At 51.8% G+C, this 276940-nt stretch overlaps 20 protein-coding genes and 2 pseudogenes across 28 annotated transcripts; all 22 read left to right on the top strand.

Annotated features, from left to right (window-relative positions):
- The first annotated feature begins 8227 nt into the window (after positions 1 to 8227).
- Positions 8228 to 9006, top strand: LOC149995409 (leukocyte immunoglobulin-like receptor subfamily B member 4). The gene is made up of 4 exons (XM_090259210.1): positions 8228 to 8261; positions 8381 to 8416; positions 8601 to 8885; positions 8930 to 9006. Exons 1-4 carry the CDS (start codon positions 8228 to 8230, stop codon positions 9004 to 9006), a joined length of 432 nt encoding a protein of 143 aa, XP_090115336.1.
- A 4389-nt stretch (positions 9007 to 13395) lies between these two features.
- LOC149995408 (leukocyte immunoglobulin-like receptor subfamily A member 6) lies at positions 13396 to 24796 on the top strand. Its single transcript, XM_090259209.1, has 8 exons — positions 13396 to 13527; positions 13646 to 13681; positions 13867 to 14151; positions 14296 to 14601; positions 20978 to 21262; positions 21406 to 21732; positions 23552 to 23705; positions 24652 to 24796. The coding sequence occupies exons 1-8, from the start codon at positions 13494 to 13496 to the stop codon at positions 24794 to 24796; spliced, it is 1572 nt and encodes a 523-aa protein (XP_090115335.1). The 5' UTR covers positions 13396 to 13493.
- Positions 24797 to 38056: 13260 nt separating this feature from the next.
- On the top strand, positions 38057 to 40606 carry LOC149995407 (leukocyte immunoglobulin-like receptor subfamily A member 5). Its single transcript, XM_090259208.1, has 7 exons — positions 38057 to 38090; positions 38210 to 38245; positions 38430 to 38714; positions 38859 to 38947; positions 39020 to 39161; positions 40318 to 40356; positions 40515 to 40606. Exons 1-7 carry the CDS (start codon positions 38057 to 38059, stop codon positions 40604 to 40606), a joined length of 717 nt encoding a protein of 238 aa, XP_090115334.1.
- A 2679-nt stretch (positions 40607 to 43285) lies between these two features.
- Positions 43286 to 54625, top strand: LOC149995406 (leukocyte immunoglobulin-like receptor subfamily A member 6). Its single transcript, XM_090259207.1, has 8 exons — positions 43286 to 43356; positions 43475 to 43510; positions 43696 to 43980; positions 44125 to 44430; positions 50807 to 51091; positions 51235 to 51537; positions 53402 to 53534; positions 54481 to 54625. The coding sequence occupies exons 1-8, from the start codon at positions 43323 to 43325 to the stop codon at positions 54623 to 54625; spliced, it is 1527 nt and encodes a 508-aa protein (XP_090115333.1). The 5' UTR covers positions 43286 to 43322.
- A 9927-nt stretch (positions 54626 to 64552) lies between these two features.
- Positions 64553 to 66759, top strand: LOC149995405 (leukocyte immunoglobulin-like receptor subfamily A member 5). The gene is made up of 4 exons (XM_090259206.1): positions 64553 to 64724; positions 64896 to 65198; positions 66352 to 66390; positions 66549 to 66759. The coding sequence occupies exons 1-4, from the start codon at positions 64553 to 64555 to the stop codon at positions 66638 to 66640; spliced, it is 606 nt and encodes a 201-aa protein (XP_090115332.1). The 3' UTR covers positions 66641 to 66759.
- A 2600-nt stretch (positions 66760 to 69359) lies between these two features.
- LOC149995404 (leukocyte immunoglobulin-like receptor subfamily A member 6) lies at positions 69360 to 80666 on the top strand. The gene is made up of 10 exons (XM_090259205.1): positions 69360 to 69393; positions 69512 to 69547; positions 69733 to 70017; positions 70162 to 70464; positions 71723 to 71855; positions 74612 to 74661; positions 76841 to 77125; positions 77269 to 77595; positions 79415 to 79568; positions 80522 to 80666. Exons 1-10 carry the CDS (start codon positions 69360 to 69362, stop codon positions 80664 to 80666), a joined length of 1752 nt encoding a protein of 583 aa, XP_090115331.1.
- A 190-nt stretch (positions 80667 to 80856) lies between these two features.
- Positions 80857 to 100795, top strand: LOC149995403 (leukocyte immunoglobulin-like receptor subfamily A member 6). The gene is given in 8 exon segments (XM_090259204.1): positions 80857 to 80949; positions 95326 to 95487; positions 97473 to 97488; positions 98365 to 98529; positions 98881 to 99165; positions 99310 to 99612; positions 99831 to 100127; positions 100380 to 100795. Coding segments are annotated over 8 exon segments (1698 nt in total). The 3' UTR covers positions 100757 to 100795.
- A 3291-nt stretch (positions 100796 to 104086) lies between these two features.
- On the top strand, positions 104087 to 108849 carry LOC149995402 (leukocyte immunoglobulin-like receptor subfamily A member 6). The gene is made up of 7 exons (XM_090259794.1): positions 104087 to 104151; positions 104368 to 104403; positions 104574 to 104858; positions 105011 to 105322; positions 105542 to 105823; positions 106127 to 106426; positions 108272 to 108849. The coding sequence occupies exons 1-7, from the start codon at positions 104118 to 104120 to the stop codon at positions 108391 to 108393; spliced, it is 1371 nt and encodes a 456-aa protein (XP_090115920.1). The 5' UTR covers positions 104087 to 104117; the 3' UTR covers positions 108394 to 108849.
- A 9373-nt stretch (positions 108850 to 118222) lies between these two features.
- On the top strand, positions 118223 to 121359 carry LOC149995401 (leukocyte immunoglobulin-like receptor subfamily A member 6). Of its 8 annotated transcripts, XM_090259586.1 has the most exons (9): positions 118223 to 118312; positions 118434 to 118469; positions 118653 to 118937; positions 119081 to 119386; positions 119604 to 119900; positions 120139 to 120441; positions 120549 to 120592; position 120883; positions 121166 to 121359. In XM_090259586.1, the coding sequence occupies exons 1-9, from the start codon at positions 118279 to 118281 to the stop codon at positions 121300 to 121302; spliced, it is 1443 nt and encodes a 480-aa protein (XP_090115712.1). In that variant the 5' UTR covers positions 118223 to 118278; the 3' UTR covers positions 121303 to 121359. The 8 variants fall into 8 exon arrangements, with proteins under 8 accessions (XP_090115712.1, XP_090115710.1, XP_090115709.1 ...); XM_090259584.1 differs by lacking the exons at positions 120549 to 120592; position 120883 and adding an exon at positions 120968 to 121015 and having other exon boundaries at positions 121154 to 121359; XM_090259583.1 differs by lacking the exons at positions 120549 to 120592; position 120883 and adding an exon at positions 120968 to 121018.
- A 3020-nt stretch (positions 121360 to 124379) lies between these two features.
- On the top strand, positions 124380 to 129539 carry LOC149995400 (leukocyte immunoglobulin-like receptor subfamily A member 6). The gene is made up of 7 exons (XM_090259203.1): positions 124380 to 124413; positions 124570 to 124665; positions 124836 to 125120; positions 125272 to 125583; positions 125803 to 126084; positions 126384 to 126683; positions 128536 to 129539. The coding sequence occupies exons 1-7, from the start codon at positions 124380 to 124382 to the stop codon at positions 128655 to 128657; spliced, it is 1431 nt and encodes a 476-aa protein (XP_090115329.1). The 3' UTR covers positions 128658 to 129539.
- Positions 129540 to 131226: 1687 nt separating this feature from the next.
- LOC149995399 (leukocyte immunoglobulin-like receptor subfamily A member 6) lies at positions 131227 to 140409 on the top strand. The gene is given in 12 exon segments (XM_090259202.1): positions 131227 to 131375; positions 131495 to 131530; positions 131715 to 131999; positions 132143 to 132448; positions 133713 to 133845; positions 135909 to 136057; positions 137692 to 137727; positions 137900 to 138184; positions 138336 to 138650; positions 138869 to 139150; positions 139456 to 139623; positions 139626 to 140409. Coding segments are annotated over 12 exon segments (2331 nt in total). The 5' UTR covers positions 131227 to 131341; the 3' UTR covers positions 139928 to 140409.
- A 3958-nt stretch (positions 140410 to 144367) lies between these two features.
- Positions 144368 to 147472, top strand: LOC149995398 (leukocyte immunoglobulin-like receptor subfamily A member 6). Of its 2 annotated transcripts, none has more exons than XM_090259592.1 (8): positions 144368 to 144442; positions 144563 to 144598; positions 144784 to 145068; positions 145213 to 145515; positions 145730 to 146026; positions 146277 to 146579; positions 147105 to 147152; positions 147291 to 147472. In XM_090259592.1, the coding sequence occupies exons 1-8, from the start codon at positions 144409 to 144411 to the stop codon at positions 147437 to 147439; spliced, it is 1455 nt and encodes a 484-aa protein (XP_090115718.1). In that variant the 5' UTR covers positions 144368 to 144408; the 3' UTR covers positions 147440 to 147472. The 2 variants fall into 2 exon arrangements, with proteins under 2 accessions (XP_090115718.1, XP_090115719.1); XM_090259593.1 differs by having other exon boundaries at positions 147105 to 147155; positions 147303 to 147472.
- Positions 147473 to 150516: 3044 nt separating this feature from the next.
- On the top strand, positions 150517 to 176055 carry LOC149995397 (leukocyte immunoglobulin-like receptor subfamily A member 6). Its single transcript, XM_090259201.1, is given in 7 exon segments — positions 150517 to 150550; positions 150767 to 150802; positions 150972 to 151256; positions 172655 to 172966; positions 173185 to 173466; positions 173766 to 174065; positions 175934 to 176055. Coding segments are annotated over 7 exon segments (1371 nt in total).
- Positions 176056 to 178685: 2630 nt separating this feature from the next.
- LOC149995396 (leukocyte immunoglobulin-like receptor subfamily A member 5) lies at positions 178686 to 181583 on the top strand. Its single transcript, XM_090259596.1, has 6 exons — positions 178686 to 178834; positions 178954 to 178989; positions 179175 to 179459; positions 179603 to 179905; positions 180962 to 181009; positions 181157 to 181583. The coding sequence occupies exons 1-6, from the start codon at positions 178801 to 178803 to the stop codon at positions 181291 to 181293; spliced, it is 843 nt and encodes a 280-aa protein (XP_090115722.1). The 5' UTR covers positions 178686 to 178800; the 3' UTR covers positions 181294 to 181583.
- A 3263-nt stretch (positions 181584 to 184846) lies between these two features.
- Positions 184847 to 196641, top strand: LOC149995395 (leukocyte immunoglobulin-like receptor subfamily A member 6). The gene is given in 12 exon segments (XM_090259200.1): positions 184847 to 184880; positions 185066 to 185131; positions 185298 to 185582; positions 185734 to 186048; positions 186267 to 186460; positions 186463 to 186550; positions 186852 to 187151; positions 193712 to 193747; positions 193919 to 194203; positions 194347 to 194649; positions 196305 to 196355; positions 196505 to 196641. Coding segments are annotated over 12 exon segments (2094 nt in total).
- Positions 196642 to 197090: 449 nt separating this feature from the next.
- Positions 197091 to 198519, top strand: LOC149995394 (uncharacterized; annotated as a pseudogene).
- Positions 198520 to 209328: 10809 nt separating this feature from the next.
- On the top strand, positions 209329 to 212437 carry LOC149995393 (leukocyte immunoglobulin-like receptor subfamily A member 6). Its single transcript, XM_090259594.1, has 7 exons — positions 209329 to 209422; positions 209544 to 209579; positions 209763 to 210047; positions 210191 to 210496; positions 210714 to 211010; positions 211249 to 211551; positions 212272 to 212437. The coding sequence occupies exons 1-7, from the start codon at positions 209389 to 209391 to the stop codon at positions 212406 to 212408; spliced, it is 1398 nt and encodes a 465-aa protein (XP_090115720.1). The 5' UTR covers positions 209329 to 209388; the 3' UTR covers positions 212409 to 212437.
- A 3047-nt stretch (positions 212438 to 215484) lies between these two features.
- LOC149995392 (leukocyte immunoglobulin-like receptor subfamily A member 6) lies at positions 215485 to 219805 on the top strand. Its single transcript, XM_090259199.1, has 6 exons — positions 215485 to 215518; positions 215942 to 216226; positions 216378 to 216689; positions 216909 to 217190; positions 217490 to 217789; positions 219656 to 219805. Exons 1-6 carry the CDS (start codon positions 215485 to 215487, stop codon positions 219775 to 219777), a joined length of 1335 nt encoding a protein of 444 aa, XP_090115325.1. The 3' UTR covers positions 219778 to 219805.
- Positions 219806 to 220197: 392 nt separating this feature from the next.
- Positions 220198 to 232774, top strand: LOC149995391 (leukocyte immunoglobulin-like receptor subfamily A member 6). The gene is made up of 8 exons (XM_090259198.1): positions 220198 to 220207; positions 222397 to 222480; positions 222601 to 222636; positions 222822 to 223106; positions 223250 to 223555; positions 229911 to 230192; positions 230485 to 230784; positions 232653 to 232774. Exons 1-8 carry the CDS (start codon positions 220198 to 220200, stop codon positions 232772 to 232774), a joined length of 1425 nt encoding a protein of 474 aa, XP_090115324.1.
- A 3345-nt stretch (positions 232775 to 236119) lies between these two features.
- LOC149995390 (leukocyte immunoglobulin-like receptor subfamily A member 5) lies at positions 236120 to 240340 on the top strand. Its single transcript, XM_090259197.1, has 5 exons — positions 236120 to 236153; positions 237331 to 237387; positions 237557 to 237841; positions 237985 to 238287; positions 240154 to 240340. The coding sequence occupies exons 1-5, from the start codon at positions 236120 to 236122 to the stop codon at positions 240273 to 240275; spliced, it is 801 nt and encodes a 266-aa protein (XP_090115323.1). The 3' UTR covers positions 240276 to 240340.
- A 385-nt stretch (positions 240341 to 240725) lies between these two features.
- Positions 240726 to 242083, top strand: LOC149995389 (uncharacterized; annotated as a pseudogene).
- Positions 242084 to 255001: 12918 nt separating this feature from the next.
- LOC149995388 (leukocyte immunoglobulin-like receptor subfamily A member 6) lies at positions 255002 to 261782 on the top strand. The gene is made up of 10 exons (XM_090259196.1): positions 255002 to 255035; positions 255156 to 255191; positions 255376 to 255660; positions 255805 to 256110; positions 256328 to 256624; positions 256873 to 257175; positions 257820 to 257870; positions 258834 to 258957; positions 259416 to 259453; positions 260769 to 261782. The coding sequence occupies exons 1-10, from the start codon at positions 255002 to 255004 to the stop codon at positions 260924 to 260926; spliced, it is 1632 nt and encodes a 543-aa protein (XP_090115322.1). The 3' UTR covers positions 260927 to 261782.
- Positions 261783 to 276940: the final 15158 nt, after the last annotated feature.

The following is a 276940-nucleotide window of genomic DNA, read 5'->3' as shown; positions in this document are numbered from 1 at the left end:
AACAACATAATAAAATATACTTAAAAAAATAAAACTAGATCACCACCTTTTACCATACACCAGAATAAACTCAAAATGGACAAAAGAATAAATTTTAAGTTTCAAAATCATAAAAATCCTAAAAAAAAACATAGGTAGCAAAATCTCAGACATCTTTCATAGCAATATTTTTGCCAATATGTCTTCTAGGGCAAGGAAAAAATATAAACACAGAGACCTACATAAAACTAAAAATCTTCTGTACGGCTAGTGAAAACATCAGCAAAATGAAAAGAGAACCAACCATATGGGAAAACATATTTGTCAATGATACATTGGACAAAGGTTTGATCTCAAAATAAATAAAAAACTTATACAACTCAACACCAGGAAGACAATCCAATTGAAAAATGGACAAAGAACAAACACTTCTCCAAGGACATACAGAGGGCTCATAGGCATTTGAAAGAGGCTCAACATCACTAGCCATCAGAGAGATGCAAATTAAAACCACAATGAGATACCAGCTCACACGGGTCAGACTGACCATCATCAACAAATCAACAAACAAGTGCTGGCGAGGATGCGGAGAAAAGGGAACCCTCGTGCGCTGCTGGTGGGAATGCAGACTGGGGCAGCCATTGTGGAAAACAGTGTGAAGTTTCCTGAGAAAACTAAAAATAGGACTACCTTTTGACCCAGTGATTCTGCTGCTGGGAATATACCCTAAAAATCCTGAAACACCAAATTCAGAAGAACCTATGCACCCCTACGGTCATGGCAGCAATACTTACAATAGCCAAGTGCCGGAAGCAGCCTAAGTGCCCATCAGTGGTGAGTGGATTAAAAAAACTGTGGTACATTTACACAGTGGAGTACTACGCAGCAGACAGAAAGAAGGAACTCTTACCCTTCACGACAGCACGGATGGACCTGGAGAGCATTATGTTGAGGGAAATAAGCCAGGTGGTGAAAGACAAATACCATATGATCTCACCTAATACAGGAACCTAATGAACAAAACAAATGAGTGAAACAGAACCAGAGGCACGGAAACAAGGAACAGACCGACAGTGACCAGCAGGGAGGGGTCAGGGGGATAATGGTGGAAAGAAGGGGAAGGGCCTAGACAAAGAACATGTAGAAATGACCCACGGACATGGGCAACCGGGTGGGGATTGGCTGTGGGAGCAGGGGGAGGGCTGGGCGGAGGAGGGCAAAGGGGAAAAAATTGAGACAACTGTAATAGAATAACCATTAAAAAATGATTTAAAAGAAAGGCACCTGTCTCCCAGCATGAAGCCTTCTCCCTGTGTTCATCAGAGGGCACATAAGAGCCACCGCAGAGCCTCATTCTCACAGTGAGACATTCTCACAGGAAGCCTAGAACACCCTGTGGGACAGAGGCAATAGTTCACCCAAATGAGTGTCTGTCCCTCACGAAGAGCCAGACGAGGCCAGGAGAGATTGTGCACCCACTGTCCCAGCAGAGGGTCTTAGAGACACGTCAGTAGGGGAGACCCCTCACCCTCCGTTCCCTGAGACCCCTTGCTGGTGAATGCGCCTTCACATAAACCGTTAGCTCCCACAGCTCCACTGTCTCACAGCTGATGTAACTCCCAGGACACAGACATCAGTGGGAAGGGCAGCAAACTGGGAGTCTGAGCCGTCAGGTCTAGCTGAGAGCGTCACAGGTTGGCATGTTGAATGTGACCAAGTCACATTTCCTTTCTTAGGTACAGTTTCTTTCTCTCTTTGAAATAAATACTAGCCCCGGCTGGTGTGGCTCAGTGGACTGAGCGCTGGCCTGTGAACCTGAGGGTCGACCGTTTGATTTCCAGTCAGGGCATATGCCAGGGTTGCCGACCAGGTCTACCTTTGGGGGCAACCACACATTGATGTTTCTCTCCCTTCATTTCCCTTGCCATAAAAATAAATAAATAAAATATTATTTTAAAAAGTAAATATAATTCCACAAAGTGATTGTGGTGCTCCCATGAGATAATGCACCGGTTACAGAATAGGCATGTACATTAGTCTCTCACTATATCGCAGTTCACTTATCGTGGCCTGACTGTATCATGGGATTTTTAAAAATATTATATTTAATTATTTATTGCGGATTTTTCACTATATTGTGGGATTTTGCGGTACTGTTTACATATTTATATGCGTAGAATTTATGATTTTAATGATTTTTGCCTAAAATTTTTCAAAAAATATATTTAAAATATAATACATGATTCTAACATTAAAAGAATATTAAATCGAAATAAAATACTGCACACTGTTTACAGTATGTATTTTTTCTGCGGACGAACACATACATTACGCTGAAAACGAGATGTACACTGGAGTTCATTGCCTAAGTGAGACTGTACATGGCACACGATTGGGTGACTGATGTAAGGCGACCGACCAGAGCATTGTCTTGTGTATCCTGGGCGCTGATTGGCTCAGTAAGCGTAGCATCAGTCTGTCTGCTATCCCGCACTGTGCGCATACGTTCTGCATCTCGCCTTGCTCACTTCACTCATAGCTCCAATCACTGTGCGTAGTTTTGCTCTGCGGTGTTGTGTTTTGTGAAATTTTCCTTAAAGACTGAATTTATTGCAAGCCTTACGATGCCACCCAAATGTTCTCCATCTTCTAAGGATTCTGGCAGTGAACCCAAGCGCCAGAGGAAGATGCTTACCATAAAAGAGAAGGTGGAACTTCTAGACATGTTGAAGGAAGGGAGATGCTATGGGTCTGTTGGCCGCCATTATGGGATCAATGAGTCTACAGTTCACTATATAAAGGACGAGAAGACAATCAGGTCTGTGATATCACTGACTTTCAACAGCAAAGAAGGTGGTTACTTCCCACAATAAGAGCATTGTGAAGACGGAGTCTGCATTAGCTGTGTGGATAAATGACTGCAGAAAAAAGAATATCTCGCTGGATACGAGCACCATCTGGACGAAGGCCAAGCAACTGTATGACCGTTTAATAGCAAAAAGCGATGGTCACGACGGTGATGAGAATGAAGAAGAGGATGATGACGACGACGCTGAAGCAGGACCTTCAGGTGCTTCTCCAACCAGACTGACCCCATTCAGTGCCAGCAAGGGCTGGTTTGACAAACTTCAGAAACACTTTGGACTCAAGAGCATTTCTCTGCACAGAGAGGCTGCCTCTGTGGATAAAGCCGGAGCTGAGGAGTACGTGAACAGCGCGTTCAAAGACATCATTGAGAAAGGAGGCTATAAGCCTGAACAAGTTTTCAACATGGATGAAACGGGCTTATTCTGGAAACGGATGCTGTCTCGCACTTTCATTATGAAGGAAGAAGCAAAAGCCCCTGGTTTCAAGGCCCAAAAAGATAGGGTAACTTTAATCATGTGTGGGAATGCTCTGGGCATTATGATTAAGTCAGGGCTTAGTTATAAGTCCAAGAACCCAAGGGCCCTAAAAAACAAAAATAAGAATGTGTTGCCTGTGTACCGATGCACAACCCTAAGCCTTGGATCACAAAACTCCTCACGACTGACTGGTTTCATCAATGTTTTATCCCGGAGGTTAAGGTTTATCTGGCAGAGAAAGGCTTTGATTTCAAAGTGCTTCTGATAATGGGCAATGCTGGAGGCCATGCTGTCGGCCTGACGTATGATGGCGTCCAGATAGACTTCTTGCCACCGAACACCACATCGCTCATTCAGCCAATGGATCAAGGCGTTATTCGCACTTTTAAGGTGCTCTACACCCGAAATGCCCTGCGAAACCTCACTGAAGCTATGGACTCGGATGAAGACTCCTCGCTAAAGGCGTACTGGCATGAGTACACAATTGCATCGTGTCTCCAAAATATTCAAAAGGCCATAAAGGAGGTGAAGAGTAAGACTTTGAATGCCAGCTGGACAAAATTGTGACCGAAGTGGTCCATGATTACAAGGGATTCTCTCCTGTTGGATACATCACTCTGCAGTGGATGAGGCTGTGAAGCTGGCGAAAATACTGGGAGGAGAGGGCTTCAGTGACATGACTACTGAAGACGTAAGTACCCTGATCAATGTGCACTCTCAACCGTTGATAGACGAAGACCTGGAGGAGCTGACTAAGTCAGCAGGTGAAGAAGAGGATGAGGAACAAGATGAACAACGGGTTGAAGAAAAGGAGGAGGTTGGCCTAACACTTGATTGTCTTGCAACCATGGTCAGAATGGCCAAAGAACTTCAACGACTGGCTGAAGAATGGGACCCCCATATGGTTCATTCGTTGCAGTTTGCAAATTCAATCGACAGTGCCATGTCAGTTTACAAAAACATTCTCAATCAGAAGAAGCAGCGCCAGCAACTCCCCATAACTATGTTCATCACTCGAATGAAGAGGTCAGTAACGCCTATGCCTTTAGCGGAAGTAGAAGTTGTGGACGAGCCTGAAGATACTACTGCGCCACCTGAAGAAGCGCCTGATGAAGTGGTGCCTTTAGAAGAGCTGTGATGCTCTTCTTTGCTCTGCAATACATTCATCTCATCTTCATCACCTTCATCATCATCAGTACTGCCCAGCTAATTCATCATCTTCATCATTCAAGTTGTAGTATACTTCACTGGTGAGTACCCATATAAAGTTTTACAGTACTGTATACGTATGTTGTTAAAGTTACATGGGTTTAAGAGTGTAGAATGCTTAAGAACATAAGCAGTGTTTATAAAAGAATGGAAAAGGTTAATAAGAAAATGGGAAAGGTTAATAAGGGACTGGGAATAGATTATAAGTGTGTGGGAAGAGTTTATAAAATCTTAAAATATATATAAATACTAATATAAATGTAAGGTTCCTACTTCGTGGATTTGCACCTATCGCAGAGGGTCTAGAACATAATACCCATGATAAGGGAGGGATCACTGTAATTTCTTTACAATTTAATTTATCTGCAACTTTTAGGACAGTATCCTCTCCAGACCACTGAGAGCAAGGACATCAATGTATATTTTCCTTCTAATTGTGGGTCTTTAAACGGCTAAAACTTCCCTGGAAATACACAAAATATACATGTTTTTGAATGAGTGTTGAATGGGGACCCTGCTGGCCTCAGGAGGTGGTGTTTTCAGAGTTGATTGGGCTGGGGAGGCCTGGAGCCCCCGGTAAGTGAGGGCGGCCCAAGCCGGAGGAGGCTGGGCTGCTGCCCCAGGACCAGGCAGGACCAGGCTTACCAGGGGCCGCGGGTTCCTCTGTGGCTCACCGGCTCTCTGCCATGGGCAGCAGGTGCAGGCAGGAACAGTCGTAGCGCCGGACTGGGCTCACTGTGCAGACGCTCTGAGGGAGGGGGAGGGCGTATTTCAGCCCACATGTGAGACTGAGGAGAAGGTTCCACAGCAGAGAGATTTGAAAGAAACAGAAATACACAAAACCCCCTCCACACAACTTCGGAGCAACAATCCCCAGGAATTCCAGGAGTGGGGGACTCAGAAGCTGGGCTGACAAAGATAATGAGACTCAGTATAAAACCTTCACTAACCACCTGGTCCTGGAAGGTACTTCTCCACTGCGTCTGGTATTGCCTCTGCTCTGAGGGAGTCTGGTCCCAGTGAGCTTGTCATTATTGTAATCTGCGTTTCCCATAGAACATTGTGTTAGGGCTTTTTTAAAAGATTGCATTTACTTTTAGAGAGAAGGGAAGGAAGTGAGAAAGGGAGGGAGGGAAACATCCGTGTGCAAGAGATACATCGATTGCTTGCCTCTTGCACCCCCCTCAACTGAGGACCTGGCCCGCAACCCAAGCAAGTGCCCTGACTGGGAATTGAACTGGCAACACTTTGGTTTGCAGGCCAGGACTCAATCCATGGAGCCACACCAGCAAGGAGATTCTATATTTAAATACATGCCTTTTATCACTTAGTTGGTCTTCCTCATGTCTGTAAAATGTTGTATTATTTATCTCTCATGCTGTTACTAACCATCATCCTCACTTCTTTCTTTGTGACACCACAGATATGACGTTCACCCTCGTCATTCTAGTCCCCAGGTACCGTCATTCCCCACCTCTGGGCTCCCTGCGCTGCCTGCAGGAAATTCCCTCTACGCTGCTCTCCGAGTCCGTAATTGGACCTCCAGCTGTGTCTCATCCTTGATGGGAAGAGTTGACTTAATGTGTCTACTCTGTGGGGCTGTTCATTGGTCAGATTTCTAACTCATCATATTCATCTAACAAAACAATTCACATTCTTAGCTCAAAATCTGAATCCTCCCTTTCTTTTTCAGACATTTAAACTGACAATAAATTGCTTTCATATTTTTCTGGTGACTCTCTTTCCTGCATGTGACACCCCCATTTCAGTAGACAGCTGTCATTATGAGGATTTCTCTACTGTCCACCCCTGATGGACATCTTCCCCCTCAGACGCCTGGTCTCCCACAGGCTTCTCTGGGGCTGTCCCGTGAGTCAGGCTGACGAGGGCTGAGGCAGTGCCCTTGCCCCATGGCGTCCTCTCTCTCGGACTCAGCATCTGCTCAGTGCTCTGCCCATCATGGCTGGTCCAATGGGAGCCTCACATGCATACACAGGGCGCACACCTATGGCTGACACATGGACTCGCTCTGTTTTAGGCCACCCAGGGGAGACTTCTCCCTGCTGACCATGAATATGGGCCAGTGGGCACAGCTATCCCAGTGCCTGTACAGACACAGGGGGCAGGGGCCACACTTCCAGCCTTCAGCTGCGCCCTGAACCTCCCCTCCTGTGGGGACCTGGGGTCCCGCTCTGTCCACACAGGGGACGCTCCTTCCTGTGACCCGTGGATATTCCTGGTCACAGGTGGCTACCAGCTTCAGCATTATGGGGCAACTTTCATTTCTCTTTCCTGCTCCTGTCTGTGCCCACAGCTTTTAAAACTGAAACCGGAAGAACCGGGTTCAAGCGGCCTGTCACCTACCAGCCCCAATAAGCAAGAGACAGGGATTGTATCTTTATGGGCGCTTTACTCAGATGGTCAGCGATCTGAGAAGAGACTGGGTTTGTGCCCTAACAGACTGTCTTAAATTCCATTATAAACAAACCCTTTTAATAAGGAAAAGAAAGTGTAGGTAAGGAATTTAGAATTCAGGGAAAAGGTTGGTCAGATAGAAGCTGCAGCATCTTTCCTCTGTGTCCTGGGCGGTGGTCACCTCACCCTGGAGCACAAGGGCTCAGATACCGTCCTGATTGCCTGCAGGCCTCCTGGGGCTGAAAGGTGGGAACGCTTATGGCCTCCTGAGTCAGGGTGGGTCAGACCTCCAGCTCCTGAAACAACAGCTTTTTACCTACATTGGTTACTAAGCTTATTAGCTGTTACCTGAAACTAAAATTTTCCAACATTTGAGTCCCCCATTTGTACCTGGACTGGAAACATATGTCTCCCTCCCGTGCACCCAGCACACTGACCCACAGCCTCTGAGGGTGGGGCTGATGACAGCAGGATCCAGGTGAGGAAACTGAGGCAGGGACAGAACATTACCCCACAGATCACTTGGGGATTTGTGATGAGCATTTAAATAAACATCTGCTTTAGGTCAAAATCAGAACTCTAACCCAAATCAGTGTCCCTTAAGCTAACAGCAGGACTTCAGCATGAGCAGGAGGCTTTAAGCAGGAAAGAGGGCCCTGAGGGGCAGGAATCACACTCAGAGGCGGTTCCCGTGAAGGCCGGGTGGGCGCGGTTGCTAAGGAAAAAGGGGAAGTTGGATTGGGGCTGTGATGGAAAGAAACCACACTCTGGGGCCAGGGCAAGGGGCGCGTTTCCTTCACCTCCTTCCCTGCATGTGCCCTTGGTGCTCATGGTCACGGTGACAAGGGACCTGCCTGCACAGCGAGAGGGGGACGTGTCTCTGTGATCTGAGCTCTGCAGACACAGGGACCATGTCTTCCTGAAGCACCTGCAGGGCCTGGGTGATCACTGTCCACAGGGAGGACACACAGGCAGATGCTGATGGATGGCTGAGGGGGCGGGTCCCTGTGGAGGAGGGTCTAACCTGGAAGGACAGGCCCCGGGTCACCTCACCTGAAAGGGGAATCCCAGGAAGCTTGGGGTTCTGTTTCTGGCTCCATCATGAGAATCAGGGCCGGGCTCCTGGGGAGACCCTGTTCCCCTTCCTGAGAGGCTGCTGACGTGACACCCCGTGACAGGGAGGGCCAGCCTCCCAGTGGCCACACCCTGTGCGTCTGTCTACCCTGAGGACACCGGGGTCTCTTCCTTCTGCACAGCGGGGTCCAGAGAGGAGAGGCAGCATGGCCCCCACCCTCACGGCCCTGCTCTGCCTGGGTGAGACGTGAGGAGGGGGAGGGGGAGCCCTGCTCTGCCAGGACCCAGGACTCAGGGCTCACAGGAGGAGGGTCCTGCTCAGGATTCAGGGCAGGTCTCTCACAGCGCCTCTCTTCCAGGGCTGAGCGTGGGGCTGCGGACCACAGGGCAGGCAGGTGAGTCTCCCCAGGTGTCCCAGGTCCCTCTCCTCACTGGGACAAGGCACCATATTCTCAGACATTGGGGGTGGAGAACTGCAGGTCTGGGCTGATGGATGAAAAACATCTGAGATGTTCAGGGCTGACAGCTGGACACTGGGGTTGGAAAATGACTTCTGACCCAGCCACTTATTCCTTCCAGGGGCCCTCCCCAAACCCACCCTCTGGGCTGAGCCAGGCACTGTGATCTCCTGGAGGAGTCCCGTGACCATCTGGTGTCAGGGAACCTCAGAGGCTGAGGAGTACCGTGTGGACAAAGAGGGAAGCCCAGGACCCTGGAAGAGACAGAAGGCACTGGATTCCAGGGACAAGGCCAAGTTCTCCATCACATACATGACACGGGACACTGCAGGGAGCTATCGCTGTTACTACCTCAGCCCCGCTGGCTGGTCAGAGCGCAGTGACCCCCTGGAGATGGTGGTGACAGGTGAGAGGGCACTCAGGGGTCCCCATCTTACGCTCTGCCCACAGGAAGGGGGTGCTCTCAGGGCGTCTACCCCTCACAGCCCAGCCCTGGAGGACGTGAGGGAGATGTGAGCCCCATTTAACTCTCTGCCTCCTTCTCTCCTAGGATTGTACAGCAAACCCAGCCTCTCAGCCCTGCCCAGTCCTGTCGTGACCTCAGGGGGGAATGTGACCCTCCAGTGTGGCTCATGGCAGGTATTTGGCAGGTTCATTCTGACTATGGAAGGAGAGGACAGGCTCCCCTGGACCCTGGACTCACATCCACAGCTCAGTGGGCAGATGCAGGCCCTGTTCCCTGTGGGCCCCGTGACCCCCAATCACAGGTGGACGTTCAGATGCTACGGCTGTTACAGAAACACCCCCCAGGTGTGGTCACAGCCCAGCGATTCCCTTGAGCTCCTGGTCTCAGGTGAGGCCCGTGACCCTGTTCTTTCTGTGCTCAGTCAGCTCAGGGCTCTGTCCTTGGAGAATCGGGGGCAGAAATCAATGAGAAGTGAAGGAGGTCCCTCGGAGGAGGTCCTGCCCATGGGAGGGTAGGAGGAGACAGGGCCTCCCGCTCCAGACTCCATGTCTGAATCTCAGCAGGAGACAGAGCAGGGAGGGCGGAGTGAGATGAGTGTGAAGTGAGGAGAAACGTGGTCAGACTGAGCAGAGCAGACAGACCCCTCCACTCACCTGCTGCCGTCCCCACCTCAGCGTCTGAGCCCTGGGTCCTGACCCCCACGGGACACCCTCCCAGAGAGAGGCAGAACCTCTGACCAGGGGCCCAGCCCTGTAGCCCCCCAGCTCACCTGAGACTCGGAGGGACCGTGCCCAGCTCATGAGGACAGGGGTTGGCTGCCCAGACTCGGTGTGAAACCCGTGTGCTCTCTGCCTTGTCTGCCCTCCTATCTGTTACTGCTCTTTTACTGAGAAAACTCAAGCAACACTTGCACTTATAAATTTAAGTTCTAAACCTTTCTGACATCAAAAAGTCAAATTTTTACTGCTATATTTTGTGATTATGTGAAATTTATCCATTCATTATGAAAAATAACCTTCATTAATATGAAGTGTTTATAGACGATGCTTCAAGAGACTTTTTGACTTCAGATACCTTTTGAGATTTTATTCCTAAAATTGTCTATACTCATAGTTCAAGAATTGTTCACATACTACATATATGTATGTATTTATATCTGAGGCCAATCCATGGATTCTGGGTCCTCAATGTTGAGTAATATAAGCTCCCATCTCCAGAAGAGTTCACTTGGATGGCTAAGTACCCCACAGGGAGCAGACAGGTAACAAAAACATATTATTTTCTGTAATGAGAGACCATATTTCTCGGCAACCCTGAATTCTCCAGGGGAGCCAATTATGTTCCAAAGTGCGTCAGGAGCCGAGTGTAAACTCACAAGGTACAGGGAGACTCAGAGAACCCCTGGAAGCAGACAGAATTCTTGCAGCACAGAGGACAGGTTCACCAGGGCTGAAGCTGTGACGTCCCCATAAGTGGGAGAGTTTGAGGACACTTGGATTGAGTGACATCATCAGTCCATGACCCCACTTCTTTGTGTTCTCAGGAGCAGCCGACACCATCAGCCCATCACACAACAGCTCAGGTACCAGGAATGGGGAACAGGGAAAACCCTCAGTGACGGGGCTGGGGCAGAGGGTCAGGTTCTGTCAAGGGAAGCCACATGCCCTGGGTGCATGTCCAGGATCATGGGGTGACATTGTCTGCCCTGACCCCTGAGACCTCTTTACCCACAATCTCTAGCCTCCCACCACCAGGACTACACGGTGGAGAATCTCATCCGTATGGGCGTGGCTGGTCTGGTCCTGCTAGTCCTCGGGGTGCTGCTGTTTTAGGCTCAGGACAGCGAGAGGAGGGCCCACAATGCAGCCGGGACGTGAACACAGAAGACAAAAAGTCCACCATTCAATGAGGTAGATTCTTGAAAATAAATCTTGTTGAGCAGGAAGTTCTCAAAAATAGCTAGAACATATAGTGAGTTAATGGACCATTCATAATTTCAAGAGCAGTGCAAGTCGTTGACATGATGAAATACGTCTCATGAGTTGCCTGTAGAGACTCTGGTGCTATTGAAGTGTGGACGGGGCCTCCCACCATTACTGATTTTCTTTCAATGATTGCCTTCTCTTCTCACTTCAATGGCGTGAGGCTACATCTGTGTCTTCTTTGGATCTGCACCTTCGTGCTCTGGTTCCCTTTCCCATGTGTGAGTCTACATGCTTCCTTATTTCTATTAGGCACATCCGTTGACGTAGACTGCTCTTCAGCTCACAGCACAGGGTATGTTCCAGAGAACTGAATACATGCATACAAGTAGGGCCCTCCCTGTTTTGAAAAACAGCATCCTGATTAGGACAGATAAATCTGAAATCATTCCTAAAAATGTCCTCTGCACCCATTGAGCCCTTGTGTCCTCACCGGATAATAGTTTCTTCAGAAATGCCATCAGTTTGAATGAGCACATTCAGGTTTGAAGCAAGCACCAGGCAGTGGACTGTAACCCAACTCTCTGAAATAATAATTTTTTAAAGCCTGGATTTGTGCTCCCTGGCACTGCGTGTTCTCTCTGCTTCTCTGCAAAACACCCAACTGTTAGCCTCTAGGGCTGTAGCAGACGCCATCCTCACCACGTTTTCCTGAAACTCCCCATATCTGTTGGCTTCTCTCTTTCTAGTCTCCCTGTATCTTATTGTCTAATTCCAGTCCCCCTGTATTGCGTCCTCAACATTTCCTCATTGCTGCCTTCCAGTTTCATAATTGTATCTTCAGATGTATCTTGATTTTGATGGAAATAATATTTTGAGTGTTATTTCAAATTTTATTTTCTACCTCTAACATGTTTGCCTAATTTGCTTCTAAAATTTCATATTCTTCTGTAATACAACCCCTGTTGTTTGAAGAATACAACTGTCTCCTTTATTTTTTCAGAAATCTAAATATACAATAAAAGGACTATTCCCTAACCTCTGTGTTCTGTTTTCTCAGATATGATGACCCCCGTTACTGACTCTGTAGGCAGTGCTCACACCACTGTGAGTCTGGGTCCATTCCTGCTGACACTCACCTCAGCTCACACACACCTGGTTCTCCACACACAGTCCCTCCCAGGGCTGTCCTGGCCTCAGGACTGAAAGTGGGTAGAGAGTTTCAGCTACTCTGCCACATGATATTTGCTGCTCAAACAGCATCTGAGCAGGATGTGCCTGGCAGGGATGACTCCAAGGTGAACCTCACACTCACACCTGGACAGACACCCATGTCAGACTCAACTGTATTGAGTCTGTTTCACACACACACACACACACACACACACACACGATGTGACTCAGTGCTGGATCAGTGGGCAGAGACATCCCAGATGGTCGAGAGGACCACAGAACTTCCAATTTGCACCTAGTGAAAGGTCTCCCTGCTGAGGGGACCCTGGAGTACCTGTCATGCCCGCACAGAATCAGGAGCCTCTACTCTGGGAACCCCTGGATACAGAGAGGTCCCCAGCTTTGGCCTCTTTTCTCTGTTGTGGTTCCCTCTCCATTTTGGAAACTTTCATTTTTTGTTTGTTTTTTTCCTCTGAAATGGCATTGGCTCTTGAGTGGGCATAGCTGTAGCCCACCTTAGACTGTGGGGTCCATCACCTGACTTCTCATGTCTCATCCCAACATCTTCATGGGATCTGAAATGAACAACGATAGACCCCGCCCACCCACACAGGAACGCTGACCCCAAATGCCCTCTGAGCACTGAGGTTCATGACAACATGATGCCGATGAGGAAACTGTAGCTCAGGGACTGATGGAACGTGAGCGCTCAGGTCACACAGGCTGTGGACCATGGAGGAATATTTCAATAGGGATCAGCTTTCTCCCCTAAATGAGAGAAGTAACCCACTCATTGTGAGGGGACGGCTCTTCTAAGGAACAGGGCACCTGAAGGGCAGGAATCACTCAGAAGCTGGTTCCCGTGAAGGCTGGGTGGATGGTTTTGCTACGAAAAAGGAGAAGTTGCTTTGGGGTTGTTATAGAAAGAAGCCACACTCTGGGGCCAGTGGGAGGGACACGTGTTTCCTTCCCCTTCCTTCCCTGCATGTGCCCTTGGTGCTCATGGTCACGGTGACACTGGACCTGCCTGCACAGCGAGAAGGGGACGTGTCTCTGTGGTCTGAGCTCTGCAGGCACAGGGACCACGTCTTCCTGAGGCACCTGCAGGGCCCGGGTGACCGCTGTCCACGGGGAGGACACACAGGCAGGTGCTGATGGATGGCTGAGGGGGCAGGGGCCCCATGAGGGAGGCTCTGACCTGGAAGGACATGCCCTGGGTCACCTCACCTGCAAGGGGCGTCTCAGGAGGCTTGGGGTCTGTTTCTGGCTCCATCATGGGAATGAGGGCCGGGCTCCTGGGGAGACCCTGTTCCCCTTCCTGAGAGGCTGCTGACGTGACACCCCGTGACAGGGAGGGCCAGCCTCCCAGTGGCCACACCCTGTGCGTCTGTCTACCCTGAGGACACCGGGGCCTCTTCCTTCTGCACAGCGGGGTCCAGAGAGAAGAGACAGCATGGCCCCCACCCTCACGGCCCTGCTCTGCCTGGGTGAGACGTGAGGGGGGAGGGGGAGCCCTGCTCTGCCAGGACCCAGGACTCGGGGGCTCACAGGAGGAGGGTCCCGCCCAGGATTCAGGGCAGGTCTCTCACAGCACCTCTCTTCCAGGGCTGAGCGTGGGCCTGAGGACCCCAGTGCAGGCAGGTGAGTCTCCTCAGGTGTCCCAGGTCCCTGTCCTCACTAGAGACAAGGGACCACATTCTGGGCGATTGGGGGTGGAGATCAGCAGGTCTGGGCTTACGGATGAAGGACGTGTGAGATGTTCGGGGCTGACAGTTGGGCACTGGGGTTGGGAAATGACTTCTGACCCAGCCCCCGATTCCTTCCAGGGACCCTCCCCAAACCCACCCTCTGGGCTGAGCCAGGCCCTGTAATCCCCTGGGGGAGCCCTGTGACCATCTGGTGTCAGGGGACCGTGGAGGCTGAGGAGTACCGTGTGGACAAAGAGGGAAGGCCAGGGCCCTGGGACAGACAGAAGCCACTGGATCCCAAGAACAAGGCCAAGTTCTCCATCACAAACATGACACGGGACACTGCAGGGATCTATCGCTGTTACTACCTCAGCCCTGCTGGCTGGTCAGCGCTCAGTGACCCCCTGGAGCTGGTGGTTACAGGTGAGAGGGCACTCAGGGGTCCCAGCCTCAGGCTCTGCCCTCAGGAAGGGGATGTTCTCAGGGTGTCTCCCCCTCACAGCCCAGCCCTGGGTGACATGCGGGAGGTGTGATCCTCATTTAACACGCTGTCTCCTTCTTCCCTAGGATCCTATAGCAGCAAACCCATCCTCTCAGCCCTGCCCAGTCCTGTCGTGACCTCAGGAGGGAACGTGACCCTCCAGTGTGGCTCACGGCAGGGATTTGGCAGGTTCATTCTGACTGAGGAAGGAGAGGACAGGCTCCCCTGGATCCTGGACTCACAGCGACACCCCAGTGGGCTCTTCCAGGCCCTGTTCCCTGTGGGCCCCGTGACCCCCAGCCGCAGGTGGACGTTCAGATGCTACGGCTGTTACAGGAACACCCCCCAGGTGTGGTCACAGCCCAGTGACACCCTGGAGCTCCTGGTCTCAGGTGAGGACAACTCATCCTGGCCCCTGAGTGACTTAGTGAGGAGGCAGGTCTCAGGGACAGCCCTGGTGGCCGGTCAGGGGAGGAGGTGCTGGGGTTCTGGGCCCAGAGGCCCTGGGAGTGAGAAGCAGTGAGAGCGGGAGGCTCAGGGAGGGCGACGGGTCCTCACGGGGCTGCTCAGGCCCCTCCTCCCCGTTCAGAAATCAGCTCAACGGTCACGTCCAAGGAAGACCTTCACTCCTGACACTGCCCACAGCAGACCTGCCTCCTTGCACCTGATATAGTCTCCTTTTCTCAGAGAGAGAGAGAGAGAGAGAGAGAGAGAGAGAGTGAGTGTGTGTGTGTGTGTGTGTGTAAATCTGACCAGCATATTTCATCCGGTGTGTATTCACAGGTTTCCTATTTATCTGCTCAGCCACAGAAAACCAAATGCTGTCATAATGACGTACTGACTCAGCACTAGCATTTGAAAATAATATGCATAGATCTGTGTGTGCTTGGTATGTGTAAGAGTGTATATATGTGTATATATGTGGATACATGTAAATTTTATACAAGCACAATAATCTCTCACACATATCCTATGGTAGGCAGTCCTGACTATGGGAAGAATTATTACTGATGGATTAAATAGGGGATGAACCACCAGGTGAAGGGGATAAACTTGGTTAAAAAGGGGGTCAGAGCCTGGCCTCAACCCAATGGTCTACTGACATCGGACCCCAAGACCACCATCCCCTCATCCCAGTACCTGTGTTCTCAGCTATAGAATAAATGGATACTCTTTTCCCGAAGCAATTAAGCAACGTGGTCCTGGGTCCCAGAGTGAAACCATAATGGAACAGAGCTGCATTGAATTGGAGAGAAAACTGTTGTGAACTTGGGGAACCACCAAAATAGGTTCCACCGGGACGGAGAAATGGGAATCTGCATTCGCGTGAATGACGAGGATTCCAGAGGGCACCTTCCTCCGCAGAGAAAGGTGTCACTAAGGTTGACACAGAGCTTATGCTGCGAGAAGTGGGTAGTAGACCTGAGAACGCAGGGAAAGGCTGGGTCAGGTCCCATCTTTTTGTGGTTCTCAGGAGCAGCCGGCACCATCAGCCCATCACAGACCAGCTCAGGTACCAGGAGTGGGGAGCAGGGGAAATCCTCAGTGACGGGGCTGGGGCAGAGGGTCATGTCCTGTCAGAGGGATGCAGGGGCCCTGGGGTGACTTTGTTTTCCCTGACTTCTGTGACCTCTTTCCCCACACTCCCTAGCCTCCCACCCCCAGGACTACACGGTGGAGAATCTCACCCGCATGGGCGTGGCTGGTCTGGTCCTGGTGGCCCTCGGGGTGCTGCTGCTTCAGGCTCGAGACAGCGAGAGGAGGGCCCACGCTGCAGCCAGGACATGAACACAGAGGGGACGGGCACCGTTCAGAGTGGGGGAACGTGGAACCCAGCTGATGACCCGGGACATGGCGAAGGACAGTCTCGGCCGCAGCTAGGGAACTGCTGCTAAGATCGTCCAGGGGAGCAGACGTGGTGGCGAGGTTTGGGGGCAGGAAACACAAGCCATGTTTTTGGAAAGACGCCTCCTCCATCCCACTGTGGGGCTGTCCCTCCCAGTCATCGCGGACACCCATTGACTGTCCTTTTCTCACCGCTGTAACATGAGCGTCGCCCACACGGCTGGTTTGGATTCACATCTACACACCCCTTCATGCTGGATCCCATTCATATGAACAGCTGTGGCATCTTCATTACACAGAAAATATTTTTAAATGTAAAGAACAAAGTATAGGCACCTGCCATATTGTCGGTGAACATCAAATCTCTGCAGCTAAATATAAAGTTAAACACAAAAGATCCCATTTCTGTGATTTTATATGAAATGTCCAGGGAAGAAAGCCCATTGAGACAGAAATCAGGTGGTTTCTCAGGGGCTGACGTGCAGGAGAGACGGGAGCTGGACAGCTTGGTGGAATTTGGGGCATGAAAACCTCTGAAACTAGAGAGACGTGATGGTGCAACATCATGAATTTACTCAACTCCAGTGAATTCTATGCTTTAAAAGGTTTAATTCTATGTTTTGTGAATTTTACGTCATCAAAAAGAAATGCAAGTCAACTACATGGTTCCCTGTGGGTCCCTTTTACATAAGAAGTTGCACCCAGTCCCCATGCTGTTTCATAGGAGGTGGGACCCCCCAGTATGAGATGCCTTCATGGCCCAGTGCTCAGGGCTCAGCCCCTGGTGGGAGGCCACCCTCGCTCCAGGGTGTGGGGGTGCAGGATCCAGGGTGAACAGCATGTTGCTGTGCCCCTTCATCTGCACCCACCTGCCATTCAACCATGGACGCCCCACATCTATAAGTCCCTTGCTGGATGGGTGTTGGGGGGGCATGGGTAGACCTGTGACTCCCAAGCAATGCTTCTTCCTACACAAGTCCCTGCAGCCCGCATCTCAGTCAGGCCCCAGATGACACCAGATGGAGGGTCCTCATGTCTCGGGCACTGCTGCTCCTCACGACAACCATGAGAGCTGAGCTTCCAACGTCTCTGCAATGAGGAAGATAGAGCGGAAGTTACTGGTCAACACAGACGGTCAGTCGGTGCTTCTCCACGTTGTAATCACAGCCTGTGAACTGTCCGCACCTGGTTCCTCTGCCCAGCGCGTGGGGGTGGAATCACTGCCGTGCCCCCTGACAGTGCCTGTGGCTGACAAGCGGGCTGAGGTCAGCTCTCCACCCCAAGCAGAGCCCCCTCCTCCTGCAAACCAGACCCTCCCCAGGGACCACCTCCCCTCCCCAGACCCACATGCCTGAGTCATGACCGCACGGTCCTTGTTATGGCGCCCATGAGCCAACCGGCTCAGAGCAGAGGCCTCTGCACACGTCCTAGACCAGATAATGACAAAGAAGTTTCTGCAGCCTCTCACTCAACTGTACACATGGTTTTGCTGTAGGAAGTGGGGAGGAATTCACAAGAAGTTCTCACAACAACTTAGGGTGCTGATTAGCCCGTCACCCAGGGGCCTGTCATGTTCGAGTTTCATCACCGTTTATTACCACAAAGTCTCCTACAGTCTATTCACACAGAGTTGTGTCTTTTTAAACCAGCAGTCTGTTCACACGTTTTTTGTGTCCACACATTTTTACAACATATTTTATTTATGTATTTTTAGAGAGAGGGCAATGGAGGGAGAAAGAGAGACAAATTTCAATGTGTTGTTGCGTTTCACTCGCTTTCAAATGGGGACCTGGCCTGAAACCCAGGCATGTGCCCTGACTGGGAATCGAACCAGTGACTCTCGGTTTGCAGGCCGGTGCTCAATCCACTGAGCCACACCAGCCAGGGCTGTTCACACTATTTGTTACTGACAATTTTCCTGTAACCTTCACAATAAAGTGCCTGGTGAGCAGAGACCTCGTGTGACAGGGCACAGCACACCCTGGTGACTATGTGTCTGTAGAAGAATCAGCCTCTTCCTCAGCGCCCTGTGGTGGCCCCTAGCGTGTTTGGGTCCCTCCTTCACCAGCAGGTCCCCACACTCCATGACTAAGGTGACAGACGCCCTCTGATCACATCAGTCCTTTGGTTTTCTCCTCAACAAATGACCAAAATGGCACCACATCACCCACTGCCTACACACTGCGCTGTCTGAGTCACTGATCAGCACTGCGTGTGTCCAGGGGAGGAAGCGGCACCTCCCCCCGTGAACTTCATGCCTGGACAGGCAACTGCTCAGCAGATGTTGGTTGGTTGCGGGAATGAGAAAGGTCGGAAGAAATTTTCATTTACGTTGTCTCAGGAAAGGGAACTGAAATGCCCACGGGCACATGGATTCTACAAAAGGCAGAGTCAGGGCTGCCACAGAAACTGGGCTGCTCCTGAGTCCTGCCCTGTGCCCTCTCCCCTGCTGTCCCAGGACAGGTGTCACGCTCTGGATTTGGGTTCCCCATGAAGTAGAGGCAGAGCCTGAGGGGTCTGCTGAGACTCAAATCTGGTCTGAAAGCTCCCAGAACCTGCTGTCACCTTGACGAGATTGCAGCTGAGGAGGAAACTGTGACTTGTTCCACGGAGCCAGGACCTTGTCACACATATTGTGTCCTTCTGCCCTGAGGGGCTCTGTGGACTTCATACGCCATCTGCACCACTGGAAAGCCTGGGAGACAGCGCCATGACCCGGACCCTCATTGCTCTCCTCTGCCTTGGTGAGTTTTGGGGAAAAGAGAAGGATTGGTCCCCTCCCCTCCCAGGTCCATGACTCAGGAGGCTCAGTGGAGGCTCAAATTCTAAGGAGAAGAGATATTGGTTCAGCACTCAGAGGCCCAGACAGTTACCAAGGAAAAGGGGGTTCATTTCCATGGTGCCTTGGTGTAAGACCCCAAAATGAGTGTTGAGGAAAACAGGTCTTTATTTACAAGATTTCAACCTGGGGGTGGGGAGCTGTGAGCATTTCGGCTCAGAACCCTTTTCTCCCACAACAACCAGGACTTCCCTTGCTCCCCAAAAGACTATAAACTAGAAATATGCCCAGTAGTTCCCCATCCCTTATCTGTCAGCTCTCTCATTCAGGATGTGGGGTGCAATGTCATCATGAAACAGAACCCACAGGCTCATCAGCTCTGACGGGCTCGATGGCCTGCCACCAAAAACCATAACATCCTATACCAGTTTGGAGAAAGAAAAATATTTGCTTATTTAAAAATTGTACAGATTTAGATTAATGGTGGATTTCTGCTGTTAAGTCTTTTGTTCTTTAAAATACCCACAAACACATAGTTCTGCCTCCCTCTGCTAAACCAGGCTAGTTTCAGATCAGAGAAGCCAGAGGTGCTATTTCCCTCTAGGGGAAAAGAAGTCTGTGGCTTCGTATTTCCCAGACTCAGTTCAGCTTTCTCAGCTCCCATCCTTTTGTGCCTGATTGGGGAGGTTTTGCCTGTTGCGAGGTTTTTCAGGTCTTAATCCAGAACCATGTAGCACCTTCTTACGTGCCCAACCTTAAGGCAGGCTGGTGAGCTGCTTCTGTTCCCTTTGAAGCCACATGGCTTTCTTTTTACCTCCTCGCAAACTACATGGAGTTCCCCTGTTTACGGTGCCGCCTTATTTTTAAACGCCTCAGTGTGGCCTGTGACCAGTCCATGTGTAGCGACCAGTCGTGGCCACTTGTAGAATTTTGCGCAGGCCCCATAAGCATGTCATCACCACTCGATGGTCAAAGCCTCTCCCATCTCCTTGGCACGTGGAATGGCCATAGCTCTTCACATATTAAGACAGTAGGTATATCTCAGGAAAATAGCTGTGCTCCACTGAATCCCACCCTCCATCCCCAAAACACAGGTTGTGGGGAGTCGTTGGGGATCCCGCTCTTTAACAATCAGACTCCATATAACAGTCCAGGAAAGCCTGAGCTGTGGTGCACTGGGTCATGGAGAAGCCCAGGAAAGGCACAAGCCATGTGAGTGTCCTCCCCGCATGTCCCGAGTTCCAGGAGCCCAGATAGAGTCCAGGTCGACAAGGCAGAGTCCTTGGTGGCTTCTGAGTCGCTGGAGTGGCACAGTCATAGCAGCAGCCGCCTGCTTTCTCACCGGCCCAGGCCGCAGGCCCCCTCCCGCAGCAAACCGGCTCTCCTACACAGCTGCCCCGCTCCCCACCATGGCTCTGCCTTTCCTACACGCAGGCCTCACGGCGGGCTGCTGCGGCGCCTCTGCAGCGTTTTCACACCGCGTGGCCCCGCTCACCGACAGGCGCCGCCTTCCATTCATCCTGGTCCTGCCCTTCCTTCAGCAACGTGGCTCCTGCTCTCAACTTCCTTTCAAACCCTGTGGCCCTCTCTTAATGGCTGCCACCTCATTTTAAACCCCTGACTGTGGCCTGTGATGCAGTCAGGGTGTTGACCAGTCCTGGCTACTCCAGAATTTTTTCAAGGCCCGGAAAGCTGCTTCTTCATCACCATTCTATGGTCAAAGCCCCTCCCATCTCCTGGTGCCACCGCCATTGGCAGAACTGAGAACCCAGCTACCAGCCACAGATGCGCCAAGTCCCTGTAAAGCTGCAGAATCTCCCTCTCACATCCCCAAACCAGGGGCTGTGGGGAATCTGGGGGAGGCTGCTCTGTAACAAGCCCAGTTCTGGAGCTCCTGTGTGTGGGTTCAAGGACAGTCTCACCCGACTCTCTTCCAGGGCTGTGTCGGGGCCCATGGGACCACGTCCAGGCTGGTGAGTCCTCCCCCAAACCTGCTGCTTCAGCCCCAAGTCACCACTGGGCAACTGGGGGCACACAGTGGGTCTGGGCTGATGGGGACCAGTCTGGGAGGGGCTTTGAAGCAACAGCTGGGGAAACTGAGGGGACAAGGACACCCCTGACACTTCATGTCTCTTCCTTTCCAGGAGTCCTCCCCAAGCCCTCCATCTGGGCTGACCCAGGCCCCGTGGTCAGCAAGGGGAGCCCTGTGACCATCTGGTGCCAGGGGCCTCTGCAGGTGGATGCCTACACTCTGTATAAAGAGCCGTACTCTGTACCGAGGGCGACAGGGAACCCACAGGACCCCAGCAATAAGACCGGGTTCCCCATCGAATCCATGAGCACCTATGATGGGGGGAGATATCAGTGTGCCTATCACAGCTCCAGTGGCTGGTCTGAGCGGAGTGACACCCTGGTGCTGGTGGTGACAGGTGAGAGGGTGGAACCAAGTCCCCTTCTCCCAAGCAAAGAAGATCAGAGTGCGGCTCAGGGGGACCTCACTTCTCACAGCACACACCTGGGGGAGGTGGAGTGATGGTCCCACTTTTAACACAGTTCCTTCCTTCTCTCTCAGGAATGTATGACGCACCCTCCCTCTCAGCCGAGCCAAGCCCTGCGGTGGCCTCAGGACAGAATGTGTCCCTCTCATGTGGCTCTGTGTTCAGTCAGCACTTCCACCTGGTGAAGGAGGGAGCAGCTGACCAGCCCCAACACATGGAATCCATGACCTCTGACAAGGGGTGGAAGGACCGGGCCATCTTTCCTGTGGGTCCCGTGCGCACCTCGCATGCGGGGACCTACAGATGCTATACTTCTTTCACCCTCTTCCCCTATGGGTGGTCACACCCCAGTGGCCCTCTGCATCTCAGGGTCTCAGGTGAGGGCACTCATGCTCAGCCCCTTCTCTGTTCTGAACCCCAAATCACGGATCTAGGCAGTGTGCCCAGAGGAGCCCTGGGGGTCATGGGGCTTCAGTGACACTGGCCTTTTGGGACCTGAACCACAGGCAGGAAGCTTAGGGAGTGAGCCTGGAGGACAAGCACTGCAGTTCAGTGGGCAACGTGGGGTCCCGACAGTGATGCGTACTGAAGGGAAGATACTGAGGATCATGGGAAACCAACCTTCGTGGAAGAGAAATGGGACTTTACGGGACAGCAAGAGGCAGGCACAGCCCCACATCTTCCATTGGTTCGTGTCATGCAGCATTTGGGGTCCACAGACCCTCACTCACGTGGACCAACTTCATGGCTGTTGGGTAGCAGAGTCTTCTTAGACCAGCAGACACACGGGCTCCACCAGGCTTTTTCTAGTTTCCCAGTTTCTATTTCAATTAATCAAGTGTTTACAGAAGGGCTTGTTTCCTAAAGTGCTGGGGATAAAAGTGGAGACTTAAGGATGGGACCGCATGTCTCAAGTAGCGCTGAGGTCACTGGGTCCTGTGTGGTCAGTGTGAGAGGAGATGCATGAAGGGGAAGATACCCAGCTCAGGTGGGGAGGAAAGAGTGGGTGCCATGCCTGCCTCTGTCCGTGGTGCTGATTCCAGGGTCCTGCGTCATCCTGGCACCTGTGCACTCAGGCCCACAGAGGAAGACAGAGTAAAGTGGGCCTCTTGTTTCTGGGTCAGGGTGACTGAGGATCCACTGGGAGTCTAGGCTGAAGTGGAGTTGGCTCAGCTCCCTTGAGATGAATCTCAGTGACAAAATCTTATCATATCTGGGACTTGGTCCTCTCGTGTATCAAAGCAGGAGTCTACCCTGCCTGGAATTGAAAAAGTTCAATCAGCTTAGAACTTTGGTTCCAGTGAATGCTTGTGGGAGAAACAGCATGAGTCCACTCTGAGCATGTCCTGTCTCCACTGGGGATCAATGTCATTACGTGGATGTGGAGAGATGGCAGGATTTCTGCTCAGTTTCCACGAGCACCAGGTTGTCAGATGAATCAGGTCATTTTCCAAAACACCTCCTATAAGGACTCATACCAGTGCCCCTTCCCCTCCCAGAGTTCCCTGTCTTTCCTGGAATGTCAGTTCTCACATTATCAGAGTCTGTCTTATATCAATACATACCTATATCTTTATCCAGGTGTTTACTTAAACCTTTTATCCCATCATTTATCTCTTCTGCTTGTTTCTTATCGATCTTACTATCTAGGTTACAAAACTCAATAAATAATCAAGTCTGGAAAGTGTGGTAATCCTTGATCTCAGAAAGATTACACGGTGTATTCTATGTGTTCAATTATTTCTTTTCTAAAGAAGAGATTGATAAAAGAACTAAAAGTCACATGAAAATATATAATCCTAATCCGAGAGCGAGGGAGCTAGCTGAGGTGGAGGAACTCCTTCGTGCTCCTGATCTCAAGAAGACATAAAGGCCCACAAAGTCTCCTTTGTATCCTAATTAGATGCAGACAAGACCCCAAAAATGGCCATCTCAGGGGAAGCGAAGGGCAGTACTAGATACAGAGACTCACTGGAGATCACAGAAGGCTTGAGTGTTCCCACATATCCTCACCCTCGTCCTGTGTGTGTTTGTTTTTCAGGAGCAGTTGATACCCAGGGGCTATCACAGAACCAGACAGGCTCCAAGACTGGTGAGTGAGTCGTGATTCCCTGTTAGGGCGCTGAGGCAATGGGGTCAAGTCCAGTCAATGGCAGTCGCATGACTGGGAGAGACATCCAGAGATCCTGGGGTGCTTCAACATGACCCTGACCTCTGTGACCTCTTTTCCTCCATCTCCAGCCTCAAACACCCAAGACTACACAGTGGAAAACCTCATCCGCATGGGTGTGGCTGGCTTGGTCCTCGTGGTCCTGGGGGCGCTGCTGCTTCAGGCCTGGCACAGTCAGGGAAGCCCCAACAATGCAGCCAGGACGTAAACACGGGAGACAACAAACGAACCATCCAGCAAGATAGAGCCTTGGAAAAGCCTGGAGACATGGACGATCTTGGGAACCTGCTGAGAATGGCGAGGGGGTGTGTGTGGCTCTGGTACAGGGAGAGGTCAGGACTGGTGGACAGACAGAGGCCTCCCCTAGTTCAACGGGGTCGCTGCGCTTCATTCTGCTCTTGGTTTTCCTTGACTGGTCCCTCTATTCTCAACCCCATGGCATGGGGCTAGAGCCCACATCACAGGTTCGAATCCACACCTGCGCTCAACCTCCATCTCTGGTCTGCTTTCAGGGAAAACACTATTCTCACTTTTATTGATGACATTCGCTGAGTGTGTGTCTCTTTGGTCAGACACCAAATCTGTTTTAAATGTGAATAAATCCGAATAAATGAATAAATACCAAGAATAGTTTGGACTTATAGATGCAGACGACAGTATGACGGTTACCAGGTGAATGGGAGCAGGTGAGGAAAGGAGATTTGACTCTGGAAGAGGAACACAGTGCAATTACGGATGATGTTTATAGAATTGTATACATGAAACATCTGTGACATTTTAACATTTATTATTTTTATAGGGAGGGGAAGGGAGGGGGAGAGAGAGAAACATTGATGTGCAGAGAAACAGATTTGTCGGCTCAGTCCGCCCCCAGCCGTCGGCCCTAACCAAGAATATTGATCATTCAACGCACCTGGTAATGTTCTTCCAGAAATGCCGTGATTATGGTGAAGGAGAGCACTAGCTGGAAATGACGGTCAGGTGGTGTGTTTAGGAACCTGCTCTAAGAAAACACGTTTGGGGTTCTCCATCCATCAAAGCCCTGAACTGTAGCTTTTGCCTAATTCCCGGGTGTGAATGCTTCCTGAGGGCGGGAGGAGTGGCCACCTCCCTCTGCCCGGACCTCCCCGCCTGTCTCCCCCTCCATCAGCTTCACCGAGTCCCAGCCGCGCACCCTCTCCGACAGCTTGGCGGTGGAGAACCGTCCAGGTTACTTCCCGACCATGTGCCCTGGGCCGGCCCCCGAGTTCTCGTCCCCCTGCCCTCCCCGCCCATCCCTCTGGTCCCAGGCCTAGCCCACCTGCCCAGGTCCTGTGCCCGCACCATTCCCGCTAACACAAGCCACCAAGTCCCTTCCCGGGCTGCGCCAAAGCTACCGCAAGTGGTCACACCTCCAACCGCCCCTAAGAACACACACAGGTGAGCGCCCCTGTGCCTGCGACAGGCTCACCTGCAACAAGAAGTTCGCGCAATCCGACAAGATGGCCCGCCACGACCTGACGCACAAGGGGCAGAAGCGCTTCACCCGCAGCGACCACCTGTCCAAGCTCTCGCGCTGCCACCCCGATTTACCCGTAACGGATTCGCAGCCCTGCAGCCTGGCCACAGCCCCGCGCCCGGCCCAGCTCTCAGCTCTGCCCCTGCCGGCCTGCAGGGCCCCGCAGGAGCCCACCCGGAGCTTGCCCCACGCGCTCGCTGTCCAGGCCCATTCCAGCGGTCCCCTGAAGTCCTAAGATGCCTCCGATCCCCTCAAGACAGCAAGGACGAGACCTGATGGTGGACTTGGGTCAGCTGGACCTTAGACGTGACCCCAAACATGGGTGGCTGGGATCTGTGTCTGTACAGAGCCATGACCTATTTTTTAAAATGACAAAATTTTAAATGACGGTGTTTACCAATAACTGGCCAGACACATTGAAACTTGAGGACAAGACATACAATTTAGGGATCCTGCCAGAAGAGGGAGCCATCCAATGTCTGAGAGGCCCCGGAACCTAAGCTGGACCAGCCAAAAGGATCCGTCACCTGAAGGCAGCTAGTCACGCTTGGAGGACGTGACCGCTACTTCAGACACATAAAGAGAGCACGAAACTCCAAAGAATGCGAAGAATCAAAAACATAACAACACCAAAGATCATAGTTACTGCCGCCCCCCCCAACATCTGACCCCAAAGACATGGAGATCTGTAACTTACCTTGTAGATGATTCAAAAGTAACCTAATGAGCTACAAGACAAAGAAATGAAAGACGATTCAATAAAGTCAGGAAAACATTACATGGGTCAAGTTGGAACGTTAACAACGAGACAGAAATCATAAAAGAAAACCCATAAATTCTGGGGCTGAAGAAGTCAATGAATGAAATGAACAATGGTATAAAGGGCATAGACCAAACAACAGATCAAGAAAAACCGGAGGCCAATATCCTTATTGAATATAGGTGCAAAGTTTTATACAGTTTTATACACCATAATCCAGTGGGCTTTAACACAGAGTCCCAGAAATATGAAAGAACATTTCAACATATGCAAATCAATAAGATTTTTCACCACAATAATAAAGTAACTGATATAAAACATATGGTTGTTTCAATAGATGCAGAGAAAGCATTTGAGAAAATACACCATTCTTTCATAGTAAGCACTGTCAACAAAGTCGAGAGTAGAAAAAGCACATCTTTACAAAATAGAGGTCCCATGGGGCAAGCCCAGAGTTAACATCATACTCAACAGTGGAAAGCTGAAAGGTTTTCTTCTGAAATCAGAGACAAGAGAAGGATGCCCACTCTCAACCCTCTTATGCAACTTATACTAAAAATCCTAGGTAGAGCAGACAGACAAGAAAAAGAAATAAACACGTCAAAACCAAAAAGAAAGAAATAAAACTGTCTGCAGATGATACAATCTTATATATAAAAATCCTAAAAATGCAACCAAAACATTGTTACAATTAATTAACAAGTTCAGTAAAGTTGAAGCATAAAAAGTAACCATACAGAAATCAATTGCATATCTATACAGGAACCACGATATATCAGAAGAAGAAATTTTAAAAAATGCCATTTACAGTAGCATCAAAAAATAATAAAATTCTTTAAAATGAATATAATAAAGGAGGTGAAAGATCTGAACTTCAAAAACTGTAAGATTTTAATGGGAGAAATTGAAAAAAAATAGGTGGAGACATGCCTCATGTTCAGTTTGGAAGAAGTAAGTAAAATGTCCACATTGTGGTCCTCGCTGATGTGGCTCAGTGGATTAAGTGCCAGCCTCTGGGCAGAAAGATCGCTGGTTCGATTCCCAGTCAGGGCACATCCCTGGGTTGCGGGCCAAGTCCCCAGTTGGAGGTGCATGACAGGCAACCACACATTGATGTTTCTCTCCACCTATTCCTCCTTCTCTTCCCATCTCTCTCAAAACAAACAAATACATATTTTTTAAATAAATAAAATGAAAAAAAATGTCTGCAATGACTGATGAGATCTATATGCAAATTCAATAAAATCCCTATGTAAATTCCAATGACGTATTTCACCAAAGTACAAAAGACAATACTTAAATTCATACAAAACCACAAGAGACCCTGAAAAGCCAATGAAGTCTTGAAAAAAAGGGACAAAGCTACAGGAAGCACGCTGCCTGATATCAAACTATACTACAGAGCTATAGTAACTAAAACAATGTAGTAGTGGCAAAAAAAAATTTTTTTAAGACACATACACCAAAGGATCAGAATTAAACGTTCAGAAATAAACTCATGCACACACCGCTAACAAATATATGACAAAGGGAAGGCATTTGGCAAAATTCAAGAAACTCTCAGCACACCAGATATGGAAGGGAACTTTCTCAATCTGATAAAGGGACAAGTACAAAGGCTACATTGAACATCACATCTAATGGGGAAACTGAATGTAGGTGGAAAATACACAGGAGGTGGCTGGAGACAATGACCTGAAGCTCAAGTAGGAGACTTGTGCGGGGAAGGCCCTTGGTCTTGAAAGGCACTTGTCCCAGTGGCATAGTTCACAAATCTAGACCAAATATTTCAAAAATTATATGGAGCAAAAGTTGTTCTTCTTGAGAAAGAAGAACAATGTAGGAGAGATCACAATACCTAATATCAAACTATATTACAAGGCCACTGTAATCAAAACAGTCTGGTACTGGCATAAGAACAGACACATAGATCAATGGAACAGAATAGAGAGCTCCGAAATAAACCTAGGTTTTGATGGTCAATTAACACTTGACAAAGGGTACAGGAATATAAAATGGAGTAAAAATAGCCTCTTCAACAAATGGTGTTGCAATATCTGGACAGGGACGTGCAAAAAAATGAAACTATACTTCTGGCGAGGATGGAGGCCTAAACAGACACAACTAAGAAGGAACACAACTACCTCAAAACTAGAGACAACCAGAAGTTTCAGAAAATCGAGCTATGTGGAAGTCTAACAAACAAAAACAGGAAGAAGAAGTACTCACCCAGACAGTCAGGAGGAGTGGAGCCGGGAAGAAAGGACACGGTGTCGTGCTGGTGGCAGCAGCAGCAGCAGCAGTGGATGCAGTGGCAGCAGTGGCAGCAGCAGGCCAGCAGAAAGCACAGTCAAACATTTTAAAGAGTTGAGAGAGACACCTGGGGAACACTCCCAGCACCAGACCAGATCACACAGATTCCAGTTCCAGCGCCAGGGACAATAAAGCTTCATTGCTTCTGACTGTGCAAACCAGTCAGAGTTGGGGCGGAGTAAGAAACTTCCAGTCTCTCAGCAGAGTCCGCTTATTTAAAGGGCTCCCAGAGTCCTAGAATGTCCACAGTCCCACCCACTCCGGGAACAGCAACCAAAACAAGAGCTAGAGAGGCGCCAGGCCCATATGGAAAAGGGGTGAGTGCTGGGCAAGCGGCACTGTTCCCTCTCAGACCCCTCCCCCACATACAGCGCCAGAATGTGGTGAAATGGGTCGCCCTGAACTGACGAATCCCTAAGGCTCCGCCCCTTACAACATAACAGGAGCGACAGCTCTACCTAAGACACAGAGGCAAACAAACGCAGGAACCGGTGAAGATGAGGAGACAGAGAAGTATGGCCCAAAAGGGGAACGGATCGAGGTTTCAGTGGGAGAACTAAGCGATGAGGAGATGGCCAACCTAACAAATGAGGATATAGCCAGCCTAACAGATGTAGAGTTCAAAACACTGGTGATAAAAATGCTCACAGGCTTGACAGATATGCTTAAGTATGGCAGACGTATAAGGGAAGAAGTGAAGGCTATGCTAAATAAAAGGAAGAAAAATCCACACAAAACCAATGGTGAAGGGAAGGAAACTGAGGTTCAAATCAATTATTTGGAACTTAAGGAAGAAAAACACAGTCAACCAGTACAGAATGAGGAAAGAAGAATTGAAATATATGAGTAGAGGCTTAGGAACTTCTGGGACAACTTTAAACATGCCAAATCCGACGAATAGGGGTGCCAGAAGGGGAAGAAGAAGAGCAAGATATCCAAAGCTTATGTGAAAAAATAATGGAGAAAAACTTCCAAATTTGGTGAAGGAAGTAGACATACAAGTCCAGGAAGCACAGAATCCTAAAGAAGCTAGACCCAAAGAGGACCACACCAAGACACATCATAATTAAAATGACAAAGGTTCAAGATAAAGAGAGAATCTTAAAAGCAGCCAGAGAAGAGCAGAGAGTTACCTACAAAGGAGTTCCCATAAGACTATCAGCTGAGTTCTCAAAAGACGGTTTGCAGGCAAGAAGGGACTGGCAAGAAGTATTCAATGTGATGAAAAGCAAGGACCTACCTACAACCAGGATTACTCAATCCAGCAAAGCTATCATTTAGAATGGAAGGGCAGATGAAGTGCTTCCCAGACATGGTAAAGCTAAAGGCGTTCATCATCACCAAGACAATATTATATGAAATGTTAAAGGGACTTATTTAAGAAAAAAAAGATCAACACTATGAACATTAAAATTACCACAAACTCATGAGCTATGAACAATTGAATCTAAACAATAAAAAATAAACAAACTAAGCAAACAACCAGAAAAGGAACAGAGTCATAGGTGTGGGGATCATTTGGAGGGTTATTAGCTGGGAGGGGGAAGAGGGAGCAATGGGGAAATGGTGCAGGGATTAAGAAGCATAATTGGTTGGTACAAAATAGACAGGAGGAAGTTAAGAATAACATAGGAAAGGGTGAAGCCAAAGCACTTATAGCACGAACCACGGATATGAACGAAGGGTGCTGAGATTGCTGGAGGGAAGGTGGGTACTAGGAAGAGAGGAGCTAAGGTAAAAGAAATTGGGACTACTGTAACAACATAATAAAATATACTTAAAAAAATAAAACTAGATCACCACCTTTTACCATACACCAGAATAAACTCAAAATGGACAAAAGAATAAATTTTAAGTTTCAAAATCATAAAAATCCTAAAAAAAAACATAGGTAGCAAAATCTCAGACATCTTTCATAGCAATATTTTTGCCAATATGTCTTCTAGGGCAAGGAAAAAATATAAACACAGAGACCTACATAAAACTAAAAATCTTCTGTACGGCTAGTGAAAACATCAGCAAAATGAAAAGAGAACCAACCATATGGGAAAACATATTTGTCAATGATACATTGGACAAAGGTTTGATCTCAAAATAAATAAAAAACTTATACAACTCAACACCAGGAAGACAATCCAATTGAAAAATGGACAAAGAACAAACACTTCTCCAAGGACATACAGAGGGCTCATAGGCATTTGAAAGAGGCTCAACATCACTAGCCATCAGAGAGATGCAAATTAAAACCACAATGAGATACCAGCTCACACGGGTCAGACTGACCATCATCAACAAATCAACAAACAAGTGCTGGCGAGGATGCGGAGAAAAGGGAACCCTCGTGCGCTGCTGGTGGGAATGCAGACTGGGGCAGCCATTGTGGAAAACAGTGTGAAGTTTCCTGAGAAAACTAAAAATAGGACTACCTTTTGACCCAGTGATTCTGCTGCTGGGAATATACCCTAAAAATCCTGAAACACCAAATTCAGAAGAACCTATGCACCCCTACGGTCATGGCAGCAATACTTACAATAGCCAAGTGCCGGAAGCAGCCTAAGTGCCCATCAGTGGTGAGTGGATTAAAAAAACTGTGGTACATTTACACAGTGGAGTACTACGCAGCAGACAGAAAGAAGGAACTCTTACCCTTCACGACAGCATGGATGGACCCGGAGAGCATTATGTTGAGGGAAATAAGCCAGGTGGTGAAAGACAAATACCATATGATCTCACCTAATACAGGAACCTAATGAACAAAACAAATGAGTGAAACAGAACCAGAGGCACGGAAACAAGGAACAGACCGACAGTGACCAGCAGGGAGGGGTCAGGGGGATAATGGTGGAAAGAAGGGGAAGGGCCTAGACAAAGAACATGTAGAAATGACCCACGGACATGGGCAACCGGGTGGGGATTGGCTGTGGGAGCAGGGGGAGGGCTGGGCGGAGGAGGGCAAAGGGGAAAAAATTGAGACAACTGTAATAGAATAACCATTAAAAAATGATTTAAAAGAAAGGCACCTGTCTCCCAGCATGAAGCCTTCTCCCTGTGTTCATCAGAGGGCACATAAGAGCCACCGCAGAGCCTCATTCTCACAGTGAGACATTCTCACAGGAAGCCTAGAACACCCTGTGGGACAGAGGCAATAGTTCACCCAAATGAGTGTCTGTCCCTCACGAAGAGCCAGACGAGGCCAGGAGAGATTGTGCACCCACTGTCCCAGCAGAGGGTCTTAGAGACACGTCAGTAGGGGAGACCCCTCACCCTCCGTTCCCTGAGACCCCTTGCTGGTGAATGCGCCTTCACATAAACCGTTAGCTCCCACAGCTCCACTGTCTCACAGCTGATGTAACTCCCAGGACACAGACATCAGTGGGAAGGGCAGCAAACTGGGAGTCTGAGCCGTCAGGTCTAGCTGAGAGCGTCACAGGTTGGCATGTTGAATGTGACCAAGTCACATTTCCTTTCTTAGGTACAGTTTCTTTCTCTCTTTGAAATAAATACTAGCCCCGGCTGGTGTGGCTCAGTGGACTGAGCGCTGGCCTGTGAACCTGAGGGTCGACCGTTTGATTTCCAGTCAGGGCATATGCCAGGGTTGCCGACCAGGTCTACCTTTGGGGGCAACCACACATTGATGTTTCTCTCCCTTCATTTCCCTTGCCATAAAAATAAATAAATAAAATATTATTTTAAAAAGTAAATATAATTCCACAAAGTGATTGTGGTGCTCCCATGAGATAATGCACCGGTTACAGAATAGGCATGTACATTAGTCTCTCACTATATCGCAGTTCACTTATCGTGGCCTGACTGTATCATGGGATTTTTAAAAATATTATATTTAATTATTTATTGCGGATTTTTCACTATATTGTGGGATTTTGCGGTACTGTTTACATATTTATATGCGTAGAATTTATGATTTTAATGATTTTTGCCTAAAATTTTTCAAAAAATATATTTAAAATATAATACATGATTCTAACATTAAAAGAATATTAAATCGAAATAAAATACTGCACACTGTTTACAGTATGTATTTTTTCTGCGGACGAACACATACATTACGCTGAAAACGAGATGTACACTGGAGTTCATTGCCTAAGTGAGACTGTACATGGCACACGATTGGGTGACTGATGTAAGGCGACCGACCAGAGCATTGTCTTGTGTATGCTGGGCGCTGATTGGCTCAGTAAGCGTAGCATCAGTCTGTCTGCTATCCCGCACTGTGCGCATACGTTCTGCATCTCGCCTTGCTCACTTCACTCATAGCTCCAATCACTGTGCGTAGTTTTGCTCTGCGGTGTTGTGTTTTGTGAAATTTTCCTTAAAGACTGAATTTATTGCAAGCCTTACGATGCCACCCAAATGTTCTCCATCTTCTAAGGATTCTGGCAGTGAACCCAAGCGCCAGAGGAAGATGCTTACCATAAAAGAGAAGGTGGAACTTCTAGACATGTTGAAGGAAGGGAGATGCTATGGGTCTGTTGGCCGCCATTATGGGATCAATGAGTCTACAGTTCACTATATAAAGGACGAGAAGACAATCAGGTCTGTGATATCACTGACTTTCAACAGCAAAGAAGGTGGTTACTTCCCACAATAAGAGCATTGTGAAGACGGAGTCTGCATTAGCTGTGTGGATAAATGACTGCAGAAAAAAGAATATCTCGCTGGATACGAGCACCATCTGGACGAAGGCCAAGCAACTGTATGACCGTTTAATAGCAAAAAGCGATGGTCACGACGGTGATGAGAATGAAGAAGAGGATGATGACGACGACGCTGAAGCAGGACCTTCAGGTGCTTCTCCAACCAGACTGACCCCATTCAGTGCCAGCAAGGGCTGGTTTGACAAACTTCAGAAACACTTTGGACTCAAGAGCATTTCTCTGCACAGAGAGGCTGCCTCTGTGGATAAAGCCGGAGCTGAGGAGTACGTGAACAGCGCGTTCAAAGACATCATTGAGAAAGGAGGCTATAAGCCTGAACAAGTTTTCAACATGGATGAAACGGGCTTATTCTGGAAACGGATGCTGTCTCGCACTTTCATTATGAAGGAAGAAGCAAAAGCCCCTGGTTTCAAGGCCCAAAAAGATAGGGTAACTTTAATCATGTGTGGGAATGCTCTGGGCATTATGATTAAGTCAGGGCTTAGTTATAAGTCCAAGAACCCAAGGGCCCTAAAAAACAAAAATAAGAATGTGTTGCCTGTGTACCGATGCACAACCCTAAGCCTTGGATCACAAAACTCCTCACGACTGACTGGTTTCATCAATGTTTTATCCCGGAGGTTAAGGTTTATCTGGCAGAGAAAGGCTTTGATTTCAAAGTGCTTCTGATAATGGGCAATGCTGGAGGCCATGCTGTCGGCCTGACGTATGATGGCGTCCAGATAGACTTCTTGCCACCGAACACCACATCGCTCATTCAGCCAATGGATCAAGGCGTTATTCGCACTTTTAAGGTGCTCTACACCCGAAATGCCCTGCGAAACCTCACTGAAGCTATGGACTCGGATGAAGACTCCTCGCTAAAGGCGTACTGGCATGAGTACACAATTGCATCGTGTCTCCAAAATATTCAAAAGGCCATAAAGGAGGTGAAGAGTAAGACTTTGAATGCCAGCTGGACAAAATTGTGACCGAAGTGGTCCATGATTACAAGGGATTCTCTCCTGTTGGATACATCACTCTGCAGTGGATGAGGCTGTGAAGCTGGCGAAAATACTGGGAGGAGAGGGCTTCAGTGACATGACTACTGAAGACGTAAGTACCCTGATCAATGTGCACTCTCAACCGTTGATAGACGAAGACCTGGAGGAGCTGACTAAGTCAGCAGGTGAAGAAGAGGATGAGGAACAAGATGAACAACGGGTTGAAGAAAAGGAGGAGGTTGGCCTAACACTTGATTGTCTTGCAACCATGGTCAGAATGGCCAAAGAACTTCAACGACTGGCTGAAGAATGGGACCCCCATATGGTTCATTCGTTGCAGTTTGCAAATTCAATCGACAGTGCCATGTCAGTTTACAAAAACATTCTCAATCAGAAGAAGCAGCGCCAGCAACTCCCCATAACTATGTTCATCACTCGAATGAAGAGGTCAGTAACGCCTATGCCTTTAGCGGAAGTAGAAGTTGTGGACGAGCCTGAAGATACTACTGCGCCACCTGAAGAAGCGCCTGATGAAGTGGTGCCTTTAGAAGAGCTGTGATGCTCTTCTTTGCTCTGCAATACATTCATCTCATCTTCATCACCTTCATCATCATCAGTACTGCCCAGCTAATTCATCATCTTCATCATTCAAGTTGTAGTATACTTCACTGGTGAGTACCCATATAAAGTTTTACAGTACTGTATACGTATGTTGTTAAAGTTACATGGGTTTAAGAGTGTAGAATGCTTAAGAACATAAGCAGTGTTTATAAAAGAATGGAAAAGGTTAATAAGAAAATGGGAAAGGTTAATAAGGGACTGGGAATAGATTATAAGTGTGTGGGAAGAGTTTATAAAATCTTAAAATATATATAAATACTAATATAAATGTAAGGTTCCTACTTCGTGGATTTGCACCTATCGCAGAGGGTCTAGAACATAATACCCATGATAAGGGAGGGATCACTGTAATTTCTTTACAATTTAATTTATCTGCAACTTTTAGGACAGTATCCTCTCCAGACCACTGAGAGCAAGGACATCAATGTATATTTTCCTTCTAATTGTGGGTCTTTAAACGGCTAAAACTTCCCTGGAAATACACAAAATATACATGTTTTTGAATGAGTGTTGAATGGGGACCCTGCTGGCCTCAGGAGGTGGTGTTTTCAGAGTTGATTGGGCTGGGGAGGCCTGGAGCCCCCGGTAAGTGAGGGCGGCCCAAGCCGGAGGAGGCTGGGCTGCTGCCCCAGGACCAGGCAGGACCAGGCTTACCAGGGGCCGCGGGTTCCTCTGTGGCTCACCGGCTCTCTGCCATGGGCAGCAGGTGCAGGCAGGAACAGTCGTAGCGCCGGACTGGGCTCACTGTGCAGACGCTCTGAGGGAGGGGGAGGGCGTATTTCAGCCCACATGTGAGACTGAGGAGAAGGTTCCACAGCAGAGAGATTTGAAAGAAACAGAAATACACAAAACCCCCTCCACACAACTTCGGAGCAACAATCCCCAGGAATTCCAGGAGTGGGGGACTCAGAAGCTGGGCTGACAAAGATAATGAGACTCAGTATAAAACCTTCACTAACCACCTGGTCCTGGAAGGTACTTCTCCACTGCGTCTGGTATTGCCTCTGCTCTGAGGGAGTCTGGTCCCAGTGAGCTTGTCATTATTGTAATCTGCGTTTCCCATAGAACATTGTGTTAGGGCTTTTTTAAAAGATTGCATTTACTTTTAGAGAGAAGGGAAGGAAGTGAGAAAGGGAGGGAGGGAAACATCCGTGTGCAAGAGATACATCGATTGCTTGCCTCTTGCACCCCCCTCAACTGAGGACCTGGCCCGCAACCCAAGCAAGTGCCCTGACTGGGAATTGAACTGGCAACACTTTGGTTTGCAGGCCAGGACTCAATCCATGGAGCCACACCAGCAAGGAGATTCTATATTTAAATACATGCCTTTTATCACTTAGTTGGTCTTCCTCATGTCTGTAAAATGTTGTATTATTTATCTCTCATGCTGTTACTAACCATCATCCTCACTTCTTTCTTTGTGACACCACAGATATGACGTTCACCCTCGTCATTCTAGTCCCCAGGTACCGTCATTCCCCACCTCTGGGCTCCCTGCGCTGCCTGCAGGAAATTCCCTCTACGCTGCTCTCCGAGTCCGTAATTGGACCTCCAGCTGTGTCTCATCCTTGATGGGAAGAGTTGACTTAATGTGTCTACTCTGTGGGGCTGTTCATTGGTCAGATTTCTAACTCATCATATTCATCTAACAAAACAATTCACATTCTTAGCTCAAAATCTGAATCCTCCCTTTCTTTTTCAGACATTTAAACTGACAATAAATTGCTTTCATATTTTTCTGGTGACTCTCTTTCCTGCATGTGACACCCCCATTTCAGTAGACAGCTGTCATTATGAGGATTTCTCTACTGTCCACCCCTGATGGACATCTTCCCCCTCAGACGCCTGGTCTCCCACAGGCTTCTCTGGGGCTGTCCCGTGAGTCAGGCTGACGAGGGCTGAGGCAGTGCCCTTGCCCCATGGCGTCCTCTCTCTCGGACTCAGCATCTGCTCAGTGCTCTGCCCATCATGGCTGGTCCAATGGGAGCCTCACATGCATACACAGGGCGCACACCTATGGCTGACACATGGACTCGCTCTGTTTTAGGCCACCCAGGGGAGACTTCTCCCTGCTGACCATGAATATGGGCCAGTGGGCACAGCTATCCCAGTGCCTGTACAGACACAGGGGGCAGGGGCCACACTTCCAGCCTTCAGCTGCGCCCTGAACCTCCCCTCCTGTGGGGACCTGGGGTCCCGCTCTGTCCACACAGGGGACGCTCCTTCCTGTGACCCGTGGATATTCCTGGTCACAGGTGGCTACCAGCTTCAGCATTATGGGGCAACTTTCATTTCTCTTTCCTGCTCCTGTCTGTGCCCACAGCTTTTAAAACTGAAACCGGAAGAACCGGGTTCAAGCGGCCTGTCACCTACCAGCCCCAATAAGCAAGAGACAGGGATTGTATCTTTATGGGCGCTTTACTCAGATGGTCAGCGATCTGAGAAGAGACTGGGTTTGTGCCCTAACAGACTGTCTTAAATTCCATTATAAACAAACCCTTTTAATAAGGAAAAGAAAGTGTAGGTAAGGAATTTAGAATTCAGGGAAAAGGTTGGTCAGATAGAAGCTGCAGCATCTTTCCTCTGTGTCCTGGGCGGTGGTCACCTCACCCTGGAGCACAAGGGCTCAGATACCGTCCTGATTGCCTGCAGGCCTCCTGGGGCTGAAAGGTGGGAACGCTTATGGCCTCCTGAGTCAGGGTGGGTCAGACCTCCAGCTCCTGAAACAACAGCTTTTTACCTACATTGGTTACTAAGCTTATTAGCTGTTACCTGAAACTAAAATTTTCCAACATTTGAGTCCCCCATTTGTACCTGGACTGGAAACATATGTCTCCCTCCCGTGCACCCAGCACACTGACCCACAGCCTCTGAGGGTGGGGCTGATGACAGCAGGATCCAGGTGAGGAAACTGAGGCAGGGACAGAACATTACCCCACAGATCACTTGGGGATTTGTGATGAGCATTTAAATAAACATCTGCTTTAGGTCAAAATCAGAACTCTAACCCAAATCAGTGTCCCTTAAGCTAACAGCAGGACTTCAGCATGAGCAGGAGGCTTTAAGCAGGAAAGAGGGCCCTGAGGGGCAGGAATCACACTCAGAGGCGGTTCCCGTGAAGGCCGGGTGGGCGCGGTTGCTAAGGAAAAAGGGGAAGTTGGATTGGGGCTGTGATGGAAAGAAACCACACTCTGGGGCCAGGGCAAGGGGCGCGTTTCCTTCACCTCCTTCCCTGCATGTGCCCTTGGTGCTCATGGTCACGGTGACAAGGGACCTGCCTGCACAGCGAGAGGGGGATGTGTCTCTGTGATCTGAGCTCTGCAGACACAGGGACCATGTCTTCCTGAAGCACCTGCAGGGCCTGGGTGATCACTGTCCACGGGGAGGACACACAGGCAGATGCTGATGGATGGCTGAGGGGGCGGGTCCCTGTGGAGGAGGGTCTAACCTGGAAGGACAGGCCCCGGGTCACCTCACCTGAAAGGGGAATCCCAGGAAGCTTGGGGTTCTGTTTCTGGCTCCATCATGAGAATCAGGGCCGGGCTCCTGGGGAGACCCTGTTCCCCTTCCTGAGAGGCTGCTGACGTGACACCCCGTGACAGGGAGGGCCAGCCTCCCAGTGGCCACACCCTGTGCGTCTGTCTACCCTGAGGACACCGGGGTCTCTTCCTTCTGCACAGCGGGGTCCAGAGAGGAGAGGCAGCATGGCCCCCACCCTCACGGCCCTGCTCTGCCTGGGTGAGACGTGAGGAGGGGGAGGGGGAGCCCTGCTCTGCCAGGACCCAGGACTCAGGGCTCACAGGAGGAGGGTCCTGCTCAGGATTCAGGGCAGGTCTCTCACAGCGCCTCTCTTCCAGGGCTGAGCGTGGGGCTGCGGACCACAGGGCAGGCAGGTGAGTCTCCCCAGGTGTCCCAGGTCCCTCTCCTCACTGGGACAAGGCACCATATTCTCAGACATTGGGGGTGGAGAACTGCAGGTCTGGGCTGATGGATGAAAAACATCTGAGATGTTCAGGGCTGACAGCTGGACACTGGGGTTGGAAAATGACTTCTGACCCAGCCACTTATTCCTTCCAGGGGCCCTCCCCAAACCCACCCTCTGGGCTGAGCCAGGCACTGTGATCTCCTGGAGGAGTCCCGTGACCATCTGGTGTCAGGGAACCTCAGAGGCTGAGGAGTACCGTGTGGACAAAGAGGGAAGCCCAGGACCCTGGAAGAGACAGAAGGCACTGGATTCCAGGGACAAGGCCAAGTTCTCCATCACATACATGACACGGGACACTGCAGGGAGCTATCGCTGTTACTACCTCAGCCCCGCTGGCTGGTCAGAGCGCAGTGACCCCCTGGAGATGGTGGTGACAGGTGAGAGGGCACTCAGGGGTCCCCATCTTACGCTCTGCCCACAGGAAGGGGGTGCTCTCAGGGCGTCTACCCCTCACAGCCCAGCCCTGGAGGACGTGAGGGAGATGTGAGCCCCATTTAACTCTCTGCCTCCTTCTCTCCTAGGATTGTACAGCAAACCCAGCCTCTCAGCCCTGCCCAGTCCTGTCGTGACCTCAGGGGGGAATGTGACCCTCCAGTGTGGCTCATGGCAGGTATTTGGCAGGTTCATTCTGACTATGGAAGGAGAGGACAGGCTCCCCTGGACCCTGGACTCACATCCACAGCTCAGTGGGCAGATGCAGGCCCTGTTCCCTGTGGGCCCCGTGACCCCCAATCACAGGTGGACGTTCAGATGCTACGGCTGTTACAGAAACACCCCCCAGGTGTGGTCACAGCCCAGCGATTCCCTTGAGCTCCTGGTCTCAGGTGAGGCCCGTGACCCTGTTCTTTCTGTGCTCAGTCAGCTCAGGGCTCTGTCCTTGGAGAATCGGGGGCAGAAATCAATGAGAAGTGAAGGAGGTCCCTCGGAGGAGGTCCTGCCCATGGGAGGGTAGGAGGAGACAGGGCCTCCCGCTCCAGACTCCATGTCTGAATCTCAGCAGGAGACAGAGCAGGGAGGGCGGAGTGAGATGAGTGTGAAGTGAGGAGAAACGTGGTCAGACTGAGCAGAGCAGACAGACCCCTCCACTCACCTGCTGCCGTCCCCACCTCAGCGTCTGAGCCCTGGGTCCTGACCCCCACGGGACACCCTCCCAGAGAGAGGCAGAACCTCTGACCAGGGGCCCAGCCCTGTAGCCCCCCAGCTCACCTGAGACTCGGAGGGACCGTGCCCAGCTCATGAGGACAGGGGTTGGCTGCCCAGACTCGGTGTGAAACCCGTGTGCTCTCTGCCTTGTCTGCCCTCCTATCTGTTACTGCTCTTTTACTGAGAAAACTCAAGCAACACTTGCACTTATAAATTTAAGTTCTAAACCTTTCTGACATCAAAAAGTCAAATTTTTACTGCTATATTTTGTGATTATGTGAAATTTATCCATTCATTATGAAAAATAACCTTCATTAATATGAAGTGTTTATAGACGATGCTTCAAGAGACTTTTTGACTTCAGATACCTTTTGAGATTTTATTCCTAAAATTGTCTATACTCATAGTTCAAGAATTGTTCACATACTACATATATGTATGTATTTATATCTGAGGCCAATCCATGGATTCTGGGTCCTCAATGTTGAGTAATATAAGCTCCCATCTCCAGAAGAGTTCACTTGGATGGCTAAGTACCCCACAGGGAGCAGACAGGTAACAAAAACATATTATTTTCTGTAATGAGAGACCATATTTCTCGGCAACCCTGAATTCTCCAGGGGAGCCAATTATGTTCCAAAGTGCGTCAGGAGCCGAGTGTAAACTCACAAGGTACAGGGAGACTCAGAGAACCCCTGGAAGCAGACAGAATTCTTGCAGCACAGAGGACAGGTTCACCAGGGCTGAAGCTGTGACGTCCCCATAAGTGGGAGAGTTTGAGGACACTTGGATTGAGTGACATCATCAGTCCATGACCCCACTTCTTTGTGTTCTCAGGAGCAGCCGACACCATCAGCCCATCACACAACAGCTCAGGTACCAGGAATGGGGAACAGGGAAAACCCTCAGTGACGGGGCTGGGGCAGAGGGTCAGGTTCTGTCAAGGGAAGCCACATGCCCTGGGTGCATGTCCAGGATCATGGGGTGACATTGTCTGCCCTGACCCCTGAGACCTCTTTACCCACAATCTCTAGCCTCCCACCACCAGGACTACACGGTGGAGAATCTCATCCGTATGGGCGTGGCTGGTCTGGTCCTGCTAGTCCTCGGGGTGCTGCTGTTTTAGGCTCAGGACAGCGAGAGGAGGGCCCACAATGCAGCCGGGACGTGAACACAGAAGACAAAAAGTCCACCATTCAATGAGGTAGATTCTTGAAAATAAATCTTGTTGAGCAGGAAGTTCTCAAAAATAGCTAGAACATATAGTGAGTTAATGGACCATTCATAATTTCAAGAGCAGTGCAAGTCGTTGACATGATGAAATACGTCTCATGAGTTGCCTGTAGAGACTCTGGTGCTATTGAAGTGTGGACGGGGCCTCCCACCATTACTGATTTTCTTTCAATGATTGCCTTCTCTTCTCACTTCAATGGCGTGAGGCTACATCTGTGTCTTCTTTGGATCTGCACCTTCGTGCTCTGGTTCCCTTTCCCATGTGTGAGTCTACATGCTTCCTTATTTCTATTAGGCACATCCGTTGACGTAGACTGCTCTTCAGCTCACAGCACAGGGTATGTTCCAGAGAACTGAATACATGCATACAAGTAGGGCCCTCCCTGTTTTGAAAAACAGCATCCTGATTAGGACAGATAAATCTGAAATCATTCCTAAAAATGTCCTCTGCACCCATTGAGCCCTTGTGTCCTCACCGGATAATAGTTTCTTCAGAAATGCCATCAGTTTGAATGAGCACATTCAGGTTTGAAGCAAGCACCAGGCAGTGGACTGTAACCCAACTCTCTGAAATAATAATTTTTTAAAGCCTGGATTTGTGCTCCCTGGCACTGCGTGTTCTCTCTGCTTCTCTGCAAAACACCCAACTGTTAGCCTCTAGGGCTGTAGCAGACGCCATCCTCACCACGTTTTCCTGAAACTCCCCATATCTGTTGGCTTCTCTCTTTCTAGTCTCCCTGTATCTTATTGTCTAATTCCAGTCCCCCTGTATTGCGTCCTCAACATTTCCTCATTGCTGCCTTCCAGTTTCATAATTGTATCTTCAGATGTATCTTGATTTTGATGGAAATAATATTTTGAGTGTTATTTCAAATTTTATTTTCTACCTCTAACATGTTTGCCTAATTTGCTTCTAAAATTTCATATTCTTCTGTAATACAACCCCTGTTGTTTGAAGAATACAACTGTCTCCTTTATTTTTTCAGAAATCTAAATATACAATAAAAGGACTATTCCCTAACCTCTGTGTTCTGTTTTCTCAGATATGATGACCCCCGTTACTGACTCTGTAGGCAGTGCTCACACCACTGTGAGTCTGGGTCCATTCCTGCTGACACTCACCTCAGCTCACACACACCTGGTTCTCCACACACAGTCCCTCCCAGGGCTGTCCTGGCCTCAGGACTGAAAGTGGGTAGAGAGTTTCAGCTACTCTGCCACATGATATTTGCTGCTCAAACAGCATCTGAGCAGGATGTGCCTGGCAGGGATGACTCCAAGGTGAACCTCACACTCACACCTGGACAGACACCCATGTCAGACTCAACTGTATTGAGTCTGTTTCACACACACACACACACACACACACACACACGATGTGACTCAGTGCTGGATCAGTGGGCAGAGACATCCCAGATGGTCGAGAGGACCACAGAACTTCCAATTTGCACCTAGTGAAAGGTCTCCCTGCTGAGGGGACCCTGGAGTACCTGTCATGCCCGCACAGAATCAGGAGCCTCTACTCTGGGAACCCCTGGATACAGAGAGGTCCCCAGCTTTGGCCTCTTTTCTCTGTTGTGGTTCCCTCTCCATTTTGGAAACTTTCATTTTTTGTTTGTTTTTTTCCTCTGAAATGGCATTGGCTCTTGAGTGGGCATAGCTGTAGCCCACCTTAGACTGTGGGGTCCATCACCTGACTTCTCATGTCTCATCCCAACATCTTCATGGGATCTGAAATGAACAACGATAGACCCCGCCCACCCACACAGGAACGCTGACCCCAAATGCCCTCTGAGCACTGAGGTTCATGACAACATGATGCCGATGAGGAAACTGTAGCTCAGGGACTGATGGAACGTGAGCGCTCAGGTCACACAGGCTGTGGACCATGGAGGAATATTTCAATAGGGATCAGCTTTCTCCCCTAAATGAGAGAAGTAACCCACTCATTGTGAGGGGACGGCTCTTCTAAGGAACAGGGCACCTGAAGGGCAGGAATCACTCAGAAGCTGGTTCCCGTGAAGGCTGGGTGGATGGTTTTGCTACGAAAAAGGAGAAGTTGCTTTGGGGTTGTTATAGAAAGAAGCCACACTCTGGGGCCAGTGGGAGGGACACGTGTTTCCTTCCCCTTCCTTCCCTGCATGTGCCCTTGGTGCTCATGGTCACGGTGACACTGGACCTGCCTGCACAGCGAGAAGGGGACGTGTCTCTGTGGTCTGAGCTCTGCAGGCACAGGGACCACGTCTTCCTGAGGCACCTGCAGGGCCCGGGTGACCGCTGTCCACGGGGAGGACACACAGGCAGGTGCTGATGGATGGCTGAGGGGGCAGGGGCCCCATGAGGGAGGCTCTGACCTGGAAGGACATGCCCTGGGTCACCTCACCTGCAAGGGGCGTCTCAGGAGGCTTGGGGTCTGTTTCTGGCTCCATCATGGGAATGAGGGCCGGGCTCCTGGGGAGACCCTGTTCCCCTTCCTGAGAGGCTGCTGACGTGACACCCCGTGACAGGGAGGGCCAGCCTCCCAGTGGCCACACCCTGTGCGTCTGTCTACCCTGAGGACACCGGGGCCTCTTCCTTCTGCACAGCGGGGTCCAGAGAGAAGAGACAGCATGGCCCCCACCCTCACGGCCCTGCTCTGCCTGGGTGAGACGTGAGGGGGGAGGGGGAGCCCTGCTCTGCCAGGACCCAGGACTCGGGGGCTCACAGGAGGAGGGTCCCGCCCAGGATTCAGGGCAGGTCTCTCACAGCACCTCTCTTCCAGGGCTGAGCGTGGGCCTGAGGACCCCAGTGCAGGCAGGTGAGTCTCCTCAGGTGTCCCAGGTCCCTGTCCTCACTAGAGACAAGGGACCACATTCTGGGCGATTGGGGGTGGAGATCAGCAGGTCTGGGCTTACGGATGAAGGACGTGTGAGATGTTCGGGGCTGACAGTTGGGCACTGGGGTTGGGAAATGACTTCTGACCCAGCCCCCGATTCCTTCCAGGGACCCTCCCCAAACCCACCCTCTGGGCTGAGCCAGGCCCTGTAATCCCCTGGGGGAGCCCTGTGACCATCTGGTGTCAGGGGACCGTGGAGGCTGAGGAGTACCGTGTGGACAAAGAGGGAAGGCCAGGGCCCTGGGACAGACAGAAGCCACTGGATCCCAAGAACAAGGCCAAGTTCTCCATCACAAACATGACACGGGACACTGCAGGGATCTATCGCTGTTACTACCTCAGCCCTGCTGGCTGGTCAGCGCTCAGTGACCCCCTGGAGCTGGTGGTTACAGGTGAGAGGGCACTCAGGGGTCCCAGCCTCAGGCTCTGCCCTCAGGAAGGGGATGTTCTCAGGGTGTCTCCCCCTCACAGCCCAGCCCTGGGTGACATGCGGGAGGTGTGATCCTCATTTAACACGCTGTCTCCTTCTTCCCTAGGATCCTATAGCAGCAAACCCATCCTCTCAGCCCTGCCCAGTCCTGTCGTGACCTCAGGAGGGAACGTGACCCTCCAGTGTGGCTCACGGCAGGGATTTGGCAGGTTCATTCTGACTGAGGAAGGAGAGGACAGGCTCCCCTGGATCCTGGACTCACAGCGACACCCCAGTGGGCTCTTCCAGGCCCTGTTCCCTGTGGGCCCCGTGACCCCCAGCCGCAGGTGGACGTTCAGATGCTACGGCTGTTACAGGAACACCCCCCAGGTGTGGTCACAGCCCAGTGACACCCTGGAGCTCCTGGTCTCAGGTGAGGACAACTCATCCTGGCCCCTGAGTGACTTAGTGAGGAGGCAGGTCTCAGGGACAGCCCTGGTGGCCGGTCAGGGGAGGAGGTGCTGGGGTTCTGGGCCCAGAGGCCCTGGGAGTGAGAAGCAGTGAGAGCGGGAGGCTCAGGGAGGGCGACGGGTCCTCACGGGGCTGCTCAGGCCCCTCCTCCCCGTTCAGAAATCAGCTCAACGGTCACGTCCAAGGAAGACCTTCACTCCTGACACTGCCCACAGCAGACCTGCCTCCTTGCACCTGATATAGTCTCCTTTTCTCAGAGAGAGAGAGAGAGAGAGAGAGAGAGAGAGAGTGAGTGTGTGTGTGTGTGTGTGTGTAAATCTGACCAGCATATTTCATCCGGTGTGTATTCACAGGTTTCCTATTTATCTGCTCAGCCACAGAAAACCAAATGCTGTCATAATGACGTACTGACTCAGCACTAGCATTTGAAAATAATATGCATAGATCTGTGTGTGCTTGGTATGTGTAAGAGTGTATATATGTGTATATATGTGGATACATGTAAATTTTATACAAGCACAATAATCTCTCACACATATCCTATGGTAGGCAGTCCTGACTATGGGAAGAATTATTACTGATGGATTAAATAGGGGATGAACCACCAGGTGAAGGGGATAAACTTGGTTAAAAAGGGGGTCAGAGCCTGGCCTCAACCCAATGGTCTACTGACATCGGACCCCAAGACCACCATCCCCTCATCCCAGTACCTGTGTTCTCAGCTATAGAATAAATGGATACTCTTTTCCCGAAGCAATTAAGCAACGTGGTCCTGGGTCCCAGAGTGAAACCATAATGGAACAGAGCTGCATTGAATTGGAGAGAAAACTGTTGTGAACTTGGGGAACCACCAAAATAGGTTCCACCGGGACGGAGAAATGGGAATCTGCATTCGCGTGAATGACGAGGATTCCAGAGGGCACCTTCCTCCGCAGAGAAAGGTGTCACTAAGGTTGACACAGAGCTTATGCTGCGAGAAGTGGGTAGTAGACCTGAGAACGCAGGGAAAGGCTGGGTCAGGTCCCATCTTTTTGTGGTTCTCAGGAGCAGCCGGCACCATCAGCCCATCACAGACCAGCTCAGGTACCAGGAGTGGGGAGCAGGGGAAATCCTCAGTGACGGGGCTGGGGCAGAGGGTCATGTCCTGTCAGAGGGATGCAGGGGCCCTGGGGTGACTTTGTTTTCCCTGACTTCTGTGACCTCTTTCCCCACACTCCCTAGCCTCCCACCCCCAGGACTACACGGTGGAGAATCTCACCCGCATGGGCGTGGCTGGTCTGGTCCTGGTGGCCCTCGGGGTGCTGCTGCTTCAGGCTTGAGACAGCGAGAGGAGGGCCCACGCTGCAGCCAGGACATGAACACAGAGGGGACGGGCACCGTTCAGAGTGGGGGAACGTGGAACCCAGCTGATGACCCGGGACATGGCGAAGGACAGTCTCGGCCGCAGCTAGGGAACTGCTGCTAAGATCGTCCAGGGGAGCAGACGTGGTGGCGAGGTTTGGGGGCAGGAAACACAAGCCATGTTTTTGGAAAGACGCCTCCTCCATCCCACTGTGGGGCTGTCCCTCCCAGTCATCGCGGACACCCATTGACTGTCCTTTTCTCACCGCTGTAACATGAGCGTCGCCCACACGGCTGGTTTGGATTCACATCTACACACCCCTTCATGCTGGATCCCATTCATATGAACAGCTGTGGCATCTTCATTACACAGAAAATATTTTTAAATGTAAAGAACAAAGTATAGGCACCTGCCATATTGTCGGTGAACATCAAATCTCTGCAGCTAAATATAAAGTTAAACACAAAAGATCCCATTTCTGTGATTTTATATGAAATGTCCAGGGAAGGAAGCCCATTGAGACAGAAATCAGGTGGTTTCTCAGGGGCTGACGTGCAGGAGAGACGGGAGCTGGACAGCTTGGTGGAATTTGGGGCATGAAAACCTCTGAAACTAGAGAGACGTGATGGTGCAACATCATGAATTTACTCAACTCCAGTGAATTCTATGCTTTAAAAGGTTTAATTCTATGTTTTGTGAATTTTACGTCATCAAAAAGAAATGCAAGTCAACTACATGGTTCCCTGTGGGTCCCTTTTACATAAGAAGTTGCACCCAGTCCCCATGCTGTTTCATAGGAGGTGGGACCCCCCAGTATGAGATGCCTTCATGGCCCAGTGCTCAGGGCTCAGCCCCTGGTGGGAGGCCACCCTCGCTCCAGGGTGTGGGGGTGCAGGATCCAGGGTGAACAGCATGTTGCTGTGCCCCTTCATCTGCACCCACCTGCCATTCAACCATGGACGCCCCACATCTATAAGTCCCTTGCTGGATGGGTGTTGGGGGGGCATGGGTAGACCTGTGACTCCCAAGCAATGCTTCTTCCTACACAAGTCCCTGCAGCCCGCATCTCAGTCAGGCCCCAGATGACACCAGATGGAGGGTCCTCATGTCTCGGGCACTGCTGCTCCTCACGACAACCATGAGAGCTGAGCTTCCAACGTCTCTGCGATGAGGAAGATAGAGCGGAAGTTACTGGTCAACACAGACGGTCAGTCGGTGCTTCTCCACGTTGTAATCACAGCCTGTGAACTGTCCGCACCTGGTTCCTCTGCCCAGCGCGTGGGGGTGGAATCACTGCCGTGCCCCCTGACAGTGCCTGTGGCTGACAAGCGGGCTGAGGTCAGCTCTCCACCCCAAGCAGAGCCCCCTCCTCCTGCAAACCAGACCCTCCCCAGGGACCACCTCCCCTCCCCAGACCCACATGCCTGAGTCATGACCGCACGGTCCTTGTTATGGCGCCCATGAGCCAACCGGCTCAGAGCAGAGGCCTCTGCACACGTCCTAGACCAGATAATGACAAAGAAGTTTCTGCAGCCTCTCACTCAACTGTACACATGGTTTTGCTGTAGGAAGTGGGGAGGAATTCACAAGAAGTTCTCACAACAACTTAGGGTGCTGATTAGCCCGTCACCCAGGGGCCTGTCATGTTCGAGTTTCATCACCGTTTATTACCACAAAGTCTCCTACAGTCTATTCACACAGAGTTGTGTCTTTTTAAACCAGCAGTCTGTTCACACGTTTTTTGTGTCCACACATTTTTACAACATATTTTATTTATGTATTTTTAGAGAGAGGGCAATGGAGGGAGAAAGAGAGACAAATTTCAATGTGTTGTTGCGTTTCACTCGCTTTCAAATGGGGACCTGGCCTGAAACCCAGGCATGTGCCCTGACTGGGAATCGAACCAGTGACTCTCGGTTTGCAGGCCGGTGCTCAATCCACTGAGCCACACCAGCCAGGGCTGTTCACACTATTTGTTACTGACAATTTTCCTGTAACCTTCACAATAAAGTGCCTGGTGAGCAGAGACCTCGTGTGACAGGGCACAGCACACCCTGGTGACTATGTGTCTGTAGAAGAATCAGCCTCTTCCTCAGCGCCCTGTGGTGGCCCCTAGCGTGTTTGGGTCCCTCCTTCACCAGCAGGTCCCCACACTCCATGACTAAGGTGACAGACGCCCTCTGATCACATCAGTCCTTTGGTTTTCTCCTCAACAAATGACCAAAATGGCACCACATCACCCACTGCCTACACACTGCGCTGTCTGAGTCACTGATCAGCACTGCGTGTGTCCAGGGGAGGAAGCGGCACCTCCCCCCGTGAACTTCATGCCTGGACAGGCAACTGCTCAGCAGATGTTGGTTGGTTGCGGGAATGAGAAAGGTCGGAAGAAATTTTCATTTACGTTGTCTCAGGAAAGGGAACTGAAATGCCCACGGGCACATGGATTCTACAAAAGGCAGAGTCAGGGCTGCCACAGAAACTGGGCTGCTCCTGAGTCCTGCCCTGTGCCCTCTCCCCTGCTGTCCCAGGACAGGTGTCACGCTCTGGATTTGGGTTCCCCATGAAGTAGAGGCAGAGCCTGAGGGGTCTGCTGAGACTCAAATCTGGTCTGAAAGCTCCCAGAACCTGCTGTCACCTTGACGAGATTGCAGCTGAGGAGGAAACTGTGACTTGTTCCACGGAGCCAGGACCTTGTCACACATATTGTGTCCTTCTGCCCTGAGGGGCTCTGTGGACTTCATACGCCATCTGCACCACTGGAAAGCCTGGGAGACAGCGCCATGACCCGGACCCTCATTGCTCTCCTCTGCCTTGGTGAGTTTTGGGGAAAAGAGAAGGATTGGTCCCCTCCCCTCCCAGGTCCATGACTCAGGAGGCTCAGTGGAGGCTCAAATTCTAAGGAGAAGAGATATTGGTTCAGCACTCAGAGGCCCAGACAGTTACCAAGGAAAAGGGGGTTCATTTCCATGGTGCCTTGGTGTAAGACCCCAAAATGAGTGTTGAGGAAAACAGGTCTTTATTTACAAGATTTCAACCTGGGGGTGGGGAGCTGTGAGCATTTCGGCTCAGAACCCTTTTCTCCCACAACAACCAGGACTTCCCTTGCTCCCCAAAAGACTATAAACTAGAAATATGCCCAGTAGTTCCCCATCCCTTATCTGTCAGCTCTCTCATTCAGGATGTGGGGTGCAATGTCATCATGAAACAGAACCCACAGGCTCATCAGCTCTGACGGGCTCGATGGCCTGCCACCAAAAACCATAACATCCTATACCAGTTTGGAGAAAGAAAAATATTTGCTTATTTAAAAATTGTACAGATTTAGATTAATGGTGGATTTCTGCTGTTAAGTCTTTTGTTCTTTAAAATACCCACAAACACATAGTTCTGCCTCCCTCTGCTAAACCAGGCTAGTTTCAGATCAGAGAAGCCAGAGGTGCTATTTCCCTCTAGGGGAAAAGAAGTCTGTGGCTTCGTATTTCCCAGACTCAGTTCAGCTTTCTCAGCTCCCATCCTTTTGTGCCTGATTGGGGAGGTTTTGCCTGTTGCGAGGTTTTTCAGGTCTTAATCCAGAACCATGTAGCACCTTCTTACGTGCCCAACCTTAAGGCAGGCTGGTGAGCTGCTTCTGTTCCCTTTGAAGCCACATGGCTTTCTTTTTACCTCCTCGCAAACTACATGGAGTTCCCCTGTTTACGGTGCCGCCTTATTTTTAAACGCCTCAGTGTGGCCTGTGACCAGTCCATGTGTAGCGACCAGTCGTGGCCACTTGTAGAATTTTGCGCAGGCCCCATAAGCATGTCATCACCACTCGATGGTCAAAGCCTCTCCCATCTCCTTGGCACGTGGAATGGCCATAGCTCTTCACATATTAAGACAGTAGGTATATCTCAGGAAAATAGCTGTGCTCCACTGAATCCCACCCTCCATCCCCAAAACACAGGTTGTGGGGAGTCGTTGGGGATCCCGCTCTTTAACAATCAGACTCCATATAACAGTCCAGGAAAGCCTGAGCTGTGGTGCACTGGGTCATGGAGAAGCCCAGGAAAGGCACAAGCCATGTGAGTGTCCTCCCCGCATGTCCCGAGTTCCAGGAGCCCAGATAGAGTCCAGGTCGACAAGGCAGAGTCCTTGGTGGCTTCTGAGTCGCTGGAGTGGCACAGTCATAGCAGCAGCCGCCTGCTTTCTCACCGGCCCAGGCCGCAGGCCCCCTCCCGCAGCAAACCGGCTCTCCTACACAGCTGCCCCGCTCCCCACCATGGCTCTGCCTTTCCTACACGCAGGCCTCACGGCGGGCTGCTGCGGCGCCTCTGCAGCGTTTTCACACCGCGTGGCCCCGCTCACCGACAGGCGCCGCCTTCCATTCATCCTGGTCCTGCCCTTCCTTCAGCAACGTGGCTCCTGCTCTCAACTTCCTTTCAAACCCTGTGGCCCTCTCTTAATGGCTGCCACCTCATTTTAAACCCCTGACTGTGGCCTGTGATGCAGTCAGGGTGTTGACCAGTCCTGGCTACTCCAGAATTTTTTCAAGGCCCGGAAAGCTGCTTCTTCATCACCATTCTATGGTCAAAGCCCCTCCCATCTCCTGGTGCCACCGCCATTGGCAGAACTGAGAACCCAGCTACCAGCCACAGATGCGCCAAGTCCCTGTAAAGCTGCAGAATCTCCCTCTCACATCCCCAAACCAGGGGCTGTGGGGAATCTGGGGGAGGCTGCTCTGTAACAAGCCCAGTTCTGGAGCTCCTGTGTGTGGGTTCAAGGACAGTCTCACCCGACTCTCTTCCAGGGCTGTGTCGGGGCCCATGGGACCACGTCCAGGCTGGTGAGTCCTCCCCCAAACCTGCTGCTTCAGCCCCAAGTCACCACTGGGCAACTGGGGGCACACAGTGGGTCTGGGCTGATGGGGACCAGTCTGGGAGGGGCTTTGAAGCAACAGCTGGGGAAACTGAGGGGACAAGGACACCCCTGACACTTCATGTCTCTTCCTTTCCAGGAGTCCTCCCCAAGCCCTCCATCTGGGCTGACCCAGGCCCCGTGGTCAGCAAGGGGAGCCCTGTGACCATCTGGTGCCAGGGGCCTCTGCAGGTGGATGCCTACACTCTGTATAAAGAGCCGTACTCTGTACCGAGGGCGACAGGGAACCCACAGGACCCCAGCAATAAGACCGGGTTCCCCATCGAATCCATGAGCACCTATGATGGGGGGAGATATCAGTGTGCCTATCACAGCTCCAGTGGCTGGTCTGAGCGGAGTGACACCCTGGTGCTGGTGGTGACAGGTGAGAGGGTGGAACCAAGTCCCCTTCTCCCAAGCAAAGAAGATCAGAGTGCGGCTCAGGGGGACCTCACTTCTCACAGCACACACCTGGGGGAGGTGGAGTGATGGTCCCACTTTTAACACAGTTCCTTCCTTCTCTCTCAGGAATGTATGACGCACCCTCCCTCTCAGCCGAGCCAAGCCCTGCGGTGGCCTCAGGACAGAATGTGTCCCTCTCATGTGGCTCTGTGTTCAGTCAGCACTTCCACCTGGTGAAGGAGGGAGCAGCTGACCAGCCCCAACACATGGAATCCATGACCTCTGACAAGGGGTGGAAGGACCGGGCCATCTTTCCTGTGGGTCCCGTGCGCACCTCGCATGCGGGGACCTACAGATGCTATACTTCTTTCACCCTCTTCCCCTATGGGTGGTCACACCCCAGTGGCCCTCTGCATCTCAGGGTCTCAGGTGAGGGCACTCATGCTCAGCCCCTTCTCTGTTCTGAACCCCAAATCACGGATCTAGGCAGTGTGCCCAGAGGAGCCCTGGGGGTCATGGGGCTTCAGTGACACTGGCCTTTTGGGACCTGAACCACAGGCAGGAAGCTTAGGGAGTGAGCCTGGAGGACAAGCACTGCAGTTCAGTGGGCAACGTGGGGTCCCGACAGTGATGCGTACTGAAGGGAAGATACTGAGGATCATGGGAAACCAACCTTCGTGGAAGAGAAATGGGACTTTACGGGACAGCAAGAGGCAGGCACAGCCCCACATCTTCCATTGGTTCGTGTCATGCAGCATTTGGGGTCCACAGACCCTCACTCACGTGGACCAACTTCATGGCTGTTGGGTAGCAGAGTCTTCTTAGACCAGCAGACACACGGGCTCCACCAGGCTTTTTCTAGTTTCCCAGTTTCTATTTCAATTAATCAAGTGTTTACAGAAGGGCTTGTTTCCTAAAGTGCTGGGGATAAAAGTGGAGACTTAAGGATGGGACCGCATGTCTCAAGTAGCGCTGAGGTCACTGGGTCCTGTGTGGTCAGTGTGAGAGGAGATGCATGAAGGGGAAGATACCCAGCTCAGGTGGGGAGGAAAGAGTGGGTGCCATGCCTGCCTCTGTCCGTGGTGCTGATTCCAGGGTCCTGCGTCATCCTGGCACCTGTGCACTCAGGCCCACAGAGGAAGACAGAGTAAAGTGGGCCTCTTGTTTCTGGGTCAGGGTGACTGAGGATCCACTGGGAGTCTAGGCTGAAGTGGAGTTGGCTCAGCTCCCTTGAGATGAATCTCAGTGACAAAATCTTATCATATCTGGGACTTGGTCCTCTCGTGTATCAAAGCAGGAGTCTACCCTGCCTGGAATTGAAAAAGTTCAATCAGCTTAGAACTTTGGTTCCAGTGAATGCTTGTGGGAGAAACAGCATGAGTCCACTCTGAGCATGTCCTGTCTCCACTGGGGATCAATGTCATTACGTGGATGTGGAGAGATGGCAGGATTTCTGCTCAGTTTCCACGAGCACCAGGTTGTCAGATGAATCAGGTCATTTTCCAAAACACCTCCTATAAGGACTCATACCAGTGCCCCTTCCCCTCCCAGAGTTCCCTGTCTTTCCTGGAATGTCAGTTCTCACATTATCAGAGTCTGTCTTATATCAATACATACCTATATCTTTATCCAGGTGTTTACTTAAACCTTTTATCCCATCATTTATCTCTTCTGCTTGTTTCTTATCGATCTTACTATCTAGGTTACAAAACTCAATAAATAATCAAGTCTGGAAAGTGTGGTAATCCTTGATCTCAGAAAGATTACACGGTGTATTCTATGTGTTCAATTATTTCTTTTCTAAAGAAGAGATTGATAAAAGAACTAAAAGTCACATGAAAATATATAATCCTAATCCGAGAGCGAGGGAGCTAGCTGAGGTGGAGGAACTCCTTCGTGCTCCTGATCTCAAGAAGACATAAAGGCCCACAAAGTCTCCTTTGTATCCTAATTAGATGCAGACAAGACCCCAAAAATGGCCATCTCAGGGGAAGTGAAGGGCAGTACTAGATACAGAGACTCACTGGAGATCACAGAAGGCTTGAGTGTTCCCACATATCCTCACCCTCGTCCTGTGTGTGTTTGTTTTTCAGGAGCAGTTGATACCCAGGGGCTATCACAGAACCAGACAGGCTCCAAGACTGGTGAGTGAGTCGTGATTCCCTGTTAGGGCGCTGAGGCAATGGGGTCAAGTCCAGTCAATGGCAGTCGCATGACTGGGAGAGACATCCAGAGATCCTGGGGTGCTTCAACATGACCCTGACCTCTGTGACCTCTTTTCCTCCATCTCCAGCCTCAAACACCCAAGACTACACAGTGGAAAACCTCATCCGCATGGGTGTGGCTGGCTTGGTCCTCGTGGTCCTGGGGGCGCTGCTGCTTCAGGCCTGGCACAGTCAGGGAAGCCCCAACAATGCAGCCAGGACGTAAACACGGGAGACAACAAACGAACCATCCAGCAAGATAGAGCCTTGGAAAAGCCTGGAGACATGGACGATCTTGGGAACCTGCTGAGAATGGCGAGGGGGTGTGTGTGGCTCTGGTACAGGGAGAGGTCAGGACTGGTGGACAGACAGAGGCCTCCCCTAGTTCAACGGGGTCGCTGCGCTTCATTCTGCTCTTGGTTTTCCTTGACTGGTCCCTCTATTCTCAACCCCATGGCATGGGGCTAGAGCCCACATCACAGGTTCGAATCCACACCTGCGCTCAACCTCCATCTCTGGTCTGCTTTCAGGGAAAACACTATTCTCACTTTTATTGATGACATTCGCTGAGTGTGTGTCTCTTTGGTCAGACACCAAATCTGTTTTAAATGTGAATAAATCCGAATAAATGAATAAATACCAAGAATAGTTTGGACTTATAGATGCAGACGACAGTATGACGGTTACCAGGTGAATGGGAGCAGGTGAGGAAAGGAGATTTGACTCTGGAAGAGGAACACAGTGCAATTACGGATGATGTTTATAGAATTGTATACATGAAACATCTGTGACATTTTAACATTTATTATTTTTATAGGGAGGGGAAGGGAGGGGGAGAGAGAGAAACATTGATGTGCAGAGAAACAGATTTGTCGGCTCAGTCCGCCCCCAGCCGTCGGCCCTAACCAAGAATATTGATCATTCAACGCACCTGGTAATGTTCTTCCAGAAATGCCGTGATTATGGTGAAGGAGAGCACTAGCTGGAAATGACGGTCAGGTGGTGTGTTTAGGAACCTGCTCTAAGAAAACACGTTTGGGGTTCTCCATCCATCAAAGCCCTGAACTGTAGCTTTTGCCTAATTCCCGGGTGTGAATGCTTCCTGAGGGCGGGAGGAGTGGCCACCTCCCTCTGCCCGGACCTCCCCGCCTGTCTCCCCCTCCATCAGCTTCACCGAGTCCCAGCCGCGCACCCTCTCCGACAGCTTGGCGGTGGAGAACCGTCCAGGTTACTTCCCGACCATGTGCCCTGGGCCGGCCCCCGAGTTCTCGTCCCCCTGCCCTCCCCGCCCATCCCTCTGGTCCCAGGCCTAGCCCACCTGCCCAGGTCCTGTGCCCGCACCATTCCCGCTAACACAAGCCACCAAGTCCCTTCCCGGGCTGCGCCAAAGCTACCGCAAGTGGTCACACCTCCAACCGCCCCTAAGAACACACACAGGTGAGCGCCCCTGTGCCTGCGACAGGCTCACCTGCAACAAGAAGTTCGCGCAATCCGACAAGATGGCCCGCCACGACCTGACGCACAAGGGGCAGAAGCGCTTCACCCGCAGCGACCACCTGTCCAAGCTCTCGCGCTGCCACCCCGATTTACCCGTAACGGATTCGCAGCCCTGCAGCCTGGCCACAGCCCCGCGCCCGGCCCAGCTCTCAGCTCTGCCCCTGCCGGCCTGCAGGGCCCCGCAGGAGCCCACCCGGAGCTTGCCCCACGCGCTCGCTGTCCAGGCCCATTCCAGCGGTCCCCTGAAGTCCTAAGATGCCTCCGATCCCCTCAAGACAGCAAGGACGAGACCTGATGGTGGACTTGGGTCAGCTGGACCTTAGACGTGACCCCAAACATGGGTGGCTGGGATCTGTGTCTGTACAGAGCCATGACCTATTTTTTAAAATGACAAAATTTTAAATGACGGTGTTTACCAATAACTGGCCAGACACATTGAAACTTGAGGACAAGACATACAATTTAGGGATCCTGCCAGAAGAGGGAGCCATCCAATGTCTGAGAGGCCCCGGAACCTAAGCTGGACCAGCCAAAAGGATCCGTCACCTGAAGGCAGCTAGTCACGCTTGGAGGACGTGACCGCTACTTCAGACACATAAAGAGAGCACGAAACTCCAAAGAATGCGAAGAATCAAAAACATAACAACACCAAAGATCATAGTTACTGCCGCCCCCCCCAACATCTGACCCCAAAGACATGGAGATCTGTAACTTACCTTGTAGATGATTCAAAAGTAACCTAATGAGCTACAAGACAAAGAAATGAAAGACGATTCAATAAAGTCAGGAAAACATTACATGGGTCAAGTTGGAACGTTAACAACGAGACAGAAATCATAAAAGAAAACCCATAAATTCTGGGGCTGAAGAAGTCAATGAATGAAATGAACAATGGTATAAAGGGCATAGACCAAACAACAGATCAAGAAAAACCGGAGGCCAATATCCTTATTGAATATAGGTGCAAAGTTTTATACAGTTTTATACACCATAATCCAGTGGGCTTTAACACAGAGTCCCAGAAATATGAAAGAACATTTCAACATATGCAAATCAATAAGATTTTTCACCACAATAATAAAGTAACTGATATAAAACATATGGTTGTTTCAATAGATGCAGAGAAAGCATTTGAGAAAATACACCATTCTTTCATAGTAAGCACTGTCAACAAAGTCGAGAGTAGAAAAAGCACATCTTTACAAAATAGAGGTCCCATGGGGCAAGCCCAGAGTTAACATCATACTCAACAGTGGAAAGCTGAAAGGTTTTCTTCTGAAATCAGAGACAAGAGAAGGATGCCCACTCTCAACCCTCTTATGCAACTTATACTAAAAATCCTAGGTAGAGCAGACAGACAAGAAAAAGAAATAAACACGTCAAAACCAAAAAGAAAGAAATAAAACTGTCTGCAGATGATACAATCTTATATATAAAAATCCTAAAAATGCAACCAAAACATTGTTACAATTAATTAACAAGTTCAGTAAAGTTGAAGCATAAAAAGTAACCATACAGAAATCAATTGCATATCTATACAGGAACCACGATATATCAGAAGAAGAAATTTTAAAAAATGCCATTTACAGTAGCATCAAAAAATAATAAAATTCTTTAAAATGAATATAATAAAGGAGGTGAAAGATCTGAACTTCAAAAACTGTAAGATTTTAATGGGAGAAATTGAAAAAAAATAGGTGGAGACATGCCTCATGTTCAGTTTGGAAGAAGTAAGTAAAATGTCCACATTGTGGTCCTCGCTGATGTGGCTCAGTGGATTAAGTGCCAGCCTCTGGGCAGAAAGATCGCTGGTTCGATTCCCAGTCAGGGCACATCCCTGGGTTGCGGGCCAAGTCCCCAGTTGGAGGTGCATGACAGGCAACCACACATTGATGTTTCTCTCCACCTATTCCTCCTTCTCTTCCCATCTCTCTCAAAACAAACAAATACATATTTTTTAAATAAATAAAATGAAAAAAAATGTCTGCAATGACTGATGAGATCTATATGCAAATTCAATAAAATCCCTATGTAAATTCCAATGACGTATTTCACCAAAGTACAAAAGACAATACTTAAATTCATACAAAACCACAAGAGACCCTGAAAAGCCAATGAAGTCTTGAAAAAAAGGGACAAAGCTACAGGAAGCACGCTGCCTGATATCAAACTATACTACAGAGCTATAGTAACTAAAACAATGTAGTAGTGGCAAAAAAAAATTTTTTTAAGACACATACACCAAAGGATCAGAATTAAACGTTCAGAAATAAACTCATGCACACACCGCTAACAAATATATGACAAAGGGAAGGCATTTGGCAAAATTCAAGAAACTCTCAGCACACCAGATATGGAAGGGAACTTTCTCAATCTGATAAAGGGACAAGTACAAAGGCTACATTGAACATCACATCTAATGGGGAAACTGAATGTAGGTGGAAAATACACAGGAGGTGGCTGGAGACAATGACCTGAAGCTCAAGTAGGAGTCTTGTGTGGGGAAGGCCCTTGGTCTTGAAAGGCACTTGTCCCCGTGGCATATTTCACAGATCTAGACCAAATATTTCAAAAGTTCTATGGAACAAAAATGACCCCAAATAGCCTCAGTAATCTTGAGAAAGAAGAACAATGTAGGAGAGATCACAATACCTGATATCAAACTATACTACGAGGCCACTATAATCAAAACAGTCTGGTACTGGCATAAGAACAGACACATAGATCAATGGAACAGAATAGAGAGCTCCGACATAAAGTCAGGTTTTGATGGTCGATTAACACTTGACAAAGGGCACAGAGCATAAAATGGAGTAAAAATAGCCTCTTCAACAAATGGTGTTGCAATATCTGGACAGGGATGTGCAAAAAAATGAAACTAGACTCCTGGCCAAGATGGAGGCCTAGACAGACACGCGGTGTCTCCCCCCACAACTAAGAAGGAATGCAACTACCTCAAATTAGAGACAAGCAGAAGTTCCAGAAAATTGAGCTACATGCACGTCCAACAAACAAAGATATGAAGAAGAAATACTCACCCAGACAGTTAGGAGGGGCGGAGCCAGAGCAGAAAGGTCTCGGTGTGGTGGTGGCAGTGGCAGCAGCAGCAGCAGCAGCAGCAGCAGTGGCAGCAGTGGCAGCAGCGGCAGCAGCAGCAGGCCAGCAGAAAGCACAGTCACACATTTTAAAGAACATCAAGTCCTGTCTTCTCTTTTCTACTCCCCTTGCATGGTAAACTTTAAATGCAATGTCCACTAACTGAGAGGGGCTCATTCCTAATACTCTATCTATACGCTGGAGTTTCCGTCTAATATCTGGGGCACTCTGCCCAATAAATGTCATGTTCACCATTCTTATGTTCTCTTGTGCCTGTGGATCAACATCAGTGTACTTGCTATAGGCTTGATAGATCCTAAGAACTCAGAAGGATCCTCATCTGGTTTTTGCTGAATAGTCTGTACCATATTCAGGCTTTTTGGCCTGGGTACCCCTTTTCTAAGTCCTTCCAATATACACTTCCTGTAGTGTTTCAAAGGAACTAGGCCTCCACCATTTGGGTCCCAGTTAGGCTCTGTCCAAGGAATTGCCACAGTTGGGTTGGGGGTCCCATGGGGATCCTCTCCATGGAGACGCTGAGCCTCTTCATTAGCCTTACTTGTAACCAGTCGCCTCTCATCCCCAGTTAGAAGAATATTTAGGAGAGCCTGTATATCTGCCCAGTTTGGGTTATGAGTGGCAAAAATGGAGGCAACAAGCTCTGCCATTTTCTGAGGATCTTCCCTATATGAGGTGTTAGAATTTTTCCAATTTAGCAAATCTGAAGTGGAAAACGGAGTATGGGCCCAATAGTAGCCAGAGGGCTGGCCTTGCTGATTTATTCCACCTATTGGGTACTGCCGTAGAGGGAATTGGCTTGCTCCGAATTGGGAGGCCCCCTGACTATACTGAGTTCCTTGGCAGGTTCTGGCGGGGGAGACCCACTCCTCCTCCTGTAAGGGTGGAGTCATTGACTTTGCAGTCACTTCAGAGGCTGGCTCCAAAAAGGGTGGTGTGAGAGAAGTCCCTTGAGTTTGCAAAAGGGCAGGCACCACGGAAGCCACTTCCATCTCTGGAGGTGGTATGGTGGAAGCAGCCTCCACCTGCAGAGGGCGCTGTACCGTCGCCACTGGCACTGCAGGAGCTGCGGCCGCCTGCAGAGGGCGCTGTGCCATCGCCACTGGCGTTGCAGGAGCTGCGGCCACCTGCAGAGGGCGCTGCACCACAGGAACTGCTGCCACCTGCAGAGGGGGTGGAGCCACTGCCGCAGAAGCCTTGGCCTCCTGAACCGCCCCCACCTGTGCCTGGTTTGGCGGATTTAGAGAGTTAAAGAGGGCTACTTCCTCATTTTCCCTTTCTTCCGGCATTTGACTCTCAGGAAAAGGCTTTGTGGCCTCTTTTTCCCTCTGCACCATTATTTGGGCCTCCATTTCTGCTAAGGTCGTCTTATGCAACTCTACAAATGCATTTAGATAATAAACATCTTCCCAATTTCCCGATTGCAGACAGTACCTCTTTAATTGGTTAACGATAAGGTAATTAAGGGAACCATTCACAGGCCACCTTTCCTTACCATCCAGAACATACTTAGACAAACAGTGTTACAAGAATACATTAATATTTTCTTAGTCATAGGATAACAACAGTATTTATCCCAGTTTTCCAAAATTCTTCCCAACGGGCTGCCCTCAGGGACTTGCCCAGAACTGCTTTTATTAACCCAGACATACATGACAATGGCTATATTCAGAAAAATCCCAAGGACCAGAAAGCATATATACCACTCAGGCATCTATAATTCTATTACTTCCAGGAATTCTCCTAATCGGACAAACAAATCTAGTATCCACGATGCCATTATTTCAGAAATGAGTTTTTAGTAAACAATCATACTTCTCTAACCCCTTCTCAGTTCTATTTTCTTTTCACCGCACAGGCGTATTTAGGTGGCCGACGCCCTCAGAAGGTGTCTCCCAAGGGGGTCGACCTGCCACGGGCAATTATTAATGTCCTGCCGTGGTCGCCAATTTGTTACAGAGTCCCGCCAGAGTCGCCAAATTGTTACAGAGCCCCTGGGCTGCTCCAATTGAAAACAAACCCATGGGCTCTTTAGTTAGGGGTCCGATCGCCCGCCGCCAAAATTATAACTCTGAATATTATAGTTGAGTGAAAATAAAATTGTTTATTTAACAGTTACACATATCCTTGCCTCCCCCTACCAAACCTAACCAGTTTTAGGGGGGTCAGAAACACCGCTTCCCTACTTCTTAGGCACAGTTCAGCTTTACCATCGGCTGCCAATCACTCAATCAGATTGGGGAGGTCCTTTCTGTGCTGTGGTGCCCTCCAGCTCTCAATGCAGGACCACCTGGATTCTCAGCCTCCTTGCAAACTGCCTTCTTCCTGCAAACCGCGTGGATCTCCTCTCCTTCTCCAGAGCACCCCTGCTAACACCCACCAGTGAGGGAGACAGCCCCAGAGCGTGCCCCCCCCAAAGTGTTTGCAGCTGCCTATATATCCCTGACTGCGTCCTCTGATGCAGTGGGTGTTGCCAATCGTCGTCGGCAGCCGTCCGTCTTGAGAGACGATGGCGTAGCTTCCTGAGAGTCTATCTGCACCGCCGAGAATGGCTGTGCAGTCCGACTTGGGAGTGACAATCCCTGCCACACTTGTTACAGGTGAAGGCAGATGGCCGTTGTTGCTGCTGTTGACGCTGCTTCCGCCTCGATCTTTTCTGGACCACCTCCTCGTTGCGCGCAGCCTCTGCACGTGACGTATCTTGCCTGACCGCAAGCCTCCAGGCTAGGCGGTCGTCTGCTTGAACTTCCCATGTGTTGAGATTGATGGAGCATTGTGTCATGTCCTTTTTGCAGATGTCTTTGAATCGCAGTTTTGGGCGCCCTGTCATCCTCTGGCCTTCTGCTAGCTCGCTGTAGAGGAGGTCTTTGGGGATACGGCCTGCATCCATTCTTTTGACATGGCCGAGCCACCTGAGGCATCTCTCGCCAAGAACTGCATGCAAACTGCTCATATTGGCTCACTTCAGCACCTCGGTGTTGGGGACCTTATCCTGCCAGGCGACATGCAGGACGCGTCGCAGGCACCTCATGTGGAAGCTGTTGAGTTTCCTTTCGTGCCTTGCGTAGGTGGTCCACGTCTCGCTGCCATAGAGGAGAGTGCTGAGTACGCAGGCTTGGTATATGCGCAGTCTGGTTTTCTCAGTGAGGCTGGAATTGTTCCACGCTCGCCGGTTCAGTCTGGCCATAACTGTGGCTGCCCTGGCGATTCTCCGGTTGACCTCCAGGTCGACTGACAGAGAGCTCGAGATGGTGGACCCGAGGTAAGTGAAGTCGTTGACAACCTCCAGGGTGTATCCGTCGATGGTGATGCATGGGGGAGTCCCCGTGCCTTGAGCCATAACGTTCGTCTTCGTCAGGCTGATGGCTAGTCCGAACTCCTTGCATGCGTGGGAAAGGCAAGTGACTAGCTGCTGGAGTCCCTCTTCGGAGTGTGATGTCAAAGCTGCATCGTCGGCGAAGAGCATCTCACGGATGAGCACCTCTTTGACTTTGGTCTTGGCTCGTAGACGCGGCAGGTTGTAGAGCTTGCCATCGGATCTGGTGTGAATGAAGACACCCTCGCTGCAATCCTTAAAGGCGTATTGGAGGAGCATGGAGAAGAAGATTCCGAACAGCGTAGGCGCGAGGACGCAGCCCTGCTTTACTCCGCTGCTGACTGGGAAGGCCTCAGAGGTTGCGCCGTTGTAGGACACCGTGCTGTGCATGTTGTCGTGAAAGGACATGACCACAGCAAGCAGATGTGGTGGACAGCCAATCTTCCGTAGCAAGCTGAAGAGACCGCTTCGACTGACCAGATCGAACGCCTTCGTGAGGTCGATAAAGGCGAGGTAGAGTGGTTTATGCTGCTCGTGACACTTCTCCTGCAGCTGGCGTAGGGAGAAGATCATGTCCACTGTTGAACGGCCAGCTCTGAAGCCACACTGGGACTCTGGGTAGACGCAGGAAGCAAGGGTCTGCAGGCGGGCAAGAGCGACCCGGGCGAATACTTTGCCGACGACGCTGAGGAGAGAGATGCCCCGGTAGTTGTTGCAGTCGCTGCGGTCTCCTTTGTTCTTGTACATGGTGATAATGTTGGCGTCTCTCATATCCTGGGGGATGTAACCCTCCTTCCAGCAGCGACAGAGTAGATGGTGGAGTGGCTGTAGCAGGACTGGTTTCCCGCTCTTTAGGATTTCTGGAGGGATTCCGTCGCTTCCTGGTGCTTTCCCGCAAGCGAGGCGGTCGATGGCTTTGCTGAGCTCTGCCGCAGTAGGTGGGGTGTCTAGCTCCTCCATGACTGGTAGGTCTGGGATGGCGTTAAGAGCAGTGTCTGTTACGGTGTTCTTCGTTGCGTACAGCTCGAGGTAGTGCTCGGTCCACCGCCGCATTTGCTGTTCCTGGTCAGTGATGACCTCATCAACCAGTGTTGCCAATAGTTCTGACCATTCACAGAACCCCACGTAGGCTCTGTGTGCTTTCCTTACCATCACCTGGTTCAAGACTCCTCCCATCCACCTGAGGCCTTGGAAGCATCCAGGAAATTTTACATAATGAAAGACACCACCCATCAGCCTCAGGCATGTGGAGACATTCTGAAAGCTGCTTCCTTCTCCCCATCACCCAGCCACTAACTCTGGGGATTTTTGGACTCCCCTGTTTCTGTAACACTCCCTGTGACCCGTGGATGGTCCTGGTCACAGGTGACCACCAGTTTCAGTCTTAGTTCTCCATGGGGTTCCAGCCCCATGTGGGCAACTTTCATTTTTCTTTCCTGCTCCTGTCTGTGCCCACAGCTTTTAAAACTGAAACCGGAAAAGCCAGTGTTCTTGCTGCCTGCCACCTGCCAGCCCCAATAAACAGACACAGGGACTGAATCTTTATGGGCGCTTTACTCAGATGGTTGGTGATGAGAGAAGACAGGTGGGTTTTTCCCTAACAGATTGCCTTAAATTCTATTATAAGCAAACCCTTTTAATAAGGAAAAGATAAGTGTAGGTAAAGGGCTTGGAATTTAAGGAAAATATTGGTCAGATAAAAGCTGCAGCATCTTTCCTCTGTGTCCTGGGCGGTGGTCACCTCACCCTGGAGCACAACGGCTCAGATATCGTCTTGATTGCCTGCAGTCCTCCTGGAGCTCAAAGGTGGGGCTGCTTATGGTCTCCTGAGTCAGGGTGGGTCAGACCTCGAGTTTCTGAAACAATAACTTTTTGCCAACATTTGTTACTAAACTTATTAGCTGTTACCTGAAACTAAAATTTTCCAACGATGGAGTCCCTCATTTGTACCTGGACTGGAAATGGATGTCTCCCTCCCCTGCGCCCAGCACACTGACCCACAGCCACTGAGGGTGGGGCTGGTGACAGCAGGATCCAGGTGAGGACACTGAGGCAGAGACAGGACATTACCCCACAGATCACTCGGGCATTCGTGATGGACATTTAAATAAATATTTATTTTAGGTCAAAATCAGAACTCTAACCCAAATCAGTGTCCCCTATGCTGATGGCAGGACTACAGCATGAGCAGGAGGCTTTAAGCAGGAAACAGGGGCCCTGAGGGGCAGGAATCACACTCAGAGGCTGGTACCCGTGAAGGCCGGGTGGGCGCGGTTGCTAAGGAAAAAGGAGAAGTTGGATTGGGGCTGTGATGGAAAGAAGCCACACTCTGGGGCCAAGGCAAGGGGTGCGTTTCCTTCCCCTCCTTCGTGCATGTGCCCTTGGTGCTCATGGTCCCGGTGACACTGGACCTGCCTGCACAGCAGGAGGGAGACGTGTCTCTGTGGTCTGAGCTCTGCAGGCACAGAGACCATGTCTTTCTGAAGCACCTGCATGGCTCAGGTGAGCACTCTCCACGGGGAGGACACACAGGCAGGTGCTGATGGAAGGCTGAGGGGGAGGGGGCCCCGTGGGGGAGGCTCTGACCTGGAAGGATGTGCCATGGGGCACCTCACCTGCAAGGGGCATCTCAGGAGACTCAGAGTCTGTTTCTTGCTCAATCATGGGAATGAGGGCCGGGTTCCTTGGGAGACCCTTCTCCCCTTCCTGAGAGGCTGCTGACGTGATGCCCCCATGAAGGGGAGGGCCAGCCTCTGAGTGGCCACACCCTGTGTGTCTGTCTACCGTGAGGACACCGAGGCCTCTTCCTTCTGCACAGTGGGGTCCAGAGAGGAGAGACACCATGGCCCCCACCCTCACGGCCCTGCTCTGCCTGGGTGAGATGTGAGGAGGGGGAGAGGGAGGGGGAGGGGAATCCCTGCTCTGCCAGGATCCAGGACTTGGGGGCTCACAGGGAGAAGGGTCCTGCTCAGGATTCAGGGCAATTCTCTCACAGAGCCCCTCTTCCAGGGCTGAGCGTAGGCCTGAGGACCCCAGTGCAGGCAGGTGAGTCTCCCCAGGGTCCCAGGGCCCTCTCCTCACTGGGACAACGAGCCACCCCACAGGTGGCTGGGGATAAAGAATACAGATCTGTCTGATGGATGGGGGACACCTGAGGGGTTCTGGAACTGACAGCTGGGCATGAAGTTTGAGAAATCTTTTGTGACCCAGCCCCTGATTCCTTCCAGGCACCATCCCCAAACCCACCCTCTGGGCTGAGCCAGGCCCTATGATCCGCTGGGGGAGCTCCGTGACCATCTGGTGTCAGGGGAACATGGGGGCCCAAAACTTGGATCTGTATAAAGGTGAAACCCCACTGAGCTGGGACACAGAGAGCTCACTGGAGCCCAGGGACAAGGCCAAGTTCTCCATCACATACATGACACGGGACACTGCAGGGAGCTATGGCTGTCACTACCTCAGCCCCGCTGGCCGGTCAGAGCGCAGTGACCCCCTGGAGCTGGTGGTGATAGGTGAGAGGACACTCAGGGGTCCCAGCCTCAGGCTTTACTCTCAGGAAGGACGTGCTCTCATGGAGTCTCCCCCTCAATTCCCAGCCCTGGGGGACGTGAGGGAGGTGTGAGTCCCATTTAACATGCTGCCTCCTTCTCTCCTAGAATTGTACAGCAAACCCAGCCTCTCAGCCCTGCCCAGTCCTGTCGTGACCTCAGGGGGGAATGTGACCCTCCAGTGTGGCTCATGGCAGGTATTTGGCAGGTTCATTCTGACTATGGAAGGAGGGGACAGGCTCTCCTGGACCCTGGACTCACATCCACAGCTCAGTGGGCAGATGCAGGCCCTGTTCCCTGTGGGCCCCGTGACCCCCAATCACAGGTGGACGTTCAGATGCTATGGCTGTTACAGAAACACCCCCCAGGTGTGGTCACAGCCCAGCGATTCCCTTGAGCTCCTGGTCTCAGGTGAGGCCCGTGACCCTGTTCTTTCTGTGCTCAGTCAGCTCAGGGCTCTGTCCTTGGAGAATCGGGGGCAGAAATCAGTGAGAAGTAAAGGAGGTCCCTCGGAGGAGGTCCTGCCCATGGGAGGGTAGGAGGAGACAGGGCCTCCCGCTCCAGACTCCATGTCTGAATCTCAGCAGGAGACAGAGCAGGGAGGGCGGAGTGAGATGAGTGTGAAGTGAGGAGAAACGTGGTCAGACTGAGCAGAGCAGACAGACCCCTCCACTCACCTGCTGCCGTCCCCACCTCAGCGTCTGAGCCCTGGGTCCTGACCCCCACGGGACACCCTCCCAGAGAGAGGCAGAACCTCTGACCAGGGACCCAGCCCTGTAGCCCCCCAGCTCACCTGAGACTCGGAGGGACCGTGCCCAGCTCATGAGGACAGGGGTTGGCTGCCCAGACTCGGTGTGAAACCCGTGTGCTCTCTGCCTTGTCTGCCCTCCTATCTGTTACTGCTCTTTTACTGAGAAAACTCAAGCAACACTTGCACTTATAAATTTAAGTTCTAAACCTTTCTGACATCAAAAAGTCAAATTTTTACTATTTTTTGTGATTATGTGAAATTTATCCATTCATTATGAAAAATAACCTTCATTAATATGAAGTGTTTACAGACGATGCTTCAAGAGACTTTTTGACTTCAGATACCTTTTGAGATTTTATTCCTAAAATTGTCTATACTCATAGTTCAAGAATTGTTCACATACTACATATATGTATGTATTTATATCTGAGGCCAATCCATGGATTCTGGGTCCTCAATGTTGAGTAATATAAGCTCCCATCTCCAGAAGAGTTCACTTGGATGGCTAAGTACCCCACAGGGAGCAGACAGGTAACAGGAACGTATTATTTTCTGTAATGAGAGACCATATTTCTCAGCAACCCTGAATTCTCCAGGGGAGCCAATTATGTTCCAAAGTGCATCAGGAGCCGAGTGTAAACTCACAAGGTACAGGGAGACTCAGAGAACCCCTGGAAGCAGACAGAATTCTTGCAGCACAGAGGACAGGTTCACCAGGGCTGAAGCTGTGACGTCCCCATAAGTGGGAGAGTTTGAAGACACTTGGATTGAGTGACATCATCAGTCCATGACCCCACTTCTTTGTGTTCTCAGGAGCAGCCGACACCATCAGCCCATCACACAACAGCTCAGGTACCAGGAATGGGGAACAGGGAAAACCCTCAGTGACGGGGCTGGGGCAGAGGGTCAGGTTCTGTCAAGGGAAGCCACGTGCCCTGGGTGCATGTCCAGGATCATGGGGTGACATTGTCTGCCCTGACCCCTGAGACCTCTTTACCCACAATCCCTAGCCTCCCACCCCCAGGACTACACGGTGGAGAATCTCATCCGCATGGGCGTGGCTGGTCTGGTCCTGCTAGTCCTCGGGGTGCTGCTGTTTTAGGCTCAGGACAGCGAGAGGAGGGCCCACAATGCAGCCGGGACGTGAACACAGAAGACAAAAAGTCCACCATTCAATGAGGTAGATTCTTGAAAATAAATCTTGTTGAGCAGGAAGTTCTCAAAAATAGCTGGAACATATAGTGAGTTAATGGACCATTCATAATTTCAAGAGCAGTACAAGTCGTTGACATGATGAAATACGTCTCATGAGTTGCCTGTAGAGACTCTAGTGCTATTGAAGTGTGGACGGGGCCTCCCACCATTACTGATTTTCTTTCAATGATTCCCTTCTCTTCTCACTTCAATGGCGTGAGGCTACATCTGTGTCTTCTTTGGATCTGCACCTTCGTGCTCTGGTTCACTTTCCCATGTGTGAGTCTACATGCTTCCTTATTTCTATTAGGCACATCCGTTGACGTAGACTTCTCTTCAGCTCACAGCACAGGGTATGTTCCAGAGAACTGAATACATGCATACAAGTAGGGCCCTCCCTGTTTTGAAAAACAGCATCCTGATTAGGACAGATAAATCTGAAATCATTCCTAAAAATGTCCTCTGCACCCATTGAGCCCTTGTGTCCTCACCGGATAATAGTTTCTTCAGAAATGCCATCAGTTTGAATGAGTACATTCAGGTTTGAAGCAAGCACCAGGCAGTGGACTGTAACCCAACTCTCTGAAATAATAATTTTTTAAACCCTGGATTTGTGCTCCCTGGCACTGCGTGTGCTCTCTGCTTCTCTGCAAAACACCCAACTCTTAGCCCCTAGGGCTGTAGCAGATGCCATCCTCACCACGTTTTCCTGAAACTCCCCATATCCGTTGGCTTCTCTCTTTCTAGTCTCCCTGTATTTAACTGTCTAATTCCACTCCCCCTGTATTGCACCCTAAACATTTCCCCATTGCTGCCTTCCAGTTTCATAAATGTATCTTCAGATGTATCTTGATTTTGATGGAAATAATATTTTGAGTGTTATTTCAAATTTTATTTTCTACCTCTAACATGTTTGCCTAATTTGCTTCTAAAATTTCATATTCTTCTGTAATACAACCCCTGTTGTTTGAAGAATACAACTGTCTCCTTTATTTTTTCAGAAATCTAAATATACAATAAAAGGACTATCCTCTATCCCCCGTGTTCTGTTCCCTCAGATATGACGACCCCCGTTACTGACTCTGTAGGCAGTGCTCACACCACTGTGAGTCTGGGTCCATTCCTGCTGACACTCACCTCAGCTCACACACACCTGGTTCTCCACACACAGTCCCTCCCAGGGCTGTCCTGGCCTCAGGACTGAAAGTGGGTAGAGAGTTTCAGCTACTCTGCCCCATGACATTTGCTGCTCAAACAGCATCTGACCAGGATGTGCCTGGCAGGGATGACTTCAAGGTGAACCTCACACTCACACCTGGACAGACACCCATGTCAGACTCAACTGTATTGAGTCTGTTTCTCACACACACACACACACACACACACACACACACACACGATGTGACTCAGTGCTGGATCAGTGGGCAGAGACATCCCAGATGGTCGAGAGGACCACAGAACTTCCAATTTGCACCTAGTGAAAGGTCTCCCTGCTGAGGGGACCCTGGAGTACCTGTCATGCCCGCACAGAATCAGGAGCCTCTACTCTGGGAACCCCTGGATACAGAGAGGCCCCCAGCTTTGGCCTCTTTTCTCTGTTGTGGTTCCCTCTCCATTTTGGAAACTTTCATTTTTTGTTTGTTTTTTTCCTCTGAAATGGCATTGGCTCTTGAGTGGGCATAGCTGTAGCCCACCTTAGACTGTGGGGTCCATCACCTGACTTCTCATGTCTCATCCCAACATCTTCATGGGATCTGAAATGAACAACGATAGACCCCGCCCACCCATACAGGAACGCTGACCCCAAATGCCCTCTGAGCACTGAGGTTCATGACAACATGATGCCGGTGAGGAAACTGTAGCTCAGGGACTGATGGAACGTGAGCGCTCAGGTCACACAGGCCGTGGACCACGGAGGAATATTTCAATAGGGATCAGCTTTCTCCCCCAAATGAGAGAAGTAACCCACTCATTGTGAGGGGACGGCTCTTCTAAGGAACAGGGCACCTGAAGGGCAGGAATCACTCAGAAGCTGGTTCCCGTGAAGGGTGGGTGGATGGTTTTGCTACGAAAAAGGAGAAGTTGCTTTGGGGTTGTTATAGGAAGGAGCCACACTCTGGGGCCAGGGGAAAGGGCGCGTGTCCTTCCCCTCCTTCCCTGCATGTGCCCTTGGTTCTCATGCTCACGGTGACACTGGACCTGCCTGCACAGCGAGAGGGGGACGTGTCTCTGTGGTCTGAGCTCTGCAGGCACAGGGACCACGTCTTCCTGAAGCACCTGCAGTGCCAGGTGACCACTGTCCACGGGGAGGACACACAGGCAGGTGCTGATGGACAGCTGAGGGGGCGGGGCCCCAAGGGGAGGCTCTGACCTGGAAGGACGTGCCCTGGGGCACCTCACCTGCAAGGAGTGTCTCAGGAGACTTGGGGTCTGTTTCTGGCTCCATCATGGGAATGAGGGCCGGGCTCCTGGGGAGACCATGTTCCCCTTCCTGAGAGGCTGCTGACGTGACACCCTCGTGACAGGGAGGGCCAGCCTCCCAGTGACCACACCCTGTGCGTCTGTCTACTCTGAGGACACCGGGGCCTCTTCCTTCTGCACAGCAGGGTCCAGAGAGAAGAGACAGCATGGCCCCCACCCTCACGGCCCTGCTCTGCCTGGGTGAGACGTGAGGGGAGAGGGGGAGCCCTGCTCTGCCAGGACCCAGGACTCGGGGGCTCACAGGAGGAGGGTCCTGATCAGGATTCAGGGCAGGTCTCTCACAGCGCCTCTCTTCCAGGGCTGAGTGTGGGCCTGAGGACCCCAGTGCAGGCAGGTGAGTCTCCCCAGGTGTCCCAGGTCCCTGTCCTCACTGGAGACAAGGGACCACATTCTGGGTGACTGGGGGTGGAGAACAGCAGGTCTGGGCTGACAGATGAAGGACATCTGAGATGCTTGGGGCTGAAAGCTGGGCACTGGGGTTGGAAAATGAATTGTGACCCAGCCTCTGGTTCCTTTCAGGGACGCTCCCCAAACCCACCCTCTGGGCTGAGCCAGGGCCTGTGATCCTCTGGGGGAGCCCCATTACCATCTGGTGTCAGGGGACCCTGGAGGCTGAGGAGTACCGTGTGGACAAAGAGGGAAGCCCAGTGCCCTGGCAGAGACAGAAGCCACTGGAGCCCAGGGACAAGGCCAAGTTCCCCATCATACTCACAACAGAACACACTGCAGGGATCTATCGCTGTTACTACCTCAGCCCCGCTGGCTGGTCAGTGCGCAGTGACCCCCTGGAGCTGGTGGTGACAGGTGAGAGGGCACTCAGGGGTCCCAGCCTCAGGCTCTGCCCTCAGGAAGGGGGTGTTCTCAGGGTGTCTCCCCCTCACAGCCCAGCCCTGGGGAACATAAGGGAGGTGTGAGCCCCATTTAACATGCTGCGTCCTTCTCTCCTAGGATTCTACAGCAAACCCAGCCTCTCAGCCTTGCCCAGCCCTGTCGTGACCTCAGGAGGAAACGTGACTCTCAAATGTCACTCAGACGAGGGATTTGGCAAGTTCATTCTGACTGAGGAAGGAGAGGACAGGCTCCCCCGGACCCTGGACTCACAGCTACAGCCCAGTGGGCACTTCCAGGCCCAGTTCCCTGTGGGCCCCGTGACCCCCGGCCGCAGGTGGACGTTCAGATGCTACGGCTGTTACAGGTACACCCCCCAGGTGTGGTCACTGCCCAGTGACGCCCTGGAGCTCCTGGTCTCAGGTGAGGACGACTCATCCTGGCCCCTGAGTGACTTAGTGGGGAGGCAGGTCTCAGGGGCAGCCCTGGTGGTCAGTCAGGGGAGGAGGTGCCAGGGTTCTGGGCCCAGAGGCCCTGGGAGTGAGAAGCAGTGAGAGCGGGAGGCTCAGGGAGGGCGACGGGTCCTCACGGGGCTGCTCAAGCCCCTCCTCCCCGTTCAGAAATCAGCTCAACGGTCACGTCCAAGGAACACCTTCACTCCTGACCCTGCCCAGCGCAGACCTGCCTCCTTGCACCTGATATAGTCTCCTTCCCTCAGTGCGCATGTGTGTGTGTGTGTGTGTGTGAGTGTGTGTGTGAGTGTGTGTGTGTGTGTAAATCTGACCAGCATATTTCATCCGGTGTGTATTCACAGGTTTCCTATTTATCTGCTCAGCCACAGAAAACCAAATGCTGTCATAATGACGTACTGACTCAGCACTAGCATTTGAAAATAATATGCATAGATCTGTGTGTGCTTGTATGTGTAAGAGTGTATATATGTGTATATATGTGGATACATGTAAATTTTATACAAGCACAATAATCTCTCACACATATCCTATGGTAGGCAGTCCTGACTATGGGAAGAATTATTACTGATGGATTAAATAGGGGATGAACCACCAGGTGAAGGGGATAAACTTGGTTAAAAAGGGGGTCAGGGCCTGGCCTCAACCCAATGGTCTACTGACATTGGACCCCAAGACCACCATCCCCTCATCCCAGTACCTGTGTTCTCAGCTATAGAATAAATGGATACTCTTTTCCCGAAGCAATTAAGCAACGTGGTCCTGGGTCCCTGAGTGAAACCATAATGGAACAGAGCTGCATTGAATTGGAGATAAAACTCTTGTGAACTTGGGGAACCACCAAAATAGGTTCCACCGGGACAGAGAAATGGGGATCTGCATTCGCGTGAGTGATGAGGAGTACAGAGAGGACCTTCCTCCCCAGAGAAAGGCGTCACTAAGGACAACACAGAGCTTATGTTGCGAGAAGCGGGTATTAGACCTGAGAACGCAGGGACAGGCTGGGTCAGGTCCCATCTTTTTGTGGTTCTCAGGAGCAGCCGGCACCATCGGCCCATCACAGACCAGCTCAGGTACCAGGAGTGGGGAGCAGGGGAAATCCTCAGTGACGGGGCTGGGGCAGAGGGTCATGTCCTGTCAGAGGGATGCAGGGGCCCTGGGGTGACTTTGTCTGCCCTGACCTCTGTGACCTGTATCCCCACAATCCTTAGCCTCCCACCCCCAGGACTACACGGTGGAGAATCTCACCCGCATGGGCGTGGCTGGTCTGGTCCTGCTGGCCCTCGGGGTGCTGCTGCTTCAGGCTCGGGACAGTGAGAGGAGGGCCCATGCTGCAGCCAGGACGTGAACACAGAGGGGACGAGCACCGTTCAGAGTGGGGTAACGTGGAACCCATCTGATGACCCGGGACGTGGTGAAGGACAGTCTCGGCCGCAGCTAGGGAACTGCTGCTAAGATCGTCCAGGGGAGCAGACGTGGTGGCGAGGTTTGGGGGCAGGAAACACAAGCCGTGTTTTTGGAAAGACGCCTCCTCCATCCCACTGTGGGGCTGTCCCTCCCAGTCATCGCGGACACCCATTGACTGTCCTTTTCTCACCGCTGTAACATGAGCGTCGCCCACACGGCTGGTTTGGATTCACATCTACACACCCCTTCATGCTGGATCCCATTCATATGAACAGCTGTGGCATCTTCATTACACAGAAAATATTTTTAAATGTAAAGAACAAAGTATAGGCACCTGCCATATTGTCGGTGAACATCAAATCTCTGCAGCTAAATATAAAGTTAAACACAAAAGATCCCATTTCTGTGATTTTATATGAAATGTCCAGGGAAGGAAGCCCATTGAGACAGAAATCAGGTGGTTTCTCAGGGGCTGACGTGCAGGAGAGACGGGAGCTGGACAGCTTGGTGGAATTTGGGGCATGAAAACCTCTGAAACTAGAGAGACGTGATGGTGCAACATCATGAATTTACTCAACTCCAGTGAATTCTATGCTTTAAAAGGTTTAATTCTATATTTTGTGAATTTTACGTCATCAAAAAGAAATGCAAGTCAACTACATGGTTCCCTGTGGGTCCCTTTTACATAAGAAGTTGCACCCAGTCCCCATGCTGTTTCATAGGAGGTGGGACCCCCCAGTATGAGATGCCTTCATGGCCCAGTGCTCAGGGCTTAGTCCCTGGTGGGAGGCCACCCTCGCTCCAGGGTGTGGGGGTGCAGGATCCAGGGTGAACAGCATGTTCCTGTGCCCCTTCGTCTGCACCCACCTGCCATTCAACCAAGGACACCCCACATCTATAAGTCCCTTGCTGGATGGGGGTGGGGGGGGGGCATGGGTAGACCTGTGACTCCCAAGCAATGCTTCCTACACAAGTCCCTGCAGCCCGCGTCTCAGTCAGGCCCCAGATGACACCAGATGGAGGGTCCTCATGTCTCAGGCACTGCTGCTCCTCACGACAACCATGAGAGCTGAGCTTCCAACGTCTCTGCGATGAGGAAGATAGAGCGGAAGTTACTGGTCAACCCAGATGGTCACTCAGTGCTTCTCCACGTTGTAATCACAGCCTGTGAACTGACCGCACCTGGCGCCTCTGCCCAGCGCGTGGGGGTGGAATCACTGCCGTGCCCCCTGATGGTGCCTGTGGCTGACAAGCGGGCTGAGGTCAGCTCTCCAGCCCAAGCAGAGCCCCCTCCTCCTGCAAACCGGACCCTCCCCAGTGACCACCTCCCCTCCCCAGACCCACATGCCTGAGTCATGACCGCACGGTCCTTGTCATGGTGCCCATGAGCCAACCGGCTCAGAGCAGAGGCCTCTGCACACGTCCTAGACCAGATAATGACAAAGAAGTTTCTGCAGCCTCTCACTCAACTGTACACATGGTTTTGCTGTAGGAAGTGGGGAGGAATTCACAAGAAGTTCTCACAACAACTTAGGGTGCTGATTAGCCCGTCACCCAGGGGCCTGTCATGTTGGAGTTCCATCACCGTTTATTACCACAAAGTCTCCTACAGTCTATTCACATGGAGTTGTGTCTTTTTAAAGCAGCAATCTGTTCACACGTTTTTTGTGTCCACACATTTTTACAACATATTTTTTTATGTATTTTTAGAGAGAGGGCAATGGAGGGAGAAAGAGAGACAAATTTCAATGTGTTGTTGCGTTTCACTCGCTTTCAAACGGGGACCTGGCCTGAAACCCAGGCATGTGCCCTGACTGGGAATCGAACCAGTGACTCTCGGTTTGCAGGCCGGTGCTCAATCCACTGAGCCACACCAGCCAGGGATGTTCACACTATTTGTTACTGACAATTTTTCTGTAACCTTAACGATAAAGTACCTGGTGAGCAGAAACCTCGTGTGACAGGGCACAGCACACCCTGGTGACTATGTGTCTGTAGAAGAATCACCCCCTTCCTCAGCGCCCTGTGCTGGCCCCTAGCGTGTTCGGGTCCCTCCCTCACCAGCAGGTCCCTACACTGCATGACGAATGTTGCCAGACACCCTCTGATCACGTCAGTCCTTTGGTTTTCTCCTCAACGAATGACCAAAATGGCACCACATCACCCACTCCCTACGCACTGCGCTGTCTGAGTCACTGATCAGCACTGCGTGTGTCCAGGGGAGGAGGCGGGCACCTCGCCCCGTGAACTTCATGCCTGGACAGGCAACTGCTCAGCAGATGTTGGTTGGTTGTGGGGATGAGAAAGGCCAGAAAGAAATTTTTATTTACGTTGTCTCAGGAAAGGGAACTGAAATGCCCACGGGCACACGGATTCTACAAAAGGCAGAGTCAGGGCTGCCACAGAAACTGGGCTGCTCCTGCGTCCTGCCCTGCGTCCCCTCCCCTCCTGTCCCGGGACAGGTGTCACGCTCTGGATTTGGGTTCCCCATGAAGTAGAGGCAGAGCCTGAGGGGTCTGCTGAGACTCAGATCTGGTCTGAAAGCTCCCAGAACCTGCTGTCACCTTGACTACATTGCAGCTGAGGAGGAAACTGTGACTTGTTCCACGGAGCCAGGACCTTGTCACACATATTGTGTCCTTCTGTCCTGAGGGGCTCTGTGGACTTCATACGCCATCTGCACCACTGGAAAGCCTGGGAGACAGCGCCATGACCCGGACCCTCATTGCTCTCCTCTACCTTGGTGAGTTTTGGGGAAAAGAGAAGGATGGGTCCCCTCCCCTCCCAGGTCCATGACTCACGAGGCTCAGTGGAGGCTCAAATTCTAAGGAGAAGAGATATTGGTTCAGCACTCAGAGGCCCAGACAGTTACCAAGGAAAAGGGGGTTCATTTCCATGGTGCCTTGGTGTAAGACCCCAAAATGAGTGTTGAGGAAAACAGGTCTTTATTTACAAGATTTCAACCTGGGGGTGGGGAGCTGTGAGCATTTCGGCTCAGAACCCTTTTCTCCCACAACAACCAGGACTTCCCTTGCTCCCCAAAAGACTATAAACTAGAAATATGCCCAGTAGTTCCCCATCCCTTATCTGTCAGCTCTCTCATTCAGGATGTGGGGTGCAATGTCATCATGAAACAGAACCCACAGGCTCATCAGTTCTGACGGGCTCGATGGCCTGCCACCAAAAACCATAACATCCTATACCAGTTTGGAGAAAGAAAAATATTTGCTTATTTAAAAATTGTACAGGTTTAGATTAATGGTGGATTTCTGCTGTTAAGTCTTTTGTTCTTTAAAATACCCACAAACACATAGTTCTGCCTCCCTCTGCTAAACCAGGCTAGTTTCAGATCAGAGAAGCCAGAGGTGCTATTTCCCTCTAGGAGAAAAGAAGTCTGTGGCTTCATATTTTCCAGACTCAGTTCAGCTTTCCCAGCTCCCATCCTTTTGTGCCTGATTGGGGAGGTTTTGCCTGTTGCGAGGTTTTTCAGGTCTTAATCCAGAACCATGTAGCACCTTCTTACGTGCCCAACCTTAAGGCAGGCTGGTGAGCTGCTTCTGTTCCCTTTGAAGCCACATGGCTTTCTTTTTACCTCCTCGCAAACTACATGGAGTTCCCCTGTTTACGGTGCCGCCTTATTTTTAAACGCCTCAGTGTGGCCTGTGACCAGTCCATGTGTAGCGACCAGTCGTGGCCACTTGTAGAATTTTGCGCAGGCCCCATAAGCATGTCATCACCACTCGATGGTCAAAGCCCCTCCCATCTCCTTGGCACGTGGAATGGCCATAGCTCTTCACATATTAAGACAGTAGGTATATCTCAGGAAAATAGCTGTGCTCCACTGAATCCCACCCTCCATCCCCAAAACACAGGTTGTGGGGAGTCGTTGGGGATCCCGCTCTTTAACAATCAGACTCCATATAACAGTCCAGGAAAGCCTGAGCTGTGGTGCACTGGGACATGGTGAAACCCAGGAAAGGCACAAGTCCTGTGAGTGTCCTCCCCACATGTCCCGAGTTCCAGGAGCCCAGATAGAGTCCAGGTCGACAAGGCAGAGTCCTTGGTGGCTTCTGAGTCGCTGGAGTGGCACAGTCACAGCAGCAGCCGCCTGCTTTCTCACCGGCCCCGGCCGCAGGCCCCCTCCCGCAGCAAACCGGCTCTCCTACACAGCTGCCCCGCTCCCCACCATGGCTCCGCCTTTCCTACACGCAGGCCTCACGGCGGGCTGCTGCGGCGCCTCTGCAGCATTTTCTCACCGTGTGGCCCCGCGCACCGACAGGCTGCCGCCTTCCATTCATCCTGGTCCTGCCCTTCCTTCAGCCACGTGGCTCCTGCTCTCTGTTTCCTATCAACCCTGTAGCCCTCTCTTAATGGCTGCCACCTCATTTTGAAGCCCTGACTGTCGCCTGTGATGCAGTCAGGGTGTTGACCAGTCCTGGCTACTCCAGAATTTTTTCAAGGCCCAGAAAGCTGCTTCTTCATCACCATTCTATGGTCAAAGCCCCTCCCATCTCCTGGTGCCACCGCCATTGGCAGAACTGAGAACCCAGCTACCAGCCACAGATGCGCCAAGTCCCTGTAAAGCTGTAGAATCTCCCTCTCACATCCCCAAACCAGGGGCTGTGGGGAATCTGGGGGAGGCTGCTCTGTAACAAGCCCAGTTCTGGAGCTCCTGTGTGTGGGTTCAAGGACAGTCTCACCCGACTCTCTTCCAGGGCTGTGTCGGGGCCCGTGGGACCACGTCCAGGCTGGTGAGTCCTCCCCCAAACCTGCTGCTTCATTCCCAAATCAGCACTGGGCAACTGGGGGCACACAGTGGGTCTAGGCTGATGGGGACCAGTCTGGGAGGGGCCTCAGAGTGACAGCTGGGGAAACTGAGGGAACAAGGACACCCCTGACACTTCATGTCTCTTCCTTTCCAGGAGTCCTCCCCAAGCCCTCCATCTGGGCTGACCCAGGCCCCGTGGTCAGCAAGGGGAGCCCTGTGACCATCTGGTGCCAGGGGCCTCTGCAGGTGGATGCCTACACTCTGTATAAAGAGCCGTACTCTGTACCCAGGGCGACAGGGAATCCACAGGACCCCAGCAATAAGACCGGGTTCCCCATTGAATCCATGAGCACCTACGATGGGGGGAGATATCAGTGTGCCTATCACAGCTCCAGTGGCTGGTCTGAGCGGAGTGACACCCTGGTGCTGGTGGTGACAGGTGAGAGGGTGGAACCAAGTCCCCTTCTCCCAAGCAAAGAAGATCAGAGTGCGGCTCAGGGGGACCTCAATTCTCACAGCACACACCTCGGGGAGGTGGGGTGATGGTCCCACTTTTAACACAGTTCCTTCCTTCTCTCTCAGGAATGTATGACGCACCCTCCCTCTCAGCCCAGCCAAGCCCTGCGGTGGCCTCAGGACAGAATGTGTCCCTCTCATGTGGCTCTGTGTTCAGTCAGCACTTCCACCTGGTGAAGGAGGGAGCAGCTGACCAGCCCCAACACATGGAATCCATGACCTCTGACAAGGGGTGGAAGGACCGGGCCATCTTCCCTGTGGGTCCCGTGCGCACCTCGCATGCGGGGACCTACAGATGCTATACTTCTTTCACCCTCTTCCCCTATGGGTGGTCACACCCCAGTGGCCCTCTGCATCTCAGGGTCTCAGGTGAGGGCACTCATGCTCAGCCCCTTCTCTGTTCTGAACCCCAAATCACGGATCTAGGCAGTGTGCCCAGAGGAGCCCTGGGGGTCATGGGGCTTCAGTGACACTGGCCTTTTGGGACCTGAACCACAGGCAGGAAGCTTAGGGAGTGAGCCTGGAGGACAAGCACTGCAGTTCAGTGGGCAACGTGGGGTCCCGACAGTGATGCGTACTGAAGGGAAGATACTGAGGATCATGGGAAACCAACCTTCGTGGAAGAGAAATGGGACTTTACGGGACAGCAAGAGGCAGGCACAGCCCCACATCTTCCATTGTTTCGTGTCATGCAGCATTTGGGGTCCACAGACCCTCACTCACGTGGACCAACTTCATGGCTGTTGGGTAGCAGAGTCTTCTTAGCCCAGCAGACACACGGGCTCCACCAGGCTTTTTCTAGTTTCCCAGTTTCTATTTCAATTAATCAAGTGTTTACAGAAGGGCTTGTTTCCTAAAGTGCTGGGGATAAAGGTGAAGACTTAAGGATGGGACCGTATGTCTCAAGTAGCGCTGCGGTCACTGGGTCCTGTGTGGTCAGTGTGAGAGGAGATGCATGAAGGGGAAGATGCCCAGCTCAGGTGGGGAGGAAAGAGCAGGTGCCAGGCCTGCCTCTGTCCGTGGTGCTGATTCCAGGGTCCTGCGTCATCCTGGCACCTGTGCACTGAGGCCCACAGAGGAAGACAGAGTAAAGTGGGCCTCTCGTTTCTGGGTCAGGGTGACTGAGGATCCACTGGGAGTCTAGGCTGAAGTGGAGTTGGCTCAGCTCCCTTGAGATGGATCTCAGTGACAAAATCTTATCATATCTGGGACTTGGTCCTCTCGTGTATCAAAGCAGGAGCCTACTCTGCCTGGAATTGAAAAAGTTCAATCAGCTTAGAACTTTGGTTCCAGTGAATCCTTGTGGGAGAAACAACATGAGTCCACTCTGAGCATGTCCTGTCTCCACTGGGGATCAATGTCATTACGTGGATGTGGAGAGATAGCAGGATTTCTGCTCAGTTTCCACAAGCACCAGGTTGTCAGATGAATCAGGTCATTTTCCAAAACACCTCCTATAAGGATTCATACCAGTGCCCTTTCCCCTCCCAGAGTTCCCTGTCTTTCCTGGAATGTCAGTTCTCACATTATCAGAGTCTGTCTTATATCAATACATATCTGTATCTTTATCCAGGTGTTTACTTAAACCTTTTATCCCATCATTTATCTCTTCTGCTTGTTTCTTATCGATCTTACTATCTAGGTTACAAAACTCAATAAATAATCAAGTCTGGAAAGTGTGGTAATCCTTGATCTCAGAAAGATTACACGGTGTATTCTATGTGTTCAATTATTTCTTTTCTAAAGAAGAGATTGATAAAAGAAATAAAAGTCACATGAAAATATATAATCCTAATCCGAGAGCGAGGGAGCTAGCTGAGGTGGAGGAACTCCTTCGTGCTCCTGATCTCAAGAAGACATAAAGGCCCATAAAGTCTCCTTTGTATCCTAATTAGATGCAGACAAGACCCCAAAAATGGCCATCTCAGGGTAAGCGAAGGGCAGTACTAGATACAGAGACTCACTGGAGATCACAGAAGGCTTCAGTGTTCCCACATATCCTCACCCTCGTCCTGTGTGTGTTTGTTTTTCAGGAGCAGTTGATACCCAGGGGCTATCACAGAACCAGACAGGCTCCAAGACTGGTGAGTGAGTCGTGATTCCCTGTTAGGGCGCTGAGGCAATGGGGTCAAGTCCAGTCAATGGCAGTCGCATGACTGGGAGAGACATCCTGAGATCCTGGGGTGCTTCAACATGACCCTGACCTCTGTGACCTCTTTTCCTCCATCTCCAGCCTCAAACACCCAAGACTACACAGTGGGAAACCTCATCCGCATGGGCGTGGCTGGCTTGGTCCTCGTGGTCCTGGGGGCACTGCTGCTTCAGGCCTGGCACAGTCAGGGAAGCCCCAACAACGCAGCCAGGACGTAAACACGGGAGACAACAAACAAACCATCCAGCAAGATAGAGCCTTGGAAAAGCCTGGAGACATGGACGATCTTGGGAACCTGCTGAGAATGGCGAGGGGGTGTGTGTGGCTCTGGTACAGGGAGAGGTCAGGGCTGGTGGACAGACAGAGGCCTCCCCTAGTTCAACGGGGTCGCTGCGCTTCATTCTGCTCTTGGTTTTCCTTGACTGGTCCCTCTATTCTCAACCCCATGGCGTGGGGCTAGAGCCCACATCGTGGGTTCGAATCCACACCTGCGCTCAACCTCCATCTCTGGTCTGCTTTCAGGGAAAACACTATTCTCACTTTTATTGATGACATTCGCTGAGTGTGTGTCTCTTTGGTCAGACACCAAATCTGTTTTAAATGTGAATAAATCTGAATAAATGAATAAATACCAAGAATAGTTTGGACTTATAGATGCAGACGACAGTATGACGGTTACCAGGTGAATGGGAGCAGGTGAGGAAAGGAGATTTGACTCTGGAAGAGGAACGCGGTGCAATTACGGATGATGTTTATAGAATTGTATGCATGAAACATTTGTGACATTTTAACATTTATTATTTTTATAGGGAGGGGAAGGGAGGGGGAGAGAGAGAGAGAGAGAAACATTGATGTGCAGAGAAACAGATTTGTCCGCTCAGTCCGCCCCAGCCGTCGGCCCTAACCAAGAATATTGATCATTCAACGCACCTGGTAATGTTCTTCCAGAAATGTCGTGATTATGGTGAAGGAGAGCACTAGCTGGAAATGACGGTCAGGTGGTGTGTTTAGGAACCTGCTCTAAGAAAACACGTTTGGGGTTCCCCATCCCTCAAAGCCCTGAACTGTAGCTTTTGCCTAATTCCCAGGTGTGAATGCTTCCTGAGTGCGGGAGGAGTGGCCACCTCACTCTGCCCGGACCTCCCCGCCTGTCTCCCCCTCCATCAGCTTCACCGCGTCCCAGCCGCGCACCCTCTCCGACCACTTGGCGGTGGAGAACCGACCAGGTTACTTCCAGACCATGTGTGCCGGGCCGGCCCCCGAGCTCTCCTCCCCCTGCCCTCCCCGCCCATCCCTCTGGGCCCAGGCCTAGCCCACCTGCCCAGGTCCTCTGCCCGCGCCGCTGCCGCTAACACAAGCCACCAAGTCCCTTCCCGGGCAGGGCCAAAGCTACCGCAAGTGGTCACACCTCCAACCGCCCCTAAGAACGCACACAGGTGAGCACCCCTGTGCCTGCCTGCAACAGGCTCACCTGCGACAAGAAGTTCGCGCAATCCGACAAGATGGCCCGCCATGACCTGACGCACAAGGGGCAGAAGCGCTTCACCTGCAGCGACCACCTGTCCAAGCTCTCGCGCTGCCACCCCGATTTACCCGTAACGGATTCGCAGCCCTGCAGCCTGGCCACAGCCCCGCGCCCGGCCCAGCTCTCAGCTCTGCCCCTGCCGGCCTGCAGGGCCCCGCAGGAGCCCACTCGGAGCTTGCCCCACGCGCTCGCTGTCCAGGCCCATTCCAGCGGTCCCCTGAAGTCCTAAGATGCCTCCGATCCCCTCAAGACAGCAAGGACGAGACCTGATGGTGGACTTGGGTCAGCTGGACCTTAGACGTGACCCCAAACACGGGTGGCTGGGATCTGTGTCTGTACAGAGCCATGACCTATTTTTTAAAATGACAAAATTTAAAACGACGGTGTTTACCAATAACTGGCCAGACACATTGAAACTTGAGGACAAGACATACAATTTAGGGATCCTGCCAGAAGAGGGAGCCATCCAATGTCTGAGAGGCCCTGGAACCTAAGCTGGACCAGCCAAAAGGATCCGTCACCTGAAGGCAGCTAGTCACGCTTGGAGGACGTGACTGCTACTTCAGACACATAAAGAGAGCACAAAACTCCAAAGAATGCGAAGAATCAAAAACATAACAACACCAAAGATCATAGTTACTGCCGCCCCCCCAACATCTGACCCCAAAGACATGGAGATCTGTAACTTACCTTGTAGATGATTCAAAAGTAATCTAATGAGCTACAAGACAAAGAAATGAAAGACGATTCAATAAAGTCAGGAAAACATTACATGGGTCAAGTTGGACCGTTAACAACGAGACAGAAATCATAAAAGAAAACCCATAAATTCTGGGGCTGAAGAAGTCAATGAATGAAATGAACAATGGTATAGAGGGCATAGACCAAATAACAGATCAAGAAAAACCAGAGGCCAATATCCTTATTGAATATAGGTGCAAAGTTTTATACAGTTTTATACACCATAATCCAGTGGGCTTCAGAGAAGGAAAACTCTGACTCCAAAAAACCTCCGCTGCCTTGCGGCATACCTCTTCAGGGGAAAGGCTAAGGGAGTAAACCCCGACAGAAAATCCGGAGCCGGAGTCCCTAAGGCGGTTTGACGTTGTAGTCAACACCGGCAACTCCTGCGGCGCACCTGAACCCAAGCTGTATTGACTCCGTCTTTCCCTTGGACCCTTCAGCTGCGAAGAGAGGGGGGGGTCTGCTGCATGGGCAACAGCAGACCCTCCATATTACCCTGCCCAGGCTCTGTAGCTTCAGCGTCATCACAAGATGTCAATTCAACACGGGAGGAGACAGATACCATGTCACTCCCGAGTCGGACTGCACAGCCATTCTCGGCGGTGCAGATAGACTCTTAAGAAGCTACACCATCGTCTCTCGAGACGGACGGCTGCCGACGAATCCAGTGGGCTTTAACACAGTGTCCCAGAAATATGAAAGAACATTTCAACATATGCAAATCAATAAGATTTTTCACCACAATAATAAAGTAACTGATATAAAACATATGGTTTTTTCAATAGATGCAGAGAAAGCATTTGAGAAAATAGACCATTCTTTCATAGTAAGCACTGTCAACAAAGTCGAGAGTAGAAAAAACACATCTTTACAAAATAGAGGTCCCATGAGGCAAGCCCAGAGTTAACATCATACTCAACAGTGGAAAGCTTAAAGGTTTTCTTCTGAAATCAGAGACAAGAGAAGGATGCCCACTCTCAACCCTCTTATGCAACTTATACTAAAAATCCTAGGTAGAGCAGACAGACAAGAAAAAGAAATAAACATGTCAAAACCAAAAAGAAAGAAATAAAACTGTCTGCAGATGATACAATCTTATATATAAAAATCCTAAAAATGCAACCAAAACATTGTTACAATTAATTAACAAGTTCAGTAAAGTTGAAGCATAAAAAGTAACCATACAGAAATCAATTGCATATCTATACAGGAACCACGATATATCAGAAGAAGAAATTTTTAAAAATGCCATTTACAGTAGCATCAAAAAATAATAAAATTCTTTAAAATGAATATAATAAAGGAGGTGAAAGATCTGAACTTCAAAAACTGTAAGATTTTAATGGGAGAAATTGAAAACAATAGGTGGAGACATGCCTCATGTTCAGTTTGGAAGAAGTAAGTAAAATGTCCACATTGTGGTCCTGGCTGATGTGGCTCAGTGGATTAAGTGCCAGCCTCTGGGCAGAAGGATCGCTGGTTCGATTCCCAGTCAGGGCACATCCCTGGGTTGCGGGCCAAGTCCCCAGTTGGAGGTGCATGAGAGGCAACCACACATTGATGTTTCTCTCCACCTATTCCTCCTTCTCTTCCCATCTCTCTCAAAACAAACAAATACATATTTTTTAAATAAATAAAATGAAAAAAAATGTCTGCAATGACTGATGAGATCTATATGCAAATTCAATAAAATCCCTATGTAAATTCCAATGACGTATTTCACCAAAGTACAAAAGACAATACTTAAATTCATACCAAACCAAAAAAGACCCTGAAAAGCCAATGAAGTCTTGAAAAAAAAAAGGACAAAGCTGGAGGTAGCACACTGCCTGATATCAAACTATACTACAGAGCTATAGTAACTAAAACAATGTAGTAGTGGCAAAAAAAATTTTTTTTAAAGACACATACACCAAAGGATCAGAATTAAAAGTTCAGAAATAAACTCATGCACACACTGCTAAGAAATATATGACAAAGAGAAGGCATTTGGCAAAATTCAAGAAACTCTCAGCACACCAGATATGGAAGGGAACTTTCTCAATCTGATAGAGGGACAATACAAAAGCTACACTGAACATCACATCTAAGGGGGAAACTGAATGTAGGTGGAAAATACACAGGAGGTGGCTGGAGACAATGACCTGAAGCTCAAGTAGGAGTCTTGTGTGGGGAAGACCCTTGGTCTTGAAAGGCACTTGTCCCCGTGGCATATTTCACAGATCTAGACCAAATATTTCAAAAGTTCTATGGAACAAAAATGACCCCAAATAGCCTCAGTAATCTTGAGAAAGAAGAACAATGTAGGAGAGATCACAATACCTGATATCAAACTATACTACGAGGCCACTATAATCAAAACAGTCTGGTACTGGCATAAGAACAGACACATAGATCAATGGAACAGAATAGAGAGCTCCGACATAAAGTCAGGTTTTGATGGTCGATTAACACTTGACAAAGGGCGCAGGAGCATAAAATGGAGTAAAAATAGCCTCTTCAACAAATGGTGTTGAAATATCTGGACAGGGATGTGCAAAAAAATGAAACTAGACTCCTGGCCAAGATGGAGACCTAGACAGACACGCGGTGTCTCCCTCCACAACTAAGAAGGAATGCAACTACCTCAAATTAGAGACAATCAGAAGTTCCAGAAAATTGAGCTACATGCAAGTCCAACAAACAAAGATATGAAGAAGAAATACTCACCCAGACAGTTAGGAGGGACGGAGCCAGAGCAGAAAGGTCTCGGTGTGGTGGTGGCGGCGGCAGCAGCAGCAGCAGCAGCAGCAGCAGTGGCAGCAGTGGCAGCAGCGGCAGCAGCAGCAGGCCAGCAGAAAGCACAGTCACACATTTTTGAAAGTTGAGAGAAACACCTGGGGATCACTCCCAGCACCAGACCAGATCTCACAGGTCACGGTTCCAGCACCAGGGACAATAAAGCCTCATTGCTTCTGACTGTGCAAACCAGTGGGGGTTGGGGTGGAGTAAGAAGCTTCTGGTCTCTCAGCAGAGTTCACTTGTTTAAAGCCCCCCCCATCCTAGAACATCCACAGACCCACCCACTCTGGGAACAACAACCAAAACAACTGCTAGAGAAGATCCAGGCCCATTCAGAAGTGGAAAAAGTGCCTGGAAAAGGGGTGAGTGCTGGGCAAGTGGCATTGTTCCCTCTCAGACCCCTCCCCCACATACAGCACCACAATGTGGTGAAACAGGTCGCCCTGCACTGACGAATCCATAAGGCTCCACCCCTAACAATGTAACAGGTGCAACAGCTCTACCTAAGACACAGAGGCAAACAAACAGGAGCCTGTCAAGATGAGGAGACAGAGAAGTATGGCCCAAAAGAGGGAACATATCAAAGTTCCAGTGGGAGAACTAAGCGACGAGGAGATGGCCAACCTAACAAATGAGAGATAGCCAACCTAACAGATGTAGAGTTTAAAACAGTGGTGGTAAAGATGCTCACACGCTTGACAGATGTCCTTAAGTGTGGCAGACACATAAGGCAAGAATTGAAGGCAATGTTAAATGAAACAGAAGAAAATTGGAGTTCAAATCAATGACTTGGAAACTAAGGAAGAAAAAAACAGTCAACCAGTACAGAGTGAGGAAACAAGAATTGAAAAAAATGAGGAGAGGCTTAGGAACTCTGGGACAACTTTAAATGGGACAAAAGCCAAATAATAGGGGTGCCAGAAGGAGAAGGAGAAGAAGAGCAAGAAATTGAAAGCTTATGTGAAAAAGTAATGAAGGAAAACTTCCCAATTGTTGAAGGAAATAGACATACAAGTCCATGAAGCACAGAGAGTCTCAAAGAAGCTAGACCCAAAGAGGACCACACCAAGACACATCAGAATTAAAATGCCAAAGGTTCAAGGTAAAGAAATAATCTTAAGAGCAGCAAGAGAAAAGCAGAGCCTTACCTAAAAAGGGATTCCTAGAAGACTCTCAGCTGATTTCTCACAAGACACTTTGCAGGCAAGAAGGGACTGGCAAAAACTATTCAATGTGATGAAAAGCTAGGACCTACAACCAAGATTACTCTATCCAGCAAAGCTATCATTTAGAATGAAGGGCAGATGAAGTGCTTCCCAGACAAGGCGAAGCTAAAGAAGTTCATCATCACCAAGCCATTATTATATGAAATGTTAACGGACTTATTTAAAAAAAAAAAGATCAACACTGTGAACATTAAAATGACCACAAACTCACAAGCTATGAACAACTGAATCGAAACAATAAAATGAAAACAAACTAATCAAACAACCAGAACAGGAACAGAGTCATAGGTGTGGGGATCTTTTGGAGGGTTATTAGCTGGAGGGGGAAGGGGGAGAAATGGGGAAATGGTGCAGGGATTAAGAAGCATAATTGGTTGGTACAAAATAGACAGGAGGAAGTTAAGAATAACATAGGAAAGGGTGAAGCCAAAGAACTTATATGCATGACCCATGGATATGAACTAAGGGGGCTGGGGTTGCTGGAGGGAACATGGGTCCCAGGAAGAAAGGAGCTAAGAGAAAAGAAATTGGGACTACTGTAACAACATAATAAATAAAATATACTTTAAAAAATAAAACTAGATCACCACCTTTTACTATACACCAGAATAAACTCAAAATGGACAAAAGAATAAATTATAAGTTGAAAAACCATAAAAATCCTAGAAGAAAACATAGGCAGTAAAATCTCAGACATCTCTCATAGCAATATTTTTACCAATATGTCTTCTAGGGCAAGGAAAATAAAGGAAAAAATATAACCAAACAGACCTACATAAAACTAAAAATCTTCCGCATGGCTAACGAAAACATCAGCAAAATGAAAAGGGAACCAACCATATGGGAAAACATATTTGTCAGTGATACATTGGACACAGGTTTGATCTCAAAATAAATAAAAAACTTATACAACTCAACATCAGGAAGACAAACAATCCAATTAAAAAATGGGCAAAGGTCGAACACTTATCCAAGGACATACAGAGGACCCACAGGCATTTGAAAGGATGCTCAACATCAGTAGCCATCAGAGAGATGCAAATTAAAACCACAATGAGATACCAGCTCACACCAGTCAGACTGACCACCATCAACAAATCAACAAACAAGTGCTGGTGAGGATGTGGAGAAAAGGGAACCCTAGTGTGCTGCTGGTGTAATGCCGACTGGGACAGCCACTGTGGAAAACAGTGTGAAGTTTCCTGAGAAAACTAAAAATAGAACTACCTTTCGACCCAGTGATTCTGCTGCTGGGAATATACCCTAAAAATTCTGAAACACCAAATTCAGAAGAACCTATGCACCCCTATGGCCATGGCAGCAATATTTTCAATGCCCAAGTACTGGAAACAGCCTAACTGCCCATCAGTGGATGAGAGAATTTAAAAAACTGTGGTACATTTACACAGTGGAGTACTATACAGCAGAGAGAAAAAAGAAACTCACCCTTCACAACAGCACGGATGGACCTGGAGAACATTATGTTGATGGAAATAAGCCAGGTGGTGAAAGACAAATACCATATGATCTCACCTAATACAGGAACCTAATGAACAAAACAAATGAGTGAAATAGAACCAGAGGCATGGAAACAAGGAACAGACCAACAGTGACCAGAGAGGAGGGGTCAGGGGGATAATGGTGGAAAGAAGGGGAAGGGCCTAGACAAAGAACATGTAGGAATGACCCACGGACATGGCCAACCGGGTGGGGATTGTCTGTGGGAGCAGGGGGAGGGCTGGGCGGAGGAGGACAAAGAGGGAAAAACCTTGGGACAGCTGTAACAGAATAACTATTGAAAAAATGATTTTAAAAAAGGCACCTGTCTTCCAGCATGAAGCCTTCTCCCTGTGGCCATCAGAGGGCACATAGGAGTCACCACAGAGCCTCATTCTCACAGTGAGACATTCTCACAGGAAGCCTAGAACACTCTGTGGGGCAGAGGCAATAGTTCACCCAAATGAGTGTCTGTCCCTCACGAAGAGCCAAACGAGACCAGGAGAGATTGTGCACCCACTGGCCCAGCAGAGGGTCTTAGAGACACGTCAGTAGGGGAGACCCCTCACCCTCCGTTCCCTGAGACCCCTTGCTGGTGAATGCGCCTTCACATAAACCATTAGCTCCCACAGCGTTGCTGGCTCACAGCGGGTGACACTCCCAGGGGACAGATGTGGGGGCGAAGGTCAGAGGACTGGGAGCCTGAGCCATCAGGACAAGCTGAGAGTGTCACAGTTTGGCATGTTGGCTGTGACCAAGTCACATTTCCTTTCTTAGGCACAGTTTCTGCCTCTGTTTGGGAAAAACAAAAACAAAAAACAGAAAACTAGCCCTGGCTGGTGTGGCTCAGGGGACAGAGCACTGGCCTGTAAACCTAAGGGTCGCCAGTTCGATTCCCAGTTAGGACATATGCCTACGTTTCCGGCCAGGTCTACATTTGGGGGCAACCACACACTGATGTTTCTCTCCCTCTCTTTCTCCCTCCCTTCCCTTCACTGTAAAAATAAATAAATAAAATATTTATTAAAAAGTAACTATAACTCCACAAAGGGATTGTGACGTTCCCAGGAGATAATGCACCAGTTACAGAATAGGCACGGAATTTCTTTACCATTATTATCCATCTGCATCTTTTAGGACAGTATCCTCTCAAGACCACCAGGAGCAAGGAGACCAATGTATATTTTCCCCCTAATTGTGGGTCTTTAAATGGCTAACACTTCCCTGAAAATACACAAAATATAAATGTTTTCAAATGAGGGTTGAGGAGGGACCCTGGTGGCCCACATGTCCCTGTTTTGGGAGTTGATTGGGCTGTGGAAGCCTGGAGCCCCCAGTGAGTGAGTGCGGCCCAAGCCGGAGGAGGCTGGGCTGCTGCCCTAGGACCAGGCAGGACCAGGCTTACCAGGGGCTGGGGGTTCCTCTGTGGCTCACCAGCTCTCTGCCATGGACAGCAGGTGCGGGCAGGAACAGTCGTAGCGCCGGACTGGGCTCACTGTGCAGACGCTCTGAGGCAGGGGCGTATTTCAGCCCACATGTGAGACTGAGGAGAAGGTTCCAAAGCAGAAAGATTTGAAAGAAACAGAAATACACAGAACCCCCTCCACACAACTTTGGAGCAGCAATCCCCAGGAATCCCAGGAGTGGGGGACTCAGAAGCTGGGCTGACAAAGATAATGAGACTCAGTGTAAAACCTTCACTAACCATCTGCTCCTGGAAGGTACTTCTCCACTGCGTCTGGTATTGCCTCTGCTCTGAGGGAGTCTGGTCCCAGTGAGCTTGTCATTACTGTAATCTGCGTTTCCCATAGAAATTGTGTTACGGTTTTTTTTTTTAAAGATTTTATTTACTTTTAGAGAAAAGGGTAGGAAGGGAAAAAGAGAGGGAGAGAAACATCGATGTGCCAGAGATACATCGATTGGTTGCCTCTCACCTGCCCCTGGCTGGGGACCTGGCCTGCAACCCAGGCAACTGCTCTGACTGGGAATCGAACTGGTAGCTTTTTGGTTCACAGGCCGGCACTCAATCCACTGACCCACACGAGCCAGGGCAGGATTTTTTGGGGGGTGGGGGGACAGTTCAGTGATTCTTAATTATTTTTGAGTTGAAACTCACATAAAGTAATATTAACCATTTTAATGTGTACAATTTAGTGTCCGAGATGATCTTTTCATTTTAATTTATCCTTCATTTGCTCCATTTACCACAAGAGGACAAGATACAGAAATTATCTTATTTTTTTAAGATTCTATTTTTTAATTTTTAGAGAGAGTGGAAGGGAGGAAGAAACAGAGAGAAAGGAACATCAATGTGTGATTGCCCCTCGTGTGCCCCCATCTGGGGACCTGGGCTGCAACCCAGTCATGTGCCCTGACTGGGAATTGAACTGGCAAACACTTTGGTTTGTAGGCCCGTGCTCAGTCCATTGAGCCACACCAGACAGGGGATTTTATTTTTAAATACATGCCTTTTATCATTAGTTGGTCTTCCTCATGTCTGTAAAACATTTGAGTATCTATCTCTTGCACTGTTACTAAACGTCATCCTCAGTTCTTCTTTCTGACACCACAGATATGACGTTCACCCTCATCATTCTAGTCCCCAGGTACCGTCATTCCCCACCTCTAGGCTCCCTGCGCTGCCTGCAGGAAATTCCCTCTCCGCTGGTCTCAGCTTTTGTAATTGGACCTCCAGGTGTGTCTTATCCTTGATGGGAAGAGTTGACTTAATGTGTCCATTCTGTGGGGCTGTCCACCGCTCAGATTTCTCAGTCATTATATTCATCTGTACAAAACAACTCACATTCATAGCTCAAAATCTGAATCCTCACCTTCTTTTTCAGACACTTAAACATGATGATAAATTGCTCTCATATTTTCCTGGTGACTCTCTTTCCTGCATGTTGTGAGAAATGCTCACAATAAAAAAAACTGGGACACAGGACTTGAGCAGGAAAGCGAGGCCTTTATTCACGAGTCTGCAGAGCCGGGGGTACCTCACAGCCAGGAGAATGTGCGCACCAAGTAGACAAAGAAAACTGGTTTTATAGTGCCCCACCCTAAAGTGAAAGTGATTAGCTTCCCCACCCTAAAGTGAAAGAGATTAGCCTTCCCACCCTGAAATTGTCACCCTAAAGTGATTAGCTTCCCCACCCTGAAATTGACAGGATCAGCTGCCCCGCCCTAACGCAATTAGCTCCCCCTCCCCTCTCCTTCCCCGTTTCTCCATTACTGGTAACTCCGGAGTTACAATCGAACACGGTTATCTAAATGCCCCTTCTGTGGTTTGTAGATATGCCCGTGCTGTCAGCTGCCCTCTCAGACACCCTTTAATTACATTTGCCCTTTGTTATTGCTAATTTTGTGCTGGTTTGGGAGTCACTATGTCCCTGTTTCCTACAATGTGACACCCCCATTTCAGTGGACGGCTGTCCAAGCACTGTCTGTCATTATGAGGAATTCTCTACTGTCCACCCCTGATGGATGTCTCCCCCCTCAGACGCCTGGTCTCCCACAGACTTCTCCGGGGCTGTTTCAGCAGTTAGGCTGATGGGGGCTGAGGCAGCACCCCGGCCCCATGGCATCCTCTCTCTCAGACTCAGCATCTGCTCAGCGCTCTGCCCGTCACAGCTGCTCCAATGGGAGCCTCACATGCACACGCGAGACATAAAACATGGACTCACTGTGTTTCAGGCCACCCAGGGGAGACTGCTCCCTGTAGACCATGAATATGGGCCAGTGGGCACAGGTACCCCAATGCCTGTACAGACACACGGGGCAGAGGCCACACATCCAGCCTTCAGCTGCATGCTGACCTTCCCCTCCTGTGAGGACCTGGGCTCTCTCTCTCCACACAGGGGATCCTCCTCCTGTTACAGAGCCCCTGGGCTGCTCCAATTGAAAACAAGCCCACGGGCTCTTTAGTTAGGGGTCCGATTGCCCGCCGCCAAAATTATAACTCTGAATATTATAGCTGAGTGAAAAGAAAATTGTTTATTTAACAGTTACACATATCCTTGCCTCCCCCCTACCAAACCTAGCCAGTTTTAGGGGGGTCAGAAACACCGTTTCCCTACTTCTTAGCCACAGTTCAGCTTTACCAGCAGCTGCCAATCACTCAATCTGATTGGGGAGGTCCTTTCTGTGCTGTGGTGCCCTCCAGCTCTCAATGTAGGACCGCCTGGATTCTCAGCCTCCTTGCAAACTGTCTTCTTTCTGTAAACCACGTGGATCTCCTCTCCTTCTCCAGAGCACCCCTGCAAGCACCCAACAGCGAGGGAGACAGCCCCAGAGCGTGCCCCCCCCAAAGTGTTTGCAGCTGCCTATATATCCCTGACTGCGTCCTCTGACGCAGTGGGTGTTGCCAACAGTTCTGACCATTCACAGAACCCCACGTAGGCTCTGTGTGCTTTCTCCATACCATCCCCTGGTTCAAGACTCCTCCCATCCACCTGAGGCCTTGGAAGCATCCAAGCAATTTTACATAATGAAAGACACCAGCCACCAGCCTCAGGCCTGTGGAGACATTCTGAAAGCTGCTTCCTTTTCCCCATCCCCCAGCCACAAACTCTGGGGTTTTTTGGACTCCCCTGTTTCTGTAACAGTTTCCCCCCTCTCACTCAGACTTAGACCCTTTATAATCTTATAAAGGACAATGGGCGAAGGTCTCGTGTTCTTCTAACTGCTTCCTGCTGGACATGGTCATCGTCCTACCTACCCTTGGGTCTAGAAATCCCTAATAAGAGTGTGGATGTAGGGGAGGGTGGCCTTTCCACATGGGGAAAGATCTTGAAGAGTCCAGGTCAGTTGGCTGTTTCTGGGTAGCGGCATGCTTAGTTTCCAAGGGCTGGCACTGCTGGACAAGCTGGCATCCTTGTCGTATTCTGGAGGCAATAGATTTAAAAGGCATCATTAAAACCATAATCACTAGATGACAAAAAAAGCAGGGATTTATCTCTCAATGCCTCACATTACGAAAAGAAATGGCTTCTTTGGAGGTAGGTGTGCAGGGCATGTCACACCTGTCCAAAGCCCTTTTGCCCAATTCACTTAGCTTGGGCTGAGGGGTATAAATTTTGGACTTCCCCCCTCTCAGACCTCTGGGCCCTTTCTGTCCAAGCCATTAGGACAGAAAAGAAACCAGTTTTGAAGTGAAGCCTGCAGACCACCCCATACTTCACCAACTCAACCACTTAGTTCAGCCAAACCATTGAGTCTCAGGAGGTGGCAATGCAGATGGGCTTCTTAAGTGAGGTCTATATGTACAGATAATCACTCAGGTAGAGATCATAGGCTTATGCCCTATGAAAACAGAAAGAACATGCACGTTAATTCACACAACACGATTCACAAACCAGTCTCTTAATCTGAGAGACTGTCTTATTGGGAAGACATCCAGTTGCAAGGCATTTGACATTCTTCTTGCCTGTAAATTAAACATCCTTGATAATGTCACATACTTGGTTTAACTTTCAAATGAAAAACAAACTTCATACACAGTTAGCTGCACTGAGCATTGTGATTTTCCTTGAGTCACGATTTTTCTCCTTAAGATTACCCTCCTTGTCAGTAAAGGGACTGCATTAAGTCCAGTTTTAATTTAGCCTGTTCATTTGCATAAACACAACAAGAGCAGTGATTGACCACATATGATCTTTAAGTCTACTTTGCTGGAACTTACGCAAGGAACCTTCATGTTGACTTTAGTCTGCCCATCAGGGCACAGAAGCTGAGCCACACATCTGCCATTCAGCCTTGCCTGTAAACACCTGCTTTCCCAAGTCCTTTGGGTTTTCCATTGTGCCTTAAGGTTCTTTCTAGCCATCTTTCAGGAAAGCAACCTTCGTTCCTTCCCTGGAAAGACTGCCATGAACTGCACAACCAACCAAGGTGTCAGGCCTTTTTCCTTCTGGGCTTTCCTTAGCTTCAAAAGTAAAGTCCAGTTCCTCAGAGCTTTCTGGTAACAACCAGAGCCTAAGCATGCCTCCTTCAGGCATGTCACTCCAGTCAAAAGTCTTGGTTAACAATACCTTTATTAACAACTGGTCTTTTTAGTTTTATGCAAAGAAACCTAATGTAATTACTTACTCCTTTAAATTGCCAAATTCTGGAGGGATCAGGTAAGGAGAAAAATATACAGTGTGAAGGAAAATCCTTGTCCTTCTAATATTCCCTAAAATTGCATTTCCATGCCTTATACTTTCTTTTGTTCACTTTCCTACATGTGAAGTTTTTTTAACTTTCTCTGGGAAACCTCAATTTTCCTTTCAGATTATATGGCCAGTACCAATACAGAGAATTCCAGACACTTCCTAGGCCTCAGAGAATTCTAGACCTTACATAGGTCTCCAATGGCTAATGCCAAACCAATACAGGGAATTCCAAATGACCTTTCATAGGTCCCCAATTGCTAATGCCAATCCCAACACAGGGAATTCCAAATGACCTTTCATAGGTCCCAAGGCTAAATGCCAACACAGGGAATTCCAAATGACCTTTCATAGGTCCCCAATGGCTAAATGCCAATACAGAGGTACAGTAACCATACAATTAGACCACAAGTAGTTGAGGTTTCCCTTTTCCCAGGTTTAAAAACTTTCACAACCTTTCTATATATTTACCCATTCAGATTTAACCATAACCCATTTCCAATTCTTTTCCACACTGTAAAGGACTCTACCCAAACTCAGTATTTGGCAGCTAAAATTCCCTAGATTTGCAAGCACATGCCTAAAGCAAAAGAAACACTTTTAATCTGTGTTTCAGTTCACTGTCCTTTTTTTCGAAAGAGTAATTTCAAATCTTCTTCCGGAGTTCAGGTCCAACTTTCCCTTTCGCTGTCAATCACAGCAGCAGGGTCTGTGTCCTCCTCAGGCGGTGCTCGTTTTACCCGTGTGTGGTGTATCCAGGACTTGATTCCTACCAGCTTCAGCGAAGAATGTGTTGTTAGCAAAACATCATAGGGACCAGTCCATTGTTCAGCCAGCTGCTATTCAGGACCTTGCGTCTTCCAGGTCTTCAGTAAGACTCTGTCCCCAGGTCCGAATGGGTGCAAGGGTTTTCATTTCTACTTCCCGTCTTACGATTTGGACACTCATTCTTCCAGTGGCCCTTCTTTCTGCAATAGGCACACTGGTCCTTGCCCAATGGCTCTTTCCTCATCTCTTTAGGGTCCTGTTTCTTCCTTTGGCCTCTCCAGCCTGTTTTAAAGAACATCAAGTCCTGTCTTCTCTTTTCTACTCCCCTTGCATGGTAAACTTTAAATGCAATGTCCACTAACTGAGAGGGGCTCATTCCTAATACTCCATCTATACGCTGGAGTTTCCGTCTAATATCTGGGGCACTCTGCCCAATAAATGTCATGTTCACCATTCTTATGTTCTCTTGTGCCTGTGGATCAACATCAGTGTACTTGCTATAGGCTTGATAGATCCTCTCTAAGAACTCAGAAGGATCCTCATCTGGTTTTTGCTGAATAGTCTGTACCATATTCAGGCTTTTTGGCCTGGGTACCCCTTTTCTAAGTCCTTCCAATATACACTTCCTGTAGTGTTTCAAAGGAACTAGGCCTCCACCATTTGGGTCCCAGTTAGGCTCTGTCCAAGGAATTGCCACAGTTGGGTCGGGGGTCCCATGGGGATCCTCTCCATGGAGACGCTGAGCCTCTTCATTACCCTTACTTGTAACCAGTCACTTCTCATCCCCAGTTAGAAGAATATTTAGGAGAGCCTGTACATCTGCCCAGTTCGGGTTATGAGTGGCAAAAATGGAGGCAACAAGCTCTGCCATTTTCTGAGGATCTTCCCTATATGAGGGGTTAGAATTTTTCCAATCTAGCAAATCTGAAGTGGAAAACGGAGTATGGGCCCAATAGTAGCCAGAGGGCTGGCCTTGCTGATTTATTCCACCTATTGGGTACTGCTGTAGAGGGAATTGGCTTGCTCTGAATTGGGAGGCCCCCTGACTATACTGAGTTCCTTGGCGGGTTCTGGCGGGGGAGACCCACTCCTCCTGTAAGGGTGGAGTCATTGACTTTGCAGTCACTTCAGAGGCTGGCTCCAAAAAGGGTGGCGTGAGAGAAGTCCCTTGAGTTTGCAAAAGGGCGGGAACCGCGGAAGCCACTTCCATCTCTGGAGGTGGTATGGTGGAGGCAGCCTCCACCTGCAGAGGGCGCTGTGTCGTCGCCACTGGCGCTGCAGGAGCTGCGGCCGCCTGCAGAGGGCGCTGTGCCATCGCCACTGGCGCTGCAGGAGCTGCAGCCGCCTGCAGAGGGCGCTGTGCCGTTGCCACTGGCGCTGCAGGAGCAGCGGCCGCCTGCAGAGGGCGCTGCACCACAGGAACTGCTGCCACCTGCAGAGGGGGTGGAGCCACTGCCTCGGCCTCCTGAACCGCCCCCACCTGTGCCTGGCTTGGCGGATTTAGAGAGTTGAAGAGGGCTACTTCCTCATTTTCCCTTTCTTCCGGCATTTGACTCTCAGGAAAAGGCTTTGTGGCCTCTTTTTCCCTCTGCACCATTATTTGGGCCTCCATTTCTGCTAAGGTCGTCTTATGCAACTCTACAAATGCATTTAGATAATAAACATCTTCCCAATTTCCCGATTGCAGACAGTACCTCTTTAATTGGTTAACGATAAGGTAATTAAGGGAACCATTCACAGGCCACCTTTCCTTACCATCCAGAACATACTTAGACAAACAGTCTTACAAGAATACATTAATATTTTCTTAGTCATAGGATAACAACAGTATTTATCCCAGTTTTCCAAAATTCTTCCCAACGGGCTGCCCTCAGGAACTTGCCCAGAACTGCTTTTATTAACCCAGACATACATGACAATGGCTATATTCAGAAAAATCCCAAGGACCAGAAAACATATATACCACTCAGGCATCCATAATTCTATTACTTCCAGGAATTCTCCTAATCGGACAAACAAATCTAGTATCCACGATGCCATTATTTCAGAAATGAGTTTTTAGTAAACAATCATACTTCTCTAACCCCTTCTCAGTTCTATTTTCTTTTCACCGCACAGGCGTATTTAGGTGGCCGACGCCCTCAGAAGGTGTCTCCCAAGGGGGTCGACCTGCCACGGGCAATTATTAATGTCCTGCCGTGGTCGCCAATTTGTTACAGAGTCCCACCAGAGTCGCCAAATTGTTACAGAGCCCCTGGGCTGCTCCAATTGAAAACAAACCCATGGGCTCTTTAGTTAGGGGTCCGATTGCCCGCCGCCAAAATTATAACTCTGAATATTATAGTTGAGTGAAAAGAAAATTGTTTATTTAACAGTTACACATATCCTTGCCTCCCCCTACCAAACCTAACCAGTTTTAGGGGGGTCAGAAACACCGTTTCCCTACTTCTTAAGCACAGTTCAGCTTTACCAGCAGCTGCCAATCACTCAATCTGACTGGGGAGGTCCTTTCTGTGCTGTGGTGCCCTCCAGCTCTCAATGTAGGACCACCTGGATTCTCAGCCTCCTTGCAAACTGCCTTCTTCCTGCAAACCGCGTGGATCTCCTCTCCTTCTCCAGAGCACCCCTGCTAACACCCACCAGTGAGGGAGACATCCCCAGAGCGTGCCCCCACCAAAGTGTTAGCAGCTGCCTATATATCCCTGACTGCGTCCTCTGATGCAGTGGGTGTTGCCAATAGTTCTGACCATTCACAGAACCCCACGTAGGCTCTGTGTGCTTTCCATACCATCACCTGGTTCAAGACTCCTCCCATCCACCTGAGGCCTTGGAAGCATCCAAGCAATTTTACATAATGAAAGACACCAGCCATCAGCCTCAGGCATGTGGAGGCATTCTGAAAGCTGGTTCCTTCTCCCCATCCCCCAGCCTCAAACTCCAGGGATTTTTGGACTCCCCTGTTTCTGTAACACTCCCTGTGACCCGTGGATGGTCCTGGTCACAGGTGACCACCAGTTTCAGTCTTAGTTCTCCATTGGGTTCCCGCCCCATGTGGGCAACCTTCATTTTTCTTTCCTGCTCCTGTCTGTGCCCACAGCTTTTAAAACTGAAACCAGAAAAGCCGGTGTTCTTGCTGCCTGCCACCTGCCAGCCCCAATAAGCAGACACAGGGACTGAATCTTTATGGGCGCCTTACTCAGATGGTCGGTGATGAGAGAAGACAGGCGGGTTTTTGCCCTAACAGATTGCCTTAAATTCCATTATAAGCAAACCCTTTTAATAAGGAAAAGATAAGTGTAGGTAAAGGGCTTGGAATTCAAGGAAAATATTGGTCAGATAAAAGCTGCAACATCTTTCCTCTGTGTCCTGGGCAGTGGTCACCTCACCCTGGAGCACAACGGCTCAGATATCGTCTTGATTGCCTGCAGGCCTCCTGGAGTCAAGGTGGGTCAGACCTCGAGTTTCTGAAACAATAACTTTTTGCCAACATTGGTTACTAAACTTATCAGCTGTTACCTGAAACTAAAATTTTCCAACGATGGAGTCCCTCATTTGTACCTGGACTGGAAATGGATGTCTCCCTCCCCTGCGCCCAGCACACTGACCCACAGCCACCAAGGGTGGGGCTGGTGACAGCAGGATCCAGGTGAGGACACTGAGGCAGAGACAGGACATTACCCCACAGATCACTCGGGCATTCGTGATGGACATTTAAATAAATATTTATTTTAGGTCAAAATCAGAACTCTAACCCAAATCAGTGTCCCATAAGCTGATGGCAGGACCACAGCATGAGCAGGAGGCTTTAAGCAGGAAAGAGGGACCCTGAGGGGCAGGAATCACACTCAGAGGCTGGTACCCGTGAAGGCCGGGTGGGCGCGGTTGCTAAGGAAAAAGGAGAAGTTGGTGCGGGGCTGTGATGGAAAGAAGCCACACTCTGGGGCCAGGGCAAGGGGTGCGTTTCCTTCCCCTCCTTCCCTGCATGTGCCCTTGGTGCTCATGGTCACGGTGACACTGGACCTGCCTGCACAGCGAGAGGGAGACGTGTCTCTGTGGTCTGAGCTCTGCAGGCACAGGGACCACGTCTTCCTGAAGCACCTGCAGGGCCTGGGTGACCACTGTCCACGGGGAGGACACACAGGCAGGTGCTGATGCACAGCTGAGGTGGCGGGGGCCCCATGAGAAAGGCTCTGACCTGGAAGGATGTGCCATGGGGCACCTCACCTGCAAGGGGCATCTCAGGAGACTCAGAGTCTGTTTCTTGCTCAATTATGGGAATGAGGGCCGGGTTCCTTGGGAGACCCTGCTCCCCTTCCTGAGAGGCTGCTGACGTGACACCCCCATGGCAGGGAGGGCCAGCCTCCCAGTGGCCACACCCTGTGCGTCTGTCTACCCTGAGGGCACCGAGGCCTCTTCCTTCTGCACAGTGGAGTCCAGAGAGGAGAGACAGCATGGCCCCCACCCTCACGGCCCTGCTCTGCCTGGGTGAGATGTGAGGAGGGGGAGGGGGAGGGGGAGGGGAATCCCTGCTCTGCCAGGACCCAGGACTCGGGGGCTCACAGGGAGAAGGGTCCTGCTCAGGATTCAGGGCAATTCTCTCACAGCGCCCCTCTTCCAGGGCTGAGCGTAGGCCTGAGGACCCCAGTGCAGGCAGGTGAGTCTCCCCAGGGTCCCAGGGCCCTCTCCTCACTGGAACAAGGAGCCACCCCACAGGTGGCTGGGGATAAAGAATACAGATCTGTCTGATGGATGGGGGACACCTGAGGGGTTCTGGGACTGAGAGCTGGGCATGAAGTTTGAGAAATCTCTTGTGACCCAGCCCCTGATTCCTTCCAGGGACCATCCCTAAACCCACCCTCTGGGCTGAGCCAGGCCCTGTGATCCGCTGGGGGAGCTCCGTGACCATCTGGTGTCAGGGGAACATGGGGGCCCAAAACTTGGATCTGTATAAAGGTGAAACCCCACTGAGCTGGGACACAGAGAGCTCACTGGAGCCCAGGGACAAGGCCAAGTTCTCCATCACATACATGACACGGGACACTGCAGGGAGCTATGGCTGTCACTACCTCAGCCCCGTTGGCCGGTCAGAGCGCAGTGACCCCCTGGGGCTGGTGGTGATAGGTGAGAGGACACTCAGGGGTCCCAGCCTCAGGCTTTACTCTCAGGAAGGACGTGCTCTCAGGGAGTCTCCCCCTCAATTCCCAGCCCTGGGGGACGTGAGGTAGGTGTGAGCCCCATTTAACATGCTGCCTCCTTCTCTCCTAGGATTCTACAGCAAACCCAGCCTCTCAGCCCTGCCTAGCCCTGTCGTGACCTCAGTGGGGAATGTGACCCTCCAGTGTGGCTCAGGGCAGGGATTTGACAGGTTCATTCTGACTGAGGAAGGAGAGGACAAGCTCTCCTGGACCCTGGACTCACAGCGACAGCCCAGTGGGATCTTCCAGGCCTTGTTCCCTGTGGGCCCCGTGACCCCCGGCCGCAGGAGGACGTCCAGATGCTACGGCTATTACAGGAACACCCCACAGGAGTGGTCACAGCCCAGTGACACCCTAGAGCTCCTGGTCTCAGGTGAGGATGCCCCACTTTCTCCCCCTCCATCCTTGAGACACAAAACAGGTTATTGGGATCTTTGCTGGGAGGGGAGCCCCATGTGAGAGGGTGAGGGTGAGGGGAGCACAGGGGCTCTGGGGCTGAAGACCCACAGAGAGGGACATGGGGCCTGGAGCCAGGCCAGGACGAGGGTCATGGAAGGAGCAGTCCCTGTCTGTCATGTCTGGTCTCTGCAGGGGACTCAGGAAGGCCGTCCCTCCTGACCCGGCAGGGCCCCATCATGGCCCCTGGACAGAGCCTGACCCTCCAGTGTCGCTCCGACCTCGGCTATGACAGATTCGCTCTGTCAAAGGAGGGGAGGCAGGACCTCCCCCAGCGCCCTGCCCTGCAGCCCCGGGCTGGGCTCTCTCAGGCTGACTTCCCTCTGGGCGCTGTGCGGGGCTCCCAGGGCGGCCGGTACCGGTGCTACGGCAGACGCGGCCTCTCCCCCGTGTGGTCGGCCCCCAGTGAGCCCCTGGACGTCCTGGTGGCAGGTGAGGAGCCAGCGGGTTCCGTCAGAGACCCAAGTCTGCTCAGGCCCTGCTGGGGTCTCGGGTGGTGACGACCAGCACAAGGGGTGTGGGGTCCCCAGGGAGGGAGAGAGACAGACATGGGTGGGAGGGGACAAGGGAGACTCAGAGGAAACAGGACAGACAGACAGAGAGGAGGGTCCTCAGAAAGGGGCCTGGTGACTCTCAGGTCGGGACAAGGTGGGCGGCAGCCCCTCACCACGCCCCTCTCTCTAGGTCAGCTCCCTGACAGACCCTCCCTCTCGGCACAGCCGGGCCCCATGGTGGCCTCGGGAGAGAACGTGACCCTGCTGTGTAAGTCACAGAGCTTTAGGGACACGTTCCTTCTGTCCAAGGAGGGGGCAACTGGTGCCCCCCTGCGTCTCAGACCATAGCATCAAGCTCAGCAGTACCAGGCGGAGTTCTCCGTGGGTCCTGTGACCTCAGCCCACGGGGGCACCTACAGGTGCTACGGCTCCCGCAGCACCTCCCCCTACCTGCTGTCACAGCCCAGTGACGCCCTGGAGCTCCTGCTCTCAGGTGAGTCCCATGATGCTGTCCTTTCTGTGCTCAGTCAGCTCAGAGCCCTGTCCCTGGAGAGTCTGAAACTGTAAAAAATGAGGGGACCCAGGGGTTCCCACTGACAGGACACTCAGGAGGCCTTAAACCCACTCCTCCCCCATGGACCGGGGTACCCCTTTTGAGTCAGTGGGGTCTCTGAGCTGTAGGAGAATAAGCTCATGAGTTCCATGCCTCCGACGGAACGCAGAACACCAGCTCTTCATTTTTTCTTTATTGAGACCATTTTCATCCCTAATGCTGAGCTCTTGGGGTACAGCTCTTATTGAAGTGACTCAGACCAAGTTCTGAATCCAGAGGTCACAGGCAGGCTGAGGTCACCCGAGGAGGGGACAGGGCACCTGGCAGAGATAAGATGGGGCTCATGGAAGGACCATGGAAAAGCTATGGTCTGAGAGGTGGGGCATTGGAGAGCACAGACCCAAGGAGGAAGGCCTGTGTCCCCCCCAAGTCCACACTCACACCCTCATTCATGATTCTCAGGAGCAGGAGCAGACGGCACCATCAGCCCATCACAGAACAAGACAGACCCCCAGAGTGGTGAGTAGGAGAAACTGAGTTGAGGGGCTTGGGGCAGAGGGACTTGTCCTGTCAGAGGGAGGCAGGGGTCCTAGGTGGACATCCAGGATCCTGGGGTGACTTTGTCATCCCTGACCTCTGTGACCTCTTTCCCTACAATCCTTAGCCTCCCACGCCCAGGACTACACGGTGGAGAACCTCATCCGCATGGGCATCGCTGGCTTGGTCCTGGTGGCCCTCGGGGTGCTGCTGCTTCAGGCTCGAGACAGCGAGAGGAGGGCCCACGCTGCAGCCGGGATGTGAACTCAGAGGGGATGGTCACCGTTCAGAGTGGAGGAGCCAAGCCCATCTGATGACCCAGGATGTGGTGAAGGACAGTCTGGGCCGCAGCTGGGGAAAGAGCTGCTGAGATCATCCAGGGAAGCAAACATGGCGGCGAGTTTTGGGGGCAGAAAACGGGAGCCGTCTTCCTGTAGAGATGCCTCCTCCATCCCACTGTGGGGCTGGCCCTCCCGGTCATCGCGGACTCCTGTTGACTGTCCCATTCTAACCACTGTGGAATGATGGGCGCCCACACGGCTGGTTTGGCTTCACATCTCTACATCCCTTCATGCTGGATCCTATTCATATGAAGAAATGTGGCATCTTCATTCCCCAGAAAGTTTTTCAAGACATGAAGAACAAAGGATTGGCAGTTGCCATATTATGCGTGAAGATTAAACTTCTGCAGCTCAATAAAAAGTGAAACACAAAAGATCCCATTTTCTGTCATTTTATATAAAATGTCCAGGAGAAGGGAGCCCATTGAGACAGAAATCAGGTGGTTTCTAAGGGGCTGACGAGGAGGAGAGACGGGAGCTGGACAGCTTGGTGTTTTATTTGGGGCATGAAAACCTCTGAAACTAGAGAGACGTGATGGTGCAACATCGTGAATTTACTCAACTGCAGTGAATTCTATGCTTTAAAAGCCTCAATTCTATGTTACATGAACTTTACTTCATCAGAAACAAATGCAAGTCAACCGCATGGTTCCCTGTGGGTACCTTTTACCATAGAAGTTGCCCCCTGTCCCCATGCCGTTTCATGGGAGGCACGACACCCCAGGTCTGAGATGCCCTCAGGGCCCAGTGCTCAGGGCTCAGCCCCATGGTGGGAGCCCGCCCTCACTCCGGGGTGTGGGGGTGCAGGATCCAGGCTGAGCAGCGCGTTCCTGTGCCCTTTACGTCTGCGCTCACCTGCCGTTCATTCTACCAAGGATGTGCCTCAGCTCTGAGTCCCTCGCAGGCTGGGTGTGGGGTGGGGGTAGGACTGTGGTTCCCAAGCAGCGCTTCCTGCACACGTCCCTGCTGCCCGCGTCTCAACAGACAGGATGGGAGAGACAGAGAACGGCTCCTGCTCACAGACACGCGGGAGTCAGAGAGGAGTGTGAGGGGGACACAAACACACACCCAGTCCAAGGCGGGGAGGCTCCCGCTGTGGGTCCGGCCACAGTGTCACCATGGCTCCCCAGCCTCCTGCTCCTCCCTGGGGTCCTCCGTCCTGAGACAGCTCCATCCGCCCCTCCCCTGCACGGAGCCTTCCCACAGGGGTCCCCTCGCTGCAGTCACACCCAGTTGCTCCCCCTGACGGTGCCTGTGGCTGACAAGCGGGCTGAGCCCAACTCTGCACCCCAAGCGGAGCCTCCTCCTCCTGCAAACCAAACCCACCCCAGGGACCACCTCGCCTCCCCAGACCCACACGCCAGAGTCATGACCGCACGGTCCTTGTTATGGCGCCCATGAGCCAACCGGCTCAGAGCAGAGGCCTCTGCACACATCCTAGACCAGATAATGACAAAGAAGTCTTCCTGCCTCATTTTTGCAGCTTCAAATGTACTTTTGTTACGGGGTTTGTGTTAGGCTTTCACAAGAAATCCTCATAAACCACTGAGAGGACTGAGCAGCTCATTCCATGGGGGTGAGAAGGGGTGGGAGCTTCATCAGTTTATCACCTACCCCACCCCTGCGGTCTGTTCCCCACAGAACAGAATGTTCTCGAAGCAGCAATCTGCTCACACACCCCAGTAATGAACAGGCTTCCAATACCTTAAAGACAAGCCCAGGAGCACCTGCTGGGAGCAGAGGCCTGTGTGACAGGGCACAGCACTCGCTGGTGACTACATGTCCATAGAAGAACCACCCCCTTCCTCAGTGCCCTGTGCTGCCCCCCAGGGTGTCCCGGTCCCTCCCTCACCAGCAGGTCCCCACACTCCATGACTAAGGTGCCAGAGGCCCCCTGATTCTTTCTGTCCTGTTTTTCTCCTTCTCAACAAATTACAGAAATGACACCCACATCACCCACTACCTACATGTTTGTGCTGCCTGGTGTCACTGACCAGCACTGAGAGTGTTCAGGGGGGTAAGTGGGCACCTCTCCCAGTGAACTTCATGCAGGACAGGCAACTGCTCAGTGAACATCGGTTGGTTGTGGGGATGGAGAAAGGCCGGAAGAAAAATTGCATTTACAGTCTTGGGAAAAGGAAGTGAAATTTCCAAGGTCACATGGGTTCTAGAAAAGGCAGAGTCATGGTTGCAACAAAAATTGGGCAGCTCCTCAGTCCTGCCCTGTGTCCTCTCCCCTCCTGTCCTGGGACAGGTGTCACCTCTAGGTTTGGATTTTTCATGAAGTGGAGGCAGGTGTGCGGGGTCTGCTGAGACACATTCTAGTCTGACAGCTCCCAGAATCTGCTGTCTCCTCAACCAGATTGTGACCAAGAAAAAAACTTTGACTTGTCCCATAGTTCAGGACGTCATCACACCCTGTGTGTCTATCTGTTCTGCTGGGCTCTGTGGGCCTCATATGCCATCTTGACCACCAGGAACCCTGAGAGACAGCACCATGGCCCTGATCCTCACTGCCCTTCTCTGCCTCGGTGAGTTAGGGGGAAAGGGAAAGATGGGTCCCCTTGCCTCCCAGGTCCTCTTCCCCAAAACGACCCAGGGCTGAAGAGGCTTAGTGAAGACAGAAGTCCTGGGGGGAGGAGAGGTGTGCTCAGCCCCAGGTCTGACCCCAGCGCTCAGGGACCAGAGCAGCTCTGGAGCTCCTGTGTGTGTGGAAGGGGGACAATCTCACCAGGACTCTCTTCCAGGCCTGTTTTGGAGCCCTTGGGACCAGGTCCAGGCTGGTGAGTCCTCCCCTAGATCTTCTACTTCAGCCAAAATCACCACTGGGTACCTGGGGGCACACAGTGGGTCTGGCCAGATGGGGACCCGTCTGGGAGTGGCCTTGGACTGACAGCTGTGGAAACTGAGGGAACAAGGACACCCCTAACACTTCATGTCTCTTTCTTTCCAGGAGACCTCCCCAAACCCACCATCTGGGCTGACCCAGGCCCCATGGTCAGCAGGGGGAGCCCTGTGGCCATCTGGTGTCAGGGGTCTCTGCACGCAGAGGCCTTTGCACTGTATCATAACAGGAGCTCTGAGCCCTCGGACACGAGGACCCCACAGAACCCCAGCAACAAGACCAGGTTTCTCATTCAGTCTGTGAACAAACAACATGCAGGACTATACCAGTGTGACTACAGCACTGGGAACAAAACGTCTGAGCAGAGTGACCCGCTGCTCCTGGTGGTGTCAGGTGAGGGGGAACCCGGGTCCCCTCCCCACCGCGGGCTCCTCCTCAGAGGCTGAAGGGAACAATGAGGTTTTAGGGAATGTCACCCCTCAGACCCCATTCCTGTGGGAGGTGGGGTGACAGCCCCTTCACCTCCTGTCCTCCTTCTCCCTCAGGACTGTACAAGGCCCCCTCCCTCTCAGCCCAGCCAAGCCCTGTGGTGGCCACCGGAGAAAATGTGTCCCTCGTGTGCAGATCACTGTTCACATTGGGCACCATGTATTTGCTGAAGGAGGGAGGGGCTGACCCGCCCCGAAGCATGGAACCAGAACGGACGACCTCTGCTGGGAATTGGTGGACCCAGGCCACCTTCCCTGTGGGCCCCGTGAGCTCCTCCCATGGGGGAAACTACAGATGCTATAGCTCTTCCAGCCATTTCCCCGAACTGTGGTCACACCCCAGTGACCCTCTGCACATCGAGGTCACAGGTGAGGTGGCCCACACTTGTCTTCAGTTCTTTCCTGTACCCAAGTAACTCATCTGAACCTTGTGCCTAGTAGAGCCCTGGGGGTCGTGGGGTCAGGGACACTGGTGTGTTGGGGACAGACCACAGGGGGAGGCTCAGGGAGGGACCAGGAGAACTGTCCCTGCAGCCCCCATGGGTGGTGGGTGCGTGCCCCCTGGGTGCTGACGACCCCCCTCCCCAGGCGTGTACAGGGCGCCCTCCCTCTCGGCCCAGCCGGGCGCACTGCTGCTGCGAGGAGACAGCCTGACCCTCCAGTGTCGCTCACAGCCCGGCTGTGACAGATTCGCTCTGACCAAGGACGCGGGGCCCACAGGCCCCCAGCGTCTCAGTGGGCAGCCCAGCCCCGACTTCCCCCTGGGCCGGGTGAACCGCACCCACGGGGGCCGGTACAGGTGCTACTGTGGCCACAGCCTCTCCCACGCATGGTCGGTCCCCAGCGCCCCCCTGGACATCCTGATCGCAGGTGAGGACCCTGCACGGCCCTGTCCTGTCTGCTGAGGGCTCAGCCCAGGGTCACCGTGGTGGTGTGGGGTGCAGGTGAGGGACCTGGTGCAGAGGCTGGGAGGGGCTGAGATTTAGGGGGAGGAGTGAGGAAGGGGGAGTGTGGGTCATGGGGATGAAGCAGATGCTCCCAGAGGGACAGAGAGGAGCTGCGAGGGGCCCCGGCTGTGTCCCTGGGGAATGACATGGTCCCTCAGCTCAGGAACAAGGGCATGGGGGTGGGTGGGAGTGATTCTCTGCACATCGCACCTCTCCTCTCTCCCAGGACTGTACACAAAACCCTCCCTCTTGGCCCAGCCGGGGCCCTCAGTGCCCATGGGAGCAAACGTGACCCTGCGGTGTGGATCCGAGGTCGGGTCTGACACCTTCCACCTGCACAGGGAGGGGTCCCTGGACCCTCCCCGGCAGCTTCGTCTGCAGGACACGGCCGCCCGCTCTCAGGCCAACTTCATCATCGGTCCTGTTACCTTGGGTGACAAAGGGACCTACAGGTGCTACAGGTCACACAGCACCTCCCCCTACCTGCTGTCACAGCCCAGTGAACCCCTGGAGCTCACGGTCTCAGGTGAGGGACTCCTACCCTGTCCATTGAGGGAGAGCTCTGGGCTGGGATGGGGAGAAAAGAGAAACAGTGAAGTCACCAATAGGGGGAATCTCACCCCATAAAGAGACGGAGAAGATGGGGTGTCCTTACCCTCTCAAGACCTAACCCCATCTGAGGATCCAGGAGGTGCTGGGCGTGTGCATGGAGGGGACTGAAGAGGGTAAGGGCCAACATTTGGGGAAAGTAAATGGGACATGAAGAGGCAGGCACAGCCCCACTTCCTCCTCTGGTTCGTGATTCATGCAGCATTTGGGGTCTGAAGACCTTCACCCACAAGGACAAACTTCATGTCTGTTGGGCAGCAGAGTCCTCTTAGCCTAGAGGACACACAGACTCCACCTGTTTTATGCTAGTTTCTGAGTTTATGCTTCAACACATCAAATATTTACAGAAGGGCTTGTTTCTCATAGTCCCAGGGATAAAAGTGGAGACTTAGGATGGGACCGCATGTCTTAAGTAGCACTGAGGTCACTGGGTCCTGTGTGGTCAGCAAAGAAAGGGCAGATGCCCAGCTCGGGTGGAGAGAAAAGGGTGGGCGCCATGCCTGCCTCGGTCCATGGTGCTAATTCCAGGGTCCTGCGTCATCCCGGCACCTGTGCACTGAGGCCCACAGAGGAAGATAGAGTAAAGGGGGCCTCTCGTTTCTGGGTCAGGGTGATTGAGGAACCACTGAGAGTCTAGGATGACATGGCGTTGGCTCAGCCCACTTGAGACAGATCCCAGTGACAAAATCCTACCGTATCTGGGACTTGGTCCTCTCGTGTATCAAAGCAGGAGCCTACCCTGCCTGGAATTGAAAAAAGCTGAATCAGTTGAGAACTTTGGTGCCAGTGAATCCTTGTGGGAGAAACAACACGAGTCCACTCTGAGCATGTCCTGTCTCCTCTGGGGACCAATGTCATTACGTGGACATGGAGAGACGGCAGGATTTCTGCTCAGTTTCCATGAGCACCAGGTTGTCAGCTGAATCAGGTCATTTTCCAAAACACCTCTCATAAGAACTCATACCAGTGCCCCCTCCCACTCCCAGAGTTCCCCGTCTTTCCTGCAATTTCAGTTGTCGCGTTATTGAGAGCATGTCTTGTATCTATAGAGATATGTAATTTCATGCGGGTGTTTATCTAAATATTTTCCTTTATGATTTATTCTTTTGCTAGTTTCTTATCAATCTTTCTATTAGAGTACACACTGAATGAACACTTATGGGTTATGTTAATTGCAGCATGCGTGAAACCAAAAAAAATCCAGTGTTGTACATATTACATCGTTTATTTTCAAAAAGAGTGATAAGAAGAAGAAAAACTTGTCACATGGAGATTATATTCCCAAGTCAGGGACAAAAGAGGCTAGCTGAGGCAGAGCAATGAGGAGATAGATCCAGCCCTTCACTCCCTCATGTCCTGACTTTCAGGACAAATCACAGTCCCCCATGTCATCTTTACTTTCTAATAAAATGCAAGGTAAGACACCTGAGGTGCTCACGCCAGGGACAGAGATGGTCACTGTTAGTCTTAGAAACTCATTTACAATCAGAAGAGATCACTTAAGCATTTGTATGTCTCCTCATTCACATCCTATGTTTTCTTTTCCTTTGGAGCAGCTGATACTCTGGGATGATGACAAAATAATTCAGATCAAAGACTACAGAGCAGAAAAAAATCTCAGTTATGGGACTGGGCTCAGTGGGTCAAAGCCTGTCAATGAAATGCAGGTGCCCTGGTGGACATCCAGGGAAACTGGGGTGAGATGAATCTGCCATGACCTCTGTAACCTTTATACCCCATTTTTTTGCCTCCCACCCCCAAGACTACACAGTGGAGAATCTCATCCGCATGGGCGTGGCTGGCTCGGTGTTGCTGGCCCTCGGGTTGCTGGTGGGTCAGGCTCGAGACAGCGAGAGCAGGGCCAACACTGCAGCCAGGACGTGAACACAGAAGGGACGGGCACCGTTCAGAATGGGGGAACGTGGAACCCATCTGATGACACAGGATGTGGGGAAAGACACTCTGACCTGCAGCTGGGGAACTGCTGCTGAGATCGTCCAGGGGAGCAGACATGGCGTGACATCTGGAGGCAGGAAACGCGAGCCATGTTCCTGGAAGTATGCCTTGTCCATCCCACCGTGGGGCTGTCCCTCCCGGTCATCACAGACTCCCGTTGACTGCCCTTTTGTTCTCACACCTGTGGCCTGAGGGTCGCCCACATGGCTGGTTTGGATTCACAGCTCTACACCCCTTAATGCTGGATCCCATTCATATGAACAACTGTGGCATCTTCATTACCCAGAAAGGTTTTTAAACCAAAAAGAACAAAGTATGGGCACTTTCCATATTGTGGGTGAACACCAAACCTCTGCAGTTAAATATAAAGCTAAACACAAAAGATCCCATTTTTCTGTGATTTTATATGAAATGTCTGGGAGAAGGGAGACTATTGGGGCAGAAATCAGGTGGTTTCTCGGGGGCTGATGTGGAGGAGCTGCGAGAGCTGGCCGGACGACTTGGTGGTGTTTTGGGGCACGAAAACCTCTGAAACTAGAGAGATGTGATGGTGCAACATCGTGAATTTACTAAACTCCAGATGATTCTATGCTTTAAAAGGCTCAAATGTATGTTACGTGAATTTTACGTCATCAAAAAGAAATGCAAGTCAACCCCATGGTTCCCTGTGGGTCCCTTTTACCTTAGAAGTTGTCCAGGTCTCCGTGCTGTTTCATGGGAGGCAGGACCCCCCCAGATCCAAGAAGCCCTCAGGGCCCAGTGCTCAGGGCTCAGCCCCATGGTGGGAGCCCACCCTCATTCCAGGGTGTGGGGGTGCAGGATCCAGGGTGAACAGCGCGTTCCTGTGTCCTTTCTGTCTGTGCTCACCTGCCATTTAACCAAGGACGCCCACAGCTCTGAGTCCCTTGAAGACTGGAGTTGGGGGTAGGCCTGTGGCTCCCAAACAGCGCTTCCTGCACACGTCCCTGCTGCCCGCGACTCAATCAGGCCCCAGAAGTGACACCAGATGGAGGGTCCTCATGTCTCGGGTGCTGCTGCTCCTCACAACAACCATGAGAGCTGAGCTTCCAATATCTCTGCGATGAGGAAGATAGAGCAGAAGTTACTGGTCAACACAGACGGTCAGTAAGTTCCCCATGTTGTAATCACAGCCTGTGAACTGTCCTCTCCTGGTGCCCCTGCCCAGCGCGTGGGGGTGGAATCAGTGTCAAGTGAGGAGTCCCTCACGCACAGAGAGGGGCAGCGAGGGGCACACAGGCCTCAGAGCACAGGATGGGAGAGATGGAGAAGGTCTTCTGCTCACAGACACGAGGGAGTCAGAGAGAGGAAGTGTGAGGGGGACACAAACACACACCCATCCCAGGGCAGAGTGGCTCCCCCTGTGGGTCAGGGCACGGTGTCACCACGGCTTCCGAAAGACCTGCTCCTCCCTGGGGTCTTCCGTCCTGAGACAGCCCCATGAGACCCTGCAGGCAACAGAGGCAGAGAGTGAATGGGCCCTCTGCCCTTCAATTGAACAGAATAGAGAGCTCTGAAATAAAGTCAGGTTTTGATGGTCAATTAACACTTGACAAAGGGCGCAGCAGCATAAAATGGAGTAAAAATAGCCTCTCCGACAAATGGTGTTGCAATATCTGGACAGGGATGTGCAAAAAAATGAAACTAGACTCCTGGCCATGATGGAGGCCTAGACAGACACGCTGTGTCTCCCTCCACAACTAAGAAGGAATGCAACTACCTCAAAACTAGAGACAACCAGAAGTTCCAGAAAACAGAGCTGCATGGATGTCCAAGAAACAAAGATATGAAGAAGAAATACTCACCCAGACAGGCAGGAGGGGCGGAGCGGGGCAGAAAGGACATGGTGTGGTGCTGGCAGCAGCAGCAGCAGCAGTGGTGGCAGCAGTGATAGCAGCAGCAGCAGCAGCAGCAGCAGCAGCAGCAGGCCAGCAGAAAGCACAGTCAAACATTTTTAAACATTTGGAAGGACACCTGGGGAGCACTCCAAGAACCAGACCTGACTGCACAGCTCATGGTTCCAACACCAGGGATAATTAGTCTCATTGCTTCTGACTGTGCAAACAAGTGGGAGTTGTGGCAGAGTAAGAAACTTCCGGTCTCTCAGCAGAGTTCACTTGTTTAAAGGGCCCCCACAGTCCTAGAACATCCACAGACACACCCACTCTGGGAACAACAACCAAAACAAGAGCTAGAGAGGCACCAGGCCCATACGGAAGTGGGAGAAGTCCCTGGAAAAGGGGTGAGTGCTGGGCAAGCAGTATGGTTCCCTCTCAGACCCCTCCCCCACATACAGCACCACAACATGGTCAAACGGGTCACCCTGTACTAATGAATCCCTAATGCTCCACCCCTAAGAACATAAGAGGTGCGACAGCTCTACCTAAGACACAGAGGCAAACAAACACAGTAGCCTGTCAAGATGAGGAGACAAAGAGGGAACATATTAAGGTTCCAGTGGGAGACCTGAGCGATGAGGAGATGGCCAACCTAACAAATGAGAAGAGAGCCAAACTAACAGACCGAGAATTCAAAACACTGGTGGTAAAAATGCTCACAGGCTTGACAGATATGCTTAAGTGTGGTAGATGCATAAGGGAAGAAGTGAAGGCTAAGCTAAATGAAACGAAGGAAAATCCACACAAAACCAATGGTGAAGGGAAGGAAACTGGAGTTCACATCAATGATTTGGAAATAACGAAGAAAAAAACAGTCAACCAATATAGAATGAGGAAACAAAAATTGAAAAAAATGAGGAGAGGCTTAGGAACCTCCAGGACAACTTTAAATGGGCCAAAATCCGAATAATAGGGGTGCCAGAAGGAGAAGAAGAAGAGCAAGAAATTGAAAGTTTATGTGAAAAAATAATGAAGAAAAACTTCCCAAATTTGGTGAAGGAAATAGACATACAAGTCCAGGAAGCACAGAGAGTCCCAAGGAAGCTAGACCCAAAGAGGACCACACCAAGACACATCAGAATTAAAATGACAGAGGTTCAAGATAAAGAGAGAATCTTAAAAGCAGCAAGAGAAAAGCAGGCAGTTACCTACAAAGGGGTTCCTAGAGACTATCAGCTGAGTTCTCAAAAGACACTTTGCAGGCAAAAAGGAACTGGCAAGAAGCATTCAATGTGATGAAAATCAAGGGCCTACAACCAAGATTACTCTCTCCAGCAAAGCTACCACTTAGAATGGAAGGGCAGATAAAGAGCTTCCCAGACAAGGTAAAGCTAAAGGAGTTCATCATCACCAAGTCAATATTATATGAAATGTTAAAGGGATTTATTTAAGAAAAAGATGATCAACACTATGAACATTAAAATGATCACCTATTCACAAGCTATGAACAACTGAATCTAAATAATAAAATGAAAACAAACTAAGCAAACAACCAGAACAAGAACAGGGTCATAGGTGTGGGAATCATTTGGAGGGTTTTTAGCTGGGGGGTGGGGGGGGGGAGAAATAGGGAAATGGTGCAGGGATTAAGAAGCATATTTGGTTGGTACAAAATAGACAGGAGGAAGTTAAGAATAATATAGGAAAGGGTGAAGCCAAAGAACTTATATGTACAACCCATGGACATGAACTAAGGGTGGTGGGACTGCTGGTGGGAAGAGGGGTACTGAAAAGAGAGGAGCTAAGGAAAAAGAAATTGGGACTACTGTAAGAACATAATCAATAAAATATACTTAAAAAATAAAAGTAGATCACGACCATTCACCATACACCAGAATAAACTCAAAATGGACAAAAGAATAAATTTTAAGTTGCAAAATCATAAAAAAATTCTAGAAGAAAACAGCCAGTAAAATCTCAGACATCTCTCATAGCAGTATTTTTGCCAATATGTCTTCTAGGGCAAGGAAAATAAAGGAAAAATATAAACAAACAGACTTACATAAAACTAAAAAGCTCTGCACAACTAAAAAAAATCAGCAAAATGTAAAGAGAACCAACCATATGGGGAAACATATTTGTCAGTGATACATTGGACACAGGTTTGATCTCAAAATAAATAAAAAACTTATACAACTCAACACCAGGAAGAAAATAATCATATTAAAAATGGGCAAAGGACGAACACTTATCCAAGGACATACAGAGGACCCATAGGAATTTGAAAGAGGCTCAGCATCACTAGCCATCAGAGAGATGCAAATTAAAACCACAATGAGATACAAGCTCACACCAGTCAGACTGACCATCATCAACAAATCAACAAACAAGTGCTGGTGAGAATGTGGAGAAAAGGGAACCCACGTGCGCTGCTGGTGGGAATGCAGACTGGGGCAGCCACTGTGGAAAACAGTGTGAAGTTTCCTGAGAAAACTAAAAATAGAACTACCTTTCGACCCAGGGATTCTGCTGCTGGGAATATACCCTAAAAATCCTGAAACACCAAATTCAGAAGTACTTATGCACCCCTATCCTATGTTCATGGCAACAATATTTTCAATAGCCAAGTGCTGGAAACAGCCTAACTGCCCATCAGTGGGTGAGTGGATTTAAAAAACGGTGGTACATTTACACAGTGGAATACTACGCAGCAGAAAGAAAGAACGAACTCACCCTTCACGACAGCACAGATGGACCCGGAGAGCATTATGTTGAGGGAAATAAGCCAGGTGGTGAAAGACAAATACCATATGATCTCACCTAATACAGGAACCTAGTGAACAAAACAAATGAGTGAAACAGAACCAGAGGCACGGAAACAAGGAACAGACCGACAGTGACCAGCAGGGAGGGGTCAGGGGGATAATGGTGGAAAGAAGGGGAAGGGCCTAGACAAAGAACATGTATGAATGATCCACAGACATGGGCAACCGGGTGGGGATTGGCTGTGGGAGCAGGGGGAGGGCTGGGCGGAGGAGGGCAAAGGGGGGAAAAGTCAGACAACTGTAATAGAATAACTATTGAAAAAAAAATGATTTAAAAAAAGGCACCTGTCTCCCAGCATGAAGCCTTCTCCCTGTGGCCATCAGAGGGCACATAAGAGCCATGGCAGAGCCTGTCATTCTCACAGGAAGCCTAGAACACCCTGTGGGACAGCGGCAATAATTCACCCAAATGAGTGTCTGTCCCTCACGAGGAGCCAGACGAGGCCAGGAGAGATTGTGCACCCACTGGCCCAGCAGAGGGCCTTAGAGACACGTCAGTAGGGGAGACCCCTCACCCTCCCTTCCCTGAGACCCCTTGCTGGTGAATGCACCTTCACATAAACCATTAGATCCCACAGCGCTGCTGGCTCACAGCAGGTGACATTCCCAGGGACAGACGTGGGTGGAAGGGCAGTGAACTGTGGGTTTAAGCCATCAGGTCAAGCTGAGAGCGTCACAGGTTGGCATGTTGAATGTGGCCAAGTCACATTTCCTTTCTTAGGCACAATTTCTGCCTCTCTTTGAAATAAATAGTAGCCCTGGCTGATGTGGTTCAGTGGACAGAGCGCCCACCTGTGAACCTAAGGGTCGCTAGTTTGATTCCCAGTCAGGGCACATGCCTGGGTTTCCAGCCAGGTCTACATTTGGGGGCAATCACACATTGATGTTTCTGTCCCTCTTTTTCTCCCTACCTTCCCCTCATCATAAAAATAAATGAATAAAATATTTATTTTTAAAAGTAAATAAAATTCCACAAAGTGATAGTGACATTCCCAGGAGATAATGCACCGGTTACAGAATAGGCACATAATTTCTTTACCATTATTATCCATCTGCAGCTTTAGGACAGTATCCTCTCAAGATCACTAGGAGGAAGACCAATGTATATTTCCCCCCAAATTGTGGGTCTTTAAATGGCTAACACTTCCCTGAAAATATACAAAATATACATGTTTTCTAATGAAGGTCGAGGGAGGACCCTGGCGCCCCCCATGTCCCTGTTTTTGGAGTTGATTGTACTGGGGAGCCCGGGAGCCCCAGTGAGTGAGTGCGGCCCAAGCCGGAGGAGGCTGGGCTGCTGCCCCAGGACCAGGCAGGACCAGGCTTACCAGGGGCCGCGGGTCCCTCTATGGCTCACCGGCTCTCTGCCATGGACAGCAGGTACGGGCAGGAACAGTCGTGCCCCACATTGGGCTCACTGTGCAGATGCTCTTGGGGAGGGGGAGGGCTTATTTCAGCCCACATGTGAGACTGAGGAGAAGGTTCCAAAGCAGAGAGATTTGAAAGAAACAGAAATACACAGAACCCCCTCCAGACAACTTCATAGCAGCAATCCCCGGGAATCCCAGGAGTGGGGGACTCAGAAGCTGGGCTGACAAAGATAATGAGACTCAGTGTAAAACCTTCACTAACCACCTGCTCCTGGAAGGTACTTCTCCACTGTGTCTGGTATTGCCTCTGCTCTGAGAGAGTCTGGTCCCAGTGAGTTTGTCATTACTGTAATCTGCGTTTTCCATAGAAAATTGTGTTAGGGTTTTTCTGTAAGATTTTATTTACTTTTAGAGACAAGGGAAAGAAGGGAGAAAGAGAGGGAGAGAAACATCGATGTGCAAGAGATACATTGATTGCTTGCCTGTTGCACACCCCCAACTGGGGACCAGCCTGGAACCCAGGCAACTGCCCGGACTGGGAATCGAACTTCTGACCTTTCAGTTCACAGGCCAGCACTTAATCCACTGAGCCACACCAGCCCGGAGATTTTATTTTTAAATACATGTCTCCTATCACTTAGTTGGTCTTCCTCATGTCTGTAAAACATTTGAGTATCTATCTCTTGCACTGTTACTAAACGTCATCCTCAGTTCTTCTTTCTGACACCACAGATATGACGTTCACCCTCATCATTCTAGTCCCCAGGTACCATCATTCCCCACCTCTGGGCACCCTGCGCTGCCTGCAGGAAATTTCCTCTCCGCTGCTCTCCACTTTTGTAATTGGACTTCCAGCTGGGTCTCACCCTTGATGGGAAGGCTTGAATCAATATGTCCCTTCTGTGGGGCTGTTCATCGCTCAGATTTCTAACTCATTATATTCATCTACACAAAACAACTCACATTCATAGCTCAAAATCTGAATCCTCATCTTCTTGTCAGACACCTAAACACGATGATAAATTGCTCTCATATTTTCCTGGTGACTCTCTTTCCTGCATGTTGTGAGAAATGCTCACAATAAAAAAAACTGGGACACAGGACTTGAGCAGGAAAGCGAGGCCTTTATTCACGAGTCTGCAGAGCCGGGCGCACCTCACAGCCAGGAGAATGTGCGCACCAAGTAGACAAAGAAAACTGGTTTTATAGTGCCCCACCCTAAAGTGAAAGTGATTAGCTTTCCCACCCTGAAATTGCCACCCTAAAGTGATTAGCTTCCCCGCCCTAAAGTGAAAGTGATTAGCTTTCCCACCCTGAAATTGCCACCCTAAAGTTATTAGCTTCCCCACCCTAAAGTGATTAGCTTCCCCACCCTAAAGTGAAAGTGATTAGCTTTCCCACCCTGAAATTGCCACCCTAAAGTGATTAGCTTCCCCGCCCTAAAGTGATTAGCTTTCCCACCCTAAAGTGAAAGAGACTAGCTTTCCCACCCTGAAATTGCCACCCTAAAGTGATTAGCTTCCCCACCCTGAAATTGACAGGATCAGCTCCCCCGCCCTAACGCAATTAGCTCGCCCTCCCCTCTCCTTCTTCCCCATTTCTCCATGACTGGTTACTCCAGAGTTACAATCGAACACGGTTATCTAAATACCCCTTCTGTGGTTTGCAGATTTGCCAGTGCTGTCAGCTCCCCTCTCAGACACCCTTTAATTACATCTGCCCTTTGTTATTGCTAATTTTGTGCTGGTTTGGGAGTCACTATGTCCCTGTTTCCTACAATGTGACACCCCCATTTCAGTAGATGGCTGTCCAAGCACTGTTTGTCATTATGAGGAATTCTCTACTGTCCACCCCTGATGGACGTCTCCCCCTCAGATGCCTGCTCTCCCACAGACTTCTCTGGGGCTTTCCCAGCAGTTAGGCTGATGAGGGCTGAGGCAGCGCCCCGGCCCCATGGTGTCCTCTCTCTCAGACTCAACATCTGCTCAGCGCTCTGCCCGTCATGGCCACTCCAACGGGAGTCTCACAACAACACGTGGGACACACCCGTGGCTGACACATGGACTCACTCTGCTTCAGGCCACCCAGGGGAGACTGCTTCCTGCTGACCATGAATACAGGCCAATGGACCCAGTTACCCCAATGCCCATACAGACACATGGGGCAGGGGTCACACATCCAGCCTTCAGCTGCACCCTGACCCTCCCCTTCTGTGGGGAACTGGGGTCCCTCTCTGTCCACACAGGGGACACTCATCCCTATGACCCATGGATGGTCCTGATCACAAGTGACCACCAGTTTTGGTCTTAGCTCTCCATGGGGTTCTTGGCCCATATGGGCAACTTTCATTTCTCTTTCCTGCTCCTGTCTGTGCCCACAGCTTTTAAAACTGAAACCGGAAAAGCTGGTGTTCATGCTCCCTGTCACCTCCCAGCCCCAATAAGCAAGAGACAGGGATCGAATCTTTATGGGCACTTTACTCAGATGGTTGGTGATCTGAAAGTCAATGGGTTTGTGCCCTAACAGACTGTCTTTAATTTCATTGTTAATGCACCATTTTTATAAGGAAAAGAAAAGTGTATGTAATGGGCTTAGAATTCAAGGAAAAGTTGGTCAGATAAAAGCTGCAGCATCTTTCATCTGTGTCCTGGGTGGTGGTCCTTGTGTCCTGGGCGGTGGTCACCTTACCCTGGAGCACAAGGGCTCAGATACTGCCTTGGTTGCCTGCAGTCCTGAGACTCAAAGGTGGGACTGCTTATGGTCTTCTGGAGTCAAGGTGGGTCACACCTTCAGTTCCTGAAACAACAGCTTTTTAGACATTGGTTACTAAGCTTATTAGCTGTTACCTGAAACTAAAATTTTCCAACTTTTGAGTCGCACATCCATACCTGGACTGGAAACATATGTCTCCCTCCCGTGCACCCAGCACACTGACCCACAGCCACTGAGGGTGGGGCTGATGACAGCAGGATCCAGGTGAGGAAACTGAGGCAGAGACAGGACATTACCCCACAGATCACTCTGGCATTTGTGATGGACACTTTAATAAATATCTGTTTTAGGTCAAAATCAGAACTCTAACCCAAATCAGTGTTCCCTAAGCTGACGGCAGGACCACGGCATGAGCAGGAGGCTTTAAGCAGGAAAGAGGGGCCCTGAGGGGCAGGAATCACACTCGGAGGCTGGTTCCCGTGAAGGCCTGGTGGACGCGGTTGCCAAGAAAAAGGAGAACTTGGATTGGGGCTGTGATGGAAAGAAGCCACACTCTGGGGCCAGGGCAAGGGGCGCGTTTCCTTCCCCTCCTTCCCTGCATGTGCCCTTGGTGCTCATGGTCCCGGTGACACTGGACCTGCCTGCACAGCGAGAGGGAGACGTGTCTCTGTGGTCTGAGCTCTGCAGGCACAGGGACCACGTCTTCCTGAAGCACCTGCAGGGCCAGGTGACCACTGTCCATGGGGAGGACACACAGGCAGGTGCTGATGGACAGCTGAGGGGAAAGAAGGCCCTGTTGGAGAGGCTCAGACCCGGAAGAATGTGCCATGGGGCACCTCCCCTGCCTCGGGGCCTGTTTCCGACTCCATCATGGGAATGAGGGCCAGGCTCCTGGGGAGACCCTGTTCCCCTTCCTGAGAGGCTGCTGACGTGACGCTCTCATGACAGGGAGAGCCAGCCTCCCAGTGGCCACACCCTGTGCGTCTGTCTACCCTGAGGACACCGAGGCCTCTTCCTTCTGCACAGAGGGGCTCACTGAGGAGAGACAGCATGGCCCCCACCCTCACGGCCCTGCTCTGCCTGGGTGAGACATGAGGAGGGGGAGGGGGAGCCTTGCTCTGCCAGGACCCAGGACTCGGGGGCTCACAGGGAGGAGGGTCCTGCCCAGGATTCAGGGCAGGTCTCTCACAGCGCCTCTCTTCCAGGGCTGAGCGTGGGCCTGCGGACCCCAGTGCAGGCAGGTGAGTCTTTCCAGGTGTCCCAGGGCCCTCTCCTCACTGGGACAAGGGGTCATCCCACAGGCAGCTGGGGATGAAGAATACAGATCTGTCTGATGGATGGGGGACACCTAGGGGGTTCTGAGGCTGATAGCTAGGCATTGAGGTTGGGGAATCTCTTGTGACCCAGCCCCTGATTCCTTCCAGGAACCAGCCCCAAACCCACCCTCTGGGCTGAGCCAGGCCCTGTGATCCCCTGGGGGAGCGCTGTGACCATCTGGTGTCAGGGAAACATGGAGGCCGAAAACTTGGGTCTGTATAAAGGTGGAACCCCACTGAGCTGGGACACACAGAGCTCAGTGGAGCCTAGAAACAAGGCCAAGTTCTCCATCACATACATGACACGGGACACTGCAGGGAGCTATGGCTGTCACTACCACAGCCCCACCGGCCAGTCAGAGCGCAGTGACCCCCTGGAGCTGGTGGTGACAGGTGAGAGGACACTCAGGGGTTTCAGCCTCAGGCTCTCCCCTCATGAAAGGGGTGCTTCAGGGTGTTACCCCCTCACGGCCCAGCCCTGGGGGACATGAGGGAGGTGTGAGCCCCATTTAACATGCTGCCTCCTTCTCTCCTAGGATCCTACAGCAACAAACCCAGCCTCTCAGCCCTGCCCAGCCCTGTCGTGACCTCAGGAGGTAATGTGACCCTCCAGTGTGGCTCATGGCAGAGATTTGACAGGTTCATTCTGACTAAGGAAGGAGAGGACAAGCTCTCCTGGACCCGGGACTCACGTCCACACCCCAGTGGGCAGGAGCAGTTCCTGTTCCCTGTGGGCCCCGTGACCCCCGGCCGCAGGTGGACATTCAGATGCTACGGCTGTTACAGGAACACCCCGCAGGTGTGGTCACAGCCCAGTGACACCCTGGAGCTCCTGGTCTCAGGTGAGGATGCCCCACTTTCTCCCCCTCCATGCTTGAGGCACCAGACAGGTTATTGGAATCTTTGCTGTGAGGGGAGCCCCATGTGAGAGGGTGGGGTGAGGGGAGCACAGGGGCTCTGGGGCTGAAGACACACAGAGAGGGACATGGGGCCTGGGGCCAGGCCAGGACGAGGGTCATGGAAGGAGCAGTCCCTGTCTGTCATGTCTGGTCTCTGCAGGGGACTCAGGAAGGCCGTCCCTCCTGACCCGGCAGGGCCCCATCGTGGCCCATGGACAGAGCCTGACCCTCCGGTGTCGCTCCGACCTCGGCTATGACAGATTCGCTCTGTCCCAGGAGAGGGGACAGGACCTCCCCCAGCGCCCTGCCCTGCAGCCCCGGGCTGGGCTCTCTCAGGCCGACTTCCCCCTGGGCACTGTGCGGGGCTCCCAGGGCGGCCGGTACCGGTGCTACGGCAGACGCGGCCTCTCCCCCGTGTGGTCGGCCCCCAGTGAGCCCCTGGACGTCCTGGTGGCAGGTGAGGAGCCAGCGGGTTCCGTCAGGGACCCAAGTCTGCTCAGGCCCTGCTGGGGTCTCGGGTGGTGATGACCAGCACAAGGGGTGTGGGGTCCCCAGGGAGGGAGACAGACATAGGTGGGAGGGGACAAGGGAGACTCAGAGGAAACAGGACAGAGAGGAGGGTCCTCAGAAAGGGGCCTGGTGACTCAGGTCAGGACAAGGTGGGCAGCAGCCCCTCACCGTGCCCCTCTCTCTAGGACAGTTCTCTGACAGACCCTCCCTCTCGGCACAGCCGGGCCCCACGGTGGCCTCGGGAGAGAACGTGACCCTGCTGTGTCAGTCATGGAGCCCAACGGACACGTTCCTTCTGTCCAAGGAGGGGGCAGCCGACGCCCCCCTGCGTCTCAGACCAAAGCACCGAGCTCAGCAGTACCAGGCGGAGTTCTCCGTGGGTCCTGTGACCTCAGCCCACGGGGGCACCTACAGGTGCTACAGCTTAGTCAGCACCTCCCCCTACCTGCTGTCACAGCCCAGTGACGCCCTGGAGCTCCTGGTCTCAGGTGAGTCCCGTGACCCTGTCCTTTCTGTGCTCAGTCAGCTCAGAGCCCTGTCCCTGGAGAGTCTGAAACTGTAAAAAGTGAGGGGACCCAGGGGTTCCCACTGACAGGACACTCAGGAGGCCTTAAACCCACTCCTCCCCCATGGACCGGGGTCCCCCCTTTTGAGTCAGTGGGGTCTCTGAGCTGTAGGAGAATAAGCTCATGAGTTCCATGCCTCCGAAGGAATGCAGAACGCACAGCTCTTCATTATTTTTTTCTTTATTGAGACCATTTTCATCCCTAATGCTGAACTCTTGGGGTACAGCTCTAATTGAAGTGACTCAGACCAAGTTCTGAATCCAGAGGTCACAGGCAGGCTGAGGTCACCCGAGGAGGGGACAGGGCACCTGGCAGAGATAAGACGGGGCTCATGGAAGGACCGTGAAAAAGTTGTGATCTGAGGGTGGGGCATGGAGAGCACAGACCCCAGGAGGAAGGCCTGTGTCTCCCCCAAATCCTCACTCACCCCCTCATTCATGATTCTCAGGAGCAGCCGGCACCATCAGCCCATCACAGAACAAGACAGACCCCCAGAGTGGTGAGTAGGAGAAACTCTGAGTTGAGGGGCTTGGGGCAGAGGGTCATGTCCTATCAGAGGGAGCCAGGTGCCCTGAATGGACACCCATGATTCAGGGGTGACTTTTATCTTTCTTATTTCTGTGACCTCTTTACCCACAATCCCTAGCCTCCCACCCCCAGGACTACACGGTGGAGAACCTCATCCGCATGGGCGTGGCTGGTCTGGTCCTGCTAGCCCTTGGGGTGCTGCTGCTTCAGGCTCGAGACAGCGAGAGGAGGGCCCACGCTGCAGCCAGAACGTGAACATGAAAGGGACGGGCACCGTTCAGAGTGGGGGAGCGTGGAGCTCATCTGATCACCTGGGACGTGGTGAAGGACAGTCTGGGCCGCAGCTGGGGAAAGTGCTGCTGAGGTCGTCCAGGGGAGCAGACGCGGTGGCGAGTTTTGGGGGCAGGAAAGGCGAGCTGTCTTCCTGTAGAGATGCCTCCTCCATCCCACTGTGGGCTGTCCCTCCCGGTCATTATGGACTCCTGTTGACTGTCCTTCTGATTTCACCCCAGTGGCATGAGGGTCGCCCACATGGCTGGTTTGGATTCACATCTACACCCATTCATGCCAGATCCCACTCATATGAATAACTGTGGTGTCTTCATTCCCCAGAAAGTTTTTTAAACCAAAAAGAACAAAGTATGGGCACCTGCTGTATTGTGGATGAACATCAAACCTCTGCACTAAATAAAAAGTGAAACACAAAAGATCCCATTTTCTGTCATTTTATATAAAATGTCGAGGAGAAGGGAGCCCATTGAGACAGAAATCAGGTGGTTTCTCAGGGGCTGACATGCAGGAGAGACGGGAGCCGGGCGACTTGGTGGTATTTGGAGCATGAAAACCTCTGAAACTACAGAGACGTGATGGTGCAGCGTCGTGAATTTACTAAACTCCAGGGAATTCTATGCTTTAAAAGCCTCAATTCTATGTTACATGAATTTTACGTCATAAAAAACAAATGCAAGTCAACCACAGGGTTCCCTGTGGGTCTCTTTTATCTTAGAAGTTGCACACAGTCCCCGTGCCATTTACCCCCAGGTCTGAGATGCCCTCAGGGCCCAGTGCTCAGGGCTCAGCCCCCTGCTGGGAGCCCGCCCTCACTCTGGGATGTGGGGGTGCAGGATCCAGGGTGAGCAGCACATTCCTGTGCCCTGTCTGCGCTCACCTGCCGTTCAACCAAGGATGCCCCACAGCTCTGAGTCCCTTACAGGCTGGAGGTGGGGGTAGGCCTGTGGCTCCCAAGCAGCGCTTCCTGCACACGTCCCTGCTGCCCGCGACTCAATCAGGCCCCAGAAGTGACACCAGATGGAGGGTCCTCATGTCTCGGGCGCTGCTGCTCCTCATGACAACCATGAGAGCTGAGCTTCCAACGTCTCTGCGATGAGGAAGATAGAGCAGAAGTTACTGGTCAACACAGACGGTCAGTAACTTCTCCACGTTGTAAATCACAGCCTGTGAACTGTCCGCACCTGGTGTCTCTGCCCAGCGCGTGGGGGTGGAATCAGTGTCAGGTGGGGAGTCCCTCACGCACAGAGAGGGGCAGCGAGGGGCACACGGCCCTAAACGCACAGGATGGGAGAGACGGAGAAGGTCTCCTGCTCACAGACACGAGGGAGTCAGAGAGGAGTGTGAGGGGGACACAAACACACACCCAACCCAGGGCAGAGTGGCTCCCCCTGTGGGTCAGGCCACAGTGTCACCACAGCTCCCTAGCCTCCTGCTCCTCCCTGGGGTCCTCAGTCCTAAGACAGCCCCATGGGACCCTGCAGACAACCCTGGCAGAGAGTAGACAGTCCCTCCGCCCTTCCTCCCCTCCCCCACCCAAGGGACACGCCCACAGCTCTGACCCCAGCCCTTTTCTCTGGGACCTGTTCGCCACCACTGTCCCCTCAGCTGAAGACCCAGGACCTCCTGTGGGTGTGACCCCGTCACCCTCCTCGCTGGCCTCCTGCAGACCCTCCTGCCCAGCGGAGGTGTTTTCCTCTGGGGGACCTGAGCGCACCTGTCCCGGCCCCTCCCCTGCATGGAGCCTTCCTACAGGGGTCCCCTCACTGCAGCCACACCCAGTCCCTCCGCCTGACGGTGCCTGTGGCTGACAAGCGGGCTGAGCCCAACTCTGCACCCCAAGCAGAGCCCCTTCCTCCTGCAAACCAGACCCAGCCCAGTGACCACCTCCCCTCCCCAGACCCACATGCCTGAGTCATGACCGCACGGTCCTTGTCATGGCGCCCATGAGCCAACCGGCTCAGAGCAGAGGCCTCTGCACACGTCCTAGACCAGATAATGACAAAGATGTCTCCTGGCAGCCTCTCACGCAGCTTCAAATGTACTTCTGTTGTGGGGTTTGTGTTAGGCTTTCATGAGAAATTCTCATAAACTGCTGAGCGGACTGAGCAGCTCATTCCATGGGGGTGAGAAGGGGTGGGAGCTTCATCAGTTTATCACTCGCTCCCCACCCCTGCGATCTGCTCCCCACGGAGCAGAATGTTCTCGAAGCAGCCATCTGCTCACACACCCCAGTAATGAATAGGCTTCCAATACCTTAAAGACAAGTCCAGGAGCACCTGCTGGGAGCAGAGGCCCATGTGACAGGGCACAGCACACCTTGGTGACTACATGTCTGTAGAAGAATCACTCCCTTCCTCAGAGCCCTGTGCTGTCCCCCAGGGTGTCCCGGTCCCTCCCTCACCAGCAGGTCCCCACACTCCATGACTAAGGTGCCAGAGACCCCTGATTCTTTCTGTCTTGTTTTTCTCCTTCTTAAAAATTTACCAACATCACCCACATCACCCACTGCGTACACAGTGTTGTCTGAGTCACAAATCAGCACTGCGTGTGTCCAGGGGAGGAAGCGGTCACCTCCGCCAGTGAAATTCATGCCTGGACAGGGCAACTGCTCAGTAAACATCAGTTGGTTGCTCTGAAGGAGAAAGGCTGGAAGCAAATTTGCATTTAGAGTCTCAGGAAAGGGAAGTGAAATTCCCAAGGTCACGAGGGTTCTAGAAAAGGAAGAGTTGAAGCTGCAACAGAAATCGGGCTGCTCCTCAGTCCAGCCCTGCATCCTCTGCCCTCCTGTCCCGGGACAGGTGTCACCCTCTGGATTTGGGTTCCCATGAGGTGGAGGCAGGCATGTGGGGTCTGCTGAGACTCAGATCTGGTCTGACAGCTCCCAGAACCTGCTGTCTCCTCGGCCAGATTGCGGCAGAGAAGGAAACTGTGGTTTGTCCCACAAGCCAGGACCTCATCATTCCAGTGTGTCTGTCTGTCCTGCTGGGCTCTGTGGGCCTAATATGCCATCTTGACCACTGGGAACCCTGGGAGACAGCGCCATGACTCCAACCCTCACTGCCCTTCTCTGCCTCGGTGAGTTTGGGATAAAAGGGAAGGATAAGGCCCCACACCTCCCAGGTCCTCTTCCCCAAAGGGACCCAGGGCTGAGGATGCTCAGTGGGGACGGAAGTCCTGGGGGGAGGAGAGGTGTGCTCAGCCCCAGGTCTGACCCCAGTGCTCAGGGGCCAGAGCAGCTCTGGAGCTCCTGTGTGTGCGGAAGGGAGACAATCTCACCCGACTCTCTTCCAGGGCTGTTTCAGGGCCCATGGGACCAGGTCCAGGCTGGTGAGTCCCCCCCAGACCTCCTGCTTCAGCCCAAAATCACCTCTGGGCACCTGGGGGCACATAGTGGGACTGGGCTGATGGGGACAATCTGGGAGGGGCCTTGGAGTGACAGCTGGGGAAACTGAGGGGACAAGGACACCCCTTACAACCCAGGTCTGCTTCCCTTCCAGGAGTCCTCCCCAGGCCCTCCATCTGGGCTGACCCAGGCCCCGTGGTCAGCAAGGGGAGCCCTGTGACCATCTGGTGTCAGGGGTCTCTGCAGGCGGAGGGCTACGCTCTGTATCAAAACAGAAGCTCTGAGCCCATGGACACGAGGACCCCACAGACCCCCAGCAACAAGACCGGGTTCCTCATTCAGTCCGTGGGCGCACACCTCGCAGGGCTATACCAGTGTGCGTACAGCACTGGGAACACAGTGTCCGAGCGGAGTGACCCGCTGCTCCTGGTGGTGACAGGTGAGGGGGAACCCGGGTCCCCTCCCCACTGCGGGCTCCTCCTCAGAGGCTGAAGGGAACAGTGTGGTTTTAGGGGCCTCACTCCTCACAGCCAACAACTGGGGAAGGTGGTTTGATAGTCCCTTTACCTCCTGTCCTCCTTCTCCCTCAGGAGTGGACGAGGTCCCCTCCCTCTCAGCCCAGCCAAGCCCAGTGGTGGCCGCGGGAGGGAACGTGTCCCTCCTGTGCAGGTCACTGAACACAACGGGGACTATGTATCTGCTGACGGAGGGAGGGGCTGACCCGCCCCAAAGCATGGAACCCGAACGGAGGTCCTCTGCTGGGAGGTGGTGGACCCAGGCCACCTTCCCTGTGGGCCCCGTGAGCTCCTCCCACGGGGGGACCTACAGATGCTACAGCTCTTCCAGCTCCTACCCCAACCTGCGGTCACACCTCAGTGACCCTCTGCACATCGAGGTCACAGGTGAGGCGGCCCACACTTGTCTTCTGTTCTTTCCTGTACCCAAGTAACTGATCTGAACCTTGTGCCTAGTAGAGCCCTGGGGGTCGTGGGGTCAGAGACACTGGTGTGTTGGGGACAGACCACAGGGGGAGGCTCAGGGAGGGACCAGGAGAACTGTCCCTGCGGCCCCCGTGGGTGGTGGGTGCGTGCCCCCTGGGTGCTGACGACCCCCCTCCCCAGGCGTGTACAAGGCACCCTCCCTCTCGGCCCAGCCGGGCGCACTGCTGCTGCGAGGAGACAGCCTGACCCTCCAGTGTCGCTCACAGCCCGGCTGTGACAGGTTCGTTCTGACCAAGGACGCGGGGCCCCCAGCCCCCCAGCGTCTCAGTGGGCAGCCCAGCCCCGACTTCCCCCTGGGCCGGGTGAACCGCACCCACGGGGGCCGGTACAGGTGCTACTGCGGCCACAGCCTCTCCTACGCGTGGTCGGCCCCCAGCGCCCCCCTGGACATCCTGATCGCAGGTGAGGACCCTGCCCAGCCCTGTCCTGTCTGCTGAGGGCTCACCCCAGGGTCACCATGGTCATGTGGGGTGCAGGTGAGGGACCTGGTGCCCAGGCTGGGAGGGGCTGAGATTTAGGGGGAGGAGTGAGGAAGGAGGAGTGTGGGTCATGGGGATGAAGGAGACCCTCCCAGAGGGACAGAGAGGAGCTGAGAGGGGTCCCAGACAGTGTCCCTGGGGAACAACATGGTCCCTCTGCTCAGGGACCGGGGCATGGAGGGGGAGTGATTCAATGCACATCACACCCTTTCTCTCCCCCAGGACTGTACACAAAACCCTCCCTCTTGGCCCAGCCGGGGCCCTCGGTGCCCTTGGGAGCAAACGTGACCCTGCGGTGTGGATCCGAGGTCAGGTCTGACACCTTCCACCTGCACAGGGAGGGGTCCCTGGATCCTCCCCAGAAGCTTCATCTGCAGGACATGGCTGTCCCTTCTCAGGCCAACTTCGTCATCGGTCCTGTGACCTCAGGCCACAAGGGGACCTACAGGTGCGACAGCTCACTAAGCACCTCCCCCTACCTGCTGTCACAGCCCAGTGATGCCCTGGAGCTCACGGTCTCAGGTGAGGGACTCCTACCCTGTCCACTGGGGGAGCAGACTGTCCCAGGAGAGCTCTGGGCTGGGATGGGGAGAAAGGAGAAAGAGTGAAGTCACCAATAAGGGGAATCTCACCCCATAAAGCAATGGAGAAGATGGGGTGTCCCCACCCTCTCTAGGCCTCACCACATCTGAGGATTTAGGAGGTTCTTGGTGTTTCCATGGAACAGACTGAAGAGGGTGGAGGACCAGCATTTGGGGAAAGTAAGTGGGACATGAAGAGGCAGACACAGTCCCACTTCCTCCTCTGGTTCGTGATTCATGCAATATTTTGGGTCTACAGATCTTCACGCACATGGACAAACTTCATGTCTGTTGGGCAGCAGAGTCCTCTTAGCCAAGCAGACACACAGGCTCCACCTGTCTTGTGCTAGTTTCCGAGTTTATGCTTCAACACATCACATATTTTCAGAAGGGTTTTTTTCTTATATGCTGGGAATAACGATGGAGATTTAGGATGGGTCCACATGTCTCAAGTAGCACTGAGGTCACTGGGTCCTGTGTGGTCACCGTGGGAGGAGCTGCATGGAGGGGAAGATGCGCAGCTCAGGTGGGGAGCAAAGAGCAGGTGCCAGCCCTGCCTCTGTCCGTGGTGCTGATTCCTGGGTACTGCCTCATCCCCACACCTGTGCACTCAGACCCACAGAGGAAGACAGAGTAAAGGGGCCTCTCGTTTCTGGGTCAGGGTGATTGAGGATCTACTGAGAGTCTAGGCTGAAGTGAAGTTGGCTTAGCCCTCTTGAGACGTTCCCAGTGACGAAATCCTACCGTATCTGGGACGTGGTCCTCTCACCTTTCACAGCAGAAGCCTATCCTGCCTGGATTTGAAAAAACTAAGTCAGTTGAGAGCTTTGGTGCCAGTGAATCCTTGTGGGAGAAAGAACATGAGTTCACTCTGAGAATGTCCTGTGTCCACCAGGGCCCATTGTCATTACGTGGACATGGAGAGATGGCAGGATTTCTGCTCAGTCTCCATGAGGACCAGGTTGTCAGCTGAATCAGGTCATTTTCCAAAATACCTCCTATAAGAACTCATACCAGTGCCTCCTCTCGTCCCCAAATTTCAGTATATTTCTTAAAATTTTATTTGTCACAGTATCAGAGCCTCTCTTGTATATACAGAGGCTTGTAAATTCATGCAGGTGTCTATCTAAATATTTTATTTTATCAGTTTCCTAGTTTCTTATCAATATTCCTATTAGACTATGAGCCTAATGAACACTTATGGGTTATGTTAATGAATGATCAAAAATTCCTGTGTTGTACATAGTCCATCATTTATTTTCAAAAGAATGATAGAGAGAAGAAAGAATTGTCACATGGAAATTATATTCCCAAGTCACAGATAAAAGAGGCTAGCTGAGGTGCAGCAATGAAAAGGTAGACCCAACTCTTCACATCTTCATTTCCTGACTTTCAGAATAAGTTGTAGTCCCCCGTTTTTACCTTTGCTTTTTAATAAAATGCAAGGAAAGACACCTGAGATGCTCACCTTCAGAACAAAGTCGGGCATTGTTGGTGATAGGTCCATTCAGGATCAGAAAAGAGAGGGCTTGAGCATCTCCCCCGTCTCCCCACTCACATCCTGTTTTATTTTCCTTTGGAGAAGCTGATACTTCGGGATGATCACAAAACAATTCAGGTTCCAAGACTGGAGAGTAGGAGAAAATCTCAGTTATGGCTCTGGGCTCAGGGCGCCAAATCCTGTCAATGAAATGAAGGTGCCCTTGTGGACATCCAGGGGGACTGGGGTGATTTGAGTCTGCCCTGACCTCTATGACCTCTTTACCCCCATTTTTTTGCCTCCCACCCCCAAGACTACACAGTGGAGAATCTCATCCGCATGGGCATTGCTGGCTTGGTCCTGGTGGCACTCGGGGTGCTGCTATTTCAGGCTCGAGACAGCGAGAGGAGGGCCCACAATGCAGTGAGGATGTGAACACAGAAGGCAAAAAGTCCACCATTCAATGAGGTAGATTCTTGAAAATAAATCTTGTTGAGCAGGAAGTTCTCAAAAATATCTGAAGTACAAGGTGAGGGACCTGACTGTTCAGAATGTCAAGAGCAGTATAAGTTGCTGACATGATCAAATACGTCTCAAGCGTTGCCTGTAGAGATGCTCGTGCTATTAAACTGAGGACAGGTCCTCCCCACCATTACTGATTTTCTTTGAATGACTCCCTTCTCTTCTCACTCCAATGGCGTGAGGCTACATCTGTGTCTGTTTTGGAGCCGCACATTCACACTCTGGTTCCCTTTCCCATGTGTGAGTCTACATTCTCCCTTATTTCTATTAGGCACATCCCTCAATGTAGACTTCTCTTCAGCTCAGAGCAGTCTGTTTCAGAGAACTGAATACATGGATACAAGTAAGGTCTTGTTTTAAAACATAGCATCCTGATTAGGACAGAAAAATCTGAAATCATTGCTAAAAATGCCCTCTGGACACATCGAGCCCCTGTGTCCTCATCAGATAATAGTTCCTTCAGAAATGCCATCAGTTTGAATGAGCACATTGAGGTTTGAAGAGAAAGCCAGAGAGTGGACTGATAAACCAAATCTCTGAAATAACAACTTTTTTAAAGCCTGGATTTGTGCTCCCTGGCACTGCGTGTTCTCTCTGCTTCTCTGCAAAACACCCAGCTGTTAGCCTCTTGGGCTGTAGCAGATGCCATCCTCACCACTTTTTTCTGAAATTCCCCATATCCATAGGATTCTCTCTTTCTAGTCTCCCTGTATCTTATTGTCTAATTCCACTCCCCCCGTATTGCATCCTAAACATTTCCCCATTACTGCCTTCCAGTTTCATAATTGTATCTTCAGCTGTATCTTCTCCTTGATGGAAATAATATTTTGAGTGTTATTTCAAATTTTATTTTCTACCTCTAAGATGTTTGCCTTATTCGATTCTAAAATTCCATATTCTTCTTTAATACAACCCCTGTTGTTGTTTGAAGAACACAAGTGTCTCCTTTATTTTTTCAGAAATCTAAATATACAATAAAAGGACTATCCCCTGTCCCTCGTTTTCTGTTTCCTCAGGTATGACGAGCCCCATTACTGACTCTGTAGGCAGTGCTCACACCACTGTGAGTCTGGGTCCATTCCTGCTGACACTCACCTCAGCTCACACACACCTGGTTCTCCACACACAGTCCCTCCCAGGGCTGTCCTGGCCTCAGAACTGAGAGCGGGTGGAGAGTTGCAGCTACTTCTCCCCATCATATTTGCTGCTCAAACTGAGCATCTGACTGGGATGTGCCTGGCAGGCATGTCTCCAAGGTGAGCCTCACACTCACACCTGGACAGACACCCATGTCAGACTGGACTGGGTTGAGTCTGTTTCACACGAACACACAACACACACACACACACACACACACAGAGGGGACATGGCTCAGTGCTGACTGGGGACTGAATCAGTGGGCAGAGACATTCCAGATGGCCCAGAGGACCAGAGAGCTTCCAATTTCCACCTAGCAAAAGACTTTCTCTCTGCTGCAGGGACCCTGGCATACCTGTCATGCCCACACAGAGGCAGGAGCCTCTACTCTGGGGAACCTGGATACAGAGAGGCCCCCAGTTTTGGCCTCTTTTCTCTGTGTGGTTCCTTCTCCATTTTGGAAACTTTCGTTTTTTGTTTTTTCTTTTCTTCTCTGAAATGGCATTGCCTCTTGAGTGGGCACAGCTGCAGCCCACCTTAGACTGTGGGGTCCATCACCTGACTTCTCATGTCTCATTCCAACATCTTCATGGGATCTGAAATGAACAACGATAGACCCCGCCCACCCACACAGGAACGCTGACCCCAAATGCCCTCTGAGCACTGCGGTTCATGACAACATGATGCCGATGAGGAAACTGTAGCTCAGGGACTGATTGAACGTGAGCGCTCAGGTCACACAGGCTGTGGACCATGGAGGAATATTTCAATAGGGATCAGCTTTCTCCCCCAAATGAGAGAAGTAACCCACTCATTGTGCCATAAATGAAGACGGGGCCACAGGATGAGGGAACAGCTCTTATGAGGAACAGGGACCCTGAGGGGCAGGAATTACTCTGAGGCTGGTTCCCAGGGAGGCGGGGTGGACGCCGTTGCTACAAAAAAGGAGAAGTTGGATTGGGGCTGTTATACAAAGAAGCCACACTCTGGGGCCAGGGGGAGGGGCGCATGTCCTTTTCCTCCTTCCCTGCATGTGCCCTTGGTGCTCATGGTCACGGTGACACTGGACCTGCCTGCACGGACAGGGACCACGTCTTCCTGAAGCACCTGCAGGACCAGGTGACCACTGTCCATGGGGAGGACACACAGGCAGGTGTTCATGGACGGCTGAAGGGGAGGGGGTCCCGTGGAGGAGGCTGTGACCTGGAAGGACATGCCCTGGGTCACTTCACATGCAAGGGACGTCTCAGGAGACTCTGGGGTCTATTTCTTGCTTAATAATGTGAATGAGGGCTGTGCTCCTGGGGAGACCCTGTTCCCCTTCCTGACAGGCTGCTGACGTGACGCCCCCGTGACAGGGAGGGCCAGCCTCCCAGTGACCACACCCTGTGCGTCTGTCTACCCTGAGGACACCGGGGCCTCTTCCTTCTGCACAGCGGGGTCCAGAGAGGAGAGACAGCATGGCCCCCACCCTCACGGCCCTGCTCTGCCTGGGTGAGATGTGAGGGGGGGAGGGGAAGCCCTGCTCTGCCGGGACCCAGGACTCGGGGCTCACGGGGAGGAGGGTCCTGCCCAGGATTCAGGGCAGGTCTCTCACAGCGCCTCTCTTCCAGGGCTGAGCGTGGGCCTGCGGACCCCAGTGCAGGCAGGTGAGTCTCCCCAGGTGTCCCAGGTCCCTGTCCTCACTAAGGACAAGAGGCTACCCTCTGGGACATTGGGGGTGGAGAACAGCAGGTCTTGGCTGATGGAGGAAGAACATATGAGATGTTCAGGGCTGAAAGCTGGGCACTGGAGTTGGGAAATGAACTGATATCCATCCCCGGTTTCTTCCAGGGACGCTCCCCAAACCCACCCTCTGGGCTGAGCCAGGCCCTGTGATCCCCTGGGGGAGCCCTGTGACCATCTGGTGTCAGGGGACCCTGGAGGCTGAGGAGTACCATGTGGACAAAGAGTGAAGCCCAGTGCTGTGAGACAGACAGAAGCCACTGGAGCACAGGGAGAAGATCAAGTTCTCGATCACATACATGACATGGGACACTGCAGGGAGCTATCGCTGTTACTACCTCAGCCCCGCTGGCTGGTCAGCACACGGTGACCTCCTGGAGCTGGTGCTGACAGGTGAGAGGGCACTCAGGGGTCCCAGCCTCTGGCTCTGCGCTCAGGGAGACAGTGCTCTCAGGGTGTCTCCCCCTCACAGCCCAGTCCTGGGGAAATGAGGGAGGTGGGCGCCCCATTTAACACGCTGCCTCCTTCTCCCCTAGGATTCTACAGCAGCAAACCCAGCCTCTCAGCCTTGCCCAGCCCTGTCGTGACCTCAGGAGGGAACGTGACCCTCCAGTGTGGCTCATGGCAGGGATTTGGCAGGTTCATTCTGACTGAGGAAGGAGAGGACAGGCTCCCCTGGACCCGGGACTCACAGCCACACCCCAGTGGGTATTTCCAGGCCCTGTTCCCTGTGGGCCCCGTGACCCCCGGCCGCAGGTGGACGTTCAGATGCTACGGCTGTTACAGGAACACGCCCCATATGTGGTCACTGCCCAGTGATGCCCTCCAGCTCCTGGTCTCAGGTGAGGACAACTCATCCTGGCCCCTGAGTGACTTAGTGGGGAGGCAGGTCTCAGGGGCAGCTCTGGTGGCCGGCCAGGGGAGGAGGTGCCAGGGTTCTGGGCCCAGAGGCCCTGGGAGTGAGAAGCAGAGAGAGCGGGAGGCTCAGGGAGGGCGACGGGTCCTCACGGGGCTGCTCAGGCCCCTCCTCCCCGTTCAGAAATCAGCTCAACGGTCACGTCCAAGGAAGACCTTCACTCCTGACCCTGCCCAGAGCAGACCTGCCTCCTTGCACCTGATATAGTCTCCTTCCCTCAGTGCGCATGTGTGTGTGTGTGTGTGTGTGTGTGTGTGTGTGTGTGTGAGTCTGACCAGCATATTTCATCTGCTGCAGATTTACACATTTGCTATTTATCTGCTCAGCCTCAGAAAACCAGAAATACTGTCATAATGACATACTGACTCAGCACTAGCGTTTGCAAATAATATGCACAGATTTGTGTGTGCTTGTATGTGTGTGTATATGTGTACATATATGTGCAGACATGTAAATTAAATACAAGCATAATAAACTCGCACACATATTCTATGGTAGGCAGTCCTCACTATGGGAAGAATTATTAGTGATGGCTTAAATAGGTGATGAAACATCAAGTGAACAGAATGAACTTGGTTAAAAAGGGGGTCAGGCCCAGACCCTCAACCCAATGGGCTCCTGACATAGGACCCCAAGACCACCATCCCCTCACCCCAGTACCTGCATCCTCAGCTGTAGAATACGTGGGTACTCTCCTCCCGAAAGAATTAAGCAACACGGTCCTGGGTCCCAAAGTGAAACCAGAGCAGAGCAGAGCTCCATTGAATTGGAGAGAAAACTGTTGTGAATTTGAGGAACCACCAAAATAGGTTCCACTGGGACAGAGAAATGGGGATCTGCATTCGCGTGAGTGACGAGGATTCCAGAGAGAACCTCCCACTGCAGAGAAAGGCGTCACTAAGGACAACACAGAGCCTAGGTTGCGAGAACTGGGTATTAGACCTGAGAACGCAGGGAAAGGCTGGGGTCAGGTCCTACCTTTCTGTGGTTCTCAGGAGCAGCCGGCACCATCAGCCCATCACAGAACAGCTCCAGTGCCAGGAGTGGGGAGGAGGGGAACTCCTCAGTGACGGGGCTCAGGCAGAGGGTCAGGTCCTGTCAGAAAGAGACAGGTGTCCTAGATGGACATCCAGGATCCTGGGGTGACCATCTGCCCTGAACTCTTCGACCTCTTCACCCACAATCCCTAGCCTCCCACCCCCAGGACTACACGGTGGAGAACCTCATCCGCATGGGCGTGGCTGGTCTGGTCCTGCTGGCCCTCGGGGTGCTGCTGCTTCAGGCTCGAGACAGCGAGAGGAGGGCCCACGCTGCAGCCAGGACGTGAACTCAGAGGGGATGGTCACCGTGCAGAGTGGGGGAGCCGAGCCCATCTGATGACCCAGGACGTGGTGAAGGGACAGTCTGGGCCGCAGCTGGGGAACTGCTGCTGAGATCATCCAGGGGAGCAGGCAGGGCGGTGAGGTTTGGGGACAAGAATTGCAAGCCGTGTTCCTGTAGAGACGCCTCCTCCATCCCACCGTGGGGCTGTCCCTCCCGGTCATTATGGACTCCTGTTGACTGTCCTTCTGTTCTCACCCCACTGGCATGAGGGTCGCCAACAGGGCTGGTTTGTGTTCACAGCTCTACACCCCTTCATGCTGGATCCCATTCATATAAATAACTGTGGCATCTTAACTCCCCAGAAAGTTTTTTAAACCAAAAAGAACAAAGTATGGGCACCTGCCATATTGTGGATGAACATCAAACCTCTGCACTAAATAAAAAGCTAAACACAAAAGGTCCCATTTCTGTGATTTTATATGAAATGTCTGGGAGAAGGGAGCCCATTGAGGCAGAAACCAGGTGGTTTCTCAGAGGCTGACGTGCAGGAGAGACGGGAGCCAGACGACTTGTGTTTTCCTTTGGGGCATGAAAACCTCTGAAACTACAGAGACGTGATGGTGCAGCATCGTGAATTTACTAAACTGCAGTGAATTCTATGCTTTAAAAGACTCCATTCTATGTTACATGAACTTTACATCATCAGAAACAAATGCAAGTCAACCACATGGTTCCCTGTGGGTCTCTTTTACCTTAGAAGTTGCACCCGGTCCCTGAGCCATTTCACTGGAGGCGGGACCCCCCAGGTCTGAGGTGCCTTCAGGGCCCAGTGCTCTGGGCTCATCCCCCTGGTGGGAACCCACCATCATTTCAGGGTGTGGAGGGTGCAGGATCCACGGTAAGCAGTGCGTTCCTGTGTCCCTTCCATCTGCGCTCACCTGCCATTCTACCGAGGATGGGCTGCAGCTCTGAGTCCCTTGCAGGCTGAGGGGTGGGGGAGGCCTGTGGCTCCCAAGCAGCCTTTCCTACACAAGTTGCTACTGCCCACATTTCAATCAGGCCCCAGAAATGACACCAGATGGAGCGTCCTGATGTATCGGGCGCTGCTGCTCCTCACGACAACCATGAGAGCTGAGCTTCCAACGTCTCTACAAAGAGGAAGATAGAGCGGAAGTTACTGGTCTGTTGCAGGAACACAGATCTCTGGGTAGAGGCATTCCCATGCCCCTCCGCCCAGGTGTCCTGTGACTCAGGAGATGATGAGCTAATCTCGTCTCCGCCTGCGGCTTTAGGCTGTTCAGGCCACTGGGTCATGGAATCCTGAGGACAAAGAGGTCTTTTGAGTACTCCATTGCCTCCTTGAAGATAAAGTCTTAAATTGGGGCTGGCCTTGATGATTAGTCGATCTTCTTTGCATCCCTGATAGGTGCTAGCTAAACCAGAAGTTACCCTGGCTGTATTTTACATATTAATGATACTTTGCAAGAATTCTTTCACTTGTAAAAATTCTTTTATTATTGGCTGGAAAGTCACACCCCCTGTTCTAGTAACTTTTGAAATCCTAATAAAAATACGGTGTGACCTCTTGCTCTTTTGCTGATGGTCTGAGTGAGCCACAGTCCTCCGTGAGTACTGGCCATTCATCCTGCTTGCTGGAATTATCTCAGCGTCCCCGACCATATTCAACACTTCACTGGTCAACACAGACGGTCACTCAGTGCTTCTCCACGTTGTAAATCACAGCCTGTGAACTGTCCGCACCTGGTGCCTCTGCCCAGAGCGTGGGGGTGGAATCAGTGTCAGGTGGGGAGTCCCTCACGCACAGAGAAGGGCAGAGAGGAGCAGATGGGCCTCAGCGGACGGGATGGGAGAGACGAGAAGGTCTTCTGCTCACAGACACGCGGGAGTCAGAGAGAGGAAGTGTGAGGGGGACACAAACACACACTCAGCCCAGGGCAGGGCAGCTCCTGCTGTGGGTCAGAGCACAGTGTCACCACGGCTCGCCAGCCTCCTGCTCCTCCCAGGGGTCATCAGTCCTGAGACAGCTCCATGGGCCCCTCCAGGCAACCCTGGCAGAGCGTGGATGAGCCCTCCACCCTTCCTCCCATCCCCCCACCCAAGGGACATGCCCACAGCTCTGACCTCAGCCCTTCTTTCTGGGACCAGTTCACCACCACTGTCCCCTCAGATGAAGACCCAGGACCTCCTGTGGGTGTGATCCCGTCACCCTCCTCTCTGGCCTCCTACAGACACTCCCGCCCAACGGAGGTGTTTACCTCTCGGGGACCTGAGCTCACCTGTCCCAGCCCCTACCCTGCACGGATCCTTCCCACAGGGGTCCCCTCACTGCAGCCACACCCAGTCCCTCCACCTGACTGTGCCTGTTGCTGACAAGCGGGCTGAACCCAACTCTCCACCCCAAGTAGAATCCCATCCTCCTGCAAACCAGACGCATCCCAGTGACCGCCTCCCTTCCTCAGACCCACACACCTGCATCGTGACCACATGGTCCTTGTCATGGCGCCCCCCGAGCCAACCAGCTTAGAGCAGACGCCTCTGCACATGTCCTAGACCAGATAATGACAAAGAAGTTTCTGCAGCTTCTCACGCAGCTTCAAATGTCCTTCTGTTGTGGGGTTTGTGTTAGGCTTTCATGAGAAATTCTCATAAACTGCTGAGAGGACTGAGCAGCTCATTCCATGGGCATGAGAAGGGGTTGGAGCTTCATCACAGTTGATCACCCAACCCCCACTCCTCCGGTCTGTTCCCCATGGAGCAGAATCTTCTCGAAGCAGCAATCTGCTCACGCACCCCAGTAATGAATAGGCTTCCAATACCTTAAAGACAAGCCCAGGAGAACCTGTTTGGAGCAGAGGTTCATGTGACAGGGCACAGCACACGCTGGTAACTTCATGTGTGTAGAAGAATCTCCCTCTTCCTCAGTGACCTGTGGTGGCCCCTAGCATGTCCAGGTCCCTCCCTCACCAGCAGGTCCCCACACTCCATGACTAAGGTGCCAGACACCCTCTGATTCTTTCTGTCTTGTTTTTCTCCTTCTCAGAACATTACCAATGACACCCACATCAGCCACTGCCTACACACTGTGCTGTCTGGGGTCACTGATCAGCACTGAGGGTGTCCAGGGGAGGAAGCAGGCACCTCCCCCAGTGAAGTTCATTCAGGACAAGCAACTGATCAGTAAACACCAGTTGGTTGTGGTGAAGGAGAAAGGCCGGAAGAAAATTTGCATTTAGGTCACGTGGGTTCTAGAAGAGGAAGAGTCAGAGCTGCAGTAGAAATCGGGCTGCTCTTGAGTCCTGCGCTGTGTCTTCTCTCCTCCTGTCCTGGGACAGGTGTCACGCTCTAGATTTGGGTTTTTCATGAAGTGGAGGCAGTTGTGCGGGGTCTGCTGAGACTCATTCTGGTCTGACAGCTCCCAGAACCTGCTGTCTCCTCGACCAGATTGCGGCAGAGAAGGAAACTGTGATTTGTCCCACAAGCCAGAACCTCATCACTCCAGTGTGTCTGTCTGTCCTGCTGGGCTCTGTGGGCCTCATATGCCATCTTGACCACCGGGAACCCAGGGAGACAGAGCCATGACCCTGACTCTCACTGCCCTTTTCTGCCTCGGTGAGTTTGGGGAAAAGGAAAAAATTGGTCCCCTTGCCTCCCAGGTCCTCTTCCCCAAAAGGACCCAGGGCTGAGGACGCTCAGTGGGGACAGAAGTCCTGGGGGGCAGGAGAGGTGTGCTCAGCCCCAGGTCTGACCCCAGTGCTCAGGGGCCAGAGCAGCTCTGGAGCTTCTGTGTGTGTGGAAGGGGGACAATCTCACCCGACTCTCTTCCAGGGCTGTTTCAAGGCCCATGGGACCAGGTCCAGGCTGGTGAGTCCTCCCCCAGACTTCCTGCTTCAGCCCCAAATCACCTCTGGGCAGCTGGGGGCACAGAGTGGGTCTGGGCTGATGGGGACCAGTCTGGGAGGGGCCTTGAAGTGACAATTGGAGAAACTGAGGGGACAAGGACACCCCTTACACCCCAGGTCTGCTTTCCTTCCAGGAGTCCTCCCCAGGCCCTCCATCTGGGCTGACCCAGGCCCCGTGGTCAGCAGGGGGAGCCCTGTGACCATCTGGTGTCAGGGGTCTCTGCAGGCGGAGGGCTACGCTCTGTATCAAAACAACAGCACTGAGCCCGTGGACACGAGGACCCCACGGGTCCCCAGCAACAAGACCGGGTTCCTCATTCAGTCCGTGGGCGCACACCACGCAGGACTATACCACTGTGCCTAGAGCATAGGGAACGCACTGTCTGAGTGGAGTGACCCACTGCTCCTGGTGGTGACAGGTGAGGGGGAACCCGGGTCCCCGCCCTACTGTGGGCTCCTCCTCAGAGGCTGAAGGGAACAGTGTGGCTTTAGGGGCCCCACGCCCCACAGCCGACACCTGGGGAAGTTGGGGTGACGGTCCCTTCACCTCCTGTCCTCCTTCTCCCTCAGGAGTGGACGAGGCCCCCTCCCTCTCAGCCCAGCCCAGCCCCGTGGTGGCCGCGGGAGGGAACGTGTCCCTCGTGTGCAGATCACGGAACATCACAGGCACCATGTATCTGCTGAAGGAGGGAGGGTCTGACCCGCCCCGAAGCATGAAATCGGAACTGAGGTTCTCTGCTGGGAGGTGGTGGACCCAGGCCACCTTCCCTGTGGGCCCCGTGAGCTCCTCCCACGGGGGGACCTACAGATGCTATGGGTCTCCAGGCTCCTCCTACCCCAACCTGTGGTCACACCCCAGTGACCCTCTGCACATCGAGGTCACAGGTGAGGTGACCCACATTTGTCTTCTGTTCTTTCCTGTACCCAAGCAACTCATCTGAACCTTGTGCCTAGTAGAGCCCTGGGGGTCGTGGGGTCAAGGACACTGGCGTGTTGGGGACAGACCACAGGGGAAGCTCAGGGAGGGACCAGGAGAACTCTCCCTGCAGCCCCCGTGGGTGGTGGGTGTGTGTCCCCTGGGTGCTGACGACCCCCCTCCCCAGGCGTGTACAGGGCGCCCTCCCTCTCGGCCCAGCCGGGTGCACTGCTGCTGCGAGGAGACAGCCTGACCCTCCAGTGTCGCTCAGAGCCCGGCTGTGACAGGTTCGCTCTGACCAAGGACGCGGGGCCCCCAGCCCCCCAGCGTCTCAGTGGGCAGCCCAGCCCCGACTTCCCCCTGGGCCGGGTGAACCGCACCCACGGGGGCCGGTACAGGTGCTACTGTGGCCACAGCCTCTCCCACGCGTGGTCGGTCCCCAGCGCCCCCCTGGACATCCTGATCGCAGGTGAGGACCCTGCCTGGCCCTGTCCTGTCTGCTGAGGGCTCAGCCCAGGGTCACCGCGGGGGTGTGGGGTGCAGGTGAGGGACCTGGTGCAGAGGCTGGGAGGGGCTGAGATTTAGGGGGAGGAGTGAGGAAGGAGGAGTGTGGGTCATGGGGATGAAGGAGAGCCACCTAGGGGTACATAGAGGAGCTGCGAGGGGCCCCAGCCATGTCCCTGGAGAACAACATGGTCACTCAGCTCAGGGACAAGGGCATGGGGGTGGGTGGGAGTGATTCTCTGCACATCGCACCTCTCCTCCCCCCCCAAGGACTGTACACAAAACCCTCCCTCTCGGCCCAGCCGGGGCCCTCAGTGCCCTTGGGAGCAAACGTGACCCTGCGGTGTGGATCCGAGGTCGGGTCTGACACCTTCCACCTGCACAGGGAGGGGTCCCTGGACCCTCCCCGGCAGCTTCGTCTGCAGGACACGGCCACCCCCCTCAGGCCAACTTCGTCATCGGTCCTGTGACCTCAGGTGACAAAGGGACCTACAGGTGCTACAGATCACTCAGCACCTCCCCCTACCTGCTGTCACACCCCAGTGAACCCCTGGAGCTCACGGTCTCAGGTGAGGGACTCCTACCCTGTCCACTGAGGGAGCAGACTCTGTCCCAGGAGAGCTCTGGGCCGGGATGGGGAGAAAAGAGAAACAGTGAAGTCACCAATAGGGGGAATCTCACCCACATAAAGAGACGGAGAAGATGGGGTGTCCTTACCCTCTCAAGACCTAACCCCGTCTGAGGATCCAGGAGGTGCTGGGCGTGTGCATGGAGGGGACTGAAGAGGGTGAAGGGCCAACATTTGGGGAAAGTAAATGGGACATGAAGAGGCAGGCACAGCCCCACTTCCTCCTCTGGTTCATGATTCAGGCAGCATTTGGGGTCCACAGACACTCACCCACACAAACAAACTTCGTGTCTATGGGGTAGCAGAGTCCTCTTAGCCTAGGGGACACACAGACTCCACCTGTCCTATGCTAGTTACTGAGTTTATGCTTCAACACATCAAATATTTACAGAAGGGCTTGTTTCTCATAGTCCCAGGGATAAAAGTGGAGACTTAGGATGGGACCGTATGTCTCAAGTAGCACTGAGGTCACTAGGTACTGTCTGGTCAGCAAAGAAAGGGCAGATGCCCAGCTCGGGTGGAGAGAAAAGGGTGGGTGCCATGCCTGCCTCTGTCCGTGGTGCTCATTCCAGGGTCCTGCGTCATCCCGGCACCTGTGCCCTGAGGCCCACAGAGGAAGACAGAGTAAAGGGGGCCTCTGATGTCTGGGTCAGAGTGACTGAGGATCCATTGAGAGTCTAGGCTGACATGGCGTTGGCTCAGCCCACTTGAGACAGATCCCAGTGACAAAATCCTACCGTATCTGGGACTTGGTCCTCTCGTGTATCAAAGCAGGAGCCTACCCTGTCTGGAATTGAAAAAAGCTGAATCAGTTGAGAGCTTTGGTGCCAGTGAATCCTTGTGGGAGAAACAACACGAGTCCACTCTGAGCATGTCCTGTCTCCTCTGGGGACCAATGTCATTACGTGGACATGGAGAGATGGCAGGATTTCTGCTCAGTTTCCATGAGCACCAGGTTGTCAGCTGAATCGGGTCATTTTCTAAAACATCTCTCATAAGAACTCATACCAGTGCCCCCTCCCACTCCCAGTGTTCCCTGTCTTTCCTGCAATTTCAGTTGTCATGTTATTGAGAGCATGTCCTGTATCTATAGAGATATGTAATTTCATGCGGGTGTTTATCTAAATATTTTCCTTTATGATTTATTCTTTTGCTAGTTTCTTCTCAATCTTCCTATTAGAATGAACGCTTATGGGTTATGTTAATTGCAGCATGCGTGAAACCAAAAAAAATCCAGTGTTGTACATATTACATCGTTTATTTTCAAAAAGAGTGATAGGAAGAAGAAAAACTTGTCACATGGAGATTATATTCCCAAGTCAGGGACAAAAGAGGCTAGCTGAGGCAGAGCAATGAGGAGATAGACCCAGCCTTTCACTCCCTCATGTCCTGACTTTCAGGACAAATCACAGTCCCCCATGTCATCTTTGCTTTCTAATAAAATGCAAGGTAAGACACCTGAGGTGCTCACGCCAGGGACAGAGATGGTCACTGTTAGTTTTAGAAACTCATTTACAATCATAAGAGATCACTTAAGCATTTGTATGTCTCCTCACTCACATCCTATGTTTTCTATTCCTTTGGAGCAGCTGATACTCTGGGATGATGACAAAATAATTCAGATCAAAGACTACAGAGCAGAAAAAAATCTCAGTTATGGGACTGGGCTCAGTGGGTCAAAGCCTGTCAATGAAATGCAGGTGCCCTGGTGGACATCCAGGGAAACTGGGGTGAGATGAATCTGCCATGACCTCTGTAACCTTTATACCCCATTTTTTTGCCTCCCACCCCCAAGACTACACAGTGGAGAACCTCATCCGCATGGGCGTGGCTGGCTCAGTCTTGCTGGCCCTCGGGTTGCTGGTGGGTCAGGCTCGAGACAGTGAGAGGAGGGCCCACGCTGCAGCCGGGACGTGAACACAGAGGGGACCGGCACCATGCAGAGTGGGGGAACGTGGAACCCATCTGATGACACAGGACGTGGTGAAAGACACTCTGACCTGCAGCTGGGGAACTGCTGCTGAGATCGTCCAGGGGAGCAGACATGGCGTGACATCTGGAGGCAGGAAATGCGAGCCGTGTTCCTGGAAGTATGCCTTGTCCATCCCACCGTGGGGCTGTCCCTCCCGGTCATCACGGACTCCCGTTGACTGCCCTTCTGTTCTCACACCTGTGGCCTGAGGGTCGCCCACATGGCTGGTTTGGATTCACAGCTCTACACCCCTTCATGCTGGATCCCATTTATATGAACAACTGTGGCATCTTCATTACCCAGAAAGGTTTTTAAACCAAAAAGAACAAAGTATGGGCACTTTCCATATTGTGGGTGAACATCAAACCTCTGCAGTTAAATATAAAGCTAAACACAAAAGATTCCATTTTTCTGTGATTTTATATGAAATGTCTGGGAGAAGGGAGACTATTGTGGCAGAAATCAGGTGGTTTCTCGGGGGCTGACGTGGAGGAGCTGCGAGAGCCGGACAGATGACTTGGTGGTATTTTGGGGCATGAAAACCTCTGAAACTAGAGAGATGTGATGGTGCAACATCGTGAATTTACTAAACTCCAGATGATTCTATGCTTTAAAAGGCTCAAATGTATGTTACATGAATTTTACATCATCAAAAAGAAATGCAAGTCAACCACATGGTTCCCTGTGGGTCCCTTTTACATAAGAAGTTGCACCCAGTCCCCATGCTGTTTCATGGGAGGTGGGACCCCCCAGGTCCAAGAAGCCCTCAGGGCCCAGTGCTCAGGGCTCAGCCCCATGGTGGGAGCCCACCCTCATTCCAGGGTGTCGGGGTGCAGGATCCAGGGTGAGCAGCGCATTCCTGTGTCCTTTCCATCTGTGCTCACCTGCCATTTAACCAAGGACGCCCACAGCTCTGGGTCCCTTGCAGCCTGGAGGTGGGAGTAGGCCTGCAGCTCCCAAGCAGCGCTTCCTGCACACGTCCCTGCTGCCCGCGACTCAATCAGGCCCCAGAAGTGACACCAGATGGAGGGTCCTCATGTCTCGGGCGCTGCTGCTCCTCACAACAACCGTGAGAGCTGAGCTTCCAACGTCTCTGCGATGAGGAAGATAGAGCGGAAGTTACTGGTCAACACAGACGGTCAGTAACTTCTCCACGTTGTAATCACAGCCTGTGAACTGTCCGCACCTGGTGCCTCTGCCCAGCGCGTGGGGGTGGAATCAGTGTCAGGTGGGGAGTCCCTCACGCACAGAGAGGGGCAGCAAGGGGCACACGGGCCTCAGCGGACGGGATGGGAGAGACGGAGAAGGTCTCCTGCTCACAGACACGCGGGAGTCAGAGAGAGGAAGTGTGAGGGGGACACAAACACACACCCAGCCCAGGGCAGAGTGGCTCCCCCTGTGGGTCAGGGCACAGTGTCACCACGGCTCCCCAGCTTTCTGCTCCTTCCTGGGGTCCTGAGTCCTGAGACAGCCCCATCTGCTGCAAAAGACCTCCCTGCTGCAGGGACCCTGGCATACCTGTCATGCCCACACAGAGGCAGGAGCCGCTACTCTGGGGAACCTGGATACAGAGAGGCCCCCAGTTTTGGCCTCTTTTCTCTGTGTGGTTCCTTCTCCATTTTGGAAACTTTCGTTTTTGGTTTTTTCTTTTCTTCTCTGAAATGGCATTGCCTCTTGAATGGGCACAGCCGCAGCCCACCTTAGACTGTGGGGTCCATCACCTGACTTCTCATGTCTCATCCCAACATCTTCATGGGATCTGAAATGAACAACGATAGACCCCGCCCACCCACACAGGAACGCTGACCCCAAACGCCCTCTGAGCACTGAGGTTCATGACAACATGATGCCGATGAGGAAACTGTAGCTCAGGGACTGATTGAACGTGAGCGCTCAGGCCACACAGGCTGTGGACCACGGAGGAATATTTCAATGGGAATCAGCTTTCTCCCCCAAATGAGAGAAGTAACCCACTCATTGTGCCATAAATGAAGACGGGGCCACAGGATGAGGGAACAGCTCTTATGAGGAACAGGGACCCTGAGGGGCAGGAATTACTCTGAGGCTGGTTCCCAGGGAGGCGGGGTGGACGCCGTTGCTACAAAAAAGGAGAAGTTGGCGCAGGGTTGTTATAGAAAGAAGCCACACTCTGGGGCCAGGGGGAGGGGCGCATGTCCTTTTCCTCCTTCCCTGCATGTGCCCTTGGTGCTCATGGTCATGGTGACACTGGACCTGCCTGCACGGACAGGGACCACATCTTCCTGAAGCACCTGCAGGACCTGGGTGACCACTGTCCATGCCAAGAACCCACAGGCAGATGCTCATGGATGAGGGAGGGGGATGGGGTCCCGTGGAGGAGGCTGTGACCTGGAAGGACATGCCCTGGGTCACCTCACATGCAAGGGACGTCTCAGGAGACTCTGGGGTCTATTTCTTGCTTAATAGTGTGAATCAGGGCCGGGTTCCTGGGGAGACCCTGCTCCCCTTCCTGACAGGCTGCTGACGTGATGCCCCATGACAGGGAGGACCAGCCTCCCAGTGGCCACACCCTGTGCGTCTGTCTACCCTGAGGACACCGGGGCCTCTTCCTTCTGCACAGCAGGGCTCACTGAGGAGAGACACCATGGCCCCCACACTCACGGCCCTGCTCTGCCTGGGTGAGATGTGAGGAGGGGGAGGGGAAGCCCTGCTCTGCCAGGACCCAGGACTCAGGGCTCACAGGGAGGAGGGTCCCGCTCAGGATTCAGGGCAGGTCTCTCACAGCGCCTCTCTTCCAGGGGTGAGCATGGGCCTCAGGACCACAGGGCAGGCAGGTGAGTCTTTCCAGGTGTCCCAGGTCCCTGTCCTCACTAAGGACAAGAGGCCACCCTCTGGGAGGTTGGGGGTGGAGATCAGGAGGTCTGGGCTGATGGAGGAAGAACATCTGAGATGTTCGGGGCTGACAGCTGGGCACTGGGGTTGGAAAATGAACTGTGACCCAGCCTCTGGTTCCTTCCAGGGACCCTCCCCAAACCCACCCTCTGGGCTGAGCCAGGCCCTGTGATCCCCTGGAGGAGTCCTGTGACCATCTGGTGTCAGGGGACCCTGGAGGCTGAGGAGTACCGTGTGGACAGAGAGGGAAGCCTAGTGCCGTGGGACAGACAGAAGCCACTGGAGCCCAGGGACAAGGCCAAGGTCTCCATCACACAGATGACAGAGTACACTGCAGGAATCTATCGCTGTTACTACCTCAGCCCCTCTGGCTGGTCAGAGCGCAGTGACCCCCTGGAGCTGGTGGTGACAGGTGAGAGGACACTCAGGGGTCCCAGCCTCAGGCTCTGCCCTCAGGAAGAGGGTGCTCTCAGGGTGTCTCCCCCTCAATGCCCAGCCCTGGGGGACGTGAGGGAGGTGTGGGCCCCATTTAACACACTGCCTCCTTCTCTCCTAGGATTGTACAGCAAACCCAGCCTCTCAGCCCTGCCCAGCCCTGTCGTGACCTCAGGAGGGAACGTGACCCTCCAGTGTGGCTCAGGGCAGGGAATTGACAGGTTCATTCTGACTGAGGAAGGAGAGGACAGGCTCCCCTGGACCCTGGACTCACAGCGACACCCCAGTGGGCAGGTGCAGGCCCAGTTCCCTGTGGGCCCCATGACCCCCGGCCGCAGGTGGACGTTCAGATGCTACGGCTGTTACAGGAACACCCCACAGGTGTGGTCACAGCCCAGTGACACCCTGGAGCTCCTGGTCTCAGGTGAGGATGTCCCATCCTGTCCTCATCTATGTTTGAGGCACCAGACATGTAATTGGGGTCTTTGCTGGGAGGGGAGCCCCATGTGAGAGGGTGAGGGTGAGGGGAGCACAGGGGCTCCGGGCGAGAACACAGAGAGGGACAGGGGACCTGGGGCCAGGCCAGGACAAGGGTCATGGAAGGAGCAGTCCCTGTCTGTCATGTCTGGTCTCTGCAGGGGACTCAGGAAGGCCGTCCCTCCTGACCCGGCAGGGCCCCATCGTGGCCCCTGGACAGAGCCTGACCCTCCAGTGTCGCTCCGACCTCGGCTATGACAGATTCGCTCTGTCCAAGGAGGGGGGACAGGACCTCCCCCAGCGCCCTGCCCTGCAGCCCCGGGCTGGGCTCTCTCAGGCCGACTTCCCCCTGGGCACTGTGCGGGGCTCCCAGGGCGGCCGGTACCGCTGCTACGGCAGACGCGGCCTCTCCCCCGTGTGGTCGGCCCCCAGTGAGCCCCTGGACGTCCTGGTGGCAGGTGAGGAGCCAGCGGGTTCCGTCAGGGACCCAAGTCTGCTCAGGCCCTGCTGGGGTCTCGGGTGGTGACGACCAGGAATAGGGGTGTGGTCCCCAGGGAGGGAGAGAGACAGACATGGGTGGGAGGGGACAAGGGAGACTCAGAGGAAACAGGACAGACAGACAGAGAGAAGGGTCCTCAGAAAGGGGCCTGGTGACTCTCAGGTCGGGACAAGGTGGGCGGCAGCCCCTCACCATGCCCCTCTCTCTAGGACAGTTCTCTGACAGACCCTCCCTCTCGGCACAACCGGGCCCCACGGTGGCCTCGGGAGAGAACGTGACCCTGCTGTGTCAGTCACAGAGCTTTAGGGACACGTTCCTTCTTTCCAAGGAGAGGGCAGCTAACGCCCCCCTGCGGCTCAGACCAAAGCACCGAGCTCAGCAGTACCAGGCGGAGTTCTCCGTGGGGCCTGTGACCTCAGCCCACGGGGGCACCTACAGGTGCTACAGCTCAGTCAGCACCTCCCCCTACCTGCTGTCACAGCCCAGTGACGCCCTGGAGCTCACGGTCTCAGGTGAGTCCCGTGACCCTGTCCTTTCTGTGCTCAGTCAGCTCAGAGCCCTGTCCCTGGAGAGTCTGAAACTGTAAAAAATGAGGGGACCCAGGGGTTCCCACTGACAGGACACTTGGAGGCCTTAAACCCACTCCTCCCCCATGGACCGGGGTCCCCCCTTTTGAGTCAGTGGGGTCTCTGAGCTGTAGGAGAATAAGCTCATGAGTTCCATGCCTCCGAAGGAACGCAGAACGCACAGCTCTTCATTATTTTTTTCTTTATTGAGACCATTTTCATCCCTAATGCTGAACTCTTGGGGTACAGCTCTTATTGAAGTGACTCAGACCAAGTTCTGAATCCAGAGGTCACAGGCAGGCTGAGGTCACCCGAGGAGGAGACAGGGCACCTGGCAGAGATAAGACAGGGCTCATGGAAGGACCGTGGAAAAGTTGTGATCTGAGGGTGCGGCATGGAGAGCACAGACCCCAGGAGGAAGGCCTGTGTCTCCCCCAAGTCCTCACTCACCCCCTCATTCATGATTCTCAGGAGCAGCCGGCACCATCAGCCCATCACAGAACAAGACAGACCCCCCGAGTGGTGAGTAGGAGAAACTCTGAGTTGAGGGGCTTGGGGCAGAGGGTCATGTCCTATCAGAGGGAGCCAGGTGCCCTGAATGGACACCCATGATTCAGGGGTGACTTTTATCTTTCTTATTTCTGTGACCTCTTTACCCACAATCCCTAGCCTCCCACCCCCAGGACTACACGGTGGAGAACCTCATCCGCATGGGTGTGGCTGGTCTGGTCCTGGTGGCCCTCGGGGTGCTGCTGCTTCAGGCTCGAGACAGCGAGAGGAGGGCCCACGCTGCAGCCAGGACGTGAACACAGAGGGGACGGGCACTGTTCAGAGTGGGGGAGCGTGGAGCCCTTCTGATGACCTGGGACGTGGTGAAGGACAGTCTGGGCCGCAGCTGGGGAACTGCTGCTGAGATGGTCCAGGGGAGCAGACGCGGTGGCGAGTTTTGGGGGCAGGAAAGGCGAGCTGTCTTCCTGTAGAGATGCCTCCTCCATCCCACTGTGGGCTGTCCCTCCCGGTCATTATGGACTCCTGTTGACTGTCCTTCTGATTTCACCCCAGTGGCATGAGGGTTGCCCACATGGCTGGTTTGGATTCACATCTACACCCATTCATGCCAGATCCCACTCATATGAATAACTGTGGTGTCTTCATTCCCCAGAAAGTTTTTTAAACCAAAAAGAACAAAGTATGGGCACCTGCTGTATTGTGGATGAACATCAAACCTCTGCACTAAATAAAAAGTGAAACACAAAAGATCCCATTTTCTGTCATTTTATATAAAATGTCGAGGAGAAGGGAGCCCATTGAGACAGAAATCAGGTGGTTTCTCAGGGGCTGACGTGCAGGAGAGACGGGAGCCGGACGACTTGGTGGTATTTGGAGCATGAAAACCTCTGAAACTACAGAGACGTGATGGTGCAGCGTCATGAATTTACTAAACTCCAGGGAATTCTATGCTTTAAAAGCCTCAATTCTATGTTACATGAATTTTACGTCATAAAAAACAAATGCAAGTCAACCACAGGGTTCTCTGTGGGTCTCTTTTATCTTAGAAGTTGCACACAGTCCCCGTGCCATTTACCCCCAGGTCTGAGATGCCCTCAGGGCCCAGTGCTCAGGGCTCAGCCCCCTGCTGGGAGCCCGCCCTCACTCTGGGATGTGGGGGTGCAGGATCCAGGGTGAGCAGCGCATTCCTATGCCCTGTCTGCTCTCACCTGCCGTTCAACCAAGGACGCCCCACAGCTCTGAGTCCCTTACAGGCTGGAGGTGGGGGTAGGCCTGTGGCTCCCAAGCAGCGCTTCCTGCACACGTCCCTGCTGCCCGCGACTCAATCAGGCCCCAGAAGTGACACCAGATGGAGGGTCCTGATGTCTCGGGCGCTGCTGCTCCTCACAACAACCGTGAGAGCTGAGCTTCCAACGTCTCTGCGATGAGGAAGATAGAGCGGAAGTTACTGGTCAACACAGACGGTCAGTAACTTCTCCACGTTGTAATCACAGCCTGTGAACTGTCCGCACCTGGTGCCTCTGCCCAGCGCGTGGGGGTGGAATCAGTGTCAGGTGGGGAGTCCCTCACGCACAGAGAGGGGCAGCGAGGGGCACACGGCCCTAAACGCACAGGATGGGAGAGACGGAGAAGGTCTCCTGCTCACAGACACGAGGGAGTCAGAGAGGAGTGTGAGGGGGACACAAACACACACCCAACCCAGGGCAGAGTGGCTCCCCCTGTGGGTCAGGCCACAGTGTCACCACGGCTCCCTAGCCTCCTGCTCCTCCCTGGGGTCCTCAGTCCTAAGACAGCCCCATGGGACCCTGCAGACAACCCTGGCAGAGAGTAGACAGTCCCTCCGCCCTTCCTCCCCTCCCCCACCCAAGGGACACGCCCACAGCTCTGACCCCAGCCCTTTTCTCTGGGACCTGTTCACCACCACTGTCCCCTCAGCTGAAGACCCAGGACCTCCTGTGGGTGTGACCCCGTCACCCTCCTCGCTGGCCTCCTGCAGACCCTCCTGCCCAGCGGAGGTGTTTTCCTCTGGGGGACCTGAGCGCACCTGTCCCGGCCCCTCCCCTGCATGGAGCCTTCCTACAGGGGTCCCCTCACTGCAGCCACACCCAGTCCCTCCGCCTGACGGTGCCTGTGGCTGACAAGCGGGCTGAGCCCAACTCTGCACCCCAAGCAGAGCCCCTTCCTCCTGCAAACCAGACCCAGCCCAGTGACCACCTCCCCTCCCCAGACCCACATGCCTGAGTCATGACCGCACAGTCTTTGTCATGGCGCCCCCTGAGCCAGCCGGCTCAGAGCAGAGGCCTCTGCACACGTCCTAGACCAGATAATGACAAAGATGTCCCCCGGCAGCCTCTCACGCAGCTTCAAATGTACTTCTGTTGTGGGGTTTGTGTTAGGCTTTCATGAGAAATTCTCATAAACTGCTGAGCGGACTGAGCAGCTCATTCCATGGGGGTGAGAAGGGGTGGGAGCTTCATCAGTTTATCACTCGCTCCCCACCCCTGCGGTCTGTTCCCCACGGAGCAGAATGTTCTCGAAGCAGCCATCTGCTCACACACCCCAGTAATGAACAGGCTTCCAATACCTTAAAGACAAGTCCAGGAGCACCTGCTGGGAGCAGAGGCCCATGTGACAGGGCACAGCACACCCTGGTGACTACATGTCTGTAGAAGAATCACTCCCTTCCTCAGAGCCCTGTGCTGTCCCCCAGGGTGTCCTGGTCCCTCCCTCACCATCAGGTCCCCACACTCCATGACTAAGGTGCCAGAGACCCCTGATTCTTTCTGTCTTGTTTTTCTCCTTCTTAAAAATTTACCAACATCACCCACATCACCCACTGCGTACACAGTGTTGTCTGAGTCACAAATCAGCACTGCGTGTGTCCAGGGGAGGAAGCGGTCACCTCCGCCAGTGAAATTCATGCCTGGACAGGGCAACTGCTCAGTAAACATCAGTTGGTTGCTCTGAAGGAGAAAGGCTGGAAGGAAATTTGCGTTTAGAGTCTCAGGAAAGGGAAGTGAAATTCCCAAGGTCACGTGGGTTCTAGAAAAGGAAGAGTTGAAGCTGCAACAGAAATCGGGCTGCTCCTCAGTCCAGCCCTGCATCCTCTGCCCTCCTGTCCCGGGACAGGTGTCACCCTCTGGATTTGGGTTCCCATGAGGTGGAGGCCGGGCGTGTGGGGTCTGCTGAGACTCAGATCTGGTCTGACAGCTCCCAGAACCTACTGTCTCCTCGACCAGATTGCGGCAGAGAAGGAAACTGTAACTTGTCCCACAAGCCAGGACCTCATCACTCCAGTGTGTCTGTCTGTCCTGCTGGGCTCTGTGGGCCTAATATGCCATCTTGACCACGGGGAACCCAGGGAGACAGAGCCATGACCCTGACGCTCACTGCCCTTCTCTGCCTCGGTGAGTTTGGGATAAAAGGGAAGGATAAGGCCCCACACCTCCCAGGTCCTCTTCCCCAAAGGGACCCAGGACGGAGGAAGCTCGGTGGGGACGGAAGTCCTGGGGGGAGGAGAGGTGTGCTCAGCCCCAGGTCTGACCCCAGTGCTCAGGGGCCAGAGCAGCTCTGGAACTCCTGTGTGTGTGGAAGGGGGACAATCTCACCCGACTCTCTTCCAGGGCTGTTTCAGGGCCCATGGGACCAGGTCCAGGCTGGTGAGTCCCCCCCAGACCTCCTGCTTCAGCCCGAAATCACCTCTGGGCACCTGGGGGCACATAGTGGGACTGGGCTGATGAGGACAATCTGGGAGGGGCCTTGGAGTGACAGCTGGGGAAACCGAGGGGACAAAAACATCCCAACACCCCAGGTCTGCTTCCCTTCCAGGAGTCCTCCCCAGGCCCTCCATCTGGGCTGACCCAGGCCCCGTGGTCAGCAAGGGGAGCCCTGTGACCATCTGGTGTCAGGGGTCTCTGCAGGCGGAGGGCTACGCTCTGTATCAAAACAGAAGCTCTGAGCCCTTGGACACGAGGACCCCACAGACCCCCAGCAACAAGACCGGGTTCCTCATTCAGTCTGTGAGCGCAAACCACGCAGGACTATACCACTGTGCCTACAGCACTGGGAACACAGTGTCCGAGCGGAGTGACCCGCTGCTCCTGGTGGTGACAGGTGAGGGGGAACCCGGGTCCCCTCCCCACTGCGGGCTCCTCCTCAGAGGCTGAAGGGAACAGTGTGGTTTTAGGGGCCTCACTCCTCACAGCCAACAACTGGGGAAGGTGGTTTGATAGTCCCTTTACCTCCTGTCCTCCTTCTCCCTCAGGAGTGGACGAGGTCCCCTCCCTCTCAGCCCAGCCAAGCCCAGTGGTGGCCGCGGGAGGGAACGTGTCCCTCCTGTGCAGGTCACTGAACACAACGGGGACTATGTATCTGCTGACGGAGGGAGGGGCTGACCCACCCCAAAGCATGGAACCCGAACTGAGGTTCTCTGCTGGGAGGTGGTGGACCCAGGCCACCTTCCCTGTGGGCCCCGTGAGCTCCTCCCACGGGGGGACCTACAGATGCTACAGCTCTTCCAGCTCCTACCCCAACCTGCGGTCACACCTCAGTGACCCTCTGCACATCGAGGTCACAGGTGAGGCGGCCCACACTTGTCTTCAGTTCTTTCCTGTACCCAAGTAACTGATCTGAACCTTGGGCCTAGTAGAGCCCTGGGGGTCGTGGGGTCAGGGACACTGGTGTGTTGGGGACAGACCACAGGGGGAGGCTCAGGGAGGGACCAGGAGAACTCTCCCTGTGGCCCCCGTAGGTGGTGGGTGTGTGTCCCCTGGGTGCTGACGACCCCCCTCCCCAGGCGTGTACAGGGCGCCCTCCCTCTCGGCCCAGCCGGGCGCACTGCTGCTGCGAGGAGACAGCCTGACCCTCCAGTGTCGCTCACAGCCCGGCTGTGACAGGTTCGTTCTGACCAAGGACGCGGGGCCCCCAGTCCCCCAGCGTCTCAGTGGGAAGCCCACCCCCGACTTCCCCCTGGGCCGGGTGAACCGCACCCACGGGGGCCGGTACAGGTGCTACTGCGGCCACAGCCTCTCCCACGCGTGGTCGGCCCCCAGCGTCCCCCTGGACATCCTGATCGCAGGTGAGGACCCTGCCCGGCCCTGTCCTGTCTGCTCAGGGCTCACCCCAGGGTCACTATGGTCATGTGGGGTGCAGGTGAGGGACCTGGTGCCCAGGCTGGGAGGGGCTGAGATTTAGGGGGAGGAGTGAGGAAGGAGGAGTGTGGGTCATGGGGATGAAGGAGACCCTCCCAGAGGGACAGAGAGGAGCTGAGAGGGGTCCCAGACAGTGTCCCTGGGGAACAACATGGTCCCTCTGCTCAGGGACCGGGGCATGGAGGGGGAGTGATTCAATGCACATCACACCCTTTCTCTCCCCCAGGACTGTACACAAAACCTTCCCTCTTGGTCCAGCCGGGGCCCTCAGTGCCCTTGGGAGCAAACGTGACCCTGCGGTGTGGATCCGAGGTCAGGTCTGACACCTTCCACCTGCACAGGGAGGGGTCCCTGGATCCTCCCCAGAAGCTTCATCTGCAGGACATGGCTGTCCCTTCTCAGGCCAACTTCGTCATCGGTCCTGTGACCTCAGGCCACAAGGGGACCTACAGGTGCTACAGCTCACTCAGCACCTCCCCCTACCTGCTGTCACACCCCAGTGAACCCCTGGAGCTCACGGTCTCAGGTGAGGGACTCCTACCCTGTCCACTGAGGGAGCAGACTGTCCCAGGAGAGCTCTGGGCTGGGATGGGGAGAAAGGAGAAACAGTGACGTCACCAATAAGGGGAATCTCACCCCATAAAGCGATGGAGAAGATGGGGTGTCCCCACCCTCTCTAGACCTCACCACATCTGAGGATTTAGGAGGTTCTTGGTGTTTCCATGGAACAGACTGAAGAGGGTGGAGGACCAGCATTTGGGGAAAGTAAGTGGGACATGAAGAGGCAGACACAGTCCCACTTCCTCCTCTGGTTCGTGACTCATGCAATATTTTGGGTCTACAGATCTTCACGCACATGGACAAACTTCATGTCTGTTGGGCAGCAGAGTCCTCTTAGCCAAGCAGACACACAGGCTCCACCTGTCTTGTGCTAGTTTCCGAGTTTATGCTTCAACACATCACATATTTTCAGAAGGGTTTTTTTCTTATATGCTGGGAATAACGATGGAGATTTAGGATGGGTCGACATGTCTCAAGTAGCACTGAGGTCACTGGGTCCTGTGTGGTCACCGTGGGAGGAGCTGCATGGAGGGGAAGATGCGCAGCTCAGGTGGGGAGCAAAGAGCAGGTGCCAGCCCTGCCTCTGTCCGTGGTGCTGATTCCTGGGTACTGCCTCATCCCCACACCTGTGCACTCAGACCCACAGAGGAAGACAGAGTAAAGGGGCCTCTCGTTTCTGGGTCAGGGTGATTGAGGATCTACTGAGAGTCTAGGCTGAAGTGAAGTTGGCTTAGCCCCCTTGAGACGTTCCCAGTGATGAAATCCTACCGTATCTGGGACGTGGTCCTCTCACCTTTCACAGCAGAAGCCTATCCTGCCTGGATTTGAAAAAACTAAGTCAGTTGAGAGCTTTGGTGCCAGTGAATCCTTGTGGGAGAAAGAACATGAGTTCACTCTGAGAATGTCCTGTGTCCACCAGGGCCCATTGTCATTACGTGGACATGGAGAGATGGCAGTATTTCTGCTCAGTCTCCATGAGGACCAGGTTGTCAGCTGAATCAGGTCATTTTCCAAAATACCTCCTATAAGAACTCATACCAGTGCCTCCTCTCGTCCCCAGATTTCAGTATATTTCTTAAAATTTTATTTGTCACATTATCAGAGCCTCTCTTGTATATACAGAGGCTTGTAAATTCATGCAGGTGTCTATCTAAATATTTTATTTTATCAGTTTCCTAGTTTCTTATCAATATTCCTATTAGACTATGAGCCTAATGAACACTTATGGGTTATGTTAATGAATGATCAAAAATTCCTGTGTTGTACATATTCCATCATTTATTTTCAAAAGAATGATAGAGAGAAGAAAGAATTGTCACATGGAAATTATATTCCCAAGTCACAGATAAAAGAGGCTAGCTGAGGTGCAGCAATGAAAAGGTAGACCCAACTCTTCACATCTTCATTTCCTGACTTTCAGAATAAATTGTAGTCCCCCTTGTTCACCTTTGCTTTTTAATAAAATGCAAGGGAAGACACCTGAGACGCTCACCTTCAGAACAAAGTCGGGCATTGTTGGTGATAGGTCCATTCAGGATCAGAAAAGAGAGGACTTGAGCATCTCCCCTGTCTCCCCACTCACATCCTGTCTGTTTTCTTTTCCATTGGAGAAGCTGATACTTCGGGATGATCACAAAATAATTCAGATTCCAAGACTAGAGAGTAGGAGAAAATCTCAGTTATGGCTCTGGGCTCAGGGCGCCAAATCCTGTCAATGAAATGCAGGTGCCCTTGTGGACATCCAGGGGGACTGGGGTGATTTGAGTCTGCCCTGACCTCTATGACCTCTTTACCCCCATTTTTTTGCCTCCCACCCCCAAGACTACACAGTGGAGAATCTCATCCGCATGGGCATTGCTGGCTTGGTCCTGGTGGCACTCGGGGTGCTGCTGTTTCAGGCTCGAGACAGCGAGAGGAGGGCCCACAATGCAGTGAGGATGTGAACACAGAAGGCAAAAAGTCCACCATTCAATGAGGTAGATTATTGAAAATAAATCTTGTTGAGCAGGAAGTTCTCAAAAATATCTGAAGTACAAGGTGAGGGACCTGACTGTTCAGAATGTCAAGAGCAGTATAAGTTGCTGACATGATCAAATATGTCTCAAGCATTGCCTGTAGAGATGCTCGTGCTATTAAACTGAGGACAGGTCCTCCCTACCATTACTGATTTTCTTTGAATGACTCCCTTCTCTTCTCACTCCAATGGCATGAGGCTACATCTGTGTCTGTTTTGGAGCCGCACATTCACACTCTGGTTCCCTTTCCCATGTGTGAGTCTACATTCTCCCTTATTTCTATAAGGCACATCCCTCAATGTAGACTGCTCTTCAGGTCGGAGCAGTCTGTTTCAGAGAACTGAATACATGGATACAAGTAAGGTCTTGTTTTAAAACATAGCATCCTGATTAGGACAGAAAAATCTGAAATCATTGCTAAAAATGCCCTCTGGACACATCGAGCCCCTGTGTCCTCATCAGATAATAGTTCCTTCAGAAATGCCATCCGTTTGAATGAGACATTGAGGTTTGAAGAGAAAGCCAGAGAGTGGACTGATAAACCAACTCTCTGAAATAACAACTTTTTTAAAGCCTGGATTTGTGCTCCCTGGCACTGCGTGTTCTCTCTGCTTCTCTGCAAAACACCCAGCTGTTAGCCTCTTGGGCTGTAGCAGACGCCACCCTCACCACTTTTTTCTGAAACTCCCCATATCCATGGGATTCTCTCTTTCTAGTCTCCCTGTATCTTATTGTCTAATTCCACTCCCCCCCGTATTGCATCCTAAATATTTCCTCATTGCTGTCTTCCAGTTTCATAATTGTATCTTCAGCTGTATCTTCTCCTTGATGGAAAAATATTTTGAGTGTTATTTCAAATTTTATTTTCTACCTCTAAGATGTTTGCCTTATTCGATTCTAAAATTCCATATTCTTCTATAATATCACCCCTGTTGTTGTTTGAAGAACACAAGTGTCTCCTTTATTTTTTCAGAAATCTAAATATACAATAAAAGGACTATCCCCTGTCCCTCGTTTTCTGTTTCCTCAGATATGACGAGCCCCATTACTGACTCTGTAGGCAGTGCTCACACCACTGTGAGTCTGGGTCCATTCCTGATGACACTCACCTCAGAGCACACACACCTGGTGCTCCACACACAGTCCCTCCCAGGGCTGTCCTGGCCTCGGGACTGAGAGCGGGTGGAGAGTTGCAGCTACTTCTCCCCATCATATTTGCTGCTCAAACTGAGCATCTGACTGGGATGTGCCTGGCAGGCATGACTCCAAGGTGAGCCTCACACTCACACCTGGACAGACACCCATGTCAGACTGGACTGGGTTGAGTCTGTTTCACACAAACACACAACACACACACACACATAGAGGGGACATGGCTCAGTGCTGACTGGGGACTGAATCAGTGGACAGAGACATTCCAGATGGCCCAGAGGACCAGAGAGCTTCCAATTTCCAATTTCCACCTAGCAAAAGACCTCCCTGCTGCAGGGACCCTGGTCACCCGCAGTGACCACCTGTCCAAGCTCGCGCGCCGCCACCCCGATTTCCCCATAACAGCTCCGGAGCTCTGGCGCCCGAAGCTCCTCACCAGCGATTCGCGGCCCTGCAGCCTGGCCACAGCCGGGCGCCCAGCCCAGCTCTCAGCCCTGCCCCTGCCGGCCTGCAGGGCCCCAGAGCAACCCGCCCAGAGCTCGCACCGTCCAGAGCGCCAGCAGCGCGTTCGCTGTCCAGCCCCGCTTCCAGCGGTCCCCTGAGGCTCTAAAATGCCTCTGATCCCCTCAAGACAGCAAGGAGGAGGCCTGACACTGTACTGGGGTCAGCTGAGCCTTGGAGGTGGCCCCCCGACATTAGTGGCTGGAACCTATGCTTGCAAAGAGCCATGACCTATTTTTAAAAATAACAAAATTTTAAAACGACGGACTTTACCAATAAGCGGCCAGAGACATTGAAACTTGAGGACAAAACATACAACTTAAGGATCCTGCCACAAGAGGGAGCCAGAAGCACAAAGCTGGGTCTCCATCCAAGGTCAGAGAAGCCCGGGAAACCAGGCAGGACCAACCAAAAGGATCCGTCACCTGAAGGCAGCTGGTCACGCTTGGAGGACGTGACTGCTACTTCAGACACATAAAGGGAGCACAAAACTCCAAAGAACAGGAAGAATCAAAAACATAACACTAAAGATCATAGTAACCACCCCACATCTGATCCCAAAGACACGGAGATCTGCAATTTACCCTGTAGATGATCCAAAAGAAACCCAATGAGCTACATGACAAAATCTGAAAGATGAATCAATAAAGTCAGGAAACTGGGCCAAATTCCAGCTTTAACAACGAGACACACATCGTAAAATAAAACCATAAATTCTGGGGCTGAAGAAGTCAATGAATGAAATGATCAGTGGTATAGAGAGCATCGACCAAAGAACAGATCAAGAAAAACCAGAGACCAATGTTGTTATCGAATTTAGATGCAAAGTTTTATACAGTTTTAGACACCATAATCAAATGGGCTTTAAGACAGGGTCTAAGAAATATGGAAGAACATTTCAACGTATGCAAATCAATAAATGTTTTCACCACAATAATAAAGTAACTGATATAAAACAGATGGTTGTTTCAGTAGATACAGAGGAGGCATTTGAGAAAATACACCATTCTTTCATAGTAAGCACTGTCAACAGATTCGGGAGTAGAAAGAACACAACTTTACAAAATAAGGGTCCCATGGGGCAAGCCCAGAGTTAACATCATGCTCAGCAGTGGAAAGCTGAAAGGTTTTCTTCTGAGATCAGGGACAAGGTAAGGATGCCTACTCTCAACCTTACTATGCAACTTATACTAAAAGTCCTAGGTAGAGTACTCAGACAAGAAAAAGAAATAAAACACAGCCAAATTGCAATGAAAGAAAAATATTAGAATGTCTGCACATGATATAATCTTAAATATAAAACTCCTAAAAACTCCACCCAAACATTGTTGGAATTAATGAAGAAATTCAGTAAAGTTGCAGCATACAAAGTAATCGTACAGAAATCAATTGCATATCTATACAGGAACCATGAGATATCAGTAATGAAATGAAAAGATTCCATTTACAGTAACATCAAAAATAATAAAATTGTTAAAAATAGATATAAACAAGGAGGTGAAGGATTTGAACTTCAAAAACTGTAAGGTTTTAATGGAAGAAATTGAGAAAATAAGTGGAAACATGCTTCGTGTTCAGTTTGGAAGAATTAAATAAAATGTCCAGATTGAGGCCTTGCTGGTGTGGCTCAGTGAACTGAGCACCAGCCTGCGGACCAAAGGGTCACTGGTTTGATTCCCAGTCAGGGCACATGCCTGGGTTGTGGGCCAGGTCCCCAGTTGGGGATTCCTGAGAGGCAACCCCACATTGATATTTCTCTCTCTGTATTCCTCCCTCTCTTCCCCTCCCTAAAAACAAACACATAAGTTATTTTTTAAAAACTAAATAAAATGAAATAACATGTTTGCAATGCCTGATGAGATCTATATGCAAATCTGATGCAATCCCTATGTAAATTCCAATGACATATTTCACCAAAGTACAAAAGACAATACTGAAATTCATAGAAAACCACAAGAGACCCTAAAAAGATAATGCAGTCTTGAAAAAAAAAAAGACAAAGCTACAGGTAGCACGCTGCCTGATATCAAACTATACTACAGACCTATAGTAACTAAAATAATATAGTAGTGGCAAAAATTTTTTTAAAGACACATACACCAAAGGAACAGAATTTAGTTTAGAAATGAACGCATGTACACACTGTTAACAAATATATGACAAAGTGAAGGTATTTGGCAAAATTCAAGAAACTCTCAGCACACCAGATATGGAAGGGAACTTTCTCAACCTGATAGAGGGACAAGTACAAAGGCTACACTGAACATCACATCTAAGGGGGAAACTGAATGTAGGTGGAAAATACACAGGAGGTGGCTGGAGACAACGCCCTGAAGCTCAAGTAGGAGCTTTTGTGGGGAAGGCCCTTGGTCTTGAAAGGCACTTGTCCCAGTGGCATATTTCACAGATCTAGACCAAATATTTCAAAAATTCTATGGAACAAAAATGACCCCCAAAAGCCTCAGTAATATTGAGAAAGAAGAACAATGTAGGAGAGATCACAATACCTGATATCAAACTATACTACAAGGCCACTGTAATCAAAACAGTCTGGTACTGGCATAAGAACAGACACATAGATCAATGGAACAGAATAGAAAGCTCCGAAATAAAGCCAGGTTTTGATGGTCGATTAACACTTGACAAAGGGCGCAGGAGCATAAAATGGAGTAAAAATAGCCTCTACAACAAATGGTGTTGGAATATGTAGACAGGTATGGGCAAAAAAATGAAACTAGACTCCTGGCCAAGATGGAGGCCTAGACAGACATGCTGCATCTCCCTCCACAACTAAGAAGGAATGCAACTACATCAAAACTAGAGACAAGCAGAAGTTCCAGAAAATAGAGCTGCATGGAAGTCCAACAAACAAAGATGTGAAGAAGAAATACTCACCCAGACAGTTAGGAGGGGCGGAGCCAGGGCAGAAAGGACATGGTGTGGTGCTGGCAGCAGCAGCAACAGCAGTAGTGGCAGCAGTGATAGCAGCAGCAGCAGCGGCAGCAAGACAGTAGAAAGCACAGTCAAACATTTTTAAACATTGGGAAAGACCTGGGGAACACTCCAGACCAGACCGCACAGCTCACAGTTCTAGCGCCAGGCATAATAAAGCCTTATTGCTTATCACTGTGTAAACCAGTGGGGGTTGGGGCAGAATAAGAAAGTTCTGGTCTCTCAACAGAGTCCACTTGTTTAAAGGGTCCCCACAGTTCTAAAACATCTGCAGACCACCACCCCCCAACTCTGGGAATGACAGCCAGGAGAACTAGAGAGGTGCCAGGCCCATATGGAAGTGGTAGAAGTGCCTGAAAAAGGGGTGAGTGCTGGGCAGGCAGCATTGTTCCCTCTCAGACTCCTCCCCACACACACAGCGCCACAACATGGTGAAACGGATCGCCCTGTATTGACGAATCCCTAAGACTCCGCCCCTTACAATGTAACAGTTGTGACAGCTCTACCTTAGACACAGAGGCAAACAAACTCAGGAGCCTGTCAAGATGAAGAGACCAAGAAGAATGGCCCAAAAGAAGGAACAGTTCAAGGTTCTAGTAGAACTAAGAGAGAAGGGGATAGCCAACCTAACAGATAAAGAGTTCAAAACACAAGTGATAAAGATGCTCACAGGCTTGACAGCTATGCTTAAGTATGGCAGACGCATAAGGGAAGAATTGAAGGCTATGCTAATGAAACAAATGAAAATCCACATAAAACCAACGGTGAAGAGAAGGTAACTAGTGTTCAAATCAGTGACATGGAACATAAGGAAGAAAAATACAGTAAACCAGTACAGAATGATGAAACAAGAATTGATTAAAAAATGAGGAGAGGTTTAGGAATCTCTGGAATAACTTTAAATGAGCCACCAGCCGAATCATAGGGGTGCCAGAATGAGAAGAAGAGCAAGAAATCGAAAGCTTATGTGAAAAAATAATGAAGAAAAACTTCCCAAATTTGGTGAAAGAAATAGACATACAAGTCCAGAAAGCACACAGAGTCCCAAACAAGCTAGACCCAAAGAGGACCACACCAAGACACATCAGAATTAAAATGCCAAAAGTTCAAGATAAAGAGAGAATCTTAAGAGCAACAAGCAAAAAGCAGAGAGTTACCTACAAAGGGGTGCCTATAAGACTCTCAGCTGATTTCTCAAAAGACAGTTTGCAGGCAAGAAGGGACAGGCAAGAAGTATTCAATGTGGTGAAAAGCAAGGATCTATAACCAGGATTACTCTATCCAGAAAAGCTATCATTTAGAATGGAAGGGCAAATAAAGAGCTTCCCAGACAAGGTAAAGCTAAAGAAATTCATCATCAACAAGTCAATATTATATGAAATGTTAAAGGGACTTATTTAAAAAAAGAACATCAACACTACGAACATTAAAATGACCACCTACTCACAAGCTATAAACAACTGAATCTAAATAATAAAATGAAAACAAACTAAGCAAACAACCAGAACAAGAACAGGGTCATAGGTGTGGGGATCATTTGGAGGGTTATTAGCTGGAAGGGGGGAAGAGGAGAAATGGGGGGATGCTGCAGGGATTAAGAAGCATAATTGGTTGGTACAAAATAGACAGGAGAAAGTTAAGAATAATATAGGAAAGGGTGAAGCCAAAGAACTTACATGCACGACCCATGGACATGAACTAAGGGGGGTGGGATTGCTGGAGGGAAGGTGGGCACTAGGAGGAGAGGAGCTAAGGAAAAAGAAATTGAGACTACTTTGAGCATCGGCCTTCGAGCCAAGTGTCGCTGGTTCAATTCCCAGTCAGGGCACATGACTAGGTTGCACGTCAGGAACCCCAGTTGGGGGCGCGAATGAGAGGCAACCACAGAGTGATATTTCTCTCCTTCCCTTTCTCTCTAAAAATAAATAAACAAAAAAACAAACAAATTAAATTAAAAAATAAAAGTAACTATAACTCCACAAAGTGATTGTCACATTCCCAGGAGATAATGCACCAGTTACAGAATAGGCATGTAATTTCTTTACCATTATTATCCATCTGCAACTTTTAGGACAGTATCCTCTCAAGACCGCTGAGAGCAAGGAGACCAATGTATATTTTCCCCCTAATTGTGGGTCTTTAAATGGCTAAAAGTTTCCTGAAAATATACAAAATATAAATGCTTTTGAATAAGGGCCCAGGTGGGACCCTGGCGCCCCCCCATGTCCCTGTTTTGGGGGTTGATTGGGTTGGGGAGCCCTGGAGCCCCCAGTGAGTGAGGGCGGCCCAAGCCGGAGGAGGCTGGGCTGCTGCCCCAGGACCAGGCAGGACCAGGCTTACCAGGGGCCGCGGGTTCCTCTGTGGCTCACCGGCTCTCTGCCATGGGCAGCAGGTGCGGGCAGGGACGGTCGTGCCCCACATTGGGCTCACTGTGCAGATGCTCTGGGGGAGGGGGAGGGCTTATTTCAGCCCACATGTGAGACTGAGGAGAAGGTTCCAAAGCAGAGAGATTTGAAAGAAACAGAAATACACAGAACCCCCTCCAGACACTTTTGGAGCAGAAATCCCTGGAATCCCAGGAGTGGGGGATTCAGAAGCTGGTCTAAGAAAAATAATGTGAGTCCATGTAAAACCTTCACTAACCACCTGCTCCTGGAAGGTACTTCTCCACTGTGTCTGGTATTGTCTCTGCTCTGAGGGAGTCTGGTCCCGGTGAGCTTGTCATTACTGTAATCTGCATTTCCCATAGAACATTGTGTTAGGGTTTTTTATAAAGATTTTATTTACTTTTAGAGAGAAGGGAAGGAAGTGAGAAATAGAGGGAGAGAAACATCGATGTGCAAGAGATACATCGATTGGTTGCCTGTCACACGCTCCCAACTAGGGACCAGCCTGCAACCCAGGCAACTACCCTGACTGGGAATCGAACTGGTAGCTTTTTTGTTCACAGGCCGGCACTCAATCCACTGACCCACACCAGCCGGGGCAGTATTTTTTTTTATTTTTTTTATTTTTTTTAGGGCCCAAGTCCAGGGATTCTTCATTATTTTTCAGTTGAAACTCACATAAAATAATATTAACCATTTTAATGTGTACAATTTAACATCAAATGTGATATTTAATTTTAATTTATCCCTCATTTGCTTCATTTACCACAGAGGACAAAATACAGAAATTATTTTATTTTTTTAACTATTTATTTTTAGAGAGAGAGGAAGGGAGAAAAAAGAGGGAGAGAAACATCTATGTGTGATTGCCTCGCGCACGCCCCCTAATGGAGACCTGGCCCACAACCCAGCTATGTGCCCTGACTGGGAATCGAACCAGTGACCCTTCGGTTCACAAGTTGGCACTCAATCCACTGAGCCACACCAGCAAGGAGCTTTTATTTTTCGATACACGTCTCTTATCACTTAGTTGGTCTTCCTCATGTCTGTAAAACATTTGAGCATCTATCTCTTGAGCTGTTACTAAACGTCATCCTCATCCTCACTTCTTTCCTTCTGAAACCACAGATATGATGTTCACCCTCATCATTCTAGTCCCCAGGTACCGTCATTCCCCACCTCTGGGCTCCCTGCGCTGCCTGCAGGAAATTACCTCTCCGCTGGTCTCTGCTTTTGTAATTGGACCTCCAGGTGTGTCTCATCCTTGATGGGAAGAGTTGACTCAATGTGTCCATTCTGTGGGGCTGTTCATTGGTCAGATTTCTAACTCATTATATTTATCTACACAAAACAATTTGCATTCTTGGCTCAAAATCTGAATCCTCACCTTCTTATTCAGACACTTAAACATGATAAATTACTCTCATATTTTCCTGGTGACTCTCCTTCCTGCACGTGATGGCCCCCATTTCAGAAGACGGCTGTCCAAGCACTGCTTGTCATTATGAGGAATTCTCTACTGTCCACCCCTGATGGACCTTTCCCACCTCAGATTCCTGGTCTCCCACAGGCTTCTCATGGGCTGTCCTGGGACTCAGGCTGATGAGGGCTGAGGCAGGGCCCCGGCCCCATGGCGTCCTCTCCCTCAGACTCAGCGTCTGTTCAGTGCTCTGCCCGTCACAGCTACTCCAACGGGAGCCTCGCACCCACAAGTGGGACACACCCGTGGCTGACACATGGACTCACTGTGTTTCAGGCCACCCAGGGGAGACCATGAATACGGGCCAGTGTGCGCAGCTTTCCCAGTGCCTGTACAGACACACGGGGCAGGGGACACACTTCCAGCCTTCAGCTGCGCCCTGACCCTCCCCTCCTGTGGGGAACTGGGGTCCCTCTCTGTCCACAAAGGGGACGTTCCTCCCTGTGACCTGTGGATGGTCCTGGTCACAGGTGACCATCAGTTTCGGTCTTAGTTCTCCATGGGGTTCCCGCCACATGGGAGGAACTATCATTTCTCTTTCCTGCTCCTGTCTGTGCCCACAGTTTTTAAAACTGAAACTGGAAAAGCCGGTGTCCCTGCTGCCTGTCACCTGCCAGCCCCAATAAGCAGACACAGGGACTGAATCTTTATGGGCGCTTTACTCTGATGGTCGGCGATCTGAGAAGACAGTGGGTTTGACCCTAACAGACTGTCTTTAATTTCATTGTAAATGAACCTTTTCTATAATGAGAAGAAAAGTGTAGGTAAAGGGCTTGGAATTCAGGGAAAAGGTTGGTCAGATAGAAGCTGCAGCATCTTTCATCTGTGTCCTGGGCGGTGGTCACCTCACCCTGGAGCACAAGGGCTCAGATACTGTCCTGATTGCCTGCAGGTCTCCTGGAGCTCAAAGGTGGGACCGCTTATGGTCTCCTGGAGTCAAGGTGGGTCACACCTCCAGCTCCTGAAACAATAGCTTTTTACCTACATTGGTTACTAAGCTTATTAGCTGTTACCTGAAACTAAAATTTTCCAACAATGGAGTCCCCCATCCGTACCTGGACTGGAAACGGATGTCTCCCTCCCGTGCGCCCAGCACACTGACCCACAGCCTCTGAGGGTGGGGCTGGTGACATCAGAATCCAGGTGAGGAAACTGAAGCAGAGACAGGACATTACCCCACAGATCACTCAGGTATTCATAATGGACATTTAAATAAATATCTGTTTTAGGTCAAAATCAGAACTCTAACCCAAATCAGTGTCCCCTAAGCTGACAGCAGGACCACAGCATGAGCAGGAGGCTTTAAGCAGGAAACAGGGCCCTGAGGGGCAGGAATCACACTCAGAGGCTGGTTCCCGTGAAGGCTGGGTGGGCGCGGTTGCTAAGGAAAAAGGAGAAGTTGCATTGGGGCTGTGATAGAAAGAAGCCACACTCTGGGGCCAGGGCAAGGGGCGCGTGTCCTTCCCCTCCTTCCCTGCATGTGCCCTTGGTGCTCATGGTCACGGTGACACTGGACCTGCCTGCACAGCGAGAGGGAGACGTGTCTCTGTGGTCTGAGCTCTGCAGGCACAGGGACCACGTCTTCCTGAAGCACCTGCAGGGCCTCAGTGGCCACTGTCCACGGGGAGGACACACAGGCAGGTGCTGATGGACAGCTGAGGGGGAGGGGGCCCTATGGGGGAGGCTCTGACCTGGGAGGACGTGCCCTGGGTCACCTCACCTGCAAGGGGCGTCTCAGGAGGCTTGGGATGTTTCAGGCTCCATCATGAGAATCAGGGCCGGGCTCCTGGGGAGACCCTGTTCCCCTTCCTGAGAGGCTGCTGACGTGACACCCCCGTGACAGGGAGGGCCAGCCTCCCAGTGGCCACACCCTGTGCGTCTGTCCACCCTGAGGACACTGAGGCCACTTCCTTCTGCACAGCAGGGTCCAGAGAGGAGAGACAGCATGGCCCCCACCCTCACGGCCCTGCTCTGCCTGGGTGAGATGTGAGGAGGGGTGGGGGAAGCCCTGCTCTGCCAGGACCCAGGACTTGGGGGCTCACGGGGAGAAGGGTCCTGCTCAGGATTCAGGGCAGGTCTCTCACAGCGCCTCTCTTCCAGGGCTGAGCGTAGGCCTGAGGACCCCAGTGCAGGCAGGTGAGTCTCCCCCTGTGTCCCAGGGCCCTGTCCTCACTGGGACAAGGGGCCACCCCCTGGGAGGTTGGGGTGGAGAATGCAGATCTGTCTGATGGATGGGGGACACCTGGGGGGTCCTGGGACTGAGAGCTGGGCACTGAGGTTGGGGAATCTCCTGTGACCCAGCCCCTGATTCCTTCCAGGGACCCGCCCCAAACCCACCCTCTGGGCTGAGCCAGGCCCTGTGATCCCCTGGGGGAGCCCCGTGACCATCTGGTGTCAGGGGACCCTGGAGGCTGAGGAGTACCGTGTGGACAAAGAGGGAAGCCCAGGGCCCTGGGACAGACAGAAGCCACTGGAGCCCAGGGACAAGGCCAACTTCTCCATCACAGAAATGACACACCTATACGCAGGGATCTATCGCTGTTACTACCTCAGCCCCACTGGCGGGTCAGAGCGCAGTGACCCCCTGGAGCTGGTGGTGACAGGTGAGAGGGCACTCAGGGGTCCCAGCCTCAGGCTCTGCCCACAGGAAGGGGGTGCTCTCAGGGAGTCTCCCCTTCACATCCAGCCCTGGGGGACATGAGGGAGGCGTGAGCCCCATTTAACACGCTGCCTCCTTCTCTCCTAGGATTGCACAGCAAACCCAGCCTCTCAGCCCTGCCCAGCCCTGTCATGACCTCAGGAGGGAATGTGACCCTCCAGTGTGTCTCATGGGGGGGATTTGGCAGGTTCATTCTGACTGAGGAAGGAGAGGACAGGCTCCCCTGGACCCGGGACTCACAGCCACACCCCAGTGGGCACTTCCAGGCCCTGTTCCCCGTGGGCCCCGTGACCCCTGGCCGCAGGTGGACGTTCAGATGCTACGGCTGTTACAGGAACACGCCCCAGGTGTGCTCACTGCCCAGTGACGCCCTGGAGCTCCTGGTCTCAGGTAAGTCAGACCCTGGACGCATCCAGGTATCGAGGCACCAAACAGCTTATTGGAATCTTTGCTGGGAGGGTAGCCCCATGTGAGAGGGTGGGGTGAGGGGAGCACAGGGGCTCTGGGGCTGAAGACACACAGAGAGGGACATGGGGCCTGGAGCCAGGCCAGGACGAGGGTCATGGAAGGAGCAGTCCCTGTCTGTCATGTCTGGTCTCTGCAGGGGACTCGGGAAGGCCGTCCCTCCTGACCCTGCAGGGCCCCATCGTGGCCCCTGGACAGAGCCTGACCCTCCGGTGTCGCTCCGACCTCAGCTATGACAGATTCGCTCTGTCCAAGGAGGGGGGACGGGATGTCCCCCAGCGCCCTGCCCTGCAGCCCCGGGCTGGGCTCTCTCGGGCCGACTTCCCCCTGGGCACTGTGCGGGGCTCCCAGGGCGGCCGGTACCGCTGCTACGGCAGACGCGGCCTCTCCCCCGTGTGGTCGGCCCCCAGTGAGCCCCTGGACGTCCTGGTGGCAGGTGAGGAGCCAGCGGGTTCCGTCAGGGACCCAAGTCTGCTCAGGCCCTGCTGGGGTCTCGGGTGGTGACGGCCAGGACAAGGGGCGTGGTCCCCAGGGAGGGAGACAGACATAGGTGGGAGGGGACAAGGGAGACTCAGAAGAAACAGGACAGAGAGGAGGGTCCTCAGAAAGGGGCCTGGTGACTCTCAGGTCAGGACAAGGTGGGCGGCAGCCCCTCACCACCCCTCTCTCTCTAGGATTGCTCCCTGACAGCCCCTCCCTCTCGGCACAGCCGGGCCCCACGGTGGCCTCGGGAGAGAACGTGACCCTGCTGTGTCAGTCACAGAGCTTTAGGGACACGTTCCTTCTGTCCAAGGAGGGGGCAGCTAACGTCCCCCTGCGTCTCAGACCAAAGCACCGAGCTCAGCAGTACCAGGCGGAGTTCTCCGTGGGTCCTGTGACCTCAGCCCACGGGGGCACCTACAGGTGCTACGGCTCAGTCAGCACCTCCCCCTACCTGCTGTCACAGCCCAGTGACGCCCTGGAGCTCCTGGTCTCAGGTGAGTCCCGTGACCCTGTCCTTTCTGTGCTCAGTCAGCTCAGAGCCCTGTCCCTGGAGAGTCTGAAACTGTAAAAAGTGAGGGGACCCAGGGGTTCCCACTGACAGGACACTCAGGAGGCCTTAAACCCACTCCTCCCCCATGGACCGGGGTCCCCCCTTTGAGTCAGTGGGGTCTCTGAGCTGTAGGAGAATAAGCTCATGAGTTCCATGCCTCCGACGGAACGCAGAACGCACAGCTCTTCATTATTTTTTTCTTTATTGAGACCATTTTCATCCCTAATGCTGAGCTCTTGGGGTACAGCTCTTATTGAAGTGACTCAGACCAAGTTCTGAATCCAGAGGTCACAGGCAGGCTGAGGTCACCTGAGGAGGGGACGGGGCACCTGGCAGAGGTAAGACGGGGCTCATGGAAGGACCGTGGAAAAGTTGTGATCTGAGGGTGGGGCATGGAGAGCACAGACACCAGGAGGAAGGCCCGTGTCCCCCCCAAGTCCTCACTCACACCCTCATTCATGATTCTCAGGAGCAGGAGCAGCCGGCACCATCAGCCCATCACAGAACAAGACAGACCCCCAGAGCGATGAGCAGGAGAAAGTCTGGGTTGAGGGGCTTGGGGCAGAGGGTCATGTCCTGTCAGAGGGAGCCAGGTGCCCTGAATGGACACCCATGATTCGAGGGTGACTTTTATCTTTCTTATTTCTGTGACCTGTTTCCCCACAATCCCTAGCCTCCCACGCCCAGGACTACACGGTGGAGAACCTCATCCGCATGGGCGTGGCTGGTCTGGTCCTGGTGGCCCTCGGGGTGCTGCTGCTTCAGGCTCGGGACAGCGAGAGGAGGGCCCACGCTGCAGCCAGGACGTGAACATGAAAGGGACGGGCACCGTGCAGAGTGGGGGAGCGTGGAGCCCGTCTGATGACCCGGGACGTGGTGGAGGACAGTCTCGTCGGCAGCTGGGGAACTGCTGCTGAGGTCGTCCAGGGGAGCAGACGCGGTGGTGAGGTTTGGGGGCAGGAAACGCGAGCCGTGTTCTGGGAGAGACGCCTCCTCCATCCCACTGTGGGCTGTCCCTCTCGGTCATTATGGACTCCTGTTTACTGTCCTTCTGATTTCACCCCAGTGGCATGAGGGTCGCCAACTGTGGGGAACTAGAAAGTTCCTCGGCTAAAGTCTTGCTGACCGGCATCCTAAAGTTCTGCTTGGCATGGCCTCATCATCCCATAATAGTTGTCTGCTCCTAATTAAGGGCAACTTCCCTCTTTCTCTTCCTGGGAGTTGCTGTCCTTCCTTTTAACTCTTATCTGTCAGATAACGCCCCAGCTGCGGCTGCGCTCCTCCCTAATGAAAACTTCCTCTTCTCCTGAGCTACAAAAAGGCTGTTGTGACTAAGAATAAACGAGACTTGATCAGAGCACTGTCTTGTCTCCATTCTTTGTGCCTCTTGCCCCTTTCTCATCCTCACTCCCCCTCTAGGGTCCTCGTTGCTCGACCTGCGGGACGGGTCAGCCAACAGGGCTGGTTTGGATTCACATCTCCACCCCTTCATGCCAGATCCCACTCATATAAATAACTGTGGTGTCTTCATTCCCCAGAAAGTTTTTTAAACCAAAAAGAACAAAGTATGGGCACCTGCCATATTGTGGATGAACATCAAACCTCTGCACCAAATAAAAAGTGAAACACAAAAGATCCCATTTTCTGTCATTTTATATAAAATGTCGAGGAGAAGGGAGCCCATTGAGACAGAAATCAGGTGGTTTCTAAGGGGCTGACGAGGAGGAGAGACGGGAGCTGGACAGCTTGGTGTTTTATTTGGGGCATGAAAACCTCTGAAACTAGAGAGACGTGATGGTGCAACATCGTGAATTTACTCAACTCCAGGGAATTCTATTCTTTAAAAGACTCAATTCTATGTTACATGAATTTTACGTCATCAGAAACAAATGCAAGTCAACCACAGGGTTCCCTGTGGGGCCCTTTTACCTTAGAAATTGCACCCGGTCCCTGTGCCATTTACCCCCAGGTCTGAGATGCCCTCAAGGGCCAGTGCTCAGGGCTCAGCCCCCTGCTGGGAGCCCGCCCTCACTCCGGGGTGTGGGGGTGCGGATTCCAGGGTGAGCAGAGTGTTCCTGTGCCCTTTTGTCTGCGCTCACCTGTCGTTCAACCAAGAATGGGTCACAGCTCTGAGTCCCTTGCAGCCTGGAGGGAGGGAGGGATAAGCCTGTGGCTCCCAAGCAGTCCTTCCTGCACACGTCCCACTGCCCGCGTCTCAGTCAGGCCCCCAAAATGACACCAGATGGAGCGTCTTCATGTCTCGGGCGCTGCTGCTCCTCACGACAACCGTGAGAGCTGAGCTTCCAACATCTCTGCGATGAGGAAGATAGAGCGGAAGTTACTGGTCAACACAGACGGTCAGTAAGTTCTCCACGTTGTAATCACAGCCTGTGAACTGTCTGCACCTGGTGCCTCTGCCCAGCGCGTGGGGGTGGAATCAGTGTCAGGTGGGGAGTCCCTCACGCACAGAGAGGGGCAGCGAGGGGCACACGGCCCTAAACGCACAGGATGGGGGAGACGGAGAAGGTCTCCTGCTCACAGACACGAGGGAGTCAGAGAGGAGTGTGAGGGGGACACAAACACACACCCAACCCAGGGCAGAGTGGCTCCCCCTGTGGGTCAGGCCACAGTGTCACCACGGCTCCCAGCCTCCTGCTCCTCCCTGGGGTCCTCAGTCCTAAGACAGCCCCATGGGACCCTGCAGACAACCCTGGCAGAGAGTAGACAGTCCCTCCGCCCTTCCTGCCCTCCCCCACCCAAGGGACACGCCCACAGCTCTGACCCCAGCCCTTTTCTCTGTGACCTGTTCGCCACCACTGTCCCCTCAGCTGAAGACCCAGGACCTCCTGTGGGTGTGACCCTGTCACCCTCCTCGCTGGCCTCCTGCACACCCGTCCCCGCCCAGCGGAGGTGTTTTCCTCTGGGGGACCTGAGCGCACCTGTCCCGGCCCCTCCCCTGCATGGAGCCTTCACACAGGGTCCCCTCACTGCAGCCACACCCAGTGGCTCCCCCTGACGGTGCCTGTGGCTGATGAGCGGTCTGAGCTCACCTCTGCACCCCAAGCAGAGCCCCCTCCTCCTGCAAACCAGACCCACTCCAGGGACCACCTCCTCTCCCCAGACCCACAGGCCAGAGTCATGACCGCACGGTCCTTGTGATGGCGCCCCCTGAGCCAGCTGGCTCACAGCAGACGCCTCGCCACATGTCCTAGACCAGATAATGACAAAGAAGTTTCTGTGGCTTCTCACGCAGCTTCAAATGTACTTCTTTTATGGGGTTTGTGTTTGGTTTTCATGAGAAATTCTCATAAACTGCTGAGAGGACTGAGCAGCTCATTCCATGGGGGTGAGAAGGGGTGGGAGCTTCATCAGTTTATCACCTACCCCACCCCTGCAGTCTGTTCCCCACGGAGCAGAATGTTCTTGAAGCAGCCATCTGCTCACACACCCCAGTAATGAACAGGCTTCCAATACCTTAAAGACAAGCCCAGGAGCACCTGCTGAAGCAGAGGCCAATGTGACAGGGCACAGCACACCCTGGTGACTACAGGTCTGTAGAAGAATCACTCCCTTCCTCAGAGCCCTGTGCTGTCCCCCAGGGTGTCCCGGTCCCTCCCTCACCAGCAGGTCCCCACACTCCATGACTAAGGTGCCAGAGGCCCCTGATTCTTTCTGTCCTGTTTTTCTCCTTCTTAAAAATTTACCAACATCACCCACATCACCCACTGCCTACACAGTATTGTCTGAGTCACAAATCAGCACTGAGTGTGTCCAGGGGAGGAAGCGGTCACCTCCGCCAGTGAAATTCATGCCTGGACAGGGCAACTGCTCAGTAAACATCAGTTGGTTGCTCTGAAGGAGAAAGGCTGGAAGCAAATTTGCATTTAGAGTCTCAGGAAAGGGAAGTGAAATTCCCAAGGTCACGAGGGTTCTAGAAAAGGAAGAGTTGAAGCTGCAACAGAAATCGGGCTGCTCCTCAGTCCAGCCCTGCATCCTCTGCCCTCCTGTCCCGGGACAGGTGTCACCCTCTGGATTTGGGTTCCCATGAGGTGGAGGCAGGCGTGTGGGGTCTGCTGAGACTCAGATCTGGTCTGACAGCTCCCAGAACCTGCTGTCTCCTCGACCAGATTGCAGCAGAGAAGGAAACTGTGATTTGTCCCACAAGCCAGGACCTCATCACTCCAGTGTGTCTGTCTGTCCTGCTGGGCTCTGTGGGCCTCATATGCCATCTTGACCATGGGGAACCCAGGGAGACAGAGCCATGACTCCAACCCTCACTGCCCTTCTCTGCCTCGGTGAGTTTGGGATAAAAGGGAAGGATAAGGTCGCACACCTCCCAGGTCCTCTTCCCCAAAGGGACCCAGGAGTGAGGAAGCTCAGTGGGGACGGAAGTCTTGGGGGGAGGAGAGGTGTGCTCAGCCCCGGGTCTGACCCCAGTGCTCAGGGGCCAGAGCAGCTCTGGAGCTCCTGTGTGTGTGGAAGGGGGACAATCTCACCCGACTCTCTTCCAGGGCTGTGTCGGGGCCCGTGGGACCACGTCCAGGCTGGTGAGTCCTCCCCCAGACCTCCTGCTTCAGCTGCAAATCACCTCTGAGCACCTGGGGGCACACAGTGGGTCTGGGCTGATGGGGACCAGTCTGGGAGGGGCCTCGGAGTGACAATTGGAGAAACTGAGGGGACAAGGACACCCCTTACACCCCATTTCTGGTTCCTTTCCAGGAGTCCTCCCCAAACCCTGCATCTGGGCTGACCCAGGCCCCATGGTCAGCAAGGGGAGCCCTGTGACCATCTGGTGTCAGGGGTCTCTGCAGGCGGAGGGCTACGCTCTGTATCAAAACAGAAGCTCTGAGTCCTTGGACACGAGGACCCCACAGACCCCCAGCAACAAGACCGGGTTCCTCATTCAGTCCGTGGGCGCACACCACGCAGCACTATACCAGTGTGCCTACAGCACTGGGCACACAACGTCCGAGCGGAGTCACCCGCTGCTGCTGGTGGTGACAGGTGAGGGGGAACCCGGGTCCCCTCCCCACTGAGGGCTCCTCCTCAGAGGCTGAAGGGAACAGTGTGGCTTTAGGGACATCACTCCTCACAGCCCACACCTGGGGAAGGTTGGGGTGACGGTCCTTTCACCTCCTGTCCTTCTTCTCCCTCAGGAGTGGACGAGGCCCCCTCCCTCTCAGCCCAGCCCAGCCCCGTGGTGGCCGCGGGAGGGAACGTGACCCTCGTGTGCAGATCACGGAACATCACGGGCACCACGTATCTGCTGACGGAGGGAGGGGCTGACCCGCCCCGAAGCGTGGAACCGGAACTGAGGTTCTCTGCTGGGAGGTGGTGGGCCCAGGCCACCTTCCCTGTGGGACCCGTGAGCTCCTCCCACGGGGGGACCTACAGATGCTATGGGTCCTACAGCGCCTACCCCAACCTGTGATCACACCCCAGTGACCCTCTGCACATCGAGGTCACAGGTGAGGTGGCCCACACTTGTCTTCTGTTCTTTCCTGTACCCAAGTAACTGATCTGAACCTTGTGCCTAGTAGAGCCCTTGGGGTCATGGGATCAGGGACACTGGCGTGTTGGGGACAGACCACAGGGGGAGGCTCAGGGAGGGACCAGGAGAACTGTCCCTGCGGCCCCGTGGGTGGTGGGTGTGTGTCCCCTGGGTGCTGACGACCCCCTTCCCCAGGCGTGTACAGGGCGCCCTCCCTCTTGGCCCAGCCGGGCGCACTGGTGCTGCGAGGAGACAGCCTGACCCTCCAGTGTCGCTCAGAGCCCGGCTGTGACAGATTCGCTCTGACCAAGGACGAGGGGCCCCCAGCCTCCCAGGGTCTCAGTGGGCAGCCCAGCCCCGACTTCCCCCTGGGCCGGGTGAACCGCACCCACGGGGGCCGGTACAGGTGCTACTGCGGCCACAGCCTCTCCCACGCGTGGTTGGCCCCCAGCGCCCCCCTGGACATCCAGATCGCAGGTGAGGACCCTGCACGGCCTTGTCCTGTCTGCTCAGGGCTCAGCCCAGGGTCAGCGTGGTGGTGTGGGGTGCAGGTGACGGACCTGGTGCAGAGGCTGGGAGGGGCTGAGGTCTACAGGGAGGAGCGAGGAAGGAGGAGTGTGGGTCATGGGGATGAAGGAGACCCTCCCAGAGGGACAGGGAGGAGCTGAGAGGGGTCCCAGACAGTGTCCCTGGGGAACAACATGGTCCCTCAGCTCAGGGACAGGGACATTGGGGGGGAGTGATTCTATGCACATCACACCCATTCTCTCCCCCAGGACTGTACACAAAACCCTCCCTCTTGGTCCTGCCAGGGCCCTCAGTGCCCTTGGGAGCAAACGTGACCCTGCGGTGTGGATCCGAGGTCGGGTCTGACACCTTCCACCTGCACAGGGAGGGGTCCCTGGATCCTCCCCGGAAGCTTCGTCTGCAGGACACGGCCGCCCCCTCTCAGGCCAACTTCGTCATCTTTCCTGTGACCTCAGGCCACAAGGGGACCTACAGGTGCTACAGCTCACTCAGCACCTCCCCCTACCTGCTGTCACACCCCAGTGAACCCCTGGAGCTCACAGTCTCAGGTGAGGGACTCCTACCCTGTCCACTGGGGGAGCAGACTCTGTCCCAGGAGAGCTCTGGGCTGGGATGGGGAGAAAGGGGAAACAGTGAAGTCACCAATAGGGGGAATCTCACCCCATAAAGCAATGGAGAAGATGGGGTGTCCCCACCCTCTCTAGGCCTCACCACAACTGAGGATCCAGGAGGTGCTGGGTGTTTGCATGGAGGGGACTGAAGAGGGTGGAGGACCAGCATTTGGGGAAAGTAAGTGGGACTATAAGGGACATGAAGAGGCAGACACAGTCCCACTTCCTCCTGTGGTACGTGATTCATGCAATATTTTGGGTCTACACATCTTCACCCACATGGACAAACTTCATGTCTGTTGGGCAGCAGAGTCCTCTTAGCCTAGAGAACACACAGTCTACACCTGTCTTGTGCTAGTTTCCGAGTTTATGCTTCAACACATCAAATATCTTCAGAAGGGTTTTTTTTCTTATATGCTGGGGATAACGATGGAGATTTAGGATGGGTCCACATGTCTCAAGTAGCACTGAGGTCACTGGGTCCTGTGTGGTCACCGTGGGAGGAGCTGCATGGAGGGGAAGATGCCCAGCTCAGGTGGGAAGCAAAGAGCAGGTGCCAGGCCTGCCTCTGTCCGTGGTGCTGATTCCAGGGTCCTGCGTCATCCCGGCACCTGTGCACTGAGGCCCACAGAGGAAGACAGAGTAAAGGGGGCCTCTGGTGTCTGGGTCAGGGTGACTGAGGATCTACTGAGAGTCTAGGCTGAAGTGAAGTTGGCTTAGCCCCCTTGAGACGTTCCCAGTGATGAAATCCTACCGTATCTGGGACGTGGTCCTCTCACCTTTCACAGCAGAAGTCTATCCTGCCTGGATTTGAAAAAACTAAGTCAGTTGAGAGCTTTGGTGCCAGTGAATCCTTGTGGGAGAAAGAACATGAGTTCACTCTGAGAATGTCCTGTGTCCACCAGGGCCCATTGTCATTACGTGGACGTGGAGAGACGGCAGGATTTCTGCTCAGTCTCCATGAGGACCAGGTTGTCAGCTGAATCAGGTCATTTTCCAAAATACCTCCTATAAGAACTCATACCAGTGCCTCCTCTCGTCCCCAGATTTCAGTATATTTCTTAAAATTTTATTTGTCACATTATCAGAGCCTCTCTTGTATATACAGAGGCTTGTAAATTCATGCAGGTGTCTATCTAAATATTTTATTTTATCAGTTTCCTAGTTTCTTATCAATATTCCTATTAGACTATGAGCCTAATGAACACTTATGGGTTATGTTAATGAATGATCAAAAATTCCTGTGTTGTACATATTCCATCATTTATTTTCAAAAGAATGATAGAAAGAAGAAAGAATTGTCACATGGAAATTATATTCCCAAGTCACAGATAAAAGAGGCTAGCTGAGGTGCAGCAATGAAAAGGTAGACCCAACTCTTCACATCTTCATTTCCTGACTTTCAGAATAAATTGTAGTCCCCCTTGTTCATCTTTGCTTTTTAATAAAATGCAAGGAAAGACACCTGAGATGCTCACCTTCAGAACAAAGTCGGGCATTGTTGGTGTTAGAGGTCCATTCGGATCAGAAAAGAGAGGGCTTGAGCATCTGCCCCGTCTCCCCATTCACATCCTGTCTGTTTTCTTTTCCTTTGGAGAAGCTGATACTTCGGGATCACAAAACAATTCAGATTCCAAGACTGGAGAGTAGGAGAAAATCTCAGTTATGGCTCTGGGCTCAGGGCGCCAAATCCTGTCAATGAAATGAAGGTGCCCTGGTGGACATCCAGGGGGACTGGGGTGATTTGAGTCTGCCCTAACCTCTATGACCTCTTTACCCCCATTTTTTTGCCTCCCACCCCCAAGACTACACAGTGGAGAATCTCATCCGCATGGGCATTGCTGGCTTGGTCCTGGTGGCACTCGGGGTGCTGCTATTTCAAGCTCAAGACAGCAAGAGGAAGGCTCACAATGCAGTGAGAATGTGAACACAGAAGGCAAAAAGTCCACCATTCAATTAGGTAGATTATTGAAAATAAATCTTGTTGAGCAGGAAGTTCTCAAAAATATCTGAAGTACAAAGTGAGGGACCTGACTGTTCAGAATGCCAAGAGCAGTATCAGTTGCTGACATGATCAAATACATCTCAAGCATTGCCTGTAGAGATGCTCGTGCTATTAAACTGAGGACAGGTCCTCCCCACCATTACTGATTTTCTTTGAATGATTCCCTTCTCTTCTCACTCCAATGGCGTGAGGCTGCATGTGTGTCTGCTTTGGAGCCGCACATTCACACTCCGGTTCCCTTTCCCATGTGTGAGTCTACATTCTCCCTTATTTCTATTAGGCACATCCCTCAATGTAGACTTCTCTTCAGCTCAGAGCAGTCTGTTTCAGAGAACTGAATACATGGATACAAGTAAGGTCTTGTTTTAAAACATAGCATCCTGATTAGGACAGAAAAATCTGAAATCATTGCTAAAAATGCCCTCTGGACACATCGAGCCCTTGTGTCCTCATCAGATAATAGTCCCTTCAGAAATGCCATCAGTTTGAATGAGCACATTGAGGTTTGAAGTGAAACTCAGAGAGTGGACTGTAACCCAATTCTCTGAAATAATATTTTTTTTAAAGCCTGGATTTGTGGTCCCTGGCACAGCGTGTTCTCTGCTTCTCTGCAAAACACCCAACTGTTAGCCTCTTGGGCTGTAGCAGACGCCATCCTCACCACTTTTTCCTGAAACTCCCCATATCCGTTGGCTTCTCTCTTTCTAGCCTCCCTGTATCTTATTGTCTAATTCCACTGCTCCTGTATTGTGTCCTCAACATTTCCCCATTGCTGCCTTCCAGTTTCATAATTGTATCTTCAGCCATATCTTCTCCTTGATGGAAAAATATTTTGAGTGTTATTTCAAATTTTATTTCCTACCTCTAAGATGTTTGTCTAATTTGATTCTGAAATTCCATATTCTTCTTTAATACAACCCCTGTTGTTTGAAGAATACAACTGTCTCCTTTATTTTTTCAGAAATCTAAATATACAATAAAAGGACTATCTCCTGTCCCCCGTTTTCTGTTTCCTCAGATATGATGACCCCCGTTACTGACTCCTCTGTAGGCAGTGCTCACACCACTGTGAGTCTGGGTCCATTCCTGCTGACACTCACCTCAGCTCACACACACCTGGTTCTCCACACACAGTCCCTCCCAGGGCTGTCCTGGTCCCAGGGCTGTCCTGGTCTCAGGACTGAAAGCAGGAGGAGAGTTGCAGCTACTTCTCCCCATGACATTTGCTGCTGAAACTGAGCATCTGACCAGGATGTGCCTGGCAGGGATGACTCCAAGGTGAGCCTCACACTCACACCTGGACAGACACCCATGTCAGACTAGATTGGATTCAGTCTCTTTCACACACACACACACACACACACACACACACACACACACACACACCCCACACAGAGGGGACGTAGCTCAGTGCTGGGGACTGGATCAGTGGGCAGAGACATTCCAGATGGCCCAGAGGACCAGAGAGCTTCCAATTTCCACCTAGCAAAAGACCTTCTCCCTGCTGCGGGGACCCTGGAGTACCTGTCATGCCCACACAGGGGCAGGAGCCTCTACTCTGGGGAACCTCTATACAGAGAGGCCCCAGCTTTGGCCTCTTTTCTCTGTGTGGTTCCTTCTCCATTTTGGAAACTTCCGTTTTTGGCTTTTTTTTTTTCTTCTCTGAAATGGCATTGGCTTTTGAATGGACACAGCCTTAGCCCACCTTACTGTGGGGCCCATCACCTGACTTCTCATGTCTCATCCCAACATCTTCATGGGATCTGAAATGAACAACGATAGACCCCACCCATCCACACAGGAACGCTGACCCCAAACGCCCTCTGAGCACTGAGGTTCCTGACAACATGATGCCGATGAGGAAACTGTAGCTCAGGGACTGATGGAACGTGAGCGCTCAGGTCACACAGGCTGTGGACCACAGAGGAATATTTCAATAGGGATCAGCTTTCTCCCCCAAATGAGAGAAGTAACCCAGTCATTGTGCCATAAATGAAGACGGGGCCACAGGATGAGGGAACAGCTCTTATGAGGAACAGGGACCCTGAGGGGCAGGAATTACTCTGAGGCTGGTTCCCAGGGAGGCGGGGTGGACGCCGTTGCTACAAAAAAGGAGAAGTTGGATTGGGGCTGTGATGGAAAGAAGCCACACTCTGGGGCCAGGGGGAGGGGCGCATGTCCTTTTCCTCCTTCCCTGCATGTGCCCTTGGTGCTCATGGTCACGGTGACACTGGACCTGCCTGCACAGCGAGAGGGAGACGTGTCTCTGTGGTCTGAGCTCTGCAGGCACAGGGACCTCGTCTTCCTGAAGCACCTGCAGGACCAGGTGACCACTGTCCATGGGGAGGACACACAGGCAGGTGTTCATGGACGGCTGAAGGGGAGGGGGTCCCGTGGAGGAGGCTGTGACCTGGAAGGACATGCCCTGGGTCACTTCACATGCAAGGGACGTCTCAGGAGACTCTGGGGTCTATTTCTTGCTTAATAATGTGAATGAGGGCTGTGCTCCTGGGGAGACCCTGTTCCCCTTCCTGACAGGCTGCTGACGTGACGCCCCCGTGACAGGGAGGGCCAGCCTCCCAGTGACCACACCCTGTGCGTCTGTCTACCCTGAGGACACCGGGGCCTCTTCCTTCTGCACAGCGGGGTCCAGAGAGGAGAGACAGCATGGCCCCCACCCTCACGGCCCTGCTCTGCCTGGGTGAGATGTGAGGGGGGGAGGGGAAGCCCTGCTCTGCCGGGACCCAGGACTCGGGGCTCACGGGGAGGAGGGTCCTGCCCAGGATTCAGGGCAGGTCTCTCACAGCGCCTCTCTTCCAGGGCTGAGCGTGGGCCTGCGGACCCCAGTGCAGGCAGGTGAGTCTCCCCAGGTGTCCCAGGTCCCTGTCCTCACAGGGGACAAGGGACCACTTTCTGGGAGGTTGGGTGTGGAGAACAGCAGGTCTTGGCTGATGGAGGAAGAACATATGAGCTGTTCAGGGCTGAAAGCTGGGCACTGGAGTTGGGAAATGAACTGATATCCATCCCCTGGTTTCTTCCAGGGACGCTCCCCAAACCCACCCTCTGGGCTGAGCCAGACTCTGTGATCCCCAGGGGGAGTCCTGTGACCATCTGGTGTCAGGGGACCCTGGAGGCTCAGGAGTACCGTGTGGACAAAGAGGGAAGCCCAGTTCCCTGGGACAGACAGAAGCCACTGGAGCACAGGGAGAAGGTCAAGTTCTCGATCACATACATGACACAGGACACTGCAGGGAGCTATCGCTGTTACTACCTCAGCCCCGCTGGCTGGTCAGCACACGGTGACCCCCTGGAGCTGGTGGTGACAGGTGAGAGGACACTCAGGGGTCCCAGCCTCTGGCTCTGCGCTCAGGGAGAGAGTGCTCTCAGGGTGTCTCCCCCTCACAGGCCAGTCCTGGGGAAATGAGGGAGGTGTGAGCCCCATTTAACACGCTGCCTCCTTCTCTCCTAGGATTGCACAGCAAACCCAGCCTCTCAGCCCTGCCCAGGCCTGTCATGACCTCAGGAGGGAACGTGACGCTCCAGTGTGGCTCATGGCAGGGATTTGACAGGTTCATTCTGACTGAGGAAGGAGAGGACAGGCTCCCCTGGACCCTGGACTCACAGCGACACCCCAGTGGGCAGATGCAGGCCCTGTTCCCCGTGGGCCCCGTGACCCCCGGCCGCAGGTGGACATTCAGATACTACGGCTGTAGCAGGAACACCCCCCAGGTGTGGTCACTGCCCAGTGACACCCTGGAGCTCCTGGTCTCAGGTGAGGACAACTCATCCTGGCCCCTGAGTGACTTAGTGGGGACACAGATCTCAGCGGAAACTCTGGTGGCCGGTCAGGGGAGGAGGTGCCAGGGTTCCGGACCCAGAGGCCCTGGGAGTGAGAAGCAGTGAGAGCGGGAGGCTCAGGGAGGGCGACGGGTCCTCAAGGGGCTGCTCAAGCCCCTCCTCCCCGTTCAGAAATCAGCTCAACGGTCACGTCCAAGGAAGACATTCACTCCTGACACTGCCCAGAGCAGACCTGCCTCCTTGCACCTGATACAGTCTCCTTCCCTCAGTGCGCATGTGTGTGTGTGTGTGTGTGTGTGTGAATCTCACCAGCATATTTCATCTGCTGCAGATTTACACATTTGCTATTTATCTGCTCAGCCTCAGAAAACCAGAAATACTGTCATAATGACGTACTGACTCAGCACTAGCGTTTGCAAATAATATGCATAGATTTGTGTATGCTTGTATGCGTAAGTGTGTATATGTGTACATATATGTGCAGACATGTAAATTAAATACAAGCATAATAAACTCGCACACACATTCTATGGTAGGCAGTCCTGACTATGGGAAGAATTATTAGTGATGGCTTAAATAGGTGATGAAACATCAAGTGAACAGAATGAACTTGGTTAAAAAGGGGGTCAGGCCCAGACCCTCAACCCAATGGGCTCCTGACATAGGACCCCAAGACCACCATCCCCTCACCCCAGTACCTGCATCCTCAGCTGTAGAATAAGTGGGTACTCTCCTCCCAAAAGAATTAAGCAACACGGTCCTGGGTCCCAAAGTGAAACCAGAGCAGAGCAGAGCTCCATTGAATTGGAGAGAAAACTGTTGTGAATTTGAGGAACCACCAAAATAGGTTCCACTGGGACAGAGAAATGGGGATCTGTATTCGCATGAGTGACAAGGATTCCAGAGAGAACCTCCCACTGCAGAGAAAGGCGTCACAAGGACAACACAGAGCCTATGTTGCGAGAAGCGGGTATTAGACCTGAGAACGCAGGGAAAGGCTGGGTCAGGTCCTACCTTTTGTCATTCTCAGGAGCAGCCGGCACCATCAGCCCATCACAGAAGAGCTCCAGTGCCAGGAGTGGGGAGGAGGGGAACTCCTCAGTGACGGGGCTCAGGCAGAGGGTCAGGTCCTGTCAGAAAGAGGCAGGTGTCCTAGATGGACATCCAGGATCCTGGGGTGACCGTCTGCCCTGAACTCTTCGACCTCTTTACCCACAATGCCTAGCCTCCCACCCCCAGGACTACACGGTGGAGAATCTCACCCGCATGGGCGTGGCTGGTCTGGTCCTGCTGGCCCTCGGGGTGCTGCTGTTTCAGGCTCGGGACAGCGAGAGGAGGTCCCACGCTGCAGCCAGGACGTGAACATGAAAGGGACGGGCACCGTGCAGAGTGGGGGAGCGTGGAGCCCATCTGATGACCCAGGACGTGGTGAAGGACAGTCTGGGCTGCAGCGGTGGAAAGTGCTGCTGAGATCGTCCAGGGGAGCAGGCAGGGCGGTGAGGTTTGGGGACAAGAATTGCAAGCCGTGTTCCTGTAGAGACGCCTCCTCCATCCCACCGTGGGGCTGTCCCTCCCGGTCATTATGGACTCCTGTTGACTGTCCTTCTGTTCTCACCCCTGCGGCCTGAGGGTCGCCAACAGGGCTGGTTTGTGTTCACATCTACACACTTCTTCATGCTGGATCCCATTCATATAAATAACTGTGGCATCTTAATTCCCCAGAACGTTTTTTAAACCAAAAAGAACAAAGTATGGGCACCTGCCATATTGTGGGTGAACATCAAACCTCTGCACTAAATAAAAAGTGAAACACAAAAGATCTCATTTTCTGTGATTTTATATGAAATGTCTGGGAGAAGGGAGCCCATTGAGGCAGAAATCAGGCGGTTTCTCAGAGGCTGATCTGCAGGAGATGCGGGAGCCGGACGGCTTGTGTTTTCCTTTGGGGCATGAAAACCTCTGAAACTACAGAGACGTGATGGTGCAGCGTCGTGAATTTACTAAAGTGCAGTGAATTCTATGCTTTAAAAGACTCCATTCTATGTTACATGAACTTTACATCATCAGAAACAAATGCAAGTCAACCGCATGGTTCCCTGTGGGTCTCTTTTACCTTAGAAGTTGCACCCGGTCCCTGAGCCATTTCACTGGAGGCGGGACCCCCCAGGTCTGAGATGCCTTCAGGGCCCAGTGCTCTGGGCTCATCCCCCTGGTGGGAGCCCACCATCATTTCAGGGTGTGGAGGGTGCAGGATCCACGGTAAGCAGTGCGTTCCTGTGTCCTTTCCATCTGCGCTCACCTGCCATTCTACCGAGGATGGGCTGCAGCTCTGAGTCCCTTGCAGGCTGAGGGGTGGGGGAGGCCTGTGGCTCCCAAGCAGCCTTTCCTACACAAGTTGCTACTGCCCGCATTTCAATCAGGCCCCAGAAATGACACCAGATGGAGCGTCCTGATGTATCGGGCGCTGCTGCTCCTCACGACAACCGTGAGAGCTGAGCTTCCAACGTCTCTACAAAGAGGAAGATAGAGCAGAAGTTACTGGTCTGTTGCAGGAACACAGATCTCCGGGTAGGGGCATTCCCATGTCCCTCCGCCCAGGTGTCCTGTGACTCAGGAGATGATGAGCTAATCTCGTCTCCGCCTGCGGCTTTAGGCTGTTCAGGCCACTGGGTCATGGAATCCTGAGGACAAAGAGGTCTTTTGAGTACTCCATTGCCTCCTTGAAGATAAAGTCTTAAATTGGGGCTGGCCTTGATGATTAGTCGATCTTCTTTGCATCCCTGATAGGTGCTAGCTAAACCAGAAGTTACCCTGGCTGTATTTTACATATTAATGATACTTTGCAAGAATTCTTTCACTTGTAAAAATTATTTTATTATTGGCTGGAAAGTCACACCCCGTGTTGTAGTAACTTTTGAAATCCTAATAAAAATACAGTGTGACCTCTTGCTCTTTTGCTGATGGTCTGAGTGAGCCACAGTCCTCCGTGCATACTGGACATTCATCCAGCTTGCTGGAATTATCTCAGCGTCCCCGACCATATTCAACCCTTCACTGGTCAACACAGATGGTCACTCAGTGCTTCTCCATGTTGTAAATCACAGCCTGTGACCTGTCCGCACCTGGTGCCTCTGCCCAGCGCGTGGGGGTGGAATCATTGTCAGATGAGGAGTCCCTCACGCACAGAGATGGGCAGCGAGGAGCACACGGGCCTCAGTGGATGGGATGGGAGAGATGGAGAAGGGCTCCTGCTCACAGACACGAGGGAGTCAGAGAGAGGAAGTGTGAGGGGGACACAAACACACACTCAGCCCAGGGCAGAACGGCTCCTGCTGTGGGTCAGGGCACAGTGTCATCACGGCTCCCCAGCCTCCTGCTCCTCCCAGGGGTCCTCAGTCCTGAGACAGCTCCATGGGCGCCTCCAGGCAACCCTGGCAGAGCGTGAATGAGCCCTCCACCCTTCCTCCCCTCCCCCCACCCAAGGGACATGCCCACAGCTCTGACCTCAGCCCTTCTTTCTGGGACCAGTTCACCACCACTGTCCCCTCAGATGAAGACCCAGGACCTCCTGTGGGTGTGACCCCTTCAGCCTCCTCTCTGGCCTCCTGCAGACCCTTCCACCTAAGCTCACCTGTCCCGGCCCCTCTCCTGCACGGAGCCTTCCCACAGGGGTCCCCTCACTGCAGCCACACCCAATCACTCTGTCTGACGGTGCCTGTTGCTGACGAGCGGGCTGAACCCAACTCTCCACCCCAAGTAGAATCCCATCCTCCTGCAAACCAGACGCATCCCAGTGACCGCCTCCCTTCCTCAGACCCACACACCTCCATCGTGACCACACGGTCCTTGTCATGGCGCCCCCTGAGCCAACCAGCTTAGAGCAGAGGCCTCTGCACACATCCTAGACCAGATAATGACAAAGAAGTTTCTGCAGCTTCTCACGCAGCTTCAAATGTCCTTCTGTTGTGGGGTTTGTGTTAGGCTTTCATGAGAAATGCTCATAAGCTGCTGAGAGGACTGAGCAGTTCATTCCATGGGGTTGAGAAGGGGTTGGAGCTTCATCACAGTTGATCACCCACCCACCACCCCTCCGGTCTGTTCCCCATGGAGCTGAATCTCTCGAAGCAGCCATCTGCTCACACACCCCAGTAATGAATAGGCTTCCAATACCTTAAAGACAAGCCCAGGAGAACCTGTTTGGAGCAGAGGTTCATGTGACTGGGCACAGCACATGCTGGTAACTTCATGTGTGTAGAAGAATCTCCCTCTTCCTCAGTGACCTGTGGTGGCCCCTAACATGTCCAGGTCCCTCCCTCACCAGCATGTCCCCACACTCCATGACTAAGGTGCCAGACACCCTCTGATTCTTTCTGTCCTGTTTTTCTCCTTCTCAGAACATTACCAATGACACCCACATCACCCACTGCCTACACACTGCTGTCTGGGGTCACTGATCAGCACTGAGAGTGTCCAGGGGAGGAAGCAGGCACCTCCCCCAGTGAAGTTCATTCAGGACAAGCAACTGCTCAGTAAACACCAGTTGGTTGTGGTGAAGGAGAAAGGCCGGAAGAAAATTTGCATTTAGGTCATGTGGGTTCTAGAAGAGGAAGAGTCAGAGCTGGGGCTGCTCTTGAGTCCTGCGCTGCGTCTTCTACCCTCCTGTCCTGGGACAGGTGTCACGCTCTAGATTTGGGTTCCCATGAGGTGGAGGCAGGTGTGCAGGGTCTGCTGAGACTCATTCTGGTCTGACAGCTCCCAGAACCTGCTGTCTCCTCGACCAGATTACGGCAGAGAAGGAAACTGTAACTTGTCCCACAAGCCAGGACCTCATCACTCCAGTGTGTCTGTCTGTCCTGCTGGGCTCTGTGGACCTCATATGCCATCTTGACCACCGGGAACCCAGGGAGACAGAGCCATGACCCTGGCGCTCACTGCCCTTCTCTGCCTCGGTGAGTTTGAAGGAAAAGGAAAAAATTGGTCCCCTTGCCTGCCAGGTCCTCTTCCCTAAAAGGACCCAGGGCTGAGGAGGCTCAGTGGGGACAGAAGTCCTGGGGGGAGGAGAGGTGTGCTCAGCCCCAGGTCTGATCCCAGTGCTCAGGGGCCTGAGCAGCTCTGGCGCTCCTGTGTGCGGAAGGGGGACAGTCTCACTGGGACTCTCTTCCAGGGCTGTGTTGGGGCCCATGGGACCAAGTCCAGGCCGGTGAGTCCTTCCCCAGACCCCCTCCCTCAGCACAGTGACGCCCTTGGGCAGCTGGGCAGCACAGGTTGTGGAAATGGGGACAGTCTGGGATGGGCTTCAGAGCGACAGCTGTGGAAACTGAGGGGACAAGGACACCCCTTACACCCCAGGTCTGCTTCCCTTCCAGGAGTCCTCCCCAGGCCCTCCATCTGGGCTGACCCAGGCCCCATGGTCAGCAAGGGGAGCCCTGTGACCATCTGGTGTCAGGGGTCTCTGCAGGCGGAGGGCTACGCTCTGTATCAAAACAACAGCACTGAGCCCGTGGACACGAGGACCCCACAGACCCCCAACAACAAGACCGGGTTCCTCATTCAGTCCGTGGGCGAACACCACGCAGGGCTATACCACTGTGCCTACAGCATAGGGAGCACAGCGTCTGAACGGAGTGACCCACTGCTCCTGGTGGTGACAGGTGAGGGGGAACCCAGGTCCCCGCCCCACTGAGGGCTCCTCCTCAGAGGCTGAAGGGAACGCTGTGGTTTTAGGGGCCCCACCCCTCACAGCCCACACCTGGGGAAGTTGGGGTGATGGTCCCTTTACCTCCTGTCCTTCTTCTCCCTCAGGAGTGGACGAGGCCCCCTCCCTCTCAGCCCAGCCCAGCCCCGTGGTGGCCGCGGGAGGGAACGTGTCCCTCGTGTGCAGATCACGAAACATCACGGGCACCATGTATCTGCTGAAGGAGGGAGGGGCTGACCCGCCCCGAAGCATGAAATCGGAACTGAGGTTCTCTACTGGGAGGTGGTGGACCCAGGCCACCTTCCCAGTGGGCCCTGTGAGCTCCTCCCACGGGGGGACCTACAGATGCTATGGGTCTCCAGGCTCCTCCTACCCCAACCTGTGGTCACACCCCAGTGACCCTCTGCACATCGAGGTCACAGGTGAGGCGGCCCACACTTGTCTTCAGTTCTTTCCTGTACCCAAGTAACTGATCTGAACCTTGTGCCTAGTAGAGCCCTTGGGGTCATGGGGTCAGGGACACTGGCGTGTTGGGGACAGACCACAGGGAGAGGCTCAGGGAGGGACCAGGAGAACTGTCCCTGCGGCCCCGTGGGTGGTGGGTGTGTGTCCCCTGGGTGCTGACGACCCCCCTCCCCAGGCGTGTACAGGGCGCCCTCCCTCTCGGCCCAGCCGGGCGCACTGCTGCTTCAAGGAGACAGCCTGACCCTCCAGTGCCGCTCACAGCCCGGCTGTGACAGATTCGCTCTGACCAAGGACGAGGGACCCCCAGCCTCCCAGCGTCTCCATGGGCAGCCCAGCCCCAACTTCCCCCTGGGCCGGGTGAACCACACCCCCCCGGGGGCCGGTACAGGTGCTACTGCGGCTACAGCCTCTCCCACGCGTGGTCGGCCCCCAGCGCCCCCCTGGACATCCTGATCGCAGGTGAGGACCCTGCCCGGCCCTGTCCTGTCTGCTGAGGGCTCAGCCCAGGGTCACCGTGGTGGTGTGGGGTGCAGGTGAGGGACCTGGTGCAGAGGCTGGGAGGGGCTGAGATTTAGGGGGAGGAGCGAGGAAGGAGGAGTGTGGGTCATGGGGATGAAGGAGACCCTCCCAGAGGGACAGAGAGGAGCTGCGAGGGGCCCCAGCCGTGTTCCTGGAGAACAACATGGTCCCTCAGCTCAGGGACAAGGGCATGGGGGGGTGGGAGTGATTCTCTGCACATCGCACCTCTCCTCTCCCCCAGGACTGTACACAAAACCCTCCCTCTTGGCCCAGCCGTGGCCCTCAGTGCCCTTGGGAGCAAACGTGACCCTGCGGTGTGCATCCGAGGTCAGGTCTGATACCTTCCACCTGCACAGGGAGGGGTCCCTGGACCCTCCCCGGCAGCTTCGTCTGCAGGACACGGCCGCCCCCTCTCAGGCCAACTTCATCATCGGTCCTGTGACCTCGGGCCACAATGGTACCTACAGGTGCTACAGCTCACTCAGCACCTCCCCCTACCTGCTGTCACACCCCAGTGATGCCCTGGAGCTCACGGTCTCAGGTGAGGGACTCCTACCCTGTCCACTGAGGGAGCAGACCCTGTCCCAGGAGAGGTCTGGGCTGGGATGGGGAGAAAGGAGAAACAGTGACGTCACCAATAGGGGGAATCTCACCCCATAAAGAGACGGAGAAGATGGGGTGTCCTTACCCTCTCAAGACCTAACCCCGTCTGAGGATCCAGGAGGTGCTGGGCATGTGCATGGAGGGGACTGAAGAGGGTGAAGGGCCAACATTTGGGGAAAGTAAATGGGACATGAAGAGGCAGCACAGCCCCACTTCCTCCTCTGGTTCGTGATTCATGCAGCATTTGGGGTCTGAAGACCTTCACCCACAAGGACAAACTTCATGTCTGTTGGGCAGCAGAGTCCTCTTAGCCTAGAGGACGCCCAGACTCCACCTGTTTTATGTTAGTTTCTGAGTTTATGCTTCAACACGTCACATATTTACAGAAGGGCTTGTTTCTCATAGTCCCAGGGATAAAAGTGGAGACTTAGGATGGGACCGCATGTCTCAAGTAGCACTGAGGTCACTAGGTCCTGTCTGGTCAGCAAAGAAAGGGCTGATGCCCAGCTCGGGTGGAGAGAAAAGGGTGGGCGCCATGCCTGCCTCTGTCCGTGGTGCTCATTCCAGGGTCCTGCGTCATCCCGGCACCTGTGCACTCAGGCCCACAGAGGAAGATAGAGTAAAGGGGGCCTCTGATGTCTGGGTCAGAGTGACTGAGGATCCATTGAGAGTCTAGGCTGACATGGCGTTGGCTCAGCCCACTTGAGACAGATCCCAGTGACAAAATCCTACCATATCTGGGACTTGGTCCTCTCGTGTATCAAAGCAGGAGCCTACCCTGCCTGGAATTGAAAAAAGCTGAATCAGTTGAGAACTTTGGTGCCAGTGAATCCTTGTGGGAGAAACAACACGAGTCCACTCTGAGCATGTCCTGTCTCCTCTGGGGACCAATGTCATTACATGGACATGGAGAGATGGCAGGATTTCTGCTCAGTTTCCATGAGCACCAGGTTGTCAGCTGAATCGGGTCATTTTCCAAAACATCTCTCATAAGAACTCATACCAGTGCCCCCTCCCACTCCCAGAGTTCCCCGTCTTTCCTGCAATTTCAGTTGTCACGTTATTGAGAGCATGTCTTGTATCTATAGAGATATGTAATTTCATGTCGGTGTTTATCTAAATATTTTCCTTTATGATTCATTCTTTTGCTAGTTTCTTATCAATCTTTCTATTAGAGTACACACTGAATGAACACTTATGGGTTATGTTAATTGCAGCATGCGTGAAACCAAAAAAAATCCAGTGTTGTACATATTACATCATTTATTTTCAAAGAGAGTGATAGGAAGAAGAAAAACTTGTCACATGGAGATTATATTCCCAAGCCAGGGACAAAAGAGGTAGCTGAGGCAGAGCAATAAGGAGATAGATCCAGCCCTTCACTCCCTCATGTCCTGACTTTCAGGACAAATCACAGTCCCCCATGTCATCTTTGCTTTCTAGTAAAATGCAAGGTAAGACACCTGAGGTGCTCACGCCAGGGACAGAGATGGTCACTGTTAGTCTTAGAAACTCATTTACAATCAGAAGAGATCACTTAAGCATTTGTATGTCTCCTCACTCACATCCTCTGTTTTCTTTTCCTTTGGAGCAGCTGATACTCTGGGATGATGACAAAATAATTCAGATCAAAGACTACAGAGCAGAAAAAAATCTCAGTTATGGGACTGGGCTCAGTGGGTCAAAGCCTGTCAATGAAATGCAGGTGCCCTGGTGGACATCCAGGGAAACTGGGGTGAGATGAATCTGCCATGACCTCTGTAACCTTTATACCCCATTTTTTTGCCTCCCACCCCCAAGACTACACAGTGGAGAACCTCATCCGCATGGGCGTGGCTGGCTCGGTGTTGCTGGCCCTCGGGGTGCTGGTGGGTCAGGCTCGAGACAGCGAGAGGAGGGCCCACGCTGCAGCCAGGACGTGAACACAGAAGGGACCGGCACCGTGCAGAGTGGGGGAATGTGGAACCCATCTGATGACACAGGACATGGTGAAGGACACTCTGGCCTGCAGCTGGGGAACTGCTGCTGAGATCGTCCAGGGGAGCAGACATGGCGTGACATCTGGAGGCAGGAAACGCGAGCCATGTTCCTGGAAGTATGCCTTGTCCATCCCACTGTGGGGCTGTCCCTCCCGGTCATCACGGACTCCCGTTGACTGCCCTTCTGTTCTCACACCTGTGGCCTGAGGGTCGCCCACATGGCTGGTTTGGATTCACAACTCTACACCCCTTCATGCTGGATCCCATTTATATGAACAACTGTGGCATCTTCATTACCCAGAAAGGTTTTTAAACCAAAAAGAACAAAGTATGGGCACTTTCCATATTGTGGGTGAACATCAAACCTCTGCAGTTAAATATAAAGCTAAACACAAAAGATCCCATTTTTCTGTGATTTTATATGAAATGTCTGGGAGAAGGGAGACTATTGGGGCAGAAATCAGGTGGTTTCTCGGGGGCCGACGTGGAGGAGCTGCGAGAGCTGGCCGGAGGACTTGGTGGTGTTTTGGGGCATGAAAACCTCTGAAACCAGAGAGATGTGATGGTGCAACATCGTGAATTTACTAAACTCCAGATGATTCTATGCTTTAAAAGGCTCAAATGTATGTTACATGAATTTTACGTCATCAAAAAGAAATGCAAGTCAACCCCATGGTTCCCTGTGGGTCCCTTTTATCTTAGAAGTTGTCCAGGTCTCCGTGCTGTTTCATGGGAGGTGGGACCCCCCCAGGTCCAAGAAGCCCTCAGGGCCCAGTGCTCAGGGCTCAGCCCCATGGTGGGAGCCCACCCTCATTCCAGGGTGTGGGGGTGCAGGATCCAGGGTGAACAGCGCGTTCCTGTGTCCTTTCTGTCTGTGCTCACCTGCCATTTAACCAAGGACGCCCACAGCTCTGAGTCCCTTGCAGACTGGAGTTGGGGGTAGGCCTGTGGCTCCCAAACAGCGCTTCCTGCACACGTCCCTGCTGCCCGCGACTCAATCAGGCCCCAGAAGTGACACCAGATGGAGGGTCCTCATGTCTCGGGCGCTGCTGCTCCTCACAACAACCCTGAGAGCTGAGCTTCCAACTTCTCTGTGATGAGGAAGATAGAGCAGAAGTTACTGGTCAACACAGACGGTCAGTAAGTTCTCCATGTTGTAATCACAGCCTGTGAACTGTTCGCACCTGGTGCCTCTGCCCAACGCATGGGGGTGGAAGCGGTGTCACGTGGGGAGTCCCTCACGCACAGAGAAGGGCACTGAGGAGCAAACGGGCCTCAGGGGACAGGATGGGAGAGATGGAGAAGGTCTCCTGCTCACAGACACGAGGGAGTCAGAGAGAGGAAGTGTGAGGGGGACACAAACACACACCCAACCCAGGGCAGAGTGGCTCCCCCTGTGGGTCAGGGCACGGTGTCACCACGGCTTCCGAAAGACCTGCTCCTCCCTGGGGTCTTCCGTCCTGAGACAGCCCCATGAGACCCTGCAGGCAACCGAGGCATAGAGTGAATGAGCCCTCCGCCCTTCTTCCCCTCCCCCACGCAAGGAACTTGCTCAAGCTCAGATCCCAATCCTTCTTTCTGGGACCAGTTCACCACCTCTGTCCCCTAAGCTGAAGACCCAGGACCTCCTGTGGGTGTGACCCTGTCACCCTCCTCTCTGGCCTCCTGCACACCCGCCCCCGCCAACGGAGGTGTTTTCCTCTGGGGGACCTGAGTGCACCTGTCCCGGCCCCTCCCCTGCATGGAACCTTCCCACAGGTGACCCCTCGCTGCAGCCACGCCCAGTTGCTCCACCTGACGGTGCCTAGTGCTGACAAGCGGGTTGAGGTCAGCTCTCCACCCCAAGCAGAGCCCCCTCCTCCTGCAAACCAGACCCTCCCCAGTGACCACCTCCCCTCCTCAGACCCACACGCCAGAGTCATGACCGCACGGTCCTTGTCATGGCGCCCCTGAGCCAACCAGCTCAGAGCAGAGGCCTCTGCACACGTCCTAGACCAGATAATGACAAAGATGTTTCTGCAGCCTCTCACTCAACTGTACACATGGTTTTGCTGTAGGAAGTGGGTAGGATTTCACAAGAAGTTCTCACAACAACTTAGGGTGCTGATTAGCCCGTCACCCAGGGGCCTGTGATGTTGGAGTTCCATCACCGTTTATTACCACAAAGTCTCCTACAGTCTATTCACATGGAGTTGTGTCTTTTTAAAGCAGCAGTCTGTTCACACTTTTTTGTGTGTGTGTTTTAACATTTAAAAAAGATTTTAGTTATGTATTTTTAGAGAGAGGACAATGGAGGGAGAAAGACGGGGAGAGAAACATCAATGTGTGGTTGCCTCTCACGAGCCCCCAAATGGGGACCTGGCCTGAAACCCAGGCATGTGCCCTGACTGGGAATCGAACCAGTGACTCTCGGTTTGCAGGCCGGTGCTCAATCCACTGAGCCACGCCAGTCAGGGATGTTCACACTATTTGTTATTGACAATTTTCCTGTAACCTTAATGATAAAGTACCTGGTGAGCAGAGACCTCGTGTGACAGGGCACAGCACGCCCTGGTGACTATGTGTCTGTAGAAGAATCACCCCCTTCCTCAGCGCCCTGTGGTGGCCCCTAGCGTGTTCGGGTCCCTCCCTCACCAGCAGGTCCCCACACTCCATGATGAATGTTGCCAGACACCCTCTGATCACATCAGTCCTCTGCTTTTCTCCTCAACGAATGACCAAAATGGCACCACATCACCCACCGCCTACACACTGCGCTGTCTGAGTCACTGATCAGCACTGCGTGTGTCCAGGGGAGGAGGTGGGCACCTCGCCCCATGAACTTCATGCCTGGACAGGCAACTGCTCAGCAAATGTTGGTTGGTTGCGGGGGTGAGAAAGACCAAAAAGAAATTTTTATTTACGTTGTCTCAGGAAAGGGAACTGAAATGCCCACGGGCACACGGATTCTACAAAAGGCAGAGTCAGGGCTGCCACAGAAACTGGGCTGCTCCTGAGTCCTGCCCTGCGTCCCCTCCCCTCCTGTCCCGGGACAGGTGTCACGCTCTGGACTTGGGTTCCCCATGAAGTAGAGGCAAAGCCTGTGGGGTCTGCTGAGACTCAGATCTGGTTTGAAAGCTCCCAGAACCTGCTGTCACCTTGACTACATTGCAGCTGAGGAGGAAACTGTGACTTGTTCCACGGAGCCAGGACCTTGTCACACATATTGTGTCCTTCTGTCCTGAGGGGCTCTGTGGACTTCATACGCCATCTGCACCACTGGGAACCCTGGGAGACAGCGCCATGACCCCGACCCTCATTGCTCTCCTCTGCCTCGGTGAGTTTTGGGGAAAAGAGAAGGATGGGTCCCCTCCCCTCCCAGGACCATGACTCACGAGGCTCAGTGGAGGCTCAAATTCTAAGGAGAAGAGATATTGGTTCAGCACTCAAGGACTCAGACAGTTCCTGAGGAAAATGGGGTTCATTCACATGGCGCCTTGGTGTAAGACCCAACAATCAGTGTTGATGAGAACAGATCTTTATTTACAAGGTTTCAAACTGGGGGTGGGCAGCTGTGAGCATTTGAGCTCAGGACCCTTTTCTCCCATGAGACCCAGGACTTCCTTTGCTCCCCAAAAGGCTATAAGCCAGAAATATACCCACAAGTTCCCCACCCCTTATCTGTCAGCTCTCTCCTTCAGGATCTTGGGTACAATTTCATCATGAAACAGAAGCCACAGGCTGTTCGGTTCTGATGGGCTCGATGGTCTGCCACCAAAAAGGAAAGGATTTGCTTATTTAAATGTTGTATGGATTTAGATTAATGGTGGATTTCTGCTGTTAAGTCTTACTTTCTTTAAAACACCCACAAACGCATAGTTCTGCCTCCCCCTGCCAAACCAGGCTAGTTTTGGATCAGAGAAGCCAGAGGCACCATTTCCCTTTAGGAGAATCACAGTCCATGGGTTCGTATTTCCCAAAGTCAGTTCAGCTTTATCAGCTCCCATCCTTTTGTGCCTGATTGGGAAGGTTTTGTCCATTGCGAGGATTTTCAGGTCTTAATGCAGAACCACGTAGCACCTTCTTATGTGCCCAACCTTAAGGCCAGCTGGTGAGCTGCTTCTGTTCCCTTTGAAGCCATAATATGGCTTTCTTTTTACCCCATTACAAACCACGTGGTGTTTTCCCTGTTTAATGGCTGCCACTTTATTTTAAACACCTGACTGCGGCCCGTGATGCAGTCAGGCTGTTGACCAGTCCTGGCTACTCCAGAATTTTTTCAAGGCCCAGAAAGCTGCTCCTTCATCATCACCATTCGATGGTCAAAGCCCCTCCCATCTCCTGGTGCCACCGCCATTGGCAGAACTGAGAACCCAGCTACAGCCACAGGTGCGCCAAGTCCCTGTAAAGCTGCAGAATCTCCCTCTCACATCCCCAAACCAGGGGCTGTGGGGAATCTTGGGGAGGCTGCTCTGTAACAAGCCCAGCCTGGAGCTCCTGTGTGTGGGTTCAAGGACAGTCTCACCCGACTCTCTTCCAGGGCTGTGTCGGGGCCCATGGGACCACGTCCAGGCCGGTGAGTCCTCCCCCAAACCTGCTGCTTCATTCCCAAGTCACCACTGGGCACCTGGGGGCACACAGTGGGTCTGGGATGATGGGGACCAGTCTGGGAGGGGCTTTGAAGCAACAGCTGGGGAAACTGAGGGGACAAGGTCATCCCTGACACTTCATGTCTCTTCCTTTCCAGGAGTCCTCCCCAAGCCCTCCATCTGGGCTGACCCAGGCCCCGTGGTCAGCAAGGGGAGCCCTGTGACCATCTGGTGCCAGGGGCCTCTGCAGGTGGATGCCTACACTCTGTATAAAGAGCCATACTCCATACCCAGGGTGACAGGGAACCCACAGGACCCCAGCAATAAGACCGGGTTCCCCATTGAATCCATGAGCACCTACGATGGGGGGAGATATCAGTGTGCCTATCACAGCTCCAGTGGCTGGTCTGAGCGGAATGACACCCTGGTGCTGGTGGTGACAAGTGAGAGGGTGGAACCAAGTCCCCTCCTCCCAAGCAAAGAAGATCAGAGTGCGGCTCAGGGGGACCTCACTTCTCACAGCACACACCTGGGGGATGTGGGGTGATTGTCCCACTTTTAACACAGTTCCTTCCTTCTCTCTCAGGAATGTATGATGCACCCTCCCTCTCAGCCCAGCCAAGCCCTGCGGTGGCCTCAGGACAGAATGTGTCCCTCTCATGTAGCTCCATGTTCAGTCAGCACTCCCACCTGGTGAAGGAGGGAGCAGCTGACCAGCCCCAACACATAGAATCCATGACCTATGACAAGGCATGGAAGGGCCGGGCCATCTTCCCTGTGGGCCCCGTGCGCACCTCGCATGCGGGGACCTACAGGTGCTATACTTCTTTCAGCCTCTTCCCCTATGGGTGGTCACACCCCAGTGACCCTCTGCATCTCAAGGTCTCAGGTGAGGGCACTCATGCTCAGCCCCCTCTCTGTTCTATACCCCAAATAACTGACCTAGGCAGTGTGCCCAGGGGAGCCCTGGGGATAATGTGGTTTGTTTCACTGGTCTTTTGGGACCTGAACCACAGGCAGGAAGCTTAGGGTGGGAGCCGGATGAACACACACTGCGTTTCAGTGAGCAACATGGGGTCCCAACACCACTGGGTGTTGCAGGGAAGATACCGAAGTCCATGAGAAACCAACCTTCGAGGAAGAGAAATGGGACTTTATGGGACAGCAAGAGGCAGGCACAGCCCCACATCATCCACTGGTTCGTGTCTTATGCTCATTTGGGGTCCACAGACCCTCACTCACGTGGACCAACTTCATGGCTGTTGGGTAGCAGTGTCTTCTTAGCCCAGCAGACACACATATTCCACCAGGCTTTTTCTAGTTTCCCAGTTTCTATTTCAATTAAGTGTTTACAGAAGGGCTTGTTTCCTAAAGTGCTGGGGATAAAGGTGGAGACTTAAGGATCGGACCGCATGTCTCAAGTAGCGCTGAGGTCACTGGGTCCTGTGTGGTCAGCATGGGAGGAGATGCATGAAGGGGAGATGCCCCGCTCAGGTGGGGAGAAAAGAGAGAACGCCAGGCCTGCCTCTGTCCGTGGTGCTGATTCCAGGGTCCTGCGTCATCCTGGCACCTGTGCACTGAGGCCCACAGAGGAAGATAGAGTAAAGGGGGCCTTTGGTTCTGGGTCAGGGTGACTGAAGATCCACTGGGAGTCTAAGCTGAAGTAAAGTTGGCTCAGCCCCCTTGAGATGAATCTTAATGATGAAATCCTATCATATCTGCAACTTGGGTCTCTCATCTATCAAAGGAGAATCTTATCCTTAATTTGGAAAAGCTCTATCAGTTGAGAACTTTGGTTCCAGTGAATCCTTGTGGGAGAAACAACACGAGTCCACTCTGAGCATGTCCTGTCTCCACGGATGACTAATGTCATTACGTGGGCATGGAGAGATGGCAGGATTTCTGCTCAGTTTCCACAAGTACCAGGTTGTCAGCTTAATCAGGTCATTTTCCAAAACACCTCCTATAAGACTCATACCAGTGCCCCTTCCCCTCCCAGAGTTCCCTGTCTTTCCTGCAATTTCAGTTCTCACATTATCAGAGCCTGTCTTATATCAATACATATCTGTATCTTTATCCAGGTGTTTATCTAAATATTTTATCCCATCATTTATCTCTTTTGCTAGTTTCTTATCAATCTTTCTACAATGAATCTAGGCTACAAAACTCGATAAATAATCAGGTCTGGCAACTGTGATAATCCTTGATCTCAGAAAGATTACGCGATGTGTTGTATATATTCCATGATTTCTTTTCTAAAGAAGAGACTGATAAAAGAAAGAAAAGTGATATGAAACTATATAATCCTAATCCGAGAGCAAGGGAGATAGCTGAGGTGGAGGAACTTCATGCTCCTCATCACAAGAAAACATGAAAGCCCAAAGGTCACCTTTGTATCCTAATTAGAGGCAGACAAGACCCCAAAAATGGCCATCTCAGGGGAAGCGAAGGGCAGTACTAGATACAGAGACTCACTGGAGATCACAGAAGGCTTGAGCGTTCCCACATCTCCTCACCCACGCCCTGCGTGTGTTTGTTTCTCAGGAGCAGTTGATACCCAGGGGCCGTCACAGAACCAGCCAGACTCCAAGAGTGGTGAGTGAGGTGTGATTCCCTGTTAGGGCGCTGAGGCCACGGGGTCCAGTCCAGTCAATGGCAGAGGGGTGACTGGGAGAGGCATCCAGAGGTCCTGGGGTGCTTCAACACGACCCTGACTTCTGTGACCTCTTATCCTCCATCTCCAGCCTCAAACACCCAAGACTACACAGTGGGGAACCTCATCCGCATGGGCGTGGCTGGCTTGGTCCTCGTGGTCCTGGGGGCGCTGCTGCTTCAGGCCTGGCACAGTCAGGGAAGCCCCGACGACGCGGCCGGGACGTAAACACAGGAGACAACAAACGCACCATCCAGGGAGGTAGAGCCTTGGAAAAGCCTGGAGACGTGGGCGATCTTCGGAAACTGCTGAGAATGGTGAGGGGGTGGGCGTGGCTCTGGTGCAGGGAGAGGTGGGGCTGGTGGACAGACAGAGGCCTCCCCTAGTTCAACGGGGTCGCTACCCTTCACTCTGCTCTTGGTTTTCCTTGACTGGTCCCTCTGTTCTCAACCCCATGGCGCGGGGCTAGAGCCCACATCGTGGGTTCGAATCCACACCTGCGCTCAACCTCCATCTCTGGTCCACTTTCAGGGAAGGCACTTTTCTCGCTTTTATGCATCACATTCGCCGAGTGTGCGTCTCTTTGGTCAGACACCAAATCTGTTTTAAATGTGAATAAATCTGAATAAATGGATAAGTACCAAGAATAGTTTGGACTCATAGACGCAGACGACAGTATGACGGTTACCAGGTGAATGGGGGCAGGTGAGGAAAGGAGATTTGACTCTGGAAGAGGAACACGGTGCAATTACGGATGATGTTTATAGAATTGTATACATGAAAGATTTGTGACATTTTAACATTTATTATTTTTATAGGGAGGGGAAGGGAGGGGGAGAGAGAGAGAGAGAGAAACATTGATGTGCAGAGAAACAGATTTGTCGGCTCTGCCCGCCCCCAGCCGTGGGCCCTAACCAAGAATGCTGGTCATTCAACGCACCTGGTAATGTTCTTCCAGAAATGCCGTGATTATCATGGAGAGCACTTGTTGGAAATGACGGTCAGGTGGTGTGTTTAGGAATCTGCTCTAAGAAAACACCGTTTGGGGTTCCCCATCCCCCGAAGCCCTGGATTGTGGCTTTTCCCTAATTCCCGGGTGTGAATGCTTCCTCAGGGCGGGGGGGGTGGGGGGGGGAATGGCCACCTCCCTCTGCCCGGACCTCCCCGCCTGTCTCCCCCTCCATCAGCTTCACCGAGTCCCAGCCGCGCAGCCTCTCTGACCGCTTGGCGGTGGAGAACCGTTCAGGTTACTTTCAGACCACGCGCTCTGACAGACTCCTCACGCGCCCTGGTGCGCTGCGCGGCGGGGACGAGCGCCAGCCCGCCACCAGCCTGGATGTGCGTTGGTGGTCCCGCCGGCCCGAAGCCACTGCCGCGCCGCCCCTGCTGGCGGCCAGGATCCCAGCAGTCCTGCAAGGTGGGCCCCGTAATCCCAGGGAGGCCCCCGCCCTCCTCCCCCTGCCCTCCGCGCCCCTCCCTCTGGTCCCAGTCCTAGCGCACCTGCCCAGGTCCTGTGCCCGCGCCGCCACCGCTAACGCGAGCCACCGCGTCCCTTCCCCGGCTGCGCCAAGGCTACTGCAAGGGCTCACACCTCCAATAGGCCCTGCGAACGCGCACAGGTGAGCGCCCCTGGGTCTGCGACAGACCCGCCTGCGATAAGAAGTTCGCTCGTTCCCAGGAGCTGGCCCGCCACCACCGGACGCACACGGGGCAGAAGCGCTTCACCCGCAGCGACCACCTGTCCAAGCTCGCGCGCCACCACCCCGATTTCCCTGTAACTGCTCCGGAGCTCTGGCGCCCGCAGCTCCTCACCAGCGATTCGCGGCCCTGCAGCCTGGCCACAGCCCGGCGCCCAGCCCAGCTCTCAGCCCTGCCCCTGCCAGCCTGCAGGGCCCGGGAGCAGCCCGCCCGGAGCTCGCCCTGCCCAGAGCCCCGGCACCGCACTCGCTGTCCAGGCCCCCTTCCAGCGGTCCCCTGAGGCCCCAAGATGCCTCCGATCCCCTCAAGACAGCAAGGAGGAGGCCTGACACTGGACTTGAGTCAGCTGGACCTTGGAGGTCGTCCCCAATATGGGTGGCTGGGACCTGTGTCTGTACAGAGCCATGACTTATTTTTTTTAAATAACAAAATTTTAAAAAGACAAAGTTTACCAATAACCAGCCAGAGACATTGAAACCAGAGGACAAGACATACAACTTAAGGATCCTGCCACAAGAGGGAGCCAGAAGCACAAAGCCAGGGTCTCTATGCAAGGCGGGAGAAGCCCCAGAACCTAAGCAGGACCAACACGAAGGACCCCTCATCTGAAGGCAGCTGTTCACGCTTGGAGGACGTGACTGCTACTTCAGACACATAAAGGGAACACAAAACTCCAAAGAACATGAAGAATCAAAAACATAACAACACTAAAGATCTGACCCCAAAGACATAGAGATCTGCAATTTACCCTGTAGATGATCCAAAAGAAACTCAACGAGCTACAAGACAAAATCTGAAAGATGATTCAATAAAGTCAGGGGAATATTATATGGATAAAATTGGAACTTCAACAATGAGACAGAAATCTTAAAAGAAAACCCATAAATTTTGAGGCTGAAGAAGTCAATGAATGAAATGATCAATGGTATAGAGGGCATTGACCAAAGAACAGATCAAGAAAAAACCAGAGGCCAATATCCTTATTGAATATAGATGCAAAGTTTTATACAGTTTTATACACCATAATCCAGTGGACTTTAACACAGGGTCTAAGAAGTATGAAAGAACATTTCAACATATGCAAATTGATAAGTGTTTTCACCACAATAATAAAGTAAGTGATATAAAACATATGGTTGTTTCAATAGATGCAGGGAAAGCATTTGAGAAAATAAACCATTCTTTCATAATAAGCATGGTCAACAGATTCGGGAATAGAAAGAACACACCTTTACAAAATAAGGGTCCCATGGGGCAAGCCCAGAGTTAACATCATACTCAACAGTGGAAAGCTGAAAGGTTTTCCTCTGAGATCAGGGACAAGAGAAGGATGCCCACTCTCAACCCTCTGATGCGACTTATACTAAAAAAGTCCTAGGTAGAGCAGACAGACAAGAAAAAGGAATAAAATACATCCAAGTTGGAAATAAATAAATAAAACTGTCTGCACATGATATAATCTTATACAGCAGTCCCTCTCTATATTGCGGTTCACTGATTGTGGCCTCACTGTATCATGTGATTTTAAAAAATATTAATCTAGGATTTTTTGCTATATTGTGGGATTTTGCAGTACTGTATACATATGTTGTTAAAGTTACGTAGGTTTAAGAGTGTAGAATATGTTTAAGAACATCGTAGTGTTTATAAAAGTGTGGAAAAAGTTAATAAGGGAGTGGGAAAGGTTAATAAGGGACTGGGAATGGTTTGTAAGTGTGTGGACAGGGTTTATAAAGCCTTAAAATATATATAAATACTAAAATAAATGTAAGGTTCCTACTTCACAGATTTTCACCTATCGGGGTTGGTGGGGTCTAGAACGTAATACCTGAAATAAATGAGGAATCACTGTACATAAAAATCCTAAAAACTCCACCCAAACATTATTAGAATTAATGAACAAAGTCAGTAAAGTTGCAGCATACAAGGTAACCATACAGAAATCAATTGCATATCTATAGAGGAACCATGATATATCAGAAAACTAAATTTAAAAATTCCATTTACATTAGCATCAAAAATAATAAAATTGTTAAAAATAAATATAAACACGGAGATGAAAGATTTGGACTTCAAGAACTTTAAGATTTTAATGGGAGAAATTGAAAAAGAAATAAGTGGAAACATGCTCCATGTTCAGAGTTTGGAAGAATTAAGTAAAATGTCCACATTGAGGTGCTGGCTGGTGTGGCTCAGTGGATTGAGTGCCAGCCTGTGTCCCAAAGAGTCACAGGTTCGATTCCCAGTCAAAGCACATGCCTGGGTTGTGGGCCAGGTCCCAAGTTGGAGGTGCATGAGAGGCAAACACACATTGATGTTTCTCTCCCTCTATTCCTCCCTTTCTTCCCCTCTCTCTCAAAACAAACAAATTATTTTTTAAAAAATAAATAAAATGTCTGCAATGCCTGATTAGATCTATATGCAAATTCTATGTAATCCCTATGTAAATTCAAATGACATATTTCACCAAAGTAGAAAATACAGAAATTCATACAGAACCACAGAAGACCCTGAAAAGCCAATGCAGTCTTGAAAAATAAGAACAAAGCTGGAGGTAGCACACTGCCTGATATCAAACTATAGTACAGAGCTATAGTAACTAAAACAATATAGTAGTGGCAAAAAAAAAAAAAAAAAAAAAAGGAGACACATACACCAAAGGAACAGAATTAAAAGTTCACAAATAAACTCATGCATACAGTTAACAAATATATGACAAAGAGAGAGCATTTGGCAAAATTCAAGAAACTCTCAGCACAACAGAAAGGGAAGGGAACTTTCTCAATCTGATAAGGGGACAAGTACAAAGGCCGTACTGAACATCACATCTAAGGGGGAAACTGAATGTAGGTGGAAAATACACAGGAGGTGGCTGGAGACAATAACCTGAAGCTCAAGTAGGAGTCTTGTGTGGGGAAGGCCCTTGGTCTTGAAAGGCACTTGTCCCAGTGGCATATTTCACAGATCTAGACCAAATATTTCAAAAATTATATGGAACAAAAATGACCCCATATAGCCTCAGTAATCTTGAGAAAGAAGGACAATGTAGGAGAGATCACAATACCTAATATCAAACTATACTACAAGGCCACTGTAATCAAAACAGTCTGGTACTGGCATAAGAACAGACACATAGATCAATGGAACAGAAGAGAGAGCTCTGAAATAAAGTCAGGTTTTGATGGTCAATTAACACTTGACAAAGGGCGCAGCAGCATAAAATGGAGTAAAAATAGCCTCTCCGACAAATGGTGTTGTAATATCTGGACAGGGATGTGCAAAAAAATGAAACTAGACTCCTGGCCAAGATGGAGGCCTAGACAGACACGCTGCATCTCCCTCCACAACTAAGAAGGAATGCAACTACCTCAAAACTAGAGACAACCAGAAGTTCCAGAAAATAGAGCTGCATGGATGTCCAAGAAACAAAGATATGAAGAAGAAATACTCACCCAGACAGGCAGGAGGGGCGGAGCGGGGCAGAAAGGACATGGTGTGGTGGTGGCAGCAGTGGCAGCAGCAGGCCAGCAGAAAGCACAAACATTTTTAAACATTTGGAAGGACACCTGGGGAGCACTCCAAGAACCAGACCTGACTGCACAGCTCATGGTTCCAACACCAGGGATAATTAGTCTCATTGCTTCTGACTGTGCAAACAAGTGGGAGTTGTGGCAGAGTAAGAAACTTCCGGTCTCTCAGCAGAGTTCGCTTATTTAAAGGGCCCCCACAGTCCTAGAACGTCCACAGACCCACCCATTCTGGGAACAACAACCAAAACAAGAGCTAGAGAGGCACCAGGCCCATACGGAAGTGGGAGAAGTCCCTGGAAAAGGGGTGAGTGCTGGGCAAGCAGTATGGTTCCCTCTCAGACCCCTCCCCCACATACAGCACCACAACATGGTGAAACGGGTCACCCTGTACTAATGAATCCCTAACGCTCCACCCCTAAGAACGTAAGAGGTGCAACAGCTCTACCTAAGACACAGAGGCAAACAAACACAGTAGCCTGTCAAGATGAGGAGACAAAGAGGGAACATATTAAGGTTCCAGTGGGAGACCTGAGCGATGAGGAGATAGCCAACCTAACAAATGAGAAGAGAGCCAAACTAACAGACCGAGAATTCAAAACACTGGTGATAAAAATGCTCACAGGCTTGACAGATATGCTTAAGTGTGGTAGATGCATAAGGGAAGAAGTGAATGCTAAGCTAAATGAAACGAAGGAAAATCCACACAAAACCAATGGTGAAGGGAAGGAAACTGGAGTTCACATCAATGATTTGGAAATAACGAAGAAAAAAACTGTCAACCAGTACAGAATGAGGAAACAAAAATTGAAAAAAATGAGGAGAGGCTTAGGAACCTCCAGGACAACTTTAAATGTGCCAAAATCCGAATAATAGGGGTGCCAGAAGGAGAAGAAGAAGAGCAAGAAATTGAAAGTTTATGTGAAAAAATAATGAAGAAAAACTTCCCAAATTTGGTGAAGGAAATAGACATACAAGTCCAGGAAGCACAGAGAGTCCCAAGGAAGCTAGACCCAAAGAGGACCACACCAAGACACATCAGAATTAAAATGCCAAAGGTTCAAGATAAAGAGAGAATCTTAAAAGCAGCAAGAGAAAAGCAGGCAGTTACCTACAAAGGGGTTCCTAGAGACTATCAGCTGAGTTCTCAAAAGACACTTTGCAGGCAAGAAGGAACTGGCAAGAAGCATTCAATGTGATGAAAATCAAGGGCCTACAACCAAGATTACTCTCTCCAGCAAAGCTACCACTTAGAATGGAAGGGCAGATAAAGAGCTTCCCAGACAAGGTAAAGCTAAAGGAGTTCATCATCACCAAGTCAATATTATATGAAATGTTAAAGGGATTTATTTAAGAAAAAGAAGATCAACACTATGAACATTAAAATGACCACCTATTCACAAGCTATGAACAACTGAATCTAAATAATAAAATGAAAACAAACTAAGCAAACAACCAGAACAAGAACAGGGTCATAGGTGTGGGAATCATTTGGAGGGTTTTTAGCTGGGGGGTTGGGGGGGGGAGAAATGGGGAAATGGTGCAGGGATTAAGAAGCATATTTGGTTGGTACAAAATAGACAGGAGGAAGTTAAGAATAATATAGGAAAGGGTGAAGCCAAAGAACTTATATGTACAACCCATGGACATGAACTAAGGGTGGTGGGATTGCTGGCGGGAAGAGGGGTACTGAAAAGAGAGGAGCTAAGGAAAAAGAAATTGGGACTACTGTAATAACATAATCAATAAAATATACTTAAAAAATAAAAGTAGATCACGACCATTTACCATACACCAGAATAAACTCAAAATGGACAAAAGAATAAATTTTAAGTTGCAAAATCATAAAAAAATTCTAGAAGAAAACAGCCAGTAAAATCTCAGACATCTCTCATAGCAGTATTTTTGCCAATATGTCTTCTAGGGCAAGGAAAATAAAGGAAAAATATAAACAAACAGTCCTACATAAAACTAAAAAGCGCTGCACAACTAAAAAAAATCAGCAAAATGTAAAGAGAACCAACCATATGGGAAAACATATTTGTCAGTGATACATTGGACACAGGTTTGATCTCAAATAAAAAACTTATACAACTCAACACCAGGAAGACAAACAATCATATTAAAAATGGGCAAAGGACGAACACTTATCCAAGGACATACAGAGGACCCATAGGAATTTGAAAGAGGCTCAACATCACTAGCCATCAGAGAGATGCAAATTAAAACCACAATGAGATACCAGCTCACACCAGTCAGACTGACCATCATCAACAAATCAACAAACAAGTGCTGGTGAGGATGCGGAGAAAAGGGAACCCTCGTGCGCTGCTGGTGGGAATGCAGACTGGTGCAGCCACTGTTGAAAACAGTGTGAAGTTTCCTGAGAAAACTAAAAATAGAACTACCTTTCGACCCAGTGATTCTGCTGCTGGGAATATACCCTAAAAATCCTGAAACACCAAATTCAGAAGTACTTATGCACCCCTATCCTATGTTCATGGCAGCAATATTTTCAATAGCCAAGTGCTGGAAACAGCCTAACTGCCCATCAGTGGTGAGTGGATTTAAAAAACTGTGGTACATTTACACAGTGGAGTACTATGCAGCAGAGAGAAAAAACGAACTCACCCTTCACGACAGCACAGATGGAACTGGAGAGCATTATGTTGAGGGAAATAAGCCAGGTGGTGAAAGACAAATACCATATGATCTCACCTAATACAGGAACCTAGTGAACAAAACAAATGAGTGAAACAGAACCAGAGGCACGGAAACAAGGAACAGACCGACAGTGACCAGCAGGGAGGGGTCAGGGGGATAATGGTGGAAAGAAGGGGAAGGGCCTAGACAAAGAACATGTATGAATGATCCACAGACATGGGCAACCGGTTGGTGATTGGCTGTGGGAGCAGGGGGAGGGCTGGGTGGAGGAGAGCAAAGGGGGGAAAAGTCAGACAACTGTAATAGAATAACTATTGAAAAAAAAATGATTTAAAAAAAAGGCACCTGTCTCCCAGCATGAAGCCTTCTCCCTGTGGCCATCAGAGGGCACATAAGAGCCATGGCAGAGCCTGTCATTCTCACAGGAAGCCTAGAACACCCTGTGGGACAGCGGCAATAATTCACCCAAATGAGTGTCTGTCCCTCACGAGGAGCCAGACGAGGCCAGGAAAGATTGTGCACCCAATGGCCCAGCAGAGGGCCTTAGAGACACGTCAGTAGGGGAGACCCCTCACCCTCCCTTCCCTGAGACCCCTTGCTGGTGAATGCACCTTCACATAAACCATTAGATCCCACAGCGCTGCTGGCTCACAGCAGGTGACATTCCCAGGGACAGACGTGGGTGGAAGGGCAGTGAACTGTGGGTTTAAGCCATCAGGTCAAGCTGAGAGCGTCACAGGTTGGCATGTTGAATGTGGCCAAGTCACATTTCCTTTCTTAGGCACAATTTCTGCCTCTCTTTGAAATAAATAGTAGCCCTGGCTGATGTGGTTCAGTGGACAGAGCGCCCACCTGTGAACCTAAGGGTCGCTAGTTTGATTCCCAGTCAGGGCACATGCCTGGGTTTCCAGCCAGGTCTACATTTGGGGGCAACCACACATTGATGTTTCTGTCCCTCTTTTTCTCCCTACCTTCCCCTCATCATAAAAATAAATGAATAAAATATTTATTTTTAAAAGTAAATAAAATTCCACAAAGTGATAGTGACATTCCCAGGAGATAATGCACCGGTTACAGAATAGGCACATAATTTCTTTACCATTATTATCCATCTGCAACTTTAGGACAGTATCCTCTCAAGATCACTAGGAGGAAGACCAATGTATATTTCCCCCCAAATTGTGGGTCTTTAAATGGCTAACACTTCCCTGAAAATATAGAAAATATACATGTTTTCTAATGAAGGTCGAGGGAGGACCCTGGCGCCCCCCATGTCCCTGTTTTTGGAGTTGATTGTACTGGGGAGCCCGGGAGCCCCAGTGAGTGAGTGCGGCCCAAGCCGGAGGAGGCTGGGCTGCTGCCCCAGGACCAGGCAGGACCAGGCTTACCAGGGGCCGCGGGTCCCTCTATGGCTCACCGGCTCAATGCCATGGACAGCAGGTACGGGCAGGGACGGTCGTGCCCCACATTGGGCTCACTGTGCAGATGCTCTGGGGGAGGGGGAGGGTTTATTTCAGCCCACATGTGAGACTGAGGAGAAGGTTCCAAAGCAGAGAGATTTGAAAGAAACAGAAATACACAGAACCCCCTCCAGACAACTTCATAGCAGCAATCCCCGGGAATCCCAGGAGTGGGGGACTCAGAAGCTGGGCTGACAAAGATAACGAGACTCAGTGTAAAACCTTCACTAACCACCTGCTCCTGGAAGGTACTTCTCCACTGTGTCTGGTATTGCCTCTGCTCTGAGGGAGTCTGGTCCCAGTGAGTTTGTCATTACTGTAATCTGCATTTTACATAGAAAATTGTGTTAGGGTTTTTCTGTAAGATTTTATTTACTTTTAGAGACAAGGGAAAGAAGGGAGAAAGAGAGGGAGAGAAACATCGATGTGCAAGAGATACATTGATTGCTTGACTCTTGCACACCCCCAACTGGGGACCAGCCTGGAACCCAGGCAACTGCCCGGACTGGGAATCGAACTTCTGACCTTTCAGTTCACAGGTCAGCACTTAATCCACTGAGCCACACCAGCCCGGAGATTTTATTTTTAAATACATGTCTCCTATCACTTAGTTGGTCTTCCTCATGTCTGTAAAACATTTGAGTATCTATCTCTTGCACTGTTACTAAATGTCATCCTCAGTTCTTCTTTCTGACACCACAGATATGACGTTCACCCTCATCATTCTAGTCCCCAGGTACCATCATTCCCCACCTCTGAGCACCCTGCGCTGCCTGCAGGAAATTTCCTCTACGCTGCTCTCCACTTTTGTAATTGGACTTCCAGCTGGGTCTCACCCTTGATGGGAAGGCTTGAATCAATGTGTCCCTTCTGTGGGGCTGTTCATCGCTCAGATTTCTAACTCATTATATTCATCTACACAAAACAACTCACATTCATAGCTCAAAATCTGAATCCTCATCTTCTTGTCAGACACCTAAACACGATGATAAATTGCTCTCATATTTTCCTGGTGACTCTCTTTCCTGCATGTTGTGAGAAATGCTCACAATAAAAAAAACTGGGACACAGGACTTGAGCAGGAAAGCGAGGCCTTTATTCACGAGTCTGCAGAGCCAGGCGCACCTCACAGCCAGGAGAATGTGCGCACCAAGTAGACAAAGAAAACTGGTTTTATAGTGCCCCACCCTAAAGTGAAAATGATTAGCTTTCCCACCCTGAAATTGCCACCCTAAAGTGATTAGCTTCCCCACCCTAAAGTGAAAGTGATTAGCTTTCCCACCCTGAAATTGCCACCCTAAAGTGATTAGCTTCCCCGCCCTAAAGTGAAAGAGATTAGCTTTCCCACCCTAAAGTGAAAGAGACTAGCTTTCCCACCCTGAAATTGCCACCCTAAAGTGATTAGCTTCCCCACCCTGAAATTGACAGGATCAGCTGCCCCGCCCTAACGCAATTAGCTCCCCCGCCCCTCTCCTTCTTCCCCATTTCTCCATGACTGGTTACTCCAGAGTTACAATCGAACACGGTTATCTAAATACCCCTTCTGTGGTTTGCAGATTTGCCAGTGCTGTCAGCTCCCCTCTCAGACACCCTTTAATTACATCTGCCCTTTGTTATTGCTAATTTTGTGCTGGTTTGGGAGTCACTATGTCCCTGTTTCCTACAATGTGACACCCCCATTTCAGTAGATGGCTGTCCAAGCACTGTTTGTCATTATGAGGAATTCTCTACTGTCCACCCCTGATGGACGTCTCCCCCTCAGACGCCTGCTCTCCCACAGACTTCTCTGGGGCTTTCCCAGCAGTTAGGCTGATGAGGGCTGAGGCAGCGCCCCGGCCCCATTCTGTCCTCTCTCTCAGACTCAACATCTGCTCAGCGCTCTGCCCGTCATGGCCACTCCAACGGGAGTCTCACAACAACACGTGGGACACACCCGTGGCTGACACATGGACTCACTCTGCTTCAGGCCACCCAGGGGAGACTGCTTCCTGCTGACCATGAATACAGGCCAATGGACCCAGTTACCCCAATGCCCATACAGACACATGGGGCAGGGGTCACACATCCAGCCTTCAGCTGCACCCTGACCCTCCCCTTCTGTGGGGAACTGGGGTCCCTCTCTGTCCACACAGGGGACACTCATCCCTATGACCCATGGATGGTCCTGATCACAAGTGACCACCAGTTTTGGTCTTAGCTCTCCATGGGGTTCTTGGCCCATATGGGCAACTTTCATTTCTCTTGCCTGCTCCTGTCTGCCCACAGCTTTTAAAACTGAAACCGGAAAAGCTGGTGTTCATGCTCCCTGTCACCTCCCAGCCCCAATAAGCAAGAGACAGGGATCGAATCTTTATGGGCACTTTACTCAGATGGTTGGTGATCTGAAAGTCAGTGGGTTTGTGCCCTAACAGACTGTCTTTAATTTCATTGTTAATGCACCATTTTTATAAGGAAAAGAAAAGTGTATGTAATGGGCTTAGAATTCAAGGAAAAGTTGGTCAGATAAAAGCTGCAGCATCTTTCATCTGTGTCCTGGGCGGTGGTCACCTTACCCTGGAGCACAAGGGCTCAGATACTGCCTTGGTTGCCTGCAGTCCTGAGACTCAAAGGTGGGACCGCTTATGGTCTTCTGGAGTCAAGGTGGGTCACACCTTCAGTTCCTGAAACAACAGCTTTTTAGACATTGGTTACTAAGCTTATTAGCTGTTACCTGAAACTAAAATTTTCCAACTTTTGAGTCGCCCATCCATACCTGGACTGGAAACATATGTCTCCCTCCCGTGCACCCAGCACACTGACCCACAGCCACTGAGGGTGGGGCTGATGACAGCAGGATCCAGGTGAGGAAACTGAGGCAGAGACAGGACATTACCCCACAGATCACTCTGGCATTTGTGATGGACACTTTAATAAATATCTGTTTTAGGTCAAAATCAGAACTCTAACCCAAATCAGTGTCCCCTAAGCTGATGGCAGGACCACGGCATGAGCAGGAGGCTTTAAGCAGGAAAGAGGGGCCCTGAGGGGCAGGAATCACACTCGGAGGCTGGTTCCCGTGAAGGCCTGGTGGACGCGGTTGCCAAGAAAAAGGAGAACTTGGATTGGGGTTGTGATAGGAAGGAGCCACACTCTGGGGCCAGGGCGAGGAGCGTGTTTCCTTCCCCTCCTTCCCTGCATGTGCCCTTGGTGCTCATGGTCACGGTGACACTGGACCTGCCTGCACAGCGGGAGGGGGACGTGTCTCTGTGGTCTGAGCTCTGCAGGCACAGGGACCACGTCTTCCTGAAGCATCTGCAGGGCCAGGTGACCACTGTCCACGGGGAGGACACACAGGCAGGTGCTGATGGACAGCTGAGGGGAAAGAAGGCCCTGTTGGAGAGGCTCTGACCTGGAAGGATGTGCCATGGGGCACCTCCCCTGCCTCGGGGCCTGTTTCCGACTCCATCATGGGAATGAGGGCCAGGCTCCTGGGGAGACCCTGTTCCCCTTCCTGAGAGGCTGCTGACGTGACGCTCTCATGACAGGGAGAGCCAGCCTCCCAGTGGCCACACCCTGTGCGTCTGTCTACCCTGAGGACACCGGGGCCTCTTCCTTCTGCACAGAGGGGCTCACTGAGGAGAGACAGCATGGTCCCCACCCTCACGGCCCTGCTCTGCCTGGGTGAGACATGAGGAGGGGGAGGGGGAGCCCTGCTCTGCCAGGACCCAGGACTCGGGGGCTCACAGGGATGAGGGTCCTGCCCAGGATTCAGGGCAGGTCTCTCACAGCACCTCTCTTCCAGGGCTGAGCGTGGGCCTGCAGACCCCAGTGCAGGCAGGTGAGTCTCCCCAGGTGTCCCAGGGCCCTCTCCTCACTGGGACAAGGGGCTACCCCACAGGCAGCTGGGGATGAAGAATACAGATCTGTCTGATGGATGGGGGACACCTGGGGGGTTCTGAGGCTGATAGCTAGGCATTGAGGTTGGGGAATCTCTTGTGACCCAGCCCCTGATTCCTTCCAGGAACCAGCCCCAAACCCACCCTCTGGGCTGAGCCAGGCCCTGTGATCCCCTGGGGGAGCGCTGTGACCATCTGGTGTCAGGGAAACATGGAGGCCGAAAACTTGGGTCTGTATAAAGGTGGAACCCCACTGAGCTGGGACACACAGAGCTCAGTGGAGCCTAGAAACAAGGCCAAGTTCTCCATCACATACATGACACGGGACACTGCAGGGAGCTATGGCTGTCACTACCACAGCCCCACCGGCCAGTCAGAGCGCAGTGACCCCCTGGAGCTGGTGGTGACAGGTGAGAGGACACTCAGGGCTTTCAGCCTCAGGCTCTCCCCTCAGGAAAGGGGTGCTTCAGGGTGTTACCCCCTCACGGCCCAGCCCTGGGGGACATGAGGGAGGTGTGAGCCCCATTTAACATGCTGCCTCCTTCTCTCCTAGGATCCTACAGCAACAAACCCAGCCTCTCAGCCCTGCCCAGCCCTGTCGTGACCTCAGGAGGTAATGTGACCCTCCAGTGTGGCTCATGGCAGAGATTTGACAGGTTCATTCTGACTAAGGAAGGAGAGGACAAGCTCTCCTGGACCCGGGACTCACGGCCACACCCCAGTGGGCAGGAGCAGTTCCTGTTCCCTGTGGGCCCTGTGACCCCCGGCCGCAGGTGGACATTCAGATGCTACGGCTGTTACAGGAACACCCCGCAGGTGTGGTCACAGCCCAGTGACACCCTGGAGCTCCTGGTCTCAGGTGAGGATGCCCCACTTTCTCCCCCTCCATGCTTGAGGCACCAGACAGGTTATTGGAATCTTTGCTGTGAGGGGAGCCCCATGTGAGAGGGTGGGGTGAGGGGACCACAGGGGCTCTGGGGCTGAAGACACACAGAGAGGGACATGGGGCCTGGGGCCAGGCCAGGACGAGGGTCATGGAAGGAGCAGTCCCTGTCAGTCATGTCTGGTCTCTGCAGGGGACTCAGGAAGGCCGTCCCTCCTGACCCGGCAGGGCCCCATCGTGGCCCATGGACAGAGCCTGACCCTCCGGTGTCGCTCCGACCTCGGCTATGACAGATTCGCTCTGTCCCAGGAGAGGGGACAGGACCTCCCCCAGCGCCCTGCCCTGCAGCCCCAGGCTGGGCTCTCTCAGGCCGACTTCCCCCTGGGCGCTGTGCGGGGCTCCCAGGGCGGCCGGTACCGGTGCTACGGCAGACGCGGCCTCTCCCCCGTGTGGTCAGCCCCCAGTGAGCCCCTGGACGTCCTGGTGGTAGGTGAGGAGCCAGCGGGTTCCGTCAGGGACCCAAGTCTGCTCAGGCCCTGCTGGGGTCTCGGGTGGTGACGGCCAGGACAAGGGGTGTGGTCCCCAGGAAGGGAGACAGACATAGGTGGGAGGGGACAAGGGAGACTCAGAGGAAACAGGACAGAGAGGAGGGTCCTCAGAAAGGGGCCTGGTGACTCTCAGGTCGGGACAAGGTGGGCGGCAGCCCCTCACCACCCCCCTCTCTCTAGGACAGTTCTCTGACAGACCCTCCCTCTCGGCACAGCCGGGCCCCACGGTGGCCTCGGGAGAGAACGTGACCCTGCTGTGTCAGTCATGGAGCCCAACGGACACGTTCCTTCTGTCCAAGGAGGGGGCAACTGGTGCCCCCCTGCGTCTCAGACCAAAGCACCGAGCTCAGCAGTACCAGGCGGAGTTCTCCGTGGGTCCTGTGACCTCAGCCCACGGGGGCACCTACAGGTGCTACAGCTCCCGCAGCACCTCCCCCTACCTGCTGTCACAGCCCAGTGACGCCCTGGAGCTCCTGCTCTCAGGTGAGTCCCATGATGCTGTCCTTTCTGTGCTCAGTCAGCTCAGAGCCCTGTCCCTGGAGAGTCTGAAACTGTAAAAAGTGAGGAGACCCAGGGGTTCCCACTGACAGGACACTCAGGAGGCCTTAAACCCACTCCTCCCCCATGGACCAGGGTCCCCCCTTTTGAGTCAGTGGGGTCTCTGAGCTGTAGGAGAATAAGCTCATGAGTTCCATGCCTCCGACGGAACGCAGAGCACACAGCTCTTCATTTTTTCTTTACTGAGACCATTTTCATCCCTAATGCTGAACTCTTGGGGTACAGCTCTTATTGAAGTGACTCAGACCAAGTTCTGAATCCAGAGGTCACAGGCAGGCTGAGGTCACCTGAGGAGGGGACAGGGCACCTGGCAGAGATAAGACAGGGCTCATGGAAGGACCGTGGAAAAGTTGTGATCTGAGGGTGGGGCATGGAGAGCACAGACCCCAGGAGGAAGGCCTGTGTCTCCCCCAAATCCTCACTCACCCTCTCATTCATGATTCTCAGGAGCAGCCGGCACCATCAGCCCATCACAGAACAAGACAGACCCCCAGAGTGGTGAGTAGGAGAAACTCTGATTTGAGGGGCTTGGGGCAGAGGGTCATGTCCTGTCAGAGGGAGCCAGGTGCCCTGAATGGACACCCATGATTCAGGGGTGACTTTTATTTTTCTTATTTCTGTGACCTCTTTACCCACAATCCCTAGCCTCCCACCCCCAGGACTACACGGTGGAGAACCTCATCCGCATGGGTGTGGCTGGTCTGGTCCTGGTGGCCCTCTGGGTGCTGCTGCTTCAGGCTCGAGACAGCGAGAGGAGGGCCCACGCTGCAGCCGGGATGTGAACACAGAGGGGACGGGCACTGTTCAGAGTGGGGGACCATGGAGCCCACCTGATGACCCGGGACGTGGTGAAGGACAGTCTGGGCCGCAGCTGGGGAAAGTGCTGCTGAGGTCGTCCAGGGGAGCAGACGCGGTGGCGAGTTTTGGGGGCAGGGAAGGCGAGCTGTCTTCCTGTAGAGATGCCTCCTCCATCCCACTGTGGGCTGTCCCTCCCGGTCATTATGGACTCCTGTTGACTGTCCTTCTGATTTCACCCCAGTGGCATGAGGGTCGCCCACATGGCTGGTTTGGATTCACATCTACACCCCTTCATGCCAGATCCCACTCATATGAATAACTGTGGTGTCTTCATTCCCCAGAAAGTTTTTTAAACCAAAAAGAACAAAGTATGGGCACCTGCTGTATTGTGGATGAACATCAAACCTCTGCACTAAATAAAAAGTGAAACACAAAAGATCCCATTTTCTGTCATTTTATATAAAATGTCGAGGAGAAGGGAGCCCATTGAGACAGAAATCAGGTGGTTTCTCAGGGGCTGACATGCAGGAGAGACGGGAGCCGGACGACTTGGTGGTATTTGGAGCATGAAAACCTCTGAAACTACAGAGACGTGATGGTGCAGCGTCGTGAATTTACTAAACTCCAGGGAATTCTATGCTTTAAAAGCCTCAATTCTATGTTACATGAATTTTACGTCATAAAAAACAAATGCAAGTCAACCACAGGGTTCCCTGTGGGTCTCTTTTATCTTAGAAGTTGCACACAGTCCCCGTGCCATTTACCCCCAGGTCTGAGATGCCCTCAGGGCCCAGTGCTCAGGGCTCAGCCCCCTGCTGGGAGCCCACCCTCACTCTGGGATGTGGGGGTGCAGGATCCAGGGTGAGCAGCGCATTCCTGTGCCCTGTCTGCGCTCACCTGCCGTTCAACCAAGGACGCCCCACGGCTCTGAGTCCCTTACAGGCTGGAGGTGGGGGTAGGCCTGTGACTCCCAAGCAGCGCTTCCTGCACACGTCCCTGCTGCCCGCGACTCAATCAGGCCCCAGAAGTGACACCAGATGGAGCGTCTTCATGTCTCGGGTTCTGCTGCTCCTCACGACAACCATGAGAGCTGAGCTTCCAACGTCTCTGCGATGAGGAAGATAGAGCGGAAGTTACTGGTCAACACAGACGGTCAGTAACTTCTCCACGTTGTAAATCACAGCCTGTGAACTGTCCGCACCTGGTGCCTCTGCCCAGCGCGTGGGGGTGGAAGCGGTGTCACGTGGGGAGTCCCTCACGCACAGAGAGGGGCAGCGAGGGGCACACGGCCCTAAACGCACAGGATGGGAGAGACGGAGAAGGTCTCCTGCTCACAGACACGAGGGAGTCAGAGAGGAGTGTGAGGGGGACACAAACACACACCCAACCCAGGGCAGAGTGGCTCCCCCTGTGGGTCAGGCCACAGTGTCACCACAGCTCCCTAGCCTCCTGCTCCTCCCTGGGGTCCTCAGTCCTAAGACAGCCCCATGGGACCCTGCAGACAACCCTGGCAGAGAGTAGACAGTCCCTCCGCCCTTCCTCCCCTCCCCCACCCAAGGGACACGCCCACAGCTCTGACCCCAGCCCTTTTCTCTGGGACCTGTTCGCCACCACTGTCCCCTCAGCTGAAGACCCAGGACCTCCTGTGGGTGTGACCCCGTCACCCTCCTCGCTGGCCTCCTGCAGACCCTCCTGCCCAGCGGAGGTGTTTTCCTCTGGGGGACCTGAGCTCACCTGTCCCAGCCCCTCCCCTGCACGGAGCCTTCCCACAGGGGTCCCCTCACTGCAGCCACACCCAGTCCCTCCGCCTGACGGTGCCTGTGGCTGACAAGCGGGCTGAGCCCAACTCTGCACCCCAAGCAGAGCCCCTTCCTCCTGCAAACCAGACCCAGCCCAGTGACCACCTCCCCTCCCCAGACCCACATGCCTGAGTCATGACCGCACGGTCCTTGTCATGGCGCCCATGAGCCAACCGGCTCAGAGCAGAGGCCTCTGCACACATCCTAGACCAGATAATGACAAAGATGTCTCCCGGCAGCCTCTCACGCAGCTTCAAATGTACTTCTGTTGTGGGGTTTGTGTTAGGCTTTCATGAGAAATTCTCATAAACTGCTGAGCGGACTGAGCAGCTCATTCCATGGGGGTGAGAAGGGGTGGGAGCTTCATCAGTTTATCACCTACCCCACCCCTGCGGTCTGTTCCCCACGGAGCAGAATGTTCTCAAAGCAGCCATCTGCTCACACACCCCAGTAATGAACAGGCTTCCAATACCTTAAAGACAAGTCCAGGAGCACCTGCTGGGAGCAGAGGCCCATGTGACAGGGCACAGCACACCCTGGTGACTACATGTCTGTAGAAGAATCACTCCCTTCCTCAGAGCCCTGTGCTGTCCCCCAGGGTGTCCCGGTCCCTCCCTCACCAGCAGGTCCCCACACTCCATGACTAAGGTGCCAGAGACCCCTGATTCTTTCTGTCTTGTTTTTCTCCTTCTTAAAAATTTACCAACATCACCCACATCACCCACTGCATACACAGTGTTGTCTGAGTCACAAATCAGCACTGCGTGTGTCCAGGGGAGGAAGCGGTCACCTCCGCCAGTGAAATTCATGCCTGGACAGGGCAACTGCTCAGTAAACATCAGTTGGTTGCTCTGAAGGAGAAAGGCTGGAAGCAAATTTGCATTTAGAGTCTCAGGAAAGGGAAGTGAAATTCCCAAGGTCACGTGGGTTCTAGAAAAGGAAGAGTTGAAGCTGCAACAGAAATCGGGCTGCTCCTCAGTCCAGCCCTGCATCCTCTGCCCTCCTGTCCCGGGACAGGTGTCACCCTCTGGATTTGGGTTCCCATGAGGTGGAGGCCAGGCGTGTGGGGTCTGCTGAGACTCAGATCTGGTCTGACAGCTCCCAGAACCTGCTGTCTCCTCGACCAGATTGCGGCAGAGAAGGAAACTGTGGTTTGTCCCACAAGCCAGAACCTCATCACTCCAGTGTGTCTGTCTGTCCTGCTGGGCTCTGTGGGCCTCATATGCCATCTTGACCACCGGGAACCCAGGGAGACAGAGCCATGACTCCAACCCTCACTGCCCTTCTCTGCCTCGGTGAGTTTGGGATAAAAGGGAAGGATAAGGCCCCACACCTCCCAGGTCCTCTTCCCCAAAGGGACCCAGGACGGAGGAAGCTCGGTGGGGACGGAAGTCCTGGGGGGAGGAGAGGTGTGCTCAGCCCCAGGTCTGACCCCAGTGCTCAGGGGCCAGAGCAGCTCTGGAGCTCCTGTGTGTGCGGAAGGGAGACAATCTCACCCGACTCTCTTCCAGGGCTGTTTCAGGGCCCATGGGACCAGGTCCAGGCTGGTGAGTCCCCCCCAGACCTCCTGCTTCAGCCCGAAATCACCTCTGGGCACCTGGGGGCACATAGTGGGACTGGGCTGATGGGGACCAGTCTGGGAGCGGACTTGGACTGACAGCTGGGGAAACTGAGGGGACAAGGACACCCCTTACACCCCAGGTCTGCTTCCCTTCCAGGAGTCCTCCCCAAGCCCTCCATCTGGGCTGACCCAGGCCCCGTGGTCAGCAAGGGGGGCCCTGTGACCATCTGGTGTCAGGGGTCTCTGCAGGCGGAGGGCTACGCTCTGTATCAAAACAGAAGGTCTAAGCCCTTGGACACGAGGACCCCACAGACCCCCAGCAACAAGACCGGGTTCCTCATTCAGTCCGTGGGCGCACACCACGCAGGACTATACCACTGTGCCTATAGCATAGGGAACGCACTGTCTGAGTGGAGTGACCCACTGCTCCTGGTGGTGACAGGTGAGGGGGAACCCGGGTCCCCTCCCCACTGCGGGCTCCTCCTCAGAGGCTGAAGGGAACAGTGTGGCTTTAGGGGCCTCACTCCTCACAGCCAACAACTGGGGAAGGTGGGTTGATAGTCCCTTTACCTCCTGTCCTCCTTCTCCCTCAGGAGTGGACGAGGTCCCCTCCCTCTCAGCCCAGCCAAGCCCAGTGGTGGCCGCGGGAGGGAACGTGTCCCTCCTGTGCAGGTCACTGAACACAACGGGGACTATGTATCTGCTGATGGAGGGAGGGGCTGACCCGCCCCAAAGCATGGAACCGGAACTGAGGTTCTCTGCTGGGAGGTGGTGGACTCAGGCCACCTTCCCTGTGGGCCCCGTGAGCTCCTCCCACGGGGGGACCTACAGATGCTTTGGGTCCTACAGTGCCTACCCCAACCTGTGGTCACACCCCAGTGACCCTCTGCACATCGAGGTCACAGGTGAGGTGGCCCACACTTGTCTTCAGTTCTTTCCTGTACCCAAGTAACTGATCTGAACCTTGTGCCTAGTAGAGCCCTGGGGGTCGTGGGGTCAGGGACACTGGTGTGTTGGGGACAGACCACAGGGGGAGGCTCAGGGAGGGACCAGGAGAACTCTCCCTGTGGCCCCCGTAGGTGGTGGGTGTGTGTCCCCTGGGTGCTGACGACCCCCCTCCCCAGGCGTGTACAGGGCGCCCTCCCTCTCGGCCCAGCCGGGCGCACTGCTGCTGCGAGGAGACAGCCTGACCCTCCAGTGTCGCTCAGAGCCCGGCTGTGACAGATTCGCTCTGACCAAGGACGCGGGGCCCCCAGCCCCCCAGCGTCTCAGTGGGCAGCCCAGCCCCGACTTCCCCCTGGGCCGGGTGAACCGCACCCACGGGGGCCGGTACAGGTGCTACTGCGGCCACAGCCTCTCCCACGCGTGGTCGGCCCCCAGCGCCCCCCTGGACATCCTGATCGCAGGTGAGGACCATGCACGGCCCTGTCCTGTCTGCTGAGGGCTCAGCCCAGGGTCACCGCGGGGGTGTGGGGTGCAGGTGAGGGACCTGGTGCCCAGGCTGGGAGGGGCTGAGATTTAGGGGGAGGAGTGAGAAAGGAGGAGTGTGGGTCATGGGGATGAAGGAGACCCTCCCAGAGGGACAGAGAGGAGCTGAGAGGGGTCCCAGACAGTGTCCCTGGGGAACAACATGGTCCCTCTGCTCAGGGACCGGGGCATGGAGGGGGAGTGATTCTATGCACATCACACCCTTTCTCTCCCCCAGGACTGTACACAAAACCCTCCCTCTTGGTCCAGCCGGGGCCCTCAGTGCCCTTGGGAGCAAACGTGACCCTGCGGTGTGGATCCGAGGTCAGGTCTGACACCTTCCACCTGCACAGGGAGGGGTCCCTGGATCCTCCCCAGAAGCTTCATCTGCAGGACATGGCTGTCCCTTCTCAGGCCAACTTCGTCATCGGTCCTGTGATCTCAGGCCACAAGGGGACCTACAGGTGCTACAGCTCACTCAGCACCTCCCCCTACCTGCTGTCACACCCCAGTGAACCCCTGGAGCTCACGGTCTCAGGTGAGGGACTCCTACCCTGTCCACTGAGGGAGCAGACTGTCCCAGGAGAGCTCTGGACTGGGATGGGGAGAAAGGAGAAACAGTGAAGTCACCAATAAGGGGAATCTCACCCCATAAAGCAATGGAGAAGATGGGGTGTCCCCACCCTCTCTAGGCCTCACCACATCTGAGGATTTAGGAGGTTCTTGGTGTTTCCATGGAACAGACTGAAGAGGGTGGAGGACCAGCATTTGGGGAAAGTAAGTGGGACTATAAGGGACATGAAGAGGCAGACACAGTCCCACTTCCTCCTCTGGTTCGTGACTCATGCAGTATTTTGGGTCTACAGATCTTCACGCACATGGACAAACTTCATGTCTGTTGGGCAGCAGAGTCCTCTTAGCCAAGCAGACACACAGGCTCCACCTGTCTTGTGCTAGTTTCCGAGTTTATGCTTCAACACATCACATATTTTCAGAAGGGTTTTTTTCTTATATGCTGGGAATAACGATGGAGATTTAGGATGGGTCCACATGTCTCAAGTAGCACTGAGGTCACTGGGTCCTGTGTGGTCACCGTGGGAGGAGCTGCATGGAGGGGAAGATGCGCAGCTCAGGTGGGGAGCAAAGAGCAGGTGCCAGTCCTGCCTCTGTCCGTGGTGCTGATTCCAGGGTCCGGCGTCATCCCCGCACCTGTGCACTGAGGCCCACAGAGGAAGACAGAGTAAAGGGGCCTCTCGTTTCTGGGTCAGGGTGATTGAGGATCCACTGGGAGTCTAGGCTGAAGTGAAGTTGGCTTAGCCCCCTTGAGACGTTCCCAGTGATGAAATCCTACCGTATCTGGGACGTGGTCCTCTCACCTTTCACAGCAGAAGCCTATCCTGCCTGGATTTGAAAAAACTAAGTCAGTTGAGAGCTTTGGTGCCAGTGAATCCTTGTGGGAGAAAGAACATGAGTTCACTCTGAGAATGTCCTGTGTCCACCAGGGCCCATTGTCATTACGTGGACGTGGAGAGACGGCAGGATTTCTGCTCAGTCTCCATGAGGACCAGGTTGTCAGCTGAATCAGGTCATTTTCCAAAATACCTCCTATAAGAACTCATACCAGTGCCTCCTCTCGTCCCCAGATTTCAGTATATTTCTTAAAATTTTATTTGTCACATTATCAGAGCCTCTCTTGTATATACAGAGGCTTGTAAATTCATGCAGGTGTCTATCTAAATATTTTATTTTATCAGTTTCCTAGTTTCTTATCAATATTCCTATTAGACTATGAGCCTAATGAACACTTATGGGTTATGTTAATGAATGATCAAAAATTCCTGTGTTGTACATATTCCATCATTTATTTTCAAAAGAATGATAGAGAGAAGAAAGAATTGTCACATGGAAATTATATTCCCAAGTCACAGATAAAAGAGGCTAGCTGAGGTGCAGCAATGAAAAGGTAGACCCAACTCTTCACATCTTCATTTCCTGACTTTCAGAATAAATTGTAGTCCCCCTTGTTCACCTTTGCTTTTTAATAAAATGCAAGGGAAGACACCTGAGACGCTCACCTTCAGAACAAATTCGGGCATTGTTGGTGATAGGTCCATTCAGGATCAGAAAAGAGAGGACTTGAGCATCTCCCCCGTCTCCCCACTCACATCCTGTCTGTTTTCTTTTCCATTGGAGAAGCTGATACTTCGGGATGATCACAAAATAATTCAGATTCCAAGACTAGAGAGTAGGAGAAAATCTCAGTTATGGCTCTGGGCTCAGGGCGCCAAATCCTGTCAATGAAATGAAGGTGCCCTTGTGGACATCCAGGGGGACTGGGGTGATTTGAGTCTGCCCTGACCTCTATGACCTCTTTACCCCCATTTTTTTGCCTCCCACCCCCAAGACTACACAGTGGAGAATCTCATCCGCATGGGCATTGCTGGCTTGGTCCTGGTGGCACTCGGGGTGCTGCTGTTTCAGGCTCGAGACAGCGAGAGGAGGGCCCACAATGCAGTGAGGATGTGAACACAGAAGGCAAAAAGTCCACCATTCAATGAGGTAGATTCTTGAAAATAAATCTTGTTGAGCAGGAAGTTCTCAAAAATATCTGAAGTACAAGGTGAGGGACCTGACTGTTCAGAATGTCAAGAGCAGTATAAGTTGCTGACATGATCAAATATGTCTCAAGCATTGCCTGTAGAGATGCTCGTGCTATTAAACTGAGGACAGGTCCTCCCTACCATTACTGATTTTCTTTGAATGACTCCCTTCTCTTCTCACTCCAATGGCATGAGGCTACATCTGTGTCTGTTTTGGAGCCGCACATTCACACTCTGGTTCCCTTTCCCATGTGTGAGTCTACATTCTCCCTTATTTCTATAAGGCACATCCTTCAATGTAGACTGCTCTTCAGGTCGGAGCAGTCTGTTTCAGAGAACTGAATACATGGATACAAGTAAGGTCTTGTTTTAAAACATAGCATCCTGATTAGGACAGAAAAATCTGAAATCATTGCTAAAAATGCCCTCTGGACACATCGAGCCCCTGTGTCCTCATCAGATAATAGTTCCTTCAGAAATGCCATCCGTTTGAATGAGACATTGAGGTTTGAAGAGAAAGCCAGAGAGTGGACTGATAAACCAACTCTCTGAAATAACAACTTTTTTAAAGCCTGGATTTGTGGTCCCTGGCACGGGGTGTGCTCTCTGCTTCTCTGCAAAACACCCAGCTGTTAGCCTCTTGGGCTGTAGCAGACGCCACCCTCACCACTTTTTTCTGAAACTCCCCATATCCATGGGATTCTCTCTTTCTAGTCTCCCTGTATCTTATTGTCTAATTCCACTCCCCCCGTATTGCATCCTAAATATTTCCTCATTGCTGTCTTCCAGTTTCATAATTGTATCTTCAGCTGTATCTTCTCCTTGATGGAAAAATATTTTGAGTGTTATTTCAAATTTTATTTTCTACCTCTAAGATGTTTGCCTTATTCGATTCTAAAATTCCATATTCTTCTATAATATCACCCCTGTTGTTGTTTGAAGAACACAAGTGTCTCCTTTATTTTTTCAGAAATCTAAATATACAATAAAAGGACTATCCCCTGTCCCTCGTTTTCTGTTTCCTCAGATATGACGACCCCCGTTACTGACTCTGTAGGCAGTGTTCACACCACTGTGAGTCTGGGTCCATTCCTGATGACACTCACCTCAGAGCACACACACCTGGTGCTCCACACACAGTCCCTCCCAGGGCTGTCCTGGCCTCGGGACTGAGAGCGGGTGGAGAGTTGCAGCTACTTCTCCCCATCATATTTGCTGCTCAAACTGAGCATCTGACTGGGATGTGCCTGGCAGGCATGACTCCAAGGTGAGCCTCACACTCACACCTGGACAGACACCCATGTCAGACTGGACTGGGTTGAGTCTGTTTCACACACACACACAACACACACACACACATAGAGGGGACATGGCTCAGTGCTGACTGGGGACTGAATCAGTGGACAGAGACATTCCAGATGGCCCAGAGGACCAGAGAGCTTCCAATTTCCACCTAGCAAAAGACCTCCCTGCTGCAGGGACCCTGGCATACCTGTCATGCCCACACAGAGGCAGGAGCCTCTACTCTGGGGAACCTGGATACAGAGAGGCCCCCAGTTTTGGCCTCTTTTCTCTGTGTGGTTCCTTCTCCATTTTGGAAACTTTCGTTTTTGGTTTTTTCTTTTCTTCTCTGAAATGGCATTGCCTCTTGAATGGGCACAGCCACAGCCCACCTTAGACTGTGGGGTCCATCACCTGACTTCTCATGTCTCATCCCAACATCTTCATGGGATCTGAAATGAACAACGATAGACCCCGCCCACCCACACAGGAACGCTGACCCCAAATGCCCTCTGAGCACTGAGGTTCATGACAACATGATGCCGATGAGGAAACTGTAGCTCAGGGACTGATTGAACGTGAGCGCTCAGGTCACACAGGCCGTGGACCACGGAGGAATATTTCAATAGGGATCAGCTTTCTCCCCCAAATGAGAGAAGTAACCCACTCATTGTGCCATAAATGAAGACGGGGCCACAGGATGAGGGAACAGCTCTTATGAGGAACAGGGACCCTGAGGGGCAGGAATGACTCTGAGGCTGGTTCCCAGGGAGGCGGGGTGGACGCCGTTGCTACAAAAAAGGAGAAGTTGGATTGGGGCTGTTATACATAGAAGCCACACTCTGGGGCCAGGGGGAGGGGCGCATGTCCTTTTCCTCCTTCCCTGCATGTGCCCTTGGTGCTCATGGTCACGGTGACACTGGACCTGCCTGCACGGACAGGGACCACGTCTTCCTGAAGCACCTGCAGGGCCTGGGTGGCCGCTGTCCATGGGGAGGACTCACAGGCAGGTGCTGATGGACAGCTGAGGGGGAGGGGGTCCCGTGGAGGAGGCTGTGACCTGGAAGGACATGCTCTGGGTCACCTCACATGCAAGGGACGTCTCAGGAGACTCTGGGGTCTATTTCTTGCTTAATAATGTGAATGAGGGCTGTGCTCCTGAGGAGACCCTGTTCCCCTTCCTGACAGGCTGCTGACGTGACACCCCGTGACAGGGAGGACCAGACTCCCAGTGGCCACACTCTGTGCGTCTGTCTACCCTGAGGACACTGGGGCCTCTTTCTTCTGCACAGCGGGGTCAAGAGGAGAGACACCACAGCCCCCACCCTCACGGCCCTGCTCTGCCTGGGTGAGACGTGAGGGGGGGGAGGGGAAGCCCTGCTCTGCCAGGACCCAGGACTCGGGGGCTCACAGGAGTAGGGTCCTGCTCTGGATTCAGGGCAGGTCTCTCACAGCGCCTCTCTTCCAGGGCTGAGCGTGGGCCTGCGGACCCCAGTGCAGGCAGGTGAGTCTTTCCAGGTGTCCCACGTCCCTGTCCTCACTAAGGACAAGAGGCTACCCTCTGGGACATTGGGGGTGGAGAACAGCAGGTCTTGGCTGATGGAGGAAGAACATATGAGATGTTCAGGGCTGAAAGCTGGGCACTGGAGTTGGGAAATGAACTGATATCCATCCCCCGGTTTCTTCCAGGGACGCTCCCCAAACCCACCCTCTGGGCTGAGCCAGGCCCTGTGATCCCCTGGGGGAGCCCTGTGACCATCTGGTGTCAGGGGACCCTGGAGGCTGAGGAGTACCGTGTGGACAAAGAGGGAAGCCCAGTGCTGTGGGACAGACAGAAGCCACTGGAGCACAGGGAGAAGGTCAAGTTCTCGATCACATACATGACATGGGACACTGCAGGAAGCTATCGCTGTTACTACCTCAGCCCCGCTGGCTGGTCAGCACACGGTGACCTCCTGGAGCTGGTGCTGACAGGTGAGAGGGCACTCAGGGGTCCCAGCCTCTGGCTCTGCGCTCAGGGAGACAGTGCTCTCAGGGTGTCTCCCCCTCACAGCCCAGTCCTGGGGAAATGAGGGAGGTGGACGCCCCATTTAACACGCTGCCTCCTTCTCCCCTAGGATTCTACAGCAGCAAACCCAGCCTCTCAGCCTTGCCCAGCCCTGTCGTGACCTCAGGAGGGAACATGACCCTCCAGTGTGGCTCAGGGCAGGGATTTGGCAGGTTCATTCTGACTGAGGAAGGAGAGGACAGGCTCCCCTGGACCCTGGACTCACAGCCACACCCCAGTGGGCAGGTGCAGGCCCTGATCCCTGTGGGCCCCGTGACCACCGGCCGCAGGTGGACATTCAGATGCTACGGCTGTAGCAGGAACACGCCCCAGGTGTGGTCACTGCCCAGTGACACCCTGGAGCTCCTGGTCTCAGGTGAGGACAACTCATCCTGGCCCCTGAGTGACTTAGTGGGGACACAGATCTGAGCGGAAACTCTGGTGGCCGGTCAGGGGCAGAGACACCAGGGTTCTGGGCCCAGAGGCCCTGGGAGTGAGAAGCAGTGAGAGCGGGAGGCTCAGGGAGGGCGACGGGTCCTCACGGGGCTGCTCAAGCCCCTCCTCCCCGTTCAGAAATCAGCTCAACGGTCACGTCCAAGGAAGACCTTCACTCCTGACACTGCCCAGAGCAGACCTGCCTCCTTGCACCTGATATAGTCTCCTTCCCTCAGTGCGCATGTGTGTGTGTGTGTGTGTGTGTGAATCTGACCAGCATATTTCATCTGCTGCAGATTTACACATTTGCTATTTATCTGCTCAGCCTCAGAAAACCAGAAATACTGTCATAATGACATACTAACTCAGCACTAGCGTTTGCAAATAATATGCATAGATTTGTGTGTGCTTGTATGCGTGTGTATATGTGTACATATATGTGCAGACATGTAAATTAAATACAAGCATAATAAACTCGCACACATATTCTATGGTAGGCAGTCCTCACTATGGGAAGAATTATTAGTGATGGCTTAAATAGGTGATGAAACATCAAGTGAACAGAATGAACTTGGTTAAAAAGGGGGTCAGGCCCAGACCCTCAACCCAATGGGCTCCTGACATAGGACCCCAAGACCACCATCCCCTCACCCCAGTACCTGCATCCTCAGCTGTAGAATAAGTGGGTACTCTCCTCCCAAAAGAATTAAGCAACACAGTCCTGGGTCCGAAAGTGAAACCAGAGCAGAGCAGAGCTCCATTGAATTGGAGAGAAAACTGTTGTGAATTTGAGGAACCACCAAAATAGGTTCCACTGGGACAGAGAAATGGGGATCTGCATTCGCATGAGTGACGAGGATTCCAGAGAGAACCTCCCACTGCAGAGAAAGGCGTCACTAAGGACAACACAGAGCCTATGTTGCGAGAAGTGGGTATTAGACCTGAGAACGCAGGGACGGGCTGGGTCAGGTCCTACCTTTTGTCATTCTCAGGAGCAGCCGGCACCATCAGCCCATCACAGAACAGCTCCAGTGCCAGGAGTGGGGAGGAGGGGAAATCCTCAGTGACGGGGCTCAGGCAGAGGGTCAGGTCCTGTCAGAAAGAGGCAGGTGTCCTAGATGGACATCCAGGATCCTGGAGTGACCGTCTGCCCTGAACTCTTCGACCTCTTTACCCACAATCCCTAGCCTCCCACCCCCAGGACTACACGGTGGAGAATCTCACCTGCATGGGCGTGGCTGGTCTGGTCCTGCTGGCCCTCGGGGTGCTGCTGCTTCAGGCTCGAGACAGCGAGAGGAGGGCCCACGCTGCAGCCGGGACGTGAACACAGAGGGGACGGGCACTGTTCAGAGTGGGGGAGCCGAGCCCATCTGATGACCCAGGACGTGGTGAAGGGCAGTCTGGGCTGCAGCTGGGGAACTGCTGCTGAGATCGTCCAGGGGAGCAGGCAGGGCGGTGAGGTTTGGAGACAAGAATTGCAAGCCGTGCTCCTGTAGAGATGCCTCCTCCATCCCACCGTGGGGCTGTCCCTCCCGGTCATTATGGACTCCTGTTGACTGTCCTTCTGTTCTCACACCTGTGGCCTGAGGGTCGCCAACAGGGCTGGTTTGTGTTCACACCTCTACACCCCTTCATGCTGGATCCCATTCATATAAATAACTGTGGCATCTTTATTCCCCAGAAAGTTTTTTAAACCAAAAAGAACAAAGTATGGGCACCTGCCATATTGTGGATGAACATCAAACCTCTGCACTAAATAAAAAGTGAAACACAAAAGATCTCATTATCTGTGATTTTATATGAAATGTCCGGGAGAAGGGAGCCCATTGAGGCAGAAATCAGGCGGTTTCTCAGAGGCTGACATGCAGGAGAGATGGGAGCCAGGCAGCTTGTGTTTTCCTTTGGGGCATGAAAACCTCTGAAACTACAGAGACATGATGGTGCAGCGTCGTGAATTTACTAAACTACAGTGAATTCTATGCTTTAAAAGACTCCATTCTATGTTACATGAACTTTACATCATCAGAAACAAATGCAAGTCAACCGCATGGTTCCCTGTGGGTCTCTTTTACCTTAGAAGTTGCACCCGGTCCCTGAGCCATTTCACTGGAGGCGGGACCCCCCAGGTCTGAGATGCCTTCAGGGCCCAGTGCTCTGGGCTCATCCCCCTGGTGGGAACCCACCATCATTTCAGGGTGTGGAGGGTGCAGGATCCAGGGTAAGCAGTGCGTTCCTGTGTCCTTTCCATCTGCGCTCACCTGCCATTCTACCGAGGATGCGCTGCAGCTCTGAGTCCCTTGCAGGCTGAGGGGTGGGGGAGGCCTGTGGCTCCCAAGCAGCGCTTCCTACACAAGTTGCTACTGCCCACATTTCAATCAGGCCCCAGAAATGACACCAGATGGAGCGTCCTGATGTATCGGGCGCTGCTGCTCCTCACGACAACCGTGAGAGCTGAGCTTCCAACGTCTCTACAAAGAGGAAGATAGAGCAGAAGTTACTGGTCTGTTGCAGGAACACAGATCTCTGGGTAGAGGCATTCCCATGCCCCTCCGCCCAGGTGTCCTGTGACTCAGGAGATGATGAGCTAATCTCGTCTCCGCCTGCGGCTTTAGGCTGTTCAGGCCACTGGGTCATGGAATCCTGAGGACAAAGAGGTCTTTTGAGTACTCCATCTGCCTCCGTGAAGATAAAGTCTTAAATTGGGGCTGACCTTGATGATTAGTGGATCTGCTTTGGATCCCTGATAGGTGCTAGCTAAACCAGAAGTTACCCTGGCTGTATTTTACATATTAATGATACTTTGCAAGAATTCTTTCACTTGTAAAAATTCTTTTATTGTCACACCCCCTGTTCTAGTAACTTTTGAAATCCTAATAAAAATAAGGTATGACCTCTGCTCTTTTGCTGATGGTCTGAGTGAGCCACAGTCCTCCGTGAGTACTGGCCATTCATCCTGCTTGCTGGAATTATCTCAGCATCCCCGACCATATTCAACACTTCACTGGTCAACACAGACGGTCACTCAGTGCTTCTCCACGTTGTAAATCACAGCCTGTGAACTGTCTGCACCTGGTGCCTCTGCCCAGCCCGTGGAGGTGGAATCAGTGTCAGGTGGGGAGTCCCTCACGCACAGAGAGGGGCAGCGAGGAGCACACGGGCCTCAGTGGATGGGATGGGAGAGATGGAGAAGGGCTCCTGCTCACAGACACGAGGGAGTCAGAGAGAGGAAGTGTGAGGGGGACACAAACACACACTCAGCCCAGGGCAGGGCAGCTCCTGCTGTGGGTCAGAGCACGGTGTCACCACGGCTCCCCAGCCTCCTGCTCCTCCCAAGGGTCCTCAGTCCTGAGACAGCTCCATGGGCCCCTCCAGGCAACCCTGGCAGAGCGTGGATGAGCCCTCCACCCTTACACCCCTCCCCCACCCAAGGGACATGCCCACAGCTCTGACCTCAGCCCTTCTTTCTGGGACCAGTTCACCACCACTGTCCCCTCAGATGAAGACCCAGGACCTCCTGTGGGTGTGACCCCTTCAGCCTCCTCTCTGGCCTCCTGCAGACCCTTCCGCCTAAGCTCACCTGTCCCGGCCCCTCTCCTGCACGGAGCCTTCCCACAGGGGTCCCCTCACTGCAGCCACACCCAATCGCTCTGTCTGACAGTGCCTGTTGCTGACGAGCGGGCTGAACCCAACTCTCCACCCCAAGTAGAATCCCATCCTCCTGCAAACCAGACGCATCCCAGTGACCGCCTCCCTTCCTCAGACCCACACACCTGCATCGTGACCACACGGTCCTTGTCATGGCGCCCCCTGAGCCAACCAGCTTAGAGCAGAGGCCTCTGCACACGTCCTTGACCAGATAATGACAAAGAAGTTTCTGCAGCTTCTCATGCAGCTTCAAATGTCCTTCTGTTGTGGGGTTTGTGTTAGGCTTTCATGAGAAATGCTCATAAGCTGCTGAGAGGACTGAGCAGCTCATTCCATGGGGGTGAGAAGGGGTTGGAGCTTCATCACAGTTGATCACCCACCCACCACCCCTCCGGTCTGTTCCCCATGGAGCGGAATCTCTCGAAGCAGCAATCTGCTCACACACCCCAGTAATGAATAGGCTTCCAATACCTTAAAGACAAGCCCAGGAGAACCTGTTTGGAGCAGAGGTTCATGTGACTGGGCACAGCACATGCTGGTAACTTCATGTGTGCAGAAGAATCTCCCTCTTCCTCAGTGACCTGTGGTGGCCCCTAACATGTCCAGGTCCCTCACTCACCAGCATGTCCCCACACACCATGACTAAGGTGCCAGACACCCTCTGATTCTTTCTGTCCTGTTTTTCTCCTTCTCAGAACATTACCAATGACACCCACATCACCCACTGCCTACACACTGTGCTGTCTGGGGTCACTGATCAGCACTGAGAGTGTCCAGGGGAGGAAGCAGGCACCTCCCCCAGTGAAGTTCATTCAGGACAAGCAACTGCTCAGTAAACACCAGTTGGTTGTGGTGAAGGAGAAAGGCCGGAAGAAAATTTGCATATAGGTCACGTGGGTTCTAGAAGAGGAAGAGTCAGAGCTGCAGTAGAAATCGGGCTGCTCTTGAGTCCTGCGCTGTGTCTTCTCCCCTCCTGTCCTGGGACATGTGTCACGCTCTAGATTTGGGTTTTTCATGAAGTGGAAGCAGGTGTGCGGGGTCTGCTGAGACTCATTCTGGTCTGACAGCTCCCAGAACCTGCTGTCTCCTCGACCAGATTGCGGCAGAGAAGGAAACTGTAACTTGTCCCACAAGCCAGGACCTCATCACTCCAGTGTGTCTGTCTGTCCTGCTGGGCTCTGTGGACCCCATATGCCATCTTGACCACCGGGAACCCAGGGAGACAGAGCCATGACCCTGACGCTCACTGCCCTTCTCTGCCTCGGTGAGTTTGGAGGAAAAGGAAAAAATTGGTCCCCTTGCCTGCCAGGTCCTCTTCCCCAAAAGGACCCAGGGCTGAGGACGCTCAGTGGGGACAGAAGTCCTGGGGGCAGGAGAGGTGTGCTCAGCCCCAGGTCTGACCCCAGCGCTCAGGGACCAGAGAAGCTCTGGAGCTCCTGTGTGTGTGGAAGGGGGACAATCTCACCCGACTCTCTTCCAGGGCTGTGTCGGGGCCCATGGGACCAAGTCCAGGCTGGTGAGTCCTCCCCCAGACCCCCTCCCTCAGCACAGTGACACCCTTGGGCAGCTGGGCAGCACAGGTTCTGGAAATGGGGACAGTCTGGGAGGGGCGTTGGAGCGACAGCTGCGGAAACTGAGGGGACAAGGACACCCCTTACACCCCAGGTCTGCTTCCCTTCCAGGAGTCCTCCCCAGACCCTCCATCTGGGCTGACCCAGGCCCCGTGGTCAGCAAGGGGGGCCCTGTGACCATCTGGTGTCAGGGGTCTCTGCAGGCGGAGGGCTACGCGCTGTATCAAAACAGCAGCACTAAGCCCTTGGACACGAGGACCCCACAGACCCCCAGCAACAAGATCGGGTTCCTCATTCAGTCCGTGGGCGAACACCACGCAGGGCTATACCAGTGTGCGTACAGCACTGGGAACACAGTGTCTGAGCGGAGTGACCCCCTGCTCCTGGTGGTGACAGGTGAGGGGGAACCCGGGTCCCCTCCCCACTGAGGACTCCTCCTCAGAGGCTGAAGGGAACAGTGTGGCTTTAGGGGCCTCACTCCTCACAGCCGACACCTGGGGAAGGTCGGGGTGATGATCACTTCACCTCCTGTCCTCCTTCTCCCTCAGGAGTGGACGAGGCCCCCTCCCTCTCAGCCCAGCCCAGCCCCGTGGTGGCCGCGGGAGGGAACGTGTCCCTCGTGTGCAGATCACGGAACATCACGGGCACCATGTATCTGCTGAAGGAGGGAGGGGCTGACCCGCCCCGAAGCATGAAATCGGAACTGAGGTTCTCTGCTGGGAGGTGGTGGACCCAGGCCACCTTCCCAGTGGGCCCCGTGAGCTCCTCCCACGGGGGGACCTACAGATGCTATAGGTCTCCAGGCTCCTCCTACCCCAACCTGTGGTCACACCCCAGTGATCCTCTGCACATCGAGGTCACAGGTGAGGCGGCCCACACTTGTCTTCAGTTCTTTCCTGTACCCAAGTAACTGATCTGAACCTTGTGCCTAGTAGAGCCCTGGGGGTCGTGGGGTCAGGGACACTGGCATGTTGGGGACAGACCACAGGGGGAGGCTCAGGGAGGGACCAGGAGAACTGTCCCTGCGGCCCCGTGGGTGGTGGGTGTGTGTCCCCTGGGTGCTGACACCCCCCTCCCCAGGCGTGTACAGGGCGCCCTCCCTCTTGGCCCAGCCGGGCGCACTGCTGCTGCGAGGAGACAGCCTGACCCTCCAGTGTCGCTCAGAGTCCGGCTGTGACAGATTCGCTCTGACCAAGGACGCGGGGCCCCCTGCCCCCCAGCGTCTCCATGGGCAGGACAGCCCCGACTTCCCCCTGGGCCGGGTGAACCGCACCCATGGGGGCCGGTACAGGTGCTACTGTGGCCACAGCCTCTCCCACGCGTGGTCGGCCCCCAGCGCCCCCCTGGACATCCTGATCGCAGGTGAGGACCCTGCACGGCCCTGTCCTGTCTGCTGAGGGCTCAGCCCAGGGTCACCATGGTGGTGTGGGGTGCAGGTGAGGGACCTGGTGCAGAGGCTGGGAGGGGCTGAGATTTAGGGGGAGGAGCGAGGAAGGAGGAGTGTGGGTCATGGGGATGAAGGAGACCCTCCCAGAGGGACAGAGAGTGTCCCAGACAGCGTCCCTGGGGAACAACATGGTCCCTCAGCTCTGGGACAAGGGCATGGGGGGCGTGGGAGTGATTCTCTGCACATCGCACCTCTCCTCTCCCCCAGGACTGTACACAAAACCCTCCCTCTTGGCCCAGCCGGGGCCCTCAGTGCCCTTGGGAACAAACGTGACCCTGCGGTGTGGATCCGAGGTCGGGTCTGACACCTTCCACCTGCACAGGGAGGGGTCCCTGGGTCCTCCCCGGCAGCTTCGTCTGCAGGACACGGCCGCCCCCTCTCAGGCCAACTTAGTCATCGGCCCTGTGACCTCAGGTGACAAAGGGACCTACAGGTGCTACAGATCACACAGCACCTCCCCCTACCTGCTGTCACAGCCCAGTGAACCCCTGGAGCTCACGGTCTCAGGTGAGGGACTCCTACCCTGTCCACTGGGGGAGCAGACTCTGTCCCAGTAGAGCTTGGGCTGGGACAGGGAAAAAGGAGAAACAGTGAAGTCACCAATAGGGGGAATCTCACCCACATAAAGCGATGAAGAAGATGGGGTGTCCCCACATATCTAGGCCTTATCATGTCTGAGGATCCAGGAGGTGCTGGGCGTGTGCATGGAGGGAACTGAAGAGGGTGAAGGGCCAACATTTTGGGAAAGTAAATGGGACATGAAGAGGCAGGCACAGCCCCACTTCCTCCTCTGGTTCGTGATTCATGCAGCATTTGGGGTCCACAGACCCTCACCCACACAAACAAACTTCGTGTCTATGGGGTACCAGAGTCCTCTTAGCCTAGAGGACACACAGACTCCACCTGTCTTATGCTAGTTTCTGAGTTTATGCTTCAACACATCAAATATTTACAGAAGGGCTTGTTTCTCATAGTCCCAGGGATAAAAGTGGAGACTTAGGATGGGACCGCATGTCTCAAGTAGCACTGAGGTCACTAGGTCCTGTCTGGTCATCAAAGAAAAGGCAGATGCCCAGCTCAGGTGCAGAGAAAAGGGTGGGTGCCATGCCTGCCTCTGTCCGTGGTGCTCATTCCAGGGTCCTGCGTCATCCCGGCACCTGTGCACTGAGGCCCACAGAGGAAGATAGAGTAAAGGGGGCCTCTCGTTTCTGGGTCAGGGTGATTGAGGATCCACTGAGAGTCTAGGCTGACATGGCGTTGGCTCAGCCCCCTTGAGACAGATCCCAGTGACAAAATCCTACCGTATCTGGGACTTGGTCCTCTCGTGTATCAAAGCAGGAGCCTACCCTGTCTGGAATTGAAAAAAGCTGAATCAGTTGAGAACTTTGGTGCCAGTGAATCCTTGTGGGAGAAACAACACGAGTCCACTCTGAGCAAGTCCTGTCTCCTCTGGGGACCAATGTCATTACGTGGACATGGAGAGACGGCAGGATTTCTGCTCAGTTTCCATGAGCACCAGGTTGTCAGCTGAATCGGGTCATTTTCCAAAACATCTTTCATAAGAACTCATACCCGTGCCCCCTCCCACTCCCAGTGTTCCCTGTCTTTCCTGCAATTTCAGTTGTCATGTTATTGAGAGCATTTCTTGTATCTATAGAGATATGTAATTTCATGCGGGTGTTGATCTAAATATTTTCCTTTATGATTTATTCTTTTGCTAGTTTCTTCTCAATCTTCCTATTAGAGTACACACTGAATGAACGCTTATGGGTTATGTTAATTGCAGCATGCGTGAAACCAAAAATAAAAATGCCAGTGTTGTACATATTACATCGTTTATTTTCAAAAAGAGTGATAGGAAGAAGAAAAACTTGTCACATGGAGATTATATTCCCAAGCCATGGACAGAAGAGGTAGCTGAGGCAGAGCAATGAGGAGATAGACCCAGCCCTTCACTCCCTCATGTCCTGACTTTCAGGACAAATCACAGTCCCCCATGTCATCTTTGCTTTCTAATAAAATGCAAGGTAAGTCACCTGAGGTGCTCACACCAGGGACAGAGATGGTCACTGTTAGTCTTAGAAACTCATTTACAATCAGAAGAGATCACTTAAGCATTTGTATGTCTCCTCACTCACATCCTATGTTTTCTTTTCCTTTGGAGCAGCTGATACTCTGGGATGATGACAAAATAATTCAGATCAAAGACTACAGAGCAGAAAAAAATCTCAGTTATGGGACTGGGCTCAGTGGGTCAAAGCCTGTCAATGAAATGCAGGTGCCCTGGTGGACATCCAGGGAAACTGGGGTGAGATGAATCTGCTATGACCTCTGTAACCTTTATACCCCATTTTTTTTTGCCTCCCACCCCCAAGACTACACAGTGGAGAATCTCATCCGCATGGGCGTGGCTGGCTCGGTCTTGCTGGCCCTCGGGTTGCTGGTGGGTCAGGCTCGAGACAGCGAGAGGAGGGCCCACGATGCAGTGAGGACGTGAACACAGAGGGGACCGGCACTGTTCAGAGTGGGGGAGCGTGGAGCCCATCTGATGACACAGGACATGGTGAAGGACACTCTAGCCTGCAGCTGGGGAACTGCTGCTGAGAGCGGCCAGGGGAGCAGACATGGCATGACATTTGGAGGCAGGAAACGCGAGCCGTGTTCCTGGAAGTATGCCTTGTCCATCCCACCGTGGGGCTGTCCCTCCCGGTCATCACGGACTCCCGTTGACTGCCCTTCTGTTCTCACACCTGTGGCCTGAGGGTCGTCCACATGGCTGGTTTGGATTCACAGCTCTACACCCCTTAATGCTGGATCCCATTCATATGAACAACTGTGGCATCTTCATTACCCAGAAAGGTTTTTAAACCAAAAAGAACAAAGTACGGGCACTTTCCATATTGTGGGTGAACACCAAACCTCTGCAGTTAAATATAAAGCTAAACACAAAAGATCCCATTTTTCTGTGATTTTATATGAAATGTCCGGGAGAAGGGAGCCTATTGTGGCAGAAATCAGGTGGTTTCTCTGGGGCTGACGTGGAGGAGCTGCGAGAGCCGGACGGACGACTTGGTGGTATTTTGGGGCATGAAAACCTCTGAAACTAGAGAGACGTGATGGTGCAACATCGTGAATTTACTAAACTCCAGATGATTCTACGCTTTAAAAGGCTCAAATGTATGTTACATGAATTTTACGTCATCAAAAAGAAATGCAAGTCAACCACATGGTTCCCTGTGGGTCCCTTTTACATAAGAAGTTGCACCCAGTCCCCATGCTGTTTCATGGGAGGTGGGACCCCCCCAGGTCCAAGAAGCCCTCAGGGCCCAGTGCTCAGGGCTCAGCCCCATGGTGGGAGCCCACCCTCATTCCAGGGTGTCGGGGTGCAGGATCCAGGGTGAGCAGCGCATTCCTGTGTCCTTTCTGTCTGTGCTCACCTGCCATTTAACCAAGGACGCCCCACAGCTCTGAGTCCCTTGCAGACTGGAGGTGTGGGTGCATAGGCCTGTGGCTCCCAAACAGCGCTTCCTGCACACGTCCCTGCTGCCTGTGACTCAATCAGGCCCCAGAAGTGACACCAGATGGAGAGTCCTCATGTCTCGGGCGCTGCTGCTCCTCACGACAACCGTGAGAGCTGAGCTTCCAACGTCTCTACGATGAGGAAGATAGAGCGGAAGTTACTGGTCAACACAGACGGTCAGTAAGTTCTCCATGTTGTAATCACAGCCTGTGAACTGTCCGCACCTGGTGCCTCTGCCCAGCGCGTGGGGGTGGAATCAGTGTCAGGTGAGGAGTCCCTCACGCACAAAGAAGGGCAGCGAGGGGCACACGGGCCTCAGCGGACGGGATGGGAGAAATGGAGAAGGTCTCCTGCTCACAGACATGAGGGAATCAGAGAGAGGAAGTGTGAGGGGGACACAAACACACACCCAGCCCAGGGCAGAGTGGCTCCTCCTGTGGATCAGGGCACAGTGTCACCACGGCTTCCGAAAGTCCTGCTCCTCCCTGGGGTCTTCCGTCCTGAGACAGCCCCATGAGACCCTGCAGGCAACCGAGGCAGAGAGTGAATGAGCCCTCCGCCCTTCTTCCCCTCCCCCACGCAAGGGACTTGCTCAAGCTCAGATCCCAATCCTTCTTTCTGGGACCAGTTCACCACCATTGTCCCCTAAGCTGAAGACCCAGAACCTCCTGTGGGTGTGACCCCCTCAGCCTCCTCTCTGGCCTCCTGCAGACCCCCCCGCCCAGCAGAGGTGTTTCCTCTCGGGGACCTGAGTGCACCTGTCCCGGCCCCTCCCCTGCATGGAACCTTCCCACAGGGTCCCCTCGCTGCAGCCACACCCAGTCCCTCCGCCTGACGGTGCCTGTGGCTGACAAGCGGGCTGAGGTCAGCTCTCCACCCCAAGCAGAGCCCCCTCCTCCTGCAAACCAGACCCACCCCAGGGACCACCTCCCCTCCTCAGAACCACATGCCTGAGTCATGACCGCAAGGTCCTTGTCATGGCGCCCATGAGCCAACCGGCTCAGAGCAGAGGCCTCTGCACACGTCCTAGACCAGATAATGACAAAGAGTTTTCTGCAGCCTCTCACTCAACTGTACACAGTTTTGCTGTAGGAAGTGGGGAGGATTTCACAAGAAGTTCTCACAGCAACTTAGGGTGCTGATTAGCCCGTCACCCAGGGGCCTGTGATGTTGGAGTTCCATCACCGTTTATTACCACAAAGTCTTCTCCTACAGTCTTTTCACACAGAGTTGTATCTATTTAAACCAGCAATCTGTCCACCCATTTTTTGTGTGTGTGTTTTTACATTTTAAAAAGATTTTATTTATGTATTTTTTTAGAGAGAGGACAATGGAGGGCGAAAGACGGGGAGAGAAACATCAATGTGTGGTTGCCTCTCACGAGCCCCCAAATGGGGACCTGGCCTGAAACCCACGCATGTGCCCTGACTGGGAATCGAACCAGTGACTCTCGGTTTGCAGGCCAGTGCTCAATCCACTGAGCCACACCAGCCAGGGATGTTCACACTATTTGTTACTGACAATTTTCCTGTAACCTTAACGATAAAGTACCTAGTGAGCAGAGACCTCGTGTGACAGGGCACAGCACACCCTGGTGACTATGTGTCTGTAGAAGAATCACCCCCTTCCTCAGCGCCCTGTGCTGGCCCCTAGCGTGTTCTGGTCCCTCCCTCACCAGCAGGTCCCCACACTCCATGACTAAGGTGACAGATGCCCTCTGATCACGTCAGTCCTCTGCTTTTCTCCTCAATGAATGACCAAAACGGCACCACATCACCCACTGCCTACACACTGCGCTGTCTGAGTCACTGATCAGCACTGCGTGTGTCCAGGGGAGGAGGCGGGCACCTCCCCCAGGGAACTTCATGCCTGGACAGGCAACTGCTCAGCAGATGTTGGTTGGTTGCGGGGGTGAGAAAGGCCAGAAAGAAATTTTTATTTACATTGTCTCAGGAAAGGGAACTGAAATGCCCACAAGCACACGGATTCTACAAAAGGCAGAGTCAGGGCTGCAACAGAAACTGGGCTGCTCCTGAGTCCTGCCCTGCGTCCCCTCCCCTCCTGTCCCGGGACAGGTGTCACGCTCTGGATTTGGGTTTCCCATGAAGTAGAGGCAAAGCCTGTGGAGTCTGCTGAGACTCAGATCTGGTCTGAAAGCTCCCAGAATCTACTGTCACCTTGACTAGATTGCAGCTGAGGAGGAAACTGTGACTTGTTCCACGGAGCCAGGACCTTGTCACACATATTGTGTCCTTCTGCCCTGAGGGGCTCTTTGGACTTCATACGCCATCTGCAACACTGGAAACCCTGGGAGACAGCGCCATGAGCCCGACCCTCATTGCTCTCCTCTACCTTGGTGAGTTTTGGGGAAAAGAGAAGGATGGGTCCCCTCCCCTCCCAGGTCCATGACTCACGAGGCTCAGTGGAGGCTCAAATTCTAAGGACAAGAGATATTGGTTCAGCACTCAAGGACTCAGACAGTTCCTGAGGAAAATGGGGTTCATTCACATGGCGCCTTGGTGTAAGACCCAACAATCAGTGTTGATGAGAACAGGTCTTTATTTACAAGGTTTCAACCTGGGTGTGGGCAGCTGTGAGCATTTGAGCTCAGGACCCTTTTCTCCCATGAGACCCAGGACTTCCTTTGCTCCCCAAAAGGCTATAAGCCAGAAATATGCCCATTAGTTCCCCACCCCTTATCTGTCAGCTCTCTCCTTCAGGATCTTGGGTACAATTTCATCATGAAACAGAAGCCACAGGCTGTTCGGTTCTGATGGGCTCAATGGTCTGCCACCAAAAAGGAAAGGATTTGCTTATTTAAATGTTGTAGGGATTTAGATTAATGGTGGATTTCTGCTGTTAAGTCTTACTTTCTTTATAATACCCACAAACACATAGTTCTGCCTCCCCCTGCCAAACCAGGCTAGTTTCGGATCAGAGAAGCCAGAGGCACCATTTCTCTTTAGGAGAATCACAGTCCGTGGGTTCGTATTTCCCAAAGTCAGTTCAGCTTTATCAGCTCCCATCCTTTTGTGCCTGATTGGGAAGGTTTTGTCCATTGTGAGGATTTTCAGGTCTTAATGCAGAACCACGTAGCACCTTCTTATGTGCCCAACCTTAAGGACAGCTGGTGAGCTGCTTGTGTTCCCTTTGAAGCCATATGGCTTTCTTTTTACCTCATTACAAACCACGTGGTGTTTTCCCTGTTTAATGGCTGCCACTTTATTTTAAACCCCTGACTGTGGCCTGTGACGCAGTCAGGGTGTTGACCAGTCCTGGCTACTCCAGAATTTTTTCAAGGCCCAGAAAGCTGCTTCTTCATCACCATTCTATGGTCAAAGCCCCTCCCATCTCCTGGTGCCACCACCATTGGCAGAACTGAGAACCCAGCTACAGCCACAGGTGCGCCAAGTCCCTGTAAAGCTGCAGAATCTCCCTCTCACATCCCCAAGCCAGGGGCTGTGGGGAATCTGGGGGAGGCTGCTCTGTAACAAGCCCAGTTCTGGAGCTCCTGTGTGTGGGTTCAAGGACAGTCTCACCCGACTCTCTTCCAGGGCTGTGTCGGGGCCCATGGGACCACGTCCAGGCCGGTGAGTCCTCCCCCAAACCTGCTGCTTCATTCCCAAGTCATCACTGAGCACCTGGGGGCACACAGTGGGTCTGGGCTGATGGGGACCAGTCTGGGAGGGGCTTTGAAGCAGCAGCTGGGGAAACAGGGGACAAGGTCATCCCTGACATTTCATGTCTCTTCCTTTCCAGGAGTCCTCCCCAAGCCCTCCATCTGGGCTGACCCAGGCCCCATGGTCAACAAGGGGAGCCCTGTGGCCATCTGGTGCCAGGGGCCTCTGCAGGTGGATGCCTACACTCTGTATAATGAGCCGTACTCTGTACTCAGGGTGACAGGGAACCCACAGGACCCCAGCAATAAGACCGGGTTCCCCATTGAATCCACGAGCACCTACGATGGGGGGAGATATCGGTGTGCCTATCACAGCTCCAGTGGCTTGTCTGAGCGGAGTGACACCCTGGTGCTGGTGGTGACAGGTGAGAGGGTGGAACCAAGTCCCCTTCTCCCAAGCAAAGAAGATCAGAGTGTGGCTCAGGGGAACCTCACTCCTCACAGCACACACCTGGGGAAGGTGGGCTGATGGTCCCACATTGAACACAGTTCCTTCCTTCTCTCTCAGGAGTGTATGACGCACCCTCCCTCTCAGCCCAGCCAAGCCCTGCGGTGGCCTCAGGACAGAATGTGTCCCTCTCATGTAGCTCCGTGTTCAGTCACCATTACCACCTGGTGAAGGAGGGAGCAGCTGACCAGCCCCAACACATGGAATCCATGACCTCTGACAAGGGGTGGAAGGACCGGGCCATCTTCTCAGTGGGTCCCGTGCGCACCTCGCATGTGGGGACCTACAGGTGCTATACTTCTTTCACCCTCTTCCCCTATGGGTGGTCACACCCCAGTGACCCTCTGCATCTCAAGGTCTCAGGTGAGGGCACTCATGCTCATGCCCCTCTCTGTTCTATACCCCAAATAACTGACCTAGGCAGTGTGCTCAGGGAAGCCCTGGGGATAACGGGGTTTCAGTTTCACTGGCCTTTTGGGACCTGAACCACACAGGCAGGAAGCTTAGGGTGGGAGCCAGATGAACACACACTGCGTTTCAGTGAGCAACATGGGGTCCCAACACCACTGGGTGTTGCAGGGAAGATACCGAAGTCCATGAGAAACCAACCTTCAAGGAAGAGAAATGGGACTTTATGGGACAGCAAGAGGCAGGCACAGCCCACATCATCCACTGGTTCGTGTCTTATGCTCATTTGGGGTCTACAGACCCTCACTCACGTGGACCAACTTCATGGCTGTCGGGTAGCAGAGTCTTCTTAGCCCAGCAGACACACAGACTCCACCAGGCTTTTTCTAGTTTCCCAGTTTCTATTTCAATTAATCAAGTGTTTACAGAAGGGCTTGTTTCCTAAAGTGCTGGGGATAAAGGTTGAGACTTAAGGATGGGACCGCATGTCTCAAGTAGCACTGCGGTCACTGGGTCCTGTGTGGTCAGCACAAGAGGAAATGCATGAAGGGGAAGATGCCCAGCTCGGGTGGGGAGAAAACAGTGGGCGCCAGGCCTGCCTCTGTCCGTGGTGCTGATTCCAGGGTCCTGCCTCATCCCGGCACCTGTGCACTGAGGCCCACAGAGGAAGACAGAGTAAAGGGGGCCTTTGGTTTTGGGTCAGGGTGACTGAAGATCCACTGGGAGTCTAAGCTGAAGTAAAGTTGGCTCAGCCCCCTTGAGATGAATCTTAATGATGAAATCCTATCATATCTGCAACTTGGGTCTCTCATCTATCAAAGGAGAATCTTATCCTTAATTTGGAAAAGCTCTATCAGTTGAGAACTTTGGCGCCAGTGAACCCTTGTGGGAGAAACAACACGAGTCCACTCTGAGCATGTCCTGTCTCCACCGGCGACTAATGTCATTACGTGGGCATGGAGAGATGGCAGGATTTCTGCTCAGTTTCCACAAGTACCAGGTTGTCAGATGAATCAGGTCATTTTCCAAAACACCTCCTATAAGACTCATACCAGTGCCCTTTCCCCTCCCAGAGTTCCCTGTCTTTCCTGCAATTTCAGTTCTCACATTATCAGAGCCTGTCTTATATCAATACATATCTATATCTTTATCCAGGTGTTTACTTAAACCTTTTATCCCATCATTTATCTCTTTTGCTAGTTTCTTATCAATCTTTCTACAATGAATCTAGGCTACAAAACTCGATAAATAATCAGGTCTGGCAACTGTGATAATCCTTGATCTCAGAAAGATTACGCGATATTCCATGATTTCTTTTCTAAAGAAGAGACTGATAAAAGAAAGAAAAGTGATATGAAACTATATAATCCTAATCCGAGACCCAGGGAGCTAGCTGAGGTGGAGGAACTTCATGCTCCTCATCACAAGAAAACATGAAAGCCCAAAGGTCACCTTTGTATCCTAATTAGAGGCAGACAAGACCCCAAAAATGGCCATCTCAGGGGAAGCGAAGGGCAGTACTAGATACAGAGACTCACTGGAGATCACAGAAGGCTTGAGCGTTCCCACATCTCCTCACCCACGCCCTGCGTGTGTTTGTTTTCAGGAGCAGTTGATACCCTGGGGCCATCACAGAACCAGCCAGACTCCAAGAGTGGTGAGTGAGTCGTGATTCCCTGTTAGGGCGCTGAGGCCACGGGGTCCAGTCCAGTCAATGGCAGAGGGGTGACTGGGAGAGGCATCCAGAGGTCCTGGGGTGCTTCAACATGACCCTGACCTCTGTGACCTCTTTTCCTCCATCTCCAGACTCAAACACCCAAGACTACACAGTGGGGAACCTCATCCGCATGGGCGTGGCTGGCTTGGTCCTCGTGGTCCTGGGGGCGCTGCTGCTTCAGGCCTGGCACAGTCAGGGAAGCCCCGACGACGCAGCCAGGACGTAAACACAGGAGACAACAAACGCACCATCCAGGGAGGTAGAGCCTTGGAAAAGCCTGGAGACTTGGACGATCTTGGGAACCTGCTGAGAATGGCGAGGGGGTGGGCGTGGCTCTGGTGCAGGGAGAGGTCAGGGCTGGTGGACAGACAGAGGCCTCCCCATAGATCAACAGGGTCGCTACCCTTCACTCTGCTCTTGGTTTTCCTTGACTGGCCCCTCTGTTCTCAACTCCATGGCGCGGGGCTAGAGCCCACATCACAGGTTCTAATCCACACCTGTGCTCAACCTCCATCTTGGTCCGCTTTCAGGGAAGGCACTTTTCTCACTTTTATACATCACATTCGCCGAGTGTGCATCTCTTTGGTCAGACACCAAATCTGTTTTAAATGTGAATAAATCTGAATAAATGGATAAATACCAAGAATAGTTTGGACTTATAGACACAGACGACAGTATGACGGTTACCAGGTGAATGGGGGCAGGTGAGAAAAGGAGATTTGACTCTGAAAGAGGAACACGGTGCAATTACGGATGATGTTTATAGAACTGTGTGCTTGAAACCTCTGTGACATTTTAACATTTGATAATTTTTATAGGGAGGGGAAGGGAGGGGGGAGAGAGAGAGAGAGAGAGACATCGATATGCAGAGAAACTGATTTGTCGGCTCTGCCCGCCCCCAGCTGCCCTCGGGCAGGGACTTGGCAACCCAGCCGTGGGCCCCAACCAAGAATGCTGGTCATTCAACGCACGTGGTAATGTCCTTCCAGAAATGCCGTGATTATCATGGAGAGCACTTGTTGGAAATGACAGTCAGGTGGTGTGTTTAGGAACCTGCTCTGAGAACACACCGTTTGGGGTTCCCCATCCCCCGAAGCCCTGGATTGTGGCTTTTCCCTAATTCCCGGGTGTGAATGCTTCCTCAGGGCGGGGGGAGTGGCCACCTCCCTCTGCCCGGACCTCCCCGCCAGTCTCCCCCTCCATCAGCTTCACCGAGTCCCAGCCGCGCAGCCTCTCCGACCGCTTGGCGGTGGAGAACCGTCCAGGTTACTTTCAGACCACGCGCTCTGACAGGCTCCTCACGCGCCCTGGTGCGCTGCGCGGCGGGGACGAGCGCCAGCCCGCCACCAGCCTGGATGTGCGTTGGTGGTCCCGCCGGCCCGAAGCCACTGCCGCGCCACCCCTGCTGGCTGCCAGGATCCCAGCAGTCCTGCAAGGTGGGACCCGTAGTTCCAGGGAGGCCCCGCGCCCTCCTCCCCCTGCCCTCCGCGCCCCTCCCTCTGGTCCCAGTCCTAGCGCACCTGCCCAGGTCCTCTGCCCGCCGCCGCTGCCGCTAACGCGAGCCACCGAGTCCCTTCCCGGGCTGCGCCAAGGCTACTGCAAGTGCTCACATCTCCAATAGGCCCTGCGAACGCGCACAGGTGAGCGCCCCTGGGCCTGCGACAGGCTCACCTGCGACAAGAGCTTCGCGCGCTCTGACGAGCTGGCCCGCCACCACCGGACGCACACGGGGCAGGAGCGCTTCACCCGCAGTGACCAGCTGTCCAAGCTCGCGCGCCGCCACCCCGATTTCCCTGTAACTGCTCCGGAGCTCTGGCGCCCGCAGCTCCGCGCCAGCGATTCGCCGCCCTGCAGCCTGGCCACCGTCCCGCACCCGGCCCAGCTCTCAGCCCTGCCCCTGCCAGCCTGCAGGGCCCCGGAGCTCGCCCCGCCCAGAGCGCCGGCAGCGCGTTCGCTGTCCAGCCCCCCTTCCAGCGGTCCCCTGAGGCTCTAAGATGCCTCCGATCCCCTCAAGACAGCAAGGAGGAGGCCTGACACTGGACTTGGGTCAGCTGGACCTTGGAGGTGGCCCCCAATATGGGTGGCTGGGACCTGTGTCTGTACAGAGCCATGACTTATTTTTTTATATAACAAAATTTTAAAAAGACAAAGTTTACCAATAACCAGCCAGAGACATTGAAACCAGAGGACAAGACATACAACTTAAGGGTTCTGCCACAAGAGGGAGCCAGAAGCACAAAGCCAGGGTCTCTATGCAAGGCGGGAGAAGCCCCAGAACCTAAGCAGGACCAACACAAAGGACCCCTCATCTGAAGGCAGCTGGTCACGCTTGGAGGACGTGACTGCTACTTCAGACACATAAAGGGAGCACAAAACTCCAAAGAATAGGAAGAATCAAAAACATAACAACACTGAAGATCATAGTAACCACCCCACATCTGATCCCAAAGACACGGAGATCTGCAATTTACCCTGTAGATGATCCAAAAGAAACCCAATGAGCTCCATGACAAAATCTGAAAGATGGATCAATAAAGTCAGGAAACCATTATATGGGCCAAATTGCAGCTTTAACAACGAGACACAAATCGTAAAATAAAACCATAAATTCTGGGGCTGAAGAAGTCAATGAATGATCAGTGGTATAGACGGCATCGACCAAAGAACAGATCGAGAAAAACCACAGGCCAATATTCTTATTGAATATAGATGTAAAGTTTTATACAGTTTTAGACACCATAATCCAGTGGGCTTTAACACAGGGTCCCAGAAATATGAAAGAACATTTCAACATACGCAAATCAATAAGATTTTTCACCACAATAATAAAGTAACTGATATAAAACATATGGTTGTTTCAATAGATGTAGAGAAAGCATTTGAGAAAATACACCATTCTTTCATAGTAAGCACTGTCAACAGATTCGGGAGTAGAAAGAACACACCTTTACAAAGTAAGGGTCCCATGGGGCAAGCCCAGAGTTAACATACTCAACAGTGGAAAGCTGAAAGGTTTTCCTCTGAGATCAGGGACAAGAGAAGGATGCCCACTCTCAACCCTCCGATGCAACTTATACTAAAAGTCCTAGGTAGAGCAGACAGGCAAGAAAAAGGAATAGAACACATCCAAATTGGAAAGAAATAAATAAAACTGTCTGCAGATGATATAATCTTATACAGCAGTCCCTCTCTATATCGCGGTTCACTAATTGTGGCCTAACTGTATCATAGGATTTTTAAAAATATTATATTTAATTATTTATCTCAAATTTTTTTGCTATATTGTGGGATTTTGCGGTACTGTATAAGTATGTCATTAAAGTTACATAGGTCTAAGAGTGTAGAATATGTTTAAGAACATAAGTAGTGTTTATAAAAGTGTGGAAAAGGTTAATGAGGGAGCAGGAAAGGTTATTAAAGGACTGGGAATGGTTTATAAGTGTGTGGGAAGGGTTTATAAAGCCTTAAAATATATATAAATACTAAAATAAATGTAAGGTTCCTACTTTGTAGATTTTCACCTATCGGGGGTGGTGGGGTCTAGAACGTAATACCTGAAATAAGTGAGGGATCACTGTATATAAAAATCCTAAAAACTCCACCCAAACATTGTTAGAATTAATAAACAAATTCAGTAAAGTTGCAGCATACAAGGTAACCATACAGAAATCAATTGCATATCTATAGAGAAACGATGATATATCAGAAAAATAAATTTAAAAATTCCATTTACATTAGCATCAAAAATAATAAAATTGTTAAAAATAAATATAAAAATGGAGATGAAAGATTTGGACTTCAAGAAGTTTAAGATTTTAATGGGAGAAATTGAAAAAGAAATAAGTGGAAACATGCCCCATGTTCAGAGTTTGGAAGAATTAAGTAAAATGTCCACATTGAGACGCTGGCTGGTGTGGCTCAATGGATTGAGTGCCAGCCTGTGTCCCAAAAAGTCACAGATTTGATTCCCAGTCAGGGCGCATGCCTGGGTTGTGCGCCAGGTCCCCAGTTGGGGGTGCACAAGAGGCAATCACACATTGATGTTTCTCTCCCTCTATTCCTCCCTCTCTTCCCCTCTCTCTCAAAACAAACAAATAAATTATTTTTTAAAAAATAAATAAAATAAAATGTCTGCAATGCCTGATTAGATCTATATGCAAATTCTATGTAATCTCTATGTAAATTCAAATGACATATTTCACCAAAGTAGAAAATATAGAAATTCATACAGAACCACAGAAGACCCTGAAAAGCCAATGAAGTCTTGAAAAATAAGAACAAAGCTGGAGGTAGCACACTGCCTGATATCAAACTATACCACAGAGCTATAGTAACTAGAACAATATGGTAGTGGCAAAAATAAAAAAAGACACATACACCAAAGGATCAGAATTAAAAGTTCACAAATAAACTCATGCATACAGTTAACAAATATATGACAAAGAGAAAGCATTTGGCAAAATTCAAGAAACTCTCAGCACAACAGAAATGGAAGGGGACTTTCTGAATCTGATAAAGGGACAAGTACAAAGGCTACACTGAACATCACATCTAAGGGGGAAATTGAATGTAGGTGGAAAATACACAGGAGGTGGCTGGAGACAATGACCTGAAGCTCAAGTAGGAGCCTTATTTGGGGAAGGCCCTTGGTCTTGAAAAGCACTTGTCCCAGTGGCATATTTCACAGATCTAGACTAAATATTTCAAAAGTTCTATGGAACAAAAATGACCCCATATAGCCTCAGTAATCTTGAGAAAGAAGAACAATGTAGGAGAGATCACAATACCTAATATCAAACTATACTACAAGTCCACTGTAATCAAAACAGTCTGGTACTGGCATAAGAACAGACACATAGATCAACGGAACAGAATAGAGAGCTCAGAAATAAACTCAGGTTTTCATGGTCAATTAACACTTGACAAAGGGTGCAGGAGCATAAAATGGAGTAAAAAATAGCCTCTTCAACAAATGGTGTTGCAATATCTGGACAGGCATGTGCAAAAAAATGAAACTAGACTCCTGGCCAAGATGGAGGCCTAGACAGACACGCTGCATCTCCCTCCACAGTTAAGAAGGAACACAACTACCTCAATACTAGAGACAACCAGAAGTTCCAGAAAATAGAGCTGCATGGAAGTCCAACAAACAAAGATATGAAGAAGAAATACTCACCGAGACAGTTTGGAGGGGAGGAGCGGGGCAGAAAGGACATTGTGTGGTGGTGGCAGCAGTGATAGCAGCAGCAGCAGCAGCAGGCCAGTAGAAAGCACAGTCAAACATTTTTGAACATTTGGAAGGACACCTGGGGAGCACTCCAAGAACCAGACCTGACTGCACAGCTCATGGTTCCAACGCCAGGGATAATTAGTCTCATTGCTTCTGACTGTGCAAACAAGTGGGAGTTGTGGCAGAGTAAGAAACTTCCGGTCTCTCAGCAGAATTCACTTGTTTAAAGGGCCCCCACGGTCCTAGAACATCTGCAGACCCACCCACTCTGGGAACAACAACCAAAACAAGAGCAGGAGAGGCGCCAGGCTCATACGGAAGTGGGAGAAGTCCCTGGAAAAGGGGTGAGTGCTGGGCAAGCAGTATTGTTTCCTCTCAGACCCTCCCACACACACAGCGCCAAAACGTGGTGAAATGGGTCACCCTGTACTAATGAATCCCTAAGGCTCCACCCCTAAGAACGTAAAAGGTGTGACAGCTCTACCTAAGACACAGAGGCAAACAAACACAGGAGCCTGTCAAGATGAGGAGACAAAGAAGTGTGGCCCCAAAGAGGAAACATATTAAGGTTCCAGTGGGAGACCTGAGTGATGAGGAGATGGCCAACCTAACAAATGAGAAGAGAGCCAAACTAACAGACCCAGAATTCAAAACACTGGTGGTAAAAATGCTCACAGACTTGACAGATATGCTTAAGTGTGGCAGACGCATAAGGGAAGAAGTGAAGGCTATGCTAAATGAAACAAAGGAAAATCCACACAAAACCAATGGTGAAGGGAAGGAAACTGGAGTTCAGATCAATGTATTGGAAATAACGAAGGAAAAAACAGTCAACCAGTACAGAATGAGGAAACAAAACTTGAAAAAAATGAGGAGAGGCTTAGGAACTCTGGGACAACTTTAAATGTGCCAAAATTTGAATAATAGGGGTGCCAGAAGGAGAAGAAGAAGAGCAAGAAATCGAAAGCTTATGTGAAAAAATTATGAAGGAAAACTTCACAAATTTGGTGAAGGAAATAGACATACAAGTCCAGGAAGCACAGAGAGTCCCAAGGAAGCTAGACCCAAAGAGGACCACACCAAGACACATCAGAATTAAAATGCCAAAGATTCAAGATAAAGAGAGAATCTTAAAAGCAGCAAGAGAAAAGCAGAGTGTTACCTACAAAGGGGTTCCTAGAGACTCTCAGCTGAGTTCTCAAAAGACACTTTGCAGGCAAGAAGGGACTGGAAAGAAGTATTCAATGTGATGAAAAGCAAGGACCTACAACCAGGATTACTCTATCCAGCAAAGCTATCATTTAGAATGGAAGTGCAAATAAAGAGCTTCCCAGACAAGGTAAAGCTAAAGGAGTCCATCATCACCAAGCCAATATTATATGAAATGTTAAAGGGACTTATTTAAGAAAAAGAAGATCAACACTATGAACATTAAAATGACCACAAACTCATGAGCTATGAACAACTGCATCTAAACAATAAAATAAAAACAAACTAATCAAACAACCAGAACAAGAACAGAGTCATAAGTGTGTGGATCATTTGGAGGGTTATTAGCTGGAGGGGGAGGGGGAGAAATGGGGAAATGGTGCAGGGATTAAGAAGCATATTTGGTTGGTACAAAATAGACAGGAAGAAGTTAAGGATAATATAGGAAAGTGTGAATCCAAAGAACTTTTATGTACAACCCATGGACATGAACTAAGGGTGGTGGAATTGCTGGAGGGAAGAGGGGTACTGGGCAGAGGGAAGCAAAGGGAAAGGAGGTTGGGACTCCTGTAACAACATAATAAATAAAATATACTTAAAAAAATAAAACTAGATCACGACCTTTTACCATACACCAGAATAAACTCAAAATGGACAAAAGAATAAATTTTAAGTTGCAAAATCATAAAAATCCTAGAAGAAAACATACCCAGTAAAATCTCAGACATCTCTCATAGCAACATTTTTGCCAATATGTCTTCTAGGGCAAGGAAAATAAAGGAAAAAATATAAACAAACAGACCTACATAAAATTGAAAATCTCTGCACAACTAACAAAAACATCAGCAAAATGCAGAGAACCAACCATATGGGAAAACATATTTGTCAATGATACATTGGACAAAGGTTTGATCTCAAAATAAATAAAAAACTTATATAACTCAACACCAGGAAGACAAACAATTCAATTAAAATATGGGCAAAGGACAAACACTTCTGCAAGGACATACAGAGGACCTATAGGCATTTGAAAGGATGCGCAACATCACTAGCCATCAGAGAGATGCAAATTAAAACCACAGTGAGATACCAGCTCACACCGGTCAGGCATCATTAACAAATCAACAAACAAGTGCTGGCGAGGATGCGGAGAAAAGGGAACCCTAGTGCACTGCTGGTGGAATGCACACTGGTGCAGCCACTGTGGAAAACAGTATGAAGTTTCCTGAGAAAACTAAAAATAGAACTGCCTTTTGACCCAGTGATTCTACTGCTGGGAATATACCCAAAAAATCTCGAAATACCAAATTCAGAAGAACCTATGCACCTTCATGTTCGATACAGCTCTACTCACAATAGCCAATTACTGGAAGCAGCCTAAGTGCCCATCAGTGGTGAGTGGATTAAAAAAACTGTGGTACATTTACACAGTGGAGTACTACGCAGCAGAAAGAAAAAAGGAACTCTTACCCTTCACGACAGCACGGATGGACCCGGAGAGCATTATGTTGAGGGAAATAAGCCAGGTGGTGAAAGACAAATACCATATGATCTCACCTAATACAGGAACCTAGTGAACAAAACAAATGAGTGAAACAGAACCAGAGGCACGGAAACAAGGAACAGACCGACAGTGACCAGCAGGGAGGGGTCAGGGGGATAATGGTGGAAAGAAGGGGAAGGGCCTAGACAAAGAACATGTAGAAATGACCCACGGACATGGGCAACCGGGTGGGGATTGGCTGTGGGAGCAGGGGGAGGGCTGGACGGAGGAGGGCAAAGAGGGAAAAACCTTGGCACAGCTGTAACAGAATAACTATTGAAAAAGTGATTTTAAAAAAGGCACCTGTCTTCCAGCATGAAGCCTTCTCCCTGTGGCCATCAGAGGGCACATAAGAGCCATGGCAGAGCCTGTCATTCTCACAGGAAGCCTAGAACACCCTGTAGGGCAGAGGCGATAATTCACCCAAATGAGTGTCTGTCCCTCACGAAGAGCCAGACGAGGCCAGGAGAGATTGTGTACCCACTGGCCCAGCAGAGGGCCTTAGAGACCCGTCAGCAGGGGCGACCCCTCACCCTCCCTTCCCTGAGACCCCTTGCTGGTGAATGCGCCTTCACATAAACCATTAGCTCCCACTGCTCTGCTGGCTCACAGCGGGTGACACTCCCAGGGGACAGACGTGGGTGGAAGGGCAGTGAACTGGGAGTTTGAGCCATCAGGTCTAGCTGAGAGTGTCACAGGTTGGCATGTTGGATGTGACCAAGTCACATTTCCTTTCTTAGGCACAATTTCTGCCTCTCTTTGAAATAAATACTAGTCCTGGCTGGTATGGTTCAGTGGACAGAGTGCCCACCTGTGAACCTAAGGGTCACTGGTTCGATTCCCAGTCAGGGCATATGCCTGGTTTGCCGGCCAGGTCTACATTTGGGGGCAACCACACATTGATGTTTCTCTCCCTCTTTTTCTCCCTCCCTTCTGTTGTGGAGTAAGTGCGAGAACTAAACTGTCAGAGACAATTAAATTAGAATTTAAAGAGCCTTTATTGGCTGGCCAGCGACTGCCCACCAGTCCATAAGCCGGACTTAGGTAGACAGCCCCGACCTTAGGGATTGCGGGGTTTATAAAGCATTTCAGGTGCAGGAACTTGGACGAAATACAGCTTGTATAGACAAAAATTTTCCACTATTCCCCATGTCATTGCTCAAAGAAACAGGTCACTGCTCAGAGGAATAACAGTTAGGTCAAGTTCCTTGTTCTGCTTGGTTGAAGCATGCAACTGCGGGGGTCTGGTTCCCAGGACCCAAGTTCAGCTGATTACCCTACTGGCTGGACATCTAAGAAATGCCCTTTAACATTCCCCACTGGTTTTATTTAGGGATTCAAATCCTTGAGTCCTAGGTGTTTAAAGGGCGATATTGTGACCTTAGGACCAAAACTCTTCTGGGCCCTTATGGAATGAAGCCCCTGTATAATTCCCCTTCTTAGACTTAAGACCCTTTATTTTATAGAGGACAATGGGCGAAGGTCTCGTGCTTTTCTAGTTGCTTCAAGCAGAACATGGTCGTCGTCCTACCTACCCTTGGGTCTAGGGATTTCTAATAAGAGTGGGGGTGCGGAGGGGAGGGTGGCCTTCCCACATGGGGAAGGATTTTGCAGAGTCCAGGTCAGTTAGCTATCCCAGGGAGTGGCATGCTTGGTTTCCAAGGGCTGGCACTGCTGGAGAAACGGGCACCCTTGTTGTGTTCTGGAGGCAACAGATTTGGCAACAGGGTTAAAAGACATCATTCAACCTATAATTACTATATGACAAAAGGGTTTTGGACAGGTGTGACATGCGCTGCACGCCTTCCTCCAAAAAGCCATTTCTTTTCCTAATATAGGACATTGAAAATTAATTTCTGCCTTTTGTCCCAGACGAATTTGGGGCGGCACGGGGATATGGTGGGAGTCTCACAGGAGGGGGACATTCCTGTGAGTCCAGGAGAACTGGAGGGGGGCCCGAAATGGGGCCATCCTTCGGTTTGGAGGCCACTAAGACAGCGGCCTTCTTCTGACAGCTTTTTAACCACTTAGGTTGGTCTTCTAAAATATCAATCCAGATTTGAACGTATGGAATTTGGTCAGGGTGCCCGGGCCTCCCGGTACAAACCCGGAGGACCCCGTAGGCTGTTCGAAGATCAAAAGACCCATCAGAGGGCCAAAAGACCCCTGGGAAGGTGAGCCATTCCAGTTCACAAAAAGTCCGCAACTGTCCGGGGTTGACAGGCGTCCCATAGAAGGAGGCCCGCCTACGGAAATCCTGGAAATTCTTAAGAAAACATTGAAGGGGCGAACACGATGAACACACAGGACGACGACTGCCCCATGTCACTTAGGAAATGACGTACACAAGACAGACACTGAACAAGACACAGAACCACAGAACACAAAACCTATGGGCCAAACCCACCGTTGTGTAGGTCGCCCGAGCCCTGGAAGTAGTGCTGCGTCCAGCCTTCCCGTGGGCTCCCCTGGGGCACCTGCCCTGGGCCTGTCCACACACACCTTTCCCTCCGTGTATGTGGCCCTACCCGAGTCCTTACCGGTAAGAATCCGAACGGCTCTATGCAGTCAATCAGGATAGGGAGGGCACCCGCCCGCCAGTGTCCCACTCAAGGCTGAGGGACGTCTCTCAGAGACCTCCCCCTGACATGGGTCTGGCAGCGGGCCCGTCTCACGACCCGTGCCCAGCCAGGGCTGGGTATCTCGCTGGGGCCTCCAAATGTTGTGGAGTAAGTGCGAGAACCAAACGGTCGCAGACAATTAAATTAGAATTTAAAGAGCCATTATTAGCTGGCCAGCGACTGCCCACCAGTCCATAAGCTGGACTTAGGTAGACAGCCCTGACCTTAGGGATTGGGGGGTTTATAAAGCATTTCAGGTGCAGGAACTTGGACAGAAATACAGCTTGTATAGACAAAAATTTTCCACTATTCCCCAGGTCATTGCTCAAAGGAATAGGTCACTGCTCAGAGGAATAACAGTTAGGTCAAGTTCCTCGTTCTGCTTGGTCGGAGCATGCAACTGCGGGGGTCTGGTTCCCGGGACCCAAGTTCAGCTGATTACCCTACTGGCTGGACATCTAAGAAATGCCCTTTAACACCTTCCCCTCATCATAAAATAAATAAAATGTTTATTTTAAAAAGTAAATAAAATTCCACAAAAGGATTGTGACGTTCCCAGGAGATAATGCACCGGTTACAGAATATGCACCTGATTTCTTTACCATTATTATCCATCTGCATCTTTTAGGACAGTATCCTCTCAAGACCACCAGGAGCAAGGAGACCAATGTATATTTTCCCCCTAATTGTGGGTCTTTAAATGGCTAAAAGTTCCCTGAAAATATACAAAATATAAATGCTTTTGAATAAGGGCCCAGGTGGGACCCTGGCGCCCCCCATGTCCCTGTTTTGGGAGTTGATTGGGCTGCGGAGGCCTGGAGCCCCCGGTAAGTGAGGGCGGCCCAAGCCGGAGGAGGCTGGGCTGCTGCCCCAGGACCAGGCAGGACCAGGCTTACCAGGGACCGCGGGTTCCTCTGTGGCTCACCGGCTCTCTGCCTTGGGCAGCAGGTGCGGGCAGGGACGGTCGTAGCGCCGGACTGGGCTCACTGTGCAGACGCTCTGGGGGAGGGGGAGGGCGTATTTCAGCCCACATTTGAGACTGAGGAGTCGGTTCCAAAGGAGAAATTTTTGAAAAAACAGAAAAACACAGAACCCCCTCCACACAACTTCGGAGCAACAATCCCCGGGAATCCCAGGAGTGGGGGACTCAGAAGCTGGGCTGACAAAGATAATGAGACTCAGTGTAAAACCTTCACTAACCACCTGCTCCTGGAAGGTACTTCTCCACTGCGTCCGGTATTGTCTCTGCTCTGAGGGAGTCTGGTCCCGGTGAGCTTGTCATTACTGTAATCTGCGTTTCCCATAGAACATTGTGTTAGGGTTTTTCTGTAAGATTTTATTTACTTTTAGAGACAAGGGAAAAAAGGGAGAAAGAGAGGGAGAGAAACATCGATGTGCAAGAGATACATTGATTGCTTGCCTCTCGCATACCCCCCACTGGGGACCAGCCTGGAACCCAGGCAACTGCCCGGACTGGGAATCGAACTTGTGACCTTTCAGTTCACAGGCCAGCACTCAATCCACTGAGCCACACCAGCCAACATGGGGATTTTTATTTTTTTTAAACCCCAGTCCAGGGATTCTTGATTATTTTTGAGTTAAAATTCACATAAAATAATATTAACCATTTTAATCTGTATAATTTCATGTCAGAGATTATATTTTTATTTTAATTTATATTTCATTTCCTCCACTTATCTCAACAGGACAAGATATAGAAATTATTTTATTTTTTTAAGACTCTATTCATTAATTTTTAGAGAGAGGGGAAGGGAGGGAGAAACACAGAGAGAGAAATATCACTGTGTGCTTGCCCCTCATGCGTTTGCAAATGGGGATCTGGCCTGCAACCCAGGCATGTGCCCTGACTGGGAATTGAACCAGTAATCCTTTGGTTCACAGACCAGGACTCAATCCACTGAGCCACACCAGCAAGGAGATTTTACTTTTAAATACATGTCTCCTATCACTTAGTTGGTCTTCCTCATCTCTGTAAAATGTTTGAATATTTATCTCTTGCGCTGTTACTAAATGTCATCCCCACTTCTTTCCTTGTGATACCACAGATATGACGTTCACCTTCGTCATTCTAGTCCCCAGGTACCGTCATTCCCCACCTCTGGGCTCCCTGCGCTGCCTGCAGGAAATTCCCTCTCCGCTGCTCTCAGCTTTTTCAGTTGGACCTCCAAGTATGTCTCGTCCTTGATGGGAAGAATTGACTTAAGGTGTCCGTCGCTCAGATTTCTAACTCATTATATTCATCTGTACAAAACAACTCAATCTGGGCTCAAAATCTGAATCCTCACCTTCTTTTTCAGATACTTAAACATAATGATAAATCGCTCTCATATTATCCTGGTGATTCTCTTTCCTGCATGTGATGCCCCCATTTCAGTAGATGGCTGTCATTATGAGGATTTCTCTACTGTCCACCCCTGATGGACATCTTCCCCCTCAGACACCTGGTCTCCCACAGGCTTCTCCGGGGCTGTCCCGTGAGTCAGACTGACGAGGGCTGAGGCAGCGCCCCGGCCCCATGGCGTCCTCTCTCTCGGACTCAGCATCTGCTCAGCGCTCTGCCTGTCACAGCTGCTCCAACGGGAGCCTCACACCCACATGTGGGACACACCTGTGGCTGACACATGGACTCACTGTGTTTCAGGCCACCCAGGGGAGACTGCTCCCTGCTGACCATGAAAACGGGCCAGTGGGCACAGGTACCCCAATGCCTGTACAAACACAGGGGGCAGGGGCCACACTTCCAGCCTTCGGCTGCACCCTGACCCTCCCCTCCTGTGGGGACCTGGGGTCCCTCTCTGTCCACACAGGGGACGCTCCTCCCTGTGACCCATGGATGGTCACGGTCATGAGTGACCACCAGTTTCAGTCTTAGCTCTCCATGGGGTTCCCGCCCCATATGGGCAACTTTCATTTCTCTTTCCTGCTCCTGTCTGTGCCCACAGCTTTTAAAACTGAAACCGGAAAAGCTGGTGTCCCTGCTGCCTGTCACCTGCCAGCCCCAATACGCAGACACAGGGACTGAATCTTTATGGGCGCTTTACTCTGATGGTCGGCGATCTGAGAAGACAGTGGGTTTGACCTTAACAGACTGTCTTTAATTTCATTGTAAACGGACCCTTTCTATAAGGAGAAGAAAAGTGTAGGTAAGGGATTGGAATTCAGAGAAAATGTTGGTCAGATAGAAGCTGCAGCATCTTTCATCTGTGTCCTGGGCGGTGGTCACCTCACCCTGGAGCACAAGGACTCAGATACCGTCCTGATTGCCTGCAGGCCTCCTGGATCTCAAAGGTGGGACAGCTTATGGTCTTCTGGAGTCAAGGTGGGTCAGACCTCCAGCTCCTGAAACAACAGCTTTTTACCTACATTGGTTACTAAACTTATTAGCTGTTACCTGAAACTAAAATTTTCCAACATTCGAGTCCCCCATTTGTACTTGGACTGGAAATGGATGTCTCCCTCCCCTGCGCCCAGCACACTGACCCACAGCCACTGAGGGTGGGGCTGGTGACATCAGGATCCAGGTGAGGACACTGAGGCAGAGCCAGGGCATTACCCCACAGATCACTCGGGCATTCATGATGATCGGTTAAATAAATATCTGTTTTACGTCACAGTCAGAACTCTAACCCAAATCAGTGTCCCCTAAGCTGACGGCAGGACCACGGCATGAGCAGGAGGCTTTAAGCAGGAAAGAGGGGCCCTGAGGGGCAGGAATCACACTCAGACGCTGGTTCCCGTGAAGGCCGGGTGGGCGCAGTTGCTAAGGAAAAAGGGGAAGTTGGTGCGGGGCTGTGATGGAAAGAAGCCACACTCTGGGGCCAGGGGAGGGGTGCGTGTTTCCTTCCCCTCCTTCCCTGCATGTGCCCTTGGTGCTCACGGTCACGGTGACACTGGACCTGCCTGCACAGCGAGAGGGGGACATGTCTCTGTGGTCTGAGCTCTGCAGGCACAGGGACCACGTCTTCCTGAAGCACCTGCAGGGCCTGGGTGACCACTGTCCATGGGGAGGACACACAGGCAGGTGCTGATGGACAGCTGAGGGTGCGGGGGCCCCATGAGAAAGGCTCTGACCTGGAAGGACATGCCCTGGGTCACCTCACTTGCAAGAAGCATCCCAGGAGGCTTGGGGTTCTGTTTCCGGCTCCATCATGGGAATCAGGGCCGGGCTCCTGGGGAGACCCTGTTCCCCTTCCTGAGAGGCTGCTGACGTGACGCCCCCGTGACAGGGAGGGCCAGCCTCCCAGTGGCCACACCCTGGGTGTCTGTCTACCCTGAGGACACCGGGGCCTCTTCCTTCCGCACAGCAGGGCTCACTGAGGAGAGGCAGCATGGCTCCCACCCTCACGGCCCTGCTCTGCCTGGGTGAGACGTGAGGGGGGGAGGGGGAGCCCTGCTCTGCCAGGACCCAGGACTCGGGGGCTCACAGGGAGGAGGGTCCCGCTCAGGATTCAGGGCAGGTCTCTCACAGTGTCTCTCTTCCAGGGCTGAGCGTGGGCCTGCGGACCACAGGGCAGGCAGGTGAGTTGCCCCAGGTGTCCCAGGGCCCTGTCCTCACTGGAACAAGGGGCCACCCCACAAGCAGCTGGGATAGGGAACAGGAGATCTGTCTGACAGATGGGGGACAACTGGGAGGGTTCTGGGGCTGACAGCTGGGCACTCAGGTTGGGGAATCTCTTGTGACTCAGCCCCCAATTCCTTCCAGGGACCAGCCCCAAACCCACCCTCTGGGCTGAGCCAGGGCCTGTGATCCCCAGGGGGAGCCCCGTGACCATCTGGTGTCAGGGGACCATGGAGGCTGAAGAGTACCTTCTATATAAAGAGGGAAGCCCAGGGCCCTGGGACAGACAGAAGCCACTGGAGCCCAGGGACAAGGCCAAGTTCTCCATCACACAGATGACAGATTACACTGCAGGGATCTATCGCTGTCACTACCTCAGCCCCGCTGGCTGGTCAGAGCCCAGTGACCCCCTGGAGCTGGTGGTGACAGGTGAGAGGACACTCAGGGGTCCCAGCCTCAGGCTCGGCCCTCAGGAATGGGGTGCTCTCAGGGCGTCTCCCACTCACAGCCCAGCCCTGGGGGACGTGAGGGAGGTGTGAGCCCCATATAACTCGCTGCCTCCTTCTCCCCTAGGATCCTACAGCAGCAAACCCAGTCTCTCAGCCCTGCCCAGCCCTGTCGTGACCTCAGGGGGGAATGTGACCCTCCAGTGTGGCTCACGGCAGGGATTTGGCAGGTTCATTCTGACTGAGGAAGGAGAGGACAGGCTCCCCTGGACCCGGGACTCACAGCGACACCCCAGTGGGCATGTGCTGTCCCTGTTCCCTGTGGGCCCCGTGACCCCCGGCCGCAGGTGGACGTTCAGATGCTACGGCTGTTACAGGCACACCCCCCAGATGTGGTCACTGCCCAGTGACGCCCTGGAGCTCCTGGTCTCAGGTGAGGATGCCCCACTTTCTCCCCCTCCATGCTTGAGACACCAGAGAGGTTATTGGGACCTTTGCTGTGAGGGGAGCCCCATGTGAGAGGGTGGGGTGAGGGGAGCACAGGGGCTCTGGGGCTGAAGACCCACAGAGAGGGACATGGGGCCTGGGGCCAGGCCAGGACGAGGGTCATGGAAGGAGCAGTCCCTGTCTGTCATGTCTGGTCTCTGCAGGGGACTCAGGAAGGCCGTCCCTCCTGACCCGGCAGGGCCCCATCGTGGCCCCTGGACAGAGCCTGACCCTCCAGTGTCGCTCCGACCTCGGCTATGACAGATTCGCTCTGTCCAAGGAGGGGGGACAGGACCTCCCCCAGCGCCCTGCCCTGCAGCCCCGGGCTGGGCTCTCTCAGGCCGACTTCCCCCTGGGCGCTGTGCGGGGCTCCCAGGGCGGCCGGTACCGGTGCTACGGCAGACGCGGCCTCTCCCCCGTGTGGTCGGCCCCCAGTGAGCCCCTGGACGTCCTGGTGGCAGGTGAGGAGCCAGCGGGTTCCGTCAGGGGCCCAAGTCTGCTCAGGCCCTGCTGGGGTCTCGGGTGGTGACGACCAGCACAAGGGGTGTGGGGTCCCCAGGGAGGGAGAGAGACAGACATGGGTGGGAGGGGACAAGGGAAACTCAGAGGAAACAGGACAGAGAGAGAGGAGGGTCCTCAGAAAGGGGCCTGGTGACTCTCAGGTCGGGACAAGGTGGGCGGCAGCCCCTCACCACCCCCCTCTCTCTAGGACAGTTCTCTGACAGACCCTCCCTCTCGGCACAGCCGGGCCCCACGGTGGCCTCGGGAGAGAACGTGACCCTGCTGTGTAAGTCACAGAGCTTTAGGGACACGTTCCTTCTGTCCAAGGAGGGGGCAGCTAACGCCCCCCTGCGTCTCAGACCAAAGCACCGAGCTCAGCAGTACCAGGCGGAGTTCTCCGTGGGTCCTGTGACCTCAGCCCACGGGGGCACCTACAGGTGCTACAGCTCAGTCAGCACCTCCCGCTACCTGCTGTCATATCCCAGTGACGCCCTGGAGCTCCTGGTCTCAGGTGAGGTGACCTGACTTAGTGTTTCTGAGATGACCTCAGAAAAATTATGGGTTGAAAGGGGGGGTGCACTAGAGATGGTCACCCAGGACAAATATCTGCTTCTCAGAGACCCTCCCACCCCCCCTTCCTCCAGAAGGTGCCAGGTGGCAGTGAGAGAAGCTTAGGGGCCACAGCGCAGTTGCAGGAACAGGCTGAGTGAGGGGGGGACTCCCGAGTCATCCCCAGACTCTCGCCCCCTCTGTCCTCATTCCCAGGCCCCTCTGGGACCCCAGTCCCCCATCCCCAGGGCCCATCCCCAGAGGTGGTGAGCCCCTGGGTCCTCCCTGCTCAGAGGGAGCACAGAGCAGCTCAGGGAGCTTCTGGTGCTCTCAGAGGATCCAATGCCCCCCCCAGATACTTAGGGACAGGTTTGTGTCCCAAGGGGGCTGAGAGTCAGGGAGAGACTTCAGGGGAACCATGAGACTGAGGGGCAGTGAGCGTTCACCCCTCCCCCCACAACAGCATCAGGCCTGTTGAGAGGTAGGCAAGGCAGGTAATGGGGGGGGCATGGCAGAGGAAGATGTTGGGGCTCACTCTTGGGGAAGAGCCAAGTTCAAGTGCGGAGAAGGCAGCCCCCACCCCTCACCCCCATCCTGAATTTCCAGGCGGCTCTGAGGATGGAGGACCGCCCCCAACAGAGTCAGGTCAGCAGAGCGGTAAGTCTCTGTGGGGGGCAGGGGGGGGCATCCGTGGGGGACAGCGCTGAGTCCTGTGGGAGTGCAGGCAGCTCAGGAGACACGGACTTGGGCACGTCCTTGCTCTGTCTGTGCCGCAGCGTCTCCATGAGCAGAAGGAGAGGATTGTGGGCCAGATCTTAGCTTTCCTTTCAGTCTGCCTCTGACTCCCTGGGATGGGGGCCTCGCAGGGCAGCACCCCGCCAGATGGGATGGGATGGGGTCTGTCCCCTCCGTAGCAGGGAGGGACAGACAGGACAGTGGTTCGGGGTTTCAGGCCTTTCCCTCAGCTCAGGTGCTCAGCTCAGAGGAGGGAGAGGCCAGGAGTCAGACCTGGTTCCGGTCCCGGCTCCGCTGCTCCCGCGGTGGGCTCAGGGGTCCCTTCTCTTCCCTGAGGGTCGGGTTCATGTCTGTTCATCCTGGTCACCCTCCTGCTCACGGACTGCGGTGACATTAGGTGACATAAGGGGCCTCACAAGCTCAGGAAGGCAGTGCCCCAGCCCAGCCTGACCCCCCCCCAAGGGGGCATCAGGGCCCTGTGGGGGGAGACAACCCAGGAGAGGTACAGTGTCCACCCCACACCCCTGCCCCTCCCGTGTCCCTGCTGTACTGGGGGCAGGTAGTAAGGAAGGACCCTCGGCTCCATGTGAGACAGGACAGGCCCCCTGCTGAGGAGGAGCCCAGAGCTCAGGGCTGCAGCCACCTGGGGACAGCATGAGGAGAGCAGAGGGACCGCACATCCTGGGTCCTGTACCTGCCCTGCCCGGCCAGGCTGGGTGACCTGGGGCACGTGGGTAACCTCTCTGAGCCACAGGGCACTGGGGGTGGGGCCTGAGGGCTGTGAGGTCAGCGGAGATGAACAACAGACCCAGCATGTGCCTTGCACACAGTAGGTGCTCATTAAATGACATCTTTGGCTCATCCATGATGTCACTCCTGTCCAAGGTCTGCCATGGTACTGGATCGTCCTGATCGGGGTCTCGGTGGCCCTCGTCCTGCTGCTGTCCCTCCTCCTCTTCCTCTTCCTCCGACACCGGCGGCGTCAGGGCAAAGGCAGGAAGTCAGGTGAGTAGGGAACAGGGTGGCCGGGACCACAGGAGAGAGGTGCCCAGAGCACCTGCCGCAGGAAAGACAAGTAGATGGAGACGCTCAGCTGGGAAATGGGTTTCTCCCAAATCTCACATCGGAAAATCTAGAGAGAAAACACTCACCGTCAGCACAGATGTACAAATGTAAGGTAACCTTTCATCATTTCCAACGCCATGAAACATGCAACACGAACAAGCGTGTGAAGGTTTCCTTCTTTCCTCGGGAGTCACACGGGAGGCGTCCCTCCCCTCCCAGGGCTGAGACTGTCCCTCTTGACCAGTCCAGAGAGAGGCTGATGTCCCATCTCCTGCAGGGGCCACAGACCTGGAGACCAAGAACAGAGGCCTGCAGAGCAGGTAATTCCTGCCCCGAGGACCCCAGACTCCTGACCGACTGCGGAGGCACCCTCTGCCCTAACATCCCTGTCTCCTCCCCCAGCTCCAGCCCAGATGCAGACGCCCAGGAAGAGACCCTCTGTGAGAGAAAGGGGCGGCTGTCCTGGGGGAGGGGACACAGGGATTTCAGGGGCCGTAGGGGGGAGGGACAGCCTGGGAGGTGCGGGATCAGGGGTGGGGGGACTGAACTCCACCCTGCGTGACCTGGTGCCTCCCCTCCCCCTGGGTTAGTGGCCCATCTGGGAGCAGGCGGGTCTGCAGCCCTGACATCCCGGGGACCTGCCAGGAGACACACCCCATTCTGCCCCCACAGATGCAGCTCTGAAGGACCCACAGCCTGAGGAGGGTGTGCAGCTGGACCCTCGGGTGAGATCCCTGCTCCTGTCCAGGCCACCAAGGACCTTCCTGCCGCCCCCTTTACTCCAGTGGTCCCTTCCCCGTCCTCACCTCACCTGGTTCTCAGCAGCCTCCACACGGGCCTCTACTTCTGGTCACCACCTCTTGCTGTGACTCACTCCTCCCACTTTCCTGTGGCCTCCTGGTCCCTCCTAGGTGGTCCCCTGGGCTGGCTCCTCGTCCTCTGTCTGACCTTGTGCAGCCCCAGGTGTCAGGAGGAGGCATGAATAAGTGAACACCCACAGGTTCCAGGGTCCCCCTCATGCGTTCACACATCAGCAGTGATGGGGTCACTGTTTACCAGCTGCATTTAGGTGCCATGGGGCAGCCCGGTCCCCACACTCTTTGCGCTCACCTGTTGCGGGGGCGGGGAGATGCAGGCAAGCAGGCAAGCAGGCAGATGGCATCCTGGAGAGCCAGGGCTGTGAGGGAGAATAAAGCAAGAGCAGGGGACAGAGTGTGTGGTGGTGGAGGGGCCAGAACAGAGACAACAGCAGATGCAAAGGCCCTGAGGCAGCACATGCTGCTTCAGCCAGATGGGCCGTGTGGCTGGAGCCGAGTGAGTGAGAGAGACAGCACGTTAGGTTATGAAGCAGAACTGTTGAAACAGCAGATGCCCAGGGCTCAGGAAGTCCCTGCAGATGACATCAGGACAGTGACCCATCTGATCTGCAGTGAAATTGTCACTCTGATGACACGGGGAGCTTTGATGGAGGATTTCCACAGTGGCACCAAGGGGATGTGTTTCTGTCTCATTGTCTCTCCAGCAGATCAGACCCAAGGACAACCCCCAGGGAGTGACAGATGCCCAGGAGAACCTCTCAATGTCAAGCCTCAGGCAGGGAATGGCCACCTCCCCCTGCCCCCCATCAGCAGAATTGCTGGACATGAAGGGCAGACAAACAGAAGAGGACAGACAGATGGACAGTCAGGTGGGTCCCATCCTCTCCAGACCCCAGGCCTCCCCAGCCCCTGCCACATCTCATCCCTCTCCCTGTCCCCCTGATCCAGGCTGCTGCACCTGCTGCTCCCCAGGATGTGACCTACGCCCAGCTGAGCCACTTGACCCTCAAACGAGTGACAAATGCACCCTCTTCCTCCCCACCAGAGGAGCCCCCAGATGAGTCCAGCTTGTACGCTGCTCTGGCCATCCACTAGTCCAGGATGGACCCAGACCCCACACTCCAGGGAGGGGGCCTGCAGGGACCTCAGAGGGTACAGGAGCTGCCCCCAAGGACACTCAGCTAGTGACCCCAGCCAGCCCGGAGGCCTGATGCAGACCCCCAGAAACTCCTGTGACCCTCTGGGTGTCCCTGATTTTATAATCAAAGATAACTAATATTCTTACATTTTAGAATCATAGAAACAGACTTTTCAATACTCAGTGTATAAATTTAAAACCAGAACAGGAGTGGGATGAAATATACAGGTCATGTATCACAGAAATGTACACTTGAAAAGCGTACAATAACCTTTTTAACCGATGTCACCCCAATCAAGTTAATTTTTAAAAAATTAAATCAGCCAAAAAAAATCAAAAAACAAAAAACAAAAAAAAAGAAAAATCCAAACTGAGAGAATGCTTTAAATAAATAATCATATAAATATTACACATCAAATCTTTGAAATGGAAAATTAAGAACCATGAATGAATATATTAGAAAAGAAAAAGGCAAAGGCATAGAAATAACCTAAGTGTCCTTCAGCGAAGGACTGGATAAAGCTGTCATCATCTGGACGATGGACTACGACTCAGCCACCGAAGGATGAGCTACTGTCAATGCAACAACTTGGATGGATCTTGAGAGTATCGTGCTAAGTGGAATAAGTCAGGCCAACTCTGAAACTCTGAGCTGTCCTACACATTCACTATATTGAACTTGTAACTAAAAATTTTCCTGCAAAGTGAACTAGGAGTCTGAACACTTATGCATATATGAAATACACACACACACACACACACACACCTATACAGGGATACACAGTACATGAATAAACGTACACCGTGACATACATGGACATATATGCAAACACACACACACATGGACATACACGTGGATACAAATCTCTCTCTCTCTCTCTCTCTCTCTGTCTGTCTGTCTGTCTCTATCTCCCTCCCTCTCTCTCTAAAATCAATAAATACAAATTTAAAAAATAAAACAAACATACTCACAGATTCAGATAACAGAAAAATGGTTAGCAGAGGGGAAGGGGGGTGGGGGAGGGTGAAGAGGGTAAACAGGGTTAAAATTATGGTGACAGAGGGAGACTAGATTTTGGGTGGCAAGCACACAGTGACATATATAGGTCATGTATTATAGAACTGTACACTTGAAATTTATATAATGTCATTAACCAATGTTACCTTAATAAATTTAATTCTTTTTTACAGCTGTGTAGTATTTCCCAGTGTAAATGTACCAGAGCTTTTTAATCCACTCATCTACTGATGGGCGCTTGGGCCGTTTCCAGACTGTGGCTATTGTAAATAACACTGCTATGAACATAGGGGTGCGTATATTCTTTCTGATTAGTGTTTCGGGATTCTTACAATATATTCCCAGAAGTGAGATCACTGGGTCAATAGGCAGTTTCATTTTTAGTTTTTTGAGGAAACTCCGTACTGCTTCCCATAGTGGCTGCACCAGTCTGCATTCCCACCCACAGTGCACTAGGGTTCCCTTTTCTTGGCATCCTCGCCAGTGCTTATTGTTTGTTGATTTGTTAATGATGGCCATGCAGACAGGTGTGAGCTGGTATCTCACTGTGGTTTTAATTTGCATCTCTCTGATGGCTAGTGATGTTGAGCATCCTTTCATATGCCTATGGACCCTCTGTATGTCCTCCTTGGAGAGGTGTCTGTTCAGGTCCTTTGCCCATTTTTTAATTGGAGTGTTTGTCTTCCTGGTGTTGAGTCATATAAGTTTTTTATATATTTTGGAAATTAATCCCTTACCAGATGTATCACTGGCAGATATGTTCTCCCACAAAATCTGAAACAGCTCAAGTGCTCATCAGTAGAGGAGTGGACACACTGATGGGCAAACCAGAACCAGAGGCACGGACACAGGGAACAGACTGACAGCTGCCAGAGGGAGGAAATGGGAAGGACTGTATGAAAGAGTGGAAGGGATCAGCCAAAGAGGGTGGGGGATGGGGGACATCTACAACAGTGTCAACAATAAAAAGTAAAAAATTAAAAATTAAATTAAAAAATTTTAATTTCACCTCATTTTTTAAAAAGAAAAGCAAAAGCCTTTAAAAAAATGTCAATGACCTATTATAGCAAGAATTTAGAAAAACAGTAGCAAATTATTCCAAATGAAGGTCGAAGAAGGAAAATAACACAACAAGAGTGGCAACTGAGGACAAAAAAAAAAAAAAAATCAGGAAAGCCAAAAAATTTTATTCTTCAAAACATTAACCAAACTTACAAATTCTAGCACAGTGGACACGGAACAGAGAGAGAAGGCACACGTGACAGACACCATCAGGACAGCTCCACAGAGCCTACCTACCTTTTAAATATGTAACAGAACACTGTGAAGTTCATTCACCTGAGACTCAAATAATAGTGCATGTCCACTGTACTTTAATTAAAAAGTAATGAATTTTTTAAAAGAACACTATGAACAGTTTTATATAAATATATCAGAAAATGTACATGAAATGGACAAAATCTTCATAAATACAAATTACCCAAATGATAGACACAGGATAAATAGGAACTCTGAACTGTCCTAAGTGTTAAATATATTGAATCAGTAACTTAAAATTTTCCTGCAAAGTGAACTCAAAGTCTAAAAATCTTCACCAGTAAATATATATGCCTGTGAACACTTATGCATGCATGAAACACACACACACATGGACATTTACACACATGAACACAAACACACACAACAACCCTCCACAAGCTTCTCCTGAGACTAGAGAGGAAGGTATACCCACCACAACACAGTTTATGAGGCCAGAAATAAATTAATAAGAAAACCAAACCAGGAAGCTACAAAATGGGAACATCACCGGAAGCTCTCTCACGTGTAGAGTTCTAAACAAAATATTCTAACACGATTCATCATTACAGGAAAGGCATAATCTATCATAACCATGCAGAATGTGTTTTCATCAATGCATGGCTGGTTTCATATTCAAAAAAATCATGCAGTAGAAATCAAATACTAAAAGTAATAGGGGTAAAAAGGACCATATGAACAGATGCAAAGCTTTTGTTAAAATACATCACCAATTTATAATGAAAAAATAAAACTCAGAAATAAAAGAAAGGTTTTATAATTTCTTAAATTATAAATCTATAAATTTTATAAAGGATGTAATTTCTAAAGGTAAAAATGTGAAATCTGCCTGCAGTTGAGGCTGTGACAAGAACATTCACTATGACCATGTCTATTCAGCACTGGAAGAACCAGCCAATTAAATAAAGGGATCCCTAAGGCCCCGCCCCTCACAGTGTAACAGGTGCCACAGCTCTACCTAAGACACAGAGGCAAGCACACACAGGAAGCCGTGAAGGTGAGGACACAACTTCCGGCCGAGGTGGAGGCCCAGACTGACCCGCTCCGTCTCCCTCCACAACTCAGAAGGGCTGCAACTGCGCCGGGGCGGCCGGGTTGTCTCCTCTGCTCACTGAACCAGCCGCGCCTTCTCCATCAGCGGCTGCCCCCGCCCCGGTGGCCGAGACCGTGGGAGGGGGTGGGCTCGGGAAGCCAACCCACTCCTGGGCTACCGGCGGGGCGTGCGCGGCACAGCGCCCTGGCATTTCGAGACTGCGCCTCTTCCCTCCCCAGCCCCCGCCTCCGTCCCAACCGCCTTTTCTAACCGTCGCCCGCACGCTCCTGTGCGCGTGCACGGCCGCCGGGCGCGGAGACGGAGAGAGCGGGCGCGCCGCCGCCGCTCTGTCCTGCACGCGGGCCCCAGCCCGGAAGTCGGCCTGCGTCCCCTACGTATCCTTTGTCCTTCCGGTCCTGGGTGCTCCGGGCCGCTGCCCCCAGCAGCAGGGGCAGGAGCCATGTCGCCGCGGGCGCCAGCTACAGCAGACGGTGCCCCTGTCCCCTCCACCTTTTATTTCCTTCCAGTACTCAGGGGCTCTAAAATGGCACCACGCGGTTCTCCTAAAGGAGACGGGGGACAAAATGGCGGGAGCGGTTCGTTACTGAGCTTGCGTCAGAACGTTCGTTCGCGCCTCCAGGGCGCTGAAGGCCTTGGGGGTTTCAGCAGAAAAAGGTGCAGCGTGCGTCTTTAATGTTAGGTGGTGGTCCACGGGGTACCCCTCCCTACGACTGTGAATTAACGTGAAACCTGAAATAGTGCGGGTTGGTGACATCAGTCCGAGATGGGCGCGTGCTGATCTGGTGTAAGAGGGTCAAGGTCAACCCAGTTGCTCATCACGCTACATAAAACGCGATTCTGTTTTCAGTGGGGTTTTCCCCCCTATTCACCCTAAGGTAAATGTCCTTGTGATTGCCTTATGTCTCCTTTATATCTCACGTTTATTCTTTAAATATTTCAAAGGGCATTCCTGGGAAAATGTTTAGGCTTTAGAGCATGTCATTGTGCAAAATCATGCTGCTTCTGAATAAGCGGCTGCCTGGCACACACTTAAGTGCTGGGTAAGATTGGCGACGATGATTTTATATTAACTCTCATTAATTGAACGTTTTCTTATTCCGTGTAATGACCTTGCTTTCATAATCATTTAATTCCTTTCTACAATCCCATAAAATATACAATTTACGACTTATAAAAAAAAAGAAGCAATACAACTACCGCAAGACCAGCAATAACCAGCAGTTCCAGAAAATAAATGCAAGTCCAACGTATGAAGTGATAAAGAAGTGGTGCTCGTCCGGACGGGGTGGAAGGGTGAAGCCAGGGAAGAGAGGTCAGGCTGTGCTGATGGTGACAGCTGTGTCGATGACGGCAGGACAGCTGTAAGCACAGACACGCGTATTTAAGGGGAGGCGAGAAGTACCTGGGGAGCACCCCTGGCTGCAGATCAGACCCATCAGCTCGCGATTCCAATGTGGGGGAAGGAAGACACCCATTGCCTTGGACTGTGAGGCCTGGAGGGGGTGGGGACAGAGGAGGAAGTTCCCAGTCTCTCAGAGGAGAGTGAACAGCAGGAATCCATCTTGAACCCCCACCCCAACAGAAAATGCCACAGCGTGGTGAGAAGGGTCGCCTGGTAGTGACGAGTGCACAGGTTTCTGCCCCCCATAGTGTAGGAGGTGTGACAGCCCAGCCCAGGAAGCAAAGGAAACACAAAATGGTCAGGATGGCACAGATCATGATAGAGATCCTGGTGACGCAGCTGACCAGACAGCAAATATCTAATCTAACGAAGCAGCAGACAGGAAATCTTTCTGAGGCTCAGTTCAGAGCTTTGGTTATAAAAATGTTTACATACCTAACAGCAGATCTTAAACAAGACAGAGAAGGAAAGAAGGCTAGTCCTGCTGAAATGAACAAAAATACATACAAAAGTAGTGGTGAGGGAAAGAAAACCAGGGATCAAATCAGCAAATTAGAACACAGGAAAGAAAAAAAGTCAACCAATGCAGAAAGAGGAAATGAAAATTGAGGAAAATTAGGAGATGCTCAAAAACCCGTGGGAGAGCTATAAGTGGGCCAACATCCAAATCATAGGGTTGCCAGAAAGTGAAGAAGAACTAGAAATTGAAACTTATGTGAAAAAATAATGAAGCAGAACTTCCCTAACTTGGGGAAGGAAATAGACTTACAGGTCCAGGAAGCACAGAGAGTTCCAAAAAAAAAAAAACTGAACCCAGGGAAAACCACACCAAGATACATTATAATCAAAATGTCAAAAATTAAGGATAAAGAGAGAATCTTCAAAGCAGCAAGAGAGAAGAAGAGAATTATGTACAAAGGGGTTCCAATTAGACTGTCAGTTCATTTCTCAAAAGAGACTCTGCAGGGGAGATGTGACTGGCAAGAAATATTCAAAGTAATGAAAAGCGAAAACCTACAACCATGATTACTCTATCTAGTGAAGCTGTCAGTCAGAATAGAAAGGCAGAAAAAGTGCTTCCATGACAAAGTAAAATGGAAGGAGTTCATCAGATCCAAACCACTGTTATATGAAATGTTAAAGGAACTTGTTTAGGAGAAAGAGGATCAAAACTATGAACATTAAAATGAAAACTGTATCACAACAACCAACAACAGAAGCTAGGGAACCAAGACAAAGGCAAACTAAGTAGGCAACGAGAATGGGAAAAGAATTATAGGTATGGGGAACATATTAGGGGGAGGTCAGTGGGAAGGGAGAAGGGAGGAAAGGGAGGGAGGTGGTACAGGAATTAAGAAGCATAGTAGGAGGGGGTAGAGTAGACAGGAAGATGTTGAGAAGAACTATATGCACAATCAATGGGCATGGGATAAGGAGGGGGACAACTGGAAGAGGGGCTCACTGGGTGGAGGGAAACAAAGGGAAAAGAAATTGGGACAACTGTAACAGCATAATCAATAAAGCATATTTTTTAAAAATGTTAAATTCTAATCATAAAGTTTGGACACATACCACCAGAATATACAGAACCCACTTCCTAGCTCGGTTTTGATTATAGCCATCTTTGTCATAAGCTTCCATTTTTCACATGGAACAGATTGACAGCTGGAAGAGGGGAGGGGAGGGAAGGACTGATTGAAAGAAGGTGAAGGGATTAGTCAAAGAACATATATAAATGATCATGGACAATGGTGTGGGGGATTGACTATGGGAGGGGGGGCGGGCTAGGTTGAGGGAGCCAAAAGGAGAAAAATTGGGACAATTGTAATAGCATAAACAATAAAATGTTTAATTAAAAATAAAAGTAAAGCCAAAAAAATTAAAAAGGTGATAAGCACTGAATGAATGGAATAAACTGTATTACAGGTTGCAAATTATGTGTGTGGAAAATCCAGAATAATATAAAGATCTATTATAATTTGAAAAATATTTATCCAATGTCACTGGATACATCATTAGTATACAAAAATCTATTGTAGTTCAGATTTCAAGTTTTAGACCAAGGGTAACCCTCAATAAAACACAGTAAAATGCCTGGACATTGCATATACATCAAACATAAAAACACTCCAAAAAGTAGAGAAAAGGCAGCAGATGTGCTCAGACTTTTAAGACCCCAGAAATGACAGAGTTGGTGTCAAAGGAAGCCATGTGGGGGGCCTGGACTGCCCCTCCCACCTGGCAGTAATCCACCCCATTTATCAATAAATGTCTTTTATAACAGAAGATCCAGACTCTCAAAATATCATACCCAATATGTCCAGGTTTCAATTTTTTAAAAATCACTTGCCATAATAAGAAACAAAAAAATCTCATCTTTTATTAAATATTTGATTGATTGAGTTTTAGAAAGAGGGAAAAGGAGGGAGAAAGAGAGGGAAAGAAACATCTACGTGTGAGAGAAACATTGATCGGTGGCCTCCCACACACGCCCCAACTGGGGACCAGCCTGCAACCCAGGCATGTGTTCTGACCGGGAATCAAATCCCTGACCTCCTGCTTTGCCAGATGATGCTCAAACAACTGAGTCACCCCAGTCAGGGCAAAAATCTCATCTTGAGTGAGAAAGGACCATTAGTAACAGATGCTTAACACTGAGCTGATACAGATGTTGGAATTATCTGACAAGGATTGTACAGCAGCTACAAATGCTTTGATGAGCAATTACAAACACGTTTAAAGTAAATCTAAAAAGAAAAAGAAAAAATCTCAGCAAAGATATAGAAGATATAAAGAAGAATACAATGACCATTTTAAATTTGAAAAATACAACTATCAAAATAGAAGCCCCTCTTGATGCAGGGGCTCAACAACATAATAGGGCAAAAGCATAATGAACATGAAAAGAAAACAATAGAACTTACTCAGTCTGAACAACAGGGAGTAAATAAACTAGAAAAGAACATGGACAGAGGCTCAAGAACCTGTGGGACTGTCACAAAAGCTGTAATGTTCACGTGATGAATTCTAGAAGAAGAAGACAAGACTGAAAAACTGCTCAAGAAATAATGACTGAAATTTTCCCAACTTGGCAAGAGTCATAAGCCTGCATATTCATGAAACTGAGTGATACCCAATAGGACAAACTCAAAGAAATCTACACCAAGATGCATCATAACATAACCCAACTAGAAAAACAAAAGACAAAGAAGTTCCTTGAATACATGAGGCAGAAAACTACCTCACCCATAGAAGGAAAACCCATCCTAATGACAACAGGATTCTTGTTGGAAACCCTGAAGACAGGAGAGAAGCAGAACATTTTCCAAGTGCCGGGAAAAAACAACAACTTGTCAATCCTGAATTCTATCGCTGGTGAAATTATCCTTCAGGAATGAAGGGGAAATAAAACGTTCTCAGGTGAAAAAATAGTAAGAGGATTTATCACCAGTAGACCTTCCATAAATGAATGGCCACAGGGAGTTCTCACCCCAGAAAGAAAATAATAAAGGAGGAGCTTGGAACATCAACAAGGAAGAATGAAGACAGGGAAGAGCAAAAATGTGGCCCCTAAGCACCGTGCAGGGGACAGAAAGTCACAACTGCCCAGGAGCACTCACCTCACATTATGTTCCAATTCTGGGGGCAACAAAAACAAACACGCATGTATTACCATCCAATAATGTTTGTGACCATATTGTTAATCTACCAACATCTTAAGAACTACAAAGAAAGTTTTACTTGAATTCCCAGAGCTCACGTGACGACAAGAGATCTCTGAATCCCACAAAGAGCTGTGGGACGCTTGAAGCAATGAAGACAGCCCAGAAGAGCCATGCTTTAGGAGGAAGACCAAACTAGCCCTAGAATATGCCTAAATACTGCTTTTCTTAAAGCATAAGCTAAACCACAAAGTGATGTGAGGGACTTCCGAAACATAGTTACGTGTGTTTAAAGAAAGGAAGCAGAGTCTGTTACTCAATGGTGTCACTTTCACAATGCCTGGCAGAGTAAACCACAGATAGTCTGGTGCTCAGATAAAAACGCAGAGGTTATGGCCACCCCCACAGGCTTAGAGAAGGCAGTGGCGGGGACCATGGTGTCCCTGTCTAATACACCAGCCTGGTCCCTACAGACACTGGGAGTACTGCGGGTAGAAGGTGGAGTGGGCTTCTCCAAGTGCTAACTCCTGCCACAGCTGCTGTGCCAGACACATGCATTTACTAGAAATGAACTCCGCTGCCTTTTGTCATTTCTAGACAGCTATGGATCTGGTGACTAAGAAGCCGTTCTTCACCCTGGCACAGGTTCGCAGTTCTCCCTGGGATAGATTCACCTCCTTCTTTCACAGCAGAGTCCAACGGGAAGCTCAGCATCTTGACATGGAGCAGAACATCACATCTGTCCACAGTAGGGATGACATCTTGTGAGCTGGACCTGATGAGGACAGGGTGGCGAGGCCTCTGGTTGCTGGGGTTGGTACGGCAGGTGGTGGAAGAAAAGAGGAATTGAGATTCAGGGCGTGTCAAAACAGTGAGGTTACAGAGGTCCCACTCTCTGTGCCCTGCCGGAACATGCCCCAAACAGGAGACTACACGCCATTGCACCTGGCCACGCCAAACACTGAGGACCAGGCACAACTCTGGGTATGCGTCTTTGGACTGTGGAAGCAGCATATATCCAGCACATGTGAGAAAATGGACTTTTAACTTACCAGGTGAGTGAGAAGGCCCAGTTCCAGCACCTGCAGCCATGGTCCTGTGACCATCCAGACCCCCATGTCCGGCGTACTGGAAGGCCGTGTGTATTCTCTGCCGAGCCCCTCTGGGCTCATGTCCTCGCACCACCTGCAAGAGGGAGCTAGACTCCATTCGGTAAGTTGATCCTGATGTGCCACTGAGTCCCCACAGCAGCTCAGTGGCTGACTACAAGACATCAAGGGTCTTTGCAACCGGAACTACCCATGAGGAGGGTATTGTCATTCCCACCTTGTCATGAGGTTGCAGCCGGTTGTGGGATAAGAGTGGTGAGCCTGGGGCCATGAACAAAGGTTCCAGAGGTTGACGGCCAGTCACACAAAGAGGTGGATTAGATGCATGTGACACACACACCCCTACCTGTCACAAGGACGCCTCTCCCACACCTGTCCTCTAGTGGCTCATATCTGGGTCGTGTGATGTTTCGGAGTAGTGATGCGCCACAGCCCCACTCGGGGACTCTGAGAAAAAGATGCCTCCCATCAGCAGATATGTGGGTAATGCGTTAGATAACACTCCTTTCTGTGGACAGAGAACTGCCTCAATGTTAAGAGGCTCATGGGCTCCAGGCAAGTAACAAATGCCCTGCCTGTGTGGTCAGGGGACTGAACAGAGCAAAACTGAATGAAAGGAGACAAGGACATCGAGGGACGAGGCATGTGTGTGGACGGATGTATAGGAGTGGGCACAGAGCACCTGGATCTGTGAGTCAGGTACTAATGTCCCCTGAGAGGGCAGGTACAAAACAGTCATGGGGATGTAAAGTTCAGCACAGGACATATAGCCAATAATATTGTAATAACTAGACTTATTGGGGGGAGGTCATTGCATAAGTTATATACATGTCTAATGACTATGCTGTACACCTGATATTAATATAAAACAATATTAAACATCAACTGTAATTGAAAAATAAAACAATTTACATTCTCCCACTGGAGGCAATTCTTAACAATCAAGGGTCAGGATGGCTCATTCAGTGAATGCAAACCAGCCTCTGTTCCTCGCCATCCAGTGTTTACACGGTGGGCCTGTGAGGACAGCCGTGGTGGCAGAGACAGAAGCTGCTCATGAACCTGGTGTCAGGGACAGCCTTTCCCAGACAGGCATCTGACTACAGGCCCTGCTGGACATCCAGAGACCAACGCTGAGTCCTTGACCCTGTGTCCTTCCTTATGGAAGAAACTCAGACACTTGGTTGCTGGTTGATGTAACCCCTGGTGCCATGCACAGTGATTGGTCCCAACTACTGTGTGTATATACTGAGGCATGACATTTAGTCCCTTTAAGTGTGTGCCTTGATCACCTCTGGAAAATGGCAGAAATTCATGGAACAACTATGGCCACAGTTAATGTAGACAACATTATCGTCACTCCTAACATCCCGTGGTGACTTTTTTTTTTTTAGTCAACCTTCTGCCCACAATTCCAGGATGAAGCAAACAGCTCTTTCTTCTCTGGTTATTAGCATTGCCAGTTGTAGAAATTCACAGAAATTAAATTATAAAATGTCTAGTTGTTCATACTGACTTTTTTCTCAGGATACTCTTTTTATTTTTATTTTTGGTTTTACTAGTTTGTTTATAATCATGATGTGTGTGAGCATAGTTTTAATGATCAGTCTGGCTAGTGGATTGTCAATGTTATTGGCCTTTTATTTCTTTTAAAGATTTTATTTATTTATTTTTAGAGAGAAGGGAAGGGAGGGGGAAAGAGGGGAAGAGAAACATCAGTGGGTGGCTGCCTCTCACACACCCTCAACTGGGGACCTGGCCCACAACCCAGGCATGTGCCCTGACTGGGAATCAAACTGGCAACCTTTGGGTTTGCAGGCCGATGCTCAATCTACTTAGTCACACCAGCCAGGACTTACTGGCCTTTTTAAAGAACCACCTGGTCCTGGCTGGTGTGGCTCAGTGGATTGAGCACCGGCCTGCAAACCAAAGGGTCACCGGTTCAATTCCCAGTCAGTGCACATGTTTAGGTTGTGGGCCAGGTCCTCAGTTGGGGGCGTGTGGGAGGCAACCACACATTGATGTTTCTCTCCCTCTCTTCCCTTCTCTCTAAAAATAAATAAAATACTTTAGGGAAAAGAAAAGAATCATCTGTAGATGTCATTGATTTTTGTTACAACTTTTCTGTTTTCACCTTCATGGGCTTCTGCCCTGTGTTATTATGCAGACTTTGGGGTGATTTGTTCTTTTCTTCTTGTGTCTTAAGGTGGAAGCTTAGTGATAAGAAATGTTCTTTGTTTGATATATGCACTTGCTGCTCTTAGTTTCATTCTAAACACCTCTTCAGCTGAATCCCACTGTTTACAATGTTTTATGTTGATTTTCACTTGGTTCAAAATATTTTCCGATTTTCATTGAGTTCCTCTGGGCCCCACAGATGATTTAGAAGTGTGTCATTTAATTTTCTAATAGTTAAGGATTTTCCAGATGTCCGTCTAGTAATATATTTTAACTTCAACTCCATTAGGGTAGGAAAAGTCATGAGAGATAACATTCTCTTACATTGGTTAAGATTTGTTACCCTGGCTGCTGTGGCTCAGTGGATTGAGCGTCGGCCTGCGAGCCAAGTGTCGCTGGTTCGATTCCCAGTCAGGGCACATGACTAGGTTGCACGTCAGGTCCCCGGTTGGGGGCGCGAGTGAGAGGCAACCACACAGTGATGTTTCTCTCCCTCCCTTTCTCCTTGCCCCTCTCGCTACAAATAAACAAATAAATAAATTATTTAAAAAAAAAGATTTGTTACAACACCAAGGAGACAGACTACTGTGACCCGTATTCCATGTGCACTTGAAGAGAACGTGGTTTTCTAAATCCTTGATTTGCCATGAATTTGCTGTGCCGCTTACCAAGAGCCTCCGGAGTCTTAGTCCCTGACTATAATCTGATCCACCTACTTGTCCTTTTTGATCTGCATTGTTGCCTTTTGTATTTTGAAGCTTTTCTGTTCTGTGCAGACACATTTAGTGTTACTGTCTTCTTGGCGAATTGTACTTTTTATCTCTAGGTGGTATCCTTCTTTCTCCCTGATAATTTCCTTATTCGAAAGTCTACCTTACCTGACGTCTTTTATTGTGCTGTCTTGCATGGTATAGCCACTGTGGTAGATATAGAATAATGTTGCTTCCTTCCAATACCTAAAATGTGACAATATGTGACCTTCCATAGCAAAAAAAGGACTTTGCAGATGTGACTAAATCAAGGTTCTTGAGATGGAGACATTGTCATGACTTATCTGAGTGAGCCCAGTGTATTAATAGGGGACATGAAAGGGTCAAAGTCAGTGGCAGAAGATGGGGTGATGGAGTCAGGATGTTGCAATGATGGAGGGCAGGGTCAGGCGCTAGGGACCATCATCAGCCTCTGGAAGCCAGAAAAGTCCGGGAAACATGCTCACCTGACAGTGACAAGGACGCCCAGCCTTCCTGATGCCTTGCGTGCAGCCCAGTGAGACTGTGTGCCGTGACCTCCAGAACTGGAAGGCAATAAATTATGTGTTTAAAGCCATTACATTTGGGGAAATTTGTCACAGCAGCAAGAGGACACCAGCACAGACATTTTGGCTTCCTTTGGGTGAATGTTTTCATAATACATCCTTTCACCTTTTTCCTTGTAACTGATGGACACCGCTGTATTATAGTAAACCTCTTTTCAGCTACAAGGAGTTGGGTCTTACTTGTTAATCCAGTCCTAAAATCCCTGCCATTTATCGTGGTTTCGCCATTTACATGTAACGTAATAATCAACACAGTCGTTTGGGGGTCTCCCATTTTATTGTTCGTGTCTGCGTGTTGCCGCTCTTGTTTGCTCTCCAGGTTTCCTTTTACTGACTTCTTTGTATTTTTTTTGGATGGCTTTTTAGTATTCCATTCTAATTTCTCTACTGGAATTTTAACTATATCTCTTCGTGTGTTGCTTGGTAAGTGACTGTTTTAAGTATTATAATATACACACACCTAGTTTCACAGATTCTACACAGAGGCAATATGTAACCTCTTCAAGGACGATGAAGAAGCCTTACAACTCTGCAGTTCCCTTTACCCTGACTGACTTACGCTGTTGTAATAGGTATTACATTTACATACGTTACAAGCCCCACCAGATAATGTGACCATTTTTGCTTCCACAGCCAGACATATTCTTGTAAAACTAAAGAGGAGAAAAATATGCTATTACATTTACTTAGATATTTCTGTTCTTCTTTCATTCTTGAATTCTCAAGTGTCCCTTTAGAATGATCTCCTTTCTGCCTGAAGAACTTGTCATCTCTCTTTTAAGCAGGTCTGCTGCTCCATGTTCCTTTATTTTGCTTCCATTCCTGAAGAACATATCTGGAGGAATTCCAGGTTCACTTTGCTTGTCTCTCAGGACTTTAAATTCCTCTGGCCGTGATGGTTTCGGGTAGGAAAATCTGTAGTCATTCCAATCATGTTTTCTCTGTAGATAACGTGCCATTTTTGTCTGGAGGTTTTCAATTTCCTTTACTAGTTTGATGATGATGATGATTTTGAAAGATTAATAGTTGAGTTCCTTGGCCGTGTAAATTTATGGCTTTCAGGAAGTTGATGACATGGTCAGTTCCCTATTTCTTCAAATATGTTTTTTTCTTTGTTGATATCGCCCTCATTTTGCTGGGAGTTCAGGAACATAAATTGTCCCACAGATCCCGAGTCTGTGCTCCTCTTTAAAATCTGGGTCGCAGCCAGCCCAGGCTCTTGCCCAAGGCTGGAGACGGAATTCACAGCAGGAGGAGAACTCTGCTCAGGGGCGGAGGGGCACTGAGGAGGCAGAAATGACTCAGAGGTTTTGCAGGAGGGCGATGAAGAAAGAGATGGTGCTGCAGACTTACGCAAACAGGAAGTCAGCGAGGGGAAGTGTTTGGGGAAAGAAAACCCACAGTCCCCGCAGGGCCGGGCTGTCTCCTGAGAGACTGCGATCAGTCTCCTCAGCACCTCCCCAGGCCGCCCTCTCCCCTGGGGTCGTCATCCCCCACCCGGTGACGGCCCCACTGGCCCCTCCAGACACCGAGAAGAGTGGAACAGCCTCCATGTCTCACTCGCGCACTTCCCAGTCCATCATCCACTTTACACCATCATGAACAATGTCCCGATCCATCCCAAGATTCGATATATCTTTTTAAATTAATTAATCAACAAGGTTACTTTATTTTATTTTTATTTTATTTATCTGTTTTTAGAGAGAGGGGAAAGGAGAAAGACAGGGAGAGAAACATCACTGTGTGGTTGCCTCTCACGCACCCCCAACTGGGAACCTGACGTGCAACCCAGGCCTGTGTCCTGGCTGGGAATCGAACCAGCGACCCTTGGTTCACAGGCTGACGCTCAGTCCACTGAGCCACAGCAGCCAGGGCTCTCGAGATATCTTGTTATCACCTCAGCCGCCTCCTGGACCACCAACCCAGGCCCCACCCCTCCCTCCAGCTGTCCCCTCTCTCAGCCTCCTGAGGACTCTTCCTACAGCCGATCTGGTCTGAGCCTCCCTGCTCCGCCCCCTCCACCCCTCTTCATCCTCCAAAAAAACCCATGTTGCACCATCTGACCTTCGAGGCTGTGAATGGTCAGGCTTGAGCTAAACTCACCGGCCCCAGTGAACACAACTCTCCCCCCACGGCAGAACCCACCCTGCTCGCCACACTCCCCTCCACACGCAGACCCTGAGCTCTTGAAAAGCCCTGTGCCTTCCTCAGCTGCTCCCTGAGCCACTCTGAAGGTAGCCCCCTCCTTTCTGACCTGCTGGGCCAAGAGCAGGCCTGTCTCCTCCCCGTCAGCTGTCAATGTATGAATAGTTTGTGTTATAGGCTTGTGTACATGACCTAAAATATTGATCAACACGCCATCCAAGGGCCAGGAGAATGCTGGAGTGTTATTACTGATGGAGTTCATTATCAATACAGCCTTCAAAAAGGGTAGGTTTTTTGTTGTTGTTTTATTTAAGATGAATAATTTATCTATTTTTAGAGAGGGGAAGGGAGAGAGAAAGAGAGGGAGAGAAACATCAATGTATGGTTGCTTCTCATACGCCCCAACTAGGAACCTGGCCCACAACCCAGGCCTGTGCCCTGACCAGAAATCGAACAGGAGACCCTTTGGTTCGCAGGCCAGCGCTCAATCCACTGAGCCACACCAGCCAGGGAGGGTAGCCTTTTTAAAACAGAAATCTGTTCATACTCTTGTTGCTTACTTTTTTTTTTCCCCATTGACTTCAAGACAAAATCCCAAATATCTGCATGGTGCCCCAGATCCTGCGTGACCAGCCCGCAGCCTTCGCCTGGCCGCTGGCACTCCTGAGAACCGCCCAAGGTCTTTCTGGTCAAGAACGGCCGCGGTCCGCCGCCTCTGCTCTGCTCTCTGCTCCTGCCTTGGGCCTGTCCATCCCCGAGAAGCCCCGTCAC

The sequence above is a fragment of the Furipterus horrens genome, unplaced genomic scaffold, assembly GCF_987537825.1.
Source record: "Furipterus horrens unplaced genomic scaffold, mFurHor1.1.pri manual_scaffold_13, whole genome shotgun sequence".
Taxonomy (NCBI): domain Eukaryota; kingdom Metazoa; phylum Chordata; class Mammalia; order Chiroptera; family Furipteridae; genus Furipterus; species Furipterus horrens.
The sequence above is the reverse complement of the archived record's forward strand: the minus strand, read 5'-3'. Positions and strand labels throughout refer to the sequence as shown.

What these genes read in the sequence shown, in the direction of transcription:
- LOC149995392 (XM_090259199.1), top strand. Translation starts at nt 215,485, where the DNA reads ATGACTCCAACCCTCACTGCCCTTCTCTGCCTCG. An exon ending in CACTGCCCTTCTCTGCCTCG is followed by an intron (nt 215,519 to 215,941) that starts GTGAGTTTGGGA and finishes CTTCCCTTCCAG; the next exon opens with GAGTCCTCCCCAAGCCCTCC. An exon ending in ACTGCTCCTGGTGGTGACAG is followed by an intron (nt 216,227 to 216,377) that starts GTGAGGGGGAAC and finishes CTTCTCCCTCAG; the next exon opens with GAGTGGACGAGGTCCCCTCC.
- LOC149995393 (XM_090259594.1), top strand. Translation starts at nt 209,389, where the DNA reads ATGGTCCCCACCCTCACGGCCCTGCTCTGCCTGG. An exon ending in CACGGCCCTGCTCTGCCTGG is followed by an intron (nt 209,423 to 209,543) that starts GTGAGACATGAG and finishes CCTCTCTTCCAG; the next exon opens with GGCTGAGCGTGGGCCTGCAG. An exon ending in GCAGACCCCAGTGCAGGCAG is followed by an intron (nt 209,580 to 209,762) that starts GTGAGTCTCCCC and finishes GATTCCTTCCAG; the next exon opens with GAACCAGCCCCAAACCCACC.
- LOC149995406 (XM_090259207.1), top strand. Translation starts at nt 43,323, where the DNA reads ATGGCCCCCACCCTCACGGCCCTGCTCTGCCTGG. An exon ending in CACGGCCCTGCTCTGCCTGG is followed by an intron (nt 43,357 to 43,474) that starts GTGAGACGTGAG and finishes CCTCTCTTCCAG; the next exon opens with GGCTGAGCGTGGGCCTGAGG. An exon ending in CCTGGTGCTGGTGGTGACAG is followed by an intron (nt 51,092 to 51,234) that starts GTGAGAGGGTGG and finishes CTTCTCTCTCAG; the next exon opens with GAATGTATGACGCACCCTCC.
- LOC149995404 (XM_090259205.1), top strand. Translation starts at nt 69,360, where the DNA reads ATGGCCCCCACCCTCACGGCCCTGCTCTGCCTGG. An exon ending in GCCCATGCTGCAGCCAGGAC is followed by an intron (nt 71,856 to 74,611) that starts GTGAACACAGAG and finishes ACCACTGGAAAG; the next exon opens with CCTGGGAGACAGCGCCATGA. An exon ending in CCTGGTGCTGGTGGTGACAG is followed by an intron (nt 77,126 to 77,268) that starts GTGAGAGGGTGG and finishes CTTCTCTCTCAG; the next exon opens with GAATGTATGACGCACCCTCC.
- LOC149995402 (XM_090259794.1), top strand. Translation starts at nt 104,118, where the DNA reads ATGGCCCTGATCCTCACTGCCCTTCTCTGCCTCG. An exon ending in GCTGCTCCTGGTGGTGTCAG is followed by an intron (nt 104,859 to 105,010) that starts GTGAGGGGGAAC and finishes CTTCTCCCTCAG; the next exon opens with GACTGTACAAGGCCCCCTCC. An exon ending in CCTGGAGCTCACGGTCTCAG is followed by an intron (nt 106,427 to 108,271) that starts GTGAGGGACTCC and finishes CCCACCCCCAAG; the next exon opens with ACTACACAGTGGAGAATCTC.
- LOC149995401 (XM_090259584.1), top strand. Translation starts at nt 118,279, where the DNA reads ATGGCCCCCACCCTCACGGCCCTGCTCTGCCTGG. An exon ending in CCTGGACGTCCTGGTGGCAG is followed by an intron (nt 119,901 to 120,138) that starts GTGAGGAGCCAG and finishes CCCTCTCTCTAG; the next exon opens with GACAGTTCTCTGACAGACCC. An exon ending in CCTGGAGCTCCTGGTCTCAG is followed by an intron (nt 120,442 to 120,967) that starts GTGAGTCCCGTG and finishes CATGATTCTCAG; the next exon opens with GAGCAGCCGGCACCATCAGC.
- LOC149995405 (XM_090259206.1), top strand. Translation starts at nt 64,553, where the DNA reads ATGGGGGCCCAAAACTTGGATCTGTATAAAGGTGAAACCCCACTGAGC. An exon ending in CGCTGGCCGGTCAGAGCGCA is followed by an intron (nt 64,725 to 64,895) that starts GTGACCCCCTGG and finishes CTTCTCTCCTAG; the next exon opens with AATTGTACAGCAAACCCAGC. An exon ending in CCCATCACACAACAGCTCAG is followed by an intron (nt 66,391 to 66,548) that starts GTACCAGGAATG and finishes CACAATCCCTAG; the next exon opens with CCTCCCACCCCCAGGACTAC.
- LOC149995391 (XM_090259198.1), top strand. An exon ending in CCTGGAGCTGGTGCTGACAG is followed by an intron (nt 223,107 to 223,249) that starts GTGAGAGGGCAC and finishes CTTCTCCCCTAG; the next exon opens with GATTCTACAGCAGCAAACCC. An exon ending in CCTGGAGCTCCTGGTCTCAG is followed by an intron (nt 223,556 to 229,910) that starts GTGAGGACAACT and finishes CCCCCTCCCCAG; the next exon opens with GCGTGTACAGGGCGCCCTCC.
- LOC149995408 (XM_090259209.1), top strand. Translation starts at nt 13,494, where the DNA reads ATGGCCCCCACCCTCACGGCCCTGCTCTGCCTGG. An exon ending in GAGGACCCCAGTGCAGGCAG is followed by an intron (nt 13,682 to 13,866) that starts GTGAGTCTCCTC and finishes GATTCCTTCCAG; the next exon opens with GGACCCTCCCCAAACCCACC. An exon ending in CCCAACAATGCAGCCAGGAC is followed by an intron (nt 23,706 to 24,651) that starts GTAAACACGGGA and finishes CCCCTCCATCAG; the next exon opens with CTTCACCGAGTCCCAGCCGC.
- LOC149995390 (XM_090259197.1), top strand. Translation starts at nt 236,120, where the DNA reads ATGAGCCCGACCCTCATTGCTCTCCTCTACCTTG. An exon ending in ATGGGACCACGTCCAGGCCG is followed by an intron (nt 237,388 to 237,556) that starts GTGAGTCCTCCC and finishes CTTCCTTTCCAG; the next exon opens with GAGTCCTCCCCAAGCCCTCC. An exon ending in TCTGCATCTCAAGGTCTCAG is followed by an intron (nt 238,288 to 240,153) that starts GTGAGGGCACTC and finishes CAAACACCCAAG; the next exon opens with ACTACACAGTGGGGAACCTC.
- LOC149995396 (XM_090259596.1), top strand. Translation starts at nt 178,801, where the DNA reads ATGGCCCCCACCCTCACGGCCCTGCTCTGCCTGG. An exon ending in CCTGGAGCTCCTGGTCTCAG is followed by an intron (nt 179,906 to 180,961) that starts GTGAGGACAACT and finishes TGTCATTCTCAG; the next exon opens with GAGCAGCCGGCACCATCAGC. An exon ending in GAAGAGCTCCAGTGCCAGGA is followed by an intron (nt 181,010 to 181,156) that starts GTGGGGAGGAGG and finishes CACAATGCCTAG; the next exon opens with CCTCCCACCCCCAGGACTAC.
- LOC149995398 (XM_090259592.1), top strand. Translation starts at nt 144,409, where the DNA reads ATGGCCCCCACACTCACGGCCCTGCTCTGCCTGG. An exon ending in CCTGGAGCTGGTGGTGACAG is followed by an intron (nt 145,069 to 145,212) that starts GTGAGAGGACAC and finishes CTTCTCTCCTAG; the next exon opens with GATTGTACAGCAAACCCAGC. An exon ending in GAACAAGACAGACCCCCCGA is followed by an intron (nt 147,153 to 147,290) that starts GTGGTGAGTAGG and finishes GACCTCTTTACC; the next exon opens with CACAATCCCTAGCCTCCCAC.
- LOC149995388 (XM_090259196.1), top strand. Translation starts at nt 255,002, where the DNA reads ATGGCTCCCACCCTCACGGCCCTGCTCTGCCTGG. An exon ending in CCTGGACGTCCTGGTGGCAG is followed by an intron (nt 256,625 to 256,872) that starts GTGAGGAGCCAG and finishes CCCTCTCTCTAG; the next exon opens with GACAGTTCTCTGACAGACCC. An exon ending in CCTGGAGCTCCTGGTCTCAG is followed by an intron (nt 257,176 to 257,819) that starts GTGAGGTGACCT and finishes CTGAATTTCCAG; the next exon opens with GCGGCTCTGAGGATGGAGGA.
- LOC149995409 (XM_090259210.1), top strand. Translation starts at nt 8,228, where the DNA reads ATGGCCCCCACCCTCACGGCCCTGCTCTGCCTGG. An exon ending in CACGGCCCTGCTCTGCCTGG is followed by an intron (nt 8,262 to 8,380) that starts GTGAGACGTGAG and finishes CCTCTCTTCCAG; the next exon opens with GGCTGAGCGTGGGGCTGCGG. An exon ending in CCTGGAGATGGTGGTGACAG is followed by an intron (nt 8,886 to 8,929) that starts GTGAGAGGGCAC and finishes CTCTGCCCACAG; the next exon opens with GAAGGGGGTGCTCTCAGGGC.
- LOC149995400 (XM_090259203.1), top strand. Translation starts at nt 124,380, where the DNA reads ATGACTCCAACCCTCACTGCCCTTCTCTGCCTCG. An exon ending in ATGGGACCAGGTCCAGGCTG is followed by an intron (nt 124,666 to 124,835) that starts GTGAGTCCCCCC and finishes CTTCCCTTCCAG; the next exon opens with GAGTCCTCCCCAGGCCCTCC. An exon ending in TCTGCACATCGAGGTCACAG is followed by an intron (nt 125,584 to 125,802) that starts GTGAGGCGGCCC and finishes CCCCCTCCCCAG; the next exon opens with GCGTGTACAAGGCACCCTCC.
- LOC149995407 (XM_090259208.1), top strand. Translation starts at nt 38,057, where the DNA reads ATGGCCCCCACCCTCACGGCCCTGCTCTGCCTGG. An exon ending in CACGGCCCTGCTCTGCCTGG is followed by an intron (nt 38,091 to 38,209) that starts GTGAGACGTGAG and finishes CCTCTCTTCCAG; the next exon opens with GGCTGAGCGTGGGGCTGCGG. An exon ending in CCTGGAGATGGTGGTGACAG is followed by an intron (nt 38,715 to 38,858) that starts GTGAGAGGGCAC and finishes CTTCTCTCCTAG; the next exon opens with GATTGTACAGCAAACCCAGC.